General features: G+C 44.2%; 9 protein-coding genes, 4 long non-coding RNA genes and 2 gene segments (V, D, J or C); 8 read left to right on the forward strand and 7 right to left on the reverse strand.

The window, feature by feature from the left end:
* Positions 1-334: 334 nt before the first annotated feature.
* Positions 335-37,540, reverse strand: CFAP91 (cilia and flagella associated protein 91). The gene is made up of 18 exons (XM_061454236.1): positions 37,416-37,540; positions 36,585-36,652; positions 33,797-33,954; positions 31,031-31,114; positions 29,407-29,463; positions 28,337-28,518; positions 27,451-27,628; positions 26,967-27,124; positions 26,526-26,708; positions 26,272-26,414; positions 20,277-20,393; positions 16,874-16,945; positions 15,196-15,342; positions 11,877-12,098; positions 10,612-10,760; positions 9,312-9,403; positions 5,733-6,049; positions 335-421 (listed from the first exon to the last, which is right to left on the reverse strand). The coding sequence occupies exons 1-17, from the start codon at positions 37,528-37,530 to the stop codon at positions 5,751-5,753; spliced, it is 2,424 nt and encodes an 807-aa protein (XP_061310220.1). The 5' UTR covers positions 37,531-37,540; the 3' UTR covers positions 335-421; positions 5,733-5,750.
* Positions 37,541-46,941: 9,401 nt separating this feature from the next.
* On the forward strand, positions 46,942-49,546 carry LOC133269676 (uncharacterized). The gene is made up of 3 exons (XR_009743518.1): positions 46,942-47,195; positions 47,696-47,818; positions 49,164-49,546. It is a non-coding gene; the product is annotated as an uncharacterized LOC133269676 (long non-coding RNA).
* Positions 49,547-51,128: 1,582 nt separating this feature from the next.
* On the forward strand, positions 51,129-53,884 carry LOC133269677 (cytochrome c oxidase copper chaperone). Its single transcript, XM_061454237.1, has 3 exons — positions 51,129-51,371; positions 53,185-53,291; positions 53,680-53,884. Exons 1-2 carry the CDS (start codon positions 51,253-51,255, stop codon positions 53,267-53,269), a joined length of 204 nt encoding a protein of 67 aa, XP_061310221.1. The 5' UTR covers positions 51,129-51,252; the 3' UTR covers positions 53,270-53,291; positions 53,680-53,884.
* A 4,742-nt stretch (positions 53,885-58,626) lies between these two features.
* POPDC2 (popeye domain containing 2) lies at positions 58,627-71,906 on the forward strand. Of its 2 annotated transcripts, none has more exons than XM_061454267.1 (4): positions 58,627-59,966; positions 62,291-62,399; positions 66,966-67,332; positions 71,454-71,906. In XM_061454267.1, exons 1-4 carry the CDS (start codon positions 59,422-59,424, stop codon positions 71,537-71,539), a joined length of 1,107 nt encoding a protein of 368 aa, XP_061310251.1. In that variant the 5' UTR covers positions 58,627-59,421; the 3' UTR covers positions 71,540-71,906. The 2 variants fall into 2 exon arrangements, with proteins under 2 accessions (XP_061310251.1, XP_061310250.1); XM_061454266.1 differs by having other exon boundaries at positions 58,628-59,966; positions 66,966-67,470.
* On the reverse strand, positions 71,345-111,225 carry LOC133269691 (trypsin I-P1-like). 2 transcript variants are annotated; one of them, XM_061454271.1, is made up of 5 exons: positions 111,066-111,225; positions 110,475-110,643; positions 109,646-109,899; positions 108,245-108,381; positions 71,345-71,467 (listed from the first exon to the last, which is right to left on the reverse strand). In XM_061454271.1, the coding sequence occupies exons 1-5, from the start codon at positions 111,103-111,105 to the stop codon at positions 71,360-71,362; spliced, it is 708 nt and encodes a 235-aa protein (XP_061310255.1). In that variant the 5' UTR covers positions 111,106-111,225; the 3' UTR covers positions 71,345-71,359. The 2 variants fall into 2 exon arrangements, with proteins under 2 accessions (XP_061310255.1, XP_061310254.1); XM_061454270.1 differs by lacking the exon at positions 71,345-71,467 and adding an exon at positions 107,274-107,523.
* Positions 73,902-90,007, reverse strand: PLA1A (phospholipase A1 member A). Its single transcript, XM_061454256.1, has 11 exons — positions 89,602-90,007; positions 88,046-88,247; positions 86,599-86,776; positions 85,149-85,257; positions 83,085-83,186; positions 82,001-82,090; positions 80,998-81,165; positions 79,911-80,000; positions 79,369-79,477; positions 75,791-75,955; positions 73,902-74,403 (listed from the first exon to the last, which is right to left on the reverse strand). Exons 1-11 carry the CDS (start codon positions 89,879-89,881, stop codon positions 74,319-74,321), a joined length of 1,578 nt encoding a protein of 525 aa, XP_061310240.1. The 5' UTR covers positions 89,882-90,007; the 3' UTR covers positions 73,902-74,318.
* Positions 91,863-94,112, reverse strand: LOC133269695 (uncharacterized). Its single transcript, XR_009743521.1, has 2 exons — positions 93,992-94,112; positions 91,863-91,985 (listed from the first exon to the last, which is right to left on the reverse strand). It is a non-coding gene; the product is annotated as an uncharacterized LOC133269695 (long non-coding RNA).
* LOC133269749 (lymphocyte function-associated antigen 3-like) lies at positions 95,090-102,089 on the forward strand. The gene is made up of 5 exons (XM_061454414.1): positions 95,090-95,098; positions 98,786-99,149; positions 99,818-100,066; positions 100,710-100,718; positions 100,793-102,089. The coding sequence occupies exons 1-5, from the start codon at positions 95,090-95,092 to the stop codon at positions 100,906-100,908; spliced, it is 747 nt and encodes a 248-aa protein (XP_061310398.1). The 3' UTR covers positions 100,909-102,089.
* LOC133269694 (uncharacterized) lies at positions 105,335-111,923 on the forward strand. Its single transcript, XR_009743520.1, has 2 exons — positions 105,335-105,986; positions 111,432-111,923. It is a non-coding gene; the product is annotated as an uncharacterized LOC133269694 (long non-coding RNA).
* Positions 111,924-113,883: 1,960 nt separating this feature from the next.
* LOC133269690 (trypsin I-P1-like) lies at positions 113,884-117,898 on the reverse strand. The gene is made up of 5 exons (XM_061454268.1): positions 117,739-117,898; positions 117,148-117,316; positions 116,321-116,574; positions 114,846-114,982; positions 113,884-114,133 (listed from the first exon to the last, which is right to left on the reverse strand). The coding sequence occupies exons 1-5, from the start codon at positions 117,776-117,778 to the stop codon at positions 113,984-113,986; spliced, it is 750 nt and encodes a 249-aa protein (XP_061310252.1). The 5' UTR covers positions 117,779-117,898; the 3' UTR covers positions 113,884-113,983.
* An 11,252-nt stretch (positions 117,899-129,150) lies between these two features.
* Positions 129,151-133,094, forward strand: LOC133269678 (trypsin I-P1-like). Its single transcript, XM_061454239.1, has 5 exons — positions 129,151-129,310; positions 129,733-129,901; positions 130,475-130,728; positions 131,996-132,132; positions 132,845-133,094. Exons 1-5 carry the CDS (start codon positions 129,271-129,273, stop codon positions 132,992-132,994), a joined length of 750 nt encoding a protein of 249 aa, XP_061310223.1. The 5' UTR covers positions 129,151-129,270; the 3' UTR covers positions 132,995-133,094.
* A 4,449-nt stretch (positions 133,095-137,543) lies between these two features.
* Positions 137,544-144,968, forward strand: LOC133269794 (T-cell receptor beta-2 chain C region-like). The segment is given in 6 exon segments: positions 137,544-137,595; positions 138,410-138,514; positions 141,298-141,633; positions 142,011-142,028; positions 143,066-143,172; positions 144,619-144,968. Coding segments are annotated over 6 exon segments (645 nt in total).
* Positions 144,969-152,675: 7,707 nt separating this feature from the next.
* Positions 152,676-155,196, reverse strand: LOC133269679 (T cell receptor beta variable 19-like). The segment is given in 3 exon segments: positions 152,676-152,840; positions 154,555-154,930; positions 155,024-155,196. Coding segments are annotated over 3 exon segments (558 nt in total).
* A 5,137-nt stretch (positions 155,197-160,333) lies between these two features.
* Positions 160,334-161,131, reverse strand: LOC133269680 (uncharacterized). Its single transcript, XR_009743519.1, has 2 exons — positions 160,968-161,131; positions 160,334-160,874 (listed from the first exon to the last, which is right to left on the reverse strand). It is a non-coding gene; the product is annotated as an uncharacterized LOC133269680 (long non-coding RNA).
* Positions 161,132-179,554: 18,423 nt separating this feature from the next.
* On the forward strand, positions 179,555-245,889 carry EPHB6 (EPH receptor B6). Of its 5 annotated transcripts, XM_061454253.1 has the most exons (19): positions 179,853-179,867; positions 189,091-189,188; positions 195,926-196,144; positions 201,949-202,021; positions 206,803-206,867; positions 209,598-210,294; positions 215,856-216,011; positions 218,042-218,380; positions 225,182-225,306; positions 226,373-226,535; positions 227,358-227,472; positions 230,106-230,161; positions 230,277-230,396; positions 230,803-231,050; positions 231,974-232,189; positions 233,048-233,197; positions 233,372-233,565; positions 234,687-234,842; positions 235,871-236,360. In XM_061454253.1, exons 4-19 carry the CDS (start codon positions 202,015-202,017, stop codon positions 235,977-235,979), a joined length of 2,916 nt encoding a protein of 971 aa, XP_061310237.1. In that variant the 5' UTR covers positions 179,853-179,867; positions 189,091-189,188; positions 195,926-196,144; positions 201,949-202,014; the 3' UTR covers positions 235,980-236,360. The 5 variants fall into 5 exon arrangements, with proteins under 5 accessions (XP_061310236.1, XP_061310237.1, XP_061310235.1 ...); XM_061454251.1 differs by lacking the exon at positions 201,949-202,021; XM_061454252.1 differs by lacking the exons at positions 189,091-189,188; positions 201,949-202,021 and having other exon boundaries at positions 179,555-179,867.
* Positions 245,890-265,562: the final 19,673 nt, after the last annotated feature.

Consider the following 265,562-nt stretch of genomic DNA (forward strand, 5'->3'; position numbering starts at 1 on the left):
TGGGCTCCCATCCTTCACTGTGTTTGCACAGGAACCCTCTGCTCCAGTCTCTGGTCTCTCTTCTGAAGGTCAGGGCCCCTTGAGCGGGACCCAGTCACCACGTAACTTCTTGTTAAGCTGACTGGAAGGGGAACTTCGCCTCCTTTACATCTTTCTAATTGTATCTCCTCTACAACAGCTTTTAATACCCTCCTTAAACAGCAGGTACCAAAACCCGGCAGAGGATTCCTACAACAGTCTCCCTACTGTCAAAGATGTACTAGAGAGCATCTTGCAGCTGGTGCTGTTGTTTCCTTGCCTGAGGACTACATTTTACCCCTCTGTGTGGAGGCTGCAGTTGTCCACTTTATCCATTGCTCCCTCCAGTTGTAATTCTTGTGAACATTAGCAATGAGACTTCTGTATTTTCCTTCCAATCGTCCTCTTAAAACATAACATGAAACACATTAGCATCAAGAGCCTGTTCCCACACAACCTTCCAGGCAGCAGTTACCCTGTCGCTGTTCCCTATGTGAGAATACCTCCCAAGATCTGCTTGTAAACCAGGTTCAAATGCACTGAGCTGTCAGTCACCGACACCTTTGAATGACTTAAGATGCTAATCCGAACACACAGCAGCACCACGCTGAATGTGGTACAAAAGTCTGCTCCACTGACATGCTTTGCCTTTATCAACCAACCTTCCAGCCATCTGGGCTGGAATTAAAAGTCAATGTCAGGGCTACTGGTGTTTGTTATCTGGAAGGTGGCAGCTTACAGGCTGCTGGTAGAAAGGTCCAGGTCGCTTTCTGTGGGAGAACAAGAGCCACAAAGCAGGAGGGAAGCAAGCATCAGAATGCGGAGGGGAGAGTGGGAGCGCGGTGTTTGTGCCTGAAGCAGCAAGCCCTGGAGGCAGCGAGCTCAGCACATTGCACACAACCTCACCAGCCGGTCTTGAATCTCACTTCCCCTCCCTTGGTCCTAGGAAGGGCTTGGCTGGGTTATCCAGTGTTCCCTTGCTGGCCTTGGGGCCTTCCTGGGGAGGGTAGGGCTGCTCTGCTCAGCCAGCCATGCCCAAGGGCTGCAGGGTCAGACCCGAGCTGCTGCCAGCCCCAGGCTCTGGTGAGGAAGGAAAGGGTGTGGGGAGCAGCACCGCGTGGGGCATGGCAGGGACCCTGGGCTCCGGTCCTGGTGTGAGCATCGCAGAGCGCTGAGGCTTTCGTCGATGCAGGTGCGGTCCTGACCTTGTTGCACACCCAGCGCACCCCTGGTGTCCTGGCACGGATGTTTTCTGCTTGGTACATCCTACTGCCCCCTTAGAGTCTGCACGCAGCCAGGTAGCTCTCCCATGCAGTCAATGGAGTTCAAGTTCTCTCTTTCAGGGATTCCCTGCTCTCTGCATCACTGATCTCTGTCTGTGCTCTCCAGAGACAAGGCTGGCTCCTCCAGGACAAGGTAAGTGGGGAATGAGCAACTTCTTCCCTTGGGGAAGCTTGTGAGGGGCTGCAGCAGGCTGTGTGCGGCCGGGGTGATCTGTCAGGAGAGCCCAAGGCCTGGGCAGGCTGCAGAGCCCCCTCACTCTCTGCACAGTGAGGAAATGTAGCCGGAGGCAAAGAAAGCCTCAGCCCTGGGCAGAGGTGCCTGGCGGAGCCGGGAGCCATGGGCCCTGCAGGTGGTGAGCGTTTGTGGTGTCCAGAAGCCAGCCACTGACACAGACACATGGCAGGTCTTGTCACAGGGAGGCTGTGGCTGCAGGGAGCGAGCTGGGGTCAGATATGGAGTGGGAAGGCCATGTGGGCTTGAGAGGAAGCAAAATGTGTTCGTCCTTCTCTTACCAGCGCATGGGCAACCCCATTATCATTCCTCAAAGCATTCTTCAAAGCTGGGAGGAGGTGGGGTCGGGCTCTTCTCCCAAGTAACAAGAGACAGGACAAGAGGAAACGGCCTCAAGCTGTGCCAGGGGAGGGTTACACTGGAGATGAGGAACAATTCCTTCCCGAAGAGGTCTGTCAGGCATTGGAACAGGCTGCCCTGGGCAGTGCTGGATTCACCATCCCTGGCGGTAAAGAGATGGAGATGAAGCCCTCAGTGCCATGGGTTAGTGGTGGATTCAGCAGTGCTGGGGGAATGGTTGGACATGATGATCTTAAAGGTCTTTCCCAACCTAAATGTTTCTGGGATTCTATGCTTGATTCTACGTTTCCTACAGCATAAGAGCAAGCAGCTCCTCCTCTTCCCTTCTGCAGCGCTTTCCTGTAACCAAAACCTTTACCAGGCAAGGCTGCTCAGGAGGCAGACAGCGAAACCAGGTTCTGTGAGGCCATTTCTGCTCATTGCTTTTGATCATTGATGTTGTCTGGGATGCTGTCATATGTTACCAGCCTAGGGAAATGAAGGGACTCCCAGCTGGGGGAGTCTTTGGACCATCTCAGTGACACCTCATTCCCCCCAGCACTTTTGTTTCATGGCACCAGGGCAAGGAACAGGTTGGTCCATGTCAGCTGTTGGTGCTGGAGACAACAGATCTGGGGGCCTGCACAGCAATGAAAAATGGTCTGCATTTGGCTGGAGGCAGAAAAATGACATGGCGGGTGGAGAAAGGCTTCAGTAGGTAAAGAACCAGCATGGGGATTGCAAGAGGCTTTCAAGGGAAGGGCTTTTTCTGGCTCAGTAATAAAGATAAGGGAGATTTGTTCTTGGGACTGATCCTGCTGCAATTTAAGGAGAAAGGAGGGAATGCAGCTTTCCAGTCTCCGTAACACTGGTGGGAGCAGCTGCTTTAGTGATGTAAAATGGTGTATGAGAAGATGCTGCCCAAAAAGGGTATTTAGGAGGTGGTTTAGTGTGCTTTCAGTTTAGGGGCTACATAAGAGCACCGGTTACACCCTTCAGGCTTATTGCTGCATCTGCATTGAGAGCACTGGTGGTGTTCACACTCCAAGCATGTGTCCCTGCCCGTGGCAGGGGGTTGGAACCAGATGAGCTTTTAAGGTCCCTTCCAACCCAAACCATTCTAGGTTTCCATGAAAAAGGTGTGTTGGCTTCCAGTTGTCCTACTGAAAGTCATTTTTGTTGGTCTGAACTGCAATGATTGCTACAGGATTTCCTCCTTCCACACTGCAAGAGCAGGGATCAGGGGGATATCAGCAGGGAAGACCTGGGACACTCTGCAGTCATTCATTCATTCATTCATTACCTCATTTGTTCGCTTGTTGGCCAAGAAGCCGATTCTGCAGCATTCCCGCAGTGCAGTGACCCCCCAGGCTTTGGTCTCCCACCCCTGTTGGGATGCAGGAGCTGCAGGGCAGCACAACCAGGCTCCCTCTGCCCGGCAGCTGGGGAAGGAAAAGCGGTATGAGCAGAATTCCCTGTTTCCACTGTACTGGTGCAGCCCTGGAGGCATGTGCTGTGTCTGTTTCAGGTACAGGCTCCTCCCCAGGGTTGTTCTGGCTCCTGCTGTGAGAAGGAACGGTGCATTCTTGTGCTGTTGATTTATGATCCCAATTCCCTCTCACCATGCTCGTTTTCCTTCTCAAAGCACATTCTGTAAAGCCTGAAAAAAACACCTGCACATGCCGATTGGAAGCAGTTTCTAGAGCAGAGCTTCCTGCAGGAATCCTGCCATGGCCTTCAGTTTACACGCGAGGCAATGTCATGTGGAAAAGATGGCTTTAGCCTGACGGTGTCCCTTTAGTCATAACAGGAGCCAAGACATTTATAGCTCAGCCTGTGCATAGCATCTGGAGTCCCCTGACCTCTCGCTGTGGTGCAGAGGGCTGTGTCTCCCAGGAGACCGGAACACTTCAACCTGCATCCCATACCTGCTGGAATGCTTCTTGTCTTTCTAGAACCACATCCAACTGCACCCATGGAGAATGCCTAATTTCAACATGCCATCCCAGACATACAGTAAATGCCTTGATGGCTCGGTCTTCCAGTTCTACTCTTCTGCTGCATCAAGTTTTCCATGTCTCTCCTATTACACCGGACCTTGTGATTCATGTTATCCCCCCTCTCTCAATCAGGCTAAATTTGTCCAGGGTGGCCTGAGGCAAAAGAGCCGATCCCTGAACAGCTGCTCCTCCCACACTGTGCAGTGTTTCTCTCTGTGTTTTGCATTTGCTACCTTCCCTTTTTAACAACGAGCTATGTGGATTTTCCCAAATCCCCAAACCCTCATGGGATGGGATCATCCTCACAGAGTCCTAACCAGAGCGCATCACCCATCTCTGACTCCTGCCAGATCCTGCAGTGCTTGCAGAGGCTGCCTGACCCCACCTGCTGCCTCTGGTTAGTGACCTGGAGACCAGCAGTGGTTTCCTGGTGCAGCTCTGTTTCCCCTCTCCCGTTCTTATTCAGAGCTCACTGGAATACAGGGGTACTCAGCTTCCTTTTCTCCTCTCTTCTCCTCCCTCCCCAGCCTGATCCAGAAAACAAAAGCTGACACATTTTTTTTCCCCAGGATTGCACTAATAAGCCTGATTTTTTGACCAGCTGCTGGTTTTGTTCTGAAGGAGCAGTGCTGTACGTTCAGGATGAGTGAGCTGGACCACGATACCTGAGGCCTCACAGACCCAGCACAAAGCGGGAAGTCTCTTCCAGAGAAATGATGGAAGTACACAGAGATCAGCCCGTTACCACGTTAGCACTAAGAGCTAATACTGCTATCTGCTGCAGAAGTTGTAGCCATCAGTGAGTAAGCATTTTGGGAGTGGTGGTGTGGCTGTGCTTGCTCCTGCTTTTGATGCTGGTATCGGTGTAACTGTACCTTTCAGATGCTAAACCCACAGAGCTCAGGAATTTTGACAGGTGAGTGCTGGAGAGCTGAGCTAGTCCCTGACAGCTCTGTGATCAGATGCTCTGCACCCGTCTGACATCCTGATGCTTGCAAACAGGGCAAAATCAGCACCCTTTCTGCCTAGCCCCTGGAGCTGGAAAACCAGGGCAACTGACACTGTGTAAGGAAAAAGAGGATTCTTTCTAGAATTGGCCTCCTTTGGAATGTTAAAAAGCAAGAAGAGGTCAGCCCAAAGGTTAAAATTTCAGGAAAAAACATAAGCACTGGTTAAAGGGTTCTTTGCACAAGAGACATCAGCCCCCACCACACCATTCTGCTATCACCTGGCCTTAGTTACTAGTGCTAGACACTGCCTGGTTGGCAGGAACCACTCTGATGAGGTCAGGGCACCTCTTCTTTCTGAAGGAATAATTATGTGAAAAGATGATGTGGTATCTGACCATTTTAATTCATTCAACACTTCCTTAACAGCAGTGCTAATGCAGGAAGCCATTCTTTTTTACTCCACTTAGGGAATCAGTGGGACATGCTTGAGTAAAGATTGTGTATGGTCTTAACTCAAAATTCCCCATTTCTGGTATACTGTTTCATTTAATGTTACTGATTCAAGGATATACCATCAAAAGCCCAGGTGCAGGTCTTTATTGGTCTGTGCCAGGAAAACAAATGCCAACAGTGCTTTCTCACTTAAGCTTCTCTTAAAAACTAGAAGAGGAAAAATAGCTAAAAATAGCTAATGAGGTCCAAACCTGGTTGGGGAGGGGGTTGGACTGGGACTGTCACACCAGAAAGTATACAGAGTGGTTCCAGGACAGCATTGCCAGCAGGCAGCAGGAGGGACAGCCCAAGGGGGAGAGAGGATTCCATTCCAATTGCCCTGTAGAAAGTAAATACAGTGTGCTCCCTCTCCTTCAGCATGCTCCAAGTTCCAGTCACGGGGGGAAGGAAAACTCACCTTGCACATCTTCTGTCTTTAGGAGGCTGTGGGATCCTTGTCTGATCCATCAGGAGGGTAATCTGCTGTCTGCCCTGCGCTTTCTTCACACGGTTTAGCTAGTTCCTCTGCAACCGTGGCAGAGCAAATGCTGTCAGCTGCACTTGGGCCAGCAGCTGTCTCACTCACGGCAGCGCTGGCTGTCCCAGCAGGAAGGTCTTCCTTTATCTTGCTGGCAGATGTCTCCTGATGCCGTGCTAGATCAGCCACTACCCTCTCTGTGTCCCTGTGGATGATCTGATGAGCAGCATAGATGTGTTTTCTTTGACACTGCCTCACTGCATAAAAAGAGGTAAGGTTTTTTACTTGGAAATGTGCAGAGAAGTGTTCTCCGTGGGGGAGAAGGGAAGGACAGCTTTTAGCCTTCCTGCAGCTGTGGAGAAGCCTATCTCAGGAGAAAGAAATCACGCCCTTCTAACTTTGGCTGAAAGTGTTCTACTGCCACCTAATAGCAGCAACCAACTTTGCATTTCACTTTGAAGACTAACCCCCACAGTGGGAAACAGTGTTCTCCTTTCCAGCTTAGGGCATAACTGCCCAGGATGTGTTATCAGGCTTTAAAATAAGTGCTCCTTCAGTGTCTGTTAGCTGCAGCAGACCTTTACAAATCTGGAGCTGACATCGGCCCTCTCCTGTGTTACGATTTTGCCTGCAATGAGAAACCCTTACTGAGTTCAGAGTAAGACTTGGAGACACTAGAGATACATTAAGTTACCTACCTTAACATCTCCCTTTTTCTACTGCAGGGTTGTTCTTTATTGTGTTTTACAGTTTTCATCCAATCTCATTTGTATATATTTCCAGCCCACCTCTTAGGAAATAATTACCCATGCTAAAACATTCATCCTACAATTCTCTTCATTCCTCTTCTTTCTTCTTTGTTCCCTCTTTCTCACTCTAGACTTGATGCTGGTAAAAAATCATGCAGCTTGAAATACTGCATGCTTCTAAGTAGGGTGTGGGGAACGTTGCAGGAAAGAGCTATGGCTGTCTTTAGGTCACTTCCCAGCAAAAGTCTTAAGACTTCCTTGTTGCTTTGGTCTGCTTGTTTCATAAGGCTGAGCTGTACCATAACTGTGAATGTGAACCACTGGTGCCTTGCATGCTGTCATACAGCTCTGAATACTGTCATTGAGTCAGTTGCTCAACCTTCCTAATCCATCCTGTTTATGTTTATCAATCTCCCAGGTCCATTTTGTCAACAATGAATGCAACCGGATCTTGCCTGTATTTGAAAAGCTGACCTTCACCAGCCAGCTCTCAGTTCCCAGGAGAGCTTTCTCTACCCAAAGCATTTTGGCTTCAATCATGCATCAGCTATACTGGGAATACTATCCTGCTATTGCTGTAGTCCCTTCCTCCATCCACAGGGAATGCCATCTAAAAGAAAGCAGGCTCAAATTGGTGAGTGATTGTCCTTTTAAATGCTATTTTTTTCACATCAGCATGTTGACTTGTACTTCCACTGAGGGAGGTTTCAGAAGTGAGGTGCAGAGGGGTTTGAAGGTGAGCCAGTATTGGATAATCCCTGGGTTTATGCATAGGAATATGGCAAAAAGAGGATAAAAAAATAAGAAAAGACTAGGTTAATGGCAAAATAGAGATGTTTAAAGGGAAGCTAAAATGTAGGCAAAGACTGGACGTGCAAGCCTGCAAATTTTTGTTCAACAAATGGATTTGCTCCTCTGGCAGGGCAGACAGCTGTGCTCTCAGATCACCTCCTGCTAGTTTCAAGGAAGGTGTATGCTCAAGTGTGGCCCAGGTTGCTAAAACATGGTTTTGTATTTAATAACCTGGCTCGCTATGGGGAAACCTTTAAAAGCTGCCACAGAAATGCAATACACTGATATGCTCACATCTAATGCCATTCTTTGATACTATTTCCTTTGGATTTACGTGGAATAGTTACCAATTCTGCTTCTCTGAAGGTATCAGGGAAGGTGTGCAGCAGGTTTATGGCAGGGTGTGTTCATCACAGCGTGCATTTGGTAGACCAGCTATTTTTTAAGTGTATGGAGTACCCTCCACCCATGCAACAATAGCAGAAGAGAGTATGAGCCAGGTCTCTTCCTGACGTTCGGTGTCTTCTGTCACAAGAATACTGTGGCGAATTTCGCTTTACCACGTTTGAAGGAGCTCTTGTACTTTGTCACCTATTGCTCTGGCTCTTCAACCAGCATCCACTTTAATTTTGTATGGGGTCTAGCTCTGCTTTCCAGGCAAACCCATTGTTATTAGCACAGATTTTGAATTTTCTTTCCCCTCTGTTGTTTGGGAGTGCTTCTGAGGTGCTTTGTTCGCTAGCTCCTGTTGCATTTAAACCCAGTACGTATCGTCTTCCTTTGTGGTACCTCTGTACGTCCAGAATCCCAGGCCATCTCCAGATCTTCTCTTCCTGTTTTTCTTTCTGAGGCAAGCTAACCTGTGCGTGTTAGTGCCCCGGCTGCAGGCTTCATTGACTAAAATTACATCACCTGCTTTGGTAGGCTTGCAGAAGGAGGGCTAAGGAGGAGGAAGCTGATTTAAGCTTATGCAGAATTGCCATCTGCTGAATAGACACTGTTGTTGTGACAAATACACAAACTAGGAAGTAAAAAAAAAGAGTTTTCACAACTCAGATACTGCAAAATGTGTTTGCAGGGTTTGTGTTTTCATTCACAAAGCAATAAAAAGCAATGAAGTGCCTTTGTTCTCAAGTCAGAGAAATACAGTGCAGCAAGGACCACTTCAGACCCTATTGTTACACAACTGCTTTACTTATACCCACTTTCTGTGGGTGACTTTTCGGCCACGGTCCTCTGAGCATGCTGGTCAGTGGAAACATCCCAGTTAAGAACAGCCATTTATTCATTATACTTAATGTAATACAGGTTTCCAGGGCCTTCCTCTCTGTATTTTGACAGATAATATTCCATTTTGGCTAAATGAAGCATCCTTTATAACTGCAAGATTATCTACTTAAAACATGATGCCAGTACAGCCAATCCTAAACCCTTACCTTTGCTTCTAGCTCTCAACCAGCGTGGGGAGGGGACAGACCATAGAAAAGCATATAATATTCCTTCCACGTATGGCATATATTTAAGTAATCTGCCTGTTAAAGTTTTACACAGCTTTTAGAAATTGCCATATAATAGACAATTCACAGCCATGCTACTTGAAGGCACTTCCCAGTTTGTTTTTGAAGGTGCAAGGGGGTGCTGCTTTTCATGTACTTTATTATTGAAGATAAACCAAACTTATCACAGATTATTACCAATTCATAAGGGACCACAAGAATCATTTGGTCTAACCTTTCTTGGCAAAAGCACAGCCTAGACCTTACATCAAGTCTGAAGTCAGGCCACTCTTTTAAAAAGACTACAGCTCGTGAGAAATTGGTGAAAAAGAGTCAAAGGGCTTAACTTTCTACCTGCAGAGTGCAAAAGAGCAATCTCAGGGAAATGGGACAACTCTTGGCACTGCATCTTTCCTTTCAGTGAGCTAGAGTGAGGAGGGTGAACCAGCTCACAAAGAGAACAAAGTTACTGGACTCCTTACCTTTTTCTCTGATAGACATTTTTTCAGCTTCTGGAATGAGGAAATCATAAACCATCTCTGCTACAACCTCTTCTGATTGTAGGTGAGTTCGACTACAGAACAGATGCAGAGTGGTGTTAGTACTTTGATACTTTGATTTTCTTTACAGATCACCTCTGCAAACATGAGACTCCCTTGCAAATATTCCCACTCTTTCCAAGGGAGTGTATTGTCATGGCAGCAATTGTAAGCTGGGTCTCTCTTTATCCTACAAATAGGTGACAGTGACAATTCCCCTTCGTGCTGCACTGTCAATACTGCATTGGAAAGCAGTATTTCCAGAGAAGAAGATCACCCTAGACTCCTTATGCTCAAAGGTATTTAGGAACCCAGTTCTCACTGATGACAGACTTAGACATGCAGATACCTCTGGGGGTTTGTATCTTTGTCAGTTTAGTCTTTGGCCCATTGCTGAGTTTGCTGATTTCTTCCCTTTTGTGACTCTGTATTTGGCTGGTCCCCATGCTCTTTTCCACACCAGTGTTTGGTGGGTTCCCAGTTGGCCCAGGGGCTGCATGCATTATCTACGCTTCATTCTCCCCAAGGATTTCAACATTCTGGTTGTATTCATCTAGTTACAAAATACACAGCTGCTGTACCATAGGAGAGTCACTGTGTCACTGGGATTTTTATGGCTCAATTCCAAAAAAATAGCATAGAAACTGAACTGGAGGTTTGGCAGGTCCTAAAAAGTATTCACTGCTGATGCCCCAGCCAAACACTGTGGTGTTCTCAACAACTTACTCTACTCAAAATGCCTTGTCAGGCAGCCATCAGTATGACTGACCCCCATGGAAACTGGCAGTTTCTTAAAGAACAGCCACCCCAGAATGAAAGGCTCCTGTATAGCTGTATCTTTTAGCATCTCTTTCAAATGGATTTTCTGTAGTAGTGTAAATAAATGAAAAGACCAGTATGAATGGGTATTGCTTTAGGCAGTTCCCAGATTCACTTAAAGCTCAGTCACAGCATCACATTGGCATGGAGGAACCTAAAAAGGGTGATTCACAGATCCCACAAGTGATTTGCAAAGAGAATCTGGCACATGCTGTATAGAAATAAGGCTCCGATTGACTTAATGTGTGCGTACCAGATAGTAACAGTGTGGTTCCCATACAGCAGTCACACTAACAAAGCGATCATGAACAGTATCGCTCTGCCTTTCCCATGTCTTAGATTATACATGTAACCACAGATGCAGATGGGCAGGCAGGTTCTAAACAGCTGTGAACAGCTTCCAATGTGCTGTTTAATAACGTACCGACTTTCCATTTCATAAGCAATGTCATTGATTTCTACAGCCATTCTCTGAACTTCTTCCCTGGCTTGCTCTTCAGCTGTGTCCTCCATGCTACTCAGGATAATGTCTTCCAAGTAGGAGTCAATAGTGCTCTGGTGCACTTTCACCACCTGGAAGAGAACACCAACATGTTGTTCCTCTGCCTAACTGAATAGAAACAAGGGCAGGAAAGAACCAGTGGTGGAAGGAAAATTTATCCATGGATCCAGTTCTGCTGCAGCAGGTCAGTTTTGTGAATGCAACGGCAGTTGCTTCGTCAGTTCTCTGGTCTCCTCATGGTCCTCTGAGTAATAACAGCCAAATAATAATCATCACTATTGACTTCAGTAAGTTAATCAGCTTTCATTCAAGCAAATTCTGAAGAAAAAGGTTCCATCAAGCCAGTCAAGGTAACATAAATAAAACCAAGATAAAATTATTGGCTTCTTTATAATGGTTGTAGAGCAGAGAATCTAGGTGTTTTCATTCTGCTAGTCTGAAGGGTATATAAGCTTATAGCACTTTGACCACCCTTGCTTCCCACTCAGAGAAGCAGAAAAGATAAGAGAAGCAGCTAAAATTAAAAGAAAAATAAACATGATGCCAGACTCTCTTGGTATTAACCTCCTCCCACAAAGTCTGAAAATTATTGGTTTAGTCAATTAGGCTCCCACTCATTCCTTTCAACTGGGAAAAATATGCTTCATGCAGTCAGGAGCTAGGGAATAGGCACAGGACTATAGAATAGTTATGGAATATGGTAATTCAGGATTTTTGTTTCTGGAGGTTATCTTATCCATTATCATTACTTCAGAATAATTTTTGTACCTCTTATTACTTGCAGTCCATTTTTGGAGGGCAAAATGTTTCCAAAACCTTGCTTAAAGGCATCCTTCCTGGGAGAACACCTAATAGTTCTGCTGGACGGACCAAGTACTGACAAAACATTGTTCCTAAAGATGATCTAGGTGTATCTGTTCTCCATAGGTTTATGCTGTGGAAATTCAGAAACCTACATTCATCCACGATATGCTTAACAGGACTGTTTGTAGGGTTATTAGATCATCCTTTAATAGGCACAGCTCTTTTATAAAGGAGTTACCTTCTCTTCACAAAGCCTTTCCCCTCAATTTTAAAACTAGCCATCACAGGAATCAGAGCTGAAGCAGCTCCCTTTCACCTGGCCCCTTCCACAAGGAGGGAGTTCCTACAAACTGCCCACAGTTCCACCAGTCTCCGTCTCTTGCCTGTCTGAAAACCTCATCTTCATCCTGACGCCGCTTCAGTTCCACCTGACGCCGTCCGCTCTCCTCTGCTTCCCGCATCCGCCTCTGCCTCTCAGCCAGCATGACAAAAGCATGGATCCTGCGTTCTTCTTGCAGCCTCACCAGCTCTTTGGACAGGAAATCAAACATGTTTGCCAATACCCTTCCTTCTTCCCTGGCCAAGTGGGTTTCCACTGATGACAGCTTTAAAGAAAAAAAAAAGCAAAGAATTGTGTTACAAATGCCTGGAATGTTGTCCGAAGTCCCAGGACTACCGCAGGCATGTGAAACAGCTCCGCAACGTTCAGACCAGCCATGGGACAACGCTAGGAGTTTTGCATTCTTCTTGTTTTACATGCACTGGCCTGGATTCTGCATAATATAATAAGCCTTTATATGGGCTCTGATGGCATAAAGAGGCTAAAAGATGGCAAAATTAGGGCGGGAATAACCCCGATACTGTCACACTGGGACAAGCAGCCCCTATGCCTGGGTGGGTGGGAGGAGATAAAGCACTACATGTGCCGTATTTCCAGGGATTATGAACTGCTTTTGTGGCTCTGAGTATAATCACAGTAGTTGCTGAGGCCATCTGCTTGTTACTGGGGAATGCTCCACTGCCCAGACCAAGAAAGGGGAGGTATAAAACTGACAGTGAAATTACTTCAGCTGCATGCCCTCCATATGTCTGTGCCAAGCTTAGCTAGACCAGAACAGAAAAATAGGGTCAAAAGTTGCAAATGAAGCTTCTTTCTAGCATTTGGAAAGTAAACCCTCAATCTTTATAAGTGGGAAGTTTGAGATTTAGGTAACTGCTATTGTGAATACAGACACACTTCTATCCTCTCCTAAGGATACGAAACATTTGGTACAATTCAAAGTCACCTCGGTGAAATGGTACATCTTTGGTTGGACATTCATATGCAATCAAAGTGATTCAACATGCTGAGGTAATACAGCAACCATGAGTACCTACAGTTTTAGAAACTGAGTTATTACCTAAAACTGTACAAGTTATTAACTGCTATCAAATTCAAATCAACAGTTATTATAATGCACTTGCAGAAGAGTAAAAAAGGCCTCAAAATTCCAGGTAAGGGAAAATCAGAAAGTCTGTGACAGAATTGAGACTAGATTCCAGGTATTCAGTGTCACTGTGCCATTCATTCTTTGTTCCAAGCACATCCTGTTTTATGGGTTGAGTATGTGTGACTGCAATTCAGGAACAGACAAGATCTATAGCAAGTTCCTTATCTCCAGTACAGACTATGAAGCCACAGTCCTTGCAGGAAGGAATGTGTGGAACTGACTAGGATCCTGTGTTTCTGTTGGAATAAAGAGGAATAACAGAGTAAACAAAAACCAAAATCTAAACCAAAACCCTCAAAATGGAGCAGAAATATCCAAAACAATTAGAAATAAATCACCTTTCTTACACTGCTGTGCCATTTGCTCATGCACTGTTTCAAATACAGTGAGATTGTCAGCACTGCATGCAACTGGAAGTGAGAGCGTCTAGCCCATAGGTGTTTCAGATGGAGGACAGCAATACAGTAACTGCACCACCTCACAGAGAGGTACAACATGGAACTAGCATGCTGCTTTGTCTTTATTGCTCTAGGTGCTGTGTCTAAAACTGTTGTGAAACGGACGAAGACAATGCAGGAATACTCTTGTCTTAGACTTTAGTTATATACAAGGTTGGAAATTTTCACTGCTCATCCTTGACCATTTTATCTGGAGTTTCTGTCCTCTTTCTGCAGGAAGCATTTCTTGAAAAATGCCCCTTTTTATACTGGAAAGGTCAAAAGCCTGGAAAAAAATCCACCAAAAACTACAGAACTTCAAATCATCACTGACTTTCTAAAATAGCCACAAACATACAAAGCTCCTGCATGTGCATGCCAGAGAGCTTTAAAGTTCAAAATGTTTGGACACGTTTGAGACAGTCTCAAAGTCTTCAGAGACATAGTAAAAAAACTCATAAAGCAGGAGTACTGGAGGTAGATACCAGCAGAGGGGGATAGTGGCTCTCCCAAAAGGAAACTCTAAGATCAGAGGTCAGCATCACTATAATTTATTTTCTCTCTTCTTCTCTATGAATGTCATTATGGTGTGTGAGCTGCTCTCACCTTCCCTCACCTGGGCTTCCAGAAGAAAAGGAACATTTCAAGTTCCTAATGCCTAAAGCTTTTCTTTTTCTCTGAATTCCTCAGTGAAAAACATTCTGTATTTCTGTATTCCTGCATTCCACACCTGGGCTCCCTCTGTATGAGGGAGCATCTGGAAATTATAAACACAGTCACCCAGTTCAATTGTTACTGAGATCTGAGGGGAATTTTGTTGCTGCCCACCCAGCAGGAAGCAGTGGTCTGGCTTCATCACCAGCAGGCCAGTGGATGCTGTGATCATAATCTGCAGAATTGCCTCACAGCTGGTCACTAAAAAACAGGAGAGTGGTAAAACCTACATGAAAACCTGCAGGAATGTGGGAGATATTGTATGTCTGAGGTGCAGTGAAGCCTGGGCAAAATTTCTTTATGATCCGTTTTCAGACCAGCATTGACAATTTGATTCGTTTTGCTCCGGAAGGTTGTGGTGCTGCAAGGAAATAGGATGGGAATTTGCATCCCCAGCTCCCACTTGATCCATGACAGAGGATGGAGCCCCAAAATTTCTCTGCTCTCCATACCATTGACAAGTACAACAATGTGACACCACTGCTAAGGTTCTAGAAGTCTTGAGCCCAGCCAGATTTACAAGGTAAGTCTGCCTTGGCTTTTTCTGCAATGTTTTATGCTCAAGGAGGAGTGTGAGAGGTTGTCAAGCTAGAAAAGGAACAGGGAAATGACAGAGCGGTAATACACATTCAGTAAAACATCTGACAGATGTGAGTGACAAGTGTCTATTGTGATGCCAGGTCACAGCACCAGTCAAATGGATTGAAATGTGGGGAAAATGAGGTTTGTCTGACAATGCAGTTTGTTCAGAGCCCTGTATATATAAGTGCTCTGTCTGCAAACAATGTAAAGGGCAGCTGGCTAGCAGCTGTGGTCAGGGCACCTCAGTCTGTTTCCGAGATTCCCCAGAGCCCCCACAGCAGTTAGAGAGCAACTTTAGCCCCTCAGGCATTCAATGCTTGGCCTGTTCTAGGAGAACAGGGTTCCTTAGGGTGCTTTCTGTGATGTGGATAATACAAGACATAAAGAAATTAAAGGTGAGAATGTTGGCAGTACCGCAAGCAGAGAGTGCCTGGTCAGGACAGTGTTGTGAATCAGCCTTCCCATCAACAAAGGCAAACCTTGTGCATATGTAACTCATGCTGTTGCTGTAGAGCCAGTGTCATTTGCTCCTCTGCTTTCAAAAGCAGATGTCCATCCTCCTGGAGTGCGTGAGTGGTGCGCAGCTCTCGGATCAGTTCCAGCTGCTTCTCCTTCCCTTCAAACATCTTTAAAATAAAGTAAAACAAGCGAGCATATTAAATGGAGAATATGCATCAACACGTTTTGCCCTTTTTCTCCAAGATGCGAGGTCAGCTGTTTCCAAAACCTAACTCTCTGTAACGAACCTGTGGCTGCATTTATGCAAACACTACAGCTGTCAGGTAAATCTTGCCTAAGCCCTCCTGCATGGAAGATGAAAGTTGAGACCTTCTGCTGTGGAATATAGATGATCCCTTGCTACTTTATTATTTTTATTTCTTTTTAATTCTGTTTGGCTTCACCCAGAACTCAAACCACTGGAATGCACAACAGCAACACCCATGTCAAGTGCAAAGGGCAATAGCCTTTTGGATATCCTGTTACATCAGCCTCAGTGTCAAAGTTTCCCAGTGTGAGCATTGCCCCCTTTCCTCAGTCCAGCATTAGATGTCTCCTGTTTCAGTATCTACTGTTCTCTGACCTTTGTTTTCAGGGAGTCCAGCAACAGTTCAAAGCAATAAATTGGTGTGGAGGTTCTTAAAACTGCTGCTGTTCTCGGGCTATGTGCCCCAGCCCTTCCCTGACACTGTCATTCCCACTCTCTTCCAACAGGACTTCCAACAGCAACAAAGGATCACTCAACCCCGCTGACATCATTTTCCAAGTCATGTATTTCTGATCCAGTAGTAGCTGGAAGGAGATTCCTAAAGTGCTGGGATGTTTCATGATGTGAAAACAACAGTCATGCAATGGCATCAAACATGTTTCTTATGCATCACCACAGAACTGGAGAAGACTTGGGAAGTCCTTATTCCACCTCAAGCCACTTTCACAGTATTGCATTGTTTGCTAAAGCTCCGGGTCAGGGTCTGCCATGGGAACACTTCACAAACATTAAATAATTAGTGCAAGAGAGGCTATCAGTTATATTCTCAGCAGGCATGAGAACAAGCATTCTGGACTGGTCTGATCAAAAGTTATAGAGTTGCTTAACATAAAGCCCATGAAGCATGGCTACTCAATTAACTTTTACCTAGACCCCCTTCTGCTCCACTGAAAGCAGAATGACAGGTCCTGCATTTGCTGGAAATCATGGTGGTATGCTTCAATTGCTCCTCATCTAAGGCTCAGTTCACCATCACAGGAAAGTGGAAAGATGGTATGAAATACAAACTGCCCGGCTGGGATGTGGGAGGTTTCTTATGCCTGGGATCTTGGCATAGTCAAGGCAAAATGTACTCACAGTCCAGATCTAGTCTAGAATTTGCTATTTGAATAATTCTGCTATGAAGCATCTAATTTAAGAGCTGAGTGTATGGAATGGCAGGAACTGGGAGACACTCACAGACATGAGTAGAAACCTAGAAGTTCCTGTAAGAAATTTGGGCTGGAGACCAAAGACTTCAGCCTTAAGGGACTCCAGATAACATACAGGAGGATATGCTGTAGAAGCCTCATTACCCTTGATTAATGCTGTGGAAGAAAGATTGCAAACATGCTTTCAGTCATTCTCTCCATCACTCTGAAGGGACACATAAACAAAGAGACACAGAATACCATGTTCTGAATAGCCCTGCCTCGGAGCAACTGCTGCAGACAGATCACTGCCAGTTCTGTTTCCTCTTCCTCCTGCCAAAACACAACAAATATCCACACAGTAATTGATTCTTTCTTTGGAGGCTGAGATTTTATAGATTACCCATCTGACTATCAGAAAGTCTAACTCATATCCAGCTTTTTCTCAGTTGTTTCTGAACACCAATCTTCTCATTTCTAGGGAAAGGAAAGTGACTCAGAATAATATGTACTTCCATGTTCTACAAGAGATGGGGAATAAAGGCTCTATAATTAGATTCAATTTGAGATTTTAGAGGGTCTTTAGAGATGAGTAACAAAGGAGATGCTGATGGAGAAAATTAACATATGCATTACAAGCAGTATTTGTAACTTGACTGAATCTGAGTTTGCAAAATGAGCATCAGCTACTTTAATTTAACAGGTCAAGACACTAAGGGTATAGAATTATTATTGAAGAGATCTGTTAACCATAAATAAAGGGATAAAATTAAAAGGGAATATATGAATTATTTTTTTATATATTTATTCCAGTGGTGACATTTATCAGAGTAACTCAGTTAATGTAAGACCCAGAAAGTGACAGTTTGGAAGTAAAATTAATTACATTATATTGTGATTTGTTTCTTTGAGAGCTTTATTGATCTAGCATTGTGTGACTGACATAGAATCATAGAATGGTTAGGGTTGGAAAGGCCCTTAAGATCATCCAGTTCCAACCCCCTGCCATGAGCAGGGACACCTCACACTAGACCATATCACTCAAAAGCTCTGTCCAACCTGGCCTTGAACACTGCCAGGGATGGAGCATTCACCACTTCTTTGGGCAACCTGTTCCAGTGCCTCATCACCCTCACAGTAAAGAACTCCTTCCTTATATCTAACCTGAACTTCCCCTTGTACCAGCTTGGAAAAATGACGAAGCATAGTGGAAAAGGAAACAGAAGGAAGGAAGGACAAGGAACAAAGGAAAGGAAAGGAAAGGAAAGGAGATGGAAGGAAGGAGCTAGCTTATTTTAAATAGAGGAGGTGTAGCTGACAACACTTTTTGTTGCTGAGGGGTCTTCTAGTCTGGAGTTGACAGCAGCAGAAAGAAAAAGCCCATTGGGTGCCTAAGAAAGAGAAAAAGAAATCTAAAAATTGCGAGGAAGTTTTTTTAATAAAGAGCATATGAGGTCTGCATTGAAATTTGGTATTTTAGAAGTGTCAGAAAAACAGGGAAGAGCGTGGGATGAGAGAAGTGCTGTGGGCTTGAATCTCAGTATCTGTTTTTTCTTAGGTGTTGAAGATTAAGTTTTCCTGCCTTTCCCCATCACCACCCAGGAGGAGCAAAACAGAACTAGCCCATGGACTACCATACAATTTGGTATGTTCTTTTTCACTGGAAAGAAGGGATGAATTTCCAGTCCAGTAAGAGAGCTAAACAGTAACACACCACCTGGCTCCAGTGTGAAATCCCTTCAGGACAAAGCTTTGGATACAGAGATAGCAATATACTGGACAGGTAAGCCAAACTGCTTTGTTTGATTTAAACCAAGATCTGGTTCTAATTTTTGTGAGATGCATGTTTCTGTACTTCTGTTGTTCAGTGCTGCAAATGATGCCTTAGCAAGGGCAATCATCAGCTTCTCCATCTGCCCATCTGCTTGCTACAGACCAGCAGGAGAGAAGGAGGGGAGATGGAAAGCCTATCATGCCCTGCAGGGAAAAAATAAAAAAATTACTGAAAAAAAAGGTGAATTAAGGATACAGAAGGCTCTAGGAGCAGGCTGAAAACTAGAGGGGGCTGGGAGAAAGTGATAAAGCACTGAAGGAATCCAGAGGCACTCAGTGAGCTTGTTGTGGCTAGTAAGGGCATAAGAAAGGACTGGGCGAAAGGAGTTGAAGAGGCCTGCAGTAGTGCCTACATTATCTCCACTTTCTTTTATACCCTTTGTGGCCCACGTCACCTGCCTGTCACTCTGGCACACTTTCTTGATCCTCAACTCCAGTGGGAAGAGCCTGCTGCACTTAACCGTTGGTACTTGAATGTGTGTATGGCAGGAAGAACAACATTAACAACAGAGGACAGCCCTGCTTTCAGTGCTCCTTGCAGCCAACTAGTAGGAGAAACCCTACTTGGATTCTGCAAGGCAGGAGATGTTAGTACTGCTCTTCAGTGGCTGAAGTGGCCTGATTTTACAGATGGAGCTTCACTGGAGAGCACTACTCTTTATGTGTTCACACACAAAACACTTGAAAATAAAATAAATGTTGACAGAATTCATTTAGGTAGAATTTCATTGTACTGGAACAAAACTCTTATAATGTGTACTTAAATAACCCCTAATCTGTAAACATGCTCAAAAATGACTACAACTGGAGGATAAATCTTTCTGATTTCTTTTCATGCTACCTGGAAGTACTCAAAAATCTGCTAAACTGCTAAATCTGAACAGTGCAAATCTACCACTGCAATACAATATCTAATACCTAGGAGGTAGTAAAGCTGTAGAAAGCTCTTCCCAGGGAGGTATTCCTGTTTCACTCATCTTAAAATAGACTGTATAAAACACAGGACATCATACTGCACAAAAAAAGACAGCATGGATGATCTAATAAGACATTCTCTTTCTCACTTTCATGGTTGTGTGATTCTCTTAAATTCACAAGTTTAAATGGTAACTGTGTCTGATTCTTACTACATCATGAAAATCGTGTTAATAACCAGACAAGGCAATCCACTGGGGCAGCCACCTCTTAAGTATGTTACTTTAAGAAAGGAAAAGAAGTTGCAGCTCCCTTAAAAAGCTGTTTTCTTCCTACACCATATCACATCCCCCATGACACATCATTACTGCTATTTCAGTCTCTGTAGAAGAACCCTTTTTTGTGAACTGCAGCAGGCTCATCAAAGACTGCATCCTGCAAGTTAATGAAGTGCATGCTCAGTGCTAAGCACCCAAAGTCTCACTGACTTCAATGGGACTAAACTTAATTGCTCTGCTGGAGTATGATGGTGTTGTCAGATCAGAAGGTTGGAATACACTGAATAGTAGTAATAATAATAATAATCATCATTAGCACTATCAACATCATCATCATCTGCCCTTTTATTCCCCTAGAACAAAGAAATAACATCTATTAATTTATGTCTTTATAAAATAAAGTCTATTAAGGATTTGGCCACAGCTATTGTAAAAGATTTTCAGTTCTTCAGCTGCTATTATGTTAATAGAATAGAGATTAAGAGAGTTTTGAGAAATAGTGATGGCTATTTCTAACATTAATATACACAAAAAAGATGAAGCTTCCTTCTTTCCCTGTCTTGGCATTCCTTTAAAAACTACATAGGAAACAATCAGGGATCAATAGGAAAAAGAAGTGCTAAAACCAGCCCACTTACAACTGATGGCTTTTCCAGGATTGGAGTGGGTGGCCGAGGAACAGGCTTTTCTTTTTGAAGTAAAGGGAGGGGCTTCTTCTTTGGCTCCTTGACTTCCTCCTTCTTCTCCAGTAGTGCCTGGAATAGACATATGATGTAATCAGAACTGGGCTAGATAGCTCGCCACAATAAGGCCAGTCCTCTAGATGCTGACTTGTTACAAATCACACTGACTACAAGGGAGCTAAAAGTATTTTGCACTTTGCAGGCTTGTGGCTTCTATTTCTTACTGCACATCAACTGAAAAACCGAATATGGTCAGTAGCTGAGGGTATTGGATGGTCAGAAGATACTGATGGGAACTTCTAAATCATATGTAAGAAGGAAGCAAGAATTATTTTACTATATTTCCAAGTAAGTCATCAGCAATTGCATTGGGTGAGTCACCTAAAATTAATCTAAATTTGGTATGAACTTAATGTCTAATATAATACATTCTTGAGTAAATTCTTAAGTAATTTTTAAATAAAAGCATATTTCCGATTTTTTTTTCTCAGTTTAAAACAGGAATCTTATTGAACCAATTAAACACTGACCCATATGCAAGCAGAGGCAGTTGTTTGTGTTAACTTTCCTTGTGCAATGACAAAAACATTGATTATTTTCCTGTAAGATAGCGATGCTTTCAGAACATGAAAAATGGGTAGGAATATCACAATTTAATTACAGTTTACATGTCTCTACAAGATGGTTATCACTCTTTGCCTTTAACTATAGATATAATGCTTATTACTGCGGGCTAGAAATGCTCATCTGCAACAGCCTAGCAGTCCAGAGGCATCCACAGCAGCTGTGCGAGTGGACTAAGGGTGAACAGGAAACTAACTTGCCTGAGATCTTCCTTCTCCTAAGAAACTCCACAAGCTTATTAACAGTGGGGTTTATCTCACTTGCAGCTATTTGGTGGCAGAGGCGAAACCTTGTCAGCCAAAGCAGGCTTGGAGTGGAAATGCCACCACAGCCTCAACTCTTTCAAGACATTTCCAAACTGTTTAGAGAGCCAAAGTCCCACCAACTTCCCATCAGAGGGTGCTTAGAACAAGAGACGGAGATAATAATTTCTAACTGCATGGCAATGCTTCCCTGCTGTAGGACATCACACATCCACTCATAAAAGACAGGGAATAGAGTATGTATGTTTACATCTCCTTCAAAATTATAATCCTACTACTATATGGGTTGGATCTACAGTCTTTACTACTGAAAGAACAAATTCCAGCAAGGAAAAATGCTCCCTTTTACTTTTATTGCTCTCTTTCAAATGTCCAAATACAGTATTTCACTAGAGATAGAAACCAAAGAAAACCTTAAGAAAAAAATCCCATGCTGAATTTCTCTCTCCAGTAACAGGAAATCAATGGCACTTGCAAAGAATTTAATAGTGAAATTAATGAAGCTTTGAAACTCCAGTGGTCATTGTACAGGCCTCCTCTTGCATACTCAATCTGACCTTTCAAGCCAGGATCATTAATTGCTCCAGAAAGGGAGAGAGATTTCTAGGTGGAAGAGATAAAATGCTTTATTATTGAAAATTTCTGAAAGGGACCATGTTAATAATGCACGAATCAAGGCCTATAAACTGCCTATAAGCCATGTGAAACGGTTATAGCTCAAAAATGTTAAGAGATTTTTCTGAACTGTTTCTTGTATTTGATGACATTGGAGCTCTCTGGCATGAAGATTATAACAGCGCTTGCTATGATTTATAAGGTGTTCGGTATGATGGGGGTGGAAATTGAAAGAAAAAAGCTGCTGTAATTGTGGTTCTTCTGAAAACAATGGCTCCTATGTTTGTTAGCACAATGTTGCATTCATAAGTATTTTCCTAATAAAACCTTAGCCTCCCAAAATATTTCTTGCTAACCAGAACAACAAAATACAACCAGAATAACAACTTTTAAAGTCAGAAAAATCTATGAGCACTTCTGACATGAAGGAGTCCTTATTAATGTAGATTTGAGAAATACTGCAGTTCCTAGAACTGGTTTTACATTTTCACATCAGCACAGTCTACTGCCTGCTGTGCTATCTTTACTGAGTCAAAAATGCTCACCATTTTCCTTCTCTAATCTGAGGCTTTAAGTTATTTTAAGACTTTAATTCAGGAAAAGAAAAGAAAATAAGGGGGTTTGTATGAACTTGTTCTGCCTAACTTAACAAGATTCCGTTTTTCAACATGGGGAGGCCAGGGCCCAAGAATCTTTGCAGAATACTTGCTTTAAAAAGTGCCAAATTTCTGAACAACATATTTAAAATGTTACTGCCTATATATCACACACTATTTTTTCTGAGATAGACCACACTGTTTTTTTCAGGTAGTAGGTTCAGAGTCATGGTATAGTCTGGTTGGATTGGACAGTGAAGGACCACCCAGTTCACCTCCTTTTCCTGGCAAGTGCAATGAAGAACAAATGGCACCCATGGTTTTGGCCATACACCTTAACTTCTTTGCTAGCTTCTGATAGAAGCAGAACTCTTGACAGGATAATGGCTTGAGAAACTCCTTTCTGTTTAAAGAAATCATTCTTTAGATTCCTTCCTTAACTTCTCTCTGATCCTCTTCTTTTCACAAGACACTGGGGATATTTTATTTTCATATAGAGCACAGAGTATATAGTCATGTTTTTCTTTCTTCCTTTTTGCCCATGAATGAAGACGGCAAGATCATCAAGGACAGACTGACTACCGACTTTGCAATGCAGCATGGCTGCTGCATCTCAGATGATCAAGACTGACACAAGAGCTCTTAGAACTTTGTCTGAGCATGAGCCAGCTAACCCTGTATGGAGATCTGGTCTTGATGAAATAACTGCTTGAACAGGTTTTCCCATGCTTTCAAGTTGGCAGAGATTTTCTCCAGAGACATTCTTGTCCCTCCCCTTACTCCTCCACCTCCTTCCAGCAACCAGATAAAGGAAAACAGATGTGATGAGAGTTGCACTTAATGTTGAGGTGAGAGGTTCTTTGTTCTGACATCATCTTGATCCAGCACTTCAAAACTACCTGACTCTCTACCCCTCTTGAGACACCAGAGCATAGAGGGTCTGTGACATCACATATTGTTCTGCACTGGGATTTCTTCTAGCACCTCCTCTGTTCCTTGGTGTATTCAGTTACCTAGTTGCATTGCTTTCCTATTACTATAGTAATACTATATTAGTTATATCAGTATGCTATCTCCTCAATACCTTGGACTTTCACAGAAGGCTCTCTATGTAATGGCTACATTCCTTAAAGCACTGTCATCTGTGCTGGCTAGCAGCTAGCTTTCCTTGTCCTTTTACAGATCTAGCTTAAGATACAGATTGCTGCTTTTACAGTGATCCCTGGGTTAGCCCTGTTTCTGCCACGTTCTCTTGTTTCAGAGAATTAGTCAGAGAATTCTGAATTCTGAGCGTACATAATACTGCAAAAGTTTTCAGGATGGTCCTCAAGAAGTCTGCTTCTAAACCTGCTTATTTTTGGCTTAGTTTCAAGTCTGAAAGAAGCTCTTCTTATTCTCAAGAGGACACAGGTCCTTTTTGTACTTCTTGAATAACTGCTTAGCCCTTCTTACAAGCTTTAAGCTTAGGAAAGCCCTCAATATGGCAAACCAAGAGAAACACAATGAGGAAGACTAGTCCATCTTGCCACTTATTTGGCCAGAGAAGCAAGCCTTGGAAAATTCCTTTATGACTTACTTCTGAGGCCAAAATCTAGCATTCCACCTCTATTTGCCACCTCCTTCAAGAGCTTATCCAGAGAAAACAAAATAAACTAATTCCACTGCCAGATCACTCTACTTTCTTTCTAGTTTTGCTTTATTTCTAAGATTATGGGAGAAAATGTGTAGATTAAGTGTGCTAGGACAGCACTAAAAAGAGGCTTTTGAAGAGAAAACTTGTCTAGCTCCTCAGCTATAGAAATAATGCAAGAAAACACAGTGCTCTTCTAAGATGATCCCTAATTGCCTGGTTTAAACCTCCTTCATGCTGTGTTTGATGGAGAATGCTGACACAACTGGGACTGCTTATGCCAAGCTGTCAGACAGCTGTCCTCTCCAGGGGGATTCTCCTAAATTCTGTTAACTCAAGTACTCTGCACCCTTTACTGCCCTGTTGTGAACAACTCCAGTACCTAATGAGGTGGACCTGTCAGAGAGGCCCTGCTAAGACAGAACATGCTACAGCCACCAAACTTAAGATGCAAAAGACTCTGATGGGAGAAGTGACCAGTGACAGCACCATAGAGCTCAAGTGCTAATTAGGGCAGTGATTTCATATGGCTCTGAACAGAAAAGTTTGATTAAACCTAACAGTGGCTGAGGCAGTCTGGGTGTTTCAGTGTCAGTACATTCTTCCTGTCTGGACCAACTGTTCTGGTGCCTACTTCTGTATTATCTAAAAGCAGCAGGTAGATTTTCATAGTGGATTTATCATCTTTTCCTGCAAAGAAGATGCTTTGTGTTTTTAAAAGAATATACATTTTGCCTTTTTATGGTGGGGAAATGAGTATTAGTTATGTTAGTCCCTCAGCTGGTAGAACCAATGTAGAACAAGTGATCTACATTGATTGAGAAAAGAAAATACGTGCAATTGTCTGCTTTTGTTCTGCATTTTATCTCCCTTTGGTCACCAATTTTACTTTGAAGAGACATTACTGTGTAAGCAGCCAGCATTAGGGCATACTTTCAAACCTCAAGAAGTATTTTGAACAAACAGAATTCAGCTCTGCAAGCTTGGGCTAACATTTTGCTGCCTACGAGAACTGTGTTATGATCCAGATTATACCTAGTCACTACTGGAATTTTATGCAAGAATCGGCCAAACTCAAACCCCTTCAATACTACTCTGTCTTCTGCTCTAAATCTGTTGTGAATGAATGTCCTTAGATCTTCAACAACTCCTGCAGTACTCAAGATCTTGATATTTTTCTTTGTGAATCATAATCAGAGGCAATGTTTCATCTTTGACAAGATCCAGTGGAACTTCAGTTGGAGGTAATAGGATTGATTTTTTGGAACAAGATTTCAATTTCAAATTTGTTAGTAGAAAGTAACTGTCACCATTGAGAGTATTATTAATTACACTAAAGCAAGAAAGCTATACACATAATTTCCTATCATGAAATATTTCTTCACTAAATGAAGCAGAAGTTACCAAGCTTTACAAATGAAATTCAGTATTCTTCAGCCAGCCAAGAATGTGCCTGATATTTTTAAAAAGGTAGCCCTCAAAAGCATCACAAGAAGCATACTTAAAAGTACACGTAATTTACAAGTATTGTGATTGTAGATGCATGATTGGCACTTCTTTCCCCAGTGGTTAACTGCATATATGGACACCTCATCTGCATGAACAGTTATGACAAATTAAGATGCAAAAAAAAATATTAGCATGTTTGGAAATCAGATGCTGTTGTTAGGGAAAACAGTGCTGTGCATCCACCGTTCTCATCCAGTTTTATGAGTGGGGTCATTTTAGTCATGTTTTGCTGCAGGTGTTTTTACAATATGTACTTAAAAATGTATGTTTTTTAAAAAGGACAGAATTTTTAGAATATGAATCCACATTTTGTTTATATAATTATTAGCACTTTGACAGTGTAACCCATAGGCTTGCCACTTGTGCATTACAAAAGGAAGGGAGAAATGAGAATGAGCAAATGGGAGGAGAGAATTTCCAACTGACATAATATGTTCTGATACAAACAACTGATCTGTAGGAAGACAGAAGCAGCAATGCTTGTTTTCTATAGGGCTGGAGCAGAAGTACAGAGAGGACTGAGTTGCACAGCAGTACTGGTCATACCTACAACAGTCTGAATGTTTGATCCATTCTGTCCCTGAAGTTGTCTTACAAACAGTATGAATGTAGCACAGGAAATTGGGAGAAATCTTACACGTGTCTTTCCAATCGCATTTTTGAGCAGTTCAAATGTAACAGGAACTGACATGCTGCTGGATGCAGCTCTATACCTGGTGAACTTGTGCCAGTGCCACCTCTAGCCTTGCTGCTTTTTTAACGTATCCAGTCTTAGTGATAGCTTGTTTAGGTTTTGGAGCTTTAATCTTGACCTGGGTGACAGCATCTGGGAGAGATGCTTCCAATTCACAGAGTCCTAAGAAATACAAACAGTGATTAAATAATGGAGTGGTGGGTAGAGAATTTGAGGTTTGTTCATATTTTAACTAAATATGTCATAGAAACTAAGTCTTCCAAAATGCCTTACCTGCAAAGGTGTTAAGATAGAAGTTTTTTAACACGTAACGTTCAGAATGGTTGTCTGGAAAATAACCAATTCTAGACAAAGGAGCGTATGGTTGTGATGCAAAGTCAATATACTCTTTGATGATATCTCGTCTCTCCAGCTTCCCCATTACATTCTTCCTCTTAGCTATCAGTTTCCTGAGCACTGGAAAAGAAATACAAATGTGAAAAAGTTCTTCATACAAATCATTCTAAACCAGCCATATCTTTGGAAATTCACAAGAGCTTTTTCTAGTTAATATAAAAACATTATCTGTTTGACCAGAACAAATGCTGGCCATGCATATCGATATTGTGGATGCAACCTTTTTCATCTTGAATAAATACTGCAACCTTGTGAAAATAGAAATGCCTTGTCTGAAAACTAAGTGTCATACTGCTCTCTCCCATTTTTCAAACTTACTCAATGAAGTGTCACCCTGAATCTTTTTCATTTTCTCTTCTTTAGCTTTCTGATGATTTTGCCAGTGGGCATCCAAGCGCTTGGCAACCAGCTCATTCCGATTCTCCTCTTGCCTCCAGAGCAGCTTCTTTAAGACTTCCAGTCGAACCTTCTGTAACCTGCAAAGAAAGGCCAGGTATGACCTACTGTATTCTGCAGTGTTCTGTGCAATGCTGTCATCATCAAATACTACACACCAACTAATTTACATGTAGTTCATACTGTATATCTTCTATTTAATCTTTCATTTTAACCAGTGAGTTTAGTACTGGTAAAAAGTACTGTGGCAGCGCTGTTTTATATTAAATCTAACAAATACATCGCTTCCCAAAATCAGGGGATTTGCACAGAAATGAAAGACTTGCACCTTTCAGCCAATCCCCTAAATCTTCTTGTTCCTTTTCTATTTGGCCAACAATTTCAAGAAATAAACTTTGATTCCTACTTTTCTATTTCCTGTTCTCTAAAGGCCCATTCCTTCCTCTCCATATCCTCCATCATTTTCCTCCTCTTCTCAATATTTGAGGCACTGTCCATGGCTGGAAGAGTTGCTTCCCAAGCACGTTTTTCCCGGGCGCGTTCAATCATCTCCACCTCAGCTAGTCCTGCTGGTAGACCATGACCTTAGAGGGACAAGAAACAGTAGCTCCTTAGGAGAATGGTGAATCCAGCAAATAACCACCAACAAAAAGTATTAGAGGGCTGGATGGGCACAAGCTCACGTTAAACACAAAAAGAACTGTCCACAACCTGAAGTACATGCTTCTAAGGCCAGTAAAATTTTACAGTATGAGGAATGGTAGGACCTGCATTTGCTGTGGCTTAGCTGACATTAACACTAGCACTTCATTCCTCTACTGCAGGCGGCAAAGGAGGAAAAGCTTTTCTAAGAAAGCACTTTCTGAGAATGAGCACTTCCTTTGGCATGTCCAGTGTCCATCATTATCAGAGGTGGAACAGTGGGAGATGAGGATCACAGGTATATTCTGGGGCAGCAGTGTTCATACTGTTTTTTACTGATGTTTAACTCAGAACAGGTGAAGAATGGTAGGTGAATGGAAAAAATGCTCCTAGTTCATATTTGTAAAACATACAAACTTTCCATATTGAGTAATACCAAAACTCTTTATAAAGTACCCCAGAACAGCGCTATTAAGTAAGAAAATACCATACCTATTTAAAAAAATAGATAAAATACTGTGCCCCAAGGGAAGACAACAAAGGCCTTCCAAAGCTGGCAACAGACTTGAAACCTGACATTGAAAAAACAAAGAACCTCCTGCTAAAGAGATGATATAATTGCTATAATTTATCTCAGTTTCCCAACTCACCCCAAGTGAGTGTAGCAAGTGTCAGAAGTTCAGGGACTGAGCCACTAGGAACTACATATTCTGGGGAATAGGGATCCGTCTGGGCTTCACCATCTCTGTAATCTGTTTGTGTGCCCAAAGTTCGTAACCTGGGACTAAAGACCTTGCTGTCTCCTATATGTGAATGAACATAGGGCTCTGTCCTAAAAAGAGATGCACGATGGAAGAATATTAGTCACATTCATTTAAAAAAGCAACAACAAACAAAACAGAAACACTAAGTCGAAGGTAGGATATCCAAACGTGTTTGTGCTCCCATTGATTTACATTGATTAACTCCATTGTCTTTAGTAAAAGCAGACTGAGGCACACAGTCTTTGTAACCTCCCTCCTTATGTAAACAATCCAGAAATCTTGTTTCAGCTCTCACAAATTATCATCACATGCAAGTCTTCCCCATGTATGCATTCTAAAACATTGCTTTTAATGGGCAAAAGAAGTAACTAATGGTTGAGTGTTAGAAGAAGTAGGACTGCTTCAATTTAGCTTACATAATTCTCTTTCCAACAATTCCAGAACGAAAATTCAATTTTGATCTAAGCATGTGCAATGTCCATGACTCCACTAGGAAATGAGTCTTCTTAGGTCTCCTCAAAATTTGATCCCCACTGAAAACATCATCAGACTCCTTCATGAATGTTCTACATCACTGAACAGTATTGCAACTATCACAGACAGTTTAATAAAATATCAAAGATTTTCCAATAATATTGCTGTAGGGAAGAATCTTCCTTGCATTGGTATCTCTACTAGTACTCAGACACACTTGGCTTTCTGTTTCAGGCCACATAATCATAACACATTTGAGGCACATGTCCTTTACACAAAGTACTACTCATGTATAGCAAGCAAGTTCTGACACAAGTCACCTGTTTCGTCAGGAATTCTCAATGGTGAACAAAATCTTACCTCTTTAACAAGTTTTCCTGTTGGTTCATTATGAAAAATATTGTACACCAGCTAGTTCCCCAACCTTTTTCTGGTGAGATGTGACCCATTACAACAGTAATGTTCCAGAACTCACTACTTACTGTGCCATTGAATAAGAAATATTTAGTGGAAGCGGCTTATAAGAAGTGATGAGAGGTCTGAAAGAGAGAGAATGCAAATGTAAGACAACAACCATGAGCATAAAAGATCATTGAGGTTTAGAAAAAACTGCAGTCCACAAATTTTAATGGAGTTACACTGATTTTTCCATATCTCAGATTCTGTAGTTGCATGTTTATGAACTGTGCCTTAATATTAAGTAAATCTTTCACGGCTAAGGAGTAACAGAGAAAGTTTCACCGGTATGTCTGTGTGTTCTTCTGTCAAAGCAGAAAGTGGAACTGCAAAACAAGGCAATAATTAAAAGAAGCTAGGTTTGAGTGTGTTCACAACATTTTGTGTATGCTTCACTGATTAGTTTACTTTTTTCCACTCTGGGTTTTTGAGAGGGTTTTTTTTCTTATAACTTCTTGAAGTAAGTCCTGAAATGAATTCCTACCGTCAGCTGCTAAGGTAAGCTGGGTTGAACTTATCTAATTTGATTGCTTTTTTTTTTTTTTCTGTATTTTCTGAATTATCTTGAAAGTAATATGGGATCAATGACATTATTAATAATTCCTTCTTAGGCATTCTTATAGTTTGCATATTGCAGTTCACTATCATTTTCCCTTAGCCTTTGAGAGACTTTAATTTCAAATTACAAAAGATAGCATCATCTTTGTCCTTCTGTTGTTGTTGTTAAAGGATCCATAAAGAACTTCAGTTTATTAAGCTTGGAATTTTTTTTTATATTTAAAGTGGACCTATTGCTGATAGCTGCTGTCTATAATAGCGAAAGTGATTCAAAGAATATGTGACTAAGTTGACAAAGTTTATACGCTAGCTGTTGGTTCAGATCTTGAGTCCATTGGTGACCTGCAGTGTCACTCGGGAAGGAGCAGAGCAGCTCTGCAATGGAGGACATCGATGAAAAGTTAATCGTGGATTCCCTTTGCTGCCTTTCTGTTACTGGCAGAAACTGGGAGTTAAAAGGTTCCTTCTTAAGAAGGCACCTCTGCAGGAGTCTGGAGAGCTGCAAGGGCTTTGTGAGCATCTTCTTCCTTTGTGTAAGAGGATCTACAGCACAGAGCTTTCTACAAATAATTAAGTACAGAATGCTTGGTATAACTGCTTATATGGTAACTCATTATCTGAGTCTAAAACCTGGATGATTTTAAACTAGCTAGTGTGAATACTGATAGCAGGTCAGCAAATGCAGTAGGGAGCTAAAGAACAGGCTAACTAGCTAAGGGCTTAGTGAGGAAGTTAGTATGAAGAATCAGGATGGGTTTGCAATCTTTACAGGCTGCCTAGCTGTTGCTACCTAGCTCATTTTAAACTAAGTATGCTACCTTGAGCTGTAGTTTAAGTATATACCAAGGTGAGAAGGCACCATGTGAAGTAACACATATTAACAGCTTTGCTTGAACATTATCTGAAAAATTCTGGCATAGCATGAATTTAAAATGACCTCATGATTAAAGATTTGGTTACTATTTAGATTTTCCATAGCAGCAATCGAACTGACACAAAGGACTGAAAGAAATAAGGCTCTGGCATTTATTTAGGTGCTTTTTAAACAGCACAAAAGCAGGTTTCTGAACTTCAAATCAGGTCATTCCTTACCGTGCAAAATACTTGTAGCGATTCCTTCCACTAACTTCAGGATCTTCATACACAATCTGAGGTATCTGAAGAGAAGATCGAGCTCTAAAAGCCAAAGTATGGGGTATCATTTAAGTACATTCAGAGCAGTTCTCATCTTTTTGCTATGCCCTTCTTATTTTTTAATTATCTTTCTACTTTTTTGACACTTCATATATATCTCTCATTAGGTGTGAGCAAGAAATGGTCGTTTGCTGCCTTTAATAAAACTTTCTTACGTGCCTGTCATGAAGAGCATTTGCCAGTTGTAAATGCCTGACCTTGTTAACTATTTTTGTTGGGAGTGGGGGAAGCAAGCGCATTTCCTTAAGAGTAAAAAAACTTTCCATAACAGAAAATCTGTGTAAAGGAGTAGAATGAACAAAGGGGCAGACTTTCGCTTTCTACTTTTCAAAAGTAGCTGAAGAGATTTTGAGTAAATGTAAAATATTTTAGAATCAGCAATTTCAATCTGAATGCTCCAATAAAGGACTAAAATAAGGATGACCATGTTAATGTTTCAAAAACCTGTGCTGCAACAACCATATCTTTTGCAAGAACAGTCTGTCTTCATTTTTTGCCCCATTTTTGAATTTAAAGTAGGCAGACTGTTTAAGTTTTTCCCTAGAACATCTTTGAGCCTTTTATTTTAAAGCTTATTTTAATGAGGTAGACCTCATTAAGGTAGTCAGTGAGACAATGGGTAGAATTGAGTCCTTTGAAAGCTATGCATCAGGACTCCTATTTGATCTCACAATCACTTTATCCTCCAGTCTTACTCTCTTCTCAACCTGCAAGGTGGTTAAGACAAGAAACAGAAGTTCTTTTTTAAAAACAAACCAAAACCAAAAGCCCATACCATGCCACCGAGGTAAGTAATTTCCTTAAGCTATATATATATATATATATGGCAAGTCCTGAAGGTCATTTTTTGTAGGACCATTTTTTGGGTGGCTTTTAAGAAACCTGACCTCAGGACTGTGGGTGCTGGAACTCGTTGCTATTGCCTAATTTTAAATACAGAGATATATTTACAGAGACACAATTAACAATACATAACATTGCTTGACAGCTGGGATCGAACCAGAGGATTCCATGCTGAGATCGCTTGTCTTCAAAGACCTCATCTAAGCCCTGCAAGATGCACTCTGGAACTTCGTGCGCCACTGTATGGCCACCTATTACAGCAAAGCCTACAGAGATATGCTTCATTAACCTCCCGTGACATACAATTTACTGCCAAGGTAAGTTTAAAGACATCTCTTCCCAGTGCTTTCAGCCCTGTCATTTAACAAAAGAGAGGAAAATGTTTTGGGATGCAGTGCAGTAATCTGAGATACTTGCTTAGCACTAATCAACCTGTTATTGTGAAGTTGTGTTTGTAATTCAAATGAGATAATGGAGCTGATGGCTAGTTCTACTAGCTGACTCTTCACATATCAGGCTGTTGCTCCATCCAGATGGGTTTATGTTTCATTCAGCACAGGTGGGCACTTATTCTTATGATCTAACTTTATTAGCATAAGCTGTTCATCCTATTATGGTACAGTTATAGGCACAATGGGAACCCAGTGAAACAGCCCTTTTTATTCCACAGATCCTGCCTCTTGCATGTCCTTGACTTATATTTGCTGACTTTGCTGAAATAAATGGGCATTTATTCCTGGTAACCTTGCAGAGGCAATGCAACTGCCGAGAAGACAGCTGGGAAATATGCTATCTTCTGTATCAGCAACAGTGTCAATCCATGCAGGTTGAAACAGAGGGGATGGATTTCTCTTTTTTTTTGTTAATTACAAGACATTTTGCAAATACATGTTGTTGAAATGTAAATCAATTTTAAAGCAGTGCAGGTGTCAAATTAGTTCTGGTTACAGAATAACAGTCAAAATAGAAAAAGCCACTGAGGTTTTCATTTGCTGGGGACAGTGTGAAATGCTGAAAATAATAGTAAAAAAAAAAAAAGGCTCAAAAATTCTTATTTTATTATGAAAATTAGAATAATATGCTTTCAAAACTGAACAAAACCAGGTGCTGTATCACCCTGAAACCATCTTTGATTACTGTCTGGCATGCGATGGAACTCGGCTACCAGCAACCCCAGAGCACACATCATCTGAAAAGCCTGTGGTCTACAGTTAGCTTGCTAATGCATCAAAAACCTCTGTAAACAACTAGGCTGATGCCTGCAATCTTGAATACAGCTACTAGGGGATTCAAAGAACACATGGTGTGGCAAAACACACAGAAGTTTGGTTTTTAACATCTGCAGAATCAGAAGCCCAAATTGTGATGCCTGGAGAAAGTTTAACTAAGACACCCCTGCACTAAAAATGTGGTGTCCTGGTTCAGGCCTTGTACACCCATGAATAAGCAACAAAAGCAGTCTAACCAGCTGCAACTGCGCTGGTTAAAACCTGCACTGGACTAAAAAGAAACAGCTCCTGCTGAAGTAACACACATGAGTCATTGAAGTCAAGTTCATAACTTATCTGATCTTTAAGACTGAAATAACTCTCTTCCCTTCCCCAGCAACCTCTGCAAAGTGGATAACACAAGAGATGAAGAAATGTGCAACATCCACCCTGTAAGAAACAGATGGGCAACCATACTCCACAACAGCTGCAATCTCTTCATTTCAAGGGAAATGTAAGTAGGAGCAAATTGCAGTCATCTCCACTTCAGTGTGCATGGGGTTTTGTTGGGTTTGTTTGTATGGGTTTTTGAAATCATCCATAGAACACTTACGCAGCAAGCTGCTGAAGAGCCACCAGGCGATGCTGAGCACTCCCTTTCCGTCTTTGGTCAATAAATGAAGGTACTGGATCTTTGCCTTCCAACCACACACCATAGCTTGGGAAATGGATCAAGGTTCTAAACATACTTCTGAGCACTGGTGCCTTTACCTAATGTTTGTATGGACACAAAGAAGAGTGGCAGTGATTAAGTGATTTCAAACAGCAGTGAAGAGATCAGAATTTCAGCTTGCTGTGATTTACACAACTACACATTTGAGATGGGGAAAGAAGCAGGCATACATATGTTAATGATGTCAGCTGGTTAGATGGTACTTCTCAAGATGTGGAGCATACCAGACTAGCAGCAGACACACAGATATGTCTTGTGGCCATTTTCCAGTGCCAAGCTTACACTTAAAATTGAGGATCTAATGGTTCGTTACATAAAAATGTTAGTGTGCAGTAACTGTGAATGCGCAGTGATGTGAGCTTCCAGCACATTACCCCATGTAGCTTCCTCCTGTTTTGTTTGCTCTGGAAATGAAGTAACATATTCCACTTATTTTATACTGTAACAATTTTAGCCTGTGTTAAAAATACCTGCATGGGAGTTAGCAAACAAAAATGATCACATTAAAAATCCACACCCTTCCTTCTAAGTACTTATTTCCCTGGGTAGATATGCCTTAAATCTCCAGATTTATTATTGCAAATAAATCTTTGCAATCATGACTCAAGTAGAAGTGATGTAGCTATACTGGCTTGAGCTTCTTTAAAGCCTGAAATCAGATTTGAACTGTGAATCACCCCTTTTATTTCATCTGGTGCTAACCTGGATGGGGTAGTAGTGACTGACTACACTAACTCACCAGAGTGTAAGAGAATGTCAGATGATGAAGATTTGGACTCCCAACTATGTCCAGCTGCTTGCTGTGCGTGAGACTGCATTTTTGTTTCATTTCTCTTCAAAGGGAATTCAACCTCAGGACTTTGGAAAACCCTACAAACTAGTATTATCCCAAACTCTGTCCACTCATTTTGTGAACCTATACATTAAGAATTCAAAGTTGCACTGTTTTGAATTGCACATTGTGCCCTTGCCGATTCATATGCTTAAACCATGTTTCACGCAAGTCAGAGTCTGTCACCATACCCATCCACAACATCACACCTGGGACATGACATTAGTGACAGTATGCCACCTCACTTTGTCTGGCCTTCAGTGTTAACACAGCAATACTCTTGCAAGTATCTCTGTAATGACAGGTAATGTTTCCAGCTCTAGGTGTGTATCTTTCTACAGAGAGGCAGACAAACAAACTGTTGTTTTTTTTTTCATGTAGACGTAGGAAAGAGACTGAGATAATAGGGTAAGAGACATCCAGAAGTACTCTTAAAAAATGTTCCTTGACTCCATTAATGGAAAGCTGCTCGTGGATTTTCTCCTCACTGTACAGCAATGCAGTTTCAGAGCTCAGAGCATCCTGCCTTGCAGGCTCAGTCAAGTGCACAGCTTCAAGAGGACTCTGTTTAAAATCCAATTCATTATGCAGTTGTACCAAGTCTGTTTTCCTTTGGCATTCTACCTATATGCAGCCTGTCCAGCCATCAATCACTGCTGTCTAATCGTGCGACTGCAACTCCCAGAGACACGCCCTAACTGGTTTTAAACTAACTAGGGTGAATACTGATAGCAGGGCAGCAAAAGCAGTAGGGAGCTAACAGTGGGCTAATTAAGGGCTTAGTGAGGAAGATAATATGAATTAGGATGGGTGTGCAACCTTTACAGGCTACCTAGCTGTTACTACCTAGTTCACTTTAAACTAAGTATGCTACCTTGAGCTGCAGTTTAAGTATATTCCAAGGTAAGGAGGAAACATGTGAAGTAACACATTTTAACAGCTCTGCTTGAACAACAGTCCAATTCTTTTTTAGATCTTAGTAACAGCTGCTGCTAACAGCATTTGGAGATAATCTATTATAAATCATAGAATTACAGAATCATAAAACAGTTTGGGTTGGGAAGGACCTTAAGATCACCTAGTTCCAGCTCCCTGCCATGGGCAAGGATGCCTCACACTAGACCATACCGCCCGAGGCTCTGTCCAAACTGGCCTTGAACACTGCCAGGGATGGAGCATTCACAACTTCCCTGGGCAACCTGTGCCAGTGCCTCACCGCCCTTAAGGTAAAGAATTTCTTCCTGAACCTCCCGTTTCAGTCTGAACCCATCACCCCTTGTCCTATTGCTACAGTTCCTGATGAAGAGTCCCTCTCTAGCATCCTTGTAGCCACCTCCAGACAACAGAAGCTGCCCTGAGGTCTCCACGCAGCCTTCTCTTCTCCAGGCTGCACATCCCGACTTTCTCAGCCGGTCTTCATACGGGAGGTGCTCCATCCCCCTGATTGTGGCCTCCTCTGGACTTGCTCCAACAGCTCCATGTCCTTATGTTGAGGACACTAGAACTGCACAGTGCTGCAAGTGGGGTCTCACAAGAGCAGAGGGGCAGGATCACCTCCTTTGATCTGCTGGTCAGGCTGGTCACACCACTGACACACAATTTAGGAAATTACTCAGGACATGGAACTGGGCATTTCCAGGCTGCTGCTGCAGAGTCACCCTAGGCCAGGGGATGTGGTAAATCCCTGCATTAAGTCTTGTTTTAGATAAAACTGCTTCCTTTGCTTTGTATTTTGGTTTTAAAGGGGCAGCTTAGAACTGAGTTTCTACCCATGTATATATGCATATACACAGAAATAAAAGGTGCACAAGTGAGCTATCTTTGGCTAACACCTACCACTTTATCACCAACAAGGGCATTTGACTTCGAATGATCCTTCTTACTTGACAGTGTGTATGGAGGGTCTGAAAGATAAGTGAACAAATGGAACTAGTTACATATTTGAGGAATCTGTGTGAACGGTCAGGCTCCACTTCCACCTTTAAAAGTCTGTAAAAAAGACAGTATAAAACAAACTAGGAAAGAAAAAAATGAAATACATGTCTGCATACCAAAGAAATTCCACCATCATACAAAGTAAGCCTCAGAGCTGAAATACTGCTGTTCTGTAGAACAAGAGCATGACCAAAGAAAAATGTTTCTTTGGAATCACTTAAACAGAAAGTGAAGACATTACACAGAAGGAACACAGAAGTAAGCAAGCACTGTAATGAGTGGAAATGCACTGTAAACGATGCTTCCCTCCAGCATAAAGAACTAGTGTTGGCTTTCCCCCAGCTCGCAGGTGTTCTATAGTCCCAAGACTCTCCTCGCCTCTGGTACGTTACTGCTGCCAACCCCAAGGCTTTACCGCTGTACAGCTCTGCCCGGCTCCGCCCTCCCGTTCCAACCCCTCTTTCCCGACCCAGCTCGTTGCCGGTCGGCCAGCGACAACCCCGGGGCCAGCTCTGACCGCGAACCTCATCTTACGGCCCGGGAAGAGCGAGGGGCCTGCTCGGGCAGACCAGCCGCCTCACGACCTTCCCGCCACCACCCCCAGCACACAACACCCCGCGCCGGGGAGCTGGACGCGGCCTCCCTCTCTGCGGAGCTTCCCCCGCCCCGTGGGCTGCAGACAGGGCAGGGGGCGCGGGTGAAGCCACTGTCCCTCCGGGCCGGACCCGGTACCGTAGGGGTAATAGAGGGTCCGACCGGAGGCCATTTGTCGGCCGTCCCCAAGGTGCTGGGCCTGCAAAGCGCCGGTCACCGCGCGGCTCATGGCGCCTCCGGCTGCGGTTCCCATGGCGACCGGCGGGCGGGGCCGGGGAATGACACACACCCTACGGCGGGGAATGACTGTGAAGGCCGGCGCTCCCCTTCTGCACTGGTGGCTGCTCGGGTCTTTCCCCGGGGACGGCTTCACCCCACGGGTTTTCTACCGCCGCTTCCTGCGGATCCCGGGGTCTGTGACTCCCCTGCGGGCACCAAGACCTCTTAGGCGGCGGGGCCTGCCCGCCTCCATCTTGTGCTACTGCAGGCGGGGCGGGGAGGGAGCCGACGGTGCCCGGCGTTCCCCTACCCCGGCGTGGACAGTGGAGGCGCAGGTGTTCATGCTCTCCACATGAGAAGCTGCGGAGAGCCCGTGTCCTGGGCTTCACAGTGAAGCTGGTGTGGGGCGGCTTGTCTGTCCTTTGAGGAGGATGGGGAATGGTCGACGGGGAGGAGTGGAGGAAACAGGGTGGAGGTGTGTTTGCTGTGATGCTCTCCGGTTCCCCTGGGCCCTCAGTGCTTAAGGAGAGAAGATTCCAGGGAGACCTTACTGCAGCCTTTCAATTCTTAAAAGCGGCCTGTAAGAAAGACGGGGAGAGACTTTTTAGCAGGGTCTGTTGTGACAGGACGAGGGGTGATGGTTTTAAACTGAAAGAGGCTGGATGTGAGGAAGAAATTCTTTACCATGTTGGTGATAAAACACTGGCACAGGTTGCCCAGAGAGGTGGTGGATGCTCCATCCCCGGAGACATTCAAGACCAGGCTGGATGTGGTTCTGGGCAACCTGATCTAGTTGAAGATGTCCCTGCTCATTGCAGAGGGTTTGCACTAGGGGAGCTTTGAGGGTCCCTTCCAACCCAAACCGTTCTGTGAAAAGCTGTTTAGCAATTGGGGATTGGATTTAGGCCTAAATATTCTTATTCCTGGCTTTGCTTGTCACTGCTTATGACTTCTGCTGCCATAAACTGGTGAAAATAGGTTTGTTACCTACCAGCCCAGAGAGGCTGCAGGTGGTTTTGCATTTGTAAAGTGCCTTGAGAGCCCTGCACAAAGCATTACAAAATAGTATCGTGCTTCAAAAAACGTTCCTGTTTTTGCAAGGAGGAGGTCACCATCTTCTATGAGGAACAAAGTTGGAACTTCTTTATGCTGTTAAAACAGGAGGGGCTAACGCTTTTGTCAGCCTAAGGAGATCTGGAAGCAGTGGTGCAAGACTTCTTTTGGAATAGGACATAAAAAGCAGAATTCCAAGTGGGCCCTCTCCTCTGCCTGTACTCTTGAAGCAGGTCCCTCATGTTAGTTATTTTGTGTATAAAACTCTGTATATCAGAGAATTATTCACAGCTTTTCATGCCTGACATAAAATTTGGCCCCTCAGTGCTCATCACAGGAGAGCAATGTGCAGGCTGTGGTTCCAAACTCCTTGGCTCTGCCAGTTTATACATAGACATTTAATTCAACTTTGAATGTTGGTTTACTTCTTAAAGGCCCATCACTTGTTTGAAGCAACAGCTTCTTTCAGTGTAGGTCGATGGAGTATTTGGATGTGGGTCTGAACTAAGGAATGCTGTTACAGCTTTGTGGCTGAATGACATCTGCAGGATGCTACTTTCCACAGTGCCCTAAGGATACTCAGCAGGCTGTAAAGACTCTCATTTTACTGAAGAACTTTACAGTGTAATACCTTATTATAATTATCGACAGTAAAAGTCATTTTTTAACAGAGTTGCCCAGAATTTCTCATGATTGAGTTTTCCTTTTTTGTATCTCATTCATTAGAACTCTGTAATTTCCATGCTGCAATTTTTCCATGCTGGACATCTGCCTTGACATAATGAGGTGTGTAAACTGTCCCTTGGCCAAAAAATTATTCTTTGTGGGCTCCACCCTCTCACATTTTTCCCATTTAAGAGTTGACTGGATGCAGGTGGCCTGGACTTCCATCTTTCTGATGAGGGAAGCCTGATTTGACATCTGATTTGACGTCTGATATGATGAAGCCTTGGGTGGCATGGTTTAGTGTGAGGTGTCCCTGCCCATGGCACGGGGGTTGGAACTGGATGATCTTAAGGTCCTTTCCAACTCTAACTATTCTGTGATTCTATGATTCTGGGAAGGAACTCAGTGGAAACCAGGTGGAGAAGAACAACAGAATAATTACATGAACAGAGTACAACAAAATGCCAGGGCGTAGCATCACAGATGAGTGCTCTCTGGAGTTGTGGAAGACCAAAAGCTGTAGTCCCACTATTAACTTTAACTGCATTAAATTGGACTCAATGTTAGTTGCTACCTTCTTTGTTCACTATAAGCTGCCTGGCCCCACTGCCTCTGATCTATTGGTGTCGCAGCTGAAAGACTATGTGGGGAATTATTTTGGGAGACTGATGTGGCAGAAAACTACCCTGTCAGAAGAGGAAAGATTAAAGTTTTCAGGTCACTGCATAACTCCCTGAAGACTAATACTTATTCATGGGAGGTGGCAGGTATATGTGGCTGAGCTAAAAGCTCAAGGTTTAGGTTCATGGAGCTTGCTTAGATTAGATAGGGGGGCTGTTTGTGGAATACTGGCCTATTTTTAACGAACATTTCTGAGATACCTCTGAATGACAGATGTGAACAGCGAATGGCCTTACAAGTGTTGAAAGGTGTTATGATTATTGCTATCTTGAATGTTCTTTGCCTGAAGTCTTTATATTCCTGTGGAGCTGCAACTGGAGCAAAACCTGGCCAGGGCCCCTGACATGCTGGTGTGTGCTGTGGAATACACCGCAATGGTCAAGTGGTGAGGTTTGGTCTGAATTGGTCTTCTTGTTTGGTTGGTTGTTTATTTTTTAAATGCAGATCAGCCATTTCCAACAAAAAAGAAGCTCTTTGCTACAGTTTTCAAAGAACTTGACTGATGGGCTTTCCCCTCAGACCTGCAGCCATAGCATGATTTTTTGGGGTGTTTTTGGTTGGTTTCTTCCCAGTAATAGCTTTTCTAGAACAAGACTGTGTAACTGAGCTGGGGTGCTGTCTATCTGCTTTTATTTATAGCCACTTGGCTCTGAGGGGACTCCAGGTGCTCAGATGTATGAGCAAACTGTCCACACCTTTGGGAGTTACTGTGCAGTGACCGAGTGTAACTCTGCAGGAGTCACTCTGTGCCAGGACATGTTGAAAAACTGTGGTGAAGTGCACTAGTTCAGCTGCTCGTGAAAGAGCCTGAGCCAAATGCATTTTACCTCGCATTAACCTTGAGATAAGATGGTGTAATTTGCTTCAAGATGAATTACTGGTGCTCTGTTGAGGGACTTGTGATGACCTGCTGATGTGTTTGAACTGTAAAATCAGACAAAGTGGAAGATTTAGGCAAGGAGGGTGGGACTAGGCATTCCTTAAGGGCAGAATAGCTGGACAGAAAAGATGGATTGGATGTGAAAGTGCAGTTTTAGAGGAGAAATTTGGCTGGCTGAGCAAAGAAAAATTAGTAGAAGGGTGGTAGCAGTGTGCAGGGGAAGGAGGAAGAGACAAGGTGAGCAGCCGGTAAAGTGGAGCAGAAGTAATCTGGACAAGAAAATGAGAGGCCTAGATGTGGAGCTGAAAAAGTAGGGAGGGGTGTGGAAAGGCAGGATAGGAGGGGAGAAGGCAAAGAAGTTGAGCTAAACAGATGATGAGTCTACTTGTGTGTTCCTTCTGTCCTCCAAAGCCTGGGAGGGAACTGGGTTTCTTGAATGTGATTTCCCCCCTGCAATCCACGAGGACCTGTGAAACCCTTGGCAAGACGTAATCCATCTGGCTTTAGACTGAGTTATGCAGATGGTCCTCTTCTGCTCTGTGTCAAATGACAGCCATTTCCCATTTTTGCCACAGGATGTCACCATTTCTCCATGTGTGGTCCATCGCCGTCTAACCTGGGTGGCACCAGTTCAGCGCTTCTACTAAATGTGAAATGAGATCAAATTAATTTGGCCTTTGGACTCACCCAAGGTAAGCCCACACGGTTTACTAACTAAACAGCTCCTTCCAAAGGTGTGATTCAGAAAGAATGGGAAAGCAGCAGCACAAGGCTGCAGTCAGTGTGATTGCTGGGTTTTTAATCCAGAAGAAGGGGGCGTTCCTCCCAGCCCACGAGAAGAGGTGGTGAAGGAGAGTGGGGAAAAGAGGAGGATGAAGACGTGGTTGTTCTTGTGGCAGGAAGCTGAGATAAGCCTCCAGAAGGGGTGAGAAGACAGATGCTGTGAAATCTAATATTTTGTGGAGTGAGGCCTTATCTGTCTGCTGGGTTTTGGCTATAGTAAGGCATCTTATCTGTTGTAGAATACCTCACTTGTAACCTGCAACATCTTTTGTAAAAATGACCTTGGAGTACTGATGTGGTGAATAGAGCTTTGCCAAGGTCTTTGGTTTCTTTGTGCTGTTAGCTCTGCTAAGAGAAGCATTTTGGGAGACAACAGCTGAAAACAGATTAAAGTCTTTAAGGGGAGACCTGTTCTCTCTTACTTTGCATTTCTTAGTATGACTGCTGGCCCATTTTGAGTACTAAAAGCAATCTACAGATGAGAATAGCCTAAAAAGTCAAAGTTCAGAGAAAATACTCAGTGATCACAGTTAAAAGGATTTGCTTCAAAGCCTGCTGAAAGGTTTCAGTAATGGCTTTGAGCTGCACTTTTGTAAAAAAAGGCAGAATTAAGGACATTTTCAGCCCACGGTTCAGAGAAGTCCAGTTTGTGACAAAACCCCAAGTTTACTAATATTTCAGGCATCCTGTGAAGGCTATTCATATACTTAATTTCACTTGGATTCGATGAGCTTTGGATAAGTTTCTTAATGAACAGGGATGACATTTGGATGATTTGCTGGGCTGCAGTCAGGAATATTGTTTCCTACTTGCCTTGGTAGGAAAAGTATCTTGGATTGAATTCCTTAGGGAACTAGTGAATTCCTAGTGTTCGCATTCCTCCCGCGCAATACTCAGAGGAATAAATGGCAATGCCAACACGTTAGCTTGCAGCTTTCAAGTTTCAGTGTGTTAAGACATTTCTATTCAAAATTAACTTTACATTTCCTCTGTTCCTTGCTGATCAGTCAGTGGCTGAATCAGCAGAGGAGATGCTACATCGTAGTCAGAGCATAAGAGGTAAGAGAACAACATGAGGAACAACTGATGGAAGGGGAATATTACATTGGCTTAGCAGATAAGATTTTACCCATATTTCTGGTGTTGAACTTAAGATAAACTTGTATCTTCAAAGCAGTCCAACTACTTGCTCCTGAGATCTGGATGAGGAATGTGTTTATACCTGTGTCGTGATTGGATTCCATGTCTGCTTTTCCTGAGTTTGGGTCCAGCCTTATCTGTCAAATTTAAAAGTAAATAAATTAACAACTGTATTTGCTGGTAGCTGCCTGTTCAATGGGGAGAAGGAGGAAAGCCTAGTGACTGGGAAAAGGGAGTCCACGAGCAGGGAGGGAAGGAAGGAAGGCAAGAGGCAGCTGTAACTGAAGGAGCTTGAGGAGGGATGGGTAGATGTTTCAGTGAGTGGAGGGGCTTCCAGCAACCACTGACTTCCAGCTCTGGTGACAGCATGGAGGTTATAGAAACGACTAAGCTGTGAGAGGACAGTTCTTTCTTTAAAGAAAGGGCAATCCTAAAAACCATTTGAGGCTTGTTAATAGTCTGGATGGGAAGATGTGAATTGCTCTGTGTTTCTCAGCCTAGCCTGAGGAGAGGCCCTACTGAAGCACTGATCTCCCTAACGCTGGACTGGTGGGGAATGCTCAGCCTGCAGGGGTGCAGGGAAGGTTTTCTCACCAGCGATGGCCATCATAGCCTCACCAATCCATCCTGCTTCCCCCAGACTAGGCAGGGGGCCAGCATGATTAAGAGTGTCAAGGACTGTAGAGAGAAGTTTGTCTCATTGAGCCAAGGAGATCTCTCTACTCAGAAGCTCAGGAGTTCAGTAGCTAGGTTTTTACTGGCTGCTTGATGGAATGGTTTCTACTAAAGCCTGCAGTAGTGAAGGCTCAGCAGTTCAGCAGACAGGGAGACATGTAGTGTGTATTTATCTGGTCTGTCAAAAACTATGAAATGGAGTACCTTGCTGCTGACCTTTGCAGCATTTCTCTTCTCCTTCCTCTTTCTCCTATCGTTTGTCAAGTCTGGCTTCCAGCTATTTGGAAAACTTTTCCAGGGAGTGAATGCTTATATTTGCCTCAACTAAAGGGAGCACCAGGGATCTTGGATCTTCTGTGACCATTTTAGCCACTCTCTTCCTGGAAATTAAAGAGCTGGACAGAAGTTATAGAGACTCATTTTATATTACACTACATTCTTAATTCATCTTAAACAATTAGTGCAATATGATCTGAATCCTGCCTATTAAACCTTTCAAAACCATTGTATTTGCTTATCCTTAAATGCAGCCCACTAGACAGAGGTCTGCTGAGGGCCAGCACAGATCCAGGGACTTGGGGGAGACCTACCAGAAATAAAAGGGTGAAACAGCCGTGACAGGGCATTCAGGCCATGGGAAGATGGAGGCTGAACAAAACCATTTCAGGGATTGGCAGGGATGCATCACTATCACTTCCCTTGTGTAAGAAACAGCCAGTGCTGTCTTCAGTCTTGAGAGTTCCCCTGGCTTTCCCCTGTCGTTGCCCCCACCCACATTGCCCTTCTATACCACTTCCCAGTCTCAGATGGTGGAGAGTGAACAGAACACAGTACAGGATCTAGAGCACATCACTGATGTCTTGACATATCAACTGTGAGAGCACGATAGGAATTTGGCATCTAGCATGTTGGTCAGGAAACACCCCCTCTTTGATCGTAAGTAAGTCTTTGGAAGGACACCTAGGGGAATCAGACCTGAAAGAATCCATTCTGGGTTTTAAATAAGGGACTAGAGTAGTTGAAGTTAGTGATGAGCCTGTCCAGACAGGATGTGTTGAGTAAAATTTAGTGTTTGTTACACCGAGTGAGAACTAACCCAAGACACTGCACAGCATACTGTAGAGCATATTGAAAACTAGGGCAAAACAGTCAGGATATGGGCTTGAGGTGAAGGCTTAGTTGAACTCTTCTGCTATGTAGGTGACTTGTATTCCTATGTCATGTCTTGAAAAAGAATTGTACTCCAGCTATGTAATGTATTTAGGAAGATGTCATTGTAAATAGGCTGTCTTCGGAATTCCTCCACCTGCATATGAAGATGCTCTGATGTTTGATATCTGACTCTTAAGCATTTGGTTTATTTTAGGTGGGAATAAGGATTCTAAATATGTCCTTGATAAAGTGACAATAATGATTATTAGATTTACTTAGAAATCCTTCTCCTAGATCAATGAGAAGAAAAGCAGAAGAAATCTAGTGTAAATGAACTTGGTGTTCAAAGTTGAGACCTGGCTTGACCACTGATGTAAAACAAACAGCTTAAGAGTGAATTTTCTACATTATTTTGTAACTTTGTGAGTGACAGCTGCAGGGAGTCTGAACGGATGTCTAAATGGAGATATGTGATGTTGCAGCCTGGTTACAAGCAGCTTGCAGCACTGTACAGCATATGTCTTGATGCAGTATTTAAAAGGAGCGAGATGCTGGGATGTGAGCACGTAGAATTATGCAGCTGCAATCAGCAGCATCTCAAAAATGGAATGACTCATGCATTTGTAAATACTAATGATTCCTTCCAGGCTGCCAGTTAGCTCCCCCAGTTTGTTGTGAACGTTAAACTATTTTATGCAGTGGAGCTTCACATTTCATAAAACACAGTCAAGAGAGACTTGAAGAGATTCAAACAAGCCAGATTTGCTACAGACACAAACATCAAAATGGCATGCCACCAAGCAGAATAAAATGGTTAACAGCAGCAACACTTAGGGGGAAAAAAGGACAACTGGAATGTGTGGAGTGGAAAAGAAGTGAAATTGCTGCTTCTCAGTTGATTGACAGCTTAACACCATTTGCTGGAGCCGCACAAACACTGCCTGGTTTGCAGCAGAACTGATCAAGGTTAGAAGATTGTATTATGGAGCATTTTATGGAACTACAGTGAGGCATTTTTCTTCCATACACAGACAAGTAGACTTGGGTTCTGAATGACATTTCCTCTAATGCATACACACAGACTTTAGGTGGCATTTGATTTTGCGTGGTGACTAATTGGAGATCATCCATGCATGCATGTGGTGCTGCATATTAACAGTGGCACAGCTGTCTGGTTGCTTGGGGTCACATTCTGATCAGTTCTGACAATTCATAGAGGGTTGTGCAAAAGTTTGGAAGTCTTACTCCTTCAAGTCATGAGAAGTGAGAATGAAAGAGGGTTCCTGTTTGGAAAGAATTATACAGGCAGCTGTCTTGGTTAACTCTGCAGTTAAAAAAAGATAACTGAGGATAGCAAAACTTCCCCCTGTGTGACTAGTGTGTATCTTGTTCATGCCTGAACACTTCTAAACCTGGGGCTAATTTTTTTCTGATTTTTAACTGAAAACAGAGTCTGAGTGCAGCGGAGGCACAGTGTTACAGATTCATGTCTTCTGGAGAATTTGTGATGTTATTTTTCAAATGCAAGTTAGGATTTTCTGATTCCTGAGTTACTAAGCATAGAGACTGTCAGACAATACACACTTGTCTTCTTCAGCCATGCTCTTTTGTTGTGTTGGTAGCACACGCAGCCATTTGAGTACAAACACCTGGTCCTTCCTTCCCACCAGTCTGCGCAATGGGATCTACTCCAGAATGCTTGGATTTTCAAGGGTGTTTCCCCCATAGAAGGGAGCAGCTGAGGAAGCACTAAACTAAGCCCAGCCAGGCTTAAAACGTTCATCCAACATCAGCTGCTCCCTATCTGCATTGTGGGAAAGCTGACACATATCCAAAGGCTTGGCTGGTTTTGCCTCCAATGCATGTGGAACAGGCAGGTTACTTTGTGGCAGAGTTCAAAATTCCTTCTTTTGTCATGTTCCCGGGGAGCTTGCATGCTGAATTTGCAGTGTTGCATGCATGGCAAATCCATTATCTTTACTAGTGTGTTTGGATATGCTTTCAGCAGGCAGTGAAAGGAAAAGGCGTAACGAAAGTGATAGTGGTCATAGTCTTAGCATAAACTGTTGATGTGCAGAAAACAGTGTCTTGACTCTACTGTAAAAACCATGGTTTCTGAGCAAAAGCAAGCAGTGCAATTCTTTAAATTAGTTTTGCTGCAAATTTTGACTAGGCCAAGAGTTTCTGCTCTGCTTGTTGTTGTAAGAGAGTCTTTACACCCTAACCCTAACCCTAGGCCACAGAGTCCTGATCCCAGCATGAGATCCCAGAATTTTTGAGATGCTGTGTGCCGAGTCCTGCAATGTCAGATTAAGTTCGGGTTCTAAAGTGGAAAATGACTGCAATCTTGCAAACTACCTTCCACCTCCAGCCTCTGATGCTGTGAAGATGTGACCAAATTTCTGGCAAGAGATGGTCTGTTTGCAATACTAGTTTGTAGGGCATTCAAAGAGACAGAAATGCCTTAATAGTAATCTTCATTCTACACTTGTTTCTTTAAGGGCTTGCTTGCCAGTATGAAAGCAGACTCTTTCCATACAGCCTTTTGTGGGCTGTCTATCAGGAGGGGATGGTTCAGTCCTGTGGTACAGCATCTCTGCATGCAGTAGTCCTGAAATATGGAAATTTGCTTCTCAGCCTGGGAAGGGACTGCCACATCACTTCTTGAGGTGATTTTACCCCAGTGAGCCACTTGCCTTCACCTAAAGATGGAGTTTGAAGCTTAGAGGGGATGTAATTAATCACTTTAGAGTCTCTTCTATTGTGTACTAGACCAGAGCAAAGGCCCTTCTATCCCAGCACTGATTCTCTCTCAGGCCATACTGCTGAGCTGACAGTATTTGGTATACTTTGCAGCTGTTCAAAACCAAAAACTCTACGCTGTACTTGGGCAGTTAATATAATAGGCAACAGGGCCCTTTCAGGTCATCTTGTTCAGAGGTTTGAAGTCCTGTAACACAGGCAACTTCTTTGACAATTAAACACAACATATGGTTGTCTGGGCTGCTGGGGCGGTGGCTGTCTCCTGTTTATACTAAGACAAAGACAAAACTATCTCTCTAGACCAATATTAAACAGTTTCTTTTTTGCAAGTTGATAACGGGTTAGTGGTTCCCAGAATAGGCAGTGCATGAAAAAGATATCAAAATAGTTCTGTTTCACCACACAGATTTTCCACAGCTTCAGTTACCTTCTGTCATGGGTATCAGAAGTGTAAGAAATCTGGAAAACCCCAGACTGCTACCGTTAACTGTTAGTGATTGGGGTTTACCCTGCCTAACACTGAATGCAAGTATAGCTTTGAGGTTTCTTGAAAAGCATGTCCATTTGAGTCTAACAGACAAGTACTTCTTTTTTTGGACACCCATTCTTTTAGCGGTGTAACTGAAGGCAACGCAATGACTGCCATGCTACTGTGATGTTTATACATCATGAGTCACTGTTGGATGTTCTTGAATTCTGATAAAGGCCTGCATGGAACCCCATGAAACCCATGCCACTGGGCAGTGTAAGTGGGACTCCTTGAACCCCAGAGCTGTAAATGGCCAGTACTATCTGTAGTCTCGTAATTTCACACGTGGCACCAAGCTGCCAAGTGCCACGGTAGATTGAGGGTCTGTTTTTCATTATCTCTTTCACAGACCAAGATTTTCACTGAATCTCCTTTCCTAGGTACTAGACCTGACAATTTTTCCAGCACAGTAGCCTGCCCTTAGCTATTCCACTTTGATTGGTAGATAAATCTGTTCATCCTGACACATGCTCTTTAATATAGTTCTTCTGCCACTGTCAGCAGGCAGAGTACAAAAGGAAAACAAGAAGCACCAAGTTAACAATCAGTCCTTAGGCACAAGAATAAAATGTGTTTTGTTTGGTCTTTTCCTGGTTTCTACAGGCCAAATAGATGTCATTCAAACTCTCTCTTTAAATAAAAGATGTTAAATAAAAGATACAGTTCAGTTGCAGACTTGGGAAGCTCCCTTTGAGGATTTTTTTTCACTACAGACTTCCCCTCAGAGTTTGTGTTGCTGTCACTAGCCCTCAGCTGTTGGATAGTGGCCAGCAAATAAAGCTTTAGGAAGAAAAGACAAAGCTAGTTAATTTGAAAGAAAAACATGATTAATATGTTAAAAAACCCCTTGTACCAAGGCACCGTTTTGGAGAGCTGATGTGTGCTTTTCATAAGCTCCATCTTGAGGCATATTTGCGTGGATGTGGGAAAAGCATATTCTGGTCACCATATGCAACCTGTACATCTTCCAGTTCATGGCCTCACATGCTGAACCAGGAGGCTGTGTGTCTGAACAACCCTCTCAGCCAAAGGGGATGGCTGGGGACAGGCTACTGAGCTGAGCTTTGTGGGTAATTATGTGGGTGGCTAATTAGGTGAGTGTTACATGGCACCATTTCAGAAGTAGGATGGCGATCTCCTCAGAAGCATGTGTTTCATTGTCAGGCTGCCATTGTCAGGTGCCTTGATGGTGGAAACAGGAGAGACTCTTTTACCTGTGCAAGAAAAATGCGGAGCTTTGGATTTCTGGCAAAAGCGCTGGGTTTTGCCTCTTGTCTCTGGAATTCTATGTGAGAATGAGGGGATCGAAAAAGAATCCTTTCCTATCATTTACTCATTCAGGTAGCCCAAGTGAGTGATGTTGGCATTCACCTTGGTGACCCAGAGAAATAGAAAACCAAAATCTCAACAGAATGCTCTTGCTTCTGGCCTGGTTTATTGGAAGGGTAAGTACTGAAAAAAAAAAAATAGAAATCATTCTCTCTGTCTTGCCTAGGACTCCTGAAAACAGTGGAGCTGCTTGAGATTTCCTGCTTTGCAGGGCACCTTTCAATCTTTTACTTGACTGGAGTGTTCTGATCCCTAGGAGATATTTTGAGTTCCTAAGTTTTGCAGAGACTGAGAGCATGTAACCTGTTTTATAGGAGCTATTGCTATTTACTCTTCATCACTTCTGTGACTGACAAGTATGGAATCACCTGCCCATGAGATGTAAAAACCTCATCCTAAAAGTCATTTAGTATTTTCTGTCCCTCCAAATGTTCTTGTCAGTGTTCCTGCAATTTTGGATCCCCTTAGTTTATGATACAAGCTGCCAATTAGTCTTTGACTCTTGGTACACCCCATTAAAAGGCACAGCAGCTGTATTCCAGTAGGCATAGTCCTTTTCTCTTCCCAGCTCTCAGCAGTGTCACATCCATTGCTGTGCAGCCCTTCTCATGTTACCTGTGTGGCATGTCCTTTTGCTCCGCAACGTGCTTGCCAGTCTATACCTGTGTGTGTAACCCTGTCACCATCAGGGCTGGCTGCAACACAAGTAAAGCACGTGGCTGCCATAGGGAGCTGACAGACTGTGGCAGAATAGCCAAGCTTCTCCTATGGAAGCAGATTGAGAGAGCTGGGCTTGTGCAGCCTGGAGAAGGCTCCGGGGAGACCTTAGAGCAGCTTCCCGTGCCTAAAGGGGCCGACAGGAAATCTGGACAAGGCCTGTAGTGACAGGACAAGGGGAATGGCTTTAAGATGACAAAGGGTAAATTTAGTGTTGGATATGAGGAAAAATATCTTCCCTGTGAGGGTGCTGAGGTGCTGGCACAGGGTGCCCAGAGAAGCTGTAGCTGCCCCATCCCTGGCAGTGTTCAAGGCCAGGTTTGACAGGGCTTGGAGCAACCTGCTCTGGTGGAAGGTGTCCCTGCCCATGGTGGGGGTTTGGAACTGGATGAACTTTAAGGTCCCTTCCAACACAAACCAGTCTGGGATTCTATATGGCAGAGACCTGGAAGGCAAGACTTGGCTGCTGATGCCTGGTTTGGGGCAGATTGCAAAGGGAAAGCAGCTCTGTATCATTTCCCCTATTGCCCATGGCAGGGACCAGCCAGCCGCCAGCCATGAGACAGCAATATTTCATGTTGCTAATGATGATGGCTATTGAGCATTATTTCTTCATCATGTGAGGAAGAAGTTCTTTACAATGAGGGTGGTGAAACACTAGCCCAGGTTGCCCAGAGGACTGGATGTGGTTCTTGGTCAACCTGATCTACTTGAAGATGTCCCTGCTCCTCGCAGGCAGCTCGGACTAGGTGATCTTTGAAGGTCTCTTCCAACCCAGACTGTTCTGTGATTGTGTGATACATGCGATACCTGCCTAGCCACATGTCCTTCACTGCCACAGGTCTCCAGTGCACAACTGCAATGAAGAACTAAGCCCATTTTCCCCACTGCATGAATAGGGCAAAAAAGAGCTTTAGGAAGCTGGCCACGACGTTCTGATCATGACGCTTGGCTCTGGCAGAGCTAAAATCCTCTCTGTTGATGCTCCAGCTAACAGTGCCGCTGGTGACAGCTCCTCTCCGCTGCCGACGCCATTTTCTATCCTGCTGCTCGCTCTCCCCTTCCCTTTTCTTTCTGGCCGTTAAGTGTTCCTGGGGAAGCGCCTCTTTGGACACCTCCTTTATCGTTACAGAAGTGGGGATCCGTTTGGGTGACACGTTTGGTCTGCCCTCGCCGGGATAACGGACAACACCGCTGCCGGAAGGGCCGGCAGGCACAGGGAGAGGCGGCAGGAGCCCGCCGGACTACATCTCCCGGCGTGCCGCGGGGAGCAGGCGGGCCGGGAAGGGGCGGCTGGCGCGGCCGGGCACCCGGAACCAGCTGAGCGCCGCAGGCCTCTCTCTCCACGTTCTTGCCCCACAGGCTGTGCTCGCCGGGAGCCGCCCGCCATGTCAACGGTGGCCGCCGCCAGCTGCGACGCCAAGGGCGCGGGGGAGCCGCGGGCGGAGAAGAAGCCGCTGAAGCCGTGCTGCGCCTGCCCCGAGACCAAGAAAGCGCGGGACGCCTGGTGAGGCCTCAGCCGCCGCCGGGGTCTTGCTGTGGGCTGTGGTGGCCCCGACCGCCGGGGCGGGCGGCAGCTCCTGTGCGGTTACTGCCCTCCGGGGGAGCGGCCTACAGCCGAGCTGCTTGGAACGGGCGGTTTAGCTTTAACCCGTCCTCAGCCCGCTTCCGCCCTATGTGCGCGGTTTGGGCCGGTGCGTTCCCCTCCCTGCTGCCTTCCAGGAGTTCCTGCCCTTGACAACGTTGCCGGGGTGATGCTGGGAGCTCTCCCCAACACGGACGGAGGGTGCTGGAGCAGCCAAGAGTGATGGGAGAGGGAGGAGGAGAACGTGCTTTAAAGGGATAAATTCGAAATTAAGAGATTAATGTTTCATAGCCCTGGTTTAAAACAGGTTTCAGAGATTAGCTTTTAATGCTGCTTACAAATCTTCCCTGCTGTTAACTGACTAAAGCAACGAGTACCAGCAGGTAGTAGCATTTTTATTGTTTAATTAATTACAAGTGCCGTTTTCTTAAATAAAATATTTTGGGGTTTAGGTCTCAGGATGACATTTTTCATAGAGGTGAAAACTTGACAATTAGATATATAGCTGCATTTATAATTTCTTTGTTTTTAACCTGATAGGCGGTACATTGGTTGTTCGGTAGGTGACATGATGCCGGACACTGTATTTTGCTGAAGTTAGGGCTGTGTGTCTAGTTATGTGGTAGAGTGAAGGTGAGTCCAGGGCTCCATGTGAAAAGAGTGGTAGGATGCAAGTACTGGGTCATATGGTGCTGTCCAGGGCAGCCAGCAGACCTGGCCCTACTTAGTGTAATTAAGCTTAAAGCCTCTTCCCTGTGAGGGTGCTGAGGTGCTGGCGCAGGTTGCCCAGAGAAGCTGTGGCTGCCCCATCCCTGGCAGTGTTCAAGGCCAGGTTGGACACAGGGGCTTGGAGCAAGCTGCTCTAGTGGAAGGTGTCCCTGCCCATGGCAGGGGGTTGGAGCTGGATGAGCTTTAAGGTCTCTTCCAACACAAACCATTCTATGATCAAATGATTTAGAAAATAGGATATTTTAATTATTCACAATTTGGTATGGCAAGAATGACATAACATGACATCTGAGAGTTGATCAGGCCCATGAACTGTGCTTTGCAGAGTATTGGAATCCCCGCCTCTGGGGACAGGAAGCACTTCGGTCCATCAAAGAATGAGTCTGAACCGCTTTTGTGGTATACATGATACATAAGTGGTGCTAGGTTCTTACCATTATTTGGATACGTGTTAGACACTTGGATGGATGAGTAACATCAAAAGTTACCTATGTGGTGAATATTTTTTTTAGCAGTTGCTGGGCAGGGTTTTTTTTCCTTCAGGTTCCCTGAATACCAGCTGAAGCTGGACTGAAACATCATTTACTGGTCACTCTGTTCTGTACTGGTCTCTTACTGAAGAAATTTTGTGGCTTCTGTACCAAATGATTTGAACCTGGTTGCAGGCAAGATCAGATCGGCATACTTGAAGTGATGTGACAGCTTCGTGTTGTATAACAAATCCCTGTCTAGACTTGCCCAGAATAGTCACAGGCCTGTTAATAGGAAAGTCTATTACATATTTCATCAGATATTTAGGTATGTAGCTCCAGACTGTGGCAGCTTTCTGAGAGGTATAAAGTTTTTGGCAAGTATAGTACTGCCCTGAACAGGATAGGCAAAAAGATCTCTGAAGCTGAATAGGGATTTCTAATTGTCTCCAGCAGCTTGTCAGTTCTGCGGCTTTGACTAATAGTAAGCAAACAAAAATTTGTTGTTGAACCTTGGAAATCACTTTGTTTTGCAGCATCATTGAGAAGGGCGAAGAAAATTGTGGGCACCTAATTGAAGCTCACAAAGAGTGTTTGAGAGCCCTGGGCTTCAAGATATGAGATGAGCAGGACTCTGAATGTGGTGAGTACAGCCTTCAGGACCTCTGCCTCTGAAGTGCCCTGGTGTCTCAGTTATTGCCGCTGGAAGGCCCAGAGTACTGTTCATGATGGCAAAAGTGTCTTCCTTGTGAGAGGGAAGGCAAAGTACTCCTTACTGACCCTGGAGTGCTCATGAGGGTGGTGAAGCTGCCTGGCAGCATACAGCCTTTGTGAGTAGCTCTTCAGCAGCAGAGTATGGTTCTGCCTCTGTTGTCTTCCAGTAGATCCAAACTTCACTGTGGATATCTAATGCCAAGGTTTTGTGGGTTTGTTGGTGGTTAGTTTGCTTGGGTTTTTTTTATCTTTGAACAGCCCCTCAATATCCAGTGGAAATCCATGTTTTGTGAAGCTGTCTTTCCTCTCTCTTCTAGGTGATGTCTGTGGTGTGACTGTGTTCTGGAGAGCTGCAAAATAAATTATTTCTGCAAGTTACTTCAAAGAGCAAATATAAAGAATCTATTTATAAAGAGTTGTTAATGATAGACTGTGCATCACATCCGTGGCTTTTCCACTGTTAGCTCTTGATCACTGCTATAGAAAATATATTTTTTCCTCTTAATAAAAGTCTGAAAATGACCAGTGTTCCTGACTTCTGTTTCTTTTTAAGTAGAGAAATGACACTGCTCCCCTCATGGCAAACAGGGCACTGTAGGAGTGGAGGGAGTGAGAAAAGCCTGCTTGCTCATTGACATGAGAACACAGGTTCCTCTGGTGTTGTGGTTGAACATATACGCCTTTGGTGGGTTTTCTCACTGATTCAAATTGAGAAATCATGCTAATAACACTGATCTGTTACTGCTTTCAGCAAAGTCGTGCTGGAGCTTGTAGTGCGGTTTGTGTTGGTGAATGTAACTATATTTGTACCAAAATATGACCTTCTTTTGAATAGCTTTACCCTAGGATTCAGGCTGCATTATTTCTAATTTTATCAAACTCAAATTCTTGAGCCAGTGGTTCATAAAGGGAAAGGGAGCAGAGGACTACAGATGTATGTACAGTAAATTTGCCTGAAAAGCAAGCGTTTTTATGCCAATTTTTGCTGTGTTCAAGGTCTTGTGCTAGGTGTGCATGGGCTTGTATTTTCTAAATGGTTTTTTCCTCACCTGTGTGAGATGACAGTGGGAGGGTGGTTGTGGCCTTTGATTCCTTTTTTGCAATGGAGCGGAAAGTGCAGTTGTTAATTTGTTACACTTGTGCAGGGACTTTGGTTTCATACTGTGTTGCTGTGCAACCCTAGTGGTGGTGGTCTTCCTTTGGTGAGTTGACTTTGCTTAAGACAGCATCACTGATTGCTTCCTTCTCCTGCTGAGTTTGCTTTTCAGAGACTTAAGATACAAAATCTGTGCTTTGTCTTGATCCTTTTCTTGGCTTTGATCCTGTTGGAGGGATGGGTGCAGTCATCGTTTCTCTGCTGGGTTCTTCATGTTTTGAGCAATGAGTAGCAATGAGTAGCAATGAATAGGCTGTGAATGGTTAGAGTGTAGCGCTTGGTGGTGTCTGCTGAGACTGTCAGGTTGTGTGAGGAGTTTTGACTGCTGCTGGAAATGTTTCATGAAGGTCCTGGAGTCTGAGGAATTGCGCTTTAAAATGGCTGCCAAGGACAAGCTGGGCTTTTAAGACTTAGTTTTCTGCTGCTTGTCTACTCTCCTGTCTTGAGGTAAGAGTTGTGCCCATGTTGGTTTCCAGCCTATGAGAAGGAATGCATGCGGAGCAGGCTGGACAAGCCAATCTGCTCTAGTGGAAGGTGTCCCTGCCTGTGGCAGGGGTTGGAACTGGATGAGCTTTAAGGTCCCTTCCAATACAAACCAGTCTGGGATTCTGTGAAGGCCTGTAGCTGTCTGGGGAGCAGGACCTGGCATTCCTCATGATGTTTATTCTTATCTTGAGGTGGAAACTTAAATAATGCTATTTATTTTTGAATCAATGCATGCCAGAGCTTGAACTGAAGAGAATGTTAAAAGGTGGATGAGAGCCAGCTTTGTGGTAGCATGTCCAGTCTGGGTAAACCGTAGAAATGGTGTTACAGAGTAAAGAGTGGGGCAGGGGTCAGAGGTCATCAAATGAGATGCAGTGCTATTAAATTGGGTCAAGAAAAGGAAAAAATGCATTTACAGAATTTACAAATTCTGTAAACTCAAGAAATGCAACATCTTGGCATGCCTGAAGGTAAAAGCATGGTAAGATACTATGGAAAACTTTTGGAAGGAAGATGATGAGTGTGATCCTGTGATACCCATATACAACATGGACAGAAAGGGTACTGGACAGCTCTATACTTAAAGCAACAAAAACTTGTAGTCAAATCACATTTCTTGCTGAGTAGCTCAATTTGTTGCTACAGTTTTCCTGGGGAGTGGATTCAAAGCTTGATTTGGGGAGGGGGAGTGGGAGTTACTGGCGCTGTGTTACTAGTTACCAATAGAGCTGGTGAGACACTACCCTGCACAGGGTGTTTGATGTACCTGTGAGGGTGTGTAACGTGGCAGTAGCACGAAATGGGACTGAACTGTGTAGCAGTTCAGCTACATACAGTACATGTCCCTTTGTGATTCCCTATGAGGTAGTCTGGAGTAGGCTTTAGACCTTTCCCAACAGCTGTAAATCAAATGTGACTATATATGTGACTATTTTGAAGCTACAGGGTTTATTAGTGTGTAAGTAACAGCTTTGCAGACTAATGCTAGCGATGCACTACATAATAAATCAAAAAGGATTTTAATTACTACAGAAATCAAAAATGTCTGATTATGCCCTCTCTGACTTTAAGTTGTCAAGGTCTTACTGTCCTCAACACAGGTGATTGTACTAGTCATCTTCAGCTTATGGGATCAGTAGTGAATCTGTAGACTTCCTGAAGATGGGCAAAACAGCCAGCTGCTGTGAGATTTGGGACTGATAAACTCTCAGTGAAGTGCTGCAGGACAGAGGATTTGTTTGACAAACATGGTGCAGCCTGTACCTGGATTGCATCATCTCACGGGCCTAAATATAATATGCTACTGGTTGAATTCATTGTAAGTGGGGAAACCAGTGGAGTATCTGTTTACAGATTGTTAGTTTCACTGCTGAAAAGCTTGACATGTCTATTTTATTTCTTCACAGACTCATTTTGCTGTAATGTCTACGTGTCTTCTTCCAGGGAATAGCGTTAATGCTGCTCAGGTGTTTTCTGTGCACTTGCTCTCTTGATGGCAAATTGTTTTGGGCCTCGGTACCTCCCTTTTAATATTTGTGTGGTTTTCCCCTGTGAACTGGTATTGGCTTTTGAATGCTCATCTTGGATGAACCCCAGCTTCCCTGGAGGGAAAGCACATGTTCTAACTCAAGGCAAGGCATGAAAATAGAATTTCTCTTTGGAAAATAAAGAGCTTTTTGAACTCGTGCTGGGTGGAAAACTGAAAGTGCTGTGGAGACTGTATGGCCACGGTGCGCTCTAGGGAGAAAGGAAGATTTGAGCCTCGGTGGTTCAACCACTTTACAAATCTTCCTTATTTTATGAGAAAAACTGGGCCTGAGAACACCTAAATCAATCTCTAGCCTGTGCTCAGAGATCTGCTTTTTGAAAGGCTATAGCATTCTCTCTACAGCATCACTTTCAGCCCCTGCAGAAAGGCTGTATGGTTTCCAGTGGGAGCTTGGTGCTGTTATTGCTGTGGGCTTAAAGCTTCCTATCTGCCTTCTGTAAGGAGGTCACAGCAGGCTGTCCTCATCCCTGGCAGCACTCTGACCCCAGCACGTGCCTCTGGGGTTACTGGAGCACCACTCTTTGTCTTCTGAAGGATGCCTGAGGTAACACCTTTGTCCTAACAAGTCGTTAAAGTTGTGTTCCAAAGGATTTTCTAGCTCAGGAATTTACCCGAGGAGTGAAATTAGTAACTTTCTTTCTGGTCTCTTTCTTTGATGTTGTTGCAAAAGTTTCTTGGTAGTATGGAAAGGGGGGAGAAATTGCGATGTTGCCTCTCAGAATGCTTCCTCTAACATTGTTCTACACTGCTGTTCACAGCAGTTCAGTTTTGTCTCACAGGTCTTACGTGAAGTATCTTTCTCCTGAGTGTTCCCAGTCTTGACATCCCATATCCCTATTTTATCAACCGTCTGCCTATCTCAGAAAGAGGGGCCCCTTATAATACTGATCTTTTTTCAGAAGCTTAAAGGTAGACAAGTTGTTGAGCTCATCTAGCAAGTACATGACAATGGTATGAAAAACAGAACTTGGCTCCTAAGGTTTTTATTGTAGTGCTTCACCTAAAAGATCATCCTTCCCTTTTTGCAGAGGTCAAGAGAAATCAGGTTTTTCATTTCTCCATACCTCTTGCAGCTGAGTCTTGTTCTGCTTCAGTCTGTAGGATTGATCTCTTATAAGGGACCACTGGAGAAAAGGTTCCCTGATTCACTTCACTCTTAACAGAAAGCATCTTTCTGAATGGATTGTACTCTCCTCCCTGTTAAAAGCTTAATTTGTCTTCCTTCCTTCACACATGACAACCTGTCAAGATGGCACACACAGCTTTTGCTGTTCCTAGAAGTGATACCACTCTGTGTTATATGTGGCCTAATCATTGTAGAGGGAGATTGTACTGCCCAAGCTTGTGATGAATTTTTTCAGGCTGCCATAAAGCGTTGATTCAGCTTTGCCCAGTAGACAGTGTTATCCGGAGTGCTATTAGTAGAAGAGGCGATTAGTGTGTCCTTAAGTGAATGGTGCCAGTGGGAATGGCACGTTAGGCAGGGCAGCTGCAAGCTCGGACTGAAACACGACCACCCTTGAAACCCTATCTCTACTCCACTGACCCATGCAGGCTGACTTCATACTGTTGACTGACCATGCGGGTTGCGTCAAAGCCTGAAATGTAACTGCTTCCAGGCAACAGGGCAGATCCTGCCTGTACGACTCACAACGTGTTACTCAAAGCAAGGGAGAAATTGCATTTATGCATCTTTTCTGTAGCTGACCACGGAGGACTGGACTCGGCAGGTCCCTCGTGCCTGTGTCCTGGGTTACCCAAGTGGGAATTGTTTGCTTTTCACATTGAATGAAGGTCTGAAATAGTTATGAAGAAATAAAAATGTGAGATGGCGTTTCCCGAGGATGCTTCCCTACGGAGCCTGTTATCTGTGGGCTGGGAGAATCCTCCCTCCACTAGGGTTTCCCCACAAAGCATGCTCCCAAGTGTTACACTCTCGCAGTTGTAGGCAGGATAGTTTCCTCTTTGTGATAGATGAAGCTGGCCCCAATGGCTCATTTACTGTAGCTTTAAACTTGCTGCCGCAACTCTCTGCCTGTGCAGAGCTTTACCTTGTGCCCCTTGGCCCAAAACGCCGCACGAGATGGAGCTCCCTGGGGCACGGGGGAGGCTCTGCTGCCGCGCCTGGAAAGCATTTCTTGAGGACCAGCCTCCCCTGCTAAGTGCTGCAAGCCACAGCAGGAGAAGGGGGTGACCTTTTCCCTTTTTAGTGCTGGGTGACAGTCGCTCTCTTGCAGGAGCACAGAGCGGTGCAGAGCCCCATGTGTGGCCGGAGCTCGCTGCGATAAGCTGGTTTTCCCCTCTCCTTTCCCCTCCTCGCGCTGCGCCGGGCTTATCTGGGTGCCTGAGTTATGTTAAGTAGCGGGTGCATGCTTGCTCTCTGTTCTCCTCCCTGCTTGTGCTCCTTGGATTTCAATTCCAAACATGGTTATCCATTTGGGGTCTCTCTCCTTTCCGCTGCCAAGTGATACACATTCCACAGTCAACACCAGCTCCCTCTGCTGCTCTCTCACGATCGCTATTTTCATTTGCCGGAGGGCAGGCGAGAGAGCAGCGAGTGCAAGGAGATCTCTGTCCTGTTTGTGAGTTTTCCAGCTAATGGCCTCTGCTCTTCCTTTGATTGAGCTCTTTTCACCTCCTGTTTGCAAATTTCTTTTCTCAGTGCTGTGGCTAAGGAGCGGGCCAGCCGCCGGTCTGTGAGACACAAAGCAACGAGCCCTCTTGGGATTGTTTTTTGGGTGCAAAAACATTCAGCAGCGTTTTACCATGTCACTCTGAAGCTCGCTGCTGTGGGACCAGCTGGTGCTCAAGAGGAGGAGGAGGAGGAACAGCAGCTCTGGTTTCAGACCTCTGCAGCACTCTTTGTGTATGACAATTCAGTTTGAGCACAGGACAGCCAGGGAGGGTGGGGAGTGGGGAAGGATGAGCTCAAGCAGCCTCTCGTGGGACCAGGCTCTTCTCCAGCCTCCGGTGTGTGATGCCTGGAAGGACACTTTGGAGGGGGCAGCCTATCATCTGGCCAGCTGCATTGTCCTCCTGGGTTACATGGGAGGAAGTGGCATCTTTGGGTCTCTCTATATTTTTGGCCTCCTGGCCCCAGGCTACTTCTGCTATGCCCTGTGGGGCTGGCTGAGCGCCTGCGGACTGGATATCTTCATCTGGAACATGCTGCTCGTCCTCGCCTGCTTGCTTCAGCTGGCTCACCTAGCTTACCGGCTCCGCAGAGACACCATCCCCGAAGAGTTTAACCTCCTCTACAAGACCGTGTACCTGCCCTTGCAGGTGCCCCTGGATGTCTACAAAGAAATTGTGAAGTGCTGTGAAGAGCAGGTCCAGTCCCTCGTCAGAGACCAGAATTATGCGGTGGAGGGCAAGACGCCCATTGACCGCCTCTCATTGCTGCTGTCTGGCAGGTAAAGGCTCTCCTGTTTCTGAGCAAAGTCTGACAGCAAAGTGCTGTGGCTTATTGTAGTGGTTTCACCCTCTGTGGTTTCATCCTCTGGGGTGAGGATTGCTTCCTTCCTCTGAAAGGGCTTTGAGATATGCCTCTGTTTGTTGGGAAGGGGGACAGTGTGGGTATTTCAGGGAATGGGTCCCAGAATCATGTGCACTATGTGCGGTGAAGCACCCAGCTCAGCCGTGCTGTGATACTGCTGGGGGATCTGTACCTCTTTCTCTGTCATTTTAAAGTTATCTCATTTCTGATGGGAGCAGACTGGCTGTCAGAGGGTGTTTCTCAAGGCAGTGTGTCTGGACCTGTGGTCTCTGGGGGTACCAGACACACCTCTGTGATGTGAACAGCTGTGCACTGAGTGCGCTGAGTCCACCTGCTGCCCCAGACAGCAGTGTTCAGGGAGAGGTCCCACAACTGTTCCCATCACCTCAACCCTCAGGGCTCTGAAATGTCTCACTTTGAGGGTCCTTTTATCCAAAGAGAGCACACTTTCCTGTGGTGGATCCTGCCTCATCAGGCCTCTTTCTTTCCCTGTGCTGTCATGCATTCATGATGTTCCTCCCTCTGGACTACCGAGAAGGACCTTGAGAACCATTAGATAGTCACACTCGGTATTTATTGAGTGAATTGCGCTGAGCAAGTACTGGCATTTATTCCCTACGGATCCTGTGGCTTGCCTTTATGAGCATTTCTCTTCATGATGTGCAAAACCCAAATGCATACAAATAGGAATGATACTAGCTTCCCAGCTGCTGCCAGCCACTTGGCACTGAATGTCAAGTGAGAGTGGGAAAGGAAGGAGATCTGTAAATGGGAGCAGCGCTGAGCTGTAGGAGTTGTATTTCATAAGGGTTTTCCTTTAGAAAGACAAACCCAGCATCACCCTAGGACTTACGTTTTACTGTGATGGTCCATCCTCTCTGGCGAGGGGATGTGTAAAGAAGGCTTGTCTTTCCTTTTCTTGGTGTTTGTCCCATTTCTAGGATGTGTTAAGAGTATCCTGGGACCACTCACCAGTGCTGAATGGCAAAGCACTGTGAGGAAATGGGGAATGTGTGTTTCCATTAGGCGTCTTTCCCCTTACCAAACCTCTGTGCTGAGCAGCATGCTCTGAAGTTTACCTATCTGCAAATAATGTCAGTGGGAAGAGTCTGTGCTGTCTTGCCCTGCGCTGGATAATCTGATGCTGCTCTTTGAGCAAGAAGGTGCTGCAATGGTCAGTAAGATGGTGCTGCTGGGGTAGCTGTTCTGCTCTTTTGCAGTGGGAAGTGTGTATCTTGGCTGGTACGGGATACTCTATGGAGATGGGATTGGATTTGTATTTCCTGGTATCCACGCTGTTGCCTTGCGTGGTCCTTGCTGACCCAGCAGAGGATTGCTACTATTAAGATGCTCCCTCTTAAACTGAACAATAACAAGACAAGGGGGACTTGGAAATGCACAGTGTGCCTGGATCAAGAAATGTGCCTTTTGATCCCTGACCCTTCCAGGCAGCACTCCCAGCTGACTGGAAGCCAGCAGTGAACTGAGCCTTGTAACTCCTGAATTGCTCATGCCGAGTTGTCTTTGCGCATTGTACAACAGGGGAAGATGGTGTCAGGAAGGAAAGAGGCCCCAAATCTGGTGGTGCAGAGCTATGAATAGAGCTCCAGAATGCCCTGCCGTTGCCCCAGGCCTGTACAGCTCCTCCTCTGCTCCCACAGCAGGGCTGGGTGCAGGTTTGACCTTGACATTGGTAGGCAATTGTAGCAAAAGTAGAGCAGAAGGGATACTTGGGACTCCAAGAGAGGTTGAATGGTAATGTGCAACCAGCTGTGAGCTGGCAGTGTGATGTGTCAGGAACGATAGCCAAGGTGGTTTCTGGGGGCTCTGGGTGTAACAGCTTCCCAGCATCAAGTCAGGGAATGTCTTTGTGCAACCCTGGAGACAGGAAGAAGATGCAGGCACAAAGAGTTGGCTTACAACTCTTGAAAAGCTGCAGCAGTCTTGCAGAGTGAGAAGGGCTGTTTTAGGACCAAGCATTGCACCTGAGAGGGGTGGCTTTGTACTAGGAAATGGAAACCAGAAGGAATATGGGGAAGTGGCAACAAATATCCTTTCCAACAGAGAAAGGAGCAACAGCCCTGTAGACTGGAGCATTTGCAGCTGTCCTGGAGAGGGTATGAGACATGCATGAGATAAGGAGTCTTTTCCTCCCTGGTGTGACTAGCTGCCTGCATGTTGTGTGAGTTGATGAGGTTTGTGTGACGTCTCCTTTGTGGCCTAAGCGTGTCCTCTCTGCAGGGTCCGTGTGAGCCAGGACGGACAATTCCTTCACTACGTCTTTCCATACCAGTTCCTGGACTCTCCAGAATGGGAGTCGCTGCGACCTTCTGAGGAAGGAACTTTCCAGGTAACCCAGCTTTGCTCCTTGCTGCTTCGTTGTGTGTCTGAGAAGGGGATGGAGGGGGCTCATGATGCCATTCAAAGCTAACCATGAATGCTTTTCTCCCCTTCCTCATGGGTTAGCCAGCACAGGATGGTGCGATCAGTTGCGTTACCTTCATTCCTACCTTCTTCTGAAGAGCTCAGTGCATGCTCCTATCAGCTGACAGCAGGGATGGTGGAGCATGGCGCTCCTTCCAGTTTAGCAGGCAGATGAGGTGCTGGATTGCTGGTTCTCTTCCATTACAGCATTCCCTAGTACCTGTGTTGATACATTTGCCCTGGGCACTGCTAGCAGGGTGTATCATTCCAGCATCAGATGGCAGTCATTGCAACATGCAGCAGTGATGTAAACCCATAAATATCCTCTTCCTCACAGAAGTTTTCTGATGGTTATGTGTTTTGGGTGGAGAGGCAGAAAGGATGATTCACACCCGAATATGGTTCTTTCTGAGCAGAAGAATCCTGCGCTGAGAGATCAGACCAATTCTTATTTGAGCAATTGAAAGGATTTTGCTCTTGCTGTCAACACCCCACAGTATTTGTTTGTCTTTCCTTCTGGAAGAGGTTATTTAAGCCCACATCCCTCTGCCTTTAACTCACATTCCAGGACAGGCTGATCCCTGTCAGGAGGTTTATCTAGAATGTATCAGTTAGGGCATATGAGGAGGAGTTTTGCTAATCCCTTGGGAACATGGCACAGTCATGAAAGAACAATGAGGCTTTCTCATGAGGGCAGCCACATTCTGAGGTGGTTAAACCAGGGCAGCTCTCTGAACCTGCTTTCCTCAGGTCTGAATTTGTCCCATGTACAAAAGGGTCATGGTAGTTGCTCCTGAAAGCTTCGCCATCACCAGTGATGATGGTCTTGCAAGAGGAGCAACTGCAGGAGATGGCTTCTGGTGCAGCTGTGCCGCAGGGCTACAGAAATAGTCATGTCGAGCTAACAACAGCATGGCTGTGCTAGGGGTGAGGGTATTTCATGTTTTGCACGGGGTTTAAATCCAGCAGCAAATTGCTGCTAGCTCCTGGACTATCTGCCTCAGAGTCAAGCAAAGAGTCCAATGGCTGCCTGGTGCTCCTGGCAGAGAAATGGCTGTCTGATGGCTTGCAACCTGCAAAGACCTCGGCAGCATTTTCTGAGCTAATTTCTGTGGAACTGAATGTTCCCAAACCTCCTGAGTGTCTTTATCAGTGGTGCATGAGACAGCTCAGGACCAAGCCAGTGCCAGGCTGCACCAGCCCTGCCAGCACCATGCTCTTGGTCCATCTCATGCTTGGTGAGACAGGGTTGGATAGGGAGGTCGGCTCTGCCTACAACCAGGATGGAGAGGCAGAGCCCTAGGTGGGGAGAGGCTGCAGCCATGTGCAGGAATTGCCCAAACCCACATCTGCTTACTGAGGAACATTACTCAGGACAAGGGGGAATGACTTTAACCTGCCAGAGGAGAGACTGAGATGAGCTCTTAGGCAGAAGCTCTTCCCTGTGAGGGTGCTGAGGCGCTGGCACAGGGTGCCCAGAGAAGCTGTGGCTGCTCCATCCCTGGCAGTGTTCAAGGCCAGGTTGGACGGGGTTTGGAGTAACCTGCTCTTGTGGAAGGTGTCCCTGCCCACGGTGGGGGTTTGGAACTGGATGAGCTTTAAGGTCCCTTCTAACCCAAACCAGTCTGGGATTCTCTGAAGAAGCAGCAGCCTGTGTGAGACCAGCATTCAGCACGTGAGACTTGACCAGTCCATGTTCCTGGCAGGACATTACTTTTGATGGCCATGCTTAACCATGGTGATGTGGTGCTTTTGGCAGCTGTTTAACCCGCTAGTCTGTCTTACCTGAGTAAGTACTAATACTCTGTGGTATATCTCAACCCTTATTCCTAGCATCACAATCATTTCGTTACAAAAGTGTACATTTGACTCTGGGACTTTGCTGGAGAAGCGCATGGGAGGTTTTTCCTGCCCAAGTTTACCCCATGGCTGTCTGGATTGAGCAGTTTCAAACCTGAATGCATAAAAAAATGGCAGAAACTCAATGTGGTCTCCAAGGAGAGCTGGTTTCCTTGAGCTTTCTGTTCTGGCTATGCCTTCTTCCCACAGGACTGCTGGCTCCCAAAGCCTGAAGGAGTTGGGTTTCAGGGCTGTCACTTTTTCCCAGAAAACTGAATTATGGGCTCTACCAATGCCAGAGCACTTGTGCCAAGGGGATTCATGAGTGGAATCTGCCCTGCTGTCCTGGTTAGGAGGCAGGTTTTCATATTACATCTCATTTAATCCCCCATGAGAAGCAGAGGCTTTTGACTGCTGTGCCAGAAGTTGGTTAGGAAAATGAGAATCTGGTCACTTCAGTTTCTGTGTGACCCTTCCTCTTGCTCACCTCAGCCTGGGAAAGTTCTCAGATTTTATCTCCTGTATTTCTTTCATAAGGCAGCTGCTTGCATGGCAGTGGCATTAAATATCAAACCCAAGGACACACACATGCGCCCAGGCCATGTTCAGCTTCCCAGTGGCACTCTGCCATGGTGGCTGGCCAAGGAGACCCCTGATGCAGGGTGAAAGGGAGCCCCCGGGATATTTTGGCTCCCGCACTTGTTCACATGTTGGTGTCTTCATTACACTCGGATGTCCTTCTTTAGCCCAAAGCAGTTTGACCCTCCCTGTCTTTCTTATCTATTACTGTTATTAATATAATTATTATATTTCTATATTACAATATACACTCATGTATTCTATAATGGTTTTTATTATTAATAGTCTGGTCTTACAGCTAGCGGGAAAAATGGCTCTGTTTGCATTGGCAAAACCCAAAGCAAAATGAAGTGTTCTCTAACATCAACCCAACAAAGCCTCAGGTGAGCTCCCTACCTAAACACACAGTAAACCCCTCTCACTGGGCTGTACCGCACCTCCTTCAAAGCCATCCAGCCCTACAGCACCCAACAGACCTGGTGAGACAGGCTGTCCCTCTGGTGCAGGACGACCAGGCAAGCCTTCCAGATGGCCGTTCCCACTCCCAGGGCCTTCTCGGCACAGGGGTTGTGCAATCCAGCAGCAGGATGGGCTGGCAGCCTGCCACAGGGCTGGCTGGGCATGCAGAACACCCCATCTGCAGCCTGTCTGTGGAGGGATGAGGACATTGTGGAATCATAGAATCAACCAGGTTGGAAAAGACCTTTAAAATCACCAAATCCAACCATTTCCCAGAACTGCCAAGGCCACCACTAACCCATGGCACTGAGGGCCTCGTCTACATGGTGTGTGAACACTTCCAGGGATGATGACACCAGCACTGCCCTGGGCAGCCTGTTCCAGTGCCTGAGCACCCTTTGGGGAAGGAAGTCCTAATCTCTAGCCTAACCCTCCCCTGGTACAGTTTGAGGCCGTTTCCTCTTGCCCCATCACTTGTTTCTTGGGAGAAGAGACTGACTGCATCTCATTCCATCCTCCTGTCAGGCAGCTGTAGGGAGCGATAAGGTCCCCCCGACCTGAGTCTTCTCCAGACTAAACCCCCAGGTCCCTCAGCCGCTCCTCATCACACTTGTGCTCCGAACCCAGTCTATGCTGCCCTGCTCACTTCAGTTGTATCACTCAGGTGTCAATAGGGAGCATCATTTGAAAGTGAGAGAGTGATATTGATACGTGGATAGACTCCACAACTTGTTAGAGTTGTAAAGTAGGTATGCTTTTATTCAGTGCTGAGGCACATGGGGATTGCTCCTCCAAAAGCATGCGTGCCTTTCCTCTGCTACTCAGTTTATTTATATTACATATAATGATTACCTAAACATGAGATTGCTTCACGCCTAATACATATGCGAAACCTATTCCTGTCGAGTATTATAATTAGTTTTCTGGCATTCATCCCATTGGTGCGCCTGCGCAGTGCCTCCTGGTGGTGTTCGTTAGGGTGTTATGAGGATGAGGGCCTGTAGTTCCTCTTCATCACTGCGAGTAACCTCTTGCTTTCACACAGACTCAATAGGGTTTCGGCTCCTGTCCAAACCTCAGGTTCAGTTCAAGCCGGTTTTATGTATCTTAAAGCAGAAACTTGTCAAGTTTGTAAATTTTGTTACTCTGGCTATCTTTTGTTCCTTTTCTTTCTAAAGATCCTGTTTGAACAAGAATGTCGTAAATATAAAGTTATGAATCTTATCTACTACAGTTCTGCCTAGCAGCTGTAACTCCTACAATTCTGCTTCACCATTCTAGCAACATTGACTCCTACGGTTCTGCTTCACTAAGAACAGCGACTGCTTAAGCAAGCAGGCACAGTGTTAACCCTTTATTTCCTGGTATCAATATTTAGCCAGCCACTTGGCTAGGTTAAGCAAGGGCATGCCACTAATTGCATAGGAAAACCTGGCCTCAGGCTTCTTGGGGAGGAAAACAGGTAGGTGAGGATGTATCTGACCAGCTTGGATGATCTGGCTCCAAGGAGACCATACATTGAAGGGGCTGGGAGCCTTCACTGGAGAGAAGCATGCAGCCCCAAGGTGAGTTACCCCCCACCAGGCAACGGAGCTTACTTTGCTCCCTCCTTCAGGTCACGCTGACAGCTGAGACCGACTGCAGCTTCATCACCTGGCCGAGGAAGAAGCTGTATCTCCTCCTGAGGAAGGACCGCTACATTGCCCGGCTCTTCTCCTCCCACCTGGGCTACGACATCTCGGAGAAGCTCTACTCCCTCAACGAGAAGCTCTTTGCCAAGTTTGGCCTTCACTTCGACATCCGCTTGCCTAGCCTGTACCACGTCCTCGGGCCAGCCTCCTCCGAGGGGGAGTCAGAGGACTGCGAGGAGTCACCGCCTGCCTCTGGCCAGGCTGATGGCTCTGAGCCCCCTCCACAGCCACCGCCGCCTCCACCACCGGCTCCTCGGCCCCGGGCATCCCGGCCTGACAGTGACCTGCTGGGTGAGGATTCCACCAGTCTTGTCTTGGAAGATTTTGCTGAGTTGCCGGGGTCTTTTATGGACTATGTGAGCGAAGGGGAGTATATGAAATGAGGGCACTCCTGGCACGGGCACGCCTCACACTGTGTGGGACCCCCGCGTAAGTACCCGCTTGTGGAAGCAAGTCCTTCCCGGGATGCAGCTGCCTGGGCAGAGGGGTAGCCTCCACCTCTTGCCCTTTTTCTGCCACGGGTTTGCTGGTCCATAGCCCCTTTCTGCCTGCTGCCCCAGGGAATCCCGGGAGGTGGGCTCAAGCACTGTGATTGATTGTCTCAAGGAAAAGCAGCAGGGTAGGGGCTTGACTCCAGGTACTAGCCACACTGTGGGGTGGAAGGGCCCATAACCTTTCCATAGGAAGCTTTTCCTTTCCATCAGAGAGAGGAGAGGCAGAGAAACCGAAATGATGCCCAGGCTGCTGGGTAGTACATGAATGCTCGCAGAGACCCCACAGGGCTTGACCTGGCTTGCCATGAGGTAGAGTTGTGCCTAGAGATACGCCAGTATTGAGCTGAGGAAGATGTCTACAGGTGAAAGAGCAAACAAGCCAGGAGATGCTGACAGGGGTAGAAACAACTCCAGGGTTTACAAGGAGTAAATAGCAAGGAGTTGCTGTTCACCCTCCACGTGCTCAGTCTGGGCAAGGGGGAGAAAGCTCAGTCCTTCTTCCTCCTGCCCGCCACAGCTCATCCCCACATTTGCTCTGTCCTTCTTTCTGCTGAGCCTCAGCCAGATCAGTAAGGTGTTGAAAAGTCTGCCCTGTCTCTTCAGGGAGCTGAGCTCTACCACTGCCTGTGGCACAGCTCTTGCCTGCACTCTCCCTGGGTGGACTGACAGGCTAAAAACAGTTTTAGCATACCCCAGACTCTGCTTTCTGCTGAGTGGGAAGGAGATGCTCTCTTCCAAAATGCCAGCTCCTTACTCTGCAAGGGAAAGATTCCCAGGCCTGGTGGATGTGAGGGCAGAGGAGCGATGCAGGCAAACAGAAATAGAGAGGAAGGTGGCTCGGGCTTGAAATTCAGATACAAGTGGCCCAGAGAGAAATTCCACACTCCATCACTTTTAGCCAGCCACTGCAGGCCAGCTGCAGACCTACCACCACCCCATCATAGCTGCTTTCTGGCATCCAGCAGCCACACACCAAGCCTGGGGCAGGGATTTCTGTCCTAGAAGCGACCACTATATATGTCCCAGTTGGGTCTGCATGCAGGGCTGGGTGTGGGCACCTATGAACATGGTTCACCATCACACCTTGGCACTTCCCTGGGTCTACTTCTGACCCAGGACCCACTGACTCCCTGCAGTCATCTTCCCTACCTCTGTGCTTATGCACAAGCCTTGCTGCTGTGACAGCAAAGGGACAGTCCTCCTCGATGCTCTGCGTGGTAAGGCTGCCTGGGTCAGCCCACACTTGCTGTCTGCAGTAGGCCTCTTGTGGAAAAGGCATTTCTCCCTGTTCCATCAGCTTCTATTCTTTTGAAAGCAGAACTGGAAGATCTTCCTGTTTTGTACAATTCTGCTTTGAGTTGACTCATATGCCTGTTCCTGCACTGCTTCCGTTCCTCCCAACTTAACATCTCGGATATGAAAAACAGCCTGGGAAAAAAAAGGGGAAAAAGCAAGTTTGGTTTCGCTTGAATTGGATACAAAGCTGGCAAGAATTTTGATTCGGGTTGTCTTCATTTGTTTGTTCATTTGCACAGAGACAAAAAGAGTTTGTTTTATTCTAGCGTAGAGGTTGTGGGAATGTGAAGTCCCTGGTCCTGCTGGTACCACTGCTGGAGAGAGGGATTTGCAGCTTAGCTCTTTGACAGTCCTTACTTGGCGAGGCAAGAACACTGAGACAAGCATCCCCTTGTCAGGCGTGTTGGTTGGATACATGCAATCAAAACTGAAGGCAGGTTGTGTTGTAAACGTGGTGGGGTCACTTAGTGCATTGCTCAGATTTCCTCAGCAGAAGGGTATCCATTCTCAGGTCACTGGCAGAATTCTCCTAGCTGATCCAGCTCAGTGAAACTGGAATGTGCCATGCAGTTTAAGAAGGAGGGAGGCAGGGAACAGCACAGCTTTTCTTGCTTCTTGTTTTTTTTCCACTCATTTTTAGTAATGAGTCAAACCTGTGAACGTACACAAGGTGTGCGCGTATGTGTATGTTGGGGCAAGCTTGTACCACACAGCACAAAGCTCTTCTTCCTTTCACACAACCCTTTTAAAACAAGTTGGAAGCTGGGAGCTTTTGTCTTTCTGTATCTTGTGTGTGAGGACATCAAGGTGTGCTGATACTTGCAGTAGACCTGTGATAAAAGCCCATATGTTTCAGAGGCCAGTGTTTGGGGTGGGAGAGGAGGATGGTCTTCCTTGGAGACAAGAGCCAGTGTGGTATTTTAATTTCAAAGGTAATTAGGAAAGGAAACACAAACTGTTTAGTGTGTTTGTAACAGTGGAACAAGTGCTTCCTTGTTACTCTGCTTGGGTATGCTAATCACATCACATAGAATCACAGAATGGTTTGGGTTGGCAAGGACCTGAAGATCATTCAGTTCCAGCCCCCGTGCCACGGGCAGGCACACCTCACACTAGACCATGTCACCCAAGGCTCTGTCCAACCTGGCCTTGAACACTGCCAGGGATGGAGCATTTACCACTTCTTTGCGCAACCTGTGTCAGTGCCTCAGCACCCTCACAGTAAAGAACTTCTTCCTTATATCTAAGCTGAACTTCCCCTGTTTCAGTTTGAACGCATCACCCCTTTTCCTATCACTACAGTCCCTGACGAATAGTCCCTCTCCAGCATCCTTTTAGGTCCCAGAGCACAAAAGCAACTCTCACATCCAGAGAGTATTCCACAGCGACTTGGGTGCCTAACCCCAAAACTCAGTGGTACCAAGGGGCTGCAGTTTCCCCTTCTGGCCAGGCACTTGCCACAGCTCAGAAGATGACCTGAGCAGGTCTGCCATGGCCTAGGGAAAGCACTTTCATAACTTTTCCCTTGGAAATGGTGAAAATGTCTGTAACAAACAGGTATATTCCCTGCAGTGTCGCTGTTTGAAGTGATAGCTGCGGTCCCAGAGATCAGAGCTCCCCTGGGGTTTTCTCTCTGGTCTGTGCCCTCATCTCCTTCCCCAACAGCTTCCAACCGGAGTAATCAACTTCCAGCTCTCAAAATTCCTTGTGCTGAAGTGCTTCTATAGATCACATTCCTTTCCATTTTCTGGCACTACACTGGCCACCTTGCAATACCACACGCAGGAGGGCAATTTTTGAATGCTCAAAGTGCTGCAAAAGTCATGCAGAACACAATATTCCTGGGATGTATATTGGCCTATTATTCTTATAATCCAGGTTCTTGGAAAGAGTTTCTAATCTGTTTACGAGCAAGACAGACTGTGATACCACACTGAGGAGCACATGATTTCCCTGAGGAAGAGAGAGATTTCAATAACTTACAGGCTGCCTCTTTGAGAGGTTCTGTTCCAGATTTGCTTCAGCCGTGTACTGCCGTACAGCTCAGTGCTCCATAGCAAACTAAGCGTTATTCCTTGCACGAAATTCAGCCAAGCACAAGCCACCTGCTTTTTATTCCTTTCCATATTGCATTTGTTCTAGTTTGCTGCTGTCAAGTGCTTGCAAGATGTGAAGCTGTTGCTACTTAGGTTTGCATGGATATGTATCTTGGGGCTGGCTTTCTGTTTAGTGGCTGAGGTGGATGGAGGGAGGGATGCTTGATGGGCTGTAGCTTGTTAACTTGAAGTTAGTAAGAATTGTTTTACACCTGCTTTGAGAGCAAAATCAAGGACTTGTGGGGTTTGTTTCACTCATACCACAGAAAGTGCTTTGGAGGAAGCTGGTTTTGCTGTCTCAGGATGCTCCATTTTCTGATTTATCACATGCTGAAGAATTGTTTTGAATGGTAATTTAGGAGAGAAAAGGAGAAAGACAAGTAATGGTGGGCTCCATGAGGCTTGTGTCTTGGGAAAATTTCGAAGTAAGATTTATTCCTCTGATAATAATGGTGTGCTCTTTGCCTCTCTGTCTTCCCTCTCCTCCCTGTCCTTTTCCCCTCTCCTGCCTTCCTTCTCTCTGCAGCATCCGGAAACCTTCTCCGGAGTTCTCCCCGCCCTCTCTGCAAAGGACGAGCCCCTCTGGCTCCCACTCAGACGCCCGAACTCTAGGGAACAACAAGCTGTTTTGATCCCGAAGCCCCTCCAAAGGAGCGTATGCTCACACAGGTTTCTGACCAGAGACACTCTTCAGCAAGCACAGAGACGTCTGCCTGCAGACGTGTACACTCAGGAGCACGTGAATTACACGCATGAGACTGCAGTGTGACACTCCAGCACCTCCCACCCCATGGTTGTTCACCAGAGCTGCCTGCCCCAGTGTGCTTCCACAGTTTGTTTTCTAGCCCTGCATCTCTGAGGTGTGTGGGCAGCTCTGATACCAAGGTACACCGGTATCGCTGCAAGCGGTACCAGCCTGCTCACAGAATCTGTGTTCCCTTTGATTTAATGATTCTCATTAAAGTCAGAGATGAAACTACTAGTGTTTGAGGATTTGGAGAGGGAGGTGACACTGTTTGAAAGGCTTGGGCTGATCTTAAGGCATGGAGGGAAAGGACAGGGAAAGGACGGCTTTGGTAATGGGCTTGCAATGGAGAGCATGATACAGAGATGTGGTATCATGCACCTCAGAGTGGGCATCCACTCTAATAAGACCAGAAATTACTTTTCCAGGGGTTAGGATTTCTCATTTATGACAATCATCACTTCTCAAGGAAGTTATTGACTTCTGGTGAATTTCTGGGTGTTTGAGTTGATTTATGTGAAGTAACAAAGGGGAGGAATTGGGACTGGGGGCAGGTGTAGACAAGGAGAGCCTGAATCTGTCTGTGTCTGTCCACCCCCCCTTATTTTTGTGTGTGTGTGCTCAGCAGGGGATGACCTAAGGATGCACCCACTGAGTGAAGAAGTGAGTGAGTACAAAACATCTCTGCTGAGAGCAGCCACTGGCAGGAAGAAGTGCAAAATCTTAGGTGAAAATAGCATGGAGAAACAGCCTCTTCAGGTTCAGCTGCAATGGGCTTTGGCTGATGAGCTTCCCCAGCCATCTCCTCTGTCAGGGATTTGGAGATGGCAGTGCTGGTGGAGGAATCCACTGTCCCACAGATCCTGGTGCAGCCAAGCTGGGTGGTGAGGGTAGGAGCCTCTCCAGGGCAGATATCCAGGAGGGAGGACCATCAGTCCCTCCATCAGCACACTCAGGCAGGGTGTTCTCTGTGTCTCTTGGCAGAGAGGTGTGGGGACATGGCCATTCTGTGTGTGGGGCTGGCTTTATGTCAGCCCTGGGCTGGTGGAGGCAGCCCTACCTGCCTTGTGCGGCTCTCTCTGTGGCCCAGACACTGGTTTGCATGTCTTGCAAGACTCAGATGGGTGAGATCTCTGCCCTTGGGATCTGCCCTTGGGATCTCAGCAAGACCTCTGTTCTTGCTGAGGTCTGGAGAGGGCTCTGAAGTGGTTCATATGTGGGACCCATGGAGTAAATGGGTTGAGCTGAATGGTGCCCTCCACAGGTGCCCGCTGAGGTTGTGTTCCAGTCTGTTCTCCCTGGAAACTCTTCAGTCATGGCACCGACTAACCTGGATCTCTGTCAGGTTGTCAGAGTCCAGCTCTGACCCTCTCCTGAGTGTAAGCTGGAGATGATGTTTGTTAGGTGGCTTTCAGGCCCCAAAAGCTTGGCTGTGTGCTGACACCAGGAGCTAACTCTGCAGTGACGATGTCTAGTGGAGCAATAGTGACAGCTCGTGACAAATGACTGAGGCTTCTTCATGGCAGAAATGCCTTTAGTATGTCACCCTCTCCTGACCATGGTGTTCCTGGTACACTTCTTTCACTCCATGAAGCCAGTCCAGAGAACCAGAGGAAATGGCCTATAGAAGATGTGATTTGTGGGCAGAGGTGGTGAAAGACTCGTCTCCTCTTTAATTTGAGTATTCATCAAGGTGGTGGAAAAAGTGTGGATGGGTAAGGGCTATTTCTATGTACATGTGCCTCATATTGTAATCATATTGTAATCTCATATTGTAATTGTAATGTTGTAATCACCAATTCCTTCCAGATCTCAGCTACTTTTCCAGCTCTGAAAGGCTGTGCTGAATTCCCAGGAATAATTTGTGTTAGGTGGCCCTGTAACTATGATGCTCCATCCTCCTACTATTACCTTCTGTTCTGGGCAGTTGGTTGAAGCAGTGTAAAAGTGGTTGCAAGAGCACTGCCATGTTCCTGGTGTCTGTTTAACTTTATGTGAGCTTCAAAGAAAACAAGCCAACAGCCGGAAGAGCTGCTCCAGGCTTGTCAGGGAAGGGGATCTATTCTGATTACTTAGCAGGAGCACTAACATGAAATCAATAGGGTCTCACTCTGAAAGTGTCTTATAGATGGGCCTACTGAATTTCCCATTGGATCATTGGCTAAGAATAACTCCCTGAACCACCTCATTTCCCCTTGCTGAGGAAAAACAATACCTCTCACCTTTAACATGAAGACCTCAGGACACTTTAATATAAACCACAAGTGAATCATTCCAACACTCCTGTTGTAGGAAGAATGATATCTCTTCTTTCATCCAAATCTTCTCACTCACTCAGTACTCACTTAGCACATTTCTGCTAATCAACACAGCTCCTGGGAGTGGGCTGATAGTTGCCCTCAGAGCTGGGTACAGAACCCATGAGATAGAAGTCCAAATCCAGCCTTTTAACTGAGAGGTCTTATTGTAACCAGTCAACCTTGTACTCTCCGATCTGCTGCTTTTCCTTGACATCCTGTCCCTCATGCAGGAAGTAAATAACCCATCCAGTTTCATGGTGAAAGCATCATCTGTGAGCAGGCAGCAGCAATAGGTTTAGGGATCCTTTCCATTCTAGGGTATGCATGCATGCTCCAAATGCAGTGGCTAGGCACAAGCAGTGTGCAGCTCATAGGAGATGTCTGTGTTGCTGGGGAGGGTGAGGTTCCAGGGCAGGCATGACATTATCCTGCTGTGGGAAGAGCACAAGGAAATCAGGCTGGGCATTAGCAAGTGGTGGCTGCTATTCTAACACAGGAGCAAGCAAAATGCTGATGGACCTTGTACTGCTTTGCAAGGGCATGATGAACAGGGTGCTGTGCTCTTGCCAGGATCAATTGGCTGGAGGGTGAATTGGGATGAATTGTATGGGGTTGTGTTCTTCATCTTTCTACACACACACCCCCACTTCTGCCAGCAGTGCTATTGCTGCCCTGAGTGTTCTCAGTTTAGTGGCAAGAGCATAGCTGTGAACCTGTGCAACTCTACAGCTCTCTATCTCCATTGCAGCCAGGTCCAGGGTTTCCAGCAGTGTAGGTTAGCACCCCTTTAAGACGATGTGCCATGGTTTGCCATTCATAAGTAATAAAAGGCCACGTATCTCCACATCCATTCTAACTTTAGAGTGCTTTGCTCTGCAAAGCATGCTAGGAAGGAATAGACCTTATGCTCAAGGGAGTGCCTGGTATTTACATAGGAATGCCTCTATATTTCCCCTATCTGGGTCTATTGGATCTATTTTTATTGCCTTGTGCTCGAGTTTCCTTCCTGCCCATCAGAACAGAATTTGAATGTGAGCCCATTTTGCCTTCTGCTTCTGTTTTTTCCTGTTTTGAAGTACCCGGTAGCTTGCTTCAGCTGGATGCAGCATAAAAGTCAACTCAGAAGCAACACAGACAGAGTTTAATGTGTCAGTATAGACCCAGCTACTTTGCCGTGCCTGCAGGAACTTTGGATCTGCAAAACTCCTGGCAAGAATATTATACTGTTGAGAAGACCTTTATGTCTCTCAGGATGAGGACTCGGTTGCTTCTACTCTAGGTAAGGTAATCATGGCTGAAGGCATATACTCTACAATGCATGGCCTAGAAAATCCCCAAATAATTATCTTTAGCCTTAGTGCTTTATAAAGCTGTGCAGTATGAGAAGCAGAAATATATTACTGGTCTTCTGTTGTCTCATCCTGAAGAATGCTTGTTTGTCATGTTTCAGATGGGGGCCCATTGTTGACAGAGGAAAGATGGAGAGAGTATTCAGGGACAAAAGGAATAAATTCCAGTTAGTACAAGATTTTACCATGGTTTGTGACTTAAGCATCTTCAAGGTGATGTAAGTCACAGCCACTTTCCTTTCACAGTGCAATGCTTTTATCCTTGAGGAATAAGTGTAGAAAACTCCTAGAAAACTACCTTAGTAATTTTCCTCCCTCACAGGTAGAAAATGATTTACACAGGGTCACCGAGGTGATGGGAGGGACCTCTTTACGTGTTTATCTAAACAGGGGAGAGAACGCATTGTTTCAAACCACAGGCTGCATGCACTGCCTCAGTGGGTCCCAGTAAGTTATTCCAGTGACTTACTTGCTATCCAGAGGCAGTGGGGCTGCACAGAACTTGCCATCAATGGATGCCTCATCCTTCCTCCAAAACTGGTTCTTGGGGAGATACTTGAGAGTCACGCTGTTTATGCGGCAGAGGGGAACTCTGTGGGCCAGCAGCCGTTTGCCCACCTCCTGGTGCTTCGGTCTGCAAGGCAGCGTGAGAGATGTGAGGGAGAGCACTCAATCAACCTGCAGATGCAAGCCGTATGGAGAGCTGTTGAAACACTGGGGGAACCTGAGGTATTATTGGGAAGGCCTCATAATACAGTGGAGTGAGAAGACTCATCTGGCTGTCTCTCCATGGTGCATCTCCGTAGTCAAGACTATTTACAGATAAATACCCTTCCTTCCATCACACAATTAAAAGAACTGGTTTTGCTGTTGCACATAAACTGAAACACTGCCCCAATGGCCACAGAGAGGTAAGTGGTCAACATCTATGAAATCATGAATGGCACAGATGGGGATTGGTTGTTCACCATGTTTTCCAGTACACAAACTAGGGCTGATCAAAGAAAGTTAGGAGATGGCAGGCTCAGAAAGATTGCACACTGCAGAGTACCATTCCTTTTAAGCTGTTAAAATCCTTGCTATGGGATGTTGTGAATGCTAGAAAGTTTACGTAGCTGTACAAATCAAGGGAAGGGGACTGGACAAGCTCATGGAAGAGAAAAGCTAATAAGGACAAAGATCCACCTTTGGCTCTTGAAGTCCCTGAGATCCAATTCTCAGACACTGGGAAACTATTTGAGGAAGTATTGCTACATGCTTACACTCCTTTTTTTTTTAATGCTTTTCCTAGGTATTTGCTTTTGACCATGTTGAAGGTGTGATGCTTGGATAGAGGGATATTTGTACCTACACTCTTACCCAGGTAACATGAACTGAGAAATACCAGAGGTTTGGTAAGCAGCGATTAGAGTCCAGTCAGTTGTGTGCTACGAAGGGGTACAGGCCAGCCATTCTATGTAGATGGACCACCTCCCTCAGGTGAAGTCCATCCAATGGACTTATGCTTGATCTTCTTGGCACCTCGAAGAGCCTGGAGATCATAGATTTCTTTGTGCCTATGAAGAATATGTGTGTAACTGACTCAGCACAATCCCAGAAGCACCTGGGTGACTGCTTGAGTGGAAATGTGATGGTAGGGAAAGGAGAGAGCTGACAAAAGGCTCAGGAAGAGCCTACATTTCTGTTAACCAACATAGCTCCTGGGAGTGAGCTGATAGTTGCACTCAGCATCCTCCTAGGCCAGAGTGGCCAACCCAGACCAGCACAACCAGTCCCTCCCTTAAACCACAGCGGTAGGTGTTGGAGGTTTTGTGTGTCAGACTGTGCCTGGCTTGAAGCTGCCAAAAATAGGAAGCATCATGAAATTGTGGTTATAAAAGTGAATAATAGATAGCAAATGGAAAACAAACAGAGGGGAGGCCATCTCTCTACTGTGTGTTGTCCATGGGCAGGACACAGCCCTGCCTTAGGACAGAGGAACACGGTAAGGTTAAGCAGGTTAAAGAAAGTCACTCCTGGGACTGACATTTGCTCCAAACCCCACACAACCTTTGGATGGATGTAGGACTCTTGGCTGGCTCCAGACCCATGGCAGGGGGGTGGAACTGGATGATCTTAAGCTCCTTTCCAACCCAAACCATTCTATGGTTCTATGATTCTTGGATATGGGGGATGATGTTGTGTGATGTGTAAGTAATGTCAGTGCAGCTAAGTGTGCTGTGTAATAAGTTCCTTACTCTGCCAGACCCATGGCAGTTATGGGGCTTGAGGACATGTTTCTTGGGGCACTCCGAGCAACCAGTGGGGTAATGGCACCTCAAGGAATGAGACTGGAATTGATGTTTGGAGGAGAAGGGCAATATGAGGCAAGACACAACCACACGAGTCACTTGCTGAAAGTATGAGACTGGCTGAACACTCCCCAGTCCCTGTGCACTTTTGGGGAGCTGCAGGATGACACGCATGTCAGATGACCTGAAATGAGTCAGTGAACACTGCTATCTGAAAACCTACGCCCATTAGGCACTGAGCTTGCCTGCACTGGAGGGCAGAGCTTTGCCTGGAGTGGGGAAATCTGTTTGTTACAGTGTGAATTAGCAGGGATATCTTCAATTTTATACTCTCAAATCTGTAGGTTTATTGCTGTAAGCCTATTTTTCAGTTTAGCCTTGTGCTTCTTAGGAAGGCACCTAAATGAGATAACAACTGCTGTTCTCTCAGGGTGAGGGTGTCTCTGGATAGGTTACCCTGCCGTAACTCTAGTGTCTCATTAAAACCTGAGGGTACATCAAAGCCTGGGGATTGCCTGCCTGTCTCACTTCTCCTGCAGGACACCAAACCCCGTGTGCCGCAGCTGCAAACGGAAGCGCTGCACGGGGCCTGACTTGACCTCGGTGTTACAATTTCCTCCCTTTCTTCATCTTTGGGAAAGGCGGATTTGGCCTCCAAGTTAGAGAGGGGTCGAACAGACTGAGCTGCACCAGGCAGGAGTACTAATCCAGATGGCAGTGCCTGGCTGGAAATCTGTCACCAGTCAGCTATGTCAGTCTGGAGAGCACCCTGGAGTGTGGCTTCCCTTTCCCTGGTTCTCATCCCTACCTCCTGGTGCCCGGGACCAGGCAATGCAGTTAGCTTCAGGTCACAGTGCTTTGGTGTAGCACTAAGGACTGTGTGGAGGCCAGTGCCGGAACCCCTCTGATCCTATGAGAGCTGGCTGGCGCACTATAGCAGACAGGTTTCCTGCTTCCTGAGGCAGCCAGCAGTGCGTGCTAGCTGCATGTCCACCTTGTGGTTCCCAGCCCACAGCAGTGGGAAAGAAGGGATAGGAAGAAGCGAGAAAGATTTCCGGGGAAGTTCTGCGGTGGAGAAATACCCTGTGGCAAGGGCTGTGGAACAGGAACCTGAGTTTGGTCCTTTCATTCAGATACAGTTTGGAGAAGGGAGGTGCTTTCAAGAGAGATCTGTCTGTCTGCACACATGGTCTTCATCCTCTGCCCCCTGGATGATTCCCTATGGTGAGAGCCTGAGAGCTTTGCTGCATCGCTGCAGGGGCAACAAGCTACTGAACACATTCCTGACTGTGCAGAGATGCACTTCTCCTCTTTGTAACTGCTGTCCTGTCAGGCATCAAGAGAGCTGTCTAAGCCTGGAACCTCTGATGGATGGGGTCTTGCTGTAGCCATCTCTGACTGGCAGAGCAGTAATCTGGCTGTGGTTAGAACTGGCACCAGACATGTGAATGGTGTAGAAAACGAAGTAGCATAGCAACACAAAAGTGCCAATTTGGGGATCCCAGAGTATACCTGCTGCACTCAGGGAGGAGGCAGGCCTGCCTCGGGTTACTGAGCAATGGTAGCACATGCCTGATGCTTGAGAGCATACAAGGTAAATGTGGAGAGGCTCCAGAAGAAAGGTTGTGGTTCATCACGCAGTGACTGCCCCATAGGGAGATTTGCTATTGTTGTGCTTTTCCTGGACTGGGGATAAACAGCATTAAACATGGAGCTGGAAAAATGAAACAGGCCAAAAGCATGCACTGTCACTCACATGGTGATCTTCACTGTGTCCTTGGTGCTGTTGCTCCAGAAAGTGATCTCAATGCTGGTGACTATGTTTCTTTTCTTCTGCAAATGGAACTCAACCAGGCTGTGATGGACTGAGCAAGAGGCAAAGTTATGTGGGAGTGAGGGCTGGTATTGTCAGTTAGACCTACCCCTGCCAAGAGAAGTCTTCTAGCACTGGTTCCCCGGCCCCACCAGCACTAAGAAACAAACTGACATAAAGAAGTCTCTGTGCTAGGAGAGGCACAGCAGGCAGGTCTGCGCACTCCAGTATAAACAGGCATTTTCACCCCCCCCTCAGTCCTGAAGCCATATGGCTGTGTTAACCCAGGGCTCTGCCCACACTGGTAAATCCACTGGGAAGGGCTTTATAGGGGAGATGTGCAGGGTTAGGGCTCTTCAGCTGTGTGTCTCAGACCGTCTGGGCCACAGGAGCTGATTCTCATGGGGATGGTAGGTCCTAACTACCCGGATCTACCTCATTTGGTCAACACCATTCTGACTAATTTTTGTTCTCATGCTACTTACCACAGAATGGAGCTGAAGGACCGGTCATTAAATACACTTTTACTTCCTTGGGAAGCTTTGTCATGTTGACACCTGCCTGCTCCAGCAGACCTGCAAGAGGAGATAAACCCAGTGCAGGGAAAGCCATGAATGACCCAGAACAGAAACGGAGTTGTTCCCAATTCTCCTCCACTCACCCCACCCAACTCCACTGTCTTGGGGGACAGACCCTGGTTTATACCAGTGCAAATCAGAGCAAGTGCAGGTTTGTAGTTTCTGCTTGGCAGGTTAATGTTCCCTCAGAAAGCTTGTTCTGGCTACCCCAGGTGATCATCATCAGAATAACTCTTGGTGGTATCTCATTCCTCTGCTGATAGACTGTTATCAGTGTGCAAAATGAGGGACACAACTACTACTGAGTCAGGAAACTCAGTGCAAATGTAAATGACAGTGCAAACACTGGGAAATTTAACTTGTTGGTCAAGTGAGAAGACCACCATAACTTGAGGCCTGCACCACTGACTAGCTGACAGTGTGGCTGGGTGACATGGGGAAGGAGTAGCTGATCTGAGAGCACCTATCCCAGAAGAGCCCTCTCCTTATATTCCTCTGGTACCAGACTGCAAATAGCACTAGAAGACACTTCCTCCCCTTGAGCCACAGCCCAGTTTCAGAAGCCTAGAGGTAACTATTACCTTCTCCCAGTCCAGGGAGTTTATCTATGGGATGACCGTGACACAGCAACAGTGACTGGTTTGCGGGAGAATGGGACTTCAGGCTTGGGCTAAAATTTCCAGCTGCTTCTCTCAACAAGACCCTTTTTGAGTTAACTGCCCACTTGTTTGGCAGGTGATTCCGGAAACTCGTTTGTGAAATGAAAACTGTCATGGTCAGAAGTTCAAGATTTTGGTCTTCTGTCTTGGGCAACATATGAGCTTTTAGAGCTTCTCTATAGAAGCCTGAAACCGAACCAGTTTCTTACTATCCCCAAAGAGATTCAAGGCAAATCCTGCTCAGAGTAATCTGAACTGCGTACTGTGCTCTGCACTGGCACCCGTCAGGAATGTATTGTCATCTGCTCCAGGCAGGTCTCATGCTGGTACTGTACCTATTCTGGGACAGGAGAACAGGAAGGGGTCCGCACAGTCCAGGCAACGACCATTTAAAAAATCTTGATGACTTGCACAAGGGAAAGCCAGGAACGGACAGGAATTTTTCAAGGCACTGACATAGAGATGTACTGCCCTCATGTGATCACAGATCAGGTATTTATAGCCTGCAAGACAAAACGCACCCAGAGAACAGCAGCCGTGAGCCTTCCTGTTGGCTTCAGCCTTTTCTGCCTGTTCCCAAGAAACACTCTTACTGATTCTGCAGCAATCCCCTTCCCGTTAATAACATTTTGCAGCGCTTCTCTGTGACAAGCCCAGATCCCCACTGCAACAGAAGTTATGTAGGAAGTTAGAAGTGCATCTCCCAGGCTAATGGAGTCCCTGAGAAGATGGGGACTGCTGGGCTGCCATGTCTCCATCAGTGTGCTATCAATGAGGCCCCAGGTGCTCTGCAAGGGGGTACAATAGCTTTGGATCCCACCTGCACTGGGACCCCAGCTATGGAAGTGAGGTGTCCCCTATAACCTGGCCCCCATGCAGAACATAGTTGAATATTTATCCACTCTATTTACTGTGTGAAGTCCCATTCTCAAAGGGCTGTAATCATACAAGCTGTCTTTCTAAGTATAGACACAGCTTGCAGCATGAACTACAAAAAGAAGTCTTTCCCAGTAGTACCCAAGAGCCTTCCTAGCAAAAATGCTTTCTTTGTTGATGCAAACTCTACTGACTCTAGGGTTTTGGCTCATACAGAAGTGTCACTAAAATCCCATCTCTCTCTTGACCACAGTTGCAAAGACACTTGACCTGTATGTGGTTTTCATTTCAGCTGCTTGATGTACTGCTGAGAGGAGCTGGGGGCTATGAATCCCACCACCATGTATCTTTACAAATACATGTTGTATCGCTTTGATGTCTGCCCAGACTGCAGCAGGAGCTGGTTGGCAAATAGCATTTTCACAGGCTGGTAAATGGCCATGAAAGCCACAGTGTTCTCACCTGCAGAGGGGAATCGGGGGCATCCTGGCTGATCTTTGCCTCCATTGACGAAGTAATCGATGTGGCCTACAGGGATCCGGATCCCAAAATCTGAAAGGAGGTGAAATGCTACTTCATTCCTACACTTGGTCTTCTGTAGGCTTTACCCTATATGGTATAGGACAGGCCCCAGTAACTGGTTGATTAGTAGTGCTGGACCCAGCTCCAGTGCTGGAGGCAGCAAGGACAGATTTCCTGTTCCAACACACCTGAACGCTCCATCCCTGGCAGTGTTCAAGGCCAGGTTGGACAGAGCCTTGGGTGACATGGTTTAGTGTGAGGTGTCCCTGCCCACGGCAGGGGGGGTGGAACTGGATGATCTTAAGGTCCTTTCCAACCCCAACTATTCTATGATTCTGTGATTATGCAGCTTTGCTGCGTGAAGCAGAAAGTGCCCCAGGCCCTGCCATCAGAATGACCGGGAACTGCAGCTTCATCACCACCTCTGTGACTCAGGTTCTTGATTCTGTGCAAAGGAGAACAAAACTGACCACAGCCTTAATGTGTCATGGTTGAGAGTTCCGTTGGTAGAGGTTTTCATGATCTACAGGCAAGAGGTATGACTCAAGGGCAGGGTGTTATTCTTCAGCACATGTTCTGCCTACACAGACCCCAAGTGCTTTAGAATACTCTTGTGGAAGGAGCTGTTGGTTTAACTCCTTACTTTCCCTCAGGGCTAGCAGCGGCACCTTTCTTACCTTAGGTGGGAAAAAGCAAAGTGAGACTAGACAGGTAAATTCCTTCCATATGGCAAAAGCCATGCTGAGCTGATTCTGCATAAACTCACTTTGCTGAGTGAAAAAACCTCACTGAAGGATTGCCCTCTGTTTAATCTCCACCTGGCTGTTGCTTGAAGTGCTCTGTGGTATGGATACATGCCAATGAATTAATCATTAAAGCCTATCTCACCAAGAAACTTCCTCAGAGTGAGCCTGAATTTCTGGTAATCTGGCAAAAAAAAGGGACAATGACATAGAGGCTCCTCAGGAATAATGATGGCAGGACGAACAGAAGCATGGGCCGAAGCAGATGGAAGACAGCTTACTGTCAGCATCAGTATGAATGGCTTCCACAAAGAGGGCATCCCCAGGATCCAGGCGTTCCTCAGGGCTGGCTTTGGTGTACTTAGGGCCTGCAGGATCCAGGCCTGTAACAAAATCAAACACCTCAACAAGCAGTGCTCTTCAGCCTCTCTTTCTTACTTCTGGGCCAGTTATTTTGTAAAACCTTTAAACTGTTGCTAGGCAGAAGTGATGAATTATTCCCAGGTTGCATTGATTGTGCTCCAGAATGGTTTCTGCCACCCCAGCTTCCACTGCAGCTTCCTTACCTTGTCCTCCACTGTTCCACTCCCCCTTAGTAGTTTTATACCTCAAGTTTCTAGGCTGTAAAGCTGTGACTGAACCTCAAATAGCTCTGACAGAGCGAGTACAGAGCATCTTGGCTTTTCAGTGAAAGAGGATAGAACTCTTAACACCTTCCCTAAGTGGAGCATAATTTGTATTAACACTACAGTCTGAGCAATGTCACTGAAGATCATCAGTTGGGTGATGAATCTGGCATCCCAGGTATTAACTAATCCACGCATTACAAAGCTTCAATATTATCAAACATCCTTAGAGGCTTCTGAGGTCTCTCTCACAAATAGAGTCCTTAAGCATCTACATTCTTGCCCAAAACCTGCTCCTGAAGCAACCTCCGGGGAGTCAGAGGAATAGAGGAAATTATCCCTGGCAATTCCACAGAAAAGGTTAAAGAGATTTGTTTGTTTGTTTCTAGCTGAGGTTTATTCTGTTCACTTTTCATAGGAAAAAAATCTCACAAGATGTTCTACACCCCAGGCAACATCGATAGTTTAAGAAACAGCTCTGCTTCACATGCCAGTTTCCAGCTGGCCAAGTTTCACTGCCTTGGACTCAGTCCCATTAATTCTCTATGGAGAAGGCAATATCAACAATATACAAGCTGACATGTCTGCTTTTGTGAGAGGGTTTCCTTCTTGGTGACATTTTCCCTCTATCAAAATGAATCTCCATCCCTGGGAATTCCCAGAACTTGGCAAGACCATCAACAACCTGATCTAACTGAGAAGGCAGCCCTGGGTTGTGGTTTTTTAGGGGGGGTAGGAGGTAGTCTAGAAATCTTCTAAGGCCCCTTCTCACCTAAATCACTCTGTGGTTCTATTCACACTCCATATCAAACAGCTGAGTTGAACCAGAAAGCTCTAAATGCCATGATCAGGCTCTAACCATCTTTCCCTGTAATTTCCCCACTGCAACCTCTTCCCCACATCCAGGGGACTGGCTCTCTTTGTTTGATGTCAGCTCTGATTTGGTACAGCTGGGTGGCCTTAGCTCAGTCTACTGTGAAAACAGCTGATCTGTGGGAGAGAGCAGCAAGAAGCTTTATCTGGGGCTTCCCAACACTGGCTCAGGTTCTTGCCTTTGGTCCTTGCTGGAGCTGTGTTGTAGGGATGCGATGCCCAGCCTGGTGTCCTGCTTTTATCGTGACAGGACTTCTTGGCTAAACTCGGGCTTGCCTCATCGCTACAGATTTGCCTGGTGATCACTCAAATGTGGATAACCCTGGTTGCCGTCCCTGGACCTCCTCTGCTCTTCTTGCCCAGACACGGTAGGACCATGCCACTTGTCAGTGAGGCCACTGCCCCTGCCCGTGGTTGTCTCCTTGGCTCTCAGCTCACATTTTTCCTGCAGAGCAGCTGACACTTGCTGCTCCACACAATGAGATGCACTGTGGGCTTTGGTTTTAAGAACCACACAGGTATAAAGGGGAAACAAAGGATGGGGGTGTTGTGGGCTTTCATTACTCATGAGGCCTTGTATTCTTTTTATGCTGGCAGCCAATTTGAAGAGTGGAGCAGGGGTGGAAGGGCTCTTTTGCAAGTACATGAATTCTTTTGGCAGTGCGGAGGGGATTGATGGCTGGAAAGGGATTGTTAGGCTCTTCTGAAGCTAGGAAGAAGCCCGGAAACTTGGAACTAATGAGCCCTTATGCAATTAAAAGACCACTATGGATGACTCCCCTTCCTTGGTCTTTCATTCTCTCCCTTGAAGAGCAGACAAGAACCCAAAACTCAGTTTTATGATACCTGTTATGCGTCCCAGCTGACCGCCATGGAAGTGTCCCACCAGGCCCCCGACATGCGCCCCAAGGCTTACCCCAATGATGTGGATGGATGTCCCTGAGACTCCCAGGGCCTGCAGATTGATGATAATTCAAATTAATGTTTCTGTAGCAGAAAGGTGAAATACCCTGTCTCAGTCCATACAGCAGCTCTGTAGCTCTTCTAACATAGGACTGCCTTTGAGGTGTACGGTAGAGAACCAAACAGCTGTGGGAATGATGGGTATTGCCCTTTCCATTTTTCAGAGTCTTTATTCAGGTCCATAGATGCAAACCCAACCCTAACCAAGTTGGTCAGGTCAGATGTTCCTCTTTATAACTACATGGCCTGTATCTTCTCTTTCCACAGCTTGTTTCAGGCTGAATTTTCCTCTCTCAGCTGAGTGATCCATGTTCGCCTTGGGAATAATCTTGGTAAAGCTGAGAAAATTTTGTCACTTTTATACCACCATTGTGCCAATATACTGATTAGTACTTTCAGGTTATATTTGCAGAGATTAAGGGTTTATCCATGAGCTGAACTGCCAGGTAAAGCACAGCCACTTAGATCTGATGTGAGATGACTCCACGCACAGGAATTCAGTTGCCAGCAGGCTGGCCTGCATGTTGTAGCACCATGCAGTGGGAGAGCATATGGTGCATGACAGCATGAGGGAAAGATGAAAAATCCTGACTTTTAAATGAGGCCATATCCTTGAGCAGTAATGAAACTTATGAGAGGAGAATACAGCCTTCTGTGGTGTAGTGTAGGACTGAAAAAGTCCTCAAGTAACTAGACTACAGCTCAGCACAGATATGGAATGAGAAGTGAGGACATTGTCCAGCTTAGTCATTTGTTCACTCTATGAGTGTGATAGTCCTCTCCCCCTCCATCCCATCCCCATCCTTCTGATGACACAGTGGATCCAAGGGTAGCCATACAGCAATAGGTTAGAAACGTGTGGCTGTGGTGTGTAGACCCAGGAACTCCTATGCTGGGCAGCCTGGGTCTGCAGTGCAAATGTTACACGGGGAGTTTATGCATAGGTGGTTAGCACAAAGATATATCACGTTCACTGTGTTAGGGGTGTTCAGCTGTGCTGTGCACAAACTAACTGTGACACATCTGGGGCTTTCCAGCTACTGGGAAGTATATCTGAAGCCCAAAGCAAATATAAAATGACAACAGGGGTGTGTTTTCAGAAAATGTCAAAACTCAAGAGAAAGATGGAAACCAGTGGCATGCTGAAGTCTGCACTGAGAGAGGGGGGGAAGAAATCTCTTTAGAGTTACACAGTTCTCACTCTGGAATAAAGTTCGTGGAGACAGCAGGTTGGGAGCAGGTCTCTGAATCTCTTGCATGAATGATGTTCTTTGGAATGAATGATGTTCTTTGGCCATGCTCCCCCCCACACTGGAAATGCACAGTATCTTACCAGGAGCTTGCTGATGAATTGTGAGATGGAGAGGGCCAGCTCTGTGACATTTTCCACTGCAGAGGGATAGGCTCCTGTAGACCCATAAACCCAGTCTACTGCAATCACGTTCACCGGGCTTGTGTTCAGTATGGCACGGACAAGCCCTTCAATCCAGGAAGGTTTAGTGCCCAAAGCCCTGTGGAGTCATCAGAAACGAGTATGTTAGGTGCCTTTCAAAGTAGGGCATATGTTGTTCACTGGTGCTGGGGCTTCACATGTCTTGGAGGAGGCTGCCAGATGTTGTTGAAACATCTGGGTCCGGACACCAATAGCTGGCATCTGCAGTGGTGTAGTAACACCTTCCAGAGCACACTGATTCAGAAGGGCACCACATACTTTAATGAATGAGGTAACATTTGCAGGGCTTAGACCGAGATCTCAGTCTTCTTGTGGTGCCACCACAGAGCCCACCTCAAGTACATGAGCTGACCAGGAACATTTGGATCCTGCTCTGCTACCAACTGGCAGGAAGTCCTTGGCCAAATCACCTTGTCTTTCACTGCTACATTTCCTCACCTGTAGGCAATTAAAAAACCCCAAACCCGATAAAATCTATGCACAAGAATTCAAGGAAAACAGAGGGGGCTATATTCTACCCACTTCCCTTGTTACCACCTGGTGAGAGGCATGCTATGTCACATGAGGGCAAAAGCCGGTTTTCTGGAAAGACCCTGCAACATCATCTGTGCTTTCATCCTGGTCTTCTATGCACTTTCTATTCAGGCTTTTGCACATCAAAATAGTGTTATATGGTCACATCTGGCTGAAAATTGGAAAGTAAAATAAGCTTGCAGAATGGTGACAGCTTAAAAGAACCCAGCTCAAATCGCTGCCCTTTCAAGAATGGTTAATGTGTCTGGCAGGGCTCCTAAATGGCTGCCTAAACCAGGCTGTTGATAAGTAAGGACATGAGCTCCAAGAAGACAATTTTAAGGGGCAACAATCTTGAAGAAAAGACTTAAATAAAAAGGTTGAAAGACAGAAAAGGGAAGAGGTAAATAAGGAGAGAGAAAGAGAGAACATGCAGGAAAGTTACGGGAACGAGATACAGAAATAAAGAGATTTCAATTTCCTGACTTTTTTTAGGCTCCAAAAAATGTGAAACACATACAAAAAAGGCAGCTGGCCACAAACTAAAGGACTTCAAGTTACATTGTAATGAAGGCTGTCAGCACCAATTTCCATGCCTCTGCCCTGGCCCACCAACAGTCCCCAGGTCCAGTATTGGGCAGAGCACTCCCGACTCTTATCTTTAGGTGTTTTGCCTGCTGCCCCTCTGCTGAGAGACTAAGAAAGTCACAGGAGCAGGAAGTTTCCCTACCGGCCGCACCCAGCACTTTGGAATGCCCCAGCAGCATCTACTTTAGCAGTGAAAGCTTAGTCAGGGTGCTCTTCTTTCTCTCACCTGAAGCCATGGATTATAATCTTGGTGTCCAAGCTGCTGTTGAAGCTGCAGTTCTTGATGCCATCACCAGCTAAAATCAGCTCCCCACAGCTGGGGTTTGAGGAGGTGAACAGAAGAAACTGGACCTTAAGTTTACTGCCCCGAAGGAAATTGGCTGTCTGGAAGTCAGTACAGTGATGCCCTGGGAGTTTGTCTGTATTCCCTGCAATGAAAGGCAGTGAACAGCATATTCAGTCTGCATCTCTGCAATGGGAAAAATAAAAGCTTGTTCTGATCCATTAGGAAAAAGAAAGTAGCATTCTCACTTCTATTGATAAAAAGGATAGAATATAAATTATAATCAGCCTATTCTGGAAACTTAGTCTGATGAAGCTGTTTCTGTATTTTAATGGAATTCCAGCACTGCCTGGGGAAGTAACTGTGGATGTCATGGTAGCTTTGACTTGAGAGTGGTTTTACTGAGATGTGAACGATGTTCTGTTGGTTTTGGTTACAGCTACTACATACATTTATGAGCTGGCTACTAGATCTTTGAGAAAAAAATGGTTGCCAACAGATAGGCACCACTGAATGGGGATATTTGTATTCAAATAGTGGAAGGCTTAGTAATGGGGTGAAATTTATTGACCTGCAATGAGCAGGAAGCTAAATAATTATATGATCCCTTCTGACCTAAAAAGTGTTATTGTATGAAGTGGCATATTTGCATCCTGCTGTGATGACAGTGCAGCCACTTTCCCGGACTGGAAGAAGCGAAACAGCCTTGAATCTGCGTGTACAATGATAGAATAGATATATAATCAGACAACCATGTTCCTAAGCGCTGGCTGTACCTATAGAGATACTTTACACTAGCTAAGGCAGAACATGGCCTAAGGGTCAGCACAGTCTCACAATGAGATGCAATATTCAGATTCCCCTTTGTGGGAAGTGACAATTCCTCTGTGGTTTATTTTGGCCTTCCTGTGTACTGAAGGCAAGAGAGAAAAACATGTTCTCTGAGATCAGTTTGGGGAAAAGGCAGCTCCTGAGGCAGCTTAACACGGAAGAACGGGTTCAGTGCAAGCACTGTGTGGTCAGAAATGGTGTAAAATGAGAGGGATCATGAGTAAAGATATGGCACGCTGTGAAGCAGTGTGATGCAGGTGATGTGGAGCTGCAGTGATGATAACAGAGTCATTGCCAGCACAACTGAAGAAAGAAATAGAAGCATGGTGCCTGTTTATCTTCTCTCAGCTACTGCAGATTACACTTGCTACACTTGCTTTCAAAGCATGAGATGCCAGTGCCGGAAGTCAAGTAATCCCTTTTTCGCTTCCTTACGCTTCAGAGTAAATCCAGATCACTCTCCTACATCAGGTTAGTGGAATTCAATCACTGAGACTGAATCAAAGCATGGGAGAAGAAAGTACCATTCTTGCATCACCCTTTCTCCTGGCACCTAACTAGATTATAGCAAGGATCTTTTGACACACAGGTTGTCTGGGGAGACTTGAATTCAAATCCTTCTATGTAAAACCTTCAATCCCTTTGCCAGGCACTCCTGTTTTACTTACCTGCTTGTGCTGAGTTGAGCAGCAAGAGGACAGCAAGAACAGTGAGCAGCTTTCTCTTTGGATCCTCAACCATCTTCCTGCTAGTCCACTCCAAGTACCAGGCAAAAACAGCCATCATGGGTTGCTTGATCATGTTCACTGTGTTAATGATCAACCAGCCTGTGGGCTTTTGGGAAAAAAGGGTAGGGGCAATTACCTCTGCTCTTACTTGGCCATTTGCCGTAGTCTGTGTCAACAGAAACAGATGAAAACCATGCTGACGCTTCTTTCCTACCTCCATTTCTTCAAGGCAAGCTTCCCATTTCAGAGATGGGCTAGTGAAACCAGCCCCAACAAGTGACAGAGATATAGGGCTTTGTCCTTGCCACCTAGACCTGCCTGCTAAATTCTGACTAGGGACACTGCTTTGTCCAAGACTTCACAGTAAGTCCATGCTAGGAAGATTCATATCAGTTTCACATCTGTGTACTTTCCTACTGCATTGTTGTCTCTTTCCTGTATTTCTAACTTTAGCAGTAACTGCTAAAAGACCACAAAGCAATAGATTGCTTCTGAAAAGTAAAATGTAACTGGTGGCCATTTCACCATAATACACTCAGACTGTACATTTCTTAGGGCTGGGACACTCTTAACTTTTCGTTTGGAGAGTTCATTTTCAGATACTATAGGAAATAAAAGCATCATCTCAGTAATGCACCAGTTTCGTAAGCATGCAAAGACTTCAAACAGATCTCAGAACTAAAAAACTTTACTTGTTTGGTGTAAACAGATGGAGAAGCAGAAGTGAAGAACCAAATATGTAACCAGGAGTCAGTCACCCGACATTCATGAGGGGGTGGTACCACCTCCCTGGCTGCGTTAAAACTGTCTGGTAAGAGCATGCCTGTTTCCTAAGTCTCATTGGTGTGTGTTGGTCCTCCCTGCAGAAGCCCAGGGAAGATCTGCCCCTGACTGTGTTAAATGGCAAGAACATCAGGCATTGGAACAGGCTGCCAGGGCACTGGTGGAATCACCATCCCTGGTGTTCAAAAATCATGTAGATGAGGTCCTCAGTGACATGGGTTAGTGGTGGACTTTGCAGTCCCAGGGGAATGGTTGGACTTGATGATCTCAAAGGTGTTTTCCAACCTAGGTGATTTGGTGATTCTGTGAGTGAAGGAGCAGTAACCTGTCCAGGCACTATTCTACAGCTGCTTTATTTGAACAATAAAATGAAGAAATTGGTTCAGTCTGATCAGAAACATGACCAAAGATCTTTCCAGAAGCATCAAACGTTATCTTCCTTTGCAATTATTTGCAATAGCAGTCATTTCCTTGCCCTCATTTTCTCCAGCCAAAGGCTTTGGGGCTGTTATAGGCAGAAGAGCTTTTTTATTTCCAAGTCACTCCTGAGAGAAACTTGTCCAGTTCTCACAGGGAAGTTAGGCAGCATTAGCTGCCTGGCCTGGAGGGCTACTAAATCCCTGCCCATCTGTATCTCCTAGAGACACATATACAGATACATTCTGATCCTGAAATACCTGGCTCCATAATCAAGCTGGCTTATTGTCAGAGAAGCAGGTTCTTAGTGTCTCTTCAAATATGCGATTGAGTTTGTCAGGCCAGTCAGTTCTCCAAGAATGAAAGCTGCAATAGAAATAGCCAAATCCTGGTTTCCAGCCTGCTTTTCATCTTTCCAATCCCAGCACTAGATTCAAGATGATTCACAAACCATAAGATAAAAGCCCATAGACTACAATGGGCCCACTCCTTCGTTACACCCACAAATTCCAGTGATCTGGATAATCCCTCAATCGAGAAAGAAGGAAATAAACTTGTGAAATACCAACAGACAATGATATGTCCATACAAGGCTTCAGGGCAACAGGATAATTGCGTAAATTACTAATTTCTTAAGGTAAAACAAACTGGAGCGCCTAAAGAAAACCAGCAAACACGTCTTTCCATTTTTTTATTGAGAATTCTGGCAATAAGCCCCATTCTGTGTAGCAGGTTGCGACAGTTACTCTTTGCCAAGTTCTATGGACATTATGAAACACCATGTAATATAAGGCAGGCACTGGGTATCACAGCTTAGAAAAGAACAAACCTGCTGCCAAGACGTGCGCATCTGATTTATACACATAACATGCACACTGTTTCAAAAACATCCTGGAACGCTAAAAAAAAAACCAACCCAAAATGAAACAACCCCCCCAGCACTTTCATGACATTGAAAATTCTGTTTCCTGAGCAGTTTTGTGTTGCGTTTTCCATTTGGGTTTTCTTCTGTAATCTCAGGTTTAGTAATTCCAAGAAATTCTGTATTACATCAGCACGCTGCGGTGGCTCCTCATGCAAACAGTGAAAGCCACTAGCTTCCTCTGTGCTGAAAATGCTCTTGCCTCCAAAAACTATTTTGGTGAGAAGGGGTTTCTTTTTATCCGTGAACTTATTTACTCAGTAACTACAGTTATATTGGCTCAGAAATTTACCCTTGGTGTCACTCATGGTACCCCCCTATGGAACTGATGATAATGGCAACGCTGCAAAGGCACTGCGTCTGATTTCTTCCAACAGTTCCTCATGGTGTGATTCACTTGCGAATGAGTCCAGGATAGTGAAAGCAAACAAACTCTGTTTTAGACACAATTTCCTTTCATGAAAAACATTGAAAATAAATTGCACTGTCTGCACATTCAAGCAAATGCTGCAAGTGCCCAACTCAACTGGGAATGTCATTCTCCCACCCACAAAGCTGGCAGAGGCATACGAGCACTGCAAGCGCCCAGTAGTCAAGTGGAAATCTGATCACAGGAAAATTCACTTATCCTGGAAAACCATTCATTGATACCAACGCCATCAGGGTGGCAGCATGGGACCTTGGAGGAAACCAACTGTGAATTATGCAAATGGTGACTATTTAAAACTACTTTCTATGGTCTTTGCATACAAGGGAGGGCATGAAACACATGCAGAGCTTGTCTCACTGTACATTAAGGCCTGGATCCATTCTGCTGCCAGAATAGTTGGTATCACAGCTTTGGTAATTCTTGTCCTTTGCCTATGGAGTAGAAACCATGGATTAGCAGCATGGAGGCTCCAGGATATTGTTTCCAGAACTAACAGAGGAACAGGGTTTAGTTCTCATGTCAACAAAAAGCCATTCAAACTCCTGATTTTCAGAAGAGTGTCCTAACTATGAGATGGTAGGAAGAAAGCATTAAAAATTGACTCAGCAACTGAGGAAGGGAAGACATGGGCAAGGCTCATTGGGTACTCAGTAAGGAAAGGAGGAAAACCTGTCATTTGCTCTTTAATGAGTACTTTAGGGGCATGTTACCTAGTATGACTATATAAATATGCACATGAGGGAAGAATGTATCCTTGCCACGTATCCTTATAGTTCCCAAAACCAGAGGAGCCTAGGTCAGGGCACCAGCTACCAGGCTCAAGTTTCTCTCTTGCTTCACTCACTTTCTTTGCCCTGTGAAGCTCTTGTCACAATGTGGAAGTTCTTCAGTAGGAAGAACTTAGTCCTGCTTTGGATGCATGTGGGTGAGCTCCTGTGGTTCCTTCCACTCTAAAATAATCTGTTTCTAAGTGACAGTGTCAGTCTCTACTTCAGTTTTCTCTCTGCTAACCCCAAAGATCTCATAAGCTACAGGAAAGTTGACCTGTACAAGGTGGGAAGTGGCATCCTCCCAGCAACCGGCTCCAATCTGGTCTCTCTCAGCCAAGACATAAAACTATGGCGAGAGCCTCCCGGTCCTGTACTAGTGCTGTGCTGGTGTTCCCTGGGGCAGGCAGCTGAACATGAACTGCATGCTTTGAGGCTGTAAGCTGGACCTGCTGGCAGCTGGGATCTTCTCATCCAGGACAACGCACTGTGCCTCGAGATCAGCCTTCAGAAGGGGATACTGCTGGGGTGTCCCTCAAAGCGAACAGCAGGCTTTTGTGGACCATTGGCGTCAAACGCCAGGCTGCAGGGAGTACTAGGTTTGGATGAGCATCATTTTCTGAGGCAGTGAGCTGCACATTACCTGCTGAAATTTGTTCTTCCCCCAACCTGTGTGGCTCCCAAACCCGCCTGGACGCGTTCCTGCGCAACCTGCTCTAGGTGTCCCTACCTGGGCAGGGGGATTGGACCAGGTGCTCTCCAGAGGTCCCTTCCAACACGAATGATTCTATGTGATTTCATGTCAGCTTTCCAGCCAGCAGCGTTGATGCTCCCCCTGTTGTATGGCAGCACAACAACTTGTACCGCCCGCGTTCGCTGTAGTTGCACCCCCACTAAGCAGACATCCCCCCCCCCCCCCTCCACCTTTCGCAGCACCACCTCCCCCTCAGCTCCTCTCTGCCAGCCGCAACCCACCAAGACACCGGCACGGTCCGAAACCCCTTTGCTGACCTTGGCCCGGCGGCTCCGCAGGCGGACCCAGCTCCTGGGGCGAGTCGCCTGGCGAAGAGGGAGGGAGAGGATGAGGGAAGCGGAGAGTGCGAGAGGGAGATGAAGAAGGGGAGAGAGGAGGAGGAAGAAGAGGGAGGGAATAGGGAGAAAAGGAGAAAGCGAGATGACTGGGAGAAGGAAAAAAAGAGGGAGGGGATAGGGAAAGGGGTGGGGCGAGGCGGCCCTGCTATTCTCGCCCTTCCTGAGATTGTGGTTGCGCAATGCGTGGGAGAGGCGGCGAGGAGAGCAGGGTGAGCAGCGCTTGTGAGTGAGGAAGCGGAGGAGAGGAGAACGAGCAAGCAGTCGGGCGGCGCGCTCAGACCAGACCAGACCATACCATGCGGCCGGTGGTGCCGCCGCTGCTGCTGTGGCTGCTGGTCTTCCTAGGTAAGTGTTGGTTGGGGGGAGGCCCTCGTGGCGGACCATTCCTGAGCCCTCCGAGTGTTCTCTTCCCTCCTTCCCTGCCGCCCGGCTCCCCTGACCGGCGTCGGGGCGGGCAGCGAGTGTTGGCGGCGTCCCTGCGGAGGAGCTCTGCGCCCGTTACCGTCCCCCCCCTCCTGGAGCGGCGGCTGAGAAAGTTGGGCTCCGGCTTTGAGGGCGGCTCCTCCGTTCCAGTCCGTTTGAATGGAGGCGCTCGGCAGCGCCGCTTCCTCTCGCGTGTGCTGGAACTGCGCGATGAGCAGGGCGATGAAGCTCCTGTCCTGTGAGGAGGGCTGGGAGCTGGGCTTGTTCAGCCTGGGAACGGGAAGGCTCCGGGGAGACCTTAGAGCAGCTCCCAGCGCCTTTCTGGTGAATGGGGAAAACTCTGGGCTTCTCAGAAATCCGTGTTGCTTGTAGAAGGTGGTTAGTTCAGCAGGTTGTTAATAGGAACGCTGAACATGGTTTTAAATGGTATGAATTGAAAGATCGGTCATCAGCTGCCTAAAGCTGACACCGATTGTGTTGTCCTGTTACCTTACTCTTGAATCTTCCTGAATAAACAGGAAGCCCTGAATTTCATAGAATCACAGAATGGTTTGGGTTGGAAAGAACCTTAAAGCTCGTCTAGTTCCAACCTCCATGCCGTGGGTAGGGGCACCATCCACTTGACCAGGGTGCTCAAAGCCCTGTCCAGTTCCTCACAAAAGGAAAAAAGAATCCTCTCCTGCCTGCTTAAAAGCTCTTGATAAATCTTTGTCTCCAGAGCTGTGGCTGTGATTAATACCAAAAAGGAACAAATAGGTGCGTTTTTTTTTCCATTGACATTTAATGCGACAGGATGGACGCAGAGTGAAAAATGTTACTTGAGAGTTTCTTAGCTTAATGTGATTAATGGTCTTAGTCCTTGGAAAGCCAGGATCATCTCTGGATTGATGCACAGGCTCCTTGGATCTTGAGAGTTGACAAGTGTGGTTAAAGGTGTTTGTCCAGCAGAGAGGTTAACTGCTGTGAAATGGGAGATCTGTCCCCTTATAAAATGAAGTAGAAAAGAGGGGGGGAAATCCCTGGGAAATTTAGGAAACATACAATGGCACTTGCTTTCTTTAGAAGCTGAAACAGTGGTGGAGACCTTATACATCATTTCCTTGAAGAAAAGGAAGCTGTCAGCATTGAGTGGGAGGTTTGTTCAGACTGTCACTAGTACAGCAGAGCAGGGAAGTGAGTGAGTGATCTCTCACTCCCCCTGGTTTTAGAGGGGAGGAGGTGATGTTGATCCTGTCTTACTCCTGGGAGCTCTGAGTGTCCTTGGGCAGGAACTCTTCAGCTCCTTGCTGCCATGCCATTTTTTCAGCAGCCAACAAAACAACAATGAGCTGAAGAGGACAGTGATCACCCATACCAAGTAGCAGCTGTGGAGGGAAAATGCGTTTTCTTTTCAGCTCTGCTTTCTTCCAGTCTCATTTCTGGGCTTGAAGAAGAAACAACCTTGCTCTTGTAACTCCAGCCTAGCTTTTGTGACTAACTTTCGAGAGCAATGATACAGAGTTTACATGCATCAATACCCAGGCTTAGGAAGTTATTAGTGGTGGGCTGAGCAGTGGTGGTTCTCCTTGCTTGTTCTTTTGGTATCTGGAAAATGGCTGCTTTCTTCCCAGAAGGGAATTGCATTACCTTGCTCGTGCCAACAGCGCTGTGGCTTGATACATTAAGCCACCTCAGTCTGGCTGTGGGTCTGTGAGCTAAAGTTAATGAGAGGCATAGTTTCATGGTTGGTAGAGCAGGGAGTATTTTTCCATGTGTCCTGTGTTCAGCAGTAGCAGTCCTTTTTCTCCTTCTTAGTAGCTGATGCAGCGTTGTGTTTTGACTTTTGGCCTGGGAACAGAACTGATAACACCGATGTTTTAGCCTGACCAAGGACTTTGTGAGCCTCATGCTCTGCCAGGGAGGAGGGGAAGCCAGGAGGAAGCAGGGACAGGACACCTGACCTGGGCTAGCCAAAGAGGTATTCCATACCACAGCACGTCATGCCCAGGAGGTAACTGAGAGTTACCTGGAAGGGAGTGGACGGCAGGGTTGGACGAGGTATCGGTCGGTGCTTGGTCGGGCTGGGCGAGTTATCGGTTGGCTGGTGCTGAGGTGTTGTATTCTGTTCCCTTGTTATTTCCTTTATCATTATTATCATTGGTGGTAGCAGTAGTGATCTGTGTTATACCTTAGTTACTAAACTGTTCTTATCTCAACCTGTGGGAGTTGCATTCTTTTTGATTCTCCTCTCCGTCCCTCCAGGAGTAGGGGGAGGGCAAGAAGGGGGGGGAGTGAGTGAACGAGGTTCCTGACTGGTTTTAAACCATGACACCATGCTAGGAGCACTGTAGGTCCCTAGGCAGTAAGAGAGGACTTCTCGATGAAGATGCACTCCTAAGCATTGCCTTTATGAAACAAATCTCTAACAAGACACCAAAGCTTCATCACATCAAAACAGTGTTTCATTTTGCACAGCATCCTGCTGCCTTGTGGTCTCCAAAGACAAATGTTTGGAGATCCTGGGTTCTGTGCTTTTCTGGAAATTGCTAATTGAGATGAGTGGAAAGAGATGCTCATATTGGAACAGCAGGAGCAAGTGAAATGTTTAAATCTGTCTCAGCGGGAGAGAAGACAAAGGCAGCAGGGTTGTCATGAAAAGATGTGGGAGTGGTAGCTGAGCCCTCTCTCCTCTTTGCTTTTCCAGTTCCTGTGCCTGGAAAAGGCTGCTGTGTAAGTGCAGACAACAAAAGTAGAAACTGTAATGGCATGAGAACAGTACTCATTGCAAACAGATTGGATGGTCCATAAGTAAGGCCTGGATGAGACCTTCTGTGCGTGGAGTTCTGTACCTGGCACACAGAAGTGTGTTTCCCATTGCTTGTCTTCATTCTCTCTCTGCGAAAGTTTCTGTGGTGTGACACCAGGCCAAAGAGCAGAATGCTCTAGCATGCTGTCAAGCATTGTTCTTTGCCTGTGGGAAACCTAATCTTAATTACTGGCCATGCTGACCTCCTGACTGCTTTCCTGTGGAAAGGAGATCGGATGTGGAGTGACATGGCCTGCGGTTTGTTTTCAGGACTCATACGCAGTGAAGTGGCTTGTTCTGATGCGATAAAGCTGTAGTATCCACAATGATTTTATGAACAGTAGTTTTCATATGAAGATGGCATGAAAAGGGAGGGAAGCACAGAATGATACAGGAATTGATGAGTTCTTGACTTGATGCCGTTTAGGAATAAACCTCCCCCAAAACCACAGAAGTAAACCCAAAATAGTAGCTATCACATGGGAGCAATTGTCTTGAAGAATAAGCTCACGAAATATTTCTTTTTCACTGTGTGCAGTTACTGTATTTATACTCATGCCCTTCCTTCAACTTAGTAGTGGAGTAGAATCAAGTCCTTAATTGCATGTGTAATTTGAACTCAGTATTGCCATGTTTTTGTCAGTGTGCACATACATGCCTGCCACGGCAGTAGTCCTGTGATTTTCTTTTCTGTTAGAGCCATTCAGAAGTAGAAGTAGGAAGTGATTGCTGAAGACCGGAGCAGGGACACAGAGGTGCTAATGGCTTACAGTATCCCTTCTCCACAGCAGAATGTTCTAGCATCTGTTAGATGAGTCGATTTTTTAGCACGTGTAGCTGTCCTTAATAAAAACAAGGAAAAATCTCTTGCTGTTCTTCTTTTCTCTTGTTGTGTGTTGGTTTGTATTGAACGTCTAGGTTTTTTGAGCAGAGTATAATTGATTCAACACTCATAGCAGTAAGGGTTTCTGGACATTCCCCTTCTCTTGCTTGGGAAGTTACTTAACATATACTTGATGAAGTGAGGTTTCCAGGGGAAGTCCCTAGGATCCCCATGAGTTCAGAGCAGATGCTTTGAACAGAGTAGCAACTTTGTGTTGGAAGTGTGCTTTTTACTAACTCTGTGGGTACTCGTGCTGGAAAAATTGCAGTTTATTTGCTCAGCAGGATCTTCCATTTGGGTGTTCTGCAGCAGGATGCTGAGACAGATTTTGCTGGTGATGACAACTCTTCATTTTATCTTTTTTCACCAGACCATAGGCAGGAGGCCTAATTCAGGTGAATAAAGGAAAAGTACCGAGGACAGAGGAGCTTAGGGTAGGGAAGAAGATTCGGACAGTGATTCTACCTGGGACCGTTATGTGGAAAGTGCATCCCTTTGTGGTGCTTGTCACACAGTTGTGCAGAAAGCCCAGGTTTGAGTAATACTTAACTGATGCATGCCTTATTTATCAACATCGTGATGTGCTTCTAACCTAAATTTGAATGTATCTGGTAGTACATAGAGTATTAGTCAGGCAATAGCGTATAAAACAATTGTTAAAGTAACTTTTTTCTTTTTTTTCTCTGTAGCAGGCATCTGCTGCCAGGACCTGTTTGGCATCGTGGGAGAAAATTTTACTTTTCCAGTGAATATAGAAAAAAACCCAGATGAAATAATTTGGACGAAAAACAAGGATAAAGTGGCTGAATGGGAAGGACAAAACACGACGTATTTTCCTTCTCTCCGTAACAGAAGCTTCCTTAATGAGGAGAATGGCTGCTTGACTATATTTAACTTGCAGAACAGTGATGCTGGCGTATACGTATTGGAGTACTTCAGTACTCAGAAAGAAAGTTCTCCCTTAACCTTCACACTTACTGTGCTACGTAAGTAGTGGAAGAACTGCATGAAGAACTTGCACCACTTTATTTGCTTTAAGAAGGCTAGAAAGGGGGTTGTTTATTTGTCAGGGAAGCGAATGGCAACAGTGGGAGGCTGTTCTTTTGGCTCTGTTAAGTTGCTTTGGCACTTTAAACAGATTTCCAAAGGTGGCATCTAATTCATGTGCCTGTCATTGCTCACCTTGGAATGATTTCTTGAATGAGTATAGATGGCACGCTGTGTACTTTCAGGTAGATAACCAAACTCTTTGAGCAAGCTCACCCAAGTTATCCCAGGCATTAGTTGTCTACTAAAGATGTTCCTTCAGGCATACTATACATAGTTAAATATCTTTGGTATTATCCTGTGCAGATCTAGACAGCTTTACATTGAGAAATGTATTTGGCCAGTGTTTGTATTAATCCTCTTGACAGCGAACCATGAGGAGTCTTGAACTAGGCACAGAACCACCACAAACAGGGCTGCTTTTAGAAACAGATTTCTCACAGATGTGCGTGAGCACACACACACACACACACACACACACACACACACACATATGTTTTTATCTATGCACCCTCCTGCTGCTTTTGTTGTCTGTGCTAAAATTCAAGGTGGTTTATTACCAAAGTAATATAGTATGGTCTTTGTTTTTCTTTTTTCTTCTTTCTAGCTCCCCCTTCAAAACCTGAAGCAAGTTGCAATGACAGCGGGGATGCCTTTGTGTTGAAATGTACAGCAGATTTCCCAAAGCCTCTGCATTACACGTGGAAGTTGAATGGCAATCCACCAATCGTTCGTCACATCCCAGAAGTTTTCATCCCTAAGAAGGATGTTGGTGCTTCCACAAAAGCTGTGTGCTTCATTAAGTTCTCTCAAACGGAAAAGAGCTCTGAAATCTCTTTGACTCAGTGCTTTTCAGGTAAAAAAAAGTAATGAGCCCTCCACGGGCTGCAGGTGAATATCTGCTCCACCGTGGACCTCCATGGGCTGCAGGGGGATATCTGCTCCACCATGGCTCTCCATGGTGCAGAGGAGTCTCTGCTCTGGTGCCTGGAGTACCTCCTCTCCTTCCTCCTTCTTCACTGATCTTGATGTCTGCAGGGCTGTTTCTCTTGAACATTCTCACTCCTCTGTCTGCTGTTGCATGTCAGTTTTTACCCGTTCTTAAATAGGTTATTGCAGAAGTGTTACCACTGTTGCCGATGGGCTTGGCCTTGGCCAGTGGTGGGTCCATCTTGGAGCCAGCTGGCCCTGGCTGTCTGACATGGGGGCCGCTTCTGGCATCTTCTTACAGAAGCCACCCATAAAGTCTCCCTGCTACCAAAACCTTGCTTGCAAACCCAAGAGAAGATATTTGATGAAATTTTATTTGGCTGATTTCTGGCTCAGCCTTTCATAGGCCAAAAAATGGGGTGGGCATTGACTTTCAAGTGGTGATGTGCCTTTGCTGTACTAAGGAACTTAGTGTCTAACTACCACAGCTGATGTAGGGTTTTGCTAATAACTCATTCTGGTACATTAATTTCTTGAGGTTACTTTTTAAAAACCAAATACCTATAAAGATACTCAGGGTTGTATCTGTTCTGAAGTAGTGTAGCACACAGTTGCTTTCTAACTGACCAATCCTTATTTTATTTGTTTAAAGGAGACAGCCATCACAAAAGAAGCAGAGATGGTCTTATTGCAGCTTTTGTTATTTGCATGGCAGTTGCAGTAATAGTAGCATTTCTATGCGAAAGAGGTATGTATAGTACTTCCTAATGGAGCTCAACATGCTTCAAGATGACTGAACGGAGTTTCTCTAGAATGTTAGGAAGTTTCTGACTCTGGGATGTATTGTAAACACAGCAGAAGAAACCAGTGCAACTTAGGCAAGGGCAATAGGTTTGAAAGAAGTAATATACTAAACTTTGTGCATTCAGACACTGGGCTCTGTGTACTGGGAAATGTTGTAGTTTGTATTTGTGTATTTCTCCTTCAGACTAGGTGTTTCATTTGCTATGTGTTTCTATTTACTGAGTATTTATGGCCTCTCCCATTCCTATCCAAGTGTGCCTTCACTACCTTTATTCAGAGTATCATAAAGCTTGCCCTCAAGATCTATTTATTGCTGGGACAGGCCTATACCAAGTCCTCTTAAATATCTTGTGCTGAATCTGATCCAACAACTTGCTGTGCTCAACTCATACCCATGAGACAGGAAGCTACCAGTTGGAATAGTTAAAGCATAGCGCTGTATCTCAAAGAGTTTGGCCTGCATGATAGCTAGGTGGTGGCGATAGAAGTAATTTCGTCAGCCTAACAGATTCAGTGGCAGCATGAAGAAGTGAAATCAGCTTGCATCAATAATTGTGAATCCCTCGATTCCCAAGGGATATAGTTGAAGTGCAGGTTGACCTGCTTGGAAAGAATTTCGCTGCAGTTGTGTAAGATTTTTTAGATGTAAAACTGTAGGTAAATACGTAATAACACTTTCTCATTGCTGATATGTCTGTAAAGCTTATGTAGATTAGGTGATACTGAGAACTGTTGCTGAACTTTGAGTCCATCTAATGATGGCAATCAACTTTTCTATGTTGGAGAAGCTTGCTTTAGTTTACCATAGCTCAAGCATACTTTACTCTGACTCTAGGGAGATCTGTCTTTACTGTAGATGGATGAAAACTGTTCCACAGAGACTATCGTTTGTAGGATGGCTTGAACCAATCTAGCCACTTACTATCACTAAAAGTGGAGGTCTTGCTCTTTGGAACAGCTTTAGTATTCATCTCACCCCTCTGAGCCAGTTAAGCTAACTCAAGTAGCAGGAAAGTGACTCAGCAGAAAAACCTGGGTCATTGCCCATGAGACTAATAGGTTAAATCAGATCGTGAAGGGCTCTGAAGGACACTGAGCTGACATACTGGAGGGGTGGGATGCTGGTCAGTGACGGAATCAAAGGTAGAAGGAAGGGCAGGAGACGGGAAGGGGCTAGGGGGGTGAGAGAGGCTTTTGCAGGGATATCAGGACAGGCTGAGATGTGCCTATGAAATGTGTTGCATGAAGCTGTTACTTTCTCACACTGTGAAGATTTGCTGCACTTTGAGCCCGCTGATTTCCCAGAGCTGGAGCCTTTGACAGTACTGGCTGCTCTACATAGAGCATAGCTAGTTTTAAAGTACTTGACAAATAGAACATCTGTGAAGAAACAAAGTTTTGGTGGGATGTGAAGTTAGGTTAGCTCTAGCAAATAAACTTGGTGAGGGAAGAAAGGAACGGATGGAAAAAGTAGTTTTGTTATTTGCAAAATGAAAGCCGTATCCTTATCACAGTCTGCACCTTGCTCAAAGGGGGCAGCGGAGCGGGAGGTGTTGATCTCCTCTCTCTGATAACCAGCAATCATTTTCAAATGTGAGAAAACATGGATGAGCGGAAGGGTGGGAGTGAGTTAAGACTGATGAGAAGAAACCTGACTCAGTGATGTAGATGAAACTGCCAATGAAACTGTCATGAAACAAGGCAACAGACCTAAAACAGGGCTGTAGAGCTGGAGAGGAGGCTGTGGTATCCAAGGCAAATCCTGTTAGTTGCCAGTGGGTAATACTGAAGACCAAATGATGTAAGTTGGCAAATTATTCCTGGCCTATGTGATGTGCTGCTTTGCACAGGCACACACTTGGCCAAACCGTGCTCCTATGTCGCACTTAGGTTTAGCATCTGAAATGGCTGTATTATGTAATGTCAGGGCATCATATGTAACTGTGCTTTCTTTGGTGCAGTTTGCAAGCTCTGTGGGGACAGAACATTTTGCATGTTCTGTAGGGAGTGTGAAACCTGATGCTTGTTGCCACAGCTATAAAATGAGGAGGATGCTAATTTCATATTCAGGCCCTTACTGCATAGACACAAACAGCAGCACCCCCCCAGGCTGCCTTCTCAATCACGTTCTTCAGTCCATCAAGCTGGTATAAATCACCCATAGGTAAAGCAGTAAACCTGCTTGGGTTTTAAAGATATAAATAAAATATACCTCAGGCCTATACAGGAACCTTGTGAGAACTAAAATAGGGACGCAATTCTTTTTCTTATTGTCTACAGAGATGAGTACCATGTGTTACCATATGCTGCTCTCCTAGACTGCTGGCAGTTTATCCTAGATTGGAGTGATGCTGAGCTAGAGACTAGCAGAAGGGATGGGTAGGGCTGTCGAAACAGGAGCAAAGACTGGATGATGCTGGCTTGGCACATCCAGTTGGTTCCTTTTTTACTGTTTGTGTACACCAAGACAGACACACTGATGTGAGCTTTGTGTATGCTTTATTGGTTATCAGCCTGGTTAGATGTTGATGCATGTTGCATGGAGCGAGTTAAGTTGGCAAGTAGGGCACGTAGTCTTGAACTAGCTGGGTTCTAACTTCCTGCACTGCAATTTCCCTTTACTTCCAGTTTCCTTGCTTGTCAAATAAGAGCTCTATTTGCAGTCCTCAAAAGAGAAAACTCAAAAAGCACCTGGTATTACTGTGTGGAAGAAATAGCAGCAGCATCACATTCATATGTGGTGGTGCACAGTTGGTACTAAGACTGTACCTCAACCTTTGCATAAAAGCGGTGTCTTTAATACCTAGTTAAGTGATCTAAAGTCATGGAGTCAGGACAGCCTCACACCCTACCAGCTGCTTAGCAGGTGGCTGGCAATAAATGAGTAAATGTTCTTAACATGCTGCAGTTGCAGGGAAATGTTTTTAACCATATACAGATAATTTGGGTAAAATGGCTACTGGCTGTCAGATACCATGGTTCGCCTACCTGTTGTAATTGGATTGCTTTGGATCATGTGAAATGTCTTAATTCATCTTATACTTTATTAGTATTTAAAGCCTGCACTGTGTATAACCAGTTCAGTTTCCAGAAGAGAAGACATAATAATTTACCTGTGTGCTTTTCTTTTGCTTCATCTCTTAAATCATAAGCAAAGAATTGCCTTGTGGAACAAACAAGAATGGAAGAGAAGCTGTAGAATTCAACACTGAAGAAGCTTCCACCTTTTCTCTTGGAGGTTTTCCAACAAGCACTGAAGTCATCCATAAAGTGGATGCTTTGAAGGCCAGCTGAACTGTTTCCAGTGTCTGCTCTTTTCTTAGAAGGGACAGTGACACTAACACGAAATGTAAGAGTTAAGGTCTTTTTCATCACATGTAGAAACTAACAAAGACATGTTCATTTACATGAATGTAGATAAGTCAAAAACTGTTTAGCTTTCTATGCAATGTTAGATCACTACTTGTTTACAGACAGAAGGGCAGCTGATCTTCAGCAAACCCAGGTGCCTTTTCTCATCTCTGGGTTTTTTTCTAGAACTTTTGATATTTTTTGCACTTTTAAGGTTCCTTTTTTGTCTTAGCTTCTGCTTCACAGTATTCTAAAAGAATGTCAGTCTACCCATTGCTATACAAAGAACAATATGTTTTTAGGCTGCTTGTGACTGCAAAGAAAACTTGAAAACTGAAGTCACTGAAGCTCAAAAAGAATCAAAGATTAAAAAGTACCATGTTAATACAGCCCAGGATGCTGTTGGGTGCCTTTGCTGCCAGGGTACACTGCTGGCTCTGGATACCGGAGAGGGACTTTTCATCAGGGACTGTAGGAACAGGACAAAGGGTGGTGGGTTTAAACTGAAACAGGAGAAGTTCAGGTTCAATATAAGGAAGAAGTTCTTCCCTGTGAGGGTGGTGAAGTGCTGGAACAGGTTGCCCAAAGAAGTGGTAAATGTTCCACCCCTGGCAGTGTTCAAGGCCAGGCTGAACAAACCCTTGGGCAACATGGTCTACTGTGAAGCGTCCTTGCCTATGGAAGCGGGGGGTTGGAACTGGATATATATTATTATATATTATATAATATAGACTGTAGAATCATAGAATGGTTAGGTTTGGATCATCCAGTTCCAACACCCTGCCATGGGCAGGGATGCTTCACATTAGAGCAGGTTGCTCCAAGCCCCATACAGCCTGGCCTTGAACAGCAACATGGGTGGAGAATTCTTAAATAAGCTAAAAAAGCTCTGTCGCATCTTTTTGTAATACATACTTAAATTTCTTACACTTTAAATTTTGTAAATGATCCCCAAAACTAATCATTAACTTGAAATGATTTATTTATTTGTATATTTAAGTCGCAACCCCTTCTTCACTGCACCCTCAATGGATTTTCCACTGCACCTTCAATGATGCTGTCTACCTCTTTGTAAGAAGTTTCCACACAAAGATGTCCTTTGTCATGTGTATCAGGGAAAGGGTAAAACTGTAGCTTGTCTTCCTGCTTGGACAAAGGCTTGCTTTCTGTTATTAATATGGAAAATAATGGTGGAAAAAAAATGGTTGTTTGGAGGAATAGGCTAAAACTGCTCCCAGAAACTACCAGTTCATCCGGTACGCATCATTCTTCCTGTGCAATTTAAAACTTAAAAGGCATGCAGAAGTCTTATATAGGGAGTGGTTTTGAAAATTCCTTGACACTTGATACCGTTGACTTTGTTTCCAAATAAAAAAAAGCAACAGCCTTCAAAAATAGTAAGCGGTTGGGGTTAAGTAACCACCACTGCTGGAAATCTTTAGCATAATTCATGCAATTTTGGAGCTTTGTCCAAAGTAGAAAAGCCCAGGCTAATGTAAGACCAAAAACGACAGGCTCTACACTGTCTCACTGCATGTTTTCACCCACTCACTTTATACAGTGTCCTGGTTTCAGCTGTAACAGGTGTAGGTTTTTTTCTCCTTCCTAGTGGGTGATACAGTGCTGGGTTTCAGCTTCAGTCTGGGCATAACGCTGATAGCAACAGCTGGAACATCAGTGTTTTCAGTAATGTTTACCCCCCCTCCTCACAAGAAGCCTGGAGGAAGCAGAGACAGGACACCTGACCCGCTGTAGCCAAAGGGCTATTCCATACCACAGCATGTCGTGCCAAGTATAGGAACTGGCGGAGTCCCTTTGAAGGGACGATCGCTGCTTGGGTTGGGCTGGGTATCGGTTGATGGGTGCTGAGCAATTTTATTGTGCATCACCTGTGTTTACTGATGTGTTTCCTTTCCCCTTTTAGTTTCATATTCTCTCCCCTTGTTATTTATTAAACTCTTCTTATCTCAACACGTGGGGTTTTATGTTTGTTCATTTTTTTTTGCCAGGAGGAGGGGGGGAAGTGGAGGGTTTTGCAGCATGGTGCTGATTTATTGACCTGGCTTAAACTGCAACTCACAACATCTGCTGTGTGTGAGAAACTTCTACACAGTGGTAGAAGTACAGATGTTCACAGAATCATGGAATCAACTCGGTGAGCCTGCCCTCTGACACCTTGGAGTCCCAGCTCATGCTGATGGTGAGACCTGGTTGGTAAAAATGACAGAAACTGAAAATGAGTAGGAGCTGCTGCTGTGAGTACTTCTGGTCACAAGACACACCATAGCTGGTTCCTTACTTTCCTTTTCATACTATATTTAGCCTTCAGCAGGAGTGCCTGAGGAAACATTGCTCCTCATTAATGCCAGAATAAATGAGAGCTTTTTCATGGGCTTTCAATTCCAGTGCCAGTTGGGGATAGTGGGAGATAAATACAGAACCCAGGAATATCTCTGTCCTTTTGACTCTTCCAGGAAATTTAAGCAAGCCCAGTATGACCCATTAACTGAGAAGAAAAGCATAGCCAGCAGCTGCAGTGGCACTGACCCATGAGGAGAGCATGTCCTAGTCAGGGATTGTTTCATTCCCCAGGTAGGGCTTCCAGGGAAGTTCCGTTAGGGAATGTTAAGTCATATTGTTGGAGGTGGGAGTGGGAGACAATGGGGAGCATTTGTGTTGCTGCCTGTGGGTTTCTACAGTAGGTTTGTGCTGCCCGTGTTATTCAGGGTGCTTTCAATGGTTTTTGGCAGTTCTATAGCACTGACATGTGCTGACAAGCAGAAAAGATGTTCTGCTCCAAAAGCAGCTGCATGTAATGATCTGAAACTCCTGAAGGTGAGTCTACAAAATGTTCCCGGATCATGCTAGTTGAGAGGCACTATGGAGATTAAATATTTGATCAGAGTGCCATTCCCTGCGCCTGTCCTCCGTATCACAGCCTATGGGGCTACTGAGAGAAATGCTGCACAAAGAACGGGTGCCTGAAAGTGTTTATTTTTTCATAAATTTTGTATGCCCAGTCCCAAAACAGAAGAAAAAGTTGAGGAGAAAAAGCAGGTCAGGTAGAACGGGAGGGTCTCAATAGGCAGCAATGGTTGCCTCGATCCAGGAGATGTAATTGCAGACCTTAGTGTAAACCCCAGGGTAGCCTTTCTGAGCACATCCAAGACCCCAGGAAACAATGCCCTGGAGCTGCCCGTTGCAGACCACTGGACCGCCAGAATCCTCCTGCTCATATGAAGGATATGAATGGTCAGCAAGTGTTACCAGTGTAAGTGATGAGCCAGAGATCCCAGAAATCACTGACACCTGAGGGAGCCCCATCGTGGTTTTTCCATAGAGAAGTTCTACAAAGGCCAGTTCTGATTAGCACTCTACGTCTGATGCTACTGTGCCTGCTTTAGCTCCAAGCACCGCACAGCTAAGGACGAGGAAGCTGCCTGTTTCTGACAGATGCAGTCCTTGGCAGATGATTAGGCTGTGTTTGTCTTAAACATTATTCTGCCAAGTATTTCCAGGGAGCTTGGCCCATGTCAAATGCAGAGCGATTGCCAGGTACGGCCGTTGGCCAGACTGCCTGGTGTATTGGCTAGTTCATTTTGGTAAGTCCAAAACTAACATTTGTGTCCTAAGCTCTAAAGTCCCAGTGGTTACTGTTCACTCTCTGGTGCAGTGCTCCTCCTTTTTTAATAGCCTGAAGTGCAGAAGGCTGCTTCTAGAAATTTAGTGCAGAGTTAGTGCTGTCTGAGAAGGAGGCAATGACTGAGTGTTAGAAACCCAGCCTCATGCACTAAGGAACTTCGTTCCTACGCCTCCACTGGTGTTAAATAAAACAATAACCTTCAGACATGGCAATGCAGTGAGTCTAGTAATTCTCTAGTAGTAAAGCCTCTTCTGTTGGAAAAAGGTGGGAGAGAAATGTAGGTGAAAGGAGAGGCAGATACTTTACCTGGCAGGAGTCTTTTCCTCCCTCCAGGAATCCTACACATATCATGTTATCTGTAATATCCCCAGGGTAGGCATTGCTGCATGCACTTGAGGAGAGTACAGGAGCGTTCAGGCACTGCAAGGTATCTGGATACGCACCTACAAGAAATAGGGATAGATGGTTGGTAACATCTCTGATTTAATTTCAGAGCCTGGAAATGAGCTGTCTGAGCAGAAAAGGAAGCACCAAACATCCTGGTTCTGCAGTTGTCACTTCTCCTCTGAACACTAATCACAGCATGGATGGAGCAGGTTTTAGCCATGGGTCCACAGTTCTACATTGCAGCCACACTGATTTTTCAGGTACTGTATTGGGTTTTCATGGTAAAGTTTTGGTAGTGGGGGGACTACAGGAGTGGCTTCTGTGAGAAGCTGCTTGAAGCTTTCCCTGTGTCCAACAGATCCAATGGCAGCTCACTCACCACTAGATAAGGCTGTGCCCATCCACAACAGTGGGAGAGTGGAGGAATAATATGGAGAGAACCAGCTCTGCAGACACCAGGGTCAGTGAGGAAGGAAGTGGAGGAGGTGCTCCAGGCACCAGAGCAAAGATGCCTCTGCAGCCTGTGGTAAAGACTGCGGTAGGGCAGGCTGTCCCCCTGCAGCCCATGGAGGTTAATGCTGGAAGAGCATGAGGATGGAGCAGCAGAGACGTGTGATTAGCTGACCACAGCCCCCATTCCCTGACTCCCTGCACTGCTACAGGAGAGGAGGTAGAGAATGTGGGAGGAAATTTAATCCCAGGAAGAAGACAGGGCTGTGGGAAAGGCTTTGGTGGGCACCTGGCATCCAGCTCGGGTCAAGCACCACAGTCTGCTAGACAATCATCTGTTGTCAGGTCGGGAGCTGAGAGCTACTGTGAAGCACATATACTGGAGGAAAACTGCGCTTCAGGAAAACCATCCTCTCGCTGCTGCAGCTTCAGTTGTCCCCGGTGGATTAGACACCAGTCACCGTCCACACCTCTGACCATTGGTGTAAGAAAACAGAACTCTCTTGCAGTCATTTGAGACCACAGTCACATATTTATGTCTTGCGCTCAGAGAAGCGACAGCTCCATTGACATCAGTTAAATTGCTTGTGCTTGGCACTGCACAACTGAGAGCTCCAGACCACAAAATCTATAACATTGTGAACAGCACGTGGATGACTTAAGTGGTTCCACATCCATAACACAGAAACAGAGGAAGCACCTTACAAAGGCTTGCCTTTAAAGTAGTCACATGGTTCCTGTCCTACAGGGACTTACCACTCAAAAAGACCTGTCCCACACCACTCGTCTGTTCTTTACCCTGCACTGTTAACTGTGAGTTAAATGTCTCCCAGGCCCTCATGGTGCCATACATGCCCACAGGGTACTCACTTCCACTGCTGCGTGTTTTTCCCCAGCCAGAGATGAGGCATTCGGTGCCTGCGGTCACGCAGCTGGTGGGCAGAGAAACTGTTTGTACAGCGTCGTTGAGCTGGGCTGGTGTGGCGAGTTTGATGAGCATAATGTCATTGTCCAGTGTGTCGGAGTCAAAACCAGAGTGACGGATGATTTTAGATGCTCTGATCACCTGCTGTGTCGATTCTTTGAGTGCCAGGTTATGTTTCCCAAGCTGCACTTGCATGGGACTGGAAAACAGAAAAATGGAATACACTTTATGGCTGCCGACAAGTTAGAAGGAACCTCCCTGTCACCTTATGCACTCACTGCAACACAGCTGTCGTAATAGCTGTTTTTGTGCAGGTTACCTTTCTTGTCCTAGGAATCCACACTGAGATCTTACCCATTCCCAGTTCCGATGGTGAATTTCTGCAGGTTTATTTTGTTGAGCTGAGACAAGTTGTATGCATTACCGTGCTTTATACAAGCATTTGGGGGAAAGACAAACTGTCACCCTGAGCTCGTTCCTCTCCCTCTTCTCCAGTGCCTGAGTTTTAGCAAGATTAATGGAATCCATAAGAAATCACAGCCTGTTTCTCACTGCTCAATGGTCACACTGTCATTTCAGAAAGTGCTCTGCATTCACAGAAACGTTTCCAGAAGTGGAAACGCCCTTATGATGCTTCAGCCCAGCTTTCTGAACGAGATGCCCACTCCTTGGACGGCATCACTTACATACTTGGATCTCACAGCTCCGAATTCCTGCTGGAAGTGAACTGGGAGAAAGAAGTAGGTTACAGAAGATCATGTTTTTTCCACTTACTACTTGTAGCAGTGAGCCGCTGTCAAGACCCACTGGCTGTTGATCAGGGAGCCTCCACAGAAGTGATACCCATTGTTCAGGGACACCTGAAATGGGACGGAGTTCGCTGCACAGGTGTAGCCTCCGACAATCTTGTCATCATCATCATCATTGTTGACGGGGAAGGCAACTGGGAGATAAGAGGTAAGAGATAACTGTCACCGTCTAGCATAAGGAATCTTGTGCCCCTGTGACTGAAGCATCTCACTTGCCCATAGTCCAATGATTTACTGTGACTTTAGGACTTCATGGGCCAGAGGTTGTGTCTTTATACTTCATAGAGCTTAATAGAGAGCCTGTCTGTTTTTGAAGCTGTGCGCACATTTCAGTACTCCTGGGCCAAGAACCCCTATGAAGTCATTTCATTCCCCATTTTGAGACACAAGCAATTATGATCAGAGGCAGCAGACAGAAGAAGTTGCAATGCTCTCCCTTAAAAGTTTTGCAAGTTGAACGTGGGCTTCACTTTCCCCCAGTGGAACACCTTCCAAACTTGCTCAGGAAATGAGCTTCCTTAGGAATTCCAAAAAGAGAAGTAAAAAGTATACTCACCTGCCACGCCAACAAAGGCGACAAACAGTATGTATTTCATGATGGTGACACAGCCCCACGGCCCGACTGGTGGACTGGAAGCATGAGCTGCTAGAAATACGTTTTTCGAAACGGCCTTATCTCTTGTCCAAGGTTTTCTCCAGGCAAAAAGTACACAGTGGAAAATTGGAAGATCCAAATGTGGGGATTGAGAGGCATTGGTAGAAGGTGCAAACCATAGATCAGTTAATCATAAACCTTTCCTCATAGGGAGCTATTCTAAGTTATTGCAGATGGTGCCCTTCAATTTAAAAATACATCTGGGCTTTGGAAGATGTGTAGTGGTTCGGTTGTCTCATTCTTCTTTGCAGCAACTTTTGAGAGCAGCCCTCAAACTCCTCCAGGGAGGAGGGTCACAAGAAGGCTGGAGGAAGCAGAGACAGGACACCTGACCTGGTGTAGCCAAAGGGCTATTCCATGCCACAGCAAATCATGCCCAGTATAGAAATTGGCAGAGTCCCTTGGAAGGGACGATCGCTCCTTGAGCCAGGCTGGGTATTGGTCAGTGGGTGCTAAGCAATTCTATTGTGCATCACCTGTGTTTACTGATGTTTTTCCTTTCCCCTTTTAGTTTCGTATACTCTCTCCTTGTTATTTATTAAACTCTTCTTATCTCAACGCATGGGGTTTACATTTATCCAATTTTTCTGCCAGGAGGAGGGGGGGAGGTGGAGGGTTTTGCTGCGTGGTGCTTATTTACTGGCCTGGCTTAAACTGCGACTCACAACACCTGCTGTGTGTGAGAAACTTCCACCCACTGGTAGAAGTACAGATGTTCACAGAATCATGGAATCAACTCGGTTGTAAAAGACCTTTAAGCTCATCAAGTCCAACCTTGACTCCAGCACTGCCAGGGCCGCCACTAAGCCATGGCACTGAGGGCCTCGTCTCTACGGTGTGTGAACACTTCTGGGGACGGTGACTCCAGCACTGCCCTGGGCAGCCTGTTCCAATGCCTGAGCACCCTCTGGGGAAGGAATTGTTCCTGATCTCCGGTCTAAAACTCCACTTGTGCAGCTTGAGGCCTTAGCAGTTTTCAAAGCAAAAGTGAAGCTTAGGGTCCTTTTGGTATTGTTGTTTCTTTGGGTTTTGTGATGGGTAGATTGTTTTTTTCCCCGTAGGGATGTGAAGGCAGACATTTAGGAGAATAACCTGATGTGACTTCCTGCCAGCTCTGGCAAAAGCATTTGCAGTGCCATTCCTATGTCCCTCTCTCCAGATGTCCATTGCACAGTAACTAAAGAAGAATAAACCCTTTTTCTGTGAAAAAGTGTGTGTCAGGAGAGGCAGTTTTCAATAGCAAAGAGTTGAGGCTCACTTGAAATGCAAGCAGCTACTTGTGTCTTGTGTGAAACTTAAGTCCAGAAAATGTTGACTGCACTCCAGAAGTGAGCCTGCCCTCTGACACCCTGGAGTCCCAGCTCATGCTGATGGTGAAACTTGGTTGGTGGACATGACAGAAACTGAAAATGAGTAGGAGCTGCTGCTGTGAGTACTTTTGGTCACAAGACACACCATAGCTGGTTCCTTACTTTCCTTTTCATACTATATTTAGCCTTCACCAGCAGTGCCTGAGGAAACATTGCTCCTCATTAATGCCAGAATAAATGAGAGCTTTTTCATGGACTTTCAATTCCAGTGCCAGTTGGGGGTAGTGGGAGATAAATACAGAACCCAGGAATATCTCTGTCCTTTTGACTCTTCCAGGAAATTTAAGCAAGCCCAGTATGACCCATTAACTGAGAAGAAAAGCATAGCCAGCAGCTGCAGTGGCACTGACCCATGAGGAGAGCATGTCCTAGTCAGGGATTGTTTCATTCCCCAGGTAGGGCTTTCAGGGAAGTTCCGTTAGGGAATGTTAAGTCATATTGTTGGAGGTGGGAGTGGGAGACAATGGGGAGCATTTGTGTTGCTGCCTGTGGGTTTCTACAGTAGGTTTGTGCTGCCCGTGTTATTCAGGGTGCTCTCTCAATGGTTTTCGGCAGTTTTATAGCACTGAGATGTGCTGACAAGCAGAAAAGATGTTCTGCTCCAAAAGCAGCTGCATGTGTGTCCTGGGTTTAGCAGTAGCAGTCATTTTTCTCCTTCTTGGTAGCTGGTGCAGTGCAGTGTTTTGACTTTTGGCCTGGGAACAGAGCTGATAGAGATGTTTTGGTTTGGCCAAGGACTTTGTGAGCCTCATGCTCTGCCAGGGAGGAGGGGAAGCCAGGAGGAAGCAGAGACAGGACACCTGACCCAAACTGACCAAAGAGGTATTCCATACCACAGCACGTCATGCCCAGGAGGTAACTGGGAGTTAGCCGTAAGGGCTGGGAGACTGCGGGGTTGGAGGAGGTATCGGTCGGTGCTTGGTCGGGCTGGGGGGGGCGAGTTATCGGTTGGTTGGTGGTGAGGTGTTGTATTCTCTTCCCTTGTTATTTCCTTTATCATTATTATCATTGGTGGCAGCAGTAGTGATTTGTGTTATATCTTAGTTACTAAACTGTTCTTATCTCAACCCGTGGGAGTTTCATTCTTTTCGATTCTCCTCTCCGTCCCTCTGGGAGTAGGGGGAGAGCAAGAAGGGGGGGAGTGAGTGAACGAGTTGTCTGGTTTGGTTTAAACCACGACAATGTGACGGTCTGAAACTCCTGAAGGTGAGTCTACAAAATGTTCTGAGATCGTGCTAGTTGAGAGGCACTACAGAGATTAAATATTTGATCAGAGTGCCATTCCCTGCGCCTGTCCTCCGTATCACAGCCTATGGGGCTGCTCAGAGAAATGCTGCACAAAGAACGGGTGCCTGAAAGTGTTTATTTTTTCATAAATTTTGTATGCCCAGTCCCAAAACAGAAGAAAAAGTTGAGGAGAAAAAGCAGGTCAGGTAGAACGGGAGGGTCTCAATAGGCAGCAATGGTTGCCTCGATCCAGGAGACGTAATTGCAGACCTTAGTGTAAACCCCAGGGTAGCCTTTCTGGGCACATCCAAGACCCCAGGAAACAATGCCCTGGAGCTGCCCGTTGCAGACCACTGGACCGCCGGAATCCCCCTGTGCATATAAAGGATGTGCAAGTGTTACCAGTGTAAGTGATGAGCCAGAGATCCCAGAAATCACTGACACCTGAGGGAGCCCCATCGTGGTTTTTCCATAGAGAAGTTCTACAAAGGCCAGTTCTGATTAGCACTCTACGTCTGATGCTACTGTGCCTGCTTTAGCTCCAAGCACCACACAGCTAAGGACGAGGAAGCTGCCTGTTTCTGACAGATGCAGTCCTTGGCAGATGATTAGGCTGTGTTTGTCTTAAACATTATTCTGCCAAGTATTTCCAGGGAGCTTGGCCCATGTCAAATGCAGAGCGATTGCCAGGTACGGCCGTTGGCCAGACTGCCTGGTGTATTGGCTAGTTCATTTTGGTAAGTCCAAAACTAACATTTGTGTCCTAAGCTCTAAAGTCCCAGTGGTTACTGTTCACTCTCTGGTGCAGTGCTCCTCCTTTTTTAATAGCCTGAAGTGCAGAAGGCTGCTTCTAGAAATTTAGTGCAGAGTTAGTGCTGTCTGAGAAGGAGGCAATGACTGAGTGTTAGAAACCCAGCCTCACGCACTAAGGAACTTCGTTCCTACGCCTCCACTGTTGTTAAAAAAACCAGTAACCTTCAGACATGGCAATGCAGTGAGTCTAGTAATTCTCTAGTAGTAAAGCCTCTTCTGTTGGAAAAAGGTGGGAGAGAAACATAGGTGAAAGGAGAGGCAGATACTTTACCTGGCAGGAGTCTTTTCCTCCCTCCAGGAATCCTACACATATCATGTTATCTGTAATATCCCCAGGGTAGGCATTGCTGCATGCACTTGAGGAGAGTACAGGAGCGTTCAGGCACTGCAAGGTATCTGGATACGCACCTACAAGAAATAGGGATAGATGGTTGGTAACATCTCTGATTTAATTTCAGAGCCTGGAAATGAGCTGTCTGAGCAGAAAAGGAAGCACCAAACATCCTGGTTCTGCAGTTGTCACTTCTCCTCTGAACAGTAATCACAGCATGGATGGAGCAGGTTTTAGCCATGGGTCCACAGTTCTACATTGCAGCCACACTGATTTTTCAGGTACTGTATTGGGTTTTCATGGTAAAGTTTTGGTAGTGGGGGGACTACAGGAGTGGCTTCTGTGAGAAGCTGCTTGAAGCTTCCCCTGTGTCCAACAGAGCCAATGCCAGCTCAGGCACCACCAGCTAAGGGTGGTGAGAGATACTTGAGTGGCGCCCTGCCTATGATAATGTGACACTGAAGGAGGGGGAAACCTTGCGCAATTGTAGTGGGAGAGTGGAGGGAGTATATGTGAGAGAACCAGCTCTGCAGACACCAGGGTCAGTGAGGAAGGAAGTGGAGGAGGTGCTCCAGGCACCAGAGCAAAGATGCCTCTGCAGCCTGTGGTAAAGACTGCGGTAGGGCAGGCTGTCCCCCTGCAGCCCATGGAGGTTAATGCTGGAAGGGCATGAGGATGGAGCAGCAGAGACGTGTGATTAGCTGACCACAGCCCCCATTCCCTGACTCCCTGCACCGCTACAGGAGAGGAGGTAGAGAATGTGGGAGGAAATTTAATCCCAGGAAGAAGACAGGGCTGTGGGAAAGGCTTTGGTGGGCACCTGGCATCCAGCTCCGGTCAAGCACCACAGTCTGCTAGACAATCATCTGTTGTTTGGTCGGGAGCTGAGAGCTACTGTGAAGCACATATACTGGAGGAAAACTGCGCTTCAGGAAAACCATCCTCTCTCTGCTGCAGCTTCAATTGTCCCCAGTGGATTAGACACCAGTCACCATCCACACCTCTGACCATTGGTGTAAGAAAACAGAACTCTCTTGCAGTCATTTGAGACCACAGTCACATATTTATGTCTTGCGCTCAGAGAAGCGACAGCTCCATTGACATCAGTTAAATTGCTTGTGCTTGGCACTGCACAACTGAGAGCTCCAGACCACAAAATCTATGGCACAAAATCTATAACATTGTGAACAGCACGTGGATGACTTAAGTGGTTCCACATCCATAACACAGAAACAGAGGAAGCGCGTTACAAAGGCTTGCCTTTAAAGTAGTCACATGGTTACTGTCCTACCGGGACTTACCACTCAAAAAGACCTGTCCCACACCACTCGTCTGTTCTTTACCCTGCACTGTTGACTGTGAGTTAAATGTCTCCCAGGCCCTCATGGTGCCATACATGCCCACAGGGTACTCACTTCCACTGCTGCGTGTGTTTCCCCAGCCAGAGATGAGGCATTCGGTGCCTGCGGTCACGCAGCTGGTGGGCAGAGAAACTGTTTGTACAGCGTCGTTGAGCTGGGCTGGTGTGGCGAGTTTGATGAGCATAATGTCATTGTCCAGCGTGTCATAGTTGAAACCAGAGTGACGGATGATTTTAGATGCTCTGATCACCTGCTGTGTCGATTCTTTGAGTGCCAGGTTATGTTTCCCAAGCTGTACTTGCATGGAACTGGAAAAGAGAAGAAATGGCATATATTTATGGCTGCCGACAAGTTAGAAGGAACCTCCCTGTCACCTTATGCACTCACTGCAACACAGCTGTTGTAATAGCTGTTTTTGTGCAGGTTACCTTTCTTGTCCTAGGAATCCACACTGAGATCTTACCCATTCCCAGTTCCGATGGTGAATTTCTGCAGGTTTATTTTGTTGAGCTGAGACAAGTTGTATGCATTACCGTGCTTTATACAAGCATTTTGGGGAAAGACAAACTGTCACCCTGAGCTCGTTCCTCTCCCTCTTCTCCAGTGCCTGAGTTTTAGCAAGATTAATGGAATCCATAAGAAATCACAGCCTGTTTCTCACTGCTCAATGGTCACACTGTCATTTCAGAAAGTGCTCTGCATTCAGAGATGTTTCCAGAAGTGGAAACCCCCTTATGATGCTTCAGCCCAGCTTTCTGAACGAGATGCCCATTCCTTGAACGGCATCACTTACATACTTGGATCTCACAGCTCCGAATTCCTGCTGGAAGTGAACTGGGAGAAAGAAGTAGGTTACAGAAGATCATGTTTTTTCCACTTACTACTTGTAGCAGTGAGCCGCTGTCAAGACCCACTGGCTGTTGATCAGGGAGCCTCCACAGAAGTGATACCCAGAGTTCAGGGACACCTGAAATGGGACGGAGTTCGCTGCACAGGTGTAGCCTCCGACAATCTTGTCATCATCATCATCATTGTTGACGGGGAAGGCAACTGGGAGATAAGAGGTAAGAGATAACTGTCAACGTCTAGCATAAGGAATCTTGTGCCCCTGTGACTGAAGCATCTCACTTGCCCATAGTCCAATGATTTACTGTGACTTTAGGACTTCATGGGCCAGAGGTTGTGTCTTTATACTTCATAGAGCTTAATAGAGAGGCTGTCTGTTTTTGAAGCTGTGCGCACATTTCAGTACTCCTGGGCCAAGAACCCCTATGAAGTCATTTCGTTCCCCATTTTGAGACACAAGCAAATATGATCAGAGGCAGCAGACAAAAGAAGTTGCAATGCTCTCCCTTAAAAGTTTTGCAAGTTGAACCTGGGCTTCACTTTCCCCCAGTGGAACACCTTCCAAACTTGCTCAGGAAATGAGCTTCCTTAGGAATTCCAAAAAGAGAAGTAAAAAGTATACTCACCTGCCACGCCAACAAAGGCGACAAACAGTATGTATTTCATGATGGTGACACAGCCCCACGGCCCGACTGGTGGACTGGAAGCATGAGCTGCTAGAAATACGTTTTTCGAAACGGCCTTATCTCTTGTCCAAGGTTTTCTCCAGGCAAAAAGTACACAGTGGAAAATTGGAAGATCCAAATGTGGGGATTGAGAGGCATTGGTAGAAGGTGCAAACCATAGATCAGTTAATCATAAACCTTTCCTCATAGGGAGCTATTCTAAGTTATTGCATTTGGTGCCCTTCAATTTAAAAATACATCTGGGCTTTGGAAGATGTGTAATGGTTCGGTTGTCTCATTCTTCTCTGCAGCAACTCTCTCCTCATGACCAGGGTCCAGCCTGTGAGCTTGGCTCTGCTCCGGCTGCCCAGGCGGATGACAGGGCCGATGAGATGGGAGGCTGCAGTGCAGAGCTCGGAGTGTAGAGTGTGCCTGCACTGGTCTCTTGAGGGGAGGGTGCACAATGGGAAGGGCTGCTCTTGGTCAGCGCTGGTGGAGGTCCTCCTGCAGCAGGGGCTGAGCTGTGGGACGGTGTTGTTGAGCTAAAAGATGTGACGGAAGCTGAGATGCAGCTGGACTGCTTGCTCCAGGCACAGACTGTGCAGGGGCCTCAAGCGTCCCTCATAGCGCATACAGGAAAAGAGGGCAGTAATCCAGGGAGCTGGGAACTAGTAAAAAAAACCAAAAAAAAACAACAAAAAGACAAAACAAAAAAAAAAAAAAAAGAAAAAACCCACTAAAAGCAAGGGGCTTCCTCCTAAATCTGATGTCCCTGCCTGGAACTGCTTCGCAGTTCTGCAGGAGGCTGAGGAGGAAGCACACACCTCGCCACATGAACAACCAGCTGATGCACAGGTAAAGAGGATCACTACTGGTGCCATCATGAAAACGTGGCAGGTCATAGTAGTAGAGGACTCAATTTTGAAAGGCACAGAGGCACCCATATGTCAGCCTGAACCAGCCTCAATTGAGGTGTGTTGCCTACTAGGGGCATGGATCAGGGATGTTGCAGAGAGGCTGCCTAGTCTAGTAAGTCCCACTGACTATTACCCACTTCTAGTGGTCCATGTGGGTGCTAGTAATATAGATAGCAGTAACCAAGAGCCCTGGGAGAGGTGGTCAGGGGCTCTGGAGCTCAGATATAGGTTTTTCATCAATTCTCCAGGATAAAGGAGAGGCCCTTAAAAAGACTAGGTGGATTTAGCAGGTTAATAATTTTTATAACAGCGGTGCTATAATCAGGGGTTTGGATATTTAGAACATGGAACTCAATTTGGGAGGCCAGGTCTACCAGAGTTTGGTGGAGCTGATGGGAAAAGCGGTTTTGGTAGGAGGCTTGCCAGGCTGGTCAAGAAAGCTTTAAAATCAATGTGTCTGGGGAAGGGGGCATCATTCCATCCCAACACACCCAGTCAGTTGCCAGCACCTATAATAAATGCTTGAAGTGATGCAGAGAGATTTCAGCCACTCAAGCCAATGAGCCGGCTTCATTTGGAGCTCGGTTCAGATGCCTCTGTACAAATGCCCGTAGTATGGGGAACAAACAAGAGGAATTAGAGATGTGTGCACGTCTATGGAGATACGGTATAATTGGTATCACAGAAACATGGTGGGATAGGTCCTGTGAATGAAGTGTTGGAATGGAAGGTTACAGGCTCTTTAGAAAAGACAGGCCCAGCATGTCTTTTCCTCCCCAGGGAGGGGGAGTTGCTATTTATGTCAGTGATAGGCTGGAGAGTATGGAACTCTGTCTGGGGAAGCTGATCAGTCAACAGAGAGTTTGTGGATCAGAGTCAAAGGGAGAACAGCAATGGAGGGCATTACTGTGGGGATGTTACAGGCTCCATGATCAAGAGGGTTCTGTGAATGAAGCACTCTGTAGACAGATAGGAACAGCCTCACACTCGCAGACACTTGTCCTCATGGGGGACTTCAACCATCCCGCTATCTGTTGGAAGGACGGTATGGCTTGGCACAAGCAATCCAGGAGGTTCCTCGATTGTGTGGAAGACAACTTCCTCTGACAAGTAATAGAGGAGCTGACAAGAAGAGGTGCCATGCTTGACCTTGTGCTCACCAACAGGGAGGGGCTCGTTGGAAATGTGACGCTCCAGGGCAGCCTTGGCTGTAGCGATCACGAGATGGTCGAATTTGAGATCCTCAGGGCAGTGAGAAGAGCGTGCAGCAAGCTCACTGCCCTGGGCTTCAAAAGAGCAGACTTTGGCCTCTTCAGGAACCTGCTTTGGAAGGTTCCATGGGATATAGCCCTAGAGGGCAGGGGGGGCCAAGACTGTTGGTTGATATCCAAGGATCACCTGCTACAAGCTCAGGAGTGTTGCGTCCCAACTAGAAGGAAATCCAGCAGGAGGACCAGGAGACCTCCACGGATGGATAACGAATTGCTGAGGAAACTTAGAGGGGAGAAAGAGGCTTATAAAAGGTGGAAGGAAGGACGGACAGGAGGCCTGGGAAGGATACAGGGATGTTGTCCGGGAAGCAAGGGACCAGGTTGGGGAAGCTAAGGCCCAGTTAGAATTAAACTTGGCTAGGGATGTGAAAGGTAACTGGAATGGATTCTATAGGTACGTAGCGAATAGAAGACAGACTAGGGACAATGTGGGCCCCCTCTGGAAACTGTTGGGAGAACTGGCTAGCCTGGGTTTGGAGAAGGCTGAGGCTCTTAATGACTTCTTTGCATCAGTCTTCACTGGCAAAGGCTCTGACCACACCACCCAAGTCTTGGAAGGCAGACGCAGGGACAGTGAGAATGAAGACCTTAGGCCCACTGTAGGAGAGGATCAGGTTTGAGACCACCTTGAGAGCCTGAACGAGCACAAGCCCATGGGACCTGATGAAGTCCGTCCACGGGTCCTGAAGGAGCTGGCGAATGAAGTTGCGAAGCCACTGACCATCATATTTGAAAAGTCATGGCAGTCAGGTGAAGTTCCCAACGACTGGAAAAAGGGAAATATAACCCCCATTTTCAAGAAGGGGAAAATGGATGACCCAGGGAACGAACTACAGACCAGTCAGTCTCACCTCTGTGCCTGGCAAAATCTTGGAGCACACTCTCCCGGGAAGGATGCTAAAGCACATGAAAAACAATAAGGTGCTTGGTGACAGCCAGCATGGCTTCACTAAAGGGAAATCCTGCCTGACCAGTTTGGGGGCCTTCTATGATGAACCTATGGAACTGTTGGCAGAGGAGCTGATGTCATCTGCCTGGACTTGTGCAAAGCGTTCGACACTGTCCCACATGACATCCTTGTCTCTAAATTGGAGAGACATCAACTTGATGGATGGACCACTCGGTGGATAAAGAAATGGCTGGATGGCTGCACACAAAGAGTTGTGGTCAATGGTTCAGTGTCCAGCTGGAGACCAGTAACGAGTGGTGTCCCTCAGGGATCGGTGTTGGGACTGGTCTTGTTCAGCATCTTTGTCGGCGACATGGACAGTGGGATTGAGTGAGCCCTCAGCAAGTTTACTGATGACACCAAGCTGTGTGGTTCGGTTGATACGCTGGAGGGAAGGAATGCCATCCAGAGGGACCTCAACATGCTTGTGAGGTGGGCTGATGCCAACTTTATGCAGTTTAACCGGGCCAAGTGCAAGGTCCTACATCTGGGTTGGAACAATTCCTAGCCTTATAAATCTCATGTTTCTTTCCTATTTAGGGTGTGTTTTCTTCTTTTGTCATATCTGGTTGTGCTTGTTTGCCATTTCTCTTCACTGGGGGATTCAGTGCTCTTCAAGAATACATTTTTGATCATTTTTTGATTCCTGGGGAAGAGAAGGGAGAAGAGAGTGTGAAGTTGGACCAAGAAGATGGAACTGAGGGGAACTGAGCGATGAATGGTAGCTGGAGGTAAGTGCAAATACGGTCCAGAAATTCTGTATACAGTGCTGCAAAACAGACTGGGTTTTTAGGCTCCAAGCAGAAATTAATTCCAGAATCACCTCTTGAAATGCTAGCCTTTTGCTGCAGTAGGCTGTATCTTGCAGTCCTGGCAAAAAAGGGAGCCACGGATACTAGTTTCCCTGCTAATCATGGTTGAGAATTACGTAGTCAGAGGTTTCACTTCCAGTTGCAATTTCTCAGTTTGGAGTGACTGTTAAGCTAACCTAAATAACTAATCCAACCAGACTAGTCAAGGAAAGTCCCTGGTGGTGGTGGTGTCTGTCACTCAAGCCAGAGGACTGGTACAGGAGGACCATGTTTGAAAAGGAAGCGAGCAGGTCTTGGTAAGCAGAGTGGCAGCCTGAAACTTTGTGTGTCTGGGTGATGCTGCTCTGCTGGGTACTGTTTCCTTTGGATCCGTCATGGCTAGCCTAGGTATCTTTAAAGGCCTGTGCGTACCTTAATGATGCTGAAAGGATGTTTTAGCACACACCTGCTGACATGGCACACGTGCTTTGTTTACCACCTCCACCATTTTCACAGCACTGCTTGATCCTCTCTAGGATTGCTCATGGGCCGAACCACCTCTCCTTCACCCATTTTATGTCCTGTTCAGTGGACACAGCTCTTTGTATCCCAGGGAAGGGAATGAGAAACATAGATTAAGCTGAAGCATTTAGCACTAAGGCATAGAACTGCAGAATGCAAGATATTGAAGGTGATTTCAGGTGCCCCTTCAGTATCCTCTCTTCTACAGCAGCAAAAGTGTGTGCTTAAGTGACTACTCATGGCAATGAATCATAGAATAGTTAGGGTTGGAAAAGACCTTAAGATCATCCAGTTCCAACCCCCCTACCACGAGCAGGGACACCTGGCACTAAACCATGTCACCCAAGGCTCCGTCCAACCTGGCCTTGAACACTGCCAGAGATGGAACATTCACAATTTCCTTGGGCAACCCATTCCAGTGCCTCACCACCCGCACAGTGAACTGTGCATGACTGCAGATGTTTGTCTTTGTTTCAATTGAGTTAGTTTCAGAAATACATTTAGGATTTTATTTGTCTGTCTCTGCCTAAATAATAACAGTGAGATATTATTTACTGGCCTTGGTCTTAGTCTGCCTCTGATCTCAGCACTGTTTATTCAGGGTCCAAGACCATTCTACTACAATTCATTGAAGATGATTCTGTCTCGTTCTCGAGTCTACAGCTCAATGTCCTCACTGCCTGTAACAGACTCTCTTTCCCATGCTCCCTTTTATTTAAAAACAAGCTAATCACCCCAGTACTGGTTTGAAGGAGTGTTTCCATGCGGTGCTGACGCCTCCTCAGGCCATGTTCATAAGGCAATTCCCAAGAACGACCAGCAGAGACCAGTCTTGTCCCACTTTAACGTTCACCTGCAACCTGCCAAAAGGAAGAGCCTTATAGACCATGAATTCAAATGAGTGAGAGGGAGATATGACAGGTAGTTCCTTGATATTCATTTCCAGGTCTCTCATAGGAGGCTTCATGGGTCAAGCTGTATGAAGCTTCAGACAACAAGGAAGGGCTAGCATATTGCAAGCAAGAGACATTTAAGGCCATATTTTCTCACAGTGGTGTCATTTTACTTGGGGAATTTCACAGAGAAGTTGTGATAGGGTCATTTATATCATCTCTGGATTATCCTTCATCATTTACAGAAGAATCAGCTACAAGAAACAGGCAGAACTACAGAGACTCCCTGAGCTTTGCAGATTTGTTTTAGGGATATTAGGAAGTTCTTTTCATAAACATTCTGTGCTTTTGACCACGAAGCCCTAAAATTAAGCAGCAACCCCTCCTCAGGGCATATCTGCACACTGAAAAGATCAAATAGTGAAAGGAGAGGATATTTAAGATGACATCCTATGGTAGGTTGAACTTGGCTGGCTGCTCTGTGCCCACCAAACCCCATTTATCACTCCTCCTCCTCAGCAGGACAGGGGTGAAGGGAGAAAATAAGATGAAATAGAACTCATAGGTTGAGATAAAGTCAATTTAATAAAGAAAAAGCAAAGGCCACATGAAGATATGAAGGAAAATAAAGAGATTGATTCTCTACTTCCTATCGGCAGGTGATGCTCAGCCACTTCTTGGGAAGTAGGGCCTCAGAGCACCTTAGAAGGCATTTAAGCATTTGAAAGAGAAATGTCTTAATAATGAATGTCCTCTCTCCTTTTTTGTCTTAGCTTTTTATTGCTGAGCATGATGTCATAAGGTATGGAATATACCTTTGGTGAGGTTGGGTCAGCTATCCTGGCTATGTCCCCTCCCAGACTCTTGCCCAAACCCAGCATAGTGGCCTTTGGAGTAGGAGGTGGGGCAGGGAAGTGGTGACTTTGGAGAGCAAAACCTTGATGCTGTTTGAGCAATTCGCAGCAGTATCCAAAACACTGGTGTGTTATCAGCACCTTTCTAGATACAAATACAAGCTAAGCACTATGAGGGATAATTGACTCCATCCCAGCCAGACCCAATACACATTCACTGTACAGATAGTGATGTATATTTCCTTTATTTCTTTCCCTTTGCCTCCCAGGTGCAAGGTCCTGCATGTGGGTGAGGGCAATCAAAAGATGGGTGGAAGACTAGACTGAGAGCAGCCCTGAGGAAAGGGACAACCAAAGCCACATGCAGCACCTGCAGAAGCCAAGGAACAAGGCACACACTGAAATCCTGCCTGAAACTGTGGCCTGTTCACACTGCTTCCATCTCCCACTTCTTTACCTTGTCTGCTACCTGTCCCATCTCTGCCAATAGCAGGTTGCCTGCTGCGTTGCTCATTGCTTCATACCATCAGAATAATACAACACGCTCAAAGCAGTAACTGTCAAAAAGAAGGGGCAGATGCGCAAGAAGCTCGGCGTCGAGACCTAGGAATGAAAGGGTGCGAGGAAGAAGTTCCAGTCTGTGAGACTGAATGGCCAGGGAGCTGAGCTGCTGACGCAGCCTGGAATGATGGCACAGAAGAGGATCATAGAGTACCATTGGAGATGAGAGACCTCTCCATGCTTGAAGCAGCACATCAAGAGCAGCGCCCGGTCGGTGCTTTGCCAATGAGTGCGGGCCCTTGAGGTCCTGGAGGTGTGCGTTCATGCGCGCAGAGCACCGCGGACACCGAGACCTGGGCAACGCGACAGCTACGGCCTGGCTGCAGCTGCCCTGCAGCTGCTCCGGGCACCCCTCTCCCTTACGCTGAATTCAAACCCCTTCCTGCATTCCACACCTCGGTCTCTTCTCCAGCCCCTCCACTTCCCTTTCAGAGGGACACGGTCTGCAGCCACTGCCGACAGAAAACCCGTGTCAGCCGCTGGCACTTTCTGGCCCTCGGCTGCAGAACTTCTTGTAAGAGTTTCATCATTTGTGATCCATGTTTTATTGGAGTCCCTGTGAATGTAACAATGCCCTTTCTTCCCAAATTGTCCCAGGGGCATGCACCACTCCAAATGCATGCTTTGGACCAGTATAAATGGTGACTCTTTTTCCATGGCTTAATCCTAAGGCTCAAGTCAAAGCTATTAACTCTGCCTTTTGAAGAGAAGCATTACTAGGCAGTGCTCTAGTTTCTAGTATTTGGGTACTGGTTACCATTACATATCCAGCCCTTTGTTTTTCTTCCACTGTGTAGCTGCTGCCATCAGTGAGAATCTCCACAGCTGCATCATGCAGGGGAATTTTTTTCCAATTTCAGTAAATGTACTCCAATACTTTAGGTTTGTGTATCACAGAGCCCTGGGAGCTTTGTGGTTTCATGACAGACAGTATGGAGAGCCTTGCTAGTTGGGCATCCTGTCCAGTGCACCACCAGTCAGCAAGTTTGGCACTGATGCAAACATGGACGCATCACTGCAGACACCTGAGGCTCTAAGCAATGCTTACGGAAGGAAGATTACGTTTGCTGTTACAGAGGAGCATGGTCCTTGATCTGTGCTCTCCCTGCAGAGGTATGCCTTAAATTCAGGACAAAAGAGATCCATGGAGAATGCCTGGAGGAACTAAAAAGAACAAAACAGTAGTGATAAGCCACATGGACAAATGTGCCCAGAAAAGCAGGTTAGGATGCACAGAAAAGGATATCAAAAGTGCACGAATATTGGAAAGATCATGTAATGCAGTAAGACAGAGGGTAGTGTTTCTGCTTTCTCCTATCTCCTTTCAGATACACCCTGCTTTGATATTGTGGATTCTCTTCTTTTGCTAGGCACCATATTCCAAATCTGGTGGCTTTGCAAGATTTGACTAGAATCCAGATACATGACCCAATCCATACTTATAATTTCAAGCACTGAGCAGCTGAGAGGATCCGTTGGTTATGGGGGAGTGACCCTCCACAGGAGCAACTCCCAACATTCAAGGACACTGGTAGGGAACTGAATGTTCTGGCCAATTGTAGCCTCCCACAACCATCAGCATCCCCAGGAAGAGGAGCTGACAGAAAGAGGATCCGAGTTTCACAAGCACAAGGTCTGAATCCCTTCTCTTTAAGTGCAGCAGCAGCAGCCACTGGGCTACAGAGGAATTAGCAAGAGCCACAAGAGTCTGAAACTTCACAAGTCTTCACAGCAACTCCTAAATTCTCCTCTTGAGTTCTGTGCCACTCTGAAACATGAGGCTTTGTCTTTATCACTCTGAGGCAGGAAGAGAATGGAAGAGCAGAGGCTGCTGAAGAGCATCCCAAATGAAATATACACAGCCTTCACCTGACACCTTTGGAGCAGGATGCAGCAGCTGTGTCATGGCGGAAAGCACATTCATGTAGGTTGAGAAATGAAACACGGCAGATGAGGCTGTCGTTTATGAGAGCATCAGCACAGGTTTAATTTGCTGGGGTGTGATCAAAAGGGGAAGGAAACCCTCACAGTCAAGAAATGAATGACAACATGAAGGCTCTGCAGAGCTGGCAGCAGATGTTATAGCAGAATGTAAGAAAGAACATGCAAGGTACTTGTGGAAACTACTAGAACAGTGGTCTCCAAACAGTCCTGATTGCACACCCCTAATGGTAAACTATTTTTGAGCACCCACCCCAAGTATAGCTGTATTTAGTAACTGAAATTACACGCATATAATGCTGAATTACAGGCATATAATACTGAAGTTCTAATGTTTTCTGTGTAACAGCAAAGTTGTAATGTTTTCTTCCCATGCCCCAGTGGATTGTCTAGTACATGCCCATGGGGGTACAAGTGGGCTTGCACCCCACTTTGGAGACCACTGCACTGGAACATCCTAAACCAGGAGCCTATCTCTCACCGTCCATTACAGATACAAAGAGCAAAAGATGCAAACCCTCCCTTCCCCAGACACCCTGCTGGCCTCCAGCAACGAGGGACCTGATGTTCCTGGGTCAGGTGGGTTGTCTTTCAATCAGCTCCTCCTGTGCAGGAGAGATTGGGGAGGAGAGAATTAGCTGTGCCTCTGCCGCCAAGCTCTGTGAGATGTACAAGGACTGGCCTCAGAAGCTCCTCTACTTCATGCTCCTGGGAAGTTTTGTCTCTGTCAACCCATGGTCTCACCATGTGCCTCTTTCCCAGGAGCTTGCATGAGCCTGGGCTAATGTGTTTAGGTTATCTGAGTCCAATGATGATGTGGCTGACTGAAATACTTGAACTTGGAACACAGGTTTCTAGAAGTGCAACCTGCCATTGCTTGTCCATTGATAATATCTAACACAGCTGCCTTCCATTTGCCAGTCCTCCTCCTCCTTGTGCCTCTGGAGCTGCCAGCATTCTACTGCAGCATCACTGCATTCAATGAGAGACTTGTTTGCAGCAGGAGGTGTACATCCTGGAGTGTATATTTTGAAAGCCCATGGAAAAGTCTTTACAATGCGTCTGTGCATTGAGCAGAAGATGATATTTATATTTCTTTAGCAATTTGTCATCATAAAGGAAGGAGAATGGGGCAGGAATAGGCGTTCCAATTTCAGCCTGAATGCAAAGGAGCCTGTTTATCTTTCTCACTGAAAGGCCTGAAGGGCTGTTCTGAAGCAGTCTGGCTGCCTGATGACCTCTGGGCTGTGTATCACAAATGTCCCATTTACCTTCATTTGAGATCAGTTTTCTCCATGAGCTGCTCTGCTGGCAAGCACCCTGGGTTTCTGGGATTCATGTGGTCCTCTAGAAGAGGCCCCTGAGAGGCAGACAGGAGAATGAGGGGGACTTGGATGAGGTATGTTCACTAGATGTCTACCATCAAGATTTTAGGCACACTAGCACCACAGGAACTATGACCCAAAACTTTTGCTGTGAGCTCTGGCAGAAGCCTGGGAATTGTTTCTCTTGTTGATTTAAGCAAGTAGCATAAAGAGACTCAGGGAGACCTTCGTCTTCAAGGGGGTTACCAGACATCCCTATATGATGTCTTTCATGCTCTTAAGAAGAACTGATAATTAAAGATCAGAGTAGATTAAATAAGTAACAGTGGGAAACAAAAAACAAGTGCCAAGATAAAGGCAGGTATGGTTGATCTTCCCAATTTGTACTCTGAATTACTGGATTTTCCTGAAATTTGGGTGGATGCTTAACCAAATATTGAACTCTTTGAAATGAAGGAAAATGAAGCTGTCCTTCATAGCCTAAATATTACGCAACAGGTTAAAGCTATATCTCAGGTTAAAGGTTAAAGCAATAGGTTAAAGCAATATTATCGCCAATGGCATGTTATGGACAAAGGAATAATAAATTCACAAGGAGAACAAATTAAATACTATTGCAGATCAAGAATTGTTCGTGCTCTGCATAAGCATGGTGGGATTACATAGTTTTGGTAAATTTTTTTCCATGCTTAGTCCCATTACAGGATTTTACCTTTTTCCACAGAAAGCTTCTAATCTTAATTTGTTCCCCAGGATAAAACATGTTTGTAACAGAACTGTGCACTGATACCAGTGTAAAGCACAAGATAAGGTGGAGACCCTGGCCTTGCCCTTGTACTTTAATGTGAAGGAAAATTCCCATCTGGGCAGTGGCACTGTGCACCCGTCCTCAGGGCTCTCAGGAATTAAAATGAAGAAAAACTATTATTCCTTACTTTGTCACACCAAGTCAGCATCTCAAAACATACGACTTGCGTTTACAGTCACTTGGGTATCCCATGTCTCCCAGCAGCTAACATGATGAAGTTAGCAGCTGCTTCAAAAAAGGTTTATTCACCCAACTCTTTAAACTTTAGCAAATTCAGCATCATGACAGGAATTATCACTCTTTCAGAGAAGGATTTCAGCACATCTCAGTATTTGTGCTCACAGTATCTTTGTTCATAGAAGAATGAGACAACCGAACCACTACACATCTTCCAAAGCCCAGATGTATTTTTAAATTGAAGGGCACCATCTGCAATAACTTAGAATAGCTCCCTATGAGGAAAGGTTTATGATTAACTGATCTATGGTTTGCACCTTCTACCAATGCCTCTCAATCCCCACATTTGCATCTTCCAATTTTCCACTGTGTACTTTTTGCCTGGAGAAAACCTTGGACAAGAGATAAGGCCGTTTCGAAAAACGTATTTCTAGCAGCTCATGCTTCCAGTCCACCAGTCGGGCCGTGGGGCTGTGTCACCATCATGAAATACATACTGTTTGTCGCCTTTGTTGGCGTGGCAGGTGAGTATACTTTTTACTTTTCTTTTTGGAATTCCTAAGGAAGCTCATTTCCTGAGCAAGTTTGGAAGGTGTTCGACAGGGGGAAAGTGAAGCCCACGTTCAACTTGCAAAACTTTTAAGGGAGAGCATTGCAACTTCTTTTGTCTGCTGCCTCTGATCATAATTGCTTGTGTCTCAAAATGGGGAACGAAATGACTTCATAGGGGTTCTTGGCCCAGGAGTACTGAAATGTGTGCACAGCTTCAAAACCAGACAGGCTCTCTATTAAGCTCTATGAAGTATAAAGACACAACCTCTGGCCCATGAAGTCCTAAAGTCACAGTAAATCATTGGACTATGGGCAAGTGAGATGCTTCAGTCACAGGGGCACAAGATTCCTTATGCTAGACGTTGACAGTTATCTCTTACCTCTTATCTCCCAGTTGCCTTCCCCGTCAACAATGATGATGATGATGACAAGATTGTCGGAGGCTACACCTGTGCAGCGAACTCCGTCCCATTTCAGGTGTCCCTGAACTCTGGGTATCACTTCTGTGGAGGCTCCCTTATCAACAGCCAGTGGGTCGTGACAGCTGCTCACTGCTACAAGTAGTAAGTGCAAAAACCATGATCTTCTGTAACCTACTTCTTTCTCCCAGTTCACTTCCAGCAGGAATTCGGAGCTGTGAGATCCAAGTATGTAAGTGATGCCGTTCAAGGAATGGGCATCTCGTTCAGAAAGCTGGGCTGAAGCATCATAAGGGGTTTTCCACTTCTGGAAACGTCTCTGAATGCAGAGCACTTTCTGAAATGACAGTGTGACCATTGAGCAGTGAGATACAGGCTGTGATTTCTTATGGATTCCATTAATCTTGCTAAAACTCAGGCACTGGAGAAGAGGGAGAGGAACGAGCTCAGGGTGACAGTTTGTCTTTCCCCCAAATGCTTGTATAAAGCACGGTAATGCATACAACTTGTCTCAGCTCAACAAAATAAACCTGCAGAAATTCACCATCGGAACTGGGAATGGGTAAGATCTCAGTGTGGATTCCTAGGACAAGAAAGGTAACCTGCACAAAAGCAGCTATTACAACAGCTGTGTTGCAGTGAGTGCATAAGGTGACAGGGAGGTTCCTTCTAACTTGTTGGTAGCCATAAATATATGCCATTTCTTCTCTTTTCCAGTTCCATGCAAGTACAGCTTGGGAAACATAACCTGGCACTCAAAGAATCGACACAGCAGGTGATCAGAGCATCTAAAATCATCCGTCACTCTGGTTTCAACTCCGACACACTGGACAATGACATTATGCTCATCAAACTCGCCACACCAGCCCAGCTGAATTCAGCTGTACAAACAGTTTCTCTGCCCACCAGCTGCGTGACCGCAGGCACCACATGCATCATCTCTGGCTGGGGAAACACACGCAGCAGTGGAAGTGAGTACCCTGTGGGCATGTATGGCACCATGAGGGCCTGGGAGACATTTAACTCACAGTTAACAGTGCAGGGTAAAGAACAGACGAGTGGTGCGGGACAGGTCTTTTTGAGTGGTAAGTCCCTGTAGGACAGTAACCATGTGACTACTTTAAAGGCAAGCCTTTGTAAGGATCCTCCTCTGTTTTTGTTTTATGGACGTGGAACCACTTAAGTCATCCACGTGCTGTTCACAATGTTATAGATTTTGTGCCATAGATTTTGTGGTCTGGAGCTCTCAGTTGTGCAGTGCCAAGCACAAGCAATTTAACTGATGTCAATGGAGCTGTCGCTTCTCTGAGCGCAAGACATAAATATGTGACTGTGGTCTCAAATGACTGCAAGAGAGTTCTGTTTTCTTACACCAGTGGTCAGAGGTATGGACGGTGACTGGTGTCTAATCCACTGGGGACAACTGAAGCTGCAGCAGCGAGAGGATGGTTTTCCTGAAGCGCAGTTTTCCTCCAGTATATGTGCTTCACAGTAGCGCTCAGCTCCAGACCTGACAACTGATGATTGTCTAGCAGACTGTGGTGCTTGACCGGAGCTGGATGCCAGGTGCCCACCAAAGCCTTTCCTGCACCCCTGCAGCAAACCTGCTCCAGCGTGGGGTCCTCCACAGGCTGCAGGGAGGTATCGACTCCAGCATTAACCTCCATGGGCTGCAGGGGGACAGCCTGCCCTACCGCAGTCTTTACCACAGACTGCAGAGGCATCTTTGCTCTGGTGCCTGGAGCACCTCCTCCACTTCCTTCCTCACTGACCCTGGTGTCTGCAGAGCTGGTTCTCTCACATATAATCCCTCCACTCTCCCACTGCAATTGTGCAGGGTTTCCCCCCCCCCTTCAGGGTTACGTTACCATGGGCAGGGTGCCGGTGTTGTGGATGGGCACAGCCTTAGCTAGTGGTGAGTGAGCTGCCACTGGCTCTGTTGGACACAGGGGAAGCTTCAAGCAGCTTCTCACAGAAGCCACTCCTGTAGTCCCCCCACTACCAAAACTTTACCATGAAAACCCAATACAGTACCTGAAAAATCAGTGTGGCTGCAATGGAGAACTGTGGACCCATGACTAAAACCTGCTCCATCCATGCTGTGATTACTGTTCAGAGGAGAAGTGACAACTGCAGAACCAGGATGTTTGGTGCTTCCTTTTCTGCTCAGACAGCTCATTTCCAGGCTCTGAAATTAAATCAGAGATGATACCAACCATCGATCCCTATTTCTTGTAGGTTCATATCCAGATACTTTGCAGTGCCTGAAGGCTCCTGTACTCTCCTCAAGTGCATGCAGCAATGCCTACCCTGGGGAAATTACAAATAACATGATATGTGTAGGATTCCTGGAGGGAGGAAAAGACTCCTGCCAGGTAAAGTATCTGCCTCTCCTTTCACCTACGTTTCTCTCCCACCTTTTTCCAACAGAAGAGGCTTTACTACTAGAGAATTACTAGACTCACTGCATTGCCATGTCTGAAGGTTATTGTTTTATTTAACACCAGTGGAGGCGTAGGAACGAAGTTCCTTAGTGCGTGAGGCTGGGTTTCTAACAGTCAGTCATTGCCTCCTTCTCAGACAGCACTAACTCTGCACTAAATTTCTAGAAGCAGCCTTCTGCACTTCAGGCTATTAAAAAAGGAGGAGCACTGCACCAGAGAGTGAACAGTAACCACTGGGACTTTAGAGCTTAGGACACAAATGTTAGTTTTGGCCTTACCAAAATGAACTAGCCAATACACCAGGCAGTCTGGCCAACGGCCGTACCTGGCAATCGCTCTGCATTTGACATGGGCCAAGCTCCCTGGAAATACTTGGCAGAATAATGTTTAAGACAAACACAGCCTAATCATCTGCCAAGGACTGCATCTGTCAGAAACAGGCAGCTTCCTCGTCCTTAGCTGCGCGGTGCTTGGAGCTAAAGCAGGCACAGTAGCATCAGACGTAGAGTGCTAATCCGAACTGGCCTTTGTAGAACTTCTCTATGGAAAAACCACGATGGGGCTCCCTCAGGTGTCAGTGATTTCTGGGATCTCTGGCTCATCACTTACACTGGTAACACTTGCACATCCTTTATATGCACAGGGGGATTCCGGCGGTCCAGTGGTCTGCAACGGGCAGCTCCAGGGCATTGTTTCCTGGGGTCTTGGATGTGCCCAGAAAGGCTACCCTGGGGTTTACACTAAGGTCTGCAATTACGTCTCCTGGATCAAGGCAACCATTGCTGCCTATTGAGACCCTCCCGTTCTACCTGACCTGCTTTTTCTCCTCAACTTTTTCTTCTGTTTTGGGACTGGGCATACAAAATTTATGAAAAAATAAACACTTTCAGGCACCCGTTCTTTGTGCAGCATTTCTCTGAGCAGCCCCATAGGCTGTGATACGGAGGACAGGCGCAGGGAATGGCACTCTGATCAAATATTTAATCCCTTCTTGCCCTCCCCCTACTCCCAGAGGGACGGAGAGGAGAATTGAAAAGAATACAACTCCCATAGGTTGAGATAAGAACAGTTTAGTAACTAAGGTATAACAGAAATCACTACTGCTACCACCGATAATAACAATGATAAAGGAAATAACAACTGTTCTAGTAGTTTCCACAGCTACCTTACATGTTCTTTCTTACATTCTGCTATAACATCTGCTGCCAGCTCTTCAGAGCCTTCATGTTGTCATTCATTTCTTGACTGTGAGGGTTTCCTTCCCCTTTTGATCACATCCCAGCAAATTAAACCCATGCTGATGCTCTCATAATGATGCAGCTGTGGAGATTCTCACTGATGGCAGCAGCTACACAGTGGAAGAAAAACAAAGAGCTGGATATGTAATGGTAACCAATACCCAAATACTAGAAACTAGAGCACTGCCTAGTAATGCTTCTCTTCAAAAGGCAGAGTTAATAGCTTTGACTTGAGCCTTAGGGTTAAGCCATGGAAAAAGAGTCACCATTTATACTGGTCCAAAGCATGCATTTGGAGTGGTGCATGCCCCTGGGACAATTTGGGAAGAAAGGGCATTGTTACATTCACAGGGACTCCAATAAAACATGGATCACAAATGATGAAACTCTTACAAGAAGTTCTGCAGCCGAGGGCCAGAAGGTGCCAGCGGCTGACACGGGTTTTCTGTCGGCGGTGGTTGCAGAGCCCGTCCCTCTGAAAGCCAAGTGGAAGGACTGGGGCTGGAGGAGATCCCGAGGTGTGAAATGCAGGAAGGGGTGTGAGGTCAGCGCAGGGGAGAGGGGTGCCCGGAGCAGCCCCTGTGGGCAGGCAAAGGGAGCCACTGCTTCCCGGACGGGGCAGCGTGAGGAGCAGGGCAGCTCCAGCCAGGCCGTGGCCGTCACGTCGCCCGTCGGCTGCGTCCCGGCCCTTACCCGGGTCTTGGTGTCTGCGGTGCTCTGCGCGCACGAAGGCGCACCCCGGGCGCTGCCTGCAGGGCCTCGAGTGCTGGTCTTGATGCGCTTCGAGCGTGGAGCGGTCTCGCGTCCCCAACGGTACTCGCTGATCCTCGTCTGTGCCATCATTCCAGGCTGAGTCAGCAGCTCAGCTCCCTGGCCATTCAGTCTCACAGACTGGAACTTCTTCTCCGCATCCTTACGTTCTCATGTCTTGATGCCAGGCTTCTTGTGCATCCGTCCCTCAGTTTTGGCAGTAACTGCTTTCAACGTGCCGTGACGCTTGGCTCCATAGCTCTTTTTGCTGGACAGAGTCTCAGGTTGGGAGTCATCCCTCTTGCCAAGCATATTCTCTGTTCTGGGAATTGTGTTGTTTGCGGTGCTCCAGTTTGTTTCCATGGGGGGTTTTGGCTTGGAGCTGCTCTGCCTGGGGGTGTGGGGTGGCCGGCATGTGGAAGAGGGAAGGGAGGCAGTGGTGAAAATGTTGATATGCCTAGACTGTCCCAAACCTTTGTTCATGTAGCTATCTTTCCCTGTGTTGCCTCAGTGTGTGTTGGCATGCACAGCTTCACTGGCACAGATCTTGCCCTCTTGGGAGGAAGAATATGACTTTCTATCTTCATTTGGTTATGTGTAAGGGAGAGAGATAAAAGCATCTGTTACCTGTCACCATCAGTCCATGCTCCCTATGGTCAGTCTCCAAACTGAAAGCACACTCCTAGATGAAGCATTTTCATAGCTAGGGTCACAGGCACCTGGGAGAAGCTTCCTATAACAATACAGTCAGAGGAATACAAAATTAAGAGCTCAGCCTCCTACTTCCCTCCCTTTCAGAGCAACTGTGACAAGCACAGCAGAGACCAAAGTGGATATTCACAACCAGACCAGGCTACAAACAGGAACACTGGTTTGTAGCAAGCAAGTTGCTCTCAGTGCAAAGGAGTTACTTGTGGGCTTGAGGTTTGTTTGTCATTCTGGGACAGGAGAAAAATAGTTGGGAGGAAAGCAGCATGAACACTGTCATAAAGTTACCAAGTGCAAAATAACTGCATTTAAAACTAGTTCATAAAAAAAGTATATTTTTTTTTCTATAGGAGAAAAATGTCGGAATTAAAAATCCAGGGATAGTGTCTACACTCAGAGGTAATTGGACCGTCACACGCAAACAGGCAAAGGAAGGATGTGGCCTGTGGTTCCCAAGGCAATCTTTCACGGTGACAAAAATGGGAGGGCGGAGCCACGGGTGGGATTGTTTTTTGTAGGAGGTTGTATCATTGTGGGGACAGATTACCCACAATGATATGTTCTCCAGGAGGCCTTTACAAAAACCCCTTTGTGCCTTGTGGGAGGGTTAACCTGTGTTAAGACAGCTACAGAGAACTCTGCAGCTCAGCAGGTATGTTCTGCCTTGGTTTTTCTTGACAGACCTGGTATACTAGGACTTCCTTTCATCATCTGAGAGCCACCCTGCCCTCTCTGGAAAACAGGATTCTGAGACATTGAAATAATTTTCAGTAAGGCGGATGATTGGCTGCAGGTGCACCTAAAGCCTATCCGAGTATGTGAAGCAGAGAATTAGGTTGGTTTGGTTGTTTATTGGTGTTTGTGTTTTTTCTCTTATGACGTGATAATGTTTGCGATAAACAATGGCTCTTTATTCATGTGATGAGAGTGTTAGAAGAAGAATTCTGACATCTAGCAGGCATCTCTCAGAGGCACTATGCAAAATATGCTGTATCTTTCTTAAGTAAGTCCAGTGCCCACTGACTGACTCATGCCTGTGCGCACAAAGGTTTTCTCTAAACCTTCTCCACACTGTCTCAATGGAGTACTTCCCAATGGATATCAAGGGTTTGTCTCAGACTAGCCAACTTACTCTTCTGGACTGCCCTTGTGTGAATTACTTTTAAGCTATCAGAAAATTGAATGGGATTGTAAAAGACTGTTCAGGATGGCTCACCTGCCATTGAAAGGGAAAATAAATGGATTTTAGTTCAGTGCAAAAAAGGTGAACATCCTATGTGAAAAGGCATGTGACTATGACAACCACAAAGCAAATATTACTTGATTATTACCTCCTCAAGGTGCAGAATGGAAGGCTTCACAGTGCTTAGCTTACAAGACTGACATCTAGCCTCCTCCACTCTAGGCACATCTGTATGGTTTCTACACTTGCAAAATGAAAATAGCAGCTTCACAGCAGCTACTGGTTGGGCAGAGAAGTGATTCAGAGCAGTCTGCAGAGGAGGACTTGAGGGTGTTGGCTGATGAAAAACTTAACATGAGCCTCTTCAGTGCATGCTTGAACCCAGAAACCATCCATGTGCTGGGCTGCATCAAAAGGAGCATGACCAGCAGCTTGAAGGAGGTGATCCTGCCTCTCATCTCTGCTCTTGGAACTAGATGATCTTAAGGTCCTTTTAGACCCAAACCAATCTATGATTCTATGACTCTATGATTCTATATCAATGAGATAAAATGCAGAATACAGAAAGGTTGTAAAACAACTTCAGATGAAATGTAGCCAGTGAAAGTAAGTATCAAAAAACTCTGGAAATTCTTTTATAAATTATCATACAGATTATATAACGGTATTTCAAGCTGGTTTTCAGCCAAATCCCTTCAGACAGAGATCAAGGGTTCTTGGGAATCTTTGGGATTTCAGATGCAGTAAACACTGCTTAAGCTTCTGCTTTTCTTGGCTTATAGTACAACACTTCATCACTGTGACCACAAATAGCTTGACTTTCGGTGCTGGCACAAAACTTACAGTACTAGGTAAGATATTTTTGTTTTCTCTTTTAAATCACTTCAAATCCCCCATCTTTTCTTTAGAGAACTTCAACCTTATCGTCCCTTTCATTATAAAACTGGTGGGTTTGTGATGTGCTAGTAACCCACTGTAATTTGAAGAATAGACTAAATTTAATACTCTAGGTAGGGACACACTTTTCACTTTGGAGAACTGAAAGAATGCCTTTTCAGTGAAGAAAAAGTTGACCATTGAAAGAATTGGAATGAGGAATGGGTTAAAAATACATGCATTTCCATAATGATAGTTCTTCTGGTGCTATAGATGATGAAGGACAAGTCAATGAAAGGTTATCTGTCTGGAAAAAACTGAGTTACAGTAACACTTTGGACAGGTCTAGAAAACAAAATAAGGACTCTACAAACTTAAATGACTTTGAATCTTTCCAGGGTAAACTAAAGCATGTGTTAACTCAGGTAACCAAGAAAGACAAATAAGCGTACTAGCATTTCCAGCTGATAAAATAGAAGACACCCAAGTTTATAATAAGCAATGTTAACAGCTCTCTGCAGCTGTTTAATTCCAGGTGTCCACAGAAAACTTAGCAAGTTTTTCCAGAAAACAGACTCATCAGGACAATGACCTTCCTATTTCAGAGGAGACGCCAAAAGGCCACTGAAAACTACAAAAGTGAATATATCATTCATTTCAAATAAAATAGCTCTCAGGGAATGTTTCTATCTGGGCTACACTTCTGGGAGAACAAGTCTGCTTCTGATAAATGATAGTGATCTCATTGTATTGCTTCTGGAGTCAGAAATATTGGTGTCTTAGGCTTTCGTATCATAGCATTCCACTATAGAATCAAATGACTGCAAGTGATAAAATTCAACCTCCACAAAGTCAGTGATCAGCACATTATTTGAAATCCAGTGTGAATCTGAGGTCCCTGAGCTGGTGAAAATCAATACACTGATCCCTCACTGACCACAGTCAATTATGCAGCTAACTTTAATAATCATAGATAAGAGAGCAAGGAGAATTCCTTCCAGGGAAGGAGAAAGGGAGGGGTGTTCAGGAACCAATCAAATGGGGATTCTGTGTGTTGAAAGTTATTTTGTAAGTAAAACAATAAAAGGCTTTTTTTTTTTGCACAAGAAGAATATTCTTGATGTTGAAAGAAAATGAGGCATTTAAGGAAATTAGTCTGTTTGATTGAAAATAAGCAAAGACAATTATTGCCTCTGAATATGGGAAATATTCTCTGATAGCACAGCTAGATAAATAGATAAATGTCCTCTAAACTGTAACAATCAATTCATCTAAGCCTGAAGCAAAAGGGCTGTGAAAGAGGTGTTTTTGTGACTGAACTCACCTGGTTAGACACACAGATGTGGTAGCGCTCCCTTTTCCTTACAGACATCTCCCTTTTGGAGGGGACCTTAAATGTACTTTGTGTTTCTTCATTTGCTGGTACTACATGAGGGCAGGGTTTAGTCCACAGGCTTGGCTCAGACTGACAGCAGAGGAGAGGTTTTCCTGCAGCTGCAAAACAGTGTGAATAATGCAAGATTGTCTTTTGGCAGTGGGACAAAGCTCACAGTCGTAGGTAAGATAGAATTCCAATCTCTGTGATCTATGTAATGCCGGTTGAGGGGACAAGAGCATTCTTAATTAGCAGCAGAATAATGATCATTTTTCATACAGGCATGAGGACAGGATTAATGCTTTATTGGTTGCTTGTTAAAATGAGATGCGCTGATATGGAAGTGTAGGAATTGCAGGCACAGATTTTGAGATCCTTCTATTGCCTTTGTATTTCCTTATGAAGGAAATGAAGGAGAAAGGTAGAAATAATTCATGAAGGAGAAAGGTAGAAATAGTTCTATTTCCTCCAATTCTCTGAGAAAACATGGAGGTTGGGGACGAAAGATTCTCCTTTGCTGTGTGAGTTTTTGCAGTTCATCTGTGTAAGAAATGCAGCATTTCAGAGGTAGAGTGTGGATTCTTGTGTCTGCTGAATCAGACAGGAAAAGCTGGTACTTTGCCCCCTTCTCCATAGATGGTGGGCAGGCTGCCTGGAGTTGCTTTTGGGCACGGGCTTCTTCTAACAGTCCTTTTCATGGCTTCTAATTCTCAAAAAGCATCATATTCTTTTTGTCTCAGTGCACTTTTCTCCTCTATTCTTTCTCCTTTTCAATATTTGCTTTCTCTGCCTTATACCCTCCCAGGAAAGGATTTAACATCCCCTATATCAAGGCATTTTGGAACCAGTGGGAAAAAAAACCTTTTCCATCTGCTACTGTCACTGTATATGTTATGCGAACTGTATATATATATATACGTTATAGCAAACTGTAGAAATACACACAGATGCCTGCTCCTTTAAACAGCACCATTTGAAAGAACTAAGTGGCTGGCAAGAAGAACATAATCACACTGTAGGTTATAGTCTGATTGTGTCTAGCTCTGCTTGTTATCTTTGGAGTTGGTGCCATGCTCAGAGTTACAGGTAAGTAGCTGTGATTAACCCGAGCGCTCAATGTGGAGAACACTGAAAGATTTCCCTTGCATTAATGACGGGCAGCATATCCACAAATGATCTCAACATGAGAACAGGAGTGAAAATAACAAGAAATCATGAAACTGACCTTGCCATGATGAGAATGGAAGAACTGTGGTTATTTTTTTCTCTTGGGTGGGTGAAGAATGTGAGACAGAGAATGTATGAGTTTGTGCATGGAAATGATTGAGCATTATGACAGCAGCTGCCATGAACACTGCGGAAGATCAGAACAGAATGGGCTGTCGATAGCACTTTTTTTTCCTGATTGTCACTGCTCTTGCTTGTACCAGTCTCATTATTCCATTTCAAGCAAGCTCATTTTCTGGCTTTCTTTGTCTTTCCAGTAGTTTTATCATCCTTTCTGTCTGCCTTTTTCACTTGCCTTCCTCTTTGCCTTTTTCTTGTGTCCTCCCTATAGTTTTCCATGTCTTCACTCATTAGCTCTTCAGGCTCTGAGCCAATGAACTTCTGTCAGAGGTACTTTTAGGTTAGGAAAAATATTCCTAAAGCCAAGTACTAGAAGGGAGCAGCGAAAGTGATCAACCTCTCCTCATATCCACTGTAAGCAAAGTGGAGCAGCACCAGACTTCTAGGGGTTTATCTGCATTACTATGCAGTGATCTCTCCTGAAGTCTGTACCACCTCACACATGGTCACAGAAGCACCCCAGAGATCTTTGTAGGCACTGACAATCATTAGCCTTAACTGGCTAACAGTGGAAAGCGAACACTGGGGCTTAGAGGTCAAGATCTATGCAAGATGTAAGTTGCTGCTAATTCTACTCATTCTCTCCACTCTAAAGAGGAGGGAGTGATCAGGAAGAGCATCTACAATTTGTAGTGTCTTCACACTGAAAAGCAGTGAAAGTTTTCCCTTTGGCACTTTTGTTTCCACGTGCAGTCTGGTGGGTTTATTATGCTAGATGAGTAAAAACGTCACTCTAATAAAGATGGCTTGCGGAGAGGTGGCTTTTAGGGTCACTGCATAGCTTCTGAGCAATACCTTGTTGTTACCTTGTACATCCTTTTGATCATGGAAGTCTGTTGTCTTTAGTCGTGTATGTAGGTATTGAAGGTATTAAATACTTTAGGACAGGAGACAACTTTTGTTTTGTGAGCATATAGCATATAGAATCTTGCATCAGTTTGGGAAGATGCGTAGTCCAGGGCTTCTCATACCTAAACAATAAATAACATAAAGAGTTCTGTATTTTATACTCTTCAGAAGGATAGCAAGTTAAGACAGAAAGCAAAACTTGTCCCAGGCAGATTCAGGTTTCCTACTTAGAGTGTTCTTCACTTCAGTGAGAAAGATTAACTGCTTCCTTTCAAGTCTCCTCTCAGATGGGGTGTGGGGGTCCCAGTAGGGTATCACATAGCAGTATAATTCTGAATGCTGCAATAATCATCATGTCTTACTACATCTCCAGGAATGTAATTCAATCAGTTGAAGATGCTTGTGCTGTTTAACACAGACTCTGAGCTACTGGCACAATGTTACAAATACAGGCCTTATAGCACCACTGGGTACTTTTCTGCCTATCCGTTTGCTCAGGTTCTTTTAGCTTTCCTATTCTTCTGACAGAGATATATTAGAAGTTTAAACACTCATGCATTTCTGTAGCCAGACCTTTTCTTTTTCTCTGTAATGAGAGAAGACAAATGCTTTCAGTTTCCTGGTCTCTGTATATATCTAACAGATACAAATGGTCTAATAGGCAATTGTTAAAAGGCCAGATATATCAGGAGTCACAAAGCACAAATTTTAAGCAGTTTCTCACTGAAGATAGTTACGGAAGCCCTGGGCCATATTGCTTTCTGTTTCAGGGAAGAACGATGAAATCATACCTCCAGCCGTGGCCATCTTTTCCCCTTCAAAGGCAGAGATCCAACAGAAGAACAAGGCCACACTGGTATGCCTGGCCTCTGGTTTCTACCCTGACCACCTGGATCTGGTCTGGAAGGTGAATGGTGCTACGAGGACAGAAGGGGTGGGGACAGATGAGTTTTCCACACGCAATGGGAGTACCTACTCATTGACCAGCAGACTGAGGATCTCAGACCAGGAATGGTTCAACCCTTCAAATCGCTTTGAGTGTGTTGCCAACTTTTTTAAGGATGGAACACCGGAATCAATACACAAATTAATCTACGGTGATGCTGGTGAGAAAAAAAACGTGTATCACAAACTAGAAATCCCAAATCAAAAGGGTGTGGGTTACAGTGTGAAACGTATCTCTATACAACTTCAACACGGGGTGTGGTTATGGCACAAATATTTATGTAAATATGTAGGTATCTGCATATGTCACTTCATAGTCCTGGGACTCTGGATCCACATTATCATTGTACAGCTATAGTTTCTCAAATTTTCTTCCAGATTTTCCCTGAGAAATTCCTGTATTATGGTAAATGTGCAGTATCATAAAATCTATAGTATAGTAAAATTAATTAGCTGGTATACTGTAAACTGAACTTCAAAAATTGGTGCTGTTTGGATTGAAGAGAAATATGACTTTCAGTCCCTTTTTCTCTTTCAGGCTGTGCACTCACGGAAGGTATGTGTGTCTTCTCACAGGCAAGTATCTGTATGTATTTTAATCCCAGTTTTGCTGATGTGAAGTACAAGGTTTGTGAGACTTCAACTAGAATAATGGCTTTTACTTCCCCGTCCAAGTGATTTGTACTTCAGAATAAAAAACCCCATGCTTCAAGAGGTTTGTATGTTCTCACTGTATGTAGCTGTGGTTTGAGGGGTTTAGCTCTTCTTTATGATTCTCTTGGTATAGCAGAAGAAATTGTTGCGTCTCCCTATAGAGCATAATTTGCTCTTTTTATCATCTCCTCCAGTCCTTAACATTGCCTTCTGTTGGGAAGCTTTTTGCTCAGCCATGAAAGCAAAAATTCATACTCAGCCAAGTGATTATCACATTAAGATTCAGAATCCTGAATATTTCTTAGTATCAGATTCAGAATATTTCTCATTACAAGTCCCATTCCCCTCCAGACTGCAAGGATATCTATATCTATGTGTGCATCTTTACACAGTCCTGGTTTTCACCAACTTCTTTTATGCTTCAGGAATCTTAAGGTTGAACCAAGACCAGGTTCAACTGCAATTCCTTAAGAGTGAAAAATCCACAAGAATTAAAGTTCTAGAGACTATGTTACTGTGGGCTGTGTAAAACTTCCCTGATACAGCAGCAGCACTCACAAGGCCACAGACAATAATGCATGAAAACAAAATGTGTATCTTGCGGTTCAGCTCAAGTGAAGTTCCTAAGAGGGATTCACATGAATAGCCTAGTTTTTCAGTAGGTATGGCAACACAATGGTTAAACATTCCCAATCAGGAATTACTTCCTTAGCATTAAGGCATTCTCTCTCTTTCCTAGACTTGCTTTCTCTTGGTTGTTTGAATCACAGTGTTCTTTCCCATCTGCTACTGTGTCTTATCAACAGAGCCATTTCATTTGGCTCTAGTTCCCGTGTGTCACCTGGCTAAAGATTTCAAGGGGTTTTATTTGATTAGAGCTACATTAGATCTAGTCTCTTGTGATGAGGATGCAATGCACAAATGATGTTTGATTTGCAGAGTCCTACTTGCGGTATGGAAATTCTCTGAAGCTCACTTACCTCATTCTCTGTGGCAAAGCCTTGCTCTACGCAGTTTTGGTGAGCGGTCTGGTGTGGACAGTCAAGGTAGGCTACTGTGCCACTTGCAGGTTGAGATTACTCACTAATACAAGGGTCAGTGGGTACAGAAAAAATCTGTTCTCAGCTGAGGACCTGTTCTTCATGTATTCTGTCAGGCTTTGGGCAGGCTGGTTTGAAAAATCACAAGTGATGAGTTTTCTGTTTTTCCAGAACTCAAATAAAATCAATGCTATCTAGCACAGAAATTCCTCCTCAAAATAGTCTTTAAACACATGAAAAAATATGAGAATTAAGGACAACTTCTCTAGAAAATAAAGAAGGGAAATATCAGATACACCGCACTTTTCTGTAGGTATCGACTTATGACTGCAGTGAGAGTAATAAACAGGGGGGTTCAGGAGATATGTGGGATAAATCTGAACGAAGATTTACAAAGAACAATGGGCTAAATCTGAACAAATGGGAGATATATATCACTATTTACATGGTGATAAACTTACTGTCTTACAGACTTACAGTATGACAGACTTTGAATATTTGTGCTGATTTGGGCTGGTATAAATTAAATTTTCTTCATAGTAGCTAGAATGGGGCTATATTTTGGGTTTATTCTGAAAAGTGTTGATAACTGAGGGATGTTTTCACTATTGCCGAGCTGTGCTTACTCAGAGCCAAGGCCCTTTCTACCTGTCACACCTCCTCACCAGCAAAATAGGCCCAACTGGGATGAAGATGTAGATGAGTCACTTTGTGACATGGTTTAGTGGTGATCTTCCCAGTAATGGTTGATCTTGATGATCTTAAAGGTCTTTTTCAACCTAGCTGATTCTATGAATCTATGTTGAACTAACTATAGGAAATACTTTTAATCGTTAAGTTTCTCATGTGGCTGAAAGATATTTCTGGTGAGAGTAGTGGAAGCATCAGTGCTTGTTCTTTTAGAAGCAGGACTGGGAGATATATTTCAGAAAGTGACCTGCTAGAGTTAAAGGGTGAGTATGAACACAATCTCAGCTATGGTTTAGTGTCTTTTTAAAAGGATACTAGAGAGAGTAGGTTTTGTACTTTACTGGATCACAATCATAGAATCACAGAATGGTTGAAAGGGACCTTGAAGATCATCTGGTCCCACACCATGAGCCCCTCCATGAGCAGGAACATCTTTCACTAATTGAGGTTGCTCAGGTAGATGACATCGCAGCTCTTCCCTTGTCACTGGTGACTGATGCAGTCACTCCACTACAGAAGGCCACCAGATCTTACATACAAAGTTATTCAGTGTGTAAGTAAATAATCTGTACAGGTTAAGACACTGCTTGGTGCAAAAGGGGAGAAAGCATGAACATTCAACATGGTTATTTCTGTTGCTGCTCTCAGGAGACACAACAGTTGAGACACTGATAAGTACGGTCTATTATTTCCTATATTGTTTATTTGTTCCTTTTGCCTTTTTAAAAAATTATATATTTATTCTGTTTTGTTTTCAATTAGGTTGGTGGCAAGTTTTATAGAGAATAAGTGAAGAACTGTCGTAATGAATGAATGAAGATGTGGCCATCAGCAGGAACATAGCAAATTAGAATTTCTACTTTTCTATAGCAAAGGATCTATTCTTCTGCCTAAGAACTTCTGAATATTATTTCTTGGTGATTCAATGTCCTTTCCACTTTGTTGTAATCACTTTTGGGTTTTCCCTGTACTTCTATATCATATCGTATCACATCGTGTCGTATGTATCTTATAGTATCATATCTTTAAAATTAACACCTTGTTAATGCTCAGAGGCTGAAAACCCATCCTTGTATTTGGAATAAAGTTTTAGCTTCTTTTCCATTCAAGAAGCGTGAGTTACTGGTTTTTATTTCGGTGTTTTGTAGCAATAATATCCTGCAACACAACTTCCTGTGAGTTTTGCCAATTCTTTTAAGAATGGAATACTAGAATTGATACACAAATGTGATGCTGATGAGTAAAATATATGTGCATATGGAGGTCATCCTCTGTAGGTTCCTATATCTAGAGTAAGCAGTCATTACTGAGGGCATGTTTCTTGCCAGGCTACTATACAACTCAGATCTGTCAGTCCCCAGGAAACTGAGACCAAGAACAGGAATCCAATCCTGGTTTTCTCCAAACTTGCTACAAGCCATGTAATTCTGATCCCCACGCCCACCCTCTGTTATACAAGTGACTGCACAAACAGAGCACTTTAAAAGAGCTGACGATATGTGGGTGCTAACAATATCTCCTATTTATTTTCTTATGGTTTTGATTGCAGTGTCTTCAAAGGTAAGTTAAACAATTCATTTTCCTCTCTTGACAGTGCGTTTGTTTATCTATACATACAATTGTGTATACAAAGAGAGATGTGTTCTGTGTGTGAATGTCTCAGTCTGTCTTGTGTTTGCTTTTGATGACACTCACAGATATTCATGCCTGGATGCATGATTGTATGCCTGGACACATCCATTCATGTTCTCCCTGAATACACGTGCATGGATGTAAACATCCAAATTCTGTCTACTGCTGTGAAACCTTCCATGAGACTGACTACTAGAACTCAACATTTCGGTATGAAAAACACCTCTTAGAGCAGCAGACCTACTTGTAGCACAAAGATACATTGATATTTTAGTAGGCAGTATGGTAAATCACTGCATTCTACAGTACATTATCTCCTTAAATATATTGCAGAGCTATTACAAATTATATTCCCATGAGAAAGACTCAAAATCCAGTTTCATTTGATGCCTCCTCCAACATTTAATTCTTAGGATCAATTCTTTATCAGTCATGCCAAGTGAATGTGAAAATTCAATCACTAGTTACCAAGAGTTAAATACAATCAGTAGTTAATGTGGTATTTCTGCTAAGGGCATCCAAGTTATAGCTTGTGCAAAAGAGCACTGAACAAGTTATCCTAACCAGCAGTATGAAAAAAACCCTGTCCTTGTCAGGTCAAGATTTCTAAATAAATGTTTGTTTTCTCTGTCATTTTTTATTGCTTTCTCCCTTCCCTTTCAGCAAACGATTGGAGAAGTGCTCCAGCTGGGAAATCTGTGTCCATCATACTCATTTTCAAGAGTGTTTTGACTGGGACGTTTGTGATGGGGCTGATGCTTAGGTCCAAGAAGAGGAACAGATTCTACTGTGTACAGAGTTGTCCTGACACATTCTAGGTTTACAGGAGACTGTGGTGGTGCTTCGCTTCCCCTCTCTCCTCGACCCATCTGCCTCCCCAAGAATTCTTGTTAGCCTCTGCAAAAAGGAAAGGAGTTGGATGGCTGGGTGCCACACACATCAAAATGTGTGGTCTTTTTAAAGTAAAGCTTAGAAAAGAAAATTAGGGAGTATAAAAAAAAACCAGAAAGACCAAGAAAAGCAAAGAAGGAAAGAAAGAAAAAAGGATGTAACTCAGAAAAAGGGAAGAGCATCTAATCTGTGGGGGAGGAGAATGGGGAACCAGTGTGGTTCTTTAAAGCTGTGTTTGTGGGCATCATTTCTGTGCAGCATGGACTGCGAAACTGAGGGATTGCTAATCCTGGAGAGTGTTTCTGGAGATCTTTCATCCATGTTGCAATTCATTAAGCTATTAGTTTATGGTGCGAGTTAAGCAATTGGTAATTCAGAGGTAGAGCACTCTGAAGTAAATGGGGAATCATATTTCGAATCATAACTTTTACATATAGATGCATCCTCAGTAGAGACAGGATTAATGCAGACTGAGATAGAGGAGTACTTGTGGGGCTTTGGAAGCAGAACAGCTGGGATTGCAATAGCAAGACACAAGGAGTATGAGGCATAGAGTGAAGACCCTGAAGGGAGCTTATGTTGAGCATAACCAGGGTCTTCAACAGAAGGAAGACGTATCTCTGAAGGGCTCAGCAGAAAAAGGTACCTCAGAATCAGAGCAGGGGACTTGCAAATAGTTGCTTGAAAACATCTCTTTAAGGGAACAGCAGCTGAATTTGAGCAAAACAGGATGTGGTTTGACATTCACCCAAAAAGAATCATTCTGATAATGCATTGGCCTCTCAGCACACCACCCCTCCCCAGTCTTTCAGGATGAGGCTCAAGGTAGAGCTCTCTGCTCACCATATTACAGTTGGACAGAAATAGTGACACATATGGGCCTTAGGAAACCTGGTGGGGGTTTTGTCTCCTGTTATCAAACGATCTTCTTGTTACTGGAGTCTGCGGATGGGGTTTGCACCTGCAGCTGCTGTTTCTGTTGAGCAACAGAGAGCAAAGGAAAGACTTGTGGGTTTGGGGGAGGTACTGACCTGCTTTTACAAAGTGAGGGAAAATATAATCACAAAATACATTCTGTTTTCTCTAATCAGAGTCTAATCTGGACTGCGTTGTTCTTATTGAGCTGTGAAAGAGGTACAAGTACAAGACATAAAGAGAAAGATGTGACACACATAGTGGCCTGTGCTTCGCTATGTAACCAGAGGTAAACTGGACAGTCAAAGCAATTTCTATATACATGGCAATCTACATGTTATTCCTTGAATGTGAATTCAGTCTAAGTTGCATACTGTTTTGTGCTATCTCCCTTTCCTCTTTACAGCCTCCATACACATGGAACTTTTCAGGATTGTGTCTGTGCACTTGCAGACCATGATAAGGCTCCTCTTTTGTCATTTTAATCTCATCTGTGGCATGTTACTTCTGCTTATCTCCTGTTCTTAAATCTTTGCCCAGGCCTCATCCCCTTACTGTTGACTGTCGTAGCAATACAGATTTCTTGTCATTAGGGGAACCTTTCCAAGCAGAATGAAAAGCATTGTGGCTTTCACTGCTTGATAGGATTCAGAGAGGAATGAGTGAAGTAGAGACACTACCTCTGAAGTATTTCAGACTTACACATACGTACACTTCAAGAAACAGTTCAGCATAAGGAAAAAAGATGGCTTAGAGGACAATAATTTCTGTCTGTGTAGACTACAGATACTATCTCCTATTTTATGTCTGCTTTTCGTTAACAATCTTTATTGATTGCTCACATGATATAGAGAGCACACAGTAATCAGGACAGGTGAGTTCAGCAATTAACCTGCACTTCAAAGACCTGTTCTACCTCTCTTGTTCCAAGGCCCTGGCAACATCTGGTTTGAGAACAGGCTATCGACCTACAGACCCTCTTCCTGTGCTGAGAGTGGCTCCCTTCTGAGAGAAAGTGCCGGTAAGGAGAAGTTTATGTAAAGAAAGGAAGTGACTTTGAAGTGCTGTGTTCACACTGCTGGCACAGAAATAGACAGCGGAATAGTTCATCTTCACAGATAAAATATCCAAGGAGAAGTCTGAGAGGTTTGGCCGTTGAGCTTTGTATCCAATGTGAAAGTCACCCTCAAATTCCTGATTTGGACCTAACGAATAATAGATCAACTGCAGCCCCTTCCCTGGCTGCTGCAGATACCAGTACATATAAAGGTGGTTATAATTTTGACTGCATGTCAGAGTAGCTTTGCCATCTTCTTTCAGCACAAGACTGGAGGTTTGGGTGATTCCAGCTCCTGTAAGACAACGCAGAACAGAAACATATTAAAACAAGGAAGCTACATTCCCCCAGCAGCGGAGCACCTCTCATGGCTTTACTGATTGCTTACTTGCTCCAAAGAAGCACAAGGACACACACCAAGCCGTCCACATCCTCATTTGTGCCCCAATAGTCAGTGTGCCTGCCCCTACAAGGCCCTTATATAGGTTCACTTCACATGCTTCTCCTAAACCAATGGCATCAATCTCTGTAACGGCTAAATCTATGCTGAAAACCAAGCTCCTTCCTGCAACAAATTTCAAGCAGTTTGAATTGTTTGTGTTGGAAACACACAGAAAGTTTCAAAGTGACTGTGACTCTTGTTCTATGGGACAGTGTATTAACATATGTGAATAACAGAATGGGTTAAATGTTCAAGAAGAACATCTGGATTCAAATCCCATGTTGTCAGTGTTTCAAAACAGGATTTCAATCCAAATGAACCTACTCTCTTGTGTTCTGTGTTGTTGTACATCACAAAGTAGCCTTATCACTATCTACAGCTTCCTAAAGAAGAGAAAGGGGAGAGGGAGGTGCTGATCTCTTCTCCTTGGTATCCAGATTGGATGCATGGGAATGGTTCAAAGCTGTGTCAGGGGAGGTTCAGACTTGACTTTAGGAAACATTTCTTTATCGGGAGGGAGGCAAGCACCTGAACAGGGGCTTCCTCAAGTGGTGGCTGATGGCCCTGGCTTGTCAGTTTTTAAGGAGCATTTGCACAGTGCTGTTAATGACACGCTTTAACTTTTGATAAGCCCTGATGTGATCAGGCAGTTGGACTGCATGATCCCTGTAGGTCCCTTCCAACTGAATTCTATTCTGTTCTGGTCTATCCTGTTCTCCTCTGCTCTGCTCTGGTCGCACTGTGGATCTCCAGGAAACTGGCCTTAGACATGCAGTCTGCTTGGTAGTCTCACAGGAGTGATTTGGGACATTCATGGACCAAGGAGGAAAGGAACCCAGGAATAAAATTACAAGACGATTCTTTCATGATAATGACACACACCTCCGTAAGAGCACTAAAGGTGTCCACAGGGATGCTATGAGCTGCCCATGCAGCCTGGTTGTTAGAATGTGGTCCAGATGTTCCCCTTCACTTGCCAAATATGAGTTAATGTTTTTTCTTCTTCTTCTCTAGGGCACCTGGCTCCTGTTTCTAGTTGCTGGCCCCATGGACCATTGGCATCCACACCAGTTGCTGCCACTCAGGACATTCACTCCCTCCATTTGATTATGGGCATCGTCATCTCATGGGACCACAGGAGTTGTGATCAGGGCAATTTCTGAATAAGTGGCAATCTGCATGTTATTTTTCTTGAATGTGAATTCAGTCTAACTTGCGTTCTCTTTTGTGCTATCTCCCTTTCCTCCTTACAGCCTCCATATACATGGAACTTTTCAGGACTCTGTGTACGTATTTGAAGACCATGGTAATGAATACTCTTTGGTCATTTTAAGCTCATCTGTGGCAGCTTTGTCTGCTTAGTTTCTGTTCTTGTATCTTTGCAGTTTCTATTTCCTTCATTTATGGCTGCTTTTGGTTAACAATCTTTACTAGTTGCTCACATGAGATAGAGAGCACACAGTGATCAGGACAGGTGAGGTCAGCAATTAACCTGCACTTCAAAGACCTGTTCTACCTCTCTTGTTCCAGCACCCTGGCAACATCTGGTTTGAGAACAGGCTATCGCCCTACAGACCCTCTTCCTGTGCTGGCAGTGGCTCCCTTCTGAGAGAAAGTGCCGGTAAGGAGAAGTTTATGTAAAGAAAGGAAGTGACTTTGAAGTGCTGTGTTCAAACTGCTGGCGCAGAAATAGACAGCGGAATAGTTCATCTTCACAGATAAAATATCCAAGGAGAAGTCTGAGAGGTTTGGCCGTTGAGCTTTGTATCCAGTGTGAAAGTCACCCTCAAATTCCTGATTTGCACCTATGGAATAATAGATCAACTGCAGCCCCTTCCCTGGCTGCTGCATATACCAGTACATGGCATTGTGATTATCATTTTGACTGCATGTCAGAGTAGTTCTGTCATCTTCTTTCAGCACAAGACTGGAGGTTTGGGTGATTCCAGCTCCTGTAAGACAAAGCAGAACAGAAACATATTAAAACAAGGAAGCTACATTCCCCCAGCAGCAGAGCAGCTCTCATGGCTTTACTGATTGCTTACTTGCTCCAAAGAAGCACAAGGACACACACCACGCTGTCCACATCCTCATTTCTGCCCCAATAGTCAGTGTGCCTGCCCCTACAAGACCCTTATATAGGTTCACTTCACATGCTTCTCCTAAACCAATAGCATCCATCTCTGTAACAGCTAAATCTCTGATGAAAACCAAGCTCTTTCCTGCAACAAAGTTTAATCACTTAGAATTGTTTGTGTTGGAAACACACAGAAAGTTTCAAAGTGACTCTGACTCTTCTCCTATCGGACAGTGTATTATCACCCGTGAGTAACAGAATGGGTTAAATGTTCGAGAGGAACATCTGGATTCAAATCCCATGTTGTCAGTGTTTCAAGACAAAATTTGAATCTACATGAACCGACCCTGTAGTATACCATGGTGTTATCTTTCACAAAGTAGCCTTATCACTCTCTACAGCTTCCTAAAGAAGAGAAAGGGGAGAAGGAGGTGCTGATCTCCCTGGTATCCAGATTGGATGCATGGGAATGGTTCAAAGCTGTGTCAGGGAAGGTTCAGACTTGACTTTAGGAAACATTTCTTTACCGGGAGGGGGGCAAGCACCTGAACAGGGGCTTCCTCAAGTGGTGGCTGATGGCCCTGGCTTGTCAGTTTTTAAGGAGCATTTGCACAGTGCTGTTAATGACACCCTTTAACTTTTGATAAGCCCTGACGTGATCAGGCAGTTGGACTGCATGATCCCTGTAGGTCCCTTCCAACTGAATTCTATTCTGTTCTGGTCTATCCTGTTCTCCTCTGCTCTGCTCTGGTCGCACTGTGGATCTCCAGGAAACTGGCCTTAGACATGCAGTCTGCTTGGTAGTCTCACAGGAGTGATTTGGGACATTCATGGACCAAGGAGGAAAGGAACCCAGGAAGAAAATTACAAGACGATTCTTTCATGATAATGACACACACCTCCATAAGAGCACTAAAGGTGTCCACGGGGATGTTACATGCTGCCAGTGCGGCCTGGTTGTTAAAATGCGGTCCATATGTTCCCCTTCACTTGCCCAATATGAGTTAATGTTTTTTCTTCTTCTTCTTTTGGGCACCTGGCTCCTATTTCCAGTTCCTGGCCCCTTGGACCATTGGCATCCAAGGCAGTTGCTGGGACTCAGGACCTTCACTCCCTCCATTTGATTATGGGCATCGTCATCTCATGGGACCACAGGAGTTGTGATCAGGACAATTTCTGAATAAGTGGCAATCTACAAGTCATTTTCGTTGAATGTGAATTCAGTCTAACTTGCGTTCTCTTTTGTGCTATCTCCCTTTCCTCTTTACAGCCTCCATATGCATGGAACTTTTCAGAGCTCTGTGTACGTATTTGAAGACCATGGTAATGAATACTCTTTGGTCATTTTAAGCTCATATGTGCAATGTTTGTCTGCTTAGTTTCTATTCTTGCATCTTTGCAGTTTCTATTTCCTTCATTTTATGGCTGCCTTTGGTTAACAATCTTTACTAGTTGCTCACATGAGATAGAGAGCACACAGTGATCAGGACAGGTGAGTTCAGCAATTAACCTGCACTTCAAAGACCTGTTCTACCTCTCTTGTTCCAGCACCCTGGCAACATCTGGTTAGTGAACAGGCTATCGACCTACAGACCCTCTTCCTGTGCTGGCAGTGGCTCCCTTCTGAGAGAAAGTGCCGGTAAGGAGAAGTTTATGTAAAGAAAGGAAGCGACTTTGAAGTGCTGTGTTCACACTGCTGGCACAGAAATAGACAGCGGAATAGTTCATCTTCACAGATAAAATATCCAAGGAGAAGTCTGAGAGGTTTGGCCGTTGAGCTTTGTATCCAGTGTGAAAGTCACCCTCAAATTCCTGATTTGGACCTAACGAATAATAGATCAACTGCAGCCCCTTCCCTGGCTGCTGCATATACCAGTACATGGCATTGTGATTATCATTTTGACTGCATGTCAGAGTAGTTCTGTCATCTTCTTTCAGCACAAGACTGGAGGTTTGGGTGATTCCAGCTCCTGTAAGACAAAGCAGAACAGAAACATATTAAAACAAGGAAGCTACATTCCCCCAGCAGCAGAGCAGCTCTCATGGCTTTACTGATTGCTTACTTGCTCCAAAGAAGCACAAGGACACACACCACGCTGTCCACATCCTCATTTCTGCCCCAATAGTCAGTGTGCCTGCCCCTACAAGACCCTTATATAGGTTCACTTCACATGCTTCTCCTAAACCAATAGCATCCATCTCTGTAACAGCTAAATCTCTGATGAAAACCAAGCTCTTTCCTGCAACAAAGTTTAATCACTTAGAATTGTTTGTGTTGGAAACACACAGAAAGTTTCAAAGTGACTCTGACTCTTCTCCTATCGGACAGTGTATTATCATCCGTGAGTAACAGAATGGGTTAAATGTTCGAGAAGAACATCTGGATTCAAATCCCATGTTGTCAGTGTTTCAAGACAGGATTTGAATCTACATGAACCGACCCTGTGGTATACTATGGTGTTATCTTTCACAAAGTAGCCTTATCACTCTCTACAGCTTCCTAAAGAAGAGAAAGGGGAGAAGGAGGTGCTGATCTCCCTGGTATCCAGATTGGATGCATGGGAATGGTTCAAAGCTGTGTCAGGGGAGGTTCAGACTTGACTTTAGGAAACATTTCTTTACCGGGAGGGGGGCAAGCACCTGAACAGGGGCTTCCTCAAGTGGTGGCTGATGGCCCTGGCTTGTCAGTTTTTAAGGAGCATTTGCACAGTGCTGTTAATGACACCCTTTAACTTTTGATAAGCCCTGACGTGATCAGGCAGTTGGACTGCATGATCCCTGTAGGTCCCTTCCAACTGAATTCTATTCTGTTCTGGTCTATCCTCTTCTCCTCTGCTCTGCTCTGGTCTCACTGTGGATCTCCAGGAAGTTGGCCTTAGACATGCAGTCTGCTTGGTAGTCTCACAGGAGTGATTTGGGACATTCATGGCCCAAGGAGGAAAGGAACCCAGGAAGAAAATTACAAGATGTTTCTTTCATGATAATGACACACACCTCCATAAAGCACTAAAGGTGTCCACAGGGATGCTATGAGCTGCCCATGCAGCCTGGTTGTTAGAATGTGGTCCACATGTTCCCCTTCACTTGCTCCATATGAGTTAATGTTTTTTCTTCTTCTTCTCTCGGGCACCCGGCTCCTATTCCCACTTGCTGGCCCCTTGGACCATTGGCATCCAAGGCAGTTGCTGCCACTCAGGACCTTCACATCCACCTTTTGATGGCACCATAACCACCTGGGCCCATAGGACTTGTGATCAGGGCAATTTCTGAATAAGTAGCAATCTACATGTTATTTTTCTTGAATGTGCATTCATTCTAATTTGCATTCTATTTTGTGCTGCCTTCCTTTCCTCTTTACAGCCTCCACACACGTCTCATCTTTCAGGACTGTGTCTCTGCCCTTGCATACAATGGTAATGGCTGCTCTTTTCTCACGTTAAACACATCTGTGGCACCTTTGTCTGCTTAGGTTCTATTCTTGTATCTTTGCAGTTTCTATTTCCTTCCTTTTATGTCTGCTTTTGGTTAACAATCTTTATTGATTGCTCACATGAGATAGAGAACACACAGTGATCGGGACAGGTGAGTTCATCAATTAACCTGCACTTCAAAGACCTGTTCTACCTCTCTTGTTCCAGCACCCTGGCAACATCTGGTTTGAGAACAGGCTATCGGCCTACAGACCCTCTTCCTGTGCTGAGAGTGGCTCCCTTCTGAGAGAAAGTGCTGGTAAGGAGAAGTTTATGTAAAGAAAGGAAGTGACTTTGAAGTGCTGTGTTCACACTGCTGGCACAGAAATAGACAGCGGAATAGTTCATCTTCGCAGATAAAATATCCAAGGAGAAGTCTGAGAGGTTTGGCCGTTGAGCTTTGTATCCAGTGTGAAAGTCACCCTCAGTTTCCTGATTTGCACCTGCAGAGTAATAGATCAACTGCAGCCCCTTCCCTGGCTGCTGCATATACCAGTACATATAAAGGTGATTATCATTTTGACTGCATGTCAGAGTAGCTTTGTCATCTTCTTTCAGCACAAGACTGGAGGTTTGGGTGATTCCAGCTCCTGTAAGACAAAGCAGAACAGAAACATGTTAGAATAAGTAAGCTACATTCTCCCAGCAGCAGAGCAGCTCCCATGGCTTTACTGATTGCTTACTTGCTCCAAAGAAGCACAAGGACACACACCAAGCCGTCCACATCCTCATTTCTGCCCCAATAGTCAGTGTGCCTGCCCCTACAAGGCCCTTATATAGGTTCACTTCACATGCTTCTCCTAAACCAATGGCATCCATCTCTGTAACAGCTAAATCTGTGTTGAAACCCAGGCTCTTTCCTAGAAGAAATTACAAGCACTTTGCAGTGTGTGTCTTTTGGAAACACACAGAAAGTTTCAAGCTTACTCTGACTGTTCTTCTATCAGACAGAGTATTATCATAAGTGACAATTGTCTTTTTATTCACACTTGTATGTTTGATTTCAACTTTAGATCTTTTGTGTCCAGGATAAACCAGAAAATGTTCTGTTTAACCAAGTATAATGATTCTTTGGTATTGGTGACAGGGAGAATGATGATTTCTGGAGATGAGGAAATACAATAAGTATGCTCAGACCTTCATTAGTTTTCTTCCTTCTCTAACTTTCAGAACTAGTATGGATGATCTTGTTCTGGAAGGAGCTTTGTACATGAGTCTTTTGTAGCCTTAGCACACCACAGGTGAAGGAGACTTGGCTTGATCCTGAAGTAAACATATGACAACTTCTTTTCCCTTAGTTGTGCCAGCAGTACCTGTACTAATGCTAAACCCAGCTTCCGGGATTCAGAAGTATGCCACTGTCTCTGACACAGTCTTTTAACCCGTGTTAAGAAGGCTGATGGCTGTCCTACCATGGCTTTTGGATGCTCAGTGGGAACCATCACACTAGTTGCATTTGCTAGTGTGCTTTGAAGTGAGGCCTCAGACTGAATTCCCGAAATCAACCAACTGAAGATATGTGCTATCTAAGCTATTTTCTTTTTGAAGTGAAATGATACCATCTGCTGGAATGAATGGGTGCTTACAGTGATCCTTAGGGGCTGTATTTCCCACCGTTCTCTAGTTCTGCATTAGCAGAACTGCATGGAAAGGGGAATGGAACTAATATACCAGAAACAAGTTTGTCAGTCATTAAACTGGCAACTGTGAAATGTTGAATTGAAAGTGTTGACTCAGGAACACACAAGTTCTTTACCTATAGGAGAAAGATCCCAGAGCTGAGATTGAGACTAGGATTTCCCAAAGCCAACATAATGCAGCTAAGGAAGGGAACCAGTGTGGGAAGCAGCCTGATGAGGTACCTAAGCAGATCTGCTGTAAAAGTTGTCCTAAGCTGCAGGTTAACAGGCTGGAAAGCAATACTCCCTTTCACATAGAAAACAGGTTTCCTCTGGGTTGATGTGGGACTGGGGGCAGAGAAATGGTTGACAGCAATAAGAATGGGTTAAATGTTCAAGAACATCTAGATGTAAATCCCATGTTGTCATTGTTTCATGACAGGATCTGAACCCATCCAAACCAACTTTTAAATGTTCTCCATATCCTGGTGCACTGCACTAACAACTGGTTTAAGAACGCGAGCAGTCAATCTGCATGACGAGTGTCAAAATGCTTGGAATGTATAGGCAGGCTCCTACAAAATGGATAAATGAACACATTTAGACTGGAGCTCCACTGAAGTGGCACAAGTTTAGCTATTCCTTTACCTTTGAGCCTATAATGAAAGCTTACAACTGGCCAGTGACAACTGACGAAAGAAGTTTGGGTGCAAAGCATTGAATTACAAGGGAAATATTAATTCATGTGCATGTGTCCCAGCCAAACTAGGGAAAGGCAAACGTTTTTTACACACGATTCATCTACCCTTCAAATGTTCGTGTACTGCACAATTTGACTGATTACTGACAGCCACATCACTGATTATCAGTCATAATATAACTGCAAAGCAGATTTGTCCCCCAGAAGAGCATTAAACAACCCTACCTACAGAGGAGGACACACAGACTTCACCGCATCATTCCACAAGGATCGGGAACCTACAGCAGCACCAACCTACCCCTGCCCTCCTGCTTCACAGACTCCAAAGGCAGAATTTAGCTAGGGCTCTTCAAGGAGCTAGAGACAGGGAGCAACATCACCCATGGGAGCAGACCAAGCACCCCATGCATGTGTGGAAGGGCTCTGGCTTCGACAGCGATTTCCGTGAGCACGGAAACCGTGACCAATTTCATGCAGCTTTTCTCTCCCAGCCCCAGCACGGCCGGAGAGAGGAGAGGTGTGCTCGGGGGCGGCCCCTGCGGGCACTCCCCACTCCCAGGAACAGCCTTTACACAGCAGCAAAGGGCAGAAACCCCACAGCCTGCGGAGTTTTAATCCCTTTCACTCCTTCCTTGGGTCTTCCCCTTCCCCCCCTCCCGAACGCAGAGATCCGAGGAGATCCTCGACCACGGCTCTTTCTCAGCTCTCTCCGGCCAGGCTCACAATGCCCTTCCCCTCCGGCCCGCCCGCCACAATACCTTCTGCAGGGCTCCAGCATCACCCCCTCCACTTCCCAGCATCGCTCATGTAGTTTTCGCAGGAGCCCTTCCCGCTAGAGCCATGCCGGCCGCTCTCCCGGCATCAGGAAACTTGGACAAAGACCATTTTCACGGTGCAAGTGACACCGCCTCCATGGGCCAGCGCCAGGTCCCTCTCGCTCTGCGCCCACTGCCTCTTTGTCCCCTGGCCCCGGGCACAGCTCTTGGCCCTCGACCGATGCCTTCCACGGGTTGGATGCCTGCGAGCGGTCCCGCTCCCCGCACTCCTCTCCAGGAGCGGCTTTTCCTTCTCCTCTCCTCTTCTCACCCCGATCCCGCTCTCCTACAAGAGTCTCTCCCTCTCTCTCTCTCCTCCTCCCTCTTCCCAGGAGCTGCCTCTCTCTTTCCTCCCCTTCCTCCCCTCCCTCTCCCGGGCTCATCCCGCTGCTTTCCCCCTGCCGCCCGCTCCTCCCCTCCCCGCCCCTCCTCTTCTGCTGCCCCCCTCCCCAGCGCTGTTCAGTGCCGAGGCCCGGCCCAGCGCAGCAGCGATCGGCAGCAAACGAGGGTGGGAGCGGGCTGCGCGATCCCGCACGGAGGCGGCGGCCGCCATTCCCGGCCCCGTGGCGGCGAGCAGCGTCCTCTCTCCCTCCGTTGCCGGCTCACTCGGCCCCCGCCGCCTCCCTCCTGCCGGCTGCCGCAGCCGGGGGTACCCAGGGGTCGAGCGGGGCGCGGAGCCCCCGTCGTGTGGCAACCGCTGCACTGTGCGGCACCGGGTTCCGTCCTCGATCCCGGCCCTTGCTGCACAGGCTCTCCCCCGCTTCCTCCGCTACAATGACAAGTTAACGTGGTATTTCAGCTGAGGGCATCCAAGCTTGTGCGAAAGAGCCCTGATGAAGTTATCCTAACCAGCAGTATGAAAAGACCCTGTCCCTGTCAGGTCAAGTTTTCTAAATAAGTATTTGTTTTCTCTGTCGCTTTCTATTGCTTTCTCCCTTCCCTTTCAGCAAACGATCGGAGAAGTGCTCCAGCTGGGAAATCTGTGTCCATCATGCTCATTTTCAAGAGTGTTTTGAATGGGATGTTTGTGATGGGGCTGACGCTTAGGTCCAAGAAGAGGAACCGATTCCACTCTGTACAGAATTGTCCCATCTCTGGTTGGGACAGGAGACTGCAGTGGTGCTTCTCTCCCGCTGTCTCCTGAACCCTTCTGCTTCCCCAAGAATTCCTGTTAGCCTTTGCAAAAACGCAAGGAGTTGGATGGCTGGGCACAGCCCTGCCCTTTAACTCTAGTGCTTAACAAAGGCAGTAAGGGCCACAGGGAGGTACCGAAAGGCCTGAATACTCTGTTACCATATGAGGAGTTCTTTTGAGATGGCAAATCATTCCCCAGCAAAGCCGTGATACCAGGATGAAGATTTACAGACTACTGCCAATCATCGACCACTCTATAAATAGTGGTCCTGAGTGAGAACCCCTTTGAGCACTCCTGGACCACAGAGGGCACTTGTCTCCCTCTGAGTAGGATGCTGCTCAGAGCCTGTGAACTCTCAAGGTTTATACAATAGGGGGATCATCTGCCTGGGCTGTCACTGTAGTTCACTGACACCGAGCCCTTCGACCCTGGAGGAAGGCTGAGAAAGCTGACGTGAGTATAGTCTTAGTAATACCCCTTTTCACTGCTCCTGAGAGGAATTTTTAATATACGTATGTCTATATATGTAACACATCTCTACATCAAGATATCCACACATCTCTTAGCGTCTTGTGTTAGTACAGACGCTTAACTGTAAGTGCATGCATAAAAGCTTCAATAGTCGAGTGCTTTTAGAAATTTTGTGATTCACCTTAGCAATACATACTGCTGCTAATTTACATCTGTCATCCTGTAGACATAAACCAGGTCTGAGACTAAGACTGGGTTCAGCCACATCCAGACTCCTCTCTGAGAGGAAGTTTAGAAAGCAAGGGGGTCTAGTCTGAACCCAGTGACCCAACGGGAGGATTTCCTTATTCCCCATATTCTTTTTGAAAATAGCCAGGGTCTTCAACAGAAGGAGGAAGTATCTCTGAAGGGCTCAGCAGAAAAAGGTACCTCAGAATCAGAGCAGGGGACTTGCAAATAGTTGCTTGAAAACATCTCTTTAAGGGAACAGCAGCTGAATTTGAGCAAAACAGGATGTGGTTTGACATTCACCCAAAAAGAATCATTCTGATAATGCATTGGCCTCTCAGCACACCACCCCTCCCCAGTCTTTCAGGATGAGGCTCAAGGTAGAGCTCTCTGCTCACCATATTACAGTTGGACAGAAATAGTGACACATATGGGCCTTAGGAAACCTGGTGGGGGTTTTGTCTCCTGTTATCAAACGATCTTCTTGTTACTGGAGTCTGCGGATGGGGTTTGCACCTGCAGCTGCTGTTTCTGTTGAGCAACAGAGAGCAAAGGAAAGACTTGTGGGTTTGGGGGAGGTACTGACCTGCTTTTACAAAGTGAGGGAAAATATAATCACAAAATACATTCTGTTTTCTCTAATCAGAGTCTAATCTGGACTGCGTTGTTCTTATTGAGCTGTGAAAGAGGTAGAAGTATGAGGCATAAAAAGATGTAAGACACGTAGTAGCATATTCTTCACTGTGTAGCCAGACGTAAACTATATAGAGCAATTTCTGAATAAATTTCAATCTACATGTTGTTTTCCTTGAATGTGAATTCACTCTAAGTTGCATACTATTTTGTGCTATCTCCCTTTCCTCTTTACAGCCTCCATACGCATGGAACTTTTCAGGACTCTGTCTATACACATGCAGACCATGGTAATGGATCCTCTTTTCTCATTTCAAGCTCATCTGTACCATGTTTGCTTAGTTTCTATTCTTGTATCTTTGCAGTTTCTATTTCCTTCATTTTATGTCTGCTTTTGGTTAACAATCTTTATTGATTGCTCACATGAGATAGAGAGCACACAGTGATCAGGACAGGTGAGTTCAGCAATTAACCTGCACTTCAAAGACCTGTTCTACCTCTCTTATTCCATCTCCTTGGCAGCATCTGGTTTGTGAACAGGCTATTGGCCTACGGACCATCATCCTGTGCTGAGAGAAGCTCTCTTCTGAAAGAAAGTGCTGGTAAAGAGAAGTTTATGTAAAGAAAGGAAGTGACTTTGAAGTGCTGTGTTCAAACTGCTGGCGCAGAAATAGACAGCGGAATAGTTCATCTTCACAGATAAAATATCCAAAGAGAAGTCTGAGCGGTTTGGCCGTTGAGCTTTGTATCCAGTGTGAAAGTCACCCTCAAATTCCTGATTTGGACCTGCAGAATAATAAATTAATTGCAGCCCCTTCCCTGGCTGCTGCAGAAACCAGTACATGGCATTGTGATTATCATTTTGACTGCATGTCAGAGTAGCTTTGTCATCTTCTTTCAGCACAAGACTGGAGGTTTGGGTGATTCCAGCTCCTGTAAGACAAAGCAGAACAGAAACATATTAAAACAAGGAAGCTACATTCTCCCAGCAGCAGAGCAGCTCTCATGGCTTTACTGATTGCTTACTTGCTCCAAAGAAGCACAAGGACACACACCAAGCCGTCCACATCCTCATTTGTGCCCCAATAGTCAGTGTGCCTGCCCCTACAAGGCCCTTATATAGGTTCACTTCACATGCTTCTCCTAAACCAATGGCATCCATCTCTGTAACAGCTAAATCTATGCTGAAAACCTAGCTCCTGCAACAAATTTCAAGCAGTTTGAATTGTTTGTGTTGGAAACACACAGAAAGTTTCAAAGTGACTGTGACTCTTGTTCTATGGGACAGTGTATTAACATATGTGAATAACAGAATGGGTTAAATGTTCAAGAAGAACATCTGGATTCAAATCCCATGTTGTCAGTGTTTCAAAACAGGATTTCAATCCAAATGAACCTACTCTCTTGTGTTCTGTGTTGTTGTACATCACAAAGTAGCCTTATCACTATCTACAGCTTCCTAAAGAAGAGAAAGGGGAGAGGGCGGTGCTGATCTCTTCTCCCTGGTATCCAGATTGGATGCATGGGAATGGTTCAAAGCTGTGTCAGGGGAAACATTTTTTTATCGGGAGGGAGGCAAGCACCTGAACAGGGGCTTCCTCAAATGGTGGCTGATGGCCCTGGCTTGTCAGTTTTTAAGGAGCATTTGCACAGTGCTGTTAATGACACCCTTTAACTTTTGATAAGCCCTGACGTGATCAGGCAGTTGGACTGCATGATCCCTGTAGGTCCCTTCCAACTGAATTCTATTCTGTTCTGGTCTATCCTGTTCTCCTCTGCTCTGCTCTGGTCGCACTGTGGATCTCCAGGAAACTGGCCTTAGACATGCAGTCTGCTTGGTAGTCTCACAGGAGTGATTTGGGACATTCATGGCCCAAGGAGGAAAGGAACCTAGGAAGAAAATTACAAGATGTTTCTTTCATGATAATGACACCACCTCCATAAAAGGACTAAAGCTGTCCAAGGGATGCTATAAGCTGCCCATGCAGCCTGGTTGTTAGAATGTGGTCCACATGTTCCCCTTCACTTGCCAAATATGAGTTAATGTTTTTCCTCTTTTTCTCTAGGGCCCCCTGCTCCTGTTTTCTGTAGCTGGCCCCATGGAATGGTGGCATCCAAGGCAGTTGCTGGGACTCGGGACCTTCACTCCCTCCATTTGATTATAGTATTTTCCTTGAATGTGAATTTATTCTAAGTTGCATTCTATTTTGTGCTATCTCCCTTTCCTCTTTACAGCCTCCATACACATGGAAATTCTCAGGACTGTGTCTATGTACTTGAAGACCATGGTAATGGATACTCTTTTGTCATTTTAAGCTCATCTGTGGCGCGTCTGTCTGCTTAGCTTCTTGTATCTTTAAAGTTTCTAGTTCCTTCCTTTTATGACTGCTTTTTGTTAACAATCTTTATTGATTGCTCACATGAGATAGAGAGCACACAGTGATCAGGACAGGTGAGTTCATCAATTAACCTGCACTTCAAAGACCTGTTCTACCTCTCTTGTTCCAGCACCCTGGCAACATCTGGTTTGTGAACAGGCTATCGACCTACAGACCCTCTTCCTGTGCTGAGAGTGGCTCCCTTCTGAGAGAAAGTGCCGGTAAGGAGAAGTTTATGTAAAGAAAGGAAGTGACTTTGAAGTGCTGTGTTCACACTGCTGGCACAGAAATAGACAGCGGAATAGTTCATCTTCACAGATAAAATATCCAAGGAGAAGTCTGAGAGGTTTGGCCGTTGAGCTTTGTATCCAGTGTGAAAGTCACCCTCAAGTTCCTAATTTGCACCTATGGAATAATAGATCAACTGCAGCCCCTTCCCTGGCTGCTGCATATACCAGAACATGGAAATGTGATTATCATTTTGACTGCATGTCAGAGTAGTTCTGTCATCTTCTTTCAGCACAAGACTGGAGGTTTGTGTAACTCGAGCTCCTATAAGACAAAGCAGAACAGAAACATATTAAAACAAGGAAGCTACATTCTCCCAGCAGCAGAGCAGCTCTCATGGCTTTACTGATTGCTTACTTGCTCCAAAGAAGCACAAGGACACACACCAAGCCGTCCACATCCTCATTTCTGCCCCAATAGTCAGTGTGCCTGCCCCTACAAGGCCCTTATATAGGTTCACTTCACATGCTTCTCCTAAACCAATGGCATCCATCTCTGTAACGGCTAAATCTATGCTGAAAACCAAGCTCCTTCCTGCAACAAATTTCAAGCACTTTGAAGTGTCTGTTGGAAACACAGTTTGAAACTGACTCTGACTCTTGCTCTGTGGGACAGAGTATTATTATAAGTGACAGTTGTCTTTTTATTCACACTCACGTTTGATTTCTTCTTTTGACCTTTTCTTTCAAGAATGAACCAGAAAATGTTGGTTTTAACCAAGTAAAATTATTCTTTGGTATTGGTGACTGCCAGAATGTTGATTTCTGGGAAAAAGCAAATGCAATACAGATGCTCAGACCTTCATCAGCTTTCTTCCTTCTCAAACTTTTAGAACCAGTATGGATGATCCTGTTCTATTTAAACTATTTTCTTTTCGAAGGGGAATGTTGCCCTCTGCTGGAATCAATGGGTGCTCACAGTGATCCTTTGATGCTGTGTTTCCCACCGTTCTCCCGTTCTGCATTAGCAGAGCTGCATGGAAAGGGGAATGGAACAAATATACCAGAGGTATATTCCGTCTCAGCATATATATGGAATATGGTCATCTTCCTTTGGATCTTAAGAGCTGTAAAATTCCAGGGCGCACATGAGATTCCAAGAACATGTGTTTCAGAACCAGGGCCACAGTGTTTCATTTCAGCTTGTATTTTATGAGATCAGCAGGACTATATGGGAGAAGGAGGAAATCTTTCTGGTTAAAGGTATTGCAAGATAGAGGCATATACATTTAAGGTACTTTTAATTAACAGATATGACAATATACTTAATATTTGCACTCAAAATGCACTTGTTACTGAAAGAAAGAAGATCGGTATTTCTAGATCTACAACCACCATTCATTTTTGCACTGTTCAGATGTTTCAAATAATTTTATTACATACTGGCTAAAATGAACTAGAATCTGATTCTACAAACAGTTAAACATCTGGGCTGAATCTAAGTGACATTAATAACTTTCTCCTAGCTTGATGAGTGTAATCTGTTAATCAGGCTTCCTTTCACTGTGCAACAATGTACACAAACCCTATTATATTTCATGATTCTATCTCACCTTAAGTAAAGAACTCATGCAGTTAGTGACACTCACTTTAAGACACTGCACTGGTAAAGAAGGGAGCCTTAAACGGAAGTTAGGTCCATAAACAAGAATTAGGTCCCAAAGCATCCCTGTGCTGTTCTGTTCATAACCAGACTACTACTTGAAATAGAAAAATATCCCACAAGCTGAAGCACACATAGAACTTCACTGCTTCATTTTTAAATCTGAGTGCCTTGACTTTTTCATAGAGAAAGATAAAGGATTTTAAATAAACATTAATAAAATGCCATAACTAAGATATACATGGGCTTCTCCATAGCTTGAACACTACTAACTTTTACAGATATATACCTGAAATCACAGAACAATACTTATTGTCTTTTCTTCACAAGTTTTTGAAGCTGTTTAGTCGAAGTTGAAAATGAGTTTGGTAAACAGCATGATTATAGGGATGTACTTACAATGATGTAGATGTGATATCTGGAAGTCTGGACTTCGGAGGAGCTAGCTTTGGAGATGATCCAAGCAGGCTTTGCCAAGACCTTTGCTCATACTTACAACACTGAGCATAAGAAGCATCAATTTCAGTTGTTAACAGCCTCTCTGTACTCAAACAGAAACAACAGACATGCATAGTATTGCTGAGAGCCATAATGCAGATCAGCACGCTTAGTCCTGGCCTCTGGTTTCCTGTACAACTTTGGATTGCCTGGCACACCATTCTAGAAACAAGGAAAGACTGATGGTCCATCACACCAACCCCTCTGCTTGTAACTACGGGCATGGTCATCTAGAACAGCTGTAGGAGAACACTAGACAATGATGCAAGGACCGGGCTGAAGTTTCTCCCAAACGCTCCTGTAAGGGTTCACACAACATCCCAAAGTATGCTCCAACACCAGTGCTGATGCACAGTCATTTGGCTCACAGCCCGCCACCAGGTAGCAGGATAACGCAGACGCAATGTGTTTGAGGTAGAATGGACAACAGCAGGGAAGAGGAAGCCAGGCTTGCCTGGCTGCTATCGAGAGAGATAGAGAGATGCTGCTATCGTGAGAGAGAGAGAGAGCTGCTATCGGGGTAGACTGCACAAAGTGACTGCCTGCTAGCCTATCAGGATAGGGACCATTAGTTTTCACTGTTAGCAGAAAAATGGTTTTGGACTTCTCACCTTTCTCTTTTGCTTCTGAGCCTGAAAACTCCCCTACAGGATAGGATTTTTTCCCTCCAGCATAGTATGTTTCATGAATTTATGGGTCAGACCACTAAATTACCTCTGAGCATTCCATCAGTACAAATGCTGCTAAAGCAAGCCTCACAGCTAGCCATAAACACAACTAACAGCTGCTTGGGAATGTGAGCGCTCAGTGGGCCACTTTTGGAAAGCATCCTGGCACTGCAGGATGAATGCTTACCCTTGGGTAAGGTCTGAAAACCAAAACCTCTCTCTAGCTCAGAACCCACCTCACTGCCTGCCTAAAGGCTTCTGACTGTTCCCTGAAGAGAATTTATCTTGTTCTGCGGCTCCTGCTTAGACCCTCAAGACTAAGCTGCTCCACTACAGAGTTAAACAGATCAAAGGTGCCATGTCAGCTTGGTCCTGTGAGGTTTCTCAGCCTTCATGTTTGTCTCAAGAACAGTCTTGTATTTATCTGAAGTTGCAGCTTTTTCTTAAAACTATGGTTTTTCTCTGAGCCAAAGAATGCTTATTCAAGTATGCAAACTGTTGCAGTTACACACAGAAATCTTTCAACTACATCTATGTTCGTCTTCGTGATCGTGCAACTAGAAAGCACCTCCCTGCAAGCAGATTACATTAGCTACTGTAGGAGAGGTATCCTTTTCCTCATCTGCATTTTGTGCACAGACAAGCCATACACTACGTCCTCTCCAAGCAGACACAAAATCAACTGTAAGGATGCAACAACGGCACCATAAATCTTGCATGCACAAATAAAAATAAATAAATGAAAATAAAATAGATAATATAAATATATGAATATATAAATAAAAATGAAAAGTAAAAAAATAAAATAATATATATATATATGTGAGTGCCCTGGCCAATGTGCTTGAAGCACAGCAACAACTTCACCACTTTTACTTCTTTTTCTACAGCTGATTTCCTACTTGATTATACCTTGTCAAAGTGCTGCTCTCTCTTATGCAGGTGGCATCTAGGCAAGACCACCCTGCTTAGTCTCAAGTCACCATATATAGTCCAAATGAAATTAATCAGGATGACGTTTCTCTGTAGCAATTTCATTCACAGAAGAAAAACTGGGTCTTGTGTTTTAACGTCCCGAGATTATTCCTGTTTCGCCAGTTGTGACTGCAATTTTCCAGTGTGTAAAACCCATGGATATATCCCAGCAAAGGAACTGCACTTACATAAAAAGATGTAATTATTGTAACCAGAATTTACCACCAATGCTTTAAGAAAAAGAAGGCAACAATTTAAAGGACCTTGTAATGAGGACATTAATGTTGTTTTTTTCAGGGAGCAATAAGAGCAATTCTTCCCACAAGAGAAGACGACAACAAAGCAGGCAGAAGCAGCATCCTCACTAATAAGGCAACAGTCCCACAGTACACGAGCAGGGCTGGTGACAATGAAAAGTTCCATCAGCTGATCATTAGACAAACACAAAGCGACAAGTCAAGACCCTGTGCCATCCGTGATCCAAATCAGCAAGTCAGAAGCAACGAGCCGATTGCTGAGCTGAGTAGCTCGAGAGAGGACGCCTTGAACACCAGAGCGGGGGGGAAGCTCAGCGTCCAGGAGCCTCAATTCAGAGCGGCAGTGAGCGCGATGGAGGGCTCTTGCCTCATGACCAGGATCTGGTATGGGAGCTCTGCTCTCACTGCCCTGGCGTTGGGCAGTGTAGGCACCGAGACAGAGCCGATGAGAGGGGAGGCTGCAGTGCAGAGCTCGGAGTGTAGAGAGTGCCTGCACTGTGCTTGTGAGGGAAAGGTGCACAATGGGCAGGGTTGCACTCGGTCTGCATTGATGGAGGTCCTCCTGCAGCAGGGGCTGAGCTGCTGAGCGCTGTCAATAGGCTGCAAGATGTGAGGGAAGCTGAGAGGAAGCAGCACTGCTTACTCCAGGCCCAAACTGTGAAGGGGCTTCAAGCATCCATCATAGTGCATGCAGGAAAGAAGGGCAGTAATCCAGGGAGCTGGGAGCTAGTAACAAAAAAAGTTGTTTGGGAGGAAGAGGACCATTAAAAACAAGGGGCTTCCTCCTAAATCTGCTGTTCCCACCCAGAACCACTTTGCTGTCCTGCAGGGGGCTAAGGAGGAAGCACACATCTTGCCACATGAGCTACCGGCTGATGATGCACAGGTTAAGAAGATCACTACTGGTGCTGCCAGGGAAAAGGAGCGGGTCATAGAAGTAGGGGACTCTACTTTGAAAGGCACAGAGGCACCCATGTGTCGGCCTGAACCAGTCTCAAAGAAGGTGTGTTGCCTCCCAGGGGCTCGTATCAGGGATATTGCAGAGAGGCTGCCTGCTCTAGTAAGTGCCACTGACTATTACCCACTTCTAGTGGTCCATGTGGGTGCTAGTAATACAGATAGCAGGAACCCAGAGAACATTAAGAAGGACTACAGAGCCCTGGGAGAGGTGGTCAGGGGCTCTGGAGCTCAGATAGGTTTTTAATCAATTCTCCAGGATAAAGGGAAGTACTTTAAAAAGACGAGGCAGATTTGTCAGGTTAATAAATGGTTATAACAGTGGTGCCATAGTCAGGGGTTTGGGTATTTAGAACATGGGACTTGATTTGGGAGGCCAGGTCTACTGGAGTCTGGTGGAGTTGGCTTGCCAGCCTAAGAAAGCTTTGAACTAGATGTGTTTGGGAAGGGGGGCATTGATCCATTCCAGCACTCCCAGTCAGTTGCCAGCACCTGCAATAAATGCTTGGAGCAATGCAGAGATATTTCAGCCGCTCAAGCCAATGAGCCGGCTTTGTTTGGAGAACGGCTCAGATGCCTCTGTACAAATGCCCGTAGTATGGGGAACAAACAAGAGGAATTAGAGATGTGTGCACATCTATGGAGATACGGTATAATTGGTATCAATTATAACATGGTGGGATGGCTCCTGTGAATGGAGTGTTGGAATGGAAGGTTACAGGCTCTCTTTAGAAAAGACAGGCCCAGCAGACAGGGAGGGGTGGTGCTATTTATGTTAGCGTTAGGCTGGAGAGTATGGAACTCTGTCTGGGGACAGGTGATCAGTTAACAGAGAGTTTGTGGATCAGTGTTAAAGGGAGAACAGCAATGGGGGGCATTACTGTTGGGATCTGTTACAGACCGCCTGATCAAGAGGACTCTGTGGATGAAGCACTCTATAGACCAATAGGAACAGCCTCACACTTGCAGGTCCTTGTCCTCCTGAGGGACTTCAACCACCCTGGTATCTGTTGGAGGGATGGTACGTCCCGGCACAAGCAATCCAGGAGGTTCCTTGATTTTGTGGAAGACAACTTCCTCTGGCAAGTAATAGAGGAGCTGACAAGGAGAGAGGTGCAATACTTGACCTCGTGTTCACCAAAAAGGAGGGGCTGGTTGGGAATGTGATGTTCCAGGGCAGTCTTGGTTGCAGCAATCATGAGATGGTCAGATTTGAGATCCTCAGGACAGTGAGAAAAGCATGTAGCAAGCTCACTGCCCTGGACTTCAAGAGAGCAGACTTTGGCCTCTTCAGGAACCTGCATAGTAAGGTTCCATGGGATATAGCCCTAGAGGGCAGGGGGGGCCAAGACTGTTGGTTGATAATCGAGGATCACCTGCTACAAGCTCAGGAGTGTTGCGTCCAGACGAGAAGGAAATCCAGCAGGAGGACCAGGAGACCTCCACGGATGGATAAGGAGCTGCTGAGGAAACTTAGAGGGGAGAAAGAGGCTTATAAAAGGTGGAAGGAAGGACAGACAGGAGGCCTAGGGAATACAGGGATGTTGTCCGGGAAGCAAGGGACCAGGCTGGGGAAGCTAAGGCCCAGTTAGAATTAAACTTGGCAAGGAATATGAAAGACAACAGGAAGGGATTCTATAGGTACGTAGCGAATAGAAGACAGACTAGGGACAATGTGGGCCCCCTCTGGAAACTGTTGGGAGAACTGGCTAGCCTGGGTTTGGAGAAGGCTGAGGCTCTTAATGACTTCTTTGTGTCAGTCTTCACTGGCAAATGCTCTGACCACACCACCCAAGTCTTGGAAGGCAGATGCAGGGACGGTGAGAATGAAGACCTTAGGCCCACTGTAGGAAAGGATCAGGTCTGAGACCATCTTGAGAACCTGAACATGCACAAGTCCATGGGACCTGATGAAGTCCGTCTGCGGATCCTGAAGGAGCTGGCGAATGAAGTTGCGAAGCCACTGACCATCATATTTGAAAAGTCATGGCAGTCAGGTGAAGTTCCCAACGACTGGAAAAAGGGAAATATAACCCCCATTTTCAAGAAGGGGAAAATGGATGACCCAGGGAACGAACTACAGACCAGCCAGTCTCACCTCTGTGCCTGGCAAAATCTTGGAGCAGATTCTCCTGGAAGGCATGCTAAGGCACATGAAAAACAACAAGGTGCTTGGTGACAGCCAGCATGGCTTCACTAAGGGGTAGTCCTGCCTGACTGATTTGGTGGCCTTCTACGATGGGGCTACCGAACTGATGGACAGGGGTAGAGCAGTTGATGTCATCTACCTGGACTTGTGCAAAGCGTTTGACACTGTCCCACACGACATCCTTGTCTCTAAATTGGAGCGACATCAATTTGATGGATGGACCACTCGGTGGAGAAAGAACTGGCTGGATGGCCACATGCAAAGAGATGTGGTCAATGGCTCAATGCCCATTTGGAGACCAGTAACGAGTGGTGTCCCTCAGGGATCAGTGTTGTTCAGCATCTTTGTCGGCGACATGGACAGTGGGATTGAGTGCGCCCTCAGCAAGTTTGCTGATGACACCAAGCTGTGTGGTTCGGTTGATACCCTGGAGGGAAGGAATGCCATCCAGAGGGACCTCGACACGCTTGTGACACGGGCTGAGGCCAGCCTCGTGCAGTTCAGCCAAGCCAAGTGCAAGGTCCTACACCTGGGTCAGAGCAATCCCAGGCACAGCTGCAGATTCTGCAGAGAAGAGATTCAGAGCAGCCCTGAGGAGAAGGACTTGGGGGTGTTGGTCAATGAGAAACTGAACATGAGTGTGCGCTTGCAGCACAGAAGCCACCCTTGTGCTGGGCTGCATCAAAAGCAGTGTGACCAGCAGGTCGAAGGAGGTGATCCTGCCCCTCTACTCTGCTCTCGTGAGACCTCACTCAGAGTATTGTGTGCAGTTCTGGTGTCCTCAACATAAAAAGGACATGGAACTGTTGGAACAAGGCCAGAGGAGGGCCACGAGGATGATCAGGGGACTGGAGCACCTCCCGTATGAAGACAGGCTGAGGAAGTTGGGGCTGTTCAGCCTGGAGAAGAGAAGGCTGTGTGGAGACCTCATAGGGTTGCCTTCCAGTGTCTGAAGGGGGCTATAAGGATGGTGGGGAAGACCTCTTCATTAGAGACTGTACTGGTAGGACAAGGGGTAATGGGTTCAAACTTAAATAGGGGAAGTTTAGACTAGATATAAGGAGTGAAGTTCTTTACTGTGAGGGTGATGAGGCACTGGAATGGGTTGCCCAGGGAAGTTGTGAATGTTCCATCCCTGGCAGTGCTCAAAGCTGGGTTGGACAGAGCCTTGGGTGACATGTTTAGTGAGGGTTGTCCCTGTCCATGGTATGGGGGTTGGAACTTGATTATCTTAAGGTTCTTTCCGACTTTAACAATTCTATGATTCTATGAAACAAGAAATGTAAAGAGGCACTACCTACTATGTAACTTAAAAGGGAATTTGTGCCTAGGTTTGAGCATCAATTGCCCCAGCTTGTGGGGCAATGGGCAGAGACTGCATTGTTGGAGGGTGCAGGTGAGGTTGTTCAGGGCAGTTAAGGCTTATTGGTGCACTCAGGATTCTGACTGTCTTGTCTGAAAAAATACAGCATCATAGAAGAAATCACAGACTCGTAGGAAAAAAAACATGTAGCATCACACTGTCACCAGGATAATGCTGACTTTATAAAGAGAGAGCACCCATTACTTCAAGATATTTACTACACAACAGAGAAGCATAGCATGGTAGTAGTTAATGATTAACCTTTGGCACTTAAAATTCATGAGAATCCCTGCAGTACTACTGACAAGGTAGGTATTCAAAATCCTTTCTCTACTGAGTTTGGTTGGCTGAAGGAAATAAACCTACCCTGGACTGTACAGTGCTAATACGGACTCTTAAACAGAGAGGGTTCACACTTTACCAAGCTTTCTTTTTTTCCATGAATTCCCAAAAATGTTATACACCATGTTTTATATGGTAAAAAAAGTATTCTAGCAAATGGTACTCATGTGAAGCATCAGCTGGAGTTCAGTGGATGTGATATCCCTACCTGCAGGTTTTGGTATGCTTTGGGATGTTTGGATGTTAAGCAGATACTGTTCTGTTAGCTAACAATACCACTTCTGTCCACCGACTGGCACTGTTCAATTACAGAAATACAAAGCAGAGTCTTCTGGTCCCAACTCCCAGGTTTTGAAAAAGGCACTCCTAAATTGCATGCTTTATGTGATTTTTACACCCACAGTGATCTAGAATTCCATGCTCTCTTGAAAGACCTAGAAATTGCTAGACTCTCCACATATTTAGCCTCCGAACCCCCGTGTGCAGATCTCAGCACAAGAAAAGTGTTACTTGTTCTCAAACACCTCCCCTGGTTCTCTGTTCTCCTGAGATCCAGTTCAAAAGTACACTCCCTTCTCTAAGTTGTTCATTAGTCTAATCCTCGCCTGGAGCAACTTGAGGCCTTTTCCTCTTGTCCTATCAGTTGCTACTTGGGAGAAGAGACCAACACCCACCTTGCTGCAACCCCTTTCAGGTAGCTGTGGAGAGCAGTAATGTCTCCCTAGCCTCCTTTTCTCCAGACTTAACAACCCCCAGTTTTCTCATGAGACTTGTTCTCTAAATACCTTGGCAGCTTTATTGCTCTTCTTTGGACACCCTCCAGCACCTCAGTGCATCTCTGGTATTAAGGGGCCCAAAAGTGAACACAGAATTTGAGGGGCGGCCTCACCAGTGACCAGTACAGGGAGATGATTGTTGCCCAGGTCCTGATACCACACCATTGGTGATGCAGGCCAGGATGCTGCTGGCCTTCCTGGCCATCTGGGCACAAGCTGCTCATGTTCAGCTGCCTGTAGACCAACATCCCCCAGGTCCTTTTCTTCCAGGCCACTCTCCAGCCATTCTTCCCCAAGCCTGTAGCATTGCCTGGGGTTGTTATGACCCAAGTGTAAGACGTAGCACTGAACCTTGTTGAATCCCATACAACTGGCCACAACCCATCTATCCAGCCTGTCCAGATCCCTATATAGTCTTTCTACCCTCAAGCAGATCTACACCCTCACCCAATGTGGTGTCATCTACAAACTTACTGAGGGCACACTCAATCCCCTCATCCAGATCGTTGATAAATATATTACACAAAACTGATATGAACTACTGAACAAAACACTCAGCCACGGGGAACACCACCAGTGGCTGGCTGCCAACTGGATTGAGCTCCATTCACCATCACTCTTTGGGCCTGGCCATCCAGCTGGTTTTTTACCCAACGAAGAGCACGCCTGTCCAAACCATGGGCAGCCAGTTTCCCTGGGAGAATGCTGTGGGAAACAGTGCCAAAGGCAAGATAAGGTGCAAAGTCCACGTAAGCAACATCCGTAGCCTTTTCCTCATCCGTTAAGTGGGTCACCTCGCATAGAAGGAGATCAGGTTGGTCAAGCAGGACCTGCCTTTCATAAACCAGTGCTGACTGGGACTGATCTCCTGGTTGTCCTGTACATGCCATTTGATGGTGCTCAGGATGATCTGCTTCACAACCCTCCCTGGCACCAAGGTCAGAGTGACAGGCCTGTAGTTCCCCAGATCCTCCTTCTGGCCCCTTTTGTAGCTGGGCATTGCATTTGCTAACTTCCAGTCAACTGGGACCTCCCCAGTTAGTCAAGATTGATGATAAATGATTGAAAGTAGCTTGGTGAGCACTTCTGCCATCTCCCTCAGTACCCCTGAGTGGATCCCATCCAGCCCATAGACTTGTGCATGTCTAAGTGGAGTAGCAGGTCACTACCCATTTCCCCTTGGATTATGGGGGCTTAATTCTGCTCTCCATCCCTGTCTTCAAGCTCAGGGGCCCCTGGCTCCCGTTCCCTGTCTTCAGCTCTGGGTGCCCCAAGTACTACTGTTCTTACTATTAGATTGAGGCAAAGAAGGCGTTAAGTACCCCAGCCTTTCCTTGCCCTTTGTCTTTGTTTCCCCCAACATCCAGTAAAGGATGGAGACTGTCCTTAGCCCTACTTTTGTTGCTGATGTATTTATAGAAACATTTTTTTATTGTCTTTTCATTCAGTTGAAATGGAATGAAGCTGCCTTAGGGGAAGTTCAGATTGGACATTAGGAAAAGGTTCTTCACTGAGGGTGCTCAGTCACTGGAACAGTCTCCCCAGGGAAGTGCTCACAGCACTGGGCTTGTCAGAGGCCAAAGAGCATCTGGACGACATTCTTTGTCATATAGTTTAGTTTTAGGTAGTTCTGTGAGGAACAGGGAGTTAGACTTGAACTTTATGGATGCCTTCCAACTTGAGATACTCTATCATTCGATAATGCTATGATTCAGAAAGGTAAGCAAGATGATTAGAATAGGTCATCCCACAACATGACACACAAGCAGTTGTGCATTGCCACTGTTACCTTCAAGGTGCTTACCTTCTACAGGAGTGCTGACAAATACATAGGAGATTTGTTGTTCTCATGTTACATTGTGGTTAAACCTGGGTGGTTTCCCACACCCCCAGTGCTTGTCAGATTTAGTGAACAATGGCATTTCAACAATTTCTGGAGGCATTTTCAAGTTTAGCTTCAGTTTCCTGCACAGTTGCAGGAAGATTTCCTTTCTTTTTCCAGTTTTATTTTCTGTGGGAAAAGAACAATTTTAGTCACAGACTGCAAGAGGGTAATAAAACCCCATCCCTATTATGGGATACTTAGTATTAAAGGCATCATACTCTGGGAACTGACATATGTCCACTTTAAACACACATCAACTGGGTTGCTACTTAAAGGGGTGGTCTTGCATGTCACTCCCCACCTGCACAACCTTTGCCTTCCCACCAGTCTTTCAGCTGTGGCATTTAGACAGCTCCATAAAGGCTCCTACACTATAATTCTATGTATGATTTTTGGTGAATTGGTTTTCAGCCAGATCAGTTCTTTGATCCAGATCACTGCACAAATCTTTGCGGCCAGCACAGGGAAGGTGATCAGGACATACAGCTCAGGGCAGAGAAAAGAAAGAGTAAGGTTGTCTGTCTCAGTAGAGGCCTGTATTCTTGTGGGGTTGGAAAGTCTGTGGGACCATAGCCATGGCAGCAATTCCCATTTTGCATTATGGTGATTTTAAACTGTTTTCTACAAATATGTTGTCATCCCCAGGCTTCTGAGCGTGCATGGGAGATGGAATGTGTGAAGGGAGAAATTCATGTTTTATGTTGAGATGTTTCCATATCTTACAGGTAATTAAGCATTCCTTGGTAAAGAAACTGGTACCGAGGCTACAGGCTGGGACCCAGGAACTGCCAGGCTACAGACTTGTTCTGTTTTGAAACGCTTCTTCTGCCAGCACCTTTAGGTATCTAGCCATTCATTTCCTCCTCTGAAGAGCTTCTGAAATAAGTTGAATTGAGTGTTTCATGCTAAAGGATGTTCTTTTAGCACTTCCCCACATCTTTTTCCCCTCAGAAAGAAAAGAAATAATTTTATTCCAATCCAAACTAAATTTGCAGTTCTCCTTTCCTACTCATTTTTCAGCCGAAAGCTAAACTGAAACTGCAGTCATTTATATAACCCCTTACTATAACCTTGAGGAGGCTCAGAGACCTTCTGCTTTGACACAGGATGATGAAAGCTTCCCAGTTTGAGAGAAACAGTCCATTGGTACCTTACATTCTCTTACAGAACCTAAGCCTCATTCCCTTTCAGCTTCTTCAGTGTTTAACCTTCCTCATTACGCCTTTCAACTCCAGTAATTTATTGTCTTTGTTTTTCTACTGAGCTTCCAAGAATAAGTTGTATGTTAGGGCATCTTTTTAGCAGGGCAATTTTTCTTAAATCCCAGGACACTTAGGAAATGTCACTTCCCATCTTTGTAGCTGTCGCTCCATTTTTTCTGCTTGACCATAAGCATGCAACAGAAAACAGGAACTTTTTGGAGCTTTCTGGGGCAACATTAATCTGTTCTAAGTATGAAGGACTTAAATACACTTTTACTGAAGCAACAAAACAATGGGATAATTGCAGTTTATTTGAGCCCCTCTTCCTTCCAAGTCATGCAGACAATACTGAACAAAGTACTGTGCTACTTTGTCTGCGGTATTCCAGCAAGAGTCTGCAGTTCCTGTTCTTCACAAATCCAGCAGAAACTGGAAATCTCATGCTTGGTCAAGAACTGGGGTCACAGAATACCTCCTGAGGAAGCGAGTAAAGCTTGGAACATGGATCAGCATGGATCAGCGGACAGAAAAGGCTGAACTCAGATGCTTGATAGGCTACTAAGAAGATTGCAATATACCTATACATTCATGCCTAAGTGATGGCAGAGAAGGAACAAAGCAGAGAACGAGTCTGCTGTGTAAGCAAAACCACACTGCTTCTTTCAAAGGGAGAACTGAAACCCAGAAGAAGTCACTTTGCTTGTAGAAAATCTCATTATTTGTAATGGAGATTAAAAAGTAAACAACAACTAAAAAACCATGACTATATACTAATGCCTACCAAGAGCCAGTGTAGAGACTGTGAATCTGCAGGGTCTGGTCTTTCACACTCCACTTTGGGCTGCCCCTCAGTCTGTTTACGCTTCTGAGCTTCCCTAACTTCCCTTCAGTTGTCTCATTCATTTTCTGTAAGCTGCTCCTCTTTCTATGCTGGGCTTTCTTATGGTTTGATACTTTTGTATCCAGCACATCAACGATCAAAACAGGGCCATGATATAGAGTATCCAGAAGGGTATTATAAGGTTTTCATTTACTGATCTGTATGGTTATGGTTTTAGAAATCTGGGAAGGAAAATGTGCTAGTTTAGACTTTTGAAATGATAACTCTGCCCTTGAAAAAATCTGGATGATTTTTATCTCCTGAAAATATTTCTGCTTCAAAACTGCTTGTCAGACATGTCCTCTCATGTATAAATAGTGCCCTTCTTACTCTTTCTTCTGCCTGCTATACTATTTGCTATTCCCAGCTCCTCCCCTTCTTTGCATTCCTGTCTTTCCTTGTCTGTCTTTTATAGTTGCTCTTTGTGTATCTTGCTTCCTCTATATCTGTCTCCCACTTCTCTCACTCTTACCCTCCTTATTCTCTCTTTTTCTTTTGAAACTCTATTCCCCCTGTCTTAGCCTCACCCCTCCCTTTTATCCTCCTCAGTTATTCTCTCATGGGTGGTTTTCTTCTCTTTAGTTTACGCTGTCTGCCCTGCACATTCCAATTCTTTTCTCTTCAAGACCTAACATGTTTCACGCAGTGAGGAGATTATTTATGAAATAGATTATTCTTTGCTATTTTGACCATTGTTTTAATAACTGCACCTTCTTCTTTTGCTTTAAATATTATGAGATCCGTTTGTGCATCTGGATATTTGCAAATCTTGCGTGGAATTTTGTGTTCTATAACATGAATGTCTGTCTATGTAAGCTGGTGCATGATTATCTGTATCAGTGGTCTCCAGAGTTTTTTGATCATGTACCCTTACTGTTAAAAGACTTTAGCGTATATGTATATATGTGTATATATATATGTATATATATAATTACTTATTTATAGATTATATAAATGTACTATTGAAATTCTAATACTTTTCTCTTGCACGCAATGGGTCATCTTGCACACCCCTTATGATGCTTGCACCCCACTTTGGAGACCACTGACCTGTATCATGCAGCCACACTGTTGCATAAAGTGTGCTGGTTTTGTCATGTTTGAGGTTGCCCTAAGAATCAGATCCACTCATGGTGGTTTGCAACAGGGAGCTTTTGTTTCTCACCTGTGTCATGGCTGGGCTGTAATTGCTTACATTTTGAGAAGGGCGACTTTTTCTGCTATGATGTGATAATCTGCTTCGTAGATGAAGGTCTCACAAACTGGAAAAGGTTTGGAAGATAGAAATGCATGGACTGCAAAAACCTCCAGCACTGAAGAAAGAACATTTAAACATTGCCTTAAAAATAATCTCTAGGAAAGGGCTGTTGTCTTGCCTTTCACCAGGTGAGAATTCAAACAGGGTTGGGGTGTTGCATGTGCATGCCTGCATCCCTGTAGCACGGGAAGTTTCCCCAAACTTCCCCATTCATAGTAGCAGCTTGTTCATGCTTGGCTTTCATTACACAAGGAGGAGGAGGAGGTTTTGGGGGAATAATCCATTACCATAAAGGGGAGGAAGTGTTTCTGCAGCTATTGAACAAAGCAGCTGGTTAACCTCTTTCACGACCCCGGTGCAATGGTAGAGTCCTACTGCTCCTTTCTAGGAGCCAGATGCTCCTCGTACTACTAAAACGAAGAAGAAGGGAAAACATATGTGCCAAAATTTACTACGGAACTTAGTAAGGTCCAGATGCCATGAGGAGCTGAGAACTTGCAATTTCTCCTGAAGTCAATTTATTTTAGAATCAGTGGTGGGGGGAGGATGGCCGAGTGGGTAGGAAGGGGGGTGGAAGGGCAGGAAAGAGGTCTGCTCCGATTTGTCTCTAGAAACCCCCACAGAGAGGTTTTAAGAAAGTAACTATGGTGTCTGTGAAGAGGGTGTTTGTGTTATTCTGTATATACATACAGAACTGCTAGAAAAGGCTTTGCTGTGCGGAAACTAGCCTTAGCTTTTTGAATTCAGAGATAGGCTGCTATCTACTGATAGTACTTCTTTTAAGCACAAGTTTATATATTTTATCATGCAGCAGGGTATCTAATGTTTATTTGTGCTTTCGTATGTGTACCAGTGTTTTACACTGAAGGGAATCAGTGTCTCTTTATATTGTATGTAACATGAGTTACTTTGGTAGCAGAGGCCCAAAATTCTGGTGAATTTTGGTATATTTTCCTTCCCTTCAGCCCCGACGGGCATGCTCTGCTTGCCCTGTAGCTCACAGCACCCTCATTTTCTGCCACTTGTACATGTAACTCACAGAATGGTATGTACAATCAGAGGGTTATACCTCATCCTCCAGCATTTGTCTACACTCAGCCCACTACCATTCGCAGATTGAGTAGGTAGACTCTCTTGCACTACCAGGAGGCAGGAGCAAACCAAAAAGATGCTTCCAGTCCTTTGTTTCTGCGATGGCAGATGAGGTTCTCCTTTAAGGTTAATTGAAGAACCATGGTTTATTCACCCACACCATTGCCAATTGAGTTGAGATTTGTTAGTACCTAAAATTAAGGAAGCACCTAGTTCTGTGATACTTGATCGGGAGCATTTGGAAGTGTAGTGCAAGTAAGCACGTATGTGCTAACTTTAAGCTGAGTGGCCACAGAACAGCAGCAACACGGATTTCAGCAATGTGAAGTGAGAGTGACCGAGCATCAGTAGTTGATGCTGTTACTCCAGTACTGCCACACTGTATCTTGTGGCACGAACCCAGGAGGGCTCGCACACCCGCAGTCGCATTCGGACATCCTCACACGAAGAGCGGTCGCAGTACGACACGGGGGATGGACAAGGCGCGGTGCCGAGGGAAGACCCACCGGGAAATCCCCCTCTGGAAGCCGCGCGGCGGAGGAAGCGAGGGGGAGCCTGTGCAGCAAGGGCCGGGATCGAGGACGGAACCCGGTGCCGCCCAGTGCAGCGGTTGCCACACGACGGGGGCTCCGCGCCCCGCTCGACCCCTGGGTACCCCCAGCTGCGGCAGCCGGCAGGAGGGAGGCGGCGGGGGCCGAGTGAGCCGGCAACGGAGGGAGAGAGGACGCTGCCCGCCGCCACGGGGCCGGGAATGGCGGCCGCCGCCTCCGTGCGGGATCGCGCAGCCCGCTCCCACCCTCGTTTGCTGCCGATCGCTGCTGCGCTGGGCCGGGCCTCGGCACTGAACAGCGCTGGGGAGGGGGGCAGCAGAAGAGGAGGGGCGGGGAGGGGAGGAGCGGGCGGCAGGGGGAAAGCAGCGGGATGAGCCCGGGAGAGGGAGGGGAGGAAGGGGAGGAAAGAGAGAGGCAGCTCCTGGGAAGAGGGAGGAGGAGAGAGAGAGAGGGAGAGACTCTTGTAGGAGAGCGGGATCGGGGTGAGGAGAGGAGAAGGAAAAGCCGCTCCTGGAGAGGAGTGCGGGGAGCGGGACCGCTCGCAGGCATCCAACCCGTGGAAGGCATCGGTCGAGGGCCAAGAGCTGTGCCCGGGGCCAGGGGACAAAGAGGCAGTGGGCGCAGAGCGAGAGGGACCTGGCGCTGGCCCATGGAGGCGGTGTCACTTGCACCGTGAAAATGGTCTTTGTCCAAGTTTCCTGATGCCGGGAGAGCGGCCGGCATGGCTCTAGCGGGAAGGGCTCCTGCGAAAACTACATGAGCGATGCTGGGAAGTGGAGGGGGTGATGCTGGAGCCCTGCAGAAGGTATTGTGGCGGGCGGGCCGGAGGGGAAGGGCATTGTGAGCCTGGCCGGAGAGAGCTGAGAAAGAGCCGTGGTCGAGGATCTCCTCGGATCTCTGCGTTCGGGAGGGGGGGAAGGGGAAGACCCAAGGAAGGAGTGAAAGGGATTAAAACTCCGCAGGCTGTGGGGTTTCTGCCCTTTGCTGCTGTGTAAAGGCTGTTCCTGGGAGTGGGGAGTGCCCGCAGGGGCCGCCCCCGAGCACACCTCTCCTCTCTCCGGCCGTGTTGGGGCTGGGAGAGAAAAGCTGCATGAAATTGGTCACGGTTTCCGTGCTCACGGAAATCGCTGTCGAAGCCAGAGCCCTTCCACACATGCATGGGGTGCTTGGTCTGATCCCATGGGTGATGTTGCTCTCTGTCTCTAGCTCCTTGAAGAGCCCTAGCTAAATTCTGCCTTTGGAGTCTGTGAAGCAGGAGGGCAGGGGTAGGTTGGTGCTGCTGTAGGTTCCTGATCCTTGTGGAATGATGCGGTGAAGTCTGTGTGTCCTCCTCTGTAGGTAGGGTTGTTTAATGCTCTTCTGGGGGACAAATCGTTGTATGAGTACTTGTGGTAGAGAAAAGACGTATTAACCTATTTTTCAAGAAGCTGGTTCAAGTTACTACTACTCAGGCTAAATAAATCTGAATGTGGGAGGAGCTGCTGTGATGGGTAATTTTAAATTTGCCTTTCACAGATGCACTGAAATGATTTAACTTACTCTGAAGTCTCTCTTGCTATTCCCACACCTGCCTTTCCCTACAAGTTGTAGAAATAAGAGAGTAAAGATGGGGAAGCAAATCTCCCAAGGGTGTCCTTCATTAGAGTGATACCAAGTCATGCAGATTGATGAGGAAGGAAAAGTGAGAGGGCAAACAGAAACAACAAAGTGAAGACAGTGGAAAGAGCAGCTGCCACCGGACACATCTGCTACCGAGAGATCTGCAGCCTCAGCTGGGATGAACAAGGAAGGCTCCCTTCTTCCTTTCTATGTAGGTTCTAATCAGAAACATGGAAGCTGGAAATGAGGGCACCTCTTGTTCAGTTACATCTGGTGGACCAGCCTCAGCCACTAATACAAGATTTAGTGGCTGGTTTTAGGCTTTTCTTCATTCCTAGTTTGAAAGAACTCCAGTGGTGAGGTTCCAAAGTATTGGTTTTGGTTTTTTTTTTATCTGGACATTAATTCCCTAAAATCAACCCCTTTCACCACTTCAGTCTGTTTCACTAGTGTTTTGGCAAGCCTCAGATAACTGCATATAGTTGCATCCTTTACTGCATTTTGTGTGTGTGTCTTCTGAGCCATATTATGCATGTGCGGTTTCTAATCCCTTGACATGTATTGTGCCCCTCTATCCACTAAACAGTTTTTCTTGTCTTCTGAGTTCTCTCCCATTTGACTTTCTCGCACTTACTCTGAGCTGCACGGAAGTGTTTGTATGGCCATGTGCATTGATACTTGAAAATACCATTACTTTAGGGCATTGGAGCTTGTATGAAGCAGGATTATCCTTTCTAATTTCATCTCTGAAACTCTGCAGAAAGGCAAGTTTTCTGGCCTTGTTCTTCCAAGCTGCTATCTGTGTAAGAACAGCTTGGGTTATAGAGGCTGTTTTTGGAAGGGGCTGAGGTTTTCTTTTGCTCAAGGCTCCTACTGTCTCTGCCTTCTGTATTTGACTTGCAGGGTGACCAGTGTCACAATGTAAATGTGTTTTTTGGGGAAAGGCAGCTGATGGCTCCATGGAGACAGCTTATTGGGCATGCTCCCATAGGCAGCCAGCAGACATGCCTGACAAGAGAGCTGGTCCTTCAGTCCATTGAGAATTGTCTTTATATATATATATATATATATATATATATATACACACACACACAAATTCACCTGTTTGTGCCCAGGTGCATATATTTTCCCCTTTGATACTTCATGTGCCGCATGCAGATATTCATGTAAGAAATCTCTGTAGTTTCTCACCCCTTACCTTGTGTGCCTCCATTAAGATAGAGTTACTTTGAGGTCAACTCTCCTTCCGTGGATACCTGCACTGGTATGAGATTTATGCATACTTTTCTTCTGGCTTCAGGAATGCTTCCTTTTATAGTTCTGTTCCCTCTAAAATCTGCTTCTCCTTGTTACCCATGGATTACCCCTCAGCAGCCCCTGTGCAGAAGATTCTCCTGAAGTCCTTACAGATGAGTGCAAAGTACTTTGAGAGCACATTTAAGGTTGCACAGTTTCTTTCTGATTTCTGTGGCCATATTGTGTATATTTACTGCACACAGAACTAATAGAAGATGGAAGAAGTAGCAACTGGTATTTATGGTCAAGCTAGATCTTTATAATGTGGTCTAATCACCAAAAAGCATGTCAGTGTTACCCAAAAAGGGCACTATGGTGAAAAGGTGTTTGTTAAGGATATTCCAGATAGCCTGGAATAAAAAGACTAAAGGACTCATTTCTGTGAAGAGAAAAGTTGGTTAAAGCTTTAGGAGGGAGCTAATGAACATCCTGTAGTTTTGTCATTTTCTCTTAATGTTTTTTACTTAAACCTACTTTCATATATTATATCTGAATGTTTTAAAATTTGTATATTGTTAGGAAGCTTTATATCATCTTAAAACAACACACTTAACATACTTTTTCCAGCTAGTGACTCCATAAATTCAGCAGTTTTCTAACTTTTTGCAGCCTTACTATGTATCTTCTGCCTGTAGAGTCTTGCCCTGGACATCCCTCTTCTCTCCATATTTGCTGTTTGGCAGCTATGCAGTGTCATTGTTTCTAGCGGTGCCAACAGTGCTACATGAACGGACCCCAAAAGGATAAAAACTCTGCAATTATTCCTGTCAGCCACGGTACCCTGACAAGTGAGCAGAAAATGTGCCTAGCATATTGTTGCTCTTCTCGCATTTGATTTATACAGGGAGTTTTAAACTTAACAAAGATTAACTACATGAGTAGTTGCTTCTCAGAACCATGTGTTATGCTTTCAGGAACTATTATTTTAAATGTACTATTGACACGTGTACAAACCTAAAAGTGTACACTTGATGGAGGTACTGGTGCAGTATTTGGCACAGAAGATGCTGTCTTGCCTCTTCAAAGGTCACTGTGGAGTAGGCTGTTGCTCCTGTCGCAGAGGTGCTACTAGCATATTGCTCTGGAGACCACTTCTGAGAAAAGCAGTAGCTTTGGAAGTCAAGGTCTTGTAGTTACTGTTTTCCGTTTTCCATGCCTTCAGAGGCCCCTGTTCATGCTGCTGCCCAGGGCTTGCTTGTCAAGAAATGTTTTGTTCAAATGTTTCACATGTACACACTCCGTCCCCTATGCATGCATATATGCACATGGCCATGTATGTCCACAACAACAACTAAAGAGGAGGGGAAAAAGTGCTGTCCTGGGAGTACAGAAGATGCTGGAGACTGTGAGAACACAGTCTATCCAGTCTGAAAGCTGTAGCCTTACATATGGAGGCTTAAGGTCTTAGTTCACCTTAGGATGGAAATTCTTGCCAGCCCAGACCTGTATATTGAAACATAGATGACTTCATTTTCAGACTTCCCCTTCCCCAGGCTTGCCAGAGAAATGATTCCTCTGCTGATTCTGCAGTTTCCAAATGCTTTTTTTTTCTTTCTATGCCATGTCTCTGGAAAACATCCAGTGTGTCCAAATCAGGTAATTAAACCGTAGAAGCTGGAGATGGAGGACTACTGACTGTAACCTATTTCAGGTTTAGCATACCCATCTTCCTCCAAGTTACTGTAAAACCTTCAGAGCTCCCTGAATGATCTGGTCTCTCTCCCACTTAACTGTAAAACACTCACATGATATGTCTCTATTTGACCTGTCTGGGGCAGTGTGTAGGATGCAGACCTTTAGCATCAGGCTTACCTCAGATCCTGAGGATGTCTACAGATGGAAGCAGGGTACCTTGGCAGAACTCTCTTATCTTCCTAACTGTTCTTTAAGAAGAAGGTAGGATGTCACAAGAGGGATATTGTTGCAGAGATTTCTGGGCAGATCTTCAATTTCCATTTGGAAATTCAAATTGGTCTGTTTATAAAACCATTTGAATTTTCAAATGTTCAGTTTCACTTACAGCTAGGATCGATTTGATTCCAGTAAGCAGAATCTGAAATGCTTTCTGCACCAGAAAGATGTTTAAAATTATTCCTTCTTGGTTTTGAGCCAGGAAAAAGCTGCTGGAAGCACAGCTGGATTGGGATGGTTGCCTGCAGTTGTCTCCCAGATAGTCCCTTCCCTTGTTAATGTCAGTAAGCTTTGAGCTGGCGCCAGCATCAATGGGAATGCAAATATGTACTGCCATTTTCACTTTTCAGTGAGTTTGCTAATCCTGTTTGGGGCATATTTTGTTCATAAAGGGGCTACCATATCAGCAGTTATCATTGCCATCATTATTAGGAATGGAACAGTTCTGCTGAGGAATGCTGCTTTCATTACCAGGGATGTTAGTGGCCTTCTCCTCCAGTATCTAAGCATGTTAGAAATCGGCAAAAGCGTAGTACAACATGATTTGAGAACAAACTGTGCTGAACTGAGTAGAAATAAGTTAAGTCTCTTAAAATCTAGCAGACAGAGGCTGAGCAGACAGAGGGAATTCACTGTAGTTTGCATGTGCCTTGGTGTGCTCTTGTTGTGTTCTGCTGGGGCACGTATATGGAGTCAGATGCTGAAGAGTAATTAATTTTCTTCTGGAGCCTTAGTGTAGCACCGCAGGGCCCCAGGCTGAGCACTAAAAGACATTTAGTGAAATAACGTAATGGGAATGATGCATGACTTGTGTTCCTCCTTTCATTCAAAAGTACTCCCAATGCTGACTGGAAGAGTTGTGTTCATAATTGCATGTTTCTCATGGATAATTTTACCTGTCTTGAATTAGAAATGGGTCTGGGTGGTCTCAAGAGAGCTGCAGGTTCCTGCAGCAGAGGAACTCGGAGCAGTGATTTGCTCACTAGAGCCTTGTTACCTGAAGATAATGGTTTAAAACATTGTTTCCTAAATAATTCTTAATTCTGTCTAATGAATTACCCCCAGAAGAGTGTGTGACGTGATGGGATGTAAAGCAAATAAAACAGTCGTGGAAACAAAGCAAAAATAAAAGTGTTCACTTCTTTAACTAAGCTAAAGCAGGTTTTAATCTCTTTGGTAAAACAACACCTACTGGACAGGTCTTAATTGAAAGGATCAAAATAGGATCATTGAATTGGTGTACCTGCCTTATTTCTCCTGCCTGATAGTCTGTACCAGCCCACTGTGTCTAACAGGGTTATGAAGAGTTGTGTGGATGGAAATTAGAGTGGGAAGGGGGAACTTGCACTGAAACCTTGGCATGTTGTTTTAAATTAAGTTTTAGATGATTCTTTTTAAAAGGACTTTGCTTCCCCCCTCCCCAGATCATAGGAGATCAGCTCGGTTTTCTCTGCTGTATTTTCTTTCATGTCTCTGAACGCATGGTGTTGAAATTGGACAATCCCTGACTAATGCAAATGCACATGGGCTGTTTGTGTTTGACTGTGCGAACTTCTCTGCCACAACGCTGGTGAACTGGGAGGCTCACGAAGAGCAACAGAAGTGACTACATGGAATTTGTGACATGCTGTTGGAAAGAACTAGCTTAGTGGTGGCTGAGAAATGGTTGCTCTGGAGTATCTGTACCACCTGAGAGACTACTGACAGGATCCTAGGCGATGTGGCTGAAGTAAAAGGGCTGGCCAAAATTGCCCAAAGTATAAATGATTTCAGGTTCATCATTAAGGCAGATTTTCTTCCAGCAAGGGTCTAGGTAGATTGTAGGAGGTAGTGCAAGCGGTATTGTTTATGTCATTTAAAAATATAACTAGAAAAACTGAAGGGAATAAACAGACAAAACTCCTTCAGTTGACTGGGGACTGTGGGCCAGGTGTTGTCTAAATAAAGGTGCCCATTCCCCTCGTAGTGTCTCCTATTACAGTCTTAACAGCAACTGGGAGAGGGACTACCTTACTGACAGAAAATACATCTTGGTTCTGCTGTGTTACAGCTACGTCTAGTTGGCATCCAAAGAAAGGGTGTGTTGTACTTGCTACATTTGAAGTGTAATCCTTTGCCTTGGAAGTTGGACATGGCTGTAACAAGAGCAGTAAGCCTCAGCATCGACACTGAAATATAAATAAGGCTTTGAGGCACAGAGGAGGCAGGATGAGCGCTGAGATTTATGTGTTATTGTTTTCCTCCCTGGCATGAAAAATAATACAAGCATGCATTAGAAAGAGATGCTATGAGCCTGAAATATTCTTCTATTATATATCCTTCTTGTAACCTGCTTGGCCTTCCATTTTCCTGTTAAGACTTTTTTCTGTTCTACTGAAGTATTAGTGGCACATAATGTTCCTATTTCCTGAGGCTGGAAACAACAAACTGGAAATGCAGGATGGAGGAGGAGGGAAGGACCTGAGAATAGAACTGGCTGCTCTGCAGGCTTTGCCAGTAACAAGTTCAAATGTTTAATGGGGCCCTCTAAACCCACTTTCACTACACATGGGCTCCCTATGGTGCTTCAGCTAGTTGTTTTACCCAGCCATTTCCTTTCAGATCATCTCTCTGCAGCCTTGATCTCACTTTTCTTCAAGCTGCCATTTCTGCCTCACTGTTCTCTCCATTGTCTCCTAGACAAGCACCAATTTTGGGCAGCCTGATACCCAAAATCAAAGCCAGAGGCTGGTCTGAACATTGAACCAGCATGAACGATTCATGTTGTCCTCTACATGTCCTCTATAATGATTTATCCATATGTCCTTGACAAGAGGTGAAGAAACTTAAAGACCAAGTCAGATGCTTCTGAGTTTGAATAGGACCCTCATATTGTCTGTTCCTATTGCTCAGTTCAGTCATTTCAGCAATGAGACCAAGGTAAGAGGGAAGGAGAGCAAGTCTGAATGAAGATTATGGATTTAAAAACTAGAACTGAAGAGAGAGAGAAACTGCAGAAACTATCTATTTTCTTCAAGTATTCCCAGAATAAATTCTAGGTTTAATAGTTCCTGTTTCTGCATTTGTACTGTGCCTTGAGAGATTGCTAGCTAGGAGATTGTGGCTCCCTAGCTGTTTGTTACTGCACAGTGCAGTAACACCTCCTGCAAAATTGGTAGGACTACAGTATAGTATAGTGTTGGTGTATGGCTCTGTGGAGCATGACCAGTGCAGTGCAGGGTTATTCTATAGTGTCTAACATGAACAAGAGACTCAACATAATGGTGGAACAGGCAGAATTCCCATATAGACAAACAGCGGTTGCATAAGGATGAAAAACTGTGTACTAGAAGTCTTCTCAGAGCCATTTTCTTCATAGCTTCCTAGTTTTGTGCATGTATTTCCACATCAAACACTCTAATTTACATGCTAGAGCTAAAGCTTGTGTATTTTGTAGCCTGTTGGTGCAGTCAGTAAAATTTAAGGGAATTGTCTTGACTGAAGATAATTTCTTATTCCTACTTCCATTCAGGGAAGATCTTATGTTACCGGCCTCTGTTATGAACTCGAAAACTGGTATTTGCAATAGGTGTGGGGTGGAAGCTAACATGGTAGTCAACTGCACGGGGTAAGAGGTCTGGACAGCAGACCAGGGCAATGAGCAAGTCAGTGAAGTGATTATGCTTCAGTGCTTTTCTGCCTTGTTTTACCAAGCATTATTTCGTTGCTTCTCTTAACAGGAGTAAAAGCAGTGCTGATAAATAATAATAATGATGATGCTAATAATTAAATAATTTTAAAGTAGCTTCTATCTGCAGATGCATGCAGCAGTTTGAGAACCAAGTTCTATGATGGCCTGAGGCTGTGAAACCGATTAAAATGGGGAAAAAAAAAGTAGTTATAATTAACCCTTAAATCATGAAGCACATTCTCTGAAAACCTAAGTTGCCTCCTTGAAGCCAGAAAAGAGGTTAATAAAAAGAGAAGCACTGAAATGAAGATGGTTTTTAGTTATTAGTTCCTTCTGTGGTCTGTTTTGAAATGTCAGTTTCTGTCATGGAATGAAAGGCAACTTCAAAATGCAGGGAATTCCCAAAGAAGAGGAATGTTATCTTTTAACTGACTGTCAGTGGTGCCATGATAAGTTTGGATACTGTGAATAGGAATAGCATGCATTTTTTCCTTATGCTAAATATTCCTTACTGTAAAACCCTCATAAAGTCAAAAGCAAAATTGGAGGTGAAGGCAATAAGTTTATTTTTACAAAAAATGATTATTTATTGCAGCTGAAGAAAAGCTTAATCCTCACTAAAGGGCTTTGCAAACTTTGATCCAAAAAGCAGTTAAGAAAAGTATTCTCAGTTTGGTTTTTGCTCTGTATGTATGTTTTGAGTGTTTTTCCATAGATCTTGGTTCATACATTTCTAGACATGCCCTGTAAGGCTCCGTTCTTAATTTAAAATGGGAAACAACAGTAGTATAGAACATCCCTTTTTTTAGGCTTATCTGCATCTTTTGTAAGCCGCTGTCACTTTTACACCCACACAACACTTTGGGCCCTTGATTTGCAGATGCTTTCAGAGAACTGGTGAGGAAGGGTTATTTGTTCGATTTGTGGCCATTGCTAACACTGTGATTGGCCTCTTCATCATTTGCCATCCATCAGCAATCAGAACTTGGTACATAATAAAACTTGAGATTAAAAAGGAGCAAGATCAACATTGCTGAGTAGATGAGAATATGATTTTAGGGACATTCTCTTTTACATCACACATCCTTTGTTTGAATACTGTTTGTGAAAAAGTTCTATTTCTCTTTTCTTTTTAAATGCCAAAATGAGTTCTTTTTCCTTGTTGTTTTCAAACGTGTTCTGTCATAAAATGACTGTGAAATTTGAAGCGTTTACTTAAACTGAGCTGTAGCAAATTGTACTGGTGAAGGAAATGTCAATTTTCAAAGAATTCTTATTACCACAGCTGTTTTTCACCCAGAAGGGAAAGCGTGTCCATCTTCAGGGATACTTGAGTCCAATCCCCTAACCATAAAGTTCTGTTCTCAACATTTTAGAAACACAGCCTTTTAGACAGTGCTTGGGAAACATTTGCTTTTGTGCCCTAGAGCTTGTAAAAGACCTATTTTTATCCTCTCTGAAGCCTTACATCTTCCTTTTGTATAGATAAAGGTATACTGGTTAAAGATAAATCATACTTGAAGTTGAAAACATCGTGTCTATTTCCACATAGGTAGAAGTGCATTGCAAGGATCTGTGCGGAGTTGTACTGAGAGAAGTGTCCTGAGAGCTTGCATTAAAATTTATGAGAGCGCAGTGAAACCATAACCAGTAAGTACAGCCATCTTCTCTTTCCATCAAAGATGAGAAATGTGATGGGCACCTGCTGATTCTTTTCTCTCTCTCTTCTTTATTTACTCCCTTATTTACTGTTTGAAAATTCAGTGGAGTAATTTCTGTATCACTGTAATTCGTATTATTTTTAGGAGACTTTCTATCAGGCAAATGATGGATAGCATACACAGCAACGCATTCATTCTATAATGTTATTAATATTCTAGAGTGGGATTTTGCTTCCAGGTGTTAACGTTAAAAACTTGAGTCTAATTACCCATGTTTCCTTGAAAGTACACGAATCACTATAGAAATTGCCAACTAAGTCAAATCTTGTGAGGTGGGAAGAGTTTTTATTCAGGAGCTTTGTTGTACTTGATGTGCATATAAGTCAAGTACCTGAAAAGCATGTGGGAGAAAGAATCTGTATCTTTAATCATGAACCATGAAACATCATGGGAAGGGCTGAGAGAGTGTGTGGAAACACAGAGCAGCAGCAGTGAATCAGTCTTGGTTAGGAAGAAAAAGCAGGGTCACAAGCAAAGCTGTGAGCTTTCTCTAGCCGAGTATATGTGTCATGGAAGAGAAGAGAGTCAAATGAAAGCGCTGTGGTTATCTAAGGAAATGCTAACACGGCCACTTGTATGGGTTGAAAGACAGCACAGAGGCTTGGAATCTCCCCAGATACCTTTAGGATGTACCTAAGGAGTCATTCAGAGGGGGCTGCTTAGCTGTCCATCACTCCTTTTTTTTTAATCAGTGCAGCTCTTAGCTACCCACTGAAGATGATTCAGCTCAGTCCACTGACTGTAGAGTGATTATGCTTCTAATCTGGGCACTGTATCTGAGCCTCAAGGGCTTAAAAAAAAATCATCTCTTCCCTTCAAGGGCTGTGGAAGTTCTTAAGTTGTATCCCACCAGGAAATGCATAATCAGAGCATGGAAGATCATCTTCAAGACTCCTGTTGTTTCCATGGTAAACAAGGAAATAAATAGCTTTGGAGAGCATTCAAAAATCAGCCTTTGGAGTGTCATTGTAAACTTAAAGAATCCCAAAAGACACAGACACAACCCTATTTAGGTAATCTGTAAGAAACAAATGATCAAGCTGGCTAGAGGAAATCTTTTATGACATATGTTGTTGAGAAATAATTCCTGTAAGGTTATACATTAACACCTATAGCATTTATCTCCAAATTAACTTAATAAACCGAATGGGCTGTAAAAAGATCCTCAAGGCTTTGTTACAAATTCCACTCTCAGATAGTTTTAAGATACTTTGGAGTCATTCAAAATAATCTCAGAGAGTAACAGAGGACAGAAGGGTATTCAGCAACTGTTGAAACGATTTCTATATTTAATTAAACGTTTCTCTGTGCTGCTATATATGCCCAGTGATAAATTCTTTTAAAAAGCACATAACTCTATAATATTAAAATCCTGAGCGATAAATGATGAGTTGCTTCCTGTTTTCCATTCACTTACTGTTTGGGTTGGTAGAAAGATTTCTATGAATAGCAGTTATTGTATGTCTAGGAAAGGTAGGCAGTGTTATGTCATGTTCAAAGAGTTGCACAGGCATTGAGTGACAGCTCTTCACAACAGCATTGCGACATATATCCTAGTGGCCATAGCTGCAAAGGCAGCTCAGTGGTGAAGGAACAATTGTAGGAGAGAACTGGGGGGGAAGGGAGGAGGTAAGGCCTCTTGGTTGGTGTATAACACAGTCATGGTTCCCTATTTATCATGAGTGGGAAAAAGTATTAATTCCACTTTTTGTGCTCTGCCTAAATGTGATGAATTGGTGTGCAGTACAAATTAATAGGAATTACAGTTTATTGACTATGCCAGATGTTGTACTCATTTATCTCTTTAATGCTTCTCACTGAGAATTATAGAATATTAAGTTGTTATGAGTCATAGTGCAAAATGTGCAAGAGGTGGAAAGACTGTGCCTGCAAAGGTACCGCATTCTTCTCTGCCCTGAAGAACTGTTGAGGTGCATTCATTTTGCATCTAGATGCTTTGTGTGGGAAACAAATATGACAAATATTAGGGAAATCTGTTGAATTGAGTGTTGCAGAGGGAAGCTATACCCATATAATGATTTCTAGTGTGAAATAGGCCTAGAGGACTCAATTAACAGCGAAGGAGGAAGAAGCATTGTTCCAGTGGGAGAAAGCGGGGTGATTTGGAAAGGTTGTTGCAACAATTAAGAGGAATAGAAAGAATAAAAATCTGGCATTTGTATAATTTCAGCTTCAATTAGTAGAACAACTTTAAATAGGTAGAAGTACTTTCTTGCACAGGGATAGGTATCTTTTCAAATCTGTTGCAAGATCAAAACAAGGATTAAATAAGTTCTTATAGAGACACTGAAGAGAATGGATTGGGGTATATGCCCTAGCAACCCTACCCTTGCATTTGTGGATGTTGGAGGAATAGTGGGGGAGTGGAGTGGACCACATAGACCCCTAGCTTGCAAGCTGTCCCCAGGTAACACCTCTTCTTGCACTGAAGACACAGAGAAAATGTGGGTTAGAAGGACATTAAACTGCTTCGGTGTTCTTTCGTGTGTTTTGAAAAGTAGTTTGCACTGAAGCACACATACTTGTTATTCTCTTGACTGCACATTCAAAACCACAGCAAGTGTTTTTCCAGTAAGGAAGGCTCTCAGGAGCTCTTGAGTAAGAATTGCCAATTTTTATGTTGTGTTGACAGCCCCATTGTTTCCATTGGCCTCTGTGCCTCCTGAGAATACTTGGACCAGCACTAGAGTTGGGAATTTCTTGACAGTAGTGCAGGATGGAGCAATCTCCCTGCAGTGGATCAAGCTTCTGTCAGCTTTTAGGGAATAGAATATTGGAACTACCCTTAGGTCTTGTGTAGGAGTTAGGGGCTATGGCACTAGTTCCTCCTGCTCCCTCTGCTTTGCTCTGATTTCACAGAACTCAAACAGCTACATTTCATTCATGGAGAAGAAGAAACTGTCAGGTCCTCATCTCTTTGCCAGGAGGCTTGTGCAGTCCCTGAGCAAACTAGCTTTATTCTTAATCCTAAATGCCTAATTCCTGCTCTGAACCCAGACAGGTGCGTTGTTCAGGTGAAAGCTTAACTGCTATTTGATGTCAGGCTCTGTAGTGTTGAATCAAAAGGATTAGAAAGCAAGGGGTTTTCTTTAAAGCTTAGGTCCAGCAGAACCTATGACCAGCAGAGAATTAATATCGTTTATGTAGTTGTCACTGTTCTTGATCAGTCCCTGGGTGCCAGGCGATCCCAGAAGAAAACCACTCAATCCATTCCAAGGAGATCCCTCTTAGATTTGCCATGTGCGTTACTGCCTCCATTGAGACTGAAGACGTAAGCCATTGCAATACTCTAGAATGAGTGACTACACAAACCTAGGAACTTATTTTCTAATAAAAACAAAAGCACTGATGGAAGAGAACTTCAAATCAGTGCTTGACTCATTTAGCAACACTAGTGCCCTGTGGCTCTTCAGGTGTCGTCATTGCCAATGCTTGAATTTTGAGGGAATCCTGTATTTATATAAGGAAACCACTGCAGGAGTACTGGTTGCATGAAATACTTCATGTTTGCCACAGTTTACGTGCAAGATGGGCACATTGCAGTGCCCTTTGTGACAGAAATCTCTCAAGCACAGACCTGTACAAGTGTCTTTTGTCTTAGTAAACATGGGAGCACTCTCACTATCTGTTTTGTAGCACTGAGCATCATTTGCCTGGAGCCTGTACTAGAGTGTTCCCACTTCAGAAAAAGTGAGAAATCACAGCACTGGCTTGGTCTGGTGAGAAGAAACAGGCTTAAACACTGCCAGTTAAGCCAGGCATACTGTGTTTCACATTCAAGGCTTTCCAGCTGACGCAGTTTGTGTTTGCTGTGTTGTGTACAAGAAGCCTTGAGATGCTGGGCAAAAGCTGACACTTCTATTGAGATATACAACCAGGAGAGCAAGGGAGATCCTGAAGGTATATATATGTATATGTAGGGAAGAAAAAACAGATCCCAGTAGTGGTTCAGCACTGGAACAGATGCCCAAAGCAGCTGAGGAATCTCCATGCTTGGAGATGTTCAAACTCACCTTGAAAATCTTCCTGAGCAATTCTTCTCCCTTTCTGGTTGTTCACCTAAGAAACCAGGGGTTTTGGAAATACTGGTGATGATTGTATTCATAGCTCTTATCGGGATCTTGAGCATAATTACATTTTGGTAATCCGGATACCACAGTGATGGTGCCAAAGTAAACAACCATGATAGCATTGGTGAATAATGTAAGATAACCTGGAGTCTTCCATCTCTCATTCCATGGAGTTTGATACTAAAGCAAAGGCAATATATAAATGGTCTTTTCTGACTCCTTGGGATCTTCACTGTTTTATAGTGTTGAATCATTAAAAGACATTTGGATCCTCAGGACCTGTCATGCTTTTCAAATACTGTATGATTTTCAGGACTTGCAGGCAGTTTGAGATCATTCTACTAGCCAAGGAAGTATATACCCAAAAATGGTTTAGAATCCTTTATGGAAGGATTAGCATAAGAAGGATTGACAGCTGGATAGCAAGTTCTGTGTAGCTGGAAGAGAGAGAGCTTGAGAAAAGTCATTTAAGGAAGCTTGTTGAAGGATCCTGTGCGTGGAAGGTATATTACTTTGCAGTAGGATTTGAAGTAAAATGGGGAATGGTGTATTCTGTAGCAAGGAGAAATCTGTCTGAAACCGGTTTTATGAGAAGTAACAAGCAGAGAAGGCCATGGAAAGGTGCTTGTGTGGACAAGAGAAGAGGGTGGTTTAAAAGTTGGGATGGTTTGAGGTTTCTGTTTAAGTAGTTGGGTGTAGGGAAGAAATAGTAGGAGAACTGAAGAATGAAAGATGAGTGTCTTTGGGTGTAGTCAGATTCTGCATACATCAAGTGCTGGGGGGAAGGGCAGGGCAATTTAGGGTTTGGTACTCTTTAATTCAGAGAGGCTGGTACTTCCCTCCTACTCTCCCTTAAATGCTTCCATAATGTTCTCCTCTACCCTTCATGATGGAGTAAGCATTTTTCACAGAGGTGTGGAAGAGGCAGAACCAAAAAGACAAAAATAAAGATTTACCTTTTTTAACTGCTAAATCAAACCCAGCTTTTTGGTTTCACCACAGTTCCTTTCAATGAAAAACAGGTTTCCGGTGTAATTCAGACAAAGCCTGTATGATGCCTCCTGAGGAGCAGTACAAAATTACTGGGATACAGGGTCTGCCAGGGTAAGCCGAACAGATGTTGTAAGAGAAAAGCACAGGTGGGATGGAAGGAGAACAGTTGGTTTTCTTGGAGCCAGAAATGGTTTTGTGTCTGCTTCTTGGTAGTAGGGGTTTTTAGTTCTGTTTTGTGGTAGCAAACTGATTTCTACCTTACTCATTATCCAGTAATTTCAAGACGCTAGCTTAAGATCCAACAGCCAGGGCGTACTTGGGTTCTGTTTCCTTCTCTGCCATTCTCCCATTTAATCTTCATTTTCCCCCAGTTATACTTAATTGATTTTATTTTTCCCTTTCCTCATAAATAATGAATCAAAGCTTTTGCTTCTTTCGGAGGTCCCTTTAGTTTTCTTACATTTTAGTGATGCCCACGGTGCCTTTGATTCATCTGTGTTTGGTGCTATAGCTTCTCATTAGGGACAGTATAAAAGAGAACTATTCCATCCTGTCCAGTGATCTCTTCCCCTCTTTAGTAAAGCAAATAAAATTGCATTCCATTGCCTGTTCTCATACTCTTCAGGCTGCTTTTTGCTCTGCTATGCCGATCTTGCTAAATTCCCCACTGCTAGGTTTTCAGATAATTGCAGCGAGGCTGCCCCTTTTAATTACACCTCCTTTTCCCCCTATTTCAGCCCAGTTATTGAGCCATTTCTCCATATTGCCCGAGATATTTTTCTTTCTCCTTAGCGACGCTTCACTGTCTCACTGAAGACATTGAAGTGTTTTCAATGCTCTGCACTAAGGGAGCCTAAAGAAACAATACATGCTGGCTTTTTTGCATGTAACCTACATATTGCCATGTTTTTCTGCTGGCCTGAGAATTGGGCATATGGAGCCAGAAATGCCTTGCTTGATCTAATGCAGTGCTGGATTAGGCTACACACTGCTCCCTGACTGTGAGATAAGCCTATATGTCAGTTTGTCGCCTATGATGTATTAATGGGAAAAAAACCTGTCCAGCTTCAATAGTGTTGTACAGCCATGTGCTTAAAGGGACAAATGCCTGCATCTGAAACGCAATTACAAGTGTGTTAGCAGTGCAGATTTGTATTGTCATAAATGGCAGAAACTCCTGTCATGGCTACAGCCCTGCAGATCCTGAAAAGGCAAAGTGTAAATTGTAAGAGGCAGAATTTGGAAAGCATACAGGGGAAACTGAATGGAGACTTTCCAAGAGACATTGCCAAAGACGCAAAGGGTCAGGACTTAAGGAACAAATTAACACTGATCTGGGAACTCCACTCTCCCTGATGCCTCAAATACATCAAAATCTGTGTGCACTGACAGCGTACAAAACAACTGGGACTGAAGTCTTGAGGGGTGGGAGGGTGTGGGTGTGTAGTAAACACTGGTCCGGGCTACCCTTTTTCACCTGTATCTTGGAAGTAGTAAATGATGGAGTGGGTGTAAGAAACCTGCCAGTTCTGTATTATTGTGACCTGATTTCTGTTTCCACCCTCTGTTTTCTGTTAACCAGTATTTCTGTGTGAAGGACTCTGTGCTTTGATTTGGGAAGATATTAAAACAGTCCGAGATATCTCTGGCCACTTCAAGTCAGTAGTGTGTGTTTTTTGGAGATGGTGGTATCTACACAGAGTCTTCATGGATTCTAATGCTGGCATCAGCTCAAGAAGAGTGGCGGGAATGGGTTCACTCTGGATGGTCTGCTGCTTTCATCTAGTAACCTCACTAGAAGGTAAGAAGAAATTCTGTGTAATGCAACAACTCAACAGCAATTTCTCTAGAGACAAAAGTGTGCTCGCCAATGTGCTTATCCTCTTCCAGATGAGCATTGTGCACATGACTTCCTCTTCGATGGTTGATCGCTGTCTCATGAGATGTAAAAAGATATTAGTAGGTTTCTAGTGGGGCAGGCAAACAGTCTTATGAAGGACCTCTAGTGAACATTTTTACTAGCTACCTTAGAAGTTATAGCAGCAAAGAATATTTTTTCTTGCCCTGGGAATAAGCTCCTTGTTTATGCGTTGCATGTATTTGATCCCTGTTCTTGCACCATGTTCGTTCTCTGACACAATTTCTTGACGTTTATACTGTTCTACAAGGCAGCATCCAGTGGGCTGAAATCAGGATTTTTTGTCTCTCCCATCTGAACAACTGACCTCATATACATATTTATATGGAGAGAATGCTCTGTGTTAACAAGAAGAGGCAGTTTGTGTTCAACCAGTGAAGACGGGGTAGAAAAAAAGGTGGACAGGGAAAAAGAGAGGCCAAGAAAATGGGAAGAGAAAGAAGACATTATAGGAGGGGGGGTGATGAGAGCAAGATGTAAAATGAGAACTGCAGGAGAGAGTTAGAGAAGGGCAGAGGTACTGTAAACAATCCTCTTGTTTGTTCCAAGAAATACCCTTGCAGCTACATGTGCTCAGTGAACTGCACTGTTTTGTGGTGAATGTTCATCTCTTGCATATGTGAAAGCCTCTGAAAACAGGGAGGAGGGAGAGGGAATCAAAGAGAGACAAGGAAGGAAAGACCTTCCCTAGAGGAAAGGAAAGGGGCATAGTGCGAGATCTAAGAAAAAGAAGGTGGAGACTGGGAAGGTGATGAAGAGGAAAGCTTGTTAAAGCATCCTTTCTCTTAGTAGGAAGGGAAAGAAAGAGGAGGTTCAGGGAGGAAATAATTGATGTAAAATTATAATACAAATTCTTAAATCTCTGCAACACTGCTAATTGCTGACTTAAGAGTGATTTTATAAAGCACTATGTTATTTTTTAGTGTAACTGGTAGAGGAATATAACTAGAAAAGGGAGGAAAAATGTCCGTTCTCTGCATATATGAAGTAAGTCAGTGATGCCTATAGGAACTGACATTTTTGGAATTCAGTGATTACTCCTGTAAATATGTGGAGTTTAGAAAACACTGTGTGATACAGCTTCATAGATCACATAGTTGAATTGCTTGGATTAAAATAGGACAGTAAAATTCTGCCTATGGAGATGAAGCAGTAAAGGCACCAAATGAGCTGAATTTTGAGTCTTAATTCAGAGTCAGGGAAGTCAGCACCTTGCATTATGATTGTACTACATGATCCTAGGATTGAACTCTAAGGCTAATTTGCATCTCAGAGGTAAGTATTTTTGTTGTGGTCAAGAGACAAAGAAGGATTATGCATTGGGGATGGAAAATCTGATGATAACTATGTAGAAGGCTTTGCTTTACTACAGAGTTATCCATAAGGAATCAAAAAGGCCTGTGGCCATTTTGTTGACTCATTATTATATATAGTAGAAACTTGAACTTCATGTTTCAGATATAAGTTGCAAAATATAGGTAATATCCACTTTGGTCTTTAGTTTTGCAAGGTTTCGTGTAAGTTTTTAGGTGGTGTCTGAAATATGTCTCGCCTCAAACTGAAGAAGCTTGACAATCAATCAAGATAATTTCTCTTTGAAGTGTTTCTCAGCCATTTGAGTTAGATTTAAACCGTCTGAAAGTAAATCGTTTTCTTATCTCAAACTAAGCTTTGTTTGAAATTTTCTAATGGGAAAAACAGTGTTGTTAAAACCTTAATGTAAATTGTTAAGAATAGAAGGAGAAGCTGTAGAAAGGGGAAGAAAAATACCAAAAGTATTCAAATCATCGTTCTGTACATCTTGAAGAGAGTAAATGCTTTTTATGTAGAATGCTTTTCAGATATAAGGAAGGCAGTACCCTTTTGCAGGACCTAATGGGACTTTAAACACCTTCATGACTCAAAAGTAAAGTTCTTGTAAGCAATTGAAAATGTTTTTGTGGTTGCTCTTGTTGATGCATTAAAAGGAATTCGGCTCAACTAATTTGGTACAGATCTAGTATTTTGGACACACTGATTTCACTAGGAATGACCATGTCTGCCCAGAGTTTTCCAGAGATGATTTTTAGACTAGGAAAAAACCTTCATGGGAAGCATGAGGGAAAATTGTATTGCAAATAGAAGACATTTGTAAACATATTATTTTGGCTATGATCATAGAATCATAGAGTAGTTAGGGTTTGAAAGGACGTTAAGATCATCCAGTTCCAACCCCTCTGCCATGGGCAGGGACACCTCCCACTAAACTGTGTCACCCAAGACTCCATTCAGCCTGGCCTTGAACACTGCCAGGGATGGAACATTCACAACTGATAAAAGGAAACGAGATTGCACAAAAGTTTTTCCTTAAGATTACATTTCCCAGTGTTTATGGCTCTGCAAGAGTTTTTGAGGTTTTAGTTTTGGAAGCATTATTTGTGAGCTACCTGCTGGGTGGAAAAAAATGAGTTTTTTGTCCTCTTTCTGAAAAATATGTATATTAATACACAGAAATTTTAGTTCTGTGAGTATCTATATCTGTTTTATCATTTTTGTAGGTTCCTTCCTGATTGTGAATGTTAGCGATGCATAGAATTGAAGAATGCCTGATGGGCTACAGTCAAAGTAGCTGAAAGCAAGTGATGACTTGCTAACGAAATAGTTCTTACTAGGGCACAGAGCTGCATATTGGTTTTGCTTTGACTGAGTTATAAATGTTTACAGCTGTAAACACAAGCAGAGTTCATTTTGCTGAACTCATTAATTACGTTCCAGAGGAATGATGTGTTCTGCATGTGAGAGACTGCATTTATCCCCCAAGAAACTCTCCAGCCTGCAGACGTTCCAAACGTCTTCCGCAAGTTCAAGATAGAGGATAATTCTTCTGCTTAGGGAGAAACTTTTTGCATTAAAAGGGTCTCCTTGGCAAAAGGGAATGCACAAGGAAAACATGGTGAGGTCAGGCATTCTTATGTCATTGGTTTCCCTATTTTTTTCTGTGAACTGGTTGTTGTCTTGGGTTCCTGAAAATAGCGTATTGATTGCTCAAATTGGCTTGACTTTGAAGTGGAGGAAAACCATATCATTACATATCCTCAAAGGTAATCTTCAGTGTGAGAAATGCTGTTGCCTTTTGTTTTGTTATATACAAAGAAACATTTAAATGGATGTTCTTTTACTTCAAGGGGAAAAAAAAAAGGTAAAATTCTCTTTTTACTTCAGTTGCTTGTGATTCATGTTAAATATTAAAATCCTAGCAAAGATTTTCTGTTATATTTTTCCCAGTTCTTTCCTGACACTTCCCTGCATGCCAAAATCTTTGCCACATGCTTGGAAAGCCCAGGACAGAGGAATCTCCTGTTGTAGACATTCAGAAGGCGAATGGGACTGGGCTGGATGTGCAGTTTGTTTGAAAGGGGAGGAGTATCTGAGTTATTTCATCGGTCAGTCTCAATTGCTCTACTTGATTAGTTTTCTTCCAGAGTAGATGACACTGGAGTAGTCCCTGTGCTAGGACATCCCCATTCCCTGGTATGTACCATAACCCTGTGTTGAAGCTGTTCACAAGCGGCAGGCTTGACGTCAGCAGAGGAATTAGTGCATCAAGCTAATTTTGGCAGTTTCCCTAAAGCTTTAACAAAAGAGTAGAAAAGGTAAAGAGAAAAACACAGTCATTCATAAAGCTTAAAAGCTCTGCCACCTGGCAAATAGCTGCGCATTTCCATATCCTAGCCCATTTGGCTGTCATTTCTGTCTTTCACAGATGGCACGTAACTCCTGATTGCGGTGTGAGAATTCCTCCATGTGGATGACAACTTTGATGTTCTGACAATGTCAACATTTTGATCTGACATAGCGAGTGGTTAAAAAACACTGTATTTCATGGAACGCAGGAAATACATATCCCACTGCCCCCAGATGGCTTTTTTTGTTATTAATTGCTTATGAGTGCTTATGAGAAGTGATACAGGAACGTTAATTGCAGGAATATCTTTCACAGTATAGATTTAGCCAAGAAAAAAAGATCAAACTCATTTGTCTTATATAGGATGGTTTTGTACATATCCTCTTCTACTAGGAGGCTTATTTTATAACTCTATAGCTTGTGTTTCATGTTAAGTCATAGCTGACTTTTAGAAAAGAACAGAAATCTTTGAGTAGATATGAGCAAGTGGGACTTTTGATCTATTTTTGTTTGGTTTTTTTACTTGTTTCATCAACTAATTCTTTGAAAATAAAATACTTGTTGCAGTTGCATATGTCACTAGCCGCTTACTTCTCCACAACAGCTGTTTAGTTTTGGCAGTTCTAGTGTATTCATGGCTTCCCAAAGGTTTCACTGTATTCTGTCTCCAAGTGATAGCCCCCATCTATATAAATATGTTTGTTCATCTGTTTGATAAAAGGCTCCTCTCCCCACACTCAAAGGAGCACAGAGGAACAGTGAAAGGCATGGGAACCTGAGTAACCTAGTAGAGAAATAAGCACCCTGACCTAGCTTCTCCAGGGCTGTCACAGGAGTGTGGGAATGCAGCCCATTAAGATAAGTCAGTGGAAGGGCTCTCTGGAACACCTTGCAGAATGAGGGGGATTACTGCCAACAGGGGCATGGGACTTACCTGATGTAGGGAAGATCATTTGGGGCTTCTGCAAAACTTCCCTCCGCTTTAGAGAAGGAGGTGTAGGTGGTGAAAGGGAGGGATCAAAGTGGTTTGGGGGAGGATTGAGTGTGAGAAAATAGAGAAATGAGGGCCTGGTCATGTGTAAACAGGCTGCTGGTCAGTATGCCTGCCAGGCTTTGACCCGCGCCTGATCACCACAGTCTGTGTTATCTTCTTAAATTCAATATTTCACCAGTTACCTAGGTGAGGGGGCTTTATTTTGTGCGTATATGTCTATATGGTGTTTAAATGACAGCATCCAGAGAGGCTGGAATGGATGAAAATCAAGTGCCAGGAACTCAAGTTGGACCACAGGCCATAAGATCAGTGCATCTGTGATGCCAGCATCTGGAATGAGCAAGCTTATATGAGTGAGCCTGCTGTTATCTCTAGCAAATATCAAGCCAGACTAGCTATTCAGTAGAGTAAATGGGTTGGGAAGTCAGTGGGGACTAGAGAGACCTCCAGGCAGCTGGAGGAGTTATCTACTAAAGGGATCAGGAGGTCCAGGGATACCTGAAGTTCTGGAGTTCCCAAAGAGTCTTGTCTGTATATTGTGTGTCTCTGTGCAAATGGAGTAAAGACATCCCAAGGGCCAGATCCTGGGTAGGCTGAGTGTCCAAGACCAGTTCCTGGAAGGATCTATAGTGCTTGTGCTTAAGCATGTGTTTGTATGCGTAAGTGGGGTTCTGTGGAGTGGGGCAGTGCTACAGCAACTACCTGTGAGCCTTGGAGGCTTTCATGTCTGAGTGCCAGCAACCTAGGAGAAGAAGAATCCAGGGCCACCTACTGGGTAGGCTGCGTGCTTAAAGCCAGTTGGTAAAGGATCCATAGCGTGCCTGTGTGTGAATTGATGTATCAGTGAGTGAGGGTGTCTGAAACTAGGAACAGGAGCGGGGCTGCAAGCTTCAGGTGCTTGTGTGTGCAGGTGCCAGCCAATGGGGAGACCACAGATCCAGAGGTCAGCTACTGGAGACCAAATGTTTAAGAACAGTTGTTGCAGGGATCCATATTATATATAAATGCATATATATTTCCCACTAACAGACCTTCACCCTGACCAGTCAGAAAGGGGAACAGGATGAGACCGTTGGTGGTGCTGTTTCTGTTTGCATGACTGGTGAGTGTTTCTGTCTGTGTTGATCTTTGTAGCTGGCTGTATATGTGCAGTGCCTGCATCTGTTTGTGTGTGTGCCTATTGGGAATAGCCACTCAACCTTGCTATTGGTTGGACCTGGGGACGTGGAGCTACAGCAGCCCTGCTTATGTGAGGTTACTGGATTTAGCAACCCCTAAAAATATTTTTGTACAAGCTCAGAGAACGCTTTCTCTTTACAGCCCTTTTAGAGAGCATTTACAATCTTCCTACTTCTTCGTGTTCAAGGCATGATCATATAAGGCAGAACAAACCCAGTAATATTTCAGTTCTTTTCAAGAAGTCTGTTAAGCCAGAGAGCTTTGCTGCTTGGGGCATTCCGCTGCATAGCAAAGCAGTGTCTCTGAATGTTACCTTTTACCCTACTGCCCTTTGCTTTGTCTGCCAATGTACATGAACATCTGGATACATTCAGACTTCAACTGGACAAAGCCTTGAGAAACATGCTGTAATTTAGCCTGGTCTTGAGAGGGGTGTTGATCAAGATGACCTCTATACCTCCCTTCCAGCTGGTTTCATTCTGTGATTCTATGGTGTGGTCATTCTTAGCCCCAGCTTCCTTATTCCAGAGCTAAAGGGATTCTTTCGCTGTCTTCTCAGTATCAACCTTTTTTTTTCAGTGGCTATGGTTTGCCTAGACTTGGGTTGTATAATTCCCTCTTGCACCACTCCACTGTTGAGACACTGAGGGCAAGTGTTCTTGGATCCAGAAAACTGACCGTCTCTGCAATCCCAAAAGCTGTTAGAACATGCCTGCCTACATGAAGGTTGTGCAAGGGTCAATCATCTTTGGATGAATTGTCATTCACTTGCATCAGGGAACATTTTGCCTGTAACACAAGCACCGAGCTGTCTTGCATGAAAGTATAGGCTAACCAAAATCTGATAATCATTGACGTGCCTATTCTGAACAGCCTGATCTGTGAAAGCAACTTCCAGCCTCTGCCCACTTGACCTTGATGTTGACATTATAGCGCAGTGTAGCCCAAGAGATTGGTTTGTGGTGGTAGGTATAGACTGGTATTAGCATAAGTCTTTGGGATTTTTATTTCACCCTTTCTGGACTGACAAGAACAAAGGACACTGAAATGACAGTGCTGTTAATTCTGAATTTTGTTTGAAGAGTGTAATGGATCCATTTGAGTCTTCTATAAAAAATGCGGGGTTTTTAGTTCAGGGAAGAGAAATAAAGGAGGATGTTTCATCAGCGACTTTTCTGTTCTTTGAACTAAAATAAGTCTAGTAAGAAATTGGAATCTCAGTCTTCAAAAAATATAAGATTAAAGCAGGAATCAAAGAGCTGTCATAATTTCATGTGTTTAAAAGCCTCCAGATTACTCAGATGCCTTAATTATTCTCTATTTTTAATCCAGAGTGGAATATTGTTCTGTTGATACCCTGAGGTCACCTCAAATCAGTTGTACTCAGCAACATCATGGACTGGCCTGGGCCTGGGCCTGGGCCTGCTGTGGTCTTGTAAGACCTTGATTTTGAGCAGCATAGAAAAGGTGTAAGCCATTTTTCTTCCAGGTTGGTAAATTCAGCTGAACAGATCATTGCTACCTGCACTTTAGAGCAGCAGAATACTGGTCTGGTGCAGCACAGTGAGGATGTGGAATGCTGCATCAGTACTAATAAGGTGGGAAAGTGAAGGCTCATACCTGGACATTGCTATATAGTCATTCATACAGTTAAATTATGAGCACAGTCATGGGTTTGGCCCATGCCAACTAACCTTATCCTAAACAGTGCCTAGGCATAGGTCAGAGGTTAGGGTGGACCAAGGACCATTTCTGAGAGATGGTATGGATGCAGCCATGCACGTCTGTGGGTTTGGAGTTTTTAGCCATGTGGACATAAACCATAGTGCGCCTGTTGTCCTCAGAATTAGAAAGCAGTCTAACAGCTTGTTAGGTGTATGAGTGTACATGCAGCTAAGTGTGCCTGGGGATCTGATTCAAGGCACGCACCCAGTACAAGAGGGAGTAAAAGAAGAAAAGCAGTGAGGGACTTTTGACAGTAAGTCACCAAATAAGATTTATGCCCATAACACTCCTGTGTGCTTTTCTTGGCTTGCTAATGCTTTCTGACTGAATTTACTTACTGTGAGAGGGACAGTTCTGTTTCAGGCTGCCTGTGTCTCTTCATCTGTGAAACACTCATGTGCTTGATAAAGATTACCTTGCCCAGTGATGAGAAGCCATCTCAAAAATGTACTTCCCGCTAACTGTGGCAGAACCCAGGCTGTTGAGAAGTCTTTTCTATCTTCTCTTTTCTTTGCTTTCAAACTTTTTATCTGGCTTTCCCTGCCCTGGTTAACTTTGTTTTGTTTCGGCTTTGAGCTTCCATGGGATAGTTGCATTATACTTTATTAAATGGGAGAGCCAGACCTGATTGGAAAAAAAGATTCTTTCTTTAATGAAAAATGACCTTGTACATTATTCCAGCATATCAAAGCCAGGTTTGGGAACTCAGTGGCACAGTACCGACACAATAGAGTGCTCCCCCTGTGCCAGACTGTAATTGAGACAGTAGTGTGCATGGGGGAATGCCAAGTCCCTCTGCTGCCAGGACAGCCTAGGGGAAGATTATGCCTTAAGGAGCATCGGCCTTTCACAGATGTTCTGATGCTCAGAGGAGGCATTTGAGCTGAAATAATCCAAGGGTACCAAACTGCTCAGCATTTCCTGAGGCCTGTTAGGTAAAGGGGGTTGTGCTTTAGCTTTAACCAGCAGTTATTTCCAGTTCTGGCAAAGTAGCCAGCCCAGATATTTTGCACTTTTAAAGCAAGGAACTGCATCATCGGCTCTTCACAAAGGTCTAAGAAATAAATGAGCTCCTGTAAGAATATAGGGAACATCAGTCTGGGGACATCAATGAAGCCTAAGATCTGGATAAACTTGCTCACTTGATCATGTCTGGTTTAGGATGAGTCTGGTCTTTCCTTTACACTGATTAATGTGGAATGAATCCCCAGGAACACTGACAGGGATAGTGGAGTCAGCAGTCCATAATCTGGAAATAGAAAATATTGAGGATCTCTCCTGTGTAAGACATAGACAATCATATCATAACAAGGGGAATAATGAATCCTGTTTGTAAATAAGCTGGATGTTCCTGTTGGGGTTTGGTTTTTTTTCTGTTTGTTTTGGGGATTTTTTTAAACAAAGCAACCAGATAGAAAAAATAAAATAAACAAATAAAAGAGGCTTTTCAGAGTTGTAAGGAAAAGCAGTTGATTTGTTCAGTATCTACAACACAAGTAAATACCAATTGGATGGAGTCTTTCTTATGCATAGCATAGTATAGCATGCGCTGTCTTTGTCCCTGAACAGAAAACAGCATCTCCAAGAGCAGTCAAGGCTAGTATCTGCCTGTCATGGTTTAACCCCAGCCTAACAGCTGCTGGTTCACCCTTTACCCTCCCCACAGTGGGATGGGGAAGAGAACTGGGGAAAAAAGTAAAACCGGTGGGTTCAAATAAGAACAGTTCAATAGTTAAAATACAACATAATGCTAATAATGAAAAGGGAAGTAACAAGGAGAGAGAGTGAAAACTAAAAGTGGGAGGGAATAAAACCAAAACAAAAAACCACAAGTAGCAGCAGTGATGCTCAATACAATTGCTCAGCACCCACTGACCAATACCCAGCCTGACCCAACCACTGATCGCTCCCTTCTGGGTAACTCCACTCAGTTTCTATAGTGGGCATGATGTGCTGTTGTATAGAATACCCCTTTGGCTAATTTGGGTCAGGTGTCCTGTCTCTGCTTCCTCCCTGCTTCTTGTGCCCCTCCTCACTGCAGAGCATGAGACTGAAAAGTCCTTGATCAAGGTAAGCCCTACTGAACAACAACTAAGCCATCAGTGTGTTATCAGTGTTATTGCCAGATAAAGCCAGACCACAGCGCTCTATCAGCTGCTGGGAAGTAAAGTAGCTCAGGGCACTGTCTCCAGTGGTAGAGTCAGTAACAATGGAAATGCAGACTAGTCATGGGGATAAATTAGGCCTGTGAAGTTCTGCACGTACCCTACTCCTGAGCAGTACAGTGCAAGAGACCATTTAATACTGATTTTCTGATAAAACTGGGACTCGTACACAGGTTTGCAGCCTGATCAATGCCCAGCTCCAGAACAAGGTGAATCCATTACAGGATCAACGAGGTCATCATCCTAAACTGCCACAGAATTTGGTTCCAGAGTTGGAAACAAAAGTGTCCTGCCTTGTGTCCATATTTACACCTGCAAATAAAATGATCAACCATGGTCCTGAGAAGACTGGCATGCGTTCATGCAATTCATCTCTCTATCTCACCCTTTCCTTTCCAAAAAGAGGGTGGCCCCATCTGTACTGCTTGTTATGAGAACTCTTCTCTGTGCCGTCAGTGTGCTTATGCTTTGCCTGGGGAAGTTTTCACGTGGCCAGAATATTGCCATGCAACCTGCTAACCGTGAGTTAGCATGATTTCATGCCCCGTGCCTCTGCCCCCGTCTTGAGCCTGCTTAATTTACTAGTATGGATGTAGCCTGTTGTATCTCAAAACATGAATGTACGTTCTGGGTGCGTGGAAGCCCTCTCCAAGATGTGGTTTTGGGTTGGGTTCTGGGTGTTTTGTTGGGGTTTTTTTTCAGAGATAATCTTACGAGAGGCAAGTAGGGTTTTAGCCTGACTTGGAAAAGCACAAAGTATTTGTTTGTTTGTTTGTTTGGCTCTCTATTTATCTATTTATTTAAATATAAACAGAAATACTTCTGGATACAACTAGAGAGACCTCAGAGATCGGCTGGACCACCCACCCTTCTGATGGGGTAAGCATTTCCTTTGTGCTCTACTTAACTTCATTTGTGCAGGGAAGGCGTGCATGCATCTGATGAAGAACGGCAAACTGGAGCCAGTGAAATGTGTTTAATGGATTTTGTACACATGAACAATTCAAACATGGTATGTGGTGCAAAGCCGGATAGGAGGATACTGGGTGGAATTCTATTGCCACCTCACGGTTTCTCTGCTCATGGAAACTGCTGTCAAAGCCACATCCCTTCCACACATGCATGGGGTGCTTGGTCTGCTCCCATGGGTGATGTTGCTCCCTGTCTCTAGCTCCTTGAAGAGCCCTAGCTAAATTCTGCCTTTGAAGTCTGTGAAGCAGGAAGGCAGAGGTAGGTTGGTGCTGCTGGAGGTTCCTGATCCTTGTGGAATGATGCGGTGAAGTCTGTGTGGCCTTCTCTGTAGGTAGGGTTGTTTAATGCTCTTCTGGGGGACAAATCTGCTTTGCAGAGTTATACTATGACTGATAATCAGTGATATGGCTGTCCGTAATCAGTCAAATTGTGCAGTAAAGGGTAGATGAATGGTGTGTAAAACTATGTTTGGCTTGCCCCCATTTGCTGGGACACATGCACATGAATTAATACTTCCCTTGTAATTCTATACTTTGCATCCTAACCTCTTTCTTCAGTTGCCACTGGCCAGTTGCAAGCTTTCATTAGAGGCTCAAAGGTAAAGCTAGACCTGTGGTAGTTCACTGGAGCTCCAGTCTAAATGTGTTCATTTATCCATTTTCTAGGAGCCTGCCTATGCATTCCAAGCATTTTGACACAATCATCATGCAGATTGAGTGTTACTGTTCATAAACCAGATCATAAACCAGTCATGTATGCTGTATGCCGGGATGTGGAGAGCATTTAATAGGAGAAGTAGCTGCCTGGGAACCCACGACTGGTGCACTGAGGGGTATACTTAGTCAATTCTGTGTAAACCTGCAGTCCAGCTGGCTGCGCTCAATACTGGCTGCTGGCTGTTTACCTTCATGCCCAGAGCTAGGAAATGAATTTGAAGCTTACTGGAGCATGAGACACTACAGGCTTTCTGAAGCTGTCAAAGGGTGGAGGGGGGGAATAAAATTCATGAGCCCTACAGCCATGGCTCAGAACCAGAAATGTGCAGCCATAAGTGAGGGAGATATATATTTATCTTGCACATGTTGTTACTGACTGCGAGCTCTCTAGGAGGTATGAATGTGAAGGTATATTGCAGTCTTCTCTGTATTCTGTCAAGCATCTGAGTTTAGCCTTTTCTGTCTGTTGATCCATGTTCCAAGCTTTACTCACTTCCTTGGGAGGTATTTTGTGACTCCAGTTCTTGACCAAGCATGAGATTTCCAGTTTCTGCTGGATTTGTGAAGAACAGGAACTGCAGACTCTTGCTGGAATAGCACAGACAAAGTAGCACAGTACTTTGTTCAGTATTGTCTGCATGACTTGGAAGGAAGAGGGGCTCAAATAAACTGCAATTATCCCGTTGTTTTATTGCTTCAGTAAGTGTTGAAAGTACTCCGTACTTAGAACAGACTAAGGTGACCCCAGAAAGCTGCATAAGGCTTCAAAAAGTTCCTGTTTTCTGTTGCGTGCTTATGGTCAAGCAGAAAAAATGGAGCAACAGTTACGTAGATGGACAGATGTTAGAACATGATGGACATCAGAGATGCTATCACCAAAGGGAGTGGATCCCCTTTCTTGCCACCTCCAGTCACAGGTTCCCACCCTTCCTTTGCCCCATGCCTAAAGATTAGGGGACCACTGGGTGATCCAGATCTTCTTAATCCTTATGTGAAAAGTGATTACTTTTGATGTGTGTTATTCATGTTAGTTTTCTATGGTCAATAAAATGTTTTGACTCATTCTATAGCCACAAACATCATGATGCATTCAAATGTAGGAGACAGTAGTGGAAAAACAAGTATTGTATTCAGCCATTGTGCAAGGTTTGACAGAAATTGCTGTAACATTTAACTGTACCTTTGGGTTCATCTGTGAATGGATAACAAGGCTGTAAAACTTCATCCTCAGTCTGACATCATTGTTTAAATCTCAGGCTAGCAGAATATCCAAAATTTCCTGATTTGTAAATGCACATTTTAGTTTGATCTGTTTGTATAGAAACTGTTCTGTTAATAATGAAAGACTCTCCACAACCACATAGCCGGAGAGAAAGTGAGAGGCAGCAAAACCACCTTAACAGAGATCAGAGCAACCTCGATTAGGTCCTCCCAGGGCTGCCTTAGGAGGGTGATTAAACCATTGTCCAGGGATGAAAGCCATCCAGTTGAGTGAAAGACACAGGTTCTTTGCATCGCTTTGCAGAGTGCTACTACCTACATGGGCCTGACATTCAGGAGATGCAGGAAAGATTTGAGTATTGTACAAAACTTGGTGGGAAGGTGGTAGCTTGCTCTAAGGTAGGAACCAAAGGCAGGAAAAAGGAGGGAACAAGCATGACATATGACAGGCTTGCATGAATTATGTTTTCTTTCACAACAGTTCTTACTTGCAAACTTTAACAGCTCTTCTTTACAGGGTCATACTTTGTCTTATATAGAGTGCTGTGCTACACATGCCATCACCTGGTCCATGTCTTATCATAGACATGGCAAGGTGAAGTGAGGGGAAGAAAGCCTGTCCTGTATTTTTGGTGCAATTGAACACTGAATCCATATTTATTTTACTATTTCTTCTTCCTTTTCTCTCCCATATGTGCAGTGGGACGAGGTAAGTGTCTGGGATGACAAGAAGCGCCTGATCCGAACCTTTCAAGTCTGTAACGTGGCTGAACCCGGTCAGAATAACTGGTTGCGTACTCACTTCATAGAGCGTCGAGGAGCCCACCGAGTCCACGTCCGCCTCCGTTTCTCAGTGAGAGACTGTGCCAGTATGCGCACCGTGGCCTCTTCTTGCAAAGAGACTTTCACACTCTATTACCATCAATCAGAGGCTGACACAGCTTCTCAGGAACTGCCAGAGTGGCGTGAGGGCCCCTGGACCAAAGTGGATACTATTGCAGCTGATGAAAGCTTTTCGCAAGTGGACAGCACTGGGAAGGTGGTAAAGATGAATGTTAAAGTGCGTAGCTTTGGGCCACTCACCAAGCATGGCTTCTACCTGGCCTTCCAGGACTCGGGAGCCTGCATGTCCCTGGTGGCAGTCCAAGTGTTTTTCTACAAGTGCCCAGCTGTGGTGAAAGGATTTGCTTCCTTCCCTGAAACTTTTGCTGGAGGAGAGAGGACCTCGTTGGTGGAGTCCCCAGGGACGTGCGTACCAAATGCTGAAGAGACAAGCATGACTGGGTCTATGGGTGTTCGGTTGCACTGCAATGGAGAAGGCGAGTGGATGGTGGCCATTGGACGATGCACCTGCAAGGCTGGCTACCAGCCTGTTGACGATGAACGAGCCTGCCAAGGTGAGAGACCCTTTACCCCACCTCTTAGGCTGCCACCTTGTAAGTTCTCTGTGTTAGGAGTAGTTGGCATTTGCTAAGTTTGCAGTGCTAGGAGGTGAAGTCATTTTTCACCAAGAACACTTACTAGCACCCTCTTCTGACACTTTGGCACCTCAGATGAGTCAGAGTGACCACTTGTTTGTGCTAAGAACATGTCTAGAAGTTCCACTCGAGGCCTTAGTTCAAGCTGCCACCAGAGACAGCCTGTCAAGCTACATGTACAGAATTGGTAGGAGTTGTAACTAACAATAATTAGATCTAACATAGTTCCACTTCTTTACTAAGAGGCAGCAGCGTTAGGGAAGAGATGCCACATGGAACAAAGCTGAGCCCAGAGCTAATAATAAACTCTGTGTCCTGACTAGTTTGGGGCCTTTTGCCAGTGCTGTTGGAACTGGTGATAAAAACAAAAGTAAAAGGGAAATGGCAGCAGCCTGGTCATGGGACAGGGAATGTGCAGCAGGGATCTATGAGCCTGGCTCAGTAAGAAAAAACAGACATAATGGTATTATCATTACCTCTAATATCCTTTCTGCCCTGGGGCCTATAGTATTTTCTGTAAAATGATTGTAGGAAGAAGTAGAGTAAATTGCAGTACCCAGTAATAGTATTGGGCCAAAATCTGGCCAGACCTGGACACCCAGTCTAATGTCACGACTATGAAGCTTACGACAGTCCATTAGACCCAACGGCTTACGCTGGTTGTATAATTTTATGTGTAACGTTCTTCTGGTACTTCCTTGGTTTTAATCTGTGTCTACGCAAGCTCTCTCAGCAATGTAAAATGTTGCTGCATCACACTTAGTACTCCAAAAAATAAATGTGATGTGGAACCGAGTTTTGGCTGCAGACGCAATTTTAAAATTGGATTTTAATTTATTCAAGTAACAGTTTGACTGGGACGTTGGGAGTACAAGTTATTCTGGTTAACTCCAAGTGCAAATGCCAGGGATAGTTAATGGTTGTCAATGTGTTACCTTCAATTTCTATTTCATGAAGTGATTGCAGTCATACAAAATAACTTTATTAAGATACCATTCATTGTGCTGGACTGGAGACCTATAAAGGAATTAAAATTGGTAAGTGCTTTTTATTTGTTTAAGCTTTGAGAATGATTAAAATGTGTGTGCCTTTTTATCCTGCTCATCATATATTCGTGCAGTACTGCCCCTGAGAGTGAAGCTCAAACAGGCATAGAGCAGCTCTATATGGCACTAGCTTTGTTGTCTGAATCAACAGCATGCCTAGTTCATAATCCAGGTAAACTGCAAGTCAATAATTTAGATAGTAGGCTTAAGCCCTCAAAAGACAGGGAATTTAGGCTTGGCAAATGAAAGTAGGGACTTTTAGACAACACAGCTTCTGTTTTTTGTAGCATTCAATGACAGGCAATATTCCCTTGCAGTCCCATTATCACAGAAGATGGAGGTAGAAGAAAATGGTAAATATTTTAAGGAATAACTGAAATAATGATAGCGTATCAAATTACAAAGCACTGCTCGCATTGCTTACTTCCTGAGATTCCATGAGCAGCTAAGGACAGAAGGCAACCAAATAATGAACCTTAATGTCAAAAGGTAGACTTTTCTCCTGTCTCTCACAAACTCCTCTAGCTTGATCACTGTTCCTGATTTTTTTTCTCCTGCTGCCAATACTTTGCTGTCCAGTTTGAATGGAGCCATGCTCAGCTAGTATAGTTAATTCCTATGACTGGTGTTTCTTCACATGGAGTCCTTTTCAGGACTTCTCTGTATTTTCTCCCTTCCTAAGATCAGAAGCGCACTGTGATACGGAGTTGCTACAGTGTTCTATATGAAATACAGAACAAAAGCAATAGCCCAAGGGCAGACTTCTCCTGATGATCCTGCAGAGAGCTCTTCTTAATAAGACTGAAGAATGCACCAAGGATGGGAAGGAGAAGCAAGTTTCCTTCTTACACTTTACTAGAAGAGTGTGTGGGCATTGCCTTCCCCCTCACCATATGGAAGCCTGTGGAATCCTCCATTGACCAGCTGTTACCTGTTTATTTTGAGCAAAGAATCTGACAAAACCCATTCTCAGCAGATAGAAACCCATTTTATTTTTTTCCCTACCCCCTACCATGAGTTAAGATACTTTTGTTTGTTTCATAAGACCACCTGCTGCTTCTTACTATATGGCAAATTCCTCCAGCTACATAGAAGGGTGAAACAGCATCCTTTAGTAAGCCCTTGGGGTGATGTGGGATATGGTGTGTAGGGGATTTACTTTTGCTTTTATCCAGGTAGACTTGTTCTCATGCTGAACAGTCAGAAAGTAGAATGGCAATTTACAGAGGAAAAAGGAAGGTTGGGACTTTAGCTCCTTTTCTTTCTCTACATGGATACGCACATGGTGCCTTGCCTTGGAAGGTTTCCTGCAACTCTTCCACATAGAAGGCCTGAAATAGAACGTTTTGGGTGATTATGCTGCCCTAGGGTAGGGGTTCCCAAAATTCCAGGCTGATTGGCTGTTCTCCCAAATCTTCTCTCAGATCAACAGGTTCATTACTGAGAACAGTTATTCCTGGTTTCTGTCCCCACAAACCCTTTTGCAATACAACGTGTTTCTTCACTGCCCACTACTTTTCGTTGCCTTTTAACTAAAAGTCACGTGGGATGTAAATTACCAGATGCTTTTGAAAATAATACTGCGAATTCATGGCTGAAATGTTTGAAGAAATATTTCAAAAATGACTATGGGGAGAAAAAGAGAGAAGAGAAAAGACTGATTAATAAACTGCTGAGTTGGCTTCCAAATGGAGAAGGTGAGCTCTTGGCTTGAAACCTCACTGAAACAGAACTATTATTTTAATAATCCAAAGTTAATATTTTCATTTTTTTGTCTTTCAAGTCCAAGTACAAATCGATTCCAAGTCAGTTCCACCAGTCAAGTTCCATATCTAGTTTTCTCCATGGCAGTATCCAATATGATGCTTTTCCCACATCACTGTAAATGTGCCAATACTGTATCAGCATACCCCTGCATCTGCAGTTACCCTTCAGCTACAGCACACAGCTGTTTGAGGGCTCATTTATCCCGCAAGAATACTGCATGATTATTTTTGTATTATTAAAAGATGTCTTTTCCTCATAAACTTTTTTCAGTGTGCGAGGCTAAGGAAGTGTTAAGATTTGTGTTAAAGCATAAGCTTCAGTAGTCTGCTAAAAATGTGCATACACTATTGCACATGCATATACATATGCAGAAAAAAAACCACCAAAACACCAAAACCCAAACAAAACACAATAATCTCTTCTCAAATTTTAATCACTTAAAAGATGCTCCTTTAATAGTTTACACTTCAGGGATCTGTGGAAGTCATCCACTTCAACCCCATGCTCAAAGCAGGACCAAATTGGGTTAGGTCACTCAAAGCTTATTCTAGTCTAGTTTTCATTATTCCTAAAGATGAAGATTCCACAATGTCCCTGGGCAACTGTTCCAGTGTTTGATGACACATTTTTCTTTATCCAATATAGAAGGAGATTGTAATAAGATGTAATCAGAGATTATTGCAACTTGTGTCTGTTGTCTCATGTTCTACCACCTTGTGCCTACACCTTTTTCATGTCCTCCCATTAGGTGCCTGATGCTGGCAAACAGGCAGCTCAGGGGTGAGTGTGTAAGGGGGAGCTAAGGAAAATTGGGTCAACATGTCTGAGATGAGCTGTGCCCAGCTGAATGTTGTGGCATCCTGACACTGTGCCAGGGTATGAAATATGACTGAGACAAGCTGAGAGGAAAGCACTTGTGCACTCCGAGCTCTGCCTTCTCCTTTCATAATAACCTTGGCTTGATGGGAAGTGGCAGCTTGCTCTGCACCCTGAGGTGCCAGCTCTGCAACCCTCTGTCCTTGCATTAGATGCTGTGAATTAATGAGAGCTGAATCCGTGTTTCAGTAGTGGTGCCTGGAAGATGATCAAGTCATAGTACACCCAGTCACAAGGCCTGTGGTTTTAGCTGGTGTTTTGCGAGTTGTTCTGCAGGCACACAGTGGAGGTGTTTCTGGAGAAGCTGTTCTTGTTCTACCTTTCTCCGGGATGGTCCTGAAATGATAGTGTTCACTAAAGAAAAGTGGTGGGCTTGTTTCTGCTTGGGTATTTACTGTGACTGTCTCTAATGAGTACAGTAGTCATCTGTAGAGGTTGTAGGACCACAGCAAGTGGATATGATGCCATGGGCTGCAATAAGAAGGGAATGTAAGGTACATGAAAACTGAAAAATCCTAAGGTGTGAAAAATGGGATCATTCAGAAACAAATGAGGTATAGATTCTGTCTCTGTGCGGAAAGACAGCCCTAGGCTCACTGTAACTGCTAGAATAAAAGGAAGTGCCTTTTGCCTGTGTAGATTGTCAGGGGACTTTTTTCTCTTTCCTCCCAGTTTGACCTTTGATATACTATTTATAGAGTGACTGGACTGAGGCAATGCCAGGAAAAGCTCCATGTCATGGGAACAATTATCGTTGCCATCTATGGGCTACAGTCCCGAGTGCCGTGAGCTAGCGTATTTTAGGCAATTTTGGAAAGGAATAAAGGTGCTTGTGAATGTAAGCAGCTCCCTGACTGGATGCAGAGACAGGGGTGAGGGTTTAGGAGGAAGCAAAAGATGCGTGTTAGCTGCAGTCCCTTGGAGGTCATTCTTTAGCTACATGGAGGCCAGTTAGTGTCCACTGTAGTCAGTCCAGCCTAATTGGCAAAAACTGCAAATGTAAAACACGTAACTACTAATTTTAGGTCATTTTTCTGGATTGTTTCTTTTTTACCATCTTTTCATTAGGAAGTTAATTCAGCATCTGCATCTTTGCCAAACCTAGAATACTCCCATACTGTTCATAAGTGACTATTTTTCCATTTTCTCTCCATGTAGGATGTATTTCCGTCCTTGTTTCAGCTTTTTGCATAGGCATTCTCCTATGCATTTGCAGATTAAATTTGACTAAATTGGGAGTCCTTCATCCATTATTGGGAAGTTTCCAGACCTAGAGGAAAAGAATCCTAGTGCCTGCTCCTAATTTTGATGCAAAATCAGCCATGGTAGCTTGTATTACTTTAAACAATAAAACTGTTGAAGGCAGCATAAAAAGACAAAGTGCATTTTTCTGCCTCTGTTGGGTGGGGAGAAGGAGTTGTGGATAATAACTGTAACTGTTTGACTGTTTCCAGACGTGACGATGCTAGGATGCTCTTCGGCTTCTCCAACGCTTCAGTTCTTTGAGCGAGTAATGAGAAGACAATTTCAGATGGCCAGAGCTGTCTCTGGACTGGTTCTCTTTCATCTGCCTGTGAATCAGTTTAAGCACTTGTTCTATAGAATAAACTGTTTTGAAATGGCAACTTTAACAATGCATGCTCCATAAAGCAACAAAACCTGTAGTAGCTACTCTGTGTAATAACCTTTGCCTACAGCAGCAGCACGAGTCACATGTAAATAAGATTGCATTATTTCTGAAATCTGAATTAATGAGTTTCCTGCTTTTGCCTCTTATTTTCCTCCTTTTAGCCTGTCCCCTTGGCTTCTTTAAAGTATCTGTGGGAGATGACCCCTGCCATCAATGCCCTGACCACAGCCACGCTCCACTGCCAGGTTCCCGTGAATGTGTGTGTCAGAACCGTTACTATCGATCTGCTTCAGACAATTCTGATGCTCCCTGCACTGGTAAGTATTTGGATGGAGGGTCTGAAAGCACAAAGAGCAGTTAATGAGAGAGAATGTGCCTGACAGATCCAGGAGAGTTGCAGTTCACCTCTTCTCATGACCTGTGAAATAACCCAAAACTACCCTTTGCTTCTCCAGTTGACTACAGGGTATAGCCACTCACTGAATGCAGACAGGAAGGCAGAAGCGTTCCCAATATGCTTTTTACAATGTTGATACACAGGTGAAACTCTGTTCTGAGAACACTGGGGTGTTGCAATAGTAGATGCTCAGAAATTTGAAAATGTCAGCTTTTAGATGACTCATATAATCTTAATTAAGTCTACTGCAAATATGCATAAGGAGCTACTTTTAATGAAAGAATAATGTACTCATTTCTCATGAAATGCAAATAAATTTCATACACGTGGTAAATACTGTTTGCTGAAGGAGTTAACCAGTATTTTCTTCCCTTTTTCACTGAAAATGTGTGTCATGGTTTAAGCTCAAACCATGACAATGTGAAAACCACATTTCCTGCACAGAATCCAAATTCTACAGATTTTATTTATGGGAAAACAGTTTTTTCCTTGGCTTCTCTGTGGTTCTCATCAGTTACAACTTTTCACAGTCATTGATTATGAATATTAATAGGCCAAGAAAGAATAATTAGATGCAGAAAATGAAATAAGGTTAGTGATTAGCACTCCAAAATAGAATTTCAGTAATATGTGAAACATCACCCTTGAATTTTGTGGAAGTGACAGAAAAAAGAATTACTTTCTAAAGCAATTCCCAAACACTGTATGACTCTGAAGTTAAACACTGAGAAACACAGATTGCTTCTGTAATCCCTTGCTTCCTATACGGCACAGAATCCATCTGCAGCAGCATTAAGCATCCTTTGCATTGACTGTGATAAGACTCCTTAAGGAAACTAGTATGTGATCGTGCAGTTAACTACTATACCACAATGCAAATGCTGAGTGGCCCAGTTAAGATCACAAAAGAGATTTCTGACATTTTTTGATGTACAAATGTGTCATCTTGTCAGTAATACATTTTTTAAACAGTCTTCTGTGTGTCTGATGTACTCAAATGTGCCAGCAATGAATTTGATTGCATCTGGAGAGATCCCCCAGAAAGACCTCATCCACCTGTACCTAGTACAGAGTGTCAGCATTAGACAAAGAAAAGGCTTTGCCCATAGTTTTCATTGATATTCCTTGACTATAGAGTAACTGTGAGGATGAGGATTCTTGTAGTTCATTACAGCCTTCGGAGGGAAATGTTTTGTAAATCATGTTTCCCTTGCCCCTCCCTGTTACTAAACTCAGCTCTCTGTCCCTTCCAGTCTTGCTCTGTGTCTACGTCCAGGTTTAGCAACATAATACATCTGCTTATTTTTATCTGTCGTAGCTTTTCACTTCCTAGCACCAGCATTTTGTCCCATTCTCATCCCCACACCATCTTCTCACACTCTGCATTTTCTTCCTTCACTGTTTTTATGCCAGCAGAAGTGTTGGATGCACAGAATGAGCAGTTTTTTAGCTGTTAGAGTCTGCTCCCAGTGCCATTCAGGAACCTGGCTGGCAGCAGGAACAGTCATGGGGAAACTGGTGTTGAACTCCTGCAATAGATGGAACAAGCTAACTGAAGTGTGAGAGAGTTCATTACTCGCTCAAAGGAGAGAAATAGAAGTCTTAGTAAGGACAATACTAAGCTTGTGCAAAATTTCAGATTTCAGAGGCTTGCAGTTTCCCCAAACACTGGCTGTTCTTCTAGGAAAAGGTAAAAGTCACACCCTGGAAACAAAGACCCTTCTTGTTAATTTTGTTTCTCTAAAATGTGATAGTACCATGTTTCCTTCGTATGTGGAAGTGTATATTTGATGTAGCGATAAATGTGTTTTTCTTAGCCTTGTTCAGAGAAATGACTAGAGAAGAGTAAGAATAAGAAAAAGCAACTTGTTTGTCTGTTCTTTCCCATCTGCTTTGTCTTGGCCTTTCCCATTCTCTCATAGGATTTTGATCTTTCATTCTGTCTTCTAGGCATCCCCTCTGCTCCTCGTGACCTTAGCTACGAAATCGTTGGCTCCAGCGTGCTCCTGACCTGGCGTCTCCCGAAGGACTTGGGTGGCCGCAAGGATGTTTTCTTCAATGTCATCTGTAAAGTATGCCCAACAGGGTCCCCAGGGCCATGCTTGCGCTGTGCGGACAACATACAGTTTGAACCACGACAAGCAGGCCTGACAGAAAGTCGCGTGCAAGTTTCCAACCTCTTGGCCCGTGTGCAGTACACCTTTGAGATCCAGGCTGTCAACTTGGTGACTGAATTGAGTCCAGAAGCACCCCACTATGCCACCATCAATGTTAGCACCAGCCAGTCAGGTGAGGAGAACCCTGCCTCTGAGTCCCAAAATTTCTTCCACTTCCATCTCTCATTTGATCTTTGGAATCCCAGAGCTTTGTCTTCTTACTTATGTCTTGTGCCCTTTTTTATCTTGCCCTGCAAGTTCCATGATTTCACTTCTGCCCTTCTCTGAATGGGCTTTCCTTTTTTCCCTCTTGTTGCAAGAACTGGGTTTGCAGCTGATGTTGGTGTATATGGGGAAGAATTGCTGGGGCAGAAGCTGCCCTGGAGAAGATGGCTGTGGGAGATGTAGGTCAGAGAAAGCATGTTGCTTCATGGTGCAAGAGAAGGTGACACTATCAGGGTTTGGTGGGAATTTTGTGAGCATCAGCTTGCCACAGCAGCTCTTAGAGAGCATTTCTTCATTTCCTCTTCACCTTCTGTGTCTCCTACCCTTCTCCACCTCCTCTTCTTCAGTCTTTGTAGCATTTTTCACCCATGCATTTTTTTTTCCTTTCTATTTTGAGGTGCTTCCTTTCTAGCTCCTATTCACCACCTTCCATTCTCCTCATTTCAGTTCATATTCTAGTGCACAATACTAGTGGTATTAAGTCTCACATCAAAACTGTCCACCTTTGCCTTGCTGCATATCATAGTAAGGAAGTGGAAAACAGACAGATAGGCACTTTCTTAAGGTGAAGATACAGTCACAGATAGATGCTCTGTGACAAGAAAGAATGTATACAATGATATTTACTCATCACCTAAATATACATGACCCTGGGAGGGCATATGTGAACACTGTGCAGTCCTGTGGGTCATAAAAGGATATGAAAGTACAGCTTTTACAGTTCCTGGAGAGGTGTAAAATGGAATTTTGATGAAGGATCCAGAGGCAGAATCACCATTGCTATTTTACTGAAATTGGTCTGGGTTCTTCTGCATGCCATGTATTGTCTTCTACCTTGTACTTGCTTTTTCAACCTTGCTGTTCATGTAGGTGGTCTTGGAATATTATCCTCCTTTCAGTAGGAAACAGAGATTTTTTTTTTTCCCTTTTACATGGTAGAAATATTTAAATGTGTTGTACAGTTGTATCAGAGGTGTTGTGGTCATTCTAACCGGGAATTAAACCACATGGATCACTAAACAAAAATACTAATGGCTTGTGTGGGCACTCGAAGGAAAGGGAGAGATTAAAGAGTTGAAGAGTAGGTCACGCTGATAGATAGCATAAAGAAGGCTTTATATATATGGAGGGAAATGAAGAACAGCATCAATCAAGTTCTGATTTTCTGTACATATCATATGCCAGGACTGGAGCTGGAGAGAGCCACATGCATACAGGCATACAGTTCTGTTACATGTCAACAATAAGAGAATGGGCATATGTTGTTCTTTACAAGCATGCATAAACTAGTCGGGAGAGGAACCGTACACAGCTTGCTTAATAGAATATAATGAGGGGTAATGTGAAGAGGAGGAGAAAGAGGGGGAATAATTTGAACTGAGAGAAAATGTCTGTAAACATTTAAGAGATGTGTAAATGTTAAACTCAAAACAAATCCCTCATGAAATTCCACAGTGTAGTTGCAGAAACTCCTGCAAAAACAGGCTTCAGCGAAGCTCAAGAGAAATGCTGCAAAACCAGATGTGGCATCATGATCTTGGTTAAATCACATCTTGTCATTTCTGCTACTATACTATGGAAAGGAAAAGAATATATATAGACCCCAGTAATTCCCTACTGTTAGCAGATACCAGGGGTTTGATATCCCTTTCTCCCTTTTGAAATGTTATCTGACAGTCACTGCGTAGCAGAGTGTGTATAGGATAACTGGTCCCCTTAAGAGGCTGGCTGCAAGTAGGTGATCAGTTTTTCTTTACAGTAAAAGATACAGCTGGGTAATTTGTGTGGTAATTCCAGGCAGTTCCTTTGTCTTCTGCTAGAGACCTATTAGATCCTAAAGAATTCCCTTTCTTCATGCTTCTCATCTCAGCCTCCTCCATGTGTATGTGGCGTAATTTGAGCAGCTGTTTCTTTCTCCTGCCTGGAATCACCAAATCTACCCTCTTCTCTCAGTGTCTCTGGGTGTGCTGGGTGTCTAAGGTATCTTGTGAACTGAAATAGTTTCAGGGGAGGCCAACACACTTACACAGCAATGTGTGCTGAATGGCTTCTTCGTATGTTTGGGGTTTTTTTGTTCTCCTTGCTCTTCCTCAAGATCATTAGGAGTGAGCTTGAGATGAGATGGCCTAAATTCATACTGACAGCTCATACTAACAAGGCCCTTTTTCCTCCATCACGTGGTCTGTCTCATCCATGTCCCTTCCTATCCCTTCAGCAGCTTTTCACTTTAGCATGGCTTATTGTTGTTGTATTACATTATTATTATTATTATTACTAGCATTATTATAATACAAAAAGGGATGGTCATTTCACAATCTTATGTTCTGAAAGAGACTAGGAGGTGACAGGAAGGCATGGAGGGTATAAAAAAGGCAGACTAGAGAAAGATAAGTTTTCAGAATAAATAGCCATAGCAAAATTTTTCTCTCCATTGAATTAAGGTGACCAAAGACCCTCCAGAGCTGGCAGTTTCTGAATATTCTGCATATTCATACATTAGTCAGAGTTCTCTCAGTTCTTCCAGTTGCTAATCCAAAAAAATCCTCCTCCCCACCCTCTGCCCCTTTGTTAGAGGTATCTCAGGCTGTGCTGGAACAGTGCTATTTTTTTCCGTGCTACTTATTCACTCTTCATCTTTGTCTTCAAAACACTGTTCATCTAAGGATGGCTTATCCTTAAAAACAGTCTGCCAGCCCTGCTTCAAAGTATGATAGCATCCTTTGGTTACACAATCATATTTTCCTGTGGTAGCCTGATTATCATGTTCCTACTCTTCCGTGAGTATGTATCTGAAGACAGAATTAGAAGGGCTGTCATGGAAAACATCCTCTACTATATTAACACTTAACTTTCTGTAGCAAAAAGCATCTGAAACCCATTTGGATAGTGATGATAAAATCTGTTTGGATAGTAATAGTATGACATGGAAATTACCAGAAGAAAAAAACCTCGGAGATGAGGCAAGAGAAAAGGGCATTGCTTTCAACTCGGGTTTGAAGTCTTGTGGGTGAACACCTAGAGAAGTGTCAGGATATACAGAAAGACATTGGGAGGCTGCTCCAGATAACACGAACTGCATGAGGAAAAGCTATTATGTAATTGTAGTGGAGTTGTGCTTCCTCACAGAGGCGAAGCTGACACAAAGCAAAGAGCTGAATATCCAACCACATTATTAAAAAGAGCCCTGGCAAAAATTGTAATCATTATTTTAAGATGTTTAAGTGTGTCTCAGGGTAAACAAACATCTCCTTGTATGTCTCAGGACAGAAGTCAGGTTTCCATTTGAAAAACTGTGAAAAAGCTTCCTCTGTGCACATCTATAGCTGCATGTCCATTTTTTTTTCCCTATGCCTTCCACTGAAGCATGTAGTAATGTCTGTTGCCAGAGGCAGGCTACTGAACTTATTCATTCAGACATTTGTTACATTCCTAGAAAGAAGAGGCAGAGATAAAGGCAGCAGAGACTCAAATGTTGGAGCGAATCTGTGCAGACTTTTAAAAGCAAGTAGATTTTTTTCTTTTTAACTGGATCCAGACATTACAAGAGCTAATGGAGATAGGTGACACTAAAGATTTTCTGACCAGATTGCCTCGTACCTGTGAAGAGGTATAGAGCAGCCTTCTACATCACTTGTGTTCAGAGCAGTGAACAGCAAAATCTGGCAATACCAAAAAGCTGTTGAATTGCAGAAATGAAAGCTAGACAGTCTGAAGGCTTGTGTAAGACACTGAAGGACAGTTACGGATAGTGCTAGGAAATTTAAGAGGACCTGATATAAGATTTTCAGGTGAAGTGGTGTGAGAAGCGGAAAAGAATTAAATGCCCAGTATGATTATGAGATTACAAAGGGAAACGGATAAATTGCTTGAAGATGTTCGCTTTCCCAAAGAGAGACAAAGGAGTCCGGTAGACTTGGTTGTCAAAAGCAGGGTCACGGGCAAGGCGTTTTTGTGATCGGAGGAGGGAAAGAATAAAAAGAGCTGTTAAAAGCTACACATATATGTTATACCAAACTAAAACCAGCAGGTAAAGCAAGTGGTGTGTGACCTCTGTTCATTGTCCTCTGAATGAACTACATTATAGTTTAAAGTGCCAAGCTGTTTGCTTATTTCTGATCTAATTGCCAGCCCTGAGCACTCACTGGAGGTCCCTAAGAATTTAACTGTATTGTTTTCTTCTTACGTAGGAACAGCAAAAATACTCTTAAGGTTTAATTCGTCCCTTAATGACATGTGTTAACTTTACTGTCTTCAGTGGATTTGCCCAGTTATGATTGGGACTTAATAAGATGTTTATGGCCACACCACAAAAAGAAACTATTCCAGTTTCTGTCTTTACTGTGCCCTGTCTGCACCATGAGCAGAAGATGAATGTGCTTGTTTTCACATTTCAGGTCTCAGCAACTGTTTAAATGAAGGCAGAAACGTTTTGAGCATGCAAAACTAGGAGGTGCATAGTGAAACATGGCACCTTGTGGCATAAAGGGTTTTTTCCAGTGGAGTCGAGGGGCAGCTTTTCATTGCATGGCATCTCCCTTCCTGCTCTGAGGACATTTTTAAGAAGAAATAAGTACTTCAGGAAAGGGCCTGCTGTTAAACATGTGCTTTTGTTGTCTTCAGAACGTGTGAATGGTGCCTTTAGGTGGATGAAAAAAATGAAAAGCAAAACTACCCCAAATAGAGTTTCAGGGTAGTGAGAAGTAATGTCAGTTACACAAAGTCTTGAACTGAACAACTTCAGACTTCTAGAATGGCCAGTCAAAGGATTTCTAAAATTGGTAGACACAAGTTCTTGCTTGCTTTCTGGTTTAGATTCATGCTTCCACAGCCCTCTTGTATGTTTGATGTCCAGATCCTTGCTTTCTACATAAAGGAAAGTTGGCATTTTCACATAGTAATTAGCATCTGACACAGACTATAGGCATTTAGTATCGCAATGGAGTCAAGTCAAGAGAGCTAACAGCTCCATCTGGGTAGTGTACCAAGCTGTCTTGTTCACCAAAAGACAGAAACATAGCAAGCTATTAAGAGCAGACATAAAAACTATATGTGAAGCTTCCACACATGCACACTTAACAGTGACCTTTAGGTGGTGGTTCCAGGCACTAGTGCTACTTAGAAGCCCGTTGAGATTGGACTTCTGTGGTTCAGTGGCCCGCAGAGGGACTGAGAGTCTCAAACACAGCAGTAGTTTTCATACCTAGGCAACAATCCTAACAGGGGTTGGCCTGAGATTCAGGAGGCAGTCTGAACGCAAGGCTGCAAACAGGCTGTGACAATGAGGTAATTATTTTATTCTCTATGATCTGTGACTGAACTGGAACCACTGAACTGAGGAATGCTTCAAAGCCTGTTCCTTAACGCATTAGTGTTCTCATCTGCCTCTGTCTTCTGGTTTGCAGCCGTGACCTGGTAATGAAAGGCCTCCATTACTCTGATAGCCTAGATTTTTTTTCCCGAGGCAAAGAATTGTAATCTGGGGAAGAAGGAGAAGAGAGGGAGTGTGCTCTGCTTTTGCTCTGACCGCTGTCACATTGTTTGTTCAAGCATGATCCTAGAACAAGGCAGTGGCACTGAACACCGTGTCATCTTGCATTTAAAAATTACAGATTTGAAGATCAGAATAATGTTCCAGCTACAGCTGAAGGAACTTCATCGTTCCTGTGCATGACCAGTTGGATGGGGATTATTTTCATTTCTGTCTGCCCAACTTGTCAGTGACTGTATCTCCCAGCAGAGTAGAATTGTGCTTGTATTTCTTCTGATTATTTTGCAAAGTACTTCATAATGAAGTACTTATGAAGTTTAACCAAGCCAAGTGCAAGGTCCTACACCTGGGTTGGAGCAATCCCAAGCACAGCTACAAGTTGGGCAGAGAAGAGATTCAGAGCAGCCCTGAGGAGAAGCACTTGGGGGTGTCGGTCAATGAGAAAATGAACATGAGCCAGCTTCAGTGTGCGCTCGCAGTCCAGAAAGCAACCTTATCCTGGGCTGCATTAAAAGGAGCGTGACCAGCAGGTTGAAGGAGGTGATCCTGCCCCTCTACTCTGCTCTTGTGAGACCTCACCTGGAGTATTGTGTGCAGTTCTGGTGTCCTCAACATAAAAAGGACATGGAATTGCTGGAACAAGTCCAGAGGAGGCCACGAGGATGATCAGGGAACTGGAGCACCTCCTGTATGAAGACAGGCTGAGAAAGTTGGGGCTGTTCAGCCTGGAGAAGAGAAGGCTGTGTGGAGAGCTCAGAGCAGCCTTCCAGTATCTGAAGGGGGCCTATAGGGATGCTGGGGAAGCACTCTTCATTAGGGACTGTAGTGATAGGACAAGGGGTAACGGGTTAAAGCTTAAACAGGGGAAGTTTAGATTGGATATAAGGAGGAAATTCTTTACTGTAAGGGTGGTGAGGCACTGGAAGGGGTTGCCAAGGATGTTGCGAATGCTCCATCCCTGGTGGTGTTCAAGCCAGGCTGGACAGAGCCTTAGGTGAGATGGTTTAGTGTGAGGTGTCCCTGCCCATGGCAGGGGGGTTGGAACTAGGTGATCTTAAGGTCCTTTCCAACCCTAAATATTGTATGATTCTATAATGCAAATTAAAGGAAATGGAAGGAAGAACTGACCTAATTTATTAATTCAGCATAATGAATATGCAATTATAATTCATTGTTAAATGTATATCTTTGCAATATCTCCTTCCTTTTTTTTTATTCCAGTCCCCTCTGCCGTCCCTATGATGCATCAGGTGAGTCGTACTACCAATAGCATCACACTATCGTGGCCTCAGCCAGACCAGCCCAATGGGATCATCCTGGATTACCAGCTACGCTACTTTGACAAGGTGAGCAGAAAGCTGATGCGATGCTGATTATTGTATAGTTATTATGCAAAAGAGAACAGGGAAATCTTTCAGGATGAATAAGGTGGAGAAAGATGCTTCAGTTATGATGGAACAACCTAGAGCAAAAGCAGAAGTTTGTAACATATGCTTCATCTAACATCAGTCCATCTGCGTTTCCCAACTTAGAACCATACAGGGAAATATAAAAAAGAGAAGACATTTGTATCTAAGCTAAAAAGCTGTGGCTAGCAGCCTGGAAAGTTTAACATCAGCTCACACAGGTAACAGTGGAAAGAGCTGAAGTTTCCAAATGTATAAATTGGACTCACTCCAACATTCTGTCATATGTTTGTGGAGGGAAGTCCTTTGTTCCCATTTATACCTCGACAGACATCTCTCAGAAACTTTGGAAGGAGGAATGCACGCTTTCATTTACTAATGGTGGATGTCAGTTACCTGTTTATGTGCTGGAATTAAAGGGTAGCAAATAGAAAGTTGTTCTCCTTTCACATCTTTCATGACTCCTAATCTAGCTGTCTTGAGGAGAAGAGGTACATAGGGCTGCTCAGACAAGCTCACATCCCATATTCTTGATCTTTCTCATAAATATTCTGGTAGGATTGTGCAGGACTGCAGTTTTTCTAGCAGCAAAAAGGCCTGCTATTTGTAGTAAGATGTCTAGCAGCTTCCTGCTTCCATTACATGTTGTTTTGCTCTGGATTCCTCTAGGAGAATAATTGAGTTTGGAGCTTGCAGAAAGCAAAATTTTCTATTTATATTCTTAGCAAGGAACCAGAGGACAAAGTAGTTTTGTCTCTCACTCTTGTTTAGGTCAGGACCGAAGAGCTTTGGCAGAACTTTTTCAGAAGCCCAGGCTTAAGGGAATGAAAAGTATCAATGAGGAACAAGAAGTGCGAGGAAGTCAGTTCTAGAAGAGAGGTTGTGGTTGGGAGGCTCTGTACAGGTTCAAATACTGGAATGACATGGAAACTTGTATTCCTTGTTGAGGTGAGTGAGCCGTGTGGGCAGAAGTCTCACATTCCATTTTGATCATTGACATTCACAGGCAGAAGATGAGGATAATTCATTCACCCTGACTAGTGAAACCAACATGGCCACCATATCAAATCTGAGCCCAGGAAAGATATATGCCTTCCAAGTACGAGCTAGAACAGCAGTGGGCTATGGGCCATACAGTGGAAAGATGTATTTCCAGACATTAATGGGAGGTAAGTGCTATCATTTTGTGCTCAGATCTGCTTGTGACTCTTTCATTTGTGTCCCTGAGTATATTACCTTATCCTCTGGAGGACTGCTACCTAGTCAACTTGTATTTCTGAATATCATAATTTGCATATGCAGATTTGTTCAAAGGAGCTTCATGCTATCAGAGCATATAGTTTATACTACAGCCATATTCCTTGGTCCTAGTCCTTGTTGCCTCTGTGCCTCAGACCATCAGGAGCAGAGTGTGTCAGTAGAACATTCTGTAAGATTCTGTAAGAGAGTGTTAAAGTACATGGCACTATATACTGCTGTAGTTTGATCTTCAGATGTCACAGGCATCTTACAGCTTAATGCTCTCTGAACGTCTTAAAGACAAGTAGACACAGGACACACCCAGAAGCTTGCCTTCCAGCAGTATCACCATCCATTCATGCAGAGAGCTACATAATACCTTGTGACATAATTTGATCTGGATCAAAGGTGCTAATGGATGTCATCTACAAGCTGAACTAATAGGGGAGAACGGGATCAAAGCCCAGGTTAGAGCTAGCCTATACTTATGTGACTCGTCAGGTGTCAGTGGACCAGGGGAAGGAAAATTGTATTCAAAGGGAGCACTGGCTTTTTGGAAGGAGGAAGGTAGTCACTGGAGTGACGGAAGGTGCTAAGGGATAACCAAGTCAAGGATTTGCTGAACTGCCAGGACTAGCCTGGGAAGCAAAGGGCTGGTAAGGATGGGTGAGACCTAGTTGAGTAGAAGGGAAACTCTAACAGTTCCTGTCTTCTACATTTGTGTTTGTGTATGCATGTGTCTTCCTTGCTAGGAGAGCGCTCGGAGATGGTCCAGGACCGACTGCCGCTTATCGTGGGCTCAGCACTTGGTGGTCTAGCCTTCTTGGTAATTGCTGCCATTGCCATCCTTGCCATCATCTTCAAGAGGTGAATTCCTTGACCTGCTCATGTGCACTGCAGACAGTGGAACATAGCCCCTGCTACATTACCCAGTCCCAAGGGAAACAGCCTCATCTACATTTATCCAGATGTCCTTGAGATGCCATTTTCTAATTAAGGAAAGATGCTGCCCCATTAGTCCTATCTGAGGAGCCTCTCCTTTGGTAAACTGCTCATGTACTTAGCTAATATTTGACTAGTTAGCAATTGGAACACAAGGGAAGCATTTTAAATCTAGTATTCAGAGGGTATTTAAATGCATTGCTTTCAAGAAGAGACTGTAAATTGCATTTTAGGCAAGCAAGTGGAGAAACAAACATTGTAATGAAAGAAGTACTGGTGGAATAAGTATTTAGATCCACTTTTTAGAAGGTGCTAAATACCCTTTAACTGAGGACCTTTAACCAAGCTCACGTGATGAAATAAAAAATCTGTACAATCCCAATGGTTCCATAGAACACTAAGTCATAAAATACAGGTTACAGACAGCAAAACCCACTTCCTGTTTTGGAAAGGGAGAAGGGCAGATAGGACAATGTAGAGATGATCAGTTATGTTAAAAAAAAAAAGGAGAACAGAAATTTTAAAGAGAAAAAAAATAGGAGGTCAATACTTGTGTAGAGGCATAAAAGTAACCAGTGGGGGTTTTATTGTTTGAAGAAAAGAAAGTCATTACCCACTCCTTGAATGTGTTAAGGTTTGAGCTTAATCCCCTAGATTAACAGTAATGGATTTCTGTACTTTGCTCTACTCTGCCTCTGCACAAGAGGTACTTACTAACTTTTTTAGCTGGCCTGAAAAATGTATGAACAACTTAACTTGAGAAAGTGACATTTAGTTTTAGTTATTTCTTTTTTGTTCTCTTCCCTTTTCTACATTTGTTTTCTCCTTCTGTGTATATTCTTTTTAAATATTTTTCCTTCAGGAAAGAAAAGAGCTCTTCAATGTTGTTCTATTTGCATTGCTGCCTCCTTTTGTAGTTTTCAACTGTTAAAAGTACAATTTCTTGTTACAGCTGGAAATGTGATGCGCACAACTCAATAAAGCATATATTTTTCTAAAGAAAATACCCCACAAACCCAGAATAAATTAATATGTATTGGGGAGAGACATTGATGAGTGTCTGTAAATGTATTTACATAAAAGGAAATACCATAAAAAATGGATTCCTTTATATTTGAAGGATCATGTGCAATAATAAACAGTTGTTCAGGAAATGTGGAAATACCAAATTTCTGTTTTAAATGTGTCTTTGACGGGCAAAGAAGGTTTGAAGGTGTAGGAAATGAGGAACACCACATGATATGAGTAGTTCATTAAAAGGTTGCATGTATGTAGAGTCAAATGCTGTAAGTTTAACTTGGTTTTGTAACTTGTTGGCACACAGTTTCCAGGCAATATACAATGTAAAACCATCTATTTTAGGCAATTTCTTTCCAGAACAGAACAGATTTTGAAAGTAGAGTTATTGTTTTTGCAATCTTAGCAGAATTTCAAGAGAGAAGCCTGACAAGAATAACACACATTTACCTGTTGGAATGACAGAATTAGTTATGTTAGTAAAGTAAGTGTTTCTTGATACTCCATCTTCAGATCCTAACGGGATCAGCAGCTAGAAGGTCTTGTGCTGAAACAGCAAAGCGTATGAGTTGACACAAACCCATGCAAACAGCAGGGATACTATAGGACACCACAGGGTTTGATTTACAATCTGGTCTAATTAGAAATGGTTGCAAATGAGCATTTTGGAGAAAAAATACAAATATTGTTGGGAACAAAAAGAAGTGATTTGAAAATGGAAAATACATTTAGAGCAAGATGAAAATAGGGTGAAACTTATAAAACAACTGGATAATGTGGGAAAAAATGCTGGAATCACACACATACAAGAGGAGACTGAGATCTGAGAAATGCCTCTGCTGAAAACAACTTATGCTTACTGGAAATTAAATGCATATATGCAGTAAATATTACAGTAATAAAGACCGTATTTGTTTTGATCTGCACGTGCAAAATTCACATCATGGAACAGATTTCTGTCCATCTGACTTTGTGTGGTTGGTTTTGGGTACCACACTTGCTAAAAGAGTAGTCAAAGTAAATGCTGTTAAGAGACCTGGACTAAAAATAAAGACTCAATCTCTGGGGGAAATGTATACAAATTTAGTATTAAAGTAATTGGTTCTTAGAATGTTTTTGAAGCATCACAGGAGATGGCTAAGATTTGTATTGAAAAGAATAATTTGGGAGGTTGGAACTGGGTGATCTTAAGGTCCTTTTCAACCCAGACCGTTCTATGATTCTATAAAATTAAAATGCAAAATTAGCCTGAATAGCAAGAAAACTTCAAAGACATTTATGTTAAACTGTTGGATTTTTTTCAGGATAGTGCTGGAAGTCCTACCATTTGTCATATCTAAAGCGGGGATACAAATAGTGGTGTAATAACGACTGTATAGAAAACAAGCATACTGTGGTTACAAAGAGATGGGCAGGATCTTAACATCCATCTTCTATCCCTAAATTCAAGGATTCTCTGCGTCTTGCATTGAGAATTCTACCTCAGCATTCTGAGAGACTCTTGTGTGTGTTTTGACTTTCCTTTCCTTTATGTCCTGCAGTAAAAGGCGAGAGACTCCATACACAGACCGCCTGCAGCAGTATATCAGCGCACGAGGTGAGTGTTCTTGAGCAACGCATGACAAGGGACTGTTTCTTTTCAGGACTTATTAACATCCATGTCTCTCAGGATTTGATTCTGGTGATGTTGTGGGCTGTCTCCTCCACTGCAGGACTTGGAGTGAAGTATTACATTGATCCTTCAACCTACGAAGACCCCAATGAAGCTATTCGAGAATTTGCAAAAGAGATTGATGTGTCCTTTATCAAGATTGAGGAGGTCATTGGATCAGGTACTGTGACAATCTGCAGATTTTGAAGTGCCTTCCTTGTTCACCTTGAGACTTGGCACACTAATGGCCTGAAGTGGAGTCATGAACCCATGGTACATCAAATGTCTCGGAGTAGCTTACTTTCACTTCCACCAAAATGCATTTGAACTTACTTAGTAGTAGATGCCTTCTCCAAACCAAGTTTAAAACATGCTTTGAAGACTCAGAGCTTGTCATTTGAACTAGGAAGGTATAGTCTCCAGTCTGAGCCTTTGCCTTAAGAACTTTACCTTTATCGAAACAGTCCTAGTAACCTTATTTCCGAGAAGCGCCTGGAGTCTTCCACAGTAGAATGCTTTAGTGCACCTGGCTAAAATTCTTTGCTGTGTTTCCTTTATTTGAGGTGTGTATCTTCCCTCCCTGACAGGAGAGTTTGGAGAAGTGTGCTTTGGGCGCCTAAAACACCCAGGGAAGCGTGAATACACAGTAGCTATTAAGACCCTGAAGTCGGGTTACACAGATGAACAGCGGCGGGAGTTCCTGAGTGAGGCGAGCATCATGGGGCAGTTTGAGCACCCCAATGTCATCCATCTGGAGGGGGTGGTCACCAAAAGCCGACCAGTCATGATTGTCACAGAGTTCATGGAGAACGGATCACTGGATTCCTTCCTCAGGGTACCACAACCAGAGTCTCCCACGACCGTTACCTCTTCATCTTGCTGTGTGCCAGTCTCAGATCTGATAATTTTGCCTGTCCTTCCTCTTCACTCTATAAGTCCTCAGTAACCCTCTTCAGGTGCAATAGAAATAGTAGCAAATTACGAGAGTAAGTGCTTTTGTGCCAGCATGGCAAAAATATCAGCCACCATATAAAATTTCCTCATTATTTCGGCCTTCTCCAGCTCAAATAATGAATGGTAAACAATGCTGAAGTGTTTCTCTTTGTACACAGTCTTCCGGTTCCTTATGTGCATGCTCCAGAGTTTACCTTTCTAATGATGTTTTTCAAACTTCATTCCACTGAATGTTTTAAAGTTTCAACATTGTGATGAAGTAACGAAACTTGTGGTTATTTTTGGACTTAGAGTTTCTGGTGCTTTTTCAGTAATGTAAAATAAATACAGACAGTTTTGTAGTATAGATGCTTCACTTCTTTTTTTCACTGACTGCTATGGTAATTCAACCACAAGTGCTTTGGTAGGTACATTTTGAAGAGCATGTGAACCCATTGTTTAGAATTATATAGAACTCATTGTAAAGACCTTAAAAAATAGGAGCAGGTTTGTCTACTCCCATTCATTTAGTCATCTTAGTAGTTAATGAGACCAGGTGTGGAATGCTAAAGGAGGATATGGCCATAAGATGAGATTTGTCTTCAGAAAAAAGATCACCAGTGCCTGACTTCATTTGAGGTTCCTTGCTCTGAGCCCACTCTCCATTCTTACTTGCTGTCCCTGAACTTTCACATTTTGTCTAAACTCAAGATGCATGTTCACTGAGTTCATAAATCCACCCTGTCTCCTTGCTCTTTGTAAGTCTTCTCTGTTTGCTTTATGCTCCGTGGTCATAAAAGCCTGTGTTTGTCTCCTCTATTGCAGCAGAAGGAGGGACAGTTCAGTGTGTTACAGCTGGTGGGAATGCTACGGGGAATCGCAGCGGGCATGCGCTACCTTTCAGACATGAATTATGTGCATCGTGACCTGGCAGCACGTAACATCTTAGTCAACAGTAACCTTGTGTGCAAGGTGTCAGACTTCGGTTTGTCCCGCTTCCTGGAGGACGATGCTTCAAATCCCACCTATACTGGAGCTCTGGTGAGTTACCACTATGCAGTGAGTCTTTGTGGAATGATGGTGAATAGGACCAACCTCATAACTAGATGTAGGTGTTATCTTTCCTCTTCCAAAGCTTCTTAAAGAAAGCATAAAGGACTGAAACAGATGTTGAAGTCCTGTACTACCACCCTTTGAGGAAAAAGTTATTGGTTTTCCTCCACAAAAAAATACCTAGCGTAAGTATATTTTTGGGCTTACAACCAACCATCAAGTGAACTTATTGACTATGAAGTTCTAATACCAGCTATACATACTACAAAAACAGTGAGACTATAACAGGCAGGTTAAAACTACGATTTTGTGTGCAGAGGATGAACAAGTATTCAGTCACTGAAAAGTGAAACAAGTTTTAGATGTATGTATTTTGAAGAACCAGCACCTGAATGGTATTTTGTCTGGCAGGTCATACCTGCACTCAGAGAGATCAAGGTGGAAAAAGGAAGGAGTTAATGCTAGCCACTGAGTGTATCTGTCCTCAGTGTTGCAGGTTGGGATTGATTAAATAGCTTTAGATTTCCAAATGATTGTGACTTTCATGAGGCTTTTATTATCTGCCACCTCTCAAATGCTGCAAAGAGCTATAAAAGTTAAAAACTACTATGTCATGGGATTTATAGCAGCAAGGAGGCATGATCTTTTCTCATCTATCTGTCAATAGAACAAGGTGGAAACCTTGAACGTCCTTTGAATTTAAACCAACAATGTCTACAGGACAGCATCAGCTGGATTGGCACTCCATCCTCAGACTTGTGCTACTGGCATCTGATCAGTTCAGTGATGTCATTTTAACTAATAGTCCTTATCTCACTAGCATTCTGGTTGCTCTCTGCTTTCTAGGGCTGCAAAATCCCCATCCGTTGGACTGCTCCTGAAGCTGTCCAGTATCGAAAGTTCACCTCCTCCAGTGATGTTTGGAGCTATGGCATTGTCATGTGGGAGGTGATGTCGTATGGTGAAAGGCCTTACTGGGACATGTCCAATCAGGATGTAAGTTTGAGAAGTGATGAGAACGTGCATCTGCCCCTCTGCCCTGTAACAATTCAAGTAGAAGAAGGTCATGTACCACCAAGGGATTGTTTCTTTATCTTTTCTTTTCCCAGCTCTGTTCTTTTTTGTTTGTTTTTTGCTTGTTTTCCCAGCTTTGTTCTTCTTTTCCTGCAGGTGATTAATGCCATTGACCAGGACTATCGCCTGCCACCACCCCCAGACTGCCCAACAATTTTACACCTGCTGATGCTTGACTGCTGGCAGAAGGAGCGGGTCCAGAGACCCAAATTTGAGCAACTTGTCAGTGCCCTAGATAAAATGATCCGCAAACCGTCTGCCCTCAAAGCTACTGGCACTGGGAACAGCAGGTGAGATGGGAATTTAATGCAAAAATTAAAGGTCTTGTCTTTCAACAGGCCTGATTCAGGGAGGGTGATGAGGAGTTGTGGGTGCTGAATGTGAGGGGAGATGAATCTCTTGATAAGGTGCACTGAGGATGAATGATTGAGGGATTTTAGGGAATAGAGGGACTTATCTGGGTGCAGCTACACAAGATATTCTGTGATCACACAACACTGTGTGATCAGAAGAGATGATGAAGGAAGATAAGACTTTAGCTTATAGAAGGAAGGAATTCTGTAGATAAGACTGATTAGAACTGCAGATTCCGTCCCGTATTTTCCCAACTGCATTTTGCGGCCTGGTGGGACCAAAGGCAAGAGGTCAGCAAAGGAGAAGTCTCTGGGGAGGTCTTGGGGAGCTAAGATTAGGTGGATATCGGGCTGATGATGTAATTACATCCTGCTGGCCTGGAGGGGTTTTCCCCATTATTATAAAGCTCTCAGTAGAGACAAGCTGGGGGAGGAGAAAAGTGCCTAGTGATGCCCAATTTGCCAAAACCAGCACATAAAGAGAGTTATAGCCTTGGAGCAATTCAGGTGAAGGCGAAGGGAGACAGAGGTGGGGGGAAGAGCAAATGCTGCATATAAACAGCCCTTTCTTTGGCCTTTTATTGCTATGCCTTTATGAGATGGGTGTTGGAGCTGAAACAAGACACTCATTGTCGCGTAGGTTACTTCCTGATCCAAGGAGTGCATCTAGGAGAGGGGGAGTTAGTTACAAAAGTTAAAAGGTCTCATCTCTGCCTCAGAAACATCTTCACTGCGACTCTTTGTCCAGCTAACAGGTCTAGACACAGAAAGTGTGGAAAGATCTGAGGCAACAAGAAGAGAGTGTGCCTGAGAGAGTATATAATGGGAAGAAAGGATCAGTTTCTTGGGTTGGGTTGATTGTTTTCAGGCAAAAAAGGTAGTCTAGAAACAGGGTATCAAGATGGGATTTTAGGAATCGGGGCACAAAGAACAAATATTAGCATTTTCCATTCTGTGCTCTTCAGAAGTTGCATTCTCTCCCTGTCTTAACTCTTACCTTACTAGTGCTGTCAGCTCATGTTGACAGCTTGGATCTTTAGAACCTGCCTCTTTTACAGACCATCTCAGCCTCTCCTGAGCAACAGTCCTCCAGATTTCCCTTCACTCAGCAACGTCCATGAGTGGTTGGATGCTATCAAGATGGGCCGTTATAAGGAGAATTTTGACCAGGCTGGTCTGATTACATTCGATGTTATATCCCGCATGACTCTGGAGTAAGTATTGGGGCAGAGAGCAGACAATGAGTTTTCCATGCAGAAAGTGAAAGCAGTCTGAGAAACATTTAGTAGTGGCTATATAGGGAATATATACACATGAAATAGGAGAGGGCAGCCAGAGCAAAGTAGCTGCTGTTTTTTACATCTATCTTATTAGAGTCTCTGGACAACCTCCATACCACGTATATCTGCATATCTGTTTCTGTAAGCGCTAATACTGATCCCATGTACTCTAGAAAACTTATTATCAGTATTGCAGAGAGACTGTTACACCAGAATGCTCATGACAGCTGCCAGAGGTAATAACCACTTTGAAGAAGATGTATAGACCCAGCCATGACGTATACTGGGTTAAAGTGCTCTGTAGAAGACAGGAGCCAGGAAAGGGAACACTCTTAGAACCTTAGAAAGGTACCTTTAAAGACTGTCTAGTCCAACTCCTGTGCCATGAGCAGGGGCATCTTTCAGTAGATCAGGTTGTTCAAAGGCCCAGCCTGACTTTGAATGCTTCTGATGATGGGGCATCCACAATTTCTCCTGGCAACCTGTTCCAGAGTCTCACCACCCTTCCTTATATCCAATCAAACCCTATTCTCTTTCAGTTTAAAACTGTTGCCACATGTCCTGTCACTACAGGCCCTGGTAAAAAGTCTCCATCTTACCTGTAAGCCCCCTTTACGTATTGAAAGGCCACAAGAAGGTCTCCCTGGAGGCTTCTTTTCTCCAGGCTGAACAACCCCAAACTCTCAGCCTTTCTCCATAAGAGAGGTATTCCAGCTCTCTGATCATTTTCATTGCCCCCTTCCACTGCTTCTTTTTGTGTCATAACCTACCAAGTGCTGCCAACACCCATCCACCCATGCAGATTTGCCAGAGAACAGCAGAAGACTTGTCAACTGTTTCTCAAAGATATACATACATGTATATCTATACACATTGTATTGGGATCTACAGGGAAATGGACTGGGACTGTTCAGAACAAGAAGCCCATTTTAACACCTTCCACATCCTCTATTCTCTTGCAGGGATATCCAGCGTATTGGCATCACCCTTGTTGGTCACCAGAAGAAGATTCTAAACAGCATCCAGCTCATGCGAGTCCATTTGAATCAGCTTGAACCAGTTGAAGTGTGATGTTTACACCATCCTTATTCCACTAGTGTCAAGCTCTGGAAAGGTTCTAGGGGAATTCAGAGGGATTTTCTCTGTAAGAAAGAGTTGTCAGTATGCTACTTGAAGACTTAATGCACCCAGAGTGCACATTACATGTCCTGTTCCATGAACAAAAATGAAGCCTTACCATGATTTGAAAGCAGAGCTGAATAACTGTGGCCTTTAAATGTGGCTGGGAATGGGTTGGGGGGGGGGGGGAAGTTACAGTAACAATGCCTCTTCTCTGCCAACAAAAGCTTATCAGACAACTTTACAAAGCCATCAGCAGGCTTTATCTGTGGCTGGGAGCCCAGCAAGGCTACAAAGACATAATAAAGGCAACAAAATGTTACCATTTTTTTTTCCAAATTTCTACGCTATCTCATGTGCAATTCTTGAGTCTGCTCCATGGTCCAGGAGGAAAACTTGCTAATCCTTTTGGGCTGATGCAAGAAACAGCAAGTCCTTGGTGGTACACAACTCTATTTATGGGACTGCAACCTAATGGAACAGTAAGGATTCCTGGAATCCATCCTGCTGGATCTGCAAGCAGAGAGGGAAACAAGTAGGTTGTAGTCCTCACAAGCCCATTCTTGAGACGAAAGGCATAAGTTGTGATATTCTGAGCGCAGAATTTGAGGTTTGTTCTCCTCTGACCTTCTCACAAACAGTGAAGAGCATGACAAAAAAAAAGTCTGAAGCCCTTTGAAAAGTGCTTGCTCTTTTTCTCACCCTAACCAGCTACATCAGTGGGCACAGCGGGTCGAGTGTTGTTGCTGAAGAAACTTCAGACCTGCAGTAAACTTAAAATAGCAAGAGAGGTGAAACTCTTTCACAAGTTCTTGACAAGAGTGATCAGGGAAAGGTCCCAATCTTGCAAGTCACTTCAGCCCTTAAAAAAAAGATTAACAGTGTCCTTGTGATCGGCTCTGTTGCCTGGCAAAGGTGCATGAGAATGACCTGAAGGACAGAGCTTATGTCTCCCTTTAGACAGAGTAGTACCCGTTTCAGGAAAGGTCTGCTCTTAGGAGGAGCAGAGCTTCGGAACTGTATCTCTCTAACTGTCCCTATGCAGGAGTATGAAAGCATGAAGCTGAGTTTGAGAGGAACACTCATAAGCTATACACTTGTCCACCTCACCAACACATAGGAAAGGAAATGGAAATATCCACCTCTGCCTCTTGTTCGCCTCACTGACATGTAGATAGGGAAATGGAAATGGCTTTCTTAAGCAAGACCCCAGTGAAGGCTACATAAAAAGTTGCTTTCTGTGTGTGGGGAGAAATAACCCTGGTTATTCTGATCTGTGTCCATCTGTTGCCTCACTGTGAATTAGTCGTGACCTTACTGTATTTTTTCAGCTGTCAAGGTTAGAATAGCACAAGTTCTGCAAATACTGCTCCTGTATGGATTTAAGGATTCCCTCAGCTTACCCAGCAATGAAGACTGAGAAGAGTCCAATAATATGATCGGAGTTGCTCCAGAATAGTTGCATTAGAATAGCCAGCACAGTTCAGACTCCTTGTTACATCATCAGAGTAATGTTAATTCTTTGTTTAGGGAGGCTTCTCAGAGCAGGGGGAGTTCACCCTAGAAAATTTGAGTTGGTTGCTTTTTGAGGGGTTTCTACAAAGTTGAAATCCTCACAAATCCAGTTACATATATCCTGACTGGCTGTCAGTCCCACCTACAGCATCTGAGGCTGAACAACTGCTGCTCTCTTCAGAAAAGCATATTGAGCACAAGATGCTGAGAGGAATCTGTGGTCTCTAGTGCCTTCCATATGTATTCACTAGAGGACAATAAGGAATATATGTGTATTCATGTATGAGTGTATCCTAGAAGTTCTCTGTGCCATCTGGGGAAACATGGTAAGCTATATTTTCCATGCCCTGGGTGGTTAAGATTACTGGAGAAATTAGTTGTGTAGCTAAAATCCTATGGCCTCTTTTCAGCCTAATGGAAACTTTTATGCAGAGAAGACATTCTTTCTCTTCATGCAGAGGGAGACAAAATGGGAGCCTTGTCTGAATCTCATACCAATGACAATGAGGTTTGATAGCCCCTTATGTGGAGCTGCAGTGAAATGGTGGTAGTCCAGGGAGTAGAACCTTTACTTTTCCATATGAAGTCTATGGCAAAGTTGTCTTCACAGTCAGAGGAAAGGAATTTGCTTGCTATACCAAGACAGGCATCTAGTGATTGGGCATTGTAGATCTCTTCCTCCTCCTGTTCTACAGCAAGATTGAAATGGCCCTGTGATAGTTCCAAGGGGTCAAGCATCAAGATAACCTGGCTGTGGCCAGAACTGCACAGGGACAAGCTTGGGGTGGAAAAGGGTAACTGTTTTCTGTAAGAAGTCTCTCCATTTGTCTTGTTCCCAGGTAGTTCCCTGTTCTCAGAGTACTTATTTCATAACTTGGGATGCAAAGGCTCTCATGTCATGATGCATCTTGTGGTTTTTGTCATTACGTCAGTCCTTAGCTCTGCAAGCATGGAGGAAAGGCAGCATTAGAAATACTCTGATCTCACTTTCCTCAGTCATGTAAAAGTAGAAATCCTACATTCTGTCTCCGCAGACATCACCTGGGATGTCCTGCAGCATGTGAGCACCCTCAACATGTAGGGATGAGAATCGGGAAGGAAAGGAATGAGGCTCATCTAGGTGCCTGACATCTGTCTTTCACCAGAAAAAGAGTGAGAAATAAAGCAAAGGAGTCTTAAACAGCCAAATTCATTGCCAGAGAAGCAATGGGAGATGAACAAGTTATTGCCCATGTTTACACCGTATGCTATCTATAATATGCAGTTCATAAGAAGACTGAGTAAATTAAATGCAGAGGTATCAGTGTGCATTCATGAATGCCTTGTTATTTTGACCTGGGAAAGCTGCAGCGAACTCTTGAGTCACTGCATTATGTCTGCAGGGTAGCAGTCTTCTGCAGTCATTCCACATCCTGACTGTAGGCTTAATCACTTTGAAATAAGGAGACATGAAGAATCAGGTACCTGCAATAGTTCCTGCACATACATAGTATCGTCTCTTTTATCTGTTTTGGTGGTGTCTTGAAGTTTCAGAGGTCATTAAATGCAGCATATGTGGGAGCAGATCATCTAGAGGACATAGAAACAGATCATGGAAAGCACCAGGATACAGAAACAGTTACATCCATGTTTATTCCGTTTCAGACTCACCAACCCAGTAACAGGAGTAAGATCAAGGATCATCTGGGCCTCAGAAAAGAAACCAGACTAAATTTACATTGTCAGTCAAGAGAATTCTGATTCCCCCATAGCAAAACTGCCATTGCCAAAGCTATGCAAACCAAGATGAAGTAGAACTTCCCAGCCCTGGCTGTACTTCCCTCTTCCTCTCAAATACAAACGATTGAAATGCCCCAGGCAGACAAAAACTAGTAGGAAAAGCAGAAGTTTTTCTCAATGACCTCCTATTCACTCCTGCCACTGCATCTGTTTGAAGACAAAAAGACCCAGTGTACTCACTAGATAAACAGTGGCACAACAACAGAGAAAGAAGGTAGGCTAAGAAGGCACTTAGGAGGAAAAAAAGACACCAGGGCCAGACCATTCTTAGACATTCAGCCAAATGCCTCTGAGATGATGCCAGTCCTGATGTTCCACTGAAACAGCTGCTTTTAAGATGTGGACAATTCTAATATCCAGAGGTATTTAGAAAGTGTGCAGAACTTTCTCAGTGAAAGGAGTTAGAGATCAAGTAGCGTACTTCTTTCTTCCTTGTGTTGGTGAGGTCCAAGAGTGAATGGGCGTTTTCCCATGAGTCAATCTCAGTGAAGTCATACAAGGTGGAGGTCAAAAGGCCAGAATTCCAGGGGACTTATTGTCTTTTCTGCATGAGGTGCTGAAACATCCAATCAGTGAGATGGGAACAGCTGAAACAGTGAAGCACTTAAGTCAATCTTCTTTAGAGTCTCCCCAGATTTCCCAGCTGCCTTTATCTCCTGCAAAGGGAGAAGGGACTTGTCTGTCTCTGGTGTTACCAGGTTCTCAAGCTATGTAAGCTGAGCTGGGTCAAAAGCAGGATTGAAAGACTTCCAAAAATGAGCACGTGTAGCAAGCATTATCAGTTTAACAGAGGTCCTCTTTTCCCTCAGCCATGACTGACCCAAGTCCTTGCTGTAATGTTAGGTGATGAGTCAGCGACAGTACTGACACTGTCTAAGTCACTACTGACCAGAATAATGCTCCGATACACTGCAGGATAACTTGATGACGATGCAAGAGTTGAGAAGGTCAGGTCCAGTCTACTGATACTTCCCTTGGGGAGCTGCATGTCTACATCTAAGTAGTTCCATACACAGGTATGGAACTCTATCAACTCCTTCAGTTCGGGAGGTGATACAGTGACAACAGCTTGAGGTAATCTGAATCCTATTCACATACTCTCTATCACTATCTTGTTTCTTTCTATGCCTGCTACCTTGAAGGGAACGAATCCCTTGTTGTTAGGAATCTGGTCCAGGGCTTCCTACCTCATGTTATTCCTTTCATAAGGGAGGATTAGATTGCACTTCTGGCAGGCAAAGGTCTGGTTGGGTTGAAGAAACAGAATATGAAGAATGGTGTTACCTGTAAAGGTCTGGTAGAAAATCCTAGGATCATAAACTCAGAATGGTTTGAGTTGAAAAGGAACTTAAGATCATCCAGCTCCAACCCCCTGCCATGGTCAGGGATTGCTTACAGCAGACCATGCTGCCCAAAGCTCTGTCCAACCTGGCCTTGAACACTACCAGAGATGGAGCATTCACAACTTCTTTGGGCAATCTGTGCCAGCACCTCATCACCCTCATAGGGAAGAACTTATTCCTTATATCTAATGTGAACTTCCCCTGTTTCAATTTGAACCCATCACCCCTTGTCCTATCACTGCAGACCCCGATGAAGAGTCCCTCTCCAGCATCCTCTTCTGTGAAACAGTAAGATAAAAAGCCTCATCTCCTTGCTACAACAGATAGTCCCTACTCAGCTTCAGCAAGAGAAAGCAATTTGCCAGCTCCCTGCACCACCTCAGTGCACTACTAACACATCCCCTTTTTATGCTGACCTTTCTGTTCTTTTTCCTTAACACTACTTACAAGTGTAAGGAAATAAGTATAAACTTATTTCCTTACACTTGCAGATGATGGCATTGATAATGAGTAAATACACTGGCCAGGTCATTGCCTAACATAAATCAACTAATGTCATTTATTGCACTATTCAACCTTTTATCAAATAACAATTCAGCCCAGAAGCATATTAAGGGAAAAAACACAACTTTCTAGAGAGAAGAAATAGAAGCAAGTTACAGAATTTGGAGAAATTAAAGCAGGAATTATATATGTAAATGAAAACAGTTCTGGGTTTGCATTCTTTTCCATCTATTCTGCAGAGATTTTCTGCTCTTTGGGGATAATTCAGATTAACAATACAATGAAAAGATGATGTTATCCCACAGCAAGGCGCCATGCTTCTCTATTTTGCCAAATACTGACAGCAAAACTGTTGCAGCATTTCAGAGAGGCTTTTTCCTGATGCACAGATTTCTGTTTGGTGTCAAGTGAGAGCTGTAGTAACTGTTAGCAAACATGCAACTCTTCTTTGCTTTTTCTACTCCAGTTTTAAGTGTCCAGAGCTTTAAAATATCTGCTAATTGCTTAATACTTTGTATCCCAAGTTCTGTACTATCACAGATGTTTCCTGATACTCAGCCTACACTTTTGCTTTCAATCAGTTTTAATCCTTTACTTTTGTTATATTTTCTGACACCTTTTTGAAAAATTGCTCTTCATTGACTATCTCTGATGGGATGGGTTGAGATGAGATAGGACATGACACATAGCCTATAGGAGAGAACAAGAGAAAGACATGGATTCACATAAGAAAGAAATAGGGAAGACAGATGACTAAACCAGAAGTCTCTGTTCGCTTTAAAGCAATGACGTTTAATTTCAAAATGGTAGATAAGAAATTCTGTAATCATTTCATATCTATATATTATATATACTTTCAGACAGCTACATTTTAAATGAACAATATCACTGACATGAAGCCATCTGTATTTACTTGAAACCATGAAGCCATGGCTGATCTCAAATGTTTTCTTACAACATGTGTGGACTGACAGAACAAAAGTTCCATTTGAGAAGAAAACATTCGACAATATGGATACATTTGCACAATCTGCCCTTTGGGTTTTAGATCATTTTTGTGATGACTCTGATTTAGGCTTACTTTCCACACACACCAGAATTTCATATTGTATAATTGCATTCATAGTTGAGGTTGCTGAATTTCTTCATAGTCGAGTATGGAAGAGCTGATGCTCTTGGGCAGAAGAGAAATCATGCTATGAAGTTTCAGATCAGTTGTATTAGTGCTGTAACAGATGACAGTGAAGTCATTTACAGCTCTTGTCAGTATCATTGTATTACAGAGTTAACACCCAGGATTAAAGTTTGGTGCTGCTTTTAACTGCATTAAGCTGCCTGCAGGCTCAGACTGGCATTTCCTCACGGGTAACACTTCCACTTTGGTACATGGATAAAGACTACTTTCTTTTTTTAATAAACTCCTGGACCAAAGTTCTCTTACAAGATTTGTCTTCCTTGGCAGTTTTGAAGTTAGTGTTTATGGAAGACACATGGGCATGCTACTGATCAGACAGATTGATAGCGGAAGAAAAGAGGACATATTTAAAGGCACTCAGGTAGCATGTCAGAAATAAAACATCACAGCAGTTCAGCCCACAGGTAAATACCAGAGTAGACGAGATAGTAACTAAGGTATGAAAACTTATTCAGTGGCCCAGGGATTCTTGACATCAGATACCTTTTCCATTGCTGCCTGCACCAAACTGATGCTTTCTTTCACCACAGCAATGGGAAGAGCAGTCTCCCCTTCAACACACACTTTCCTTGATATTTATCACACCACACCAAATGTGCCAGAAGAACTTCAACAATTAGAAATCCAAAGCACAGCCACAGATATCTCATTAGTGAAAAAGTGAGATATGATCAGGAAAATACAGGATTTTCAAAGATTTGCATGGGAATGAGTAACTAATCTATGGAACTAAGGAGATAAAATGCACGATTTCTTTAGTCTCTTGAAATTCTCAATTCAGACTCACCTCATTTGCATGGTACAAGTAAGAAATGTTTTTTGTAAGAAAACATTCTGGACTTTGTCCTTTGAGAATGACCACAAGATCTGGCCTATTTTCTCATCCATGTAGTCTTTAGTTTGTTGACCCAAAGGCAGATACTACAGCTGTGAAATCAATTGCCACTCAACAATATTCACAGTCACCATTTCTCATTGAAGTGTTTTAGTGCCTTATTTATTCCACTGATGTTCTGGTGTCCTCAACATGAAAAGGACATGGAACTGTTGCAACAAGTCCAGAGGAGGGACACGACTGGAGCACCTCCCGTATGAAGACGGGCTGAGAAAGTTGGGGCTGTTCAGCCTGGAGAAGAGAAGGCTGCGTGGAGACCTCATAGCAGCTTCCAGTATCTGAAGGGAGCCTATAGGGATGCTGGGGAGGGACTCTTCATTAGGGACTGCAGTGATAGGACAAGGGGTAGTGGGTTAAAACTTAAACAGGGGAAGTTTGGATTGGATATAAGGAGGAAATTCTTTACTGTAAGGGTGGTGAGGCACTGGAATGGGTTGCCCAGGGAGGTTGTGAATGCTCCATCCCTGGTGGTGTTCAAGGCCCGGTTGGATGAAGCCTTGGGTGAGATGGTTTAGAGTGAGGTGTCCCTGCCCATGGCAGGGGGGTTAGAACTGGATGATCTTAAGGTCCTTTCCAACCCTAACTATTTTATGATTCTGTCTCTGTGAGTATCTTAAGCACTTTGAAATGTTACTTGACCAAATTTTACTTCAGGAATTGTTTATCGCTGTGAAATAATTCATTGTATTTTACAGATGGGGAAACTGTGACGTAGAGAAACTGAGAACTTTGGTCAGAGAAAGGTAAATGACCATAGCCAGGTTTTCCACATAAATCAGTATATTCCCTACTTATTTTTCCAGTCTTTTTTCTGAAATAGGAGTATGCAATTCTCACACAATGCACAGAATTGCTATGAAATCATTTGGAAAAAAGTGACAACCTCCTTGAAAAAAAAAAAACAGAGTTAAATCCAATGTTCACCCTGAAATTTGGCAAAATAATAGAACAAATACTGCTGCTCCTAGGGCTACATGAATATATCAGAGCATTTTCCTCTCCTCAGGGATGTTTGGTCAGGAATGAGGCTTCTCCCCACGACTGCTTACATTGCTTCCTCTGTCATGCCCTAGTGTAGCAACGTATGGAAGAAGGACCTTCATATAGGAAAAGCATCATCTTCTGAGTCCATACTGCTTCTTGCAGCACCGAAGCATACCTGCAGGAGTTACCACAATGTGGTCGTGCTCAATTGTCAATCCAGCCAAATCAAATGGGAGTGAGAAGTAAAGAAAATGGTTTAGAACAGGATATATTCCAATGACAAAATGTAACTTCTGCTTTTTGGGGGTCAGCATATATACACAGTTCAGGTACAGAGGCTCTTTATATCAGTGTAGGTATACAGTTTACTTCTTGGAATGAAAGTAGGGTATCCAGATGTGTCAAGCAACTGAGTCATGGGAAACAAAATAGAATATCCTTGAGTAGGTCATTTCAGTGGCTGTTTGGGATCCTGAGTGAATCTCTAACATGGATCTGGACCATTACTGCACCTCTTTAGGCTTCCTGACACTCTCCTTTCAGCTCAGAATTTTTACCTGCTTACAGCTCCACACACTAACCCATTGACAAGCTGTGGGGCTGCCTCCATCACAGCCTGAGCAGCATCCACATTGTCACACAAGGCAGCCACATGAAGGGCTGGCTGCTTCCCCACTGCACCTACATAGGCAATAGTAAATTAACCATCTCACTGCTGAATACGAACCATTCAGCTGCGTCCACTCCACCCTGTCAAGTTTATTCTCTGCTACAGCTACAGTCCTGTGCCTGCTTATCCAAACACACAGACCCCACAAGTTTTCTTTTCAACACTATTTCAGCCAAGGCTCGTACAAGAAGGGGCAGTGCTTCTCTGATGACTACTACAGCCTTTACAAAACAAAAGTTTCTGAATAGCTTGCACATCGTTATTCTTTGAGGCCTGGAGCAGGGAGCAATAAAAGTTGTTCATTCATAGTCTTAAAATAACTGAAGTGGTTACAGGAAACAAGCTTTGCTGCATCACCAAGGCAGATTTGGTTAGAGCTTTTTGCTATCAGCCTAACAGACGTTTTTGAGAACTGTCAGGGCACGTCCACGAGTGATTCACCTTCCAAAGATCAGGCATTTTGCATAAGCAGAAGATTCATCATTCAGCTTTGCATCAGAGACCTGATGAAAATATCAGAGGAAATACAATTCTGGCTCAGGTGCTAATGTAGAATTCCAGGATAATTGCACACTTACTGGGCTTGACTAGACCTTGTACAAGGTGTCAAATTGCCTTCACATCCTGATCTTGTGCCAGACCTCAGTATTTTCTAGCAGGACCATCTGAAATCCATGCAGAAACTGCACATATCTCCTGGATTTCGGTTCCCATTCCAAGTTCATCAACCAGTCTCAAATAAGCTGCATCATTGATTTTTGTCATAGGACAAAATTCAGCAACCAAATCCTTTCTTTCTGACAGATGGAAGTACACTGGCAGAACACAAAACTGTCTCTCGACTCCCATCCCTTTACTCCAACCAGGAAACTCAGGTAGAAAAAGAATCCTAATTGAATATGCAAACCTTTCATCCCAGCATGGAAACACAGCTGAATACAACACAGAATGATCCCTCTGGGAAGCTTGAAAATCAAGCCATTGTTAATAGAAATAAATATTTTTTAAGAAAAATAAAGGTTGGCCACATGTCAATTGTTGTTATCTCTGGTGGCGAGAGCCAGCTTCACCTGACAAAATGATACCCTCAGGTGATACCCTAAGAAAATGTACTAGCAACATGCAGCATCATGCTTTTCATAAGGAGAGAATGAAAAGCAGTCTGCCTGCTTTTAATGGGGCAGGCTGTGCTTCAAAAGAATGAGAAGTCAAGCCTGAAGTTACTGACAAACCCACTAACAGGGCAAGACTGGGGTAACAGAGAACCATGCCAACAGGTATAGCACCACAGCTACACAAGGCTGAGTAACTAAATTAGGAAAAGAGCTGTGTCTCTCTGCTTACCTGCATCTGCAAAATGACCTGCAGAAACCAAAGAAAAAAGAGCAGAAGGGGCACAAATCATTCTGACTGTGGTCAACACTTAGCGTTTGCTGGCACTCGATAACGCTAGGTAGCTAGACTGACATCTTTACCAGCAATGCAACACCTGATTTATTAAAAAGATAGATAAAATGGTTGTAATAGTTCCTTAATTGCTCAGTGGGTAGCATGGACGTCTGCAGTTACAATCCAGGACCTCTGTTTTGCTGCCTCTTAACGCACAAAGAAACAAAGGTATCTGTATGTGTATTTGGATGCTAGTCTCAATGAAACATTGACATAGGGCTCATCATTTACCTCAAATCAGTTGTGGAGAGTGAGCCCTGTTCCTCCATAAGTATCCCAGAAAAAGATAGGAGAAACCCTTCTGCCAAGTCTTGCATGTTCTCTTCTTACATTTCTCCTTGATTTCTGTGCAATTCATAGAAAAGGAGACTGCTCTGAAGTCTTTACAGCTTCTTAGGCAGCAATGTAGATGGCAGAAACTAGATCTCCTTCCTGAGCAGCATGGAATAATAGTTGAATAGCTTTCATTCTTCAGTGAGTCAAGATGAAAACTCTAGGCTGAGATAGGAGCTGCAGAAGGCATGAAAGATATGCAGAGACTGAAAAAGAAACATTTCCCCCACAAAACACAATTTTAGGATCCTCCTTCGACCTGTACTCAGTTTCCTGAGCTAACTGTAGAAGGAATAATTGGTTCACACAAGGCAGATGACATTTTGCATTACAAAAAATCTCTGAATGCTCCTCAGCAACATTGATGAAGCCTTCACAATCACAATCCCTTCCTGTCAGCTGCTTCTCCTAGAGAAAGTTAAGAATGAGCTAAAGATGCTGAATGTGAACGCTTGCAAAGGAGTTGGTAAGCTGGAAATCTGCATTGCCTCCCTGTGCAATGTTTATGTAGGGAGATTCCAGTCTCCTGGGTTCCCACTTGGAGCTCAGCAGTTCAAAATAAAATATATCTAAAAGGAGCATGGTCAGTCTACAAAAGGAGAATGGAAGTCCTAAGAGTGACGCACCACACAGTAGCCGTTCACCGTGTAGAGAATCTGCTCTGGGACAGTTTCTGGTTAGGGAAATATCCAAAGCACTCTTTTATCCCAGGTGCAGATATGCACCAGATGCACCAGGCAGAACAAGACTTGAGCACATGAAACACCTCGAGGCTGCTGGCTGAAATCCAAGGGAGGGAGATGGCCCAACGAACACTGTAGGTTACTCTCCACATTGAAATGACAGCAACTCTGATGCCAGATGGAAAAGGAACCACACAAACAGATGGATGCGAACTTCTCAGGACTGCAAAAAAATTTACTTGAGAGTTTCACAGAAGTACACTTACTTTGCCCCAATTTTCCCTTCCCACTGGGCTGGGAACATGCGGTTAGATTCAGTGGCTTGTTGGCCTGAACGGGAAACCTCTTTACCCAAACTTCTACAAATACAAAGACAGGTGGCAACAAAAAAAAAAGATGATTAAAAACTATCCCAATACCTAATGCATATTAATTAGATGAATAATGAGCCCAGTAATCCAAATGAATCTACCTAAAATTGCTGCCCATCCAGAAAGGAATCCTGCAGATCAGTTTCTGTGCAAAGGCTCAAGATTTAGGTTCTGAGTGATTTGTTTTTTGGAAGTGTAATTAATTTGGTCTGATACAAAAACCACTAATCTGCTCTATTTTATTTTTTAAGACTAAAACCTGCACAGATTTTGCTGAGCTGGGAACTATCTGGCGTGACTCAGCACAAAAAGACCCACTTCAGGTGACTGCCTTCAAATGGTCCTCTAAACGTTAAACCCAGTCTTGGTTGGTACTCTAAGGTCCTAGGCAGCCTGGTGGTGAGGGTACTGCAGCCATTCTGCTGCAGTGAAAGGAAATGGCCACAAGGTGGCAGCAGAGATCGGAGTGGAAAACGGGAGGGACCTGAAGCCCGAACTCGAGATGTGAAGGCTCGCTCATTGTATGTCTGTTCATAGACGATAAATATGTGGCAACCTGGGTTAAATATAACCCATTTGAACTACGATTTACTTAAGACTTCTACAAACATCACTAACCCCTCATTATTAGCTCAGCCACTGACATCTGGGTGTAAATCAGACTGTAGGAATAAAATGTGCACGGGCATTATGAGGCATTATGAGCCTCACCCGCAGGCTTCACTCCATACTGGCTCAGGTAATGACTGTCATTTCATTTTAAGATGCTACTTTATCAGCTAACAGAACTCTAGAATAGAAAAAAATATATGCAGCCTTCTTCCTCTGCCCAATTTTATTACATTTTCCTTACCTGTGCCATACACACAGTACAAACTCCTTCCCTGAGAATCACGAACATCACGTCCCAGGAGCTACATATTGTGCCCTCCAGAACCTATGTTTAGTCAAACAAGAGCCAAGGCAATGTGTTAGTTCTTGCAGTCCATTCAGGTTTTCATTTTTGGTCTCATTTTATGTTCATAAATAACTTTTCAACAAGAGGCAGCTGCTGAAATGTTATATCCTTTGACAGAAATGACTGTCTGGCTTGTGAGAACCATCACAAAGGCTATGCAGGTGTTCATAGGCTGTTGTTTGTGTGCTTTGTTAAGAGAAGCTTTCTCTGTTTTTATTTGCACAGCTTGCCTGGAGGAAGTGCCTGCTGCTCAGAGTTAAACCATTTGCATGAAAAGAGGACTAGTAGCTAAAAAGCAAGTTTTGCCCAAGATGATGTGGAACACAGCGATTCACCTTGGAAGAACAGAATATCTTGCTCTACATCATGATTTACATTGAGGCTCTCAAGAACCCTTCAAAGAGCTTGTCAGTAATGATCCTCCCTCACTACAAAACTCCTGCCACCTCTGGATAAAACATATCACAGTCTCCCAGAACTAAGAAAACCAGGTACATAAATGAGCAGATGTTTTGGGCTTCTCCCATCTTCCCAGCAGACTGATAAAACAATGGGAGCAGTGCCCTGGTCCTGAAGCTTCTTCCGCAGATGCTATCCGCTGCCTTCTTACCTTACCTCCTGCTGCAAGCAAGCATGGGCCTAGAAGTTTCTACTTTTTCTACATCACCCATTATCGCTTCCTATTATATGAAGCCAGACCAGAAATGGTTCTTTGTCCCTCTGGAATGAAAGAATTTATTCTATAGAATAAAGAATTTATTTCTAAAGAATAAATTCTGCTTTCAATTAGAGACTCCTCTCAATTAGGAGCCTGTGTGTATATGTGATCAATTATTGTATTAATACACAGGATTAATCCCTTCCTCTTTAGGTAGGACACTGTAGAGACTAAGCTGACTTTTAAGCCTTTTTCTTCCCCCTTTTTAGAGGTTTTGAAACAAGAGTCTGGAAAGGTTTAAGCAAACCCAGTGGCATTTCTTGACCTTGAATAATTTCAGATATGTAATTACAATCAAGGCAAACAGGGCAACCAATGGAACTGATGTGTCTGAAGTTCTGTTTGTTGATGTCCCTTTGTTTAGACGAGTACAAAACCCTAACACCAGTATTATTTGCAACAGCAGCTGTTCTCTGGGGAGTGGTCTTGCAAAGTCCATCCAGTTCCTAATCAGGAACAATTTTAATATATATATGCTGACTGCTGATTCATCTAACACAAAATGTCAACACTAACAAGCTTTCTGAGCCATTTCAGCACATCTGTTTCTGATCAAAACATATAATCTCTTGATGTATTAATAGTTTCATTAGCTTTCTGTTCTGCACTCTGAATACGCTATGGTGACTCAGTCGACACAAAATGAAGCAAACCAAACTACAGTCTTTCCTCTCTTGCTCCTTTCCTTGTCTTTCCCCTCCACATGTAGAATCATAGAATACTTAGGGTTGGAAAGGACCTTAGGATCATCCAGTTCCAGCCCTCCTGCCATGGGCAGGGTCATATCTACATGTAATTCAGGAACTATCCATACAAAGTCCTTGACTAGAATGACTGCCTCAGTAAACTCTTACATAACAGCTTTTCTATTCCAGAACACTACAAATCTTTTTTCCAGAATAAATAAACATTATGCTTTAGAAGTGCACACAGTTTTGTAAGAAAAGGTAACTTTACATCACCAGGAGCCTTTAGGAGTTAAGTGCTGAGCAGGTTATTCATTAGTGGCTATTTTGCCTGTGTTTGCTGCATGGAAAAGCTGTCACTTCATCCTTTCAGCTCCTAAGGAAAAAAGTAACAAGATGGATCATACCTGCTTGACTCTTTTACCATCCTCGTCTCCACCTCAGGAGAAGCCAGGACTGAGAGCACCCTATAGTCAGTGTATTATTGGAAACAATACATCTGGGGCAATTCCTTAAGCACATTTTAACAAACCTTGAAAACACAGCCTTTGTTTCAGTATAATAGCAAAAGTGAAGATTCTTTTTCAAGGTATTAACTACGAGTGCTTTTTTGCCTTCTTCAGAACCATATAGCAGAAGGTATCAATGAAGATGGAAAACTGGATTAGAAAAGCCCCCAGTCAGTCCAAATTTGAAAATCACTAAAATAATAGCTTATTTATTTATTTAGATCTGTTCTATGAAAATCATTTTAAGGAACAATACCAAATACCCCTCTGCTATGGTCATCAAAATTAAAAACTTGGAAAGTTCCAGTTAAAACTCATGATCTTTCCTTATTACACTAGAGTTCTCTTTCAAAATACAGCTAGTACAGCTAAGCTGGAAACATAATATCTACTAATCTGTTTGTTCCAGGTATAGGTAACTCAGTGAATAAGGATTTTCTCTCCCCACAAAGATCATCTCACCTCCAATATATCTTGGATTTAAAAGTCTTAGGGTTTGCATTCTTTGAGAAAGACCCTCCTTAGAAGGAACGTAGATTCCATGACGTTATAAGGTACTGATGTCTATAACTCCTTACTATATTTTGTCCCAGAAGATGGAGCTTTGGAAAGCCCCTTCACCCTGAACTTCAGATGCATAGATGCAGGAATGGCACAGCAAATACAATCGTGTGTAGATTGCAACCGATTATTGTAACTGGGACTGTCCTACCTTGTCCCTTCTGTGTATAAATGTAATGAGAAAGCCAGCATTGGTGTGCTCAGCTTGTGAAAAAGTCCACCAGGCCTGAAGAAACACCGTACCTCTCTTCAGCATGCGGAATTGGCCCTCGGGGCACAAATCTGCATTTTGGACAACACTATCACATATCAAATTTAAAAGAAAAGGAAAATAATACCTTATGTCTTCCGGTTTAGTCACCTACTCTGCAGCAGCACTGAATTTGGAACTATCTATTACATGATTCAGAGCAGGATTTTAACCAGTTCTCAGGAAATAGCTCTGGCTAGACTTCTACCAGGTATTCCATATTAAACTGCTCTCAGTATCTCCAGGTGGAAGATGGTTTCTCCCTTTTTGTATCAATCATAAGGGAACGGTAAAAAGAGAACTGCTAATGCTGGAAAAATCCAATAGGTCAGTAACATGAGCAGTCTCCTGCAAGGAAAGACTTATCCCTACTTTGAATCAAGCATAATGAATATTAGAATCTGAGCTTCTCACATCACTGTGCCAGGCCATCTCCGTGGGGCTCCTAAAGCTGTCCCTCAGCTTTTGTTAAAATTACACCTGCTAAACACATCTGTTTCAGAGTAGAGCACAAAACTGTGTCTAAGGAGCTTTTATCCCCCTCCTCTTCTCTCCCCATTTATTCCAACTCAATTTACTATGCATGTTTGTTTACCTGATGGACTCATCTTGGGAGTCTGGGGAGGCCATCACTGACTGGAATCAGTGATGAAGCTAGAAGTTAGAAGCTAGCCATCTTTATTCCAATCTACAAGAAGGGCATGAGGGAAGATCCAGGAAACTACAGACCTCTTAGTCTAGCCTCTGTACCCAGAAAATTATGGAGAAAATAATAGTGGATGCTATCAAAAAGTATTTAAAGAATAATGCAATCATTAGGCACAGTTAAAGCATTCACAAAGGGAAAGTCCTGTCTAAATAATTTTATAATCTTCTACTATAACATCAGCCACATAGTGGATGAAGGGAAGGCAGTGGATGTAATTTTTCTGGATTTTAGTAAGGATTTGACTGTACCTTCTGGTCAAGTTATCCAGCTACAAGGTGAGCAGGTACACAGTGCACTGTGTGAACTGGCTGGACAGCAAGGCTCAAACAATTGCAATGACCAGTCACCAGCAGTGCTCCTCAGGGCTTAACTCTAGGGCCAGCCCTGTTCAATATGTTCATCAATGATGTCAATGCAGGAGTTGAATTCGCCGTTAGCAAGTTGGCTTCCTAGAGAGATGGTTGATGCTGCATGCCTGTCAGTGTTGAAAAGGCATCTGGACAATGCCTTTATGTCATGCTTTACCTTTTGGTCAGCCCTGAAGTGACCAGGCATTTGGACTAGATGATCATTGTAGGTCCCTTCCAACTAGAACAGTATTATTCTATTCTATTTTAAAAAGAAAAGGAAACTGGATTTCAAACATAAAACGAACTTGTGTAGCCTTATAAGACAACAGAGGAGGAGGTTAATACTGGTCAAAAGGTTATCTGTTCTTGGACCGGCTAACTGAGGTCAACGGGTTTGGACAGTGTCACTGAGAGTAGGATTTAGCTCATAAAATGCAGAGGCTGTGGGCTGTTTGTGTTACATAATAAACCTTTAGAGAAACCTGCTAGAAAAAGTCCCTCTTAAAAATACAGTCATTTATGGTAATGACTACTTTCCTAATACTCTATTAGCAATGCTGCATTCCTCAGCATGTTATCTATGTAATCATCTAGAAGAATGTCCCAGACAGTTCTACATGAAATTCCTGCTCCTGCTAGGTAGTGAGGTGCTTTTCAGATATCTGAATAAACAGCGTTGGCGTAACAAAAGACATGAGCACACCACTGACAGCATTTGGCCTTACCTACATCAAGAATGCATGTATTGTAGAAAAACGTTAAGCTTTTTCTAACTATATATGCGTAATCCAATGAGATATAATTTTAAAATGCATGACCAAAATATAGATAATAAATACAGGAAAAGCTCTGGAAGATTACTCAGTCCTATTTTTAATACAACCGAGAATTACATTGTCCATTAAGATATGGTAAAAGTTTTTAATCAACATTGTCCTACTGGGAGACATGATTTAACCAAAAGGGAGGCTCCAGATTCTAAGACTGAAAATGGGGAGAGGTAATACAAGTTACCCAAGGCCACACACCACAATTAAAATTCAGGGTTACATGATGCTTGTAATGATTTTCCTTTTCATTGTGTGAAACTAGGCTAACATAGCCTCGGTCATGCTGTGACACAATGGCAGCTCACTAACTCGGTGTTCCGTCAGAGAACATGGCCAGTGGCATGTATGATGCTAGAGATTTTTTAATGCTAATATCAGGATCTGATCCAGTGGTAAAGTATACAAGACAGTTTCATGTGCTGGTTGGGAGGTGAGGGAGGTCAGGGTCATCGTGGGAACATAGGAGAAATCAAAGACCACCTCTCCCAGTCCCCCCAGATTTACATTATAACACTAAGGAAAGCTTAGGGTAAAATGTACTGCTACTCCCAACGTGTGATGTGGTTGGCTTTTACAGAGTCTACATGGTGATAGCTCCCCAGGCAACCCTGCAACCCTGGCCTATGCCAAGAGAATCTGACCAGGGGGTGGAGTGCAGTCAAGGCTCTGCGGCCAGGCTCTGTTACAGTCCCTGCAGGAGCAGGAACTTGAAGGCACCATGTCCTGATAAACCACACATCAGCTGCCAAACAAGGAAAAGAGATTTGTATTTGTAAAAGCAAAGCAAGAGGATTTCACACCCATCAGTGCGTGTGACTGGAGCCACTCCAGCTCCATAGGCATAGAGCTAAAACATTGAAACCTGTGTTAATATGGAAAAGCCTGGAAAATCCAAGGGCCTCCTACAAGGTCAGGATGAGCAACACTGATGAACAAAGAACTGAGGGGGAAAGGAGGTTTTGCCCTTGTGCTGACAGATTAAGAGTCAGGGCTAACAAATCCCTAATCAGGAAAAGATTGTCCTGGAAGCTTTGTACATGTTGGAAGTGCATGGACATCATCAACATACGGCCTCACGCATCGGCAAAACATGACTATGGTGTCTTTTTGATGGAAATGATGTAACCTTGTGCAAATTAACTGCCCCGTCTGTACATGGTGGGAGGGTTATGGAGAGTTACTAACCTGAACCAAATTGTATAAATATACGAAATTAGGAAGGGGAAAGCAGGGAAGACTCCATCGTAACTTCTAGGATCAGTCAACAGGCTGAACTTGTCTTCTCCCCCATAAAGTTCTTACCCAATGGGCATCCCTATCTTGTAAATGCTAAATGACTAACTCATTCTAGCTGTTAGTGATTACAGTTTGGCTGTGTACCACTGCAATCTCTGAACCTCATCCTTTCACAAACTTGTATGTTGTACAATTAAAACCTTCAGCTGAAATCCGTTTTGTGTAGGTCTCCAGAACTTGAATCTTTGAAATAAGGGATTTGACTCAGTAATGCTGTTGGTGGGGGGCCCTGAATAGGTCAGGTGAATCACCCTCCCATTCAGTGGGCTGCCCAGTACATGGACAGGCTGGTCAGGCACAAGGGTCCCATCTTTCTTGGGGAAACTGTCAGGCTGGTCAAATACAAAGGGCTCAAGGAAACCCCCCTTATAATGTCACAGTGTTGGCATGCAGGACAAATTTGGGCAAGAAGGTGCAAACTCCCCATCACGTCTTGTCCACTGGCCTAACGTGGCAACCTGTTGTGCAACAGTCATGCGAACTAGCATAACAGCATTGATGATGGAACAGCCTTCAGTACATTTAACTGTCCTTTTCCTGGTAGGGCTTCATCTTGAGAATGCTGTTAAAGGAGTCTCTTGCATCTCAGACAGCATACAGTACCTAGAATTATGCTATAGATTTATGCTACTAGCCATGATATGAATGCAATCTACCTTATAAACAAAAAGAATATAGAGCCCCAAAATCCTTTAGATTATCTAAACTTGATCATGTTGTGCTTTTTACCTCACTACATCCTGCTCCAGAAGTAAATACACCTTCTGTAAAAAGCTTGGTTTCTTTTTTGCTTTGCAGTTGGCAATATCTCCTCTTTTTTCTGCTATGAAGTACAGGATCACCCTTCTCGCTCTCTTTCACTGCTTTAGGAAATCTTTCCTCTATGCACACACCCTCCCGCTTCGCTATCTTTCTAGACAAAACCATTTCAACTCTGTCTCACATCGTATTTTCTTCATGCCTTGAATATTTGGGGGTTTTGTATTCATTCTTGCATTCCCCTCGTTTTTCTTGAGGCAGGATAACCAGGGCTGTACACATGACTCCAGCAGAAAGCTGTCTCACTCATTTACAGGATTGGAGAGGAGCAAGTTTTCTGAAGGATGTTGGCTGTATTACTGTTCACTCCTCTTGTTCAGCTTCTGGCTGCTTCTAGCCGTAAGCATGACAATATTCACATTGTTATTCTTTTCCTACTTTTAAATAGGCTAAAAATTCAAAGTCACTAACAATGACAACATTCTAACATCTCACCCCTTTCCTGTTTCCGTCACATTCCATTAATTTCATGATTTGCTTTGAACAATTCATTAATTCAGTCATGGTGAACGCTGGTAATAGAGCAGAAGAGCTTAGAGGAAAGGTTTTCTAGTTGCTAACCTTCTAGTTACTGTACAATTACTGGCCAAGTTTTATTGCCTTCATGTTCATAAATTCCTCAGGTGCAAGCCATCGTGATTAAGCCAAACAGCATTGCAGTATGCACACCCCGAGATTTAATACAATAAATAACTGATCAAGCCAGTCCTGTGATTCACCTCTTTGGCCAGCCACAGGAAATAATCGCCCACGTTGCAGTAGTCAGTTTCCCCAAGTACCTTGCAAGAGGAGAGCCTACAGCAGTCCCTGTGATATTTTTTGTCCTGACAAAAGGTTTTTTTCCTCTTGCTGTATTCTGACTGCCCAGCAATAGAGCAGCAGCTTGTCTTGATCATCCCCTCCTTCTCATATATATCATTTAAGTAACACTGATGTTAATGCCCTTATGCTATGGATCCTAGCCTACATGTAAGTAAGGATAAGATACTTCTCAGAGGAACTAGTTTGCTACCCATTCCCTGAGCACGCTTCAGTGTTGAAGTGGTAATTCCTTTGCCAGTTTGGCTATCTCCCACCTCCCTGGACATCACCATCAGAAGAAGGACATCACCATCAAAAGCATGGCAGCAGAGCAAGGTGGATGTTGGTATGTTGTGTCTTGGGTTGCAGCTGCAAAACCACTGGGGACAAGAGGGCTTAGCCTCGTCCTTGTTTCTGCCCATGGTATGCATTCTCCCATACCTCTTTGTGCCCAGGTTAATTCTTGTTCAGTTCACCACACATCAAGAACCAATCCAGCTAAAACAAACCTTTTTCTCGGGTTTCTAGTCTGCAGCAAGCTCAGTTCTCTGCTCCAGCTCACACCACAGCCACATTAGCCTTAGTGCTGGCACAAGAAGGTGATAAAATAGATGCAGAATGTTTTAGACACAGGGAGAAGACTTGTGCTTTCAGTGGCAGCCAAAGCACATAACATCAGCTTACTGTGACCACATAAATTCAGTTTCACTGAAGAGGCTATGGTTTTCTCACTGGTTGAATTTCCTCCCCTAGGACTTTGCATGTGGATAGTGGAAGATTCCCCTATCTCTGTTCTATTCTTCTCCACAATCACACAGTTTTAGAATGCTTTACAAATTCGCCCCCATCCACAAACATTTCAGCAGGGAAGAGACATCTCAGAGAGGATATATAATAATCATGGGTGTGATCGAGTTTCTGATTGCAATTGGGTCAAAGGTCAGAGTACAGCTCCCTCAAAGCCACAAACTACCAATGAAGGCAAAAGATTCCTACAACCTTTTGTGCTTCCTCTGACAATTTGGAGAGTCTGACTTCTGGGCTGTCAAATCAGGTCTGCCATTGTTCTGTAGTTTGCCCTTAGCATCTTTGGAATGCCAGTTTCTTAACACCTGATAAATTGAAAAGAAGAGCTGTTTCCAAGGTGCCTGGAGACAGCAGTTATTGTCTGCATCCAATTCTGGGGCAGAAAAGAGGTAAATACCAGGTGAGGAAGGAGACAATGAAAACAAAACAAAAAACCCAAACGCTACCAAAACCAACCAAAGAAAGAAACAAAACTCCTGAAGCAAAAGGCAGAAAGTAACAGAAAGACTTGGGCATACCTTTTTTTTGCTGTAGGAGGCTTATTTCATGCAGTTCTAGCCTGAGGTCTTTCACAGTGTGACCTGTGTAAAAAAGAGAGCTCCAGAGCCAAAGGATACTTAAGCAGGACCATCCCCATGTTTCAGTGCCCTTCCCAGCTGAACTCAAATAGCAATCTCCACCTCTAATGTGTAAATAGCAATTCCTCCCCCTGTTCCACCTGGGATAAAACAATCCAAATGGGAAACAGGTGTAGAAAAGATCAGTGCAAAAGAGTGACAGAGGTGCAGCTCTTGGCTGAGGTAGGCAACTCGGCTGAGTTTCAGAGACAGCCTGCTGGAGAGTTGCTGAGGCACCAAGCATGCACCTCTCTTCTAAACCACTTCCCGATTTAAAGACAGGCAGATCTCCTCAGAAGCTGTGAGATGTCTCTGTGTTCCCAAAGGAGTCTTATTTGTTCTCCACACAGGGCTTCCAGCCCATATTTGCAAGAACAGATGTTCAAGAGAAATGGCAGAGATGGAAGTGCAAGGGTTGTCAGGGGCTCCATTTCACCTTCTCTCCTTTTCCCTTTCTTTCTCTTTCAGGTATGTTTGTCTCAGTCTTCAGAAAAGGGAACAATGAGAGTGACAGGAGACCAAATGGGAAAGTTTTCTTGAAACTCTTTTCCTTTAAATTCCAAGCAAACTTCTCTTGTGTCTCTTTCCACCACAAGCAAGACCACATACTTACACTTAAAATCCAGTCCCGGGTAACAGTTACCTGTGCCCTTCAGCTATCCTAAGATGTTCTTTTCACCCTGATTGAGTAATTAAACCAAAAGTGTATCAGCAAAGAGACTGAAAGGAGTCACCTTCATAAGCTCTCTTTAATGCCGGCCTCTGTTACACCTACAAAAGTATCCTTGCAGGTACTTGGTATCCCTGAATCAAAATCTCATCCTACTAGCTTGGCAATAACAAAATGTGAAGGCCCAGGAATCAGGCTATCATTTCTTCTCTCTCATGCTATTCAATTGAATGAGCATGAGAACCCAAACACCAACCCAAAACTGATATGTGAGGCTGAGTTAGGTCACAGGTCTCTTTTTAGACATAACAGAGCCACAGTATCATCTAGCTGTCACCATAAACCAAGGATGACAGCCTCATTCCCTAATCATGACCAGAAATCAAAGAAAACTTGTTTTGATCTGTAAAGCATGAGTTGGAATGATTGTAATCTGCTGCAGGTTTGGCAGGCTGGCTGACCAGGTCTCTGGGTACAGGCTGTCTGCTGAACTACATGAGGAGAAACCCTGTGAACTCAAGAGAGTCTCACCCTCTTGATGGATGTAAGACCAATGCTTTTCCTTTCAAAGGAATTTCGGGGGAGGGAGGGGAAGGGTGGTGGTGAACCTGTATATGGACAAGTGTGAGAACCTCAGTGATTGGGAACATAAACCTCTGTTGCCTCCTAGCATCAAGAACAGTCAGGATGAGAGATCCATCTTCATGCAAATAGATGAGTGACTTTAAAGGGGTGGGAGGAACAAACGTAACTCAGTCTATATGGTAGCTTATCCTCTTTATCCCATGAGGGTCCTTTTTAAGTGGGTTCTGTTTAGAGCCTAAGTGTCCTGCCCTCCCAAAACAGTGCTCAGTCACCCTCAGAAAAAGTACAGTGTTTCCTGAAGTTCGAACAGAGCCTCCCATGTTTCAGATGAACCATTTTTAGACCCCCCTATGACCAAAGAAGTTCTTGGAGCTGCTAAGTCCCTTTGTTTTGATATTACCTGCCAATAACACGCAGGACTGTTTGGTCATCTGTCCTTCAAGCATTTCTTATTTGTTGACTCAACCAAGTTTTTGTGCACCATGAATTCCTTGGGTGTTGGTGTTTCACTGTTGTGGGTTCACCCTGGCAGGCAGTTAAGCCTCACACAGACACAGGTGCTTGCTCATTCCCCCCTCAGTGAGATGGGTGAGAAAACTGGAAGGGTAGAAGTGAGAAAACCTGTGGCCTGGGGTAAAGAAAGCTTAATAGGTAAAGAAAAAGCTGAAAGTGCAAGCAAAGCAGAATGAATAATTCATTCAGTACTTCCCATCAGAGGCAGGTGTTAGGCCGTTTCCAGGAAAGCAGGACTTCATCACATGTAGTAGTTCCTTGGGAAGACAAACGTCCTTCACTCTATCTTTCATCCCCCAGCTTTTATTTCTGATTGCAGCAGATTCTGAAGAAATTGCCAGGCAAAAGACAATGGCTGCAGGAGCCCGCAGTTTGCAGGTGATAATGGCTTTATAATGGCCCTTTAGCTCTCTGGGCACCTGTTTGGCTTATGTGATGCTCTCCCTCTGACCTAACTGTGCTCTCTCCGGCACACATCTGGCCTTAGCATGCGCTGTGTTAGCCAAAATCTAAGGGGAGGTTGAATGAACAGTCACAGATGAAGGAAAGAATCAGAAGGATAAAAGTGGGTGAAACTCATAGGTTGAGATAAACGCAGTTTCATAGGCAGTACAAAATCTGAACACAGAAGGAAAGCAAAACAAGGAATTCATTCAGTCCTTCCCGCTGGCAGGCAGACATTCAGCCATCTCTCCGATAGCAGGGCTCCATCACATGTAGCCAGTTATTTGGGAAGACAAATGTCATAATTCCAGACATCCCCCTTCTGCCTTCTCTTTCTTCCCCCAGCCCTTATTGCTGAGCACTGTATTATATGGTATGGACTATCCCCTCAGTCAGTTGGGATCAACTGTCCCAGCTGTGTGTGTCCCCTCACAAGCTCTTGTGCATCCCAGCCTACCCACTGGTGGGGCTGGGTGGTAAACAGAAAAGGCCTCAACTCTGTGTAAGAACTGCTCAACAACAGGTAAAACTTCCCTGCTTTTAATAACAAACATAAAACACAACACCACACAAGCTACTATGAAGAAAGGTAACCCTGCTCCAAGCAAAACCCGGACATTCAACTGCACACTATTGTGCAGGAAGCCTGGATGGCTAAATGACAACAGAAGATACCAGGGGGGAGAAATCCCAGCTCTAGGCTTCCTCAAATTGTATGCTAGTCCAGAAGAAACTTGTGTCTGAAGATGAAATAGATGCAGTTAAGTGGTAGACAGAAGATTAGAAGACCAGAGGGAAGTGTACATTTGATGAATACCTCAAAAGGTTGAAGTTTTTACTCTATTTAGTCCCAGGATAAGATCTTCCTAATAAAATCTCATTTTCTAACAGGCTATGTACATCAGTTTTAGTATCAGGTTACATGTGATATTAAAAGGGATATAGGAGGCATTTGGAATAAAAATAGAGCTTTAAAAGACAAGGTAGCTGAAACAGTTCTGTTGTTTCAATTATATTGTTTCCAATCCTAACTACTCTATGATTCTACGATTCTATATAGGAAAGGAGCTGCTGGAAGAGTGAACAAAGAGAAGGACAGAAACTGAAAATTACTTCTTCCTTTTTACTAAAGAAAATCCAGACATAACCAGGAAGTTAAAATATGAAGATAAAAGCACATCTAAAGGAAGTATTTCTTAGCATAGATCATAAAATGGGTCTCAGAACCACTTATCACCAACAACACAGATGCAACTGTTGTAAATTAAAAGTTTTATTTAATTAGGTATTAGCAGTATCCTCTGACCAGTCAATAGAAGGGCTTGTCTCACATAGGCAGACACATAAAATATTTTTATATATATTTTTTATTGTATTATTTTTTATTTTATTTTTACTTTTGTATTTTTATATGTAATATATTTTTTAAATACTTTATTACTTTAGCATTCAATAATATGCCTGACTCTTTGAACTTAAGTCTTTGGAAAGCATTGGTGAGGTAAGGTTTTAGTAGAGATCTTCCCAAGAAAATGCAGAGTTCCTGACTGTATCATTTCATCCTTTTGCTTTTCATAGTCAAGCATGGTGCTGCAGTTTAAAAAATGCCTTCACTATTCAAGAGTCGTACAGTCATATATATTCATATACATATATTCATATGAATATGAGTTTCAATAGGTGACTTATTTTGTATTCTGAGGAGGTCGATCTGACACGGGATAATTTGGTCTGTATTGATTTTTCTCTCAATAAGTGAAGCACCATTGTGGCTGCATTTGTACTTTTCTAAGGGAGTGCTCCCTCAGGCTCCCCTAGCACCCAGTTCACCAACCACTGATATTGGAAAGCCCTCTTAAAAACACTCAAAAATCACTTCCAGTGATGCTTGCTTTACCTGAGCAGTGTTCAAGTCTGTAGATCAAATATTAACAAAGGGAAAACATTGAACAAAGCCATAAATGGCAACTCCTACTTGGAGTGATGAAGAAGGGGAAATGCAGTGCTGCCGTATGTAAAAAGCATTTCAAAGTATCCTATTTCTCTTCTTCACAGACAACAGGAGAACATCTAGTCTTATTGTGAAAAGGTGGTGGCTAATAACCCGGACTGACCACATGCCTTCTTTCAGCATGGATTCCACCAGACCATGAGTCTGATGAAACTGTTGTGCATCTGCAAACTGGTGCCGCTCCTCCCATCAGCCCCTCCCTGGTGAGATTAGTATTTGTTAAAGGTCAGTTTCTTTAGTATTAGGAGAGACACCTAGATGTGTGTGCGAGACTGTCCAGCGCCAATGCCAGCTGTTGACACAATGACATGAAGGTGACCTTCTGCATATTGAGGTTATTGATCCATTCCTGATTATTTCATGTGGTCTTATCAATAGGAATTTGTAAGGCCCATCCCAAACGTCGAGACATAGGAGGAATAAGCATGCCAGTGTTCTCAAACGTCTCAACTACATCCTTATTGTATCACATTGGACTGAGCCAGTTTCTATTGCTTCAGCAGCCCAGGGCACTGTGCTCAGGAGATCAAGCAAGCTAACAGTGTCATGAGCCTGAATAAAGAATGAACTCTTACCTGAATCCATTAGATTTTTTATGTTTGTTTGTTTGTCATAAAGGATGATATGTGGAAGCATTATTTACATCTATGTGCAGAAGAAGCATAGATGGAATTCTGAGAAAATTATGAGCAGCTGTGATCAGAATCATGTTTAAATTCTTCTGCTTGCCTCTGCCTTGCACCTCCTTAAAACCTATTCTTATAATTTCCGTGTTAATCCCGAATGTCTGTATTAGCACTTCCTAAATTTTTATAATTACTAAATTCCAAAGAGTTGTTTCTCTTTGGTTTTCTTTTTTTTTTATCAACTCAAAGATAATAAAATGTACCACAACATCGCACTATTATAAATATGTATTCCTGCTGGAAAGCAAAGTTTTAAAATGGTGAGCAACTTCCTCTAAAGTCATTCTTCAGCATCTACTGAAAACTCTAGGAATTTTCTGCCACATCCCAGACAGAAGTGGAGCTTGCATCAATGCACATCATGATTTTGGCAAGTGGTTAGTCCAGTCTGAATGTATCGCTAGCATAGTTGAGTAGTGTGTATTGCATGTATTGTCCCCCTAGAAACTTTAGCTTATTGATATTTCAGATTAAAATTCCTAAATCAATTTAGAGCTTCTCAGAGGTTTTAAAAATCATTCCTGTTGATGCTATGGAGTGGTTGAGCTTATGGAACACTGTAATATTTTGTTTTTCCCGTTCTGCTTCTATCTGAAACCCAGTGGCAATTTATTGTAACTAAAAGGGAACTTCAGCCAACCCATGCATTTGATCAGTGAGTAGGAAGGGGTTCTTAAAGACAAGGTTTTCATGCATACAGAAGGATGATGGTAAAATGTGCAGCAGCAAAGAAGACAAAATAGCAGCAGGTCTACATACTTTGTAATTATCAACCCAGCACAAAATGATAGCAAGGCCTGAGGCTTATCGTATGGCCCATCTCAGAGATGTTTGCTTGCATCTTCACTAATTTCTTGTCTTGGGTAGATTTCTTAAGGCAGGCCTCAAACTCTTGCTGAAGAGTTCTCTGTGCACAGTGGAGAGCTTGATTAAAATGCTATCATTTCAGAAACAAAAAAAACCTTATTCTTAAAATCTCAATAGTTAATGGTTCTAAATATTCCTTTATCTCTTACGAACCACTTCTTGGATTGGTTTATTTCCATTTAGAAAGCTTTCAAAAATAAACTTGAAGTGTTTTAACATGTTTACTTCTACATAAATAATAATGGTTTTGTTATTGTATTTATTATAAAAAACTGAAAAAATAGCACATATTACTGACTAAAGTTAGATATTGCAAACAAGAGAAAAACCAAGTGCAAATACAAAGCCAAATTAAACTACTGAGTCAGTATATCAGCAATTTTATTGCTATATAATAAGCAAGCAAGACCCTTTGTTTACAGCCGAGTTCCTCAACAGTGCAGAATACACTTCAGTAGCAGTTTAGGGGAATTCATTAGTCTGGTTTGCAGCTTCTTTGCCTTATTTACTTTAATGGGTAATATGAGGTGAAGCCCTTAACCACACTAGAAAAGAAATCATAGTAATCATTTAGGAAATGGTGTAAACATCAAATTCTGCAACCCAAAACTGGGCTATCAGTATCTCCTTTGTATGTGTATTACAGAGAAAACTCTCTGTATTTACGCACATTTTATTTCAAGCAGCTATAGCAGGTACCACCATTCCAAAAAAAAGGCTGTTCCACCAACATGAAAATATGATTTCCTCTCCAAAGAGCTTTTACTGCATTTTTCACTAAATATTCAATGACTTTTAAAAAAAAAAGAGTCTAGATAGTTCTTTCATCGAATCACAGAATAGTCAGGGTTGGAAAGGACCTTAAGATCGTCTAGTTCCAACCCTCCTGCCATGGGCAGGGACACCTCACACTAAACCATGGCACCCAAGGCTCTGTCCAACCTGGTCTTGAACACTGCCAGGGATGGAGCATTCACAGCTTCCCTGGGCAACCCATTCCAGTGCCTCACCACCCTCACAGTAAAAAATTTCTTCCTTATATTCAATCTTAACATCCCCTGTTTAAGCTTGAACCCATCACCCCTTCTCCTGTCACTACAGGCCCTAGTGAATAGTCCATCCCCAGCATCCCTATAGCCCCCTTCAGATACTGGAAGGCTGCTATGAGGTCTCCACACATCCTTCTCTTCTCCAGGCTGAACAGCCCCAACTTTCTCAGCCTGCCTTCACATGGGAGGTGCTCCAGTCCCCTGATCATCCTCATGGCCCTTCTCTGGACTTACTCCAACAGCTCCATGTCCTTTTTATGTTGAGGACACCAGAACTGCACACAATGCCCCAAGTGAGGCCTCACGAGAGCAGAGTAGAGGGGCAGGATCACCTCCTTTGACCTGCTGGTCACGCTCCTTTTGATGCAGCCCAGGATACGGTTGCTTTCTGGACTGCGAGCGCACACTGAAGCCGGCTCATATTCATTTTCTCATCAACCAACACCCCCAAGTCCTTCTGTGCAGGGCTGCTCTGAATCTCTTCTCTGCTCAATCTGCACCTGTGCCTCGGATTGCTCTGACCCAGGTGTAGGACCTTGCACTTGGCTTGGTTGAACTGCACGAGGCTGGCCTCGGCCCATGTCACAAGCGTGTCGAGGTCCCTCTGGATGGCATTCCTTCCCTCCAGGGTATCAACCGAACCACACAGCTTGGTGTCATCGGCAAACTTGCTGAGGGCGCACTCAATCCCACTGCCCATGTTGCCGACAAAGATGCTTAATAAGACCAGTCCCAGCACCAATCCCTGAGGGACAGCACTTGCTACTGGTCTCCAGCCAGATACTGAGCCATTGACCACAACTGTGTGTGGCCATCCAGCCAGTTCTTTACCCACTGAGTGGTCAATCCATCAAATTGATGTCACTCCAATTTAGAAACTCTCTACAAGTTTTATATAAAGAGATTTCTGAAGTGGATTGCTAAAAGAAATTAATATGGACCCAACCATGACAATCCAATTTTTCCACTCATGCATGATGCAATTCCTACCAGAGACACAAATACAAAAAATGGCCCATTCCATTTTGTTTTAGACACAAAGAAGCAGGCAAGATAGTCCATATATATAATATTTTTA

Source organism: Pezoporus flaviventris, unplaced genomic scaffold (assembly GCF_033815535.1).
Source record: "Pezoporus flaviventris isolate CSIRO_AGI_PZ_B2104156 unplaced genomic scaffold, CSIRO_AGI_Pfla_v1 ptg000015l, whole genome shotgun sequence".
Classification (NCBI taxonomy): domain Eukaryota; kingdom Metazoa; phylum Chordata; class Aves; order Psittaciformes; family Psittacidae; genus Pezoporus; species Pezoporus flaviventris.

Coding starts and splice junctions, on each gene's coding strand:
- LOC133269678 (XM_061454239.1), top strand. CDS start 129,271: ATGAAATACATACTGTTTGTCGCCTTTGTTGGCGTGGCAG. Junction 129,311..129,732: donor CGCCTTTGTTGGCGTGGCAG/GTGAGTATACTT, acceptor CTTATCTCCCAG/TTGCCTTCCCCGTCAACAAT. Junction 129,902..130,474: donor GCTGCTCACTGCTACAAGTA/GTAAGTGCAAAA, acceptor TCTCTTTTCCAG/TTCCATGCAAGTACAGCTTG.
- PLA1A (XM_061454256.1), bottom strand. CDS start 89,881: ATGGAGGTAGGAAAGAAGCGTCAGCATGGTTTTCATCTGTTTCTGTTG. Junction 83,187..85,148: donor TCAGCTGGGACGCATAACAG/GTATCATAAAAC, acceptor ATTTTGTTACAG/GCCTGGATCCTGCAGGCCCT. Junction 80,001..80,997: donor GTTCTCCTGTCCCAGAATAG/GTACAGTACCAG, acceptor CTCCTCTTGCAG/GTCTGCTGGAGCAGGCAGGT.
- LOC133269677 (XM_061454237.1), top strand. CDS start 51,253: ATGTCAACGGTGGCCGCCGCCAGCTGCGACGCCAAGGGCGCGGGGGAG. Junction 51,372..53,184: donor AAGAAAGCGCGGGACGCCTG/GTGAGGCCTCAG, acceptor TTTGTTTTGCAG/CATCATTGAGAAGGGCGAAG.
- LOC133269691 (XM_061454270.1), bottom strand. CDS start 111,105: ATGAAATACATACTGTTTGTCGCCTTTGTTGGCGTGGCAG. Junction 109,900..110,474: donor GCGGCTCACTGCTACAAGTA/GTAAGTGGAAAA, acceptor TCTGTTTTCCAG/TCCCATGCAAGTGCAGCTTG. Junction 107,524..108,244: donor GAGGAAAAGACTCCTGCCAG/GTAAAGTATCTG, acceptor TCATATGAGCAG/GAGGATTCTGGCGGTCCAGT.
- CFAP91 (XM_061454236.1), bottom strand. CDS start 37,530: ATGGGAACCGCAGCCGGAGGCGCCATGAGCCGCGCGGTGACCGGCGCT. Junction 36,653..37,415: donor GACCCTCTATTACCCCTACG/GTACCGGGTCCG, acceptor CTTATCTTTCAG/ACCCTCCATACACACTGTCA. Junction 28,519..29,406: donor ATTTCTTATTCAATGGCACA/GTAAGTAGTGAG, acceptor ATCTCTTTTTAG/GACAGAGCCCTATGTTCATT.
- LOC133269749 (XM_061454414.1), top strand. Junction 99,150..99,817: donor CTTCACACTTACTGTGCTAC/GTAAGTAGTGGA, acceptor TCTTCTTTCTAG/CTCCCCCTTCAAAACCTGAA.
- EPHB6 (XM_061454255.1), top strand. CDS start 196,051: ATGGATTCTAATGCTGGCATCAGCTCAAGAAGAGTGGCGGGAATGGGT. Junction 216,012..218,041: donor TTCTGATGCTCCCTGCACTG/GTAAGTATTTGG, acceptor TCTGTCTTCTAG/GCATCCCCTCTGCTCCTCGT. Junction 235,976..245,716: donor CAGCTTGAACCAGTTGAAGT/GTGATGTTTACA, acceptor TCTTTCTGACAG/ATGGAAGTACACTGGCAGAA.
- LOC133269690 (XM_061454268.1), bottom strand. CDS start 117,778: ATGAAATACATACTGTTTGTCGCCTTTGTTGGCGTGGCAG. Junction 116,575..117,147: donor GCGGCTCACTGCTACAAGTA/GTAAGTGGAAAA, acceptor TCTCTTTTCCAG/TTCCATGCAAGTACAGCTTG. Junction 114,134..114,845: donor GAGGAAAAGACTCCTGCCAG/GTAAAGTATCTG, acceptor TTATATGCACAG/GGGGATTCCGGCGGTCCAGT.
- POPDC2 (XM_061454266.1), top strand. CDS start 59,422: ATGACAATTCAGTTTGAGCACAGGACAGCCAGGGAGGGTGGGGAGTGG. Junction 59,967..62,290: donor TCATTGCTGCTGTCTGGCAG/GTAAAGGCTCTC, acceptor TCCTCTCTGCAG/GGTCCGTGTGAGCCAGGACG. Junction 62,400..66,965: donor CTGAGGAAGGAACTTTCCAG/GTAACCCAGCTT, acceptor TCCCTCCTTCAG/GTCACGCTGACAGCTGAGAC.